General features: G+C 40.9%; 15 protein-coding genes, 2 long non-coding RNA genes and 1 other non-coding gene across 28 annotated transcripts; 13 read left to right on the forward strand and 5 right to left on the reverse strand.

The window, feature by feature from the left end:
• Positions 1–1,920: 1,920 nt before the first annotated feature.
• afap1l1b (actin filament associated protein 1-like 1b) lies at positions 1,921–19,185 on the forward strand. The gene is made up of 19 exons (XM_084940582.1): positions 1,921–2,100; positions 9,376–9,504; positions 11,069–11,149; positions 11,276–11,361; positions 11,446–11,557; positions 11,655–11,744; positions 11,864–12,075; positions 12,314–12,493; positions 12,590–12,682; positions 13,264–13,366; positions 14,918–15,073; positions 15,670–15,884; positions 16,096–16,241; positions 16,358–16,436; positions 16,835–16,943; positions 17,049–17,216; positions 17,310–17,476; positions 18,158–18,283; positions 18,360–19,185. The coding sequence occupies exons 1-19, from the start codon at positions 2,079–2,081 to the stop codon at positions 18,384–18,386; spliced, it is 2,301 nt and encodes a 766-aa protein (XP_084796708.1). The 5' UTR covers positions 1,921–2,078; the 3' UTR covers positions 18,387–19,185.
• Positions 19,186–21,988: 2,803 nt separating this feature from the next.
• fgf13b (fibroblast growth factor 13b) lies at positions 21,989–40,902 on the reverse strand. 2 transcript variants are annotated; one of them, XM_084940586.1, is made up of 5 exons: positions 40,634–40,902; positions 29,066–29,176; positions 27,180–27,283; positions 25,742–25,940; positions 21,989–23,310 (listed from the first exon to the last, which is right to left on the reverse strand). In XM_084940586.1, exons 1-5 carry the CDS (start codon positions 40,680–40,682, stop codon positions 23,171–23,173), a joined length of 603 nt encoding a protein of 200 aa, XP_084796712.1. In that variant the 5' UTR covers positions 40,683–40,902; the 3' UTR covers positions 21,989–23,170. The 2 variants fall into 2 exon arrangements, with proteins under 2 accessions (XP_084796712.1, XP_084796711.1); XM_084940585.1 differs by lacking the exon at positions 40,634–40,902 and adding an exon at positions 29,712–30,615.
• Positions 30,745–52,668, forward strand: f9b (coagulation factor IXb). Of its 2 annotated transcripts, none has more exons than XM_084940584.1 (8): positions 30,745–31,912; positions 48,400–48,566; positions 48,773–48,797; positions 48,889–49,002; positions 49,102–49,233; positions 50,768–51,129; positions 51,576–51,720; positions 51,983–52,668. In XM_084940584.1, exons 1-8 carry the CDS (start codon positions 31,897–31,899, stop codon positions 52,540–52,542), a joined length of 1,521 nt encoding a protein of 506 aa, XP_084796710.1. In that variant the 5' UTR covers positions 30,745–31,896; the 3' UTR covers positions 52,543–52,668. The 2 variants fall into 2 exon arrangements, with proteins under 2 accessions (XP_084796710.1, XP_084796709.1); XM_084940583.1 differs by lacking the exon at positions 30,745–31,912 and adding an exon at positions 46,654–47,475.
• A 229-nt stretch (positions 52,669–52,897) lies between these two features.
• mcf2b (MCF.2 cell line derived transforming sequence b) lies at positions 52,898–72,018 on the reverse strand. Of its 2 annotated transcripts, none has more exons than XM_084940580.1 (26): positions 71,775–72,018; positions 69,947–70,081; positions 69,701–69,817; positions 68,815–68,964; positions 68,571–68,695; positions 68,326–68,440; positions 68,117–68,236; positions 66,727–66,918; positions 66,139–66,330; positions 65,879–66,059; positions 65,480–65,568; positions 65,023–65,123; positions 64,784–64,850; positions 64,212–64,327; positions 64,034–64,103; positions 63,857–63,949; positions 63,459–63,551; positions 61,891–62,016; positions 61,442–61,657; positions 61,264–61,356; positions 61,096–61,171; positions 60,823–60,865; positions 57,245–57,342; positions 56,529–56,647; positions 55,727–55,839; positions 52,898–55,626 (listed from the first exon to the last, which is right to left on the reverse strand). In XM_084940580.1, the coding sequence occupies exons 1-26, from the start codon at positions 71,823–71,825 to the stop codon at positions 55,545–55,547; spliced, it is 2,973 nt and encodes a 990-aa protein (XP_084796706.1). In that variant the 5' UTR covers positions 71,826–72,018; the 3' UTR covers positions 52,898–55,544. The 2 variants fall into 2 exon arrangements, with proteins under 2 accessions (XP_084796706.1, XP_084796705.1); XM_084940579.1 differs by having other exon boundaries at positions 57,245–57,417.
• A 2,753-nt stretch (positions 72,019–74,771) lies between these two features.
• On the forward strand, positions 74,772–76,983 carry LOC146379366 (uncharacterized). The gene is made up of 2 exons (XR_014801426.1): positions 74,772–75,001; positions 75,916–76,983. It is a non-coding gene; the product is annotated as an uncharacterized LOC146379366 (long non-coding RNA).
• Positions 76,984–78,254: 1,271 nt separating this feature from the next.
• Positions 78,255–81,469, forward strand: LOC146379367 (uncharacterized). Its single transcript, XR_014801425.1, has 2 exons — positions 78,255–78,545; positions 80,950–81,469. It is a non-coding gene; the product is annotated as an uncharacterized LOC146379367 (long non-coding RNA).
• A 2,535-nt stretch (positions 81,470–84,004) lies between these two features.
• Positions 84,005–92,165, forward strand: LOC146379368 (arrestin-C-like). The gene is made up of 18 exons (XM_084940587.1): positions 84,005–84,079; positions 85,500–85,531; positions 86,306–86,336; positions 86,442–86,502; positions 86,608–86,652; positions 86,755–86,945; positions 87,223–87,282; positions 87,372–87,448; positions 87,558–87,693; positions 87,795–87,879; positions 87,970–88,042; positions 88,145–88,282; positions 88,451–88,534; positions 88,629–88,652; positions 88,743–88,792; positions 88,922–88,941; positions 89,912–89,942; positions 91,644–92,165. Exons 2-16 carry the CDS (start codon positions 85,524–85,526, stop codon positions 88,924–88,926), a joined length of 1,068 nt encoding a protein of 355 aa, XP_084796713.1. The 5' UTR covers positions 84,005–84,079; positions 85,500–85,523; the 3' UTR covers positions 88,927–88,941; positions 89,912–89,942; positions 91,644–92,165.
• A 1,128-nt stretch (positions 92,166–93,293) lies between these two features.
• On the forward strand, positions 93,294–98,560 carry znrd2 (zinc ribbon domain containing 2). The gene is made up of 4 exons (XM_084940588.1): positions 93,294–93,366; positions 93,805–93,956; positions 96,481–96,565; positions 97,101–98,560. The coding sequence occupies exons 1-4, from the start codon at positions 93,351–93,353 to the stop codon at positions 97,535–97,537; spliced, it is 690 nt and encodes a 229-aa protein (XP_084796714.1). The 5' UTR covers positions 93,294–93,350; the 3' UTR covers positions 97,538–98,560.
• A 3,828-nt stretch (positions 98,561–102,388) lies between these two features.
• ehbp1l1b (EH domain binding protein 1-like 1b) lies at positions 102,389–131,268 on the forward strand. 2 transcript variants are annotated; one of them, XM_084940589.1, is made up of 31 exons: positions 102,389–103,258; positions 107,077–107,134; positions 107,214–107,309; positions 109,137–109,190; positions 109,372–109,550; positions 109,757–109,875; positions 109,995–110,084; positions 111,759–112,499; positions 113,441–113,506; positions 113,601–113,738; positions 113,860–114,105; positions 114,246–114,450; positions 115,523–115,864; positions 116,010–117,557; positions 118,681–118,953; positions 119,111–119,629; positions 119,924–120,028; positions 121,337–122,512; positions 123,721–124,575; positions 125,383–125,590; positions 125,700–125,848; positions 125,972–126,020; positions 126,392–126,716; positions 127,661–127,731; positions 127,897–127,945; positions 128,051–128,103; positions 128,461–128,581; positions 129,615–129,714; positions 129,805–129,878; positions 130,017–130,131; positions 130,299–131,268. In XM_084940589.1, exons 1-31 carry the CDS (start codon positions 103,155–103,157, stop codon positions 130,384–130,386), a joined length of 8,316 nt encoding a protein of 2,771 aa, XP_084796715.1. In that variant the 5' UTR covers positions 102,389–103,154; the 3' UTR covers positions 130,387–131,268. The 2 variants fall into 2 exon arrangements, with proteins under 2 accessions (XP_084796715.1, XP_084796716.1); XM_084940590.1 differs by lacking the exons at positions 109,995–110,084; positions 111,759–112,499; positions 113,441–113,506; ... (6 more) ...; positions 121,337–122,512; positions 123,721–124,575 and having other exon boundaries at positions 102,421–103,258.
• Positions 131,269–132,648: 1,380 nt separating this feature from the next.
• On the forward strand, positions 132,649–132,720 carry trnae-cuc (transfer RNA glutamic acid (anticodon CUC)). The gene has a single exon. It is a non-coding gene; the product is annotated as a tRNA-Glu (tRNA).
• A 302-nt stretch (positions 132,721–133,022) lies between these two features.
• On the forward strand, positions 133,023–141,349 carry LOC146379372 (CAAX prenyl protease 2-like). Its single transcript, XM_084940591.1, has 8 exons — positions 133,023–133,200; positions 133,273–133,375; positions 134,600–134,683; positions 135,249–135,327; positions 135,417–135,584; positions 136,009–136,080; positions 136,203–136,265; positions 136,362–141,349. The coding sequence occupies exons 1-8, from the start codon at positions 133,091–133,093 to the stop codon at positions 136,580–136,582; spliced, it is 900 nt and encodes a 299-aa protein (XP_084796717.1). The 5' UTR covers positions 133,023–133,090; the 3' UTR covers positions 136,583–141,349.
• Positions 141,350–143,818: 2,469 nt separating this feature from the next.
• On the forward strand, positions 143,819–148,219 carry cd248b (CD248 molecule, endosialin b). The gene is made up of 2 exons (XM_084940595.1): positions 143,819–145,108; positions 146,281–148,219. The coding sequence occupies exons 1-2, from the start codon at positions 144,676–144,678 to the stop codon at positions 148,005–148,007; spliced, it is 2,160 nt and encodes a 719-aa protein (XP_084796721.1). The 5' UTR covers positions 143,819–144,675; the 3' UTR covers positions 148,008–148,219.
• A 266-nt stretch (positions 148,220–148,485) lies between these two features.
• On the forward strand, positions 148,486–162,283 carry dpp3 (dipeptidyl-peptidase 3). 2 transcript variants are annotated; one of them, XM_084940593.1, is made up of 19 exons: positions 148,486–148,658; positions 152,767–152,925; positions 153,083–153,227; positions 153,346–153,435; positions 153,688–153,825; positions 154,108–154,182; positions 154,313–154,403; positions 154,504–154,634; positions 155,403–155,533; positions 155,766–155,824; positions 156,453–156,647; positions 156,730–156,842; positions 156,943–157,035; positions 157,242–157,304; positions 157,419–157,543; positions 158,172–158,292; positions 158,535–158,714; positions 159,154–159,316; positions 160,311–162,283. In XM_084940593.1, exons 1-19 carry the CDS (start codon positions 148,498–148,500, stop codon positions 160,451–160,453), a joined length of 2,376 nt encoding a protein of 791 aa, XP_084796719.1. In that variant the 5' UTR covers positions 148,486–148,497; the 3' UTR covers positions 160,454–162,283. The 2 variants fall into 2 exon arrangements, with proteins under 2 accessions (XP_084796719.1, XP_084796720.1); XM_084940594.1 differs by lacking the exon at positions 148,486–148,658 and adding an exon at positions 148,704–148,948.
• An 87-nt stretch (positions 162,284–162,370) lies between these two features.
• LOC146379375 (uncharacterized) lies at positions 162,371–166,992 on the reverse strand. The gene is made up of 6 exons (XM_084940603.1): positions 166,744–166,992; positions 165,993–166,184; positions 165,781–165,895; positions 164,443–164,515; positions 164,165–164,256; positions 162,371–163,798 (listed from the first exon to the last, which is right to left on the reverse strand). Exons 2-6 carry the CDS (start codon positions 166,182–166,184, stop codon positions 162,558–162,560), a joined length of 1,713 nt encoding a protein of 570 aa, XP_084796729.1. The 5' UTR covers positions 166,744–166,992; the 3' UTR covers positions 162,371–162,557.
• A 207-nt stretch (positions 166,993–167,199) lies between these two features.
• rbm14a (RNA binding motif protein 14a) lies at positions 167,200–176,661 on the forward strand. 3 transcript variants are annotated; one of them, XM_084940607.1, is made up of 9 exons: positions 167,200–167,317; positions 167,986–168,165; positions 170,098–170,282; positions 170,532–170,714; positions 170,798–170,910; positions 171,105–171,386; positions 171,493–171,719; positions 171,872–172,282; positions 175,556–176,661. In XM_084940607.1, exons 2-9 carry the CDS (start codon positions 168,005–168,007, stop codon positions 175,557–175,559), a joined length of 1,566 nt encoding a protein of 521 aa, XP_084796733.1. In that variant the 5' UTR covers positions 167,200–167,317; positions 167,986–168,004; the 3' UTR covers positions 175,560–176,661. The 3 variants fall into 3 exon arrangements, with proteins under 3 accessions (XP_084796733.1, XP_084796730.1, XP_084796731.1); XM_084940604.1 differs by lacking the exon at positions 175,556–176,661 and having other exon boundaries at positions 171,872–173,345; XM_084940605.1 differs by lacking the exon at positions 175,556–176,661 and having other exon boundaries at positions 167,201–167,317; positions 170,801–170,910; positions 171,872–173,345.
• A 1,706-nt stretch (positions 176,662–178,367) lies between these two features.
• Positions 178,368–205,942, reverse strand: LOC146379377 (phosphatidylinositol-binding clathrin assembly protein-like). Of its 4 annotated transcripts, none has more exons than XM_084940600.1 (19): positions 204,878–205,942; positions 198,554–198,696; positions 195,124–195,199; positions 194,627–194,729; positions 193,205–193,298; positions 192,996–193,107; positions 192,443–192,549; positions 190,995–191,036; positions 189,141–189,226; positions 188,552–188,615; positions 187,044–187,177; positions 186,708–186,805; positions 186,337–186,450; positions 186,195–186,225; positions 185,913–186,054; positions 184,907–184,930; positions 184,488–184,544; positions 184,189–184,308; positions 178,368–181,789 (listed from the first exon to the last, which is right to left on the reverse strand). In XM_084940600.1, exons 1-19 carry the CDS (start codon positions 205,005–205,007, stop codon positions 181,775–181,777), a joined length of 1,692 nt encoding a protein of 563 aa, XP_084796726.1. In that variant the 5' UTR covers positions 205,008–205,942; the 3' UTR covers positions 178,368–181,774. The 4 variants fall into 4 exon arrangements, with proteins under 4 accessions (XP_084796726.1, XP_084796725.1, XP_084796728.1 ...); XM_084940599.1 differs by having other exon boundaries at positions 188,552–188,654; positions 204,878–205,941; XM_084940602.1 differs by lacking the exon at positions 190,995–191,036 and having other exon boundaries at positions 204,878–205,940.
• Positions 205,943–208,068: 2,126 nt separating this feature from the next.
• On the reverse strand, positions 208,069–215,145 carry rab38c (RAB38c, member of RAS oncogene family). Its single transcript, XM_084940609.1, has 4 exons — positions 214,717–215,145; positions 213,961–214,091; positions 212,276–212,413; positions 208,069–210,253 (listed from the first exon to the last, which is right to left on the reverse strand). The coding sequence occupies exons 1-4, from the start codon at positions 214,907–214,909 to the stop codon at positions 210,092–210,094; spliced, it is 624 nt and encodes a 207-aa protein (XP_084796735.1). The 5' UTR covers positions 214,910–215,145; the 3' UTR covers positions 208,069–210,091.
• A 1,179-nt stretch (positions 215,146–216,324) lies between these two features.
• On the forward strand, positions 216,325–221,093 carry LOC146379379 (ras-related protein Rab-39B-like). Its single transcript, XM_084940608.1, has 4 exons — positions 216,325–216,705; positions 217,507–217,739; positions 219,332–219,602; positions 220,010–221,093. Exons 2-4 carry the CDS (start codon positions 217,525–217,527, stop codon positions 220,163–220,165), a joined length of 642 nt encoding a protein of 213 aa, XP_084796734.1. The 5' UTR covers positions 216,325–216,705; positions 217,507–217,524; the 3' UTR covers positions 220,166–221,093.
• The last annotated feature ends 3,693 nt before the right edge of the window (positions 221,094–224,786 follow it).

A 224,786-nucleotide genomic window follows, 5' to 3' on the forward strand; every position in this document is an offset into this window, starting at 1 on the left:
TCTCTTGGCAGGTTTGTATTTTTGTGCACATAATAATAATAATTTATATGAGTTTATTATATGAAAATTGTTTTAATTAAAGTAATGTGCATTTTAGAAATATAATACGTAATCTGAGAGGTTTAAATACAATTATTTATTTAACTGAGTGACATTTATTGCAGCTACACCACCTGAATTAGCACCCAACAGCACCCAACCTTTGCAATCTTTTTTATTCATAAACTTGTATTAGCTGTTATTTGGTATCATGAACATAGACGTTTATTTTTTTTCTGGTTGTACGTTGGTTTTACCACCTGACATGGATGGTTTACCAGCTGAATTTACCCATTAGTATCCATATTTAAGAGAACACAGCCAGCCATGAAGACCTCACTGGGTTACTCTGTATGATGAAACATTATTTTCACTGTTATTATTATTTTATTTCATATTAATAGTCTCGTATTCATGGTGGAGCCATTGTGACATATGACAAATTGCTGAACAAAATTCTAGTAATTATCTCAACAGCTTCAAAACTATCTGGATTTGATTTTTTTTTCTTCAAAAAGACAGTTTTCACCATTCTAAAGAACATCAACATTAATATTTGACTTTTTGTGTGAGAGAGACTGAACTCCTTCAGCCAAACTCTTCTTTAATAAGTCATCTTCAAGAAATAGTTTCCAGGCTTCTTGAAAGACCTCCACTGTGTTTTTAGGCGGCTTTAGAAACTCACTGTTTTACCTCTCTCCTGATCGCCTTTGTTCATATATGATTTAAACCAAAAATGGAATTTTCAGTCCAGTTATTGTATAATCTAGCATACCTCAGTATTTTCTCCCACTTACTTTTCCTTTCTGATGATGCTTCAGTGAACAGTAGATAATCAGCTGAAGAGCCAGATGCATCTCTCAGGTCCCGTGTCAGGTCTTTACTAGATATTTTGCTGTTTTGCAATGATGTGACTTTCAGATATTGTTCATCTGCTGTAGGTAGATTTTATTTATTTATTTTTAGCCCTTCTACTTCTTTTGTCCCCCACTTTTCCAATTTCCTTTAGATTTTTTAGGGACACACTGCACACCATAGTGGGACAGCCCAAGTTTAAGGATGAAAAAAAAAATACAATTTTATACCTGTCAAACCTTGATATCAGTGCCATTTTGTATTATAGATTTGACTAAATAAATAGGAACAAATTATGTGTTTTTGCAGTGAATTGACCAAAGATACAATTTAAAATTGATTCTTTGCTAACTTATATATAGAAGCAAAACTGTTTCATTCCTTTAGTTAGGTTATTTTTTATGCTTGAGTGGTTCAGACTTCGGGTCCTAACAAACAACCAAACAAATAAAATTCCTCTGAAAATGGTGAAGTCCAAGGAGCCTAAAGCAGTCAATGAATGACTTTCAAAGAAAATGGGGAAAAAAAAGAGAAAGACCTTCAGAAAGCCTGGAGAACTATTGCTCAAGACCACTTCAAAAAAAAAAAATTTCCAAGAAAGTCTGGCTCCTGGAAATCAGGCATTGCTTAAAACTTTTCCAGAGCACTGTAGACTCAAACATGTGCATGACCCTTGAGTAAGGACCTTCTTAACGTTAAAAATAATTCTACCTTTAATAATTATGGTTTATGAGCTCTTAAAGTAAGAAAGTGCATATTTCTGGCCCCAATAGTATGCATCCCGGCCTCCAACCAGATATATTTGCTAATAAAAACCTGTTGTCTGGTTAATACTGTAGGAATTACATGATCATGTGAGTATTATGCCTTCCGTACCAAACTACTACCCCGGTATTGCCATGTTACTACCAAGCTGTAATGCTATGATGAATATTGTCACTGTGGATCTGTAACAGAACTCCACCAGCACTAGGACCCAGCGGGACTCTTGATGATGAACAAGCAGCCCCTACTCAAAAAGTGTAGCGGCCACTCTGACTCACTTGGCCGCACAGAGGCCGACAGACCTCCGCTGTGTATGCGGGTACAACTCTTCTCATATGAGCAGAACTTGTAACCGAAGCAACTGAGGGATTATTACTGGAAACAAATCGGGCGGCACAGACTCCAGAACATCTGAAGACATGGACTCCAAACGCCAGAGTGGTAAGTAAATATCCATGTATCGCACGGTAACTGTAAATACTTTATGATAAAGCCTCCATAGGTTGGGTGGGCACCAGTGTAAATGCAAGAGCTCCTCCACAGCGAGGCCACATTCATAAACCCAAACAGAAACAACTGGCTACATTAAAAAACATTATCCACCGTATCAGATACGATATACAGTTCTTTTCCAAACAAAAGCGATGTTATGGGTGGTTTTAATACATCTGGGTTCTCGTTAAACACACGTGAATGGAGAAGCAGCATCTGTCTCAAGTTTCTCTGAGTGAGCGAGCAGAGCGCCTCGCGCCTCGCGGCCGGTTGACTCCAGGGGAGTGATGTCATACAGCCACGCGCCGGGTGGTGGGCTGTGTGAGTGGATGGAGGAGGTATCCTCAGGTAGAGTGATGCAATCTGATACCAACAGAAAAGTGCCCTGTTGGAAGCAGCGCTGCTGGTGGGAAGCAGCAGCAGCTGAATGGCTGCTCTGTTTTAAAACCCTTCAGGCCACTGTGTTGCAAACAGGAAGCTTCTTTACGGGAGACCAGGTGATGAAGAAGGGGCTTAATTTGAAAGATAATAAGAAAGGGGGTTCGTTTGTCACAGAGGTAACTGGTTAAATAGGAAGTTTGCATTAAACGGAAATGTAAATGGATGTCAATGGCATAGCTCAGTGCAGCTGCAGAATTAAATTCTAAGCATCTTATCTTGGACTTTGGGACTCTTATCTTATCTCATCTCATCTTAACATCCTATAACACATAACTTCCCCAGTTCACTGTATTTTTATTCAGTGTGCAGTTCATCTCTTTTTATTATAAGATTTGTGTGAATTTATTGATAATTCATCTTTTGAAGCAGCTAAATGTAAATAAGCCAATCTTTTTTGTCTTATGGACAGGTGACAAATAAAAGGAAAGAAATAACATTGTTGGGCCACTACATGCCACAGTATGGCACTAAACTTAAATATCTCTGGATCTCTAATGGAGGTCTCTTTTCCAACTGATTCTCACTCATTTGGTGTTTTAGTGATGGTGGTGCTCACACTGTCTAACAAGCTGATCTAAAATCACAGATAGGTGTTCTTCCATCTTGAGACCAGGAGATTGTGAAGGCTACAGCACATTATACACATCACTTTTTTATAAATTATTAATTAAGAGATTCATTGGCCACCTGTGTCTTACGGATACGAGTGTTGCTAACTAGCAAAGGCCATTCAAATCAGAAGTGATTCTTTATAGGATAAAAGTTATGTTACTCTTCCTTGTAAAAGCAGGGAACACCAACAAAGTCAGGGTTTGGATTTCTCCTTTAGATTGTCCCCTTTCTGTCTGTAAATTTGTCTGTTTGTCAGGAGGATGAAACAAAAACTATCAACCTGACTTTCATGAAAAGTTGCGCATGGACAAATTGAAGAACTGATTCAGTTTTGTTGTGCATCTGGATCACTTTCTTTTTCTTTCCTTAAAAACTGGAAAATGCTGCATTGGCCTTGGCAGACGTTGGGCTCGCTGCCCTTTTAGTTATTTTATTTACACTTCTGCTTTTCCAATGTGAAAATGTGTTGGAGGGGAAAAACATGGAGCACTCACACACAAGCAGCAAATCCACAGCCAAATGGTTGGAGCAGCTGTACACTGCAGGAGAAAATATTCTCACAGTAAATGTGTGAATACTTGATACTGGAGATTTGGCAAAATATTGCAAGAGCTTCAGTGGCTGGGAAAAATTGGTAGATTCTGAGCTGTGGATAAAGGAGAGATTAAAGAGCTGCAAAGTTTTCTCACAACCCTATTTTAATTTAAAAAGGTAAACCTACCCCTCACTGAATTTTACACTGTTTCTACGTGCATTCTGCCTATAAGTGGTTTATTGCACATATGATTTTCCTCAGTTTAATATGTGTCACAAGCCTTGACCTCTGCCACGTTTGCCTTACAATCCCTTTTCCTCTACGATTCATTCCAGCGCGCTACACACCCCCTTGCTCCATTTTCAGAAAGTGCACAACTCCCTCTTGATTGGATTTCAAGTTGTGTTTCACACAGAAATATAACCTTCATGAATGGAAGTGAGACTGCAGCTCAAAGCCAGAATTAGCTGTGCTTCAAATCAGCTGTGATTACATTTTCTGTAACAGAAACGCAACAGAGCAGCAGGTCTGTACATGTGTCCCATGTGTGTCTGGTGTAGGTGGAAGCTAAGCTGATTTGGTGATGATAGCAGCTTCCCCCCGCCACCAAAGTGGAAAAACAGAGAATCATGATATTTTGTCCTCATCATCACCCTGTCACTCCCCGTAAAAGCAATAAAAAATAAAACCTTTGAGTGGGTGCGTGTGTCTGTGTGTGTACGTATGTCTCAGTGTTTGCATTTGTGAAAGACAGTGATGACAGGTAGTAACAGTAAAGTGTGGTCTGGTCCAGTCATTTTAAATCGTGTGCACTTGATAGGATTATTGCAGACTTAGTTCAAGAATAGAAACAAAACTAGCTAATTTCCAGATTTCATGCCTTCACAACTCATACTAACTGTGTTCTGGCTGCTGTGTTATCTTTACAAACCATTTTCATTCCACTCTGGGCAAATAAGGAATTTCAGTATTTATAAAAGTTGTTTGTGCCCCTCTGTTTCCTGTGTTTCCACACCATTTGCTATCTGCAGAAAATGATAAGATACTAAAAGAATGCGAAAAGAATTCGTCTACTGTTTCCCCCCAGCTGTTTCTTTTTAAGTATCTTGCTATCTTTGTTGTGGACTTTTTAAAGTGTCTGACTGAACGCTAACCCCAGGCAAGCACTGACACCATCTTTTGTTGTCACGAAAATATGAATTACTGGATGCTGTGTCTCTGAAGTAGACTTTTGTCTTAGTGGGAGATGCTGGGCCTGCCAAGCCTTGAACTTTGGCCTCTGTCTGAAGAGGATGGGTGTCTGGGGAAGGGACAGAGGGAGACAGGCGAGGGAGAGGAGTTGAAGGAAAAGGATCTCAGAGGAAGGGAAAGAAAGGAGTGGCAGAGAGAATATGCGATCTGGAGGGACCTCAGTGCTGAGGAGTGTGGGGGAGGCAGGAAGAGGACAGTTTCATACGGTTTTTGCATAGAGTATATGTCTTAAATTACCCTTGTTACACATATTAATGTCAATCAGGTAACAGAATCTATGGAAGCAAGAAGCAGTACAGTTCAGTGCATTCATATAGAGTACTTCTGAGTCATGAAGTGTTGGTAAAATTATAACATGGAGGGATATTTTGAATGGGAGAGGCAAGTGAGGATGGGTAGCCTTGGATTTATGTTAATTGGTGTGTTCGAATTGTAATGGATGGGAACGAAAGCCTCAGTTTAGGAGAGCCAAAGTGTCTTTCCTGTTTTGACCTGCTGCCCATAGGTATTATGCGGCGAGAAAAGCGGCAGCAGCAGCAGCAGTAAGTAGCAGTTGTTTTGTTCTGAGCTGCAACCAAACACACTAAATCAGTCCAAATGAGAGTCGCATGGCCTGAGTCTCATGACTGATCTTCATCAGGAAGTCTGTCTGTGGAAACACACAGAAAAAGGAACGTGAAGACACACAAACAAACACATTCCTCTTTGTACTCTTGTGACTGTATGTTTACTCAGACGAGGAAGCGAGAGACGAATTAACAGCGAGCGTTTGTGCTTCCTCTTAGTTAAGTGAATGATTGTGTCTATCAGTGGGGGAAAAAAGGATTTGAAGAGGAAATTTGTGCCGTGTATGTGTGTGTGTGTGTGTGTGTGTGTGTGTGTGTGTGTGTGTGTGTGTGTGTGTGTGTGTGTGTATGTGCTTGCATGTGTGTGGTTCTGGGTGGAGTGGGGGGGTGTGGGGCAGTGGGGGATTACAAAGATCCCTCTGTGGGTGAGACAGACCACAATCCTGCAGAACAGCTGATTCTCAGCTTCTGAACCCTCAGGTCCCTTGAGAGAGAGAGAGAGAAATAGAAGGAGAGAGAAATAAAGATATAGACTCAGAGATGAGGGGGAGAGAGAGAGCAGACTGATGTCCTTGACTGTGCGTGTCTTTGAGACCGGCAGAAAATAGATCAGAGCACTGGTCTGATTACTCGAGATCTTTGTTGATTGTTTTTTAATTGACGTTTCCTCAAGTAGAGCAAAATGCATCTGCAAATTGAGCACCCATCAGATAGGAATCTTTCTATTCAGTTGGTTTGGGAAAAATGTAGAGTATGGGCAAGAGATGGAAGGAGAGCATGCAGCGAGAGAAGATGTTGGGGCAGAAACAGAAACAGCAGGACACAAAATGGGAAAGTGGGAAGAAGTGAAGGAGGAGGAGGTGAGGTTCATAATGCAATGGAGAGTCAAGATCAGGAAGGAGGGGAGAGAAGCTCCTGTCGACAGCAAAGACAGGAAACCACAGCTGCACTCGCACGTACACTCACTCATACACACACACACGCACGCACACACACAGCTGCTGGAGATACAACCCTGCATGCCCGTGGATTGAGACCGTGCAGCTGCGTTGCACCACGCCCCTCTTACACTGTGTGTTAGTTCCTGTTTTGTTTTCTCCGGGAGTCTCTGACTCCGACAATACGATTGTTTGCTCTGGTCTTGCCGAGCATTGTGGCCATCTAATTTTGGCCCTTGCGGAGACAATAGAGTATTGTCCGAGTGAGAGGGGGAGGCGGAAGAGGCTTGTGGGAGAGTCAGGGCTTTTTCGCTCACTCTCTCTGTCTTCACGTTGTGTGAGAGGAAAACAGACTGTTTTGATCTTATTTTTATTTAACCCTTGTTCCATTTCTTTTCTGGGAATGGACAATTCATTTATTATTTTTTTTTTTTAGGTGTACTTATGTCATAATAAATTGTAAATATACTAAAGCTTATTGATCTGACTAATCATTGTGAAGCATGTTCTTCTTAACAAAGCCATTAAATTAAGTGGATCAGATTGTAAACAGGGACACGAGGTGAAAGAGTCTGCTTTTTCAAATCATTCCTGAAAAATCCTGTTGCTTTTCCAGCTTTTCCAGCTATCAACTTTCTGCTTTGTATTATGAATGAAACTGAACTGCAAATTTGACAATTTTAATGCCAAAAAATACAAAATTTAAATGTTTCCACAAACTATAATCTTTCCAGTGTGGATAAAGCCACATAAAGAGCACAGGCTATTAAAACCTCCCACTGGAAACCAAAGTGACATGAAACTATTTTAGACTTGGTTGCACTTGACCTGTTCAAGTGTATGAATAATACTTCATCAAATAACAGTGGATAATATCAGAGAAGCAGTTCTAATGTCTTCAGTGTTTAATTAAAAGTCAATATCAGAAGAAAAGCTGCTTGCTCCGGGTTCAGACTAATCCTAAGATACGCCTTTCAATCTTCTTATATTTAGAAGTAAACAAGTAAATGAACTAACTTGGGGCTTCAAGCAGTTTGGTAACCATCTCCTGTCCTCTGTGGTGAAGCTATACATTTTCCTCTTCACTTTGGCTCCATTTCCTTTAGGGAAGGAAGCTTCCTCCTCCTCACCTTCTTTTTTCTCCGGCTCACCCTCTGCTCCTCCTCCTCCTCTTTGTTGGCTGTGAGCAGGCAGGATGTGTGAGAGTGTGTCAGGGCATTTGGAACAATGTCAAGGTCAACAAAACACACACACGGACACACATGCTTGACCCACACAGGATGTAGGAGTGAAAAGAGTAAGTTTTTCAAAGAAAGCACAAAATATCAACGTGGAAAGTTGGATTTAACGCTTAGTAGTGACACACAGAAAACTCGCTGTGTTCCCAAAAAGGCTGGCTCCGAGCGGGACAAAATCACCAGGGTGACATTAAAGGATGTTAAAAATCTTTTCCCTGTCAGCTGTTGCAGCAGCTGACAGCTGAGTTCCAAACTGACTTCATGCCACTTGTGAACTGACAGTTTTAGTCATATTTGCCTGTATGGCCTTGTGATGATCTGATGGCCATGCTGAGCACTCAGGATTTTACTTTATTGCTTTTGCCTTAAACATTCTTCCCTTAGACAATATTATAGCCTTAAAAACTGCATAAAGCATTATTACTATGCAGATTGTACGCAGTTGTATTTATCTATAAAATCTGACTACAGCAGCTAAAGACATAAAGGCCTAAATGACCTCCAGTTTTCTGCTTCTGAATTCAGACAAATCTGGTTAGTGTACTGCTATCCTTAAAATCTTAGAAACATGCTGTCTAACCAGATACTTTCTATGTATTGCATTACTGTGGCCTTCAGTAACACTGTGAGGCATCCTTGAGTCATTTTTGTCCAGGACATATCCTTTAGCGCACACATTAGACAAATATGTAAGAATGCTTTCTGTCATGTGCTAAATTCAATGGGAAACACCCTTTCTTAGAGTGATGCTAAAAAAAAACCAGTTCATACTTTTTTACTTTGTGGCTGGACTCTTGTAATTCATTATTATCAGGCTGTTTTAAAAACTCCCTAAAAAGCTTTCAGTGTTTCAAAACACTGCAGTGAAAGTACTAACAGTGAGATCATATTTCTCCCAGATTAGCTTCTCTTCATTGGCTCCCTGTTGAATTTAAACTTCGCCTCACACACAAGGTCTTGAATAATCAGGGCCGTCATATCTTAAAGACCTCACAGTACCATATGATTATAAACAGAACACTTCGCTCTGAGACTGCAGGCTTATTTGTGGTTATTAAAGTTTCTAAAAGTAGAATGGGAGGCAGAGCTTTCAGCTGTTAGGTTGCTCTTCTGTGGACCCAGCTCCCAGTTTGTATTCAGTAGACAGACACCCTCTCTACTTTTAGGATTAGACTTAAAACTTTCCGTTTTGATAAAGCATACAGTTAGAATGATCCCTCCCTGACTTCCCATGATGCACTGAGCAGTTCTTCTCCACTTATCTCTTCTCACTCCCCATTCATTATATGGCTTTGTAAGTCATTACACTTTGTGTTATCCCTCCCATGGTGTGTGTTTTGTTCTTGTTTCTCTGTGCCCTCCTTTTTTCTTTTTCCCCTCACCCCATTTGTGGCTGCCTATCCCTGAGCCTGGTTCTGCTGCAGGTTTCTTCCTATCAAAAGAAAGTTTTTCCTTCCCACTGTCACCAAGTGCTTGCTCATAGGGGATCATCATATTGTTGGGGTTTTCTCTCTAAAATTTGGGATCTTTACATTACAATATTTTGATGAATTGATATAAATAAAATTTAGTTGAAGTGAATAACCTGGTGGTTCTTGAAATCAGAAGAGTATTACATGATGTCTGTTTTTTGTGGTTTCTAGTTGTGATGGAACGACTTGTAAATGAGTTAGGCTCTCTGCTGAAGATGCTGGACCACGAGACGGTCAGTCCTGCTACCGCTGAAAAAATGGCATCCATACGCAACATCCTGGACTCACTGCAGCTGTCAGGTACAGAATCTCCAATGTTAGGATGGCAATGTAAATAACCCAGGTCAATATTTCTTAACATGTACAGTTTCTTGTACAGCACAGGTTAATACATTTCACACAGCACAGAAATAATTTACAGTTCTTTTCTTAGTCAACTGCACTGAATGACCTTTCCCAATTGTATAAATTTAGGACTTTGAAGAAGGTCCACTCAGTCCTGGCTGGTCCAGCCAGCCGTAGTCTGAGCAGTTTAAGGTCTGGCTGCAGATAGACTACATCAATAAAGTGAAAAACTCATTTGTCCAAACTTCCAATTGTTTTTAAGTCACTCACTATGATTTTGATGTTGCTGTTTGATTGATGGTTTTGTGATTTCCGCTGACTGTTTAATATATTCTCCCTTGAAGATAATAAAGATCTGATCTTTCAGATGGAGCCCAGTAATAATAAAATTGCCCTTTTGTGTTACTTTTATTATTTATTTTATTTCCTGCTCTTCTGTCAGGTGCTACTGGCTTCTCATAGCATGCATAGTTCTACTGTAAGATTGGACATCTAGAGACTGAAGTTTCTGTCCTTTGGACATCTGCATTTTGGTTAGGTTTTGGTAAAAAGATTTTAGGTTGAAATATGACTTGCAGAAAGATCACTGCAGTATTTAAAATGGTGCTTCATTAGAAAAACGTCATGCATTATAAACAGTTTGATTGCCAGACTTGTCTCACTAGTGCCAAGAAACACCTTCTGCACACCAGCAGGTCAGATAGAACAGCAGCATTTGATGCCCTGGCATTACAAAAATAGTAAAAGCAGCACTTTATTTGAATACAATGTAGAAATAAGAATATTCAATGTAGAAGTGTTTTTTATTTATTTAGGATGAATTCAGCTGAGTGTGATGGCAGCAGTTTAGCCAAAAAAAAGAAATAAGTCAGAAGTGTCACATCAACAGTACTACAGCATGTCTTTCTTTTTTGTCTGTTTGCAATGGTGTGACCCTACTGTGTTTAGCCAACCACACTGAAACTGCTCAACTTGAGAGAGTGCAGCAGTTGTTGTGCTACAAAATGCAGCCTCTGTGACATGAAATCTTGCTGAGGTCTTTACAGACAAATCCCTTTTTATCTGGAAGAATACAGGATGTCGGGGAGGATAAAAGGATCCGTGTAAGAGGATAATGAAATGCAAAGAGGATAATGAGAACAGCAAAACATCCCGATGGTTTCAGAACACAAATATTAGACTGGACCTAGTCTGTCGTGTCCATACTCATCTTTTTTAAATAGTTGCTGTGTATTTCGCATCATTGTATCTGTTTTTTTCTGTCAAACCTTTCTGTGACCTTTCACACACATTTTCTTTGTTCTTGCTGTACAAAGATTTTCAATCTCAGTTCTGTACTCCCTGTACATAGGTCACCATAGATCTAATTTTTATGGCAGATGAAATACTATTTATACTTCGTGACACTGTCTTTTTTATTCAGTCTCTATAGCCCTTCTTAATCCTGACCTAAAAGCTATAGGCTATGTTAACCCTAACTCTGATCCTGTTTTTAATCCATAATTTGTCTTTTCCACAGTGAACGGCTCTGATGTCTACATGAACAGCTGTCTCTATGGCAATGGCACGAGCTTTGTAGAGTCTCTGTTTGAGGATTTTGGTTAGTAGACCTTCAAAATACCTTCGGTTCAGTTCAGTTACAAAAAAATCCTTTGTGTATGTATTTACAATCATTATACCTCTGTTTATATAAAATTATAAAGTTAATCATGATTAATCCCATCAGGCTGTGATTTGCACATGCTCAGTGCATCTCCAGTGGAGCAGAAAGAGCACAAGGATGAAGAGGAGAAGACTCATCCCAATAAATCTGTAAGTCATTCACAGAAACTACTTACCTACATCAGCCTTCCTTTTACCCCCAGTTCTGGTTCAACAGCTACCTTTGGTTTTCAGACCCCAACTGACACACCTCCTCCTCCTCTGCCAACTACACCCCTTCCTGATGACTACTATGAAGAAGCTGTTCCTCTAGATCCCGGATCTACTCCTCAGTACTTTACCACCAGTATGAACACATGCATATACAAACGCACATGTATAATGGTAATCAGATCAGTACCTTTGGTTCTGCTTTCTCACATACTCTATCTATTCACCTGTAGCATCCAGGAACTCTGTGGAGGACGCCTATTATGAAGATGCTGACAATAACTACCCTACCACCAGAATGAATGGGCCTCCCAAAAGCTCCTGTGAGTCTTAATCTGACCCTTATTCATGCTAGTTTATGTCTAGTAGTAGAGCTAGGATTTTGTGAATCACAATTTGTTTTGTTGATCTTCTGTAAAACAATAATTGCTTTGGTACTCAGACAATGACTCAGATGCTCTGAGTAGTTCCTACGAGTCTTACGAAGAAGAGGAAGAGGAAGCAAAGGGCCGAGACCAGCCTCAGAGATGGACAGCCGAGGAAAGAACAGATGGACCGGTTCGAGACTGCCGCATCTGTGCCTTCCTACTGCGAAAGAAACGCTTTGGCCAGTGGGCTAAGCAGCTTGTTGTTGTCCGAGACAATAAACTGCAGGTAAATAGATGCTGCTGTTTATTAATGTTTATTTTATCATTCAAATCAAAGAATTGTCTTTTTCTGGTGTTATTCAAGGTAAATCCTTATTTATTTATGGTGAATCAGACAGTTGAACACACTGATTTGTAAGCCACAGTTTACACAGTTATTTTCCAGCTTATAACAGTAAGAGGCTAGGCTTACATAGATTGTCTTTTACTCAAATTATGCATGTTCTTGACTTCTTCCTTCACAGTGTTTTAAAAGCATCAAAGAGAGCTCTCCCAACACAGAGCTCCCACTGAATCTTTGCAACGTCATCTATGTCCCTAAGGAAGGCCGGAAAAAGCGTCACGAGTTGCGCTTCTCATTACCTGGGGGCGAAGCGCTAGTCTTGGCAGTCCAGAGTAAAGAACAGGCCCAGCGATGGCTCAGGGTACCTTTTTTCACCTCATTAGAGGCATGGTGCTGAGACAGACGAGCAGACACAAGGCTGTGCTTGTAAATGAATGTTTTCTTTTTCTCTGTTCAGGTGGTCCACGATGTTGGCAGCCAGTGTAGCAACACTGAGGGGCTGGATGGATCAACTTCTCCAATTATACAGAGGAAGCTGGAGCTCGACAAGGTGAGTGTGCTTATCTGCGTATGTCCTTGAATGTCAGACTGTTTGTCCGCAGTGTTCTCTTTGTGGTCTTGCCACAAAGACCAAAATTTCCCATAAAACAGACTTAATGAGGAGCCCCAATGCCGGTCTAACGCTGTGCTCTTACTGTGTCTTACTATGACAAATGTAATTTGTGGCATACTGAATATATACCCCAGTTTTAACATTTCAGTGTCGCTGACATCACCCTCTTTCAGCCCACGCATGACACAACTATTCCTTTGGCTTCTAGTTTACAAGCAGTGAGTGAGGTGATTATTGCGGTTGCTGAGTTGCCTTGGTTTCAAAGAGCTTCAAGTCCTGAACAAACTGAATGCATGCTGACATGGCAGTTACACCCCACGTTGGCAGAAAGAAATAGTCATACTCCCAGAGGATACATTAATTTTTATTTATTTTTATTTTTAACATGATTTTGCACAATTTAAATGTTTTGTTGTAAAACGGAAAGACAAATGTGCCAATTTTTGCTATTCCTTGTCTCCTCTCTTCAAATGTTATAAAAGAGAGAAGTAAAAGCGTTTTGTTCCTTTTGTTGCCAGGTGCTACAGTCTGAGAGACAGGCTTCAGACTCAGACAGCGGGCCAACAGCAGACAGTCAGGCCACTGCACACGGGTCAGGACGAGACACTACTGACTCACTCAGTACGTGAACCTTCACCAGCAGTTTTTGAGATGTTTTTGTTGCAACCGACTCTTTTTTTTATTGTGGTTGCTTCATTGAAATAAGCTTCTTGTGTGTACACTCTCAGTAATTATAGCACAAGACATGTTATTGCAGGTTAAATCGGTGGTTATAGTGAGATTTAACGTTAGATTAGTGTCTGTGGGTAATTTCTCAGTGTTACCACAGATATATTGGGACAGTTCAACATGATTTACACTTTACATGCTCTTTAAAATCACAACAAAGCATCTTTCTGGTCTCGTTGGCATATTTCACAGTGAAAACAAACATTTAGATAGATGGTTGTTAAAGGGTATTTAGGCACAGTTTCGCAGATGCAGCACACTGTTGATCTGTGGGGAGAGGCATAACACCTTCCTCTCACGTGTTGTAAGATTAGGAGGTAAAGGATTCATTTCAGTATATTTGTAACACACATCATATACTGCATTGCTCTTCTAGCTTCCCATAAGCTTAATTTGTGTTACCATTTTTATGAAAAGAGAGGAACACTGTATGAGTAATACTATTCTGACTCATTCATTGATACTTTGTAGCAAATTTAAAAAAAAAAAAAAGGTAAACTAATAACTGGCAGGGAGACAATTTTTTTCCTCCATTATTCTACATCTTTAACATAGAGAAACAAACATAGTTACAGTTTAAGAGAAATGTAAATGACTGTGATGCAACTTCTCTGTAGTAAATGATAACTGTATGTCTGTTACAAAGTTCAGTGGTTGTTGATGGGTTTTGTGTGAATAGTGTTTTACGTAGTCTAGCATCTTTTTAAACCATAAATATTTAAATAAGGGTTCTTCAAATGGTTCCTCAGTTTCTAAGAGTCCCCACTTTCAGGGTCTGGAACTCAGGTCCCCACAAGGCCACAAAAGCAAACACACACACACACAGAATATTTTTGTTTTTCTGTCTACAAAATCAGGAAGGATAAACCAGGGAGATCCTTGGTGTTGGGTTAGAAAATAGGTCAAACACAGTGAAATTGGGAAACAGTTGTTTCAAATCTGTTTACGGACGAAGGAACTCTGATCCTAAAGAGACATGAGAGAGAGGGAGAGACAGGAAGTGAGGCTCGAGCAGATATGACATCCTTCCTGTCCTCTTCCTGCAATTGTCTCCCACTGACATCATCAGGAAGTAGTGTGAACAGTGCACTGCAGCACCTGGTACATTCAGAGAGAACTTGCAAACCGGCTGCAGGGGTCTGGTTGAATAAATACAAGCCATCTCTGAAATAACAAGATATTATTTCTTCAAAAGCTTCATGAGTCCTGTTTGGGTGCAGGGTCTTTTTCAAAAATGTATTTTTTCCAGAATTCAGACCTTTTACTTTATTCCAGTTTTCATCATGTTTTTGTTACATTGTAACTGATAAAATGTAAAACTTTAGAAAAAATAAGTAATTTTTTAATTTCAAAAACAGCATGATACTTTAATGATGAGGCAACATTGTCTGTTTTACTGGCTGGATGTTATAAAGTTCAACTTCAGGATGTGTTTGACTTCAGACAGGGGGAAGCGTGGAGCATTTTCAGAGCTGACCGGGTCGATGAGCCGAGCAGCTGGGAGGAAAATCAATCGGATCATCACCTTTTCCAAGCGGAAACCTCCTTTACCAGGAGAGCCTGCTTTGTCTTCTGGCCAGCACGACAACCCCCGCTCTGGTGAGAAGACCTGATGAATACTTTGTTGAATGGCTGGTTAGATAGAGAATCATCTAAGTGGCTGATTGATGTTTAGATTGTTTTCCATTAGCATTTGTAATTTGACATCAGTGTCAAAGAGTGTTAAAGGACAAATTAATGCTGATGATGCACAATTCAGAACAACAATAAAAATGCCTTTTAGGAAAAAACATATAACTGTAGAGATGTAAAAGTTATTGTACATATTCTTCCTATAATACACCAAATATTTGTCCACAAATTCCTCCTCCATGATCAGGAGCTAAACAATTATAATGTGCTGTAATGGGCACAAGTAGATATTAAGTCCCTGAAGTTTTTATTCCATATCTGTTGTTATGACATCATCATTTTGCCTAGCCAACACCTAAGAACAAGCTAAAATGACTCATTTTTAGCATTCATGCAAATATAACACCTTATAAAAACATCATATCATTTTAATTTCATGATAATAACATCTAATTTAGATCCAGAAACCGAACGTCACATCAACCAGTGTTGGGTACATTATATGACAATGAATGAAATGTAAATATGCCTGCAGTTCACGTTCTTTTTAACACACTCATCAGGATATCTGAGCGTGTGTCTGAGCGGCTCTTGGAGGGAGCGGTGGTGCGTGCTCCGGGGTGGAAGTTTGTACCTGCAGAAGGACCCCGGGGACCAGCGACCCCCAATCATTGTGGTGCCACTCAAGGGGGCAGAGGTGATGCCAGGCGGGCTTGGACCTAAACATCCGTTCTCTTTCCGCATCCTACAGGGAGGCAACGAGCTGGCAGCTCTGGAGGTGAAGCAAGAGATCTTGAGCCATTTTATCCAGCACAGGAGATTTAATGTATATACAGACTGATTTTATTTGTGCCACTTGGTTACATCACTGTTGATATAGCTGAGAGGTATCATCAGTGTGCGCACAGGCATGCCACACCTTACATTTTTCTGCTTATGGACTAAAAAACAAATGTGCGTGTGTCTGTTTGTGTTTGTGTGTCATTCAGGCCAGCTGCTCTGAGGATCTTGGCCGCTGGCTTGGAGTTTTGTTTGCAGAGACCGGCAGCAGCACTCTCCCTGAAGAGTTGCACTATGATTACATCGATGTGGACACACTTACTGACATACGGCATGCTGCCAGACACTCCTTCTTGTGAGTCAACAGTATGCGTTTTTGTGCATATGTTTACCCAACAGTCTTTTATTACAGCTTTTATTTTGAAATACTCATTTTTATATTCATATATCTTCCTCTTCTTTTTCTCCCAGGTGGGCTACAACAGCTAACTCCTCCAGTAGTGCTTCAATAGACTCCAGAACTTACGATGAGGTCTATGAAAGTGTTGCGGTGAGAAAACTTTATTTTTCTTTATTTCTAAGCAAGTGATGAGATACAAAAACCTTTATATTGAACACAGCAGACACAGAGATGTTTAAATCCTCTCCTCTCTCTTATATTCATTATTGAAATTTATTGCAGATTTACAGAATACAAACAAGATTTTTTTGTAACTTGGGATTTTAATACCATTCTGTGTTGAGCTTCACTGGAGCCCCAGTGAAACTATTAATAAGATTTTGGATAATAGATTAACAAAATATGTTTTCTTTTTTTTTAAATCCGATCTTTAAAAAGCTTATATTTATCAGTCATACAAACATATAGTATTTATAGTATTTTCCTTTTCCTTAAAGTTCCCCTATTACATTTTGTTAATTAGAATTAATTAAATCATTCTGTTGCAGGAAGTGGATGTGGAGAGCAGAGGAGGCCAGGTGAGACGTCACGCTTCGTTCTCCAGCAGGGACTCTGAGAAAACTGAACAACAGGCTGCCATTAAGAGACATGCCTCCAGTGAGTCTCGGTTAATTTCATAATTCATTAGACTGTCTCCATGAAAGTGATTTGGGTTCAAATGTGGCCAAATCTTTCTTCATTTCCTTCTTTTTCACATCGTAGATGTGAATCAGTATGGGCGGTATGGGAAGACGCGGGCAGAGGAGGATGCCAGGCGGTACCTGAGAGAGAAAGAGGAGTTGGAGAAGCAGAAGGAGGACCTCAGAAATGCACTGATTTCCCTGCGCAAGGAGAAAAGGCAGTTGAAGGAGGAGGGGAAGAGCGGCACAGGTCAGAGACGAATCACACACACAGCGCTTGTTCAGTCGTAGGCTTCATAGCGGTCCTAATTATGAGCGTGTGTGTGGGTGTGCGTGTGTTCAGGTAATAGTGTGGAAAAGCAGTTAGCTGAGCTGGAAACACTGTGCAAACAGAAGGAGGAGGAACGGGTGGAGCTGGAGCTGAGACTGACAGAGGTCAAAGAAAACCTGAAGAAGTCACTGGCTAGAGGGGCACTGGGTCCACCTACTGATACCAAGATCAATGTCAAGGTAGGCAGCAAACACACACATTTGTTTACAGCTGGAACTGAAGCTCTCCTTAGAAAACTCTTAATGAATGTACTTTAAAATATATACAAACACTCTTATAAGAGTTCTTCATGCCTTACTGACTACAGAGAGATCACCAAGAGGCCAGGAATACATTTAAATGCAGTCGTGAGTTTTTTTGTTTAGGATGGAGGTAAAAAGATGATACTAAAAATACATCAATATCAATGACTGCTAAAAGTTCATATGAGCTTCAGTGAAGATTTACGGTTGATTTCTGTCCAGAACATGAGCTGAGGGATTTCTCACATTGACAGCTGGGACTGTATTAAGACAAATCCTTTAAATCAGTGTGCAGTGTCTGTTACCAGACAAGTCATTTATTTGACCATATGGCCCTTATTTATTTGACTTTTATTTTATCAGGCTTTATATGTTTGTTTGCTAACATATGTTTCTCATTTTAGACATTTATAATGAGTTTCTGTGTTTGCTTGTTTTGGTGTTTCTCTCTTCATTCTTTCTGTGTTCTTGTATGCTTGTTTTAGTAATCCATCTGCTTTTGACTGGAAGAACTTTTGGTCTTCTTGTGTTGTTTTTAAAGTAACATCACTGGGCTCAAATAAGTGAAATCAAACTTTTACTGTTTTTTGGGGGGGTTGCCTGTGTGTTCGTGCGTAGGCGCAGGGCAGTAAGGTTGAAAAGGTTTACATGGAGACTGTGCCTGTCAACGCGGCATCTGAGCTTCGAAAGCGGCCTCCGTCTCTTTACGCCTCCTCCAAGGGGAATGTGATGCAGAAGGCAAAGGTAGAGTGTGCGTGTGTTTGTGTGTGCGAGGACCAAAAACTGTTTGACTCACATGCTCCCGTTTTATGGTTTCCAGGAGTGGGAGTCAAAGAAGGGGACATAGAGTGATCATAAACAGATCGACAGATGGAGACGAGGACGTTTGAAAGGAAAACGCAAGAAGAGCAAGAAAACTGGCACTGAAGAGAGAAAGGATGGACTCGGAGGCATTGCGCTCTCATTTCATCTAAAGGAAAAGTGCAGGCAGCGTGATGCTGCACCAGCTACTGTAAATACGACATGCTCAGCTGATACATCAGTACCGTGTTAATGTGGATCACTATGAACGTGATGTGTACGTGTCGGTGTGAGTTTGCATGCGTGTTTACATTTGCACAGGGCTGCAGAAAGTAAAAAAAAAAAAAAGGAAAGCGTAGCAAAGGGAGAGTGTAGTTCTTCAACACTGTGAGTTCAGCGTTACAGGCAAGACGTTTTAGCTACACCCACTGGTTTGTATTATTTTTATACTTGATACTTGGAAATGAAAAATGAAAAACCCGGTTAAAGAAATTTTTTTAGTTATAATCTTAAATTATCATTATTAGTAAGAGAAGTACAGAATCTCATATCTTAATTGTGTATTTATACGTTTAATAAAAAAATATCGAGTAGACACTGTTCCTAAAAGCAATGAATAAATGTTTGTTGTTGCAATGTGAAACAATTGGTTTTAACCTTTATATGACTCTTATTTTTCACATTTGACTTTTGCACTTTATCTTGTTGTATTTTGTGATTGCATAAATGTGTCCTCGGCCCCTCTCAGCTGAATCATTTGAAGATAAATGCCTGTGTCTGCTTTACCTGCCCTTCACTGAGAAACGAACACACGCAAATGTTGGAGTAAATAATTTTATAAAGAATATTTGTGTTTGGGACTGTTTATTTTATGTCCCCTGTGTCTATTTTCCCTCATTTCTTTAGACTTTTAAGATTCTTTACCAGAGTTTCTTTTATTTCGGGATCATGCTGCCTCCCATCCACCCCCAAGATGAGTTACCAATAATAGCAACAGAGCTCTGAAATAGAAGCACCATCTAGTGGTCAAATAAAATACCACTTTTGTTTTAATGTTCTTGTTTTGCTTCCAAAGGCAAGTTGAAGTTAATTATGCTAACTTCAACATTAAAATAAGTCAATACTTAGGGTTTTTTCCTCTCTTATAAGAGCACAAGGAGCTCCTTAATGTGAAGATAACTACAGTCAAAGCTACTATGTGAGAGGGCAGTGGTTCAATGCCCAGCTCCTCCAGCTTGCATGTTGTTGAGGTCTCCATGGACAGTTTACAGAACCCAATACTGTAGCTGACCTCACTGATTGTGAGACATTGAGAAAGTGTTTAAAGGCTTATGGGTTGGAGTAGAACGTTAGGTGAGTGTGACTAAAACAGCGTTATAATTTTTTCTCTTCGTCTGCTAGATAAGGCAATAAATGTCATTTCTGCTCATGGTACAACTCATAAAAAACGTTTTCATGCATGAAAAACACAAATTCACTTTATCCAGAATTCTGTTTGGATCCTACAGTGATTAACTTAAGTGTTTTATGCATATGTTCAGTGCAGCACCATGCGGTTTTCGATCATCATCATTCACGTGCTCTGTTAAACTCCAAATGTCTGAATAACAAGCACGGCTTCTTTGTGAGCCTTCAGATAAAGTGGTTTGCGTGTTTTTAATATCTGTATCAAACATACAGTCACGGTAAAAAGAGAGTGCACCCTCTGCAGATTCTTTGTTTTACATCATTTGATCAGGGCATAATTAAATATATTGATCTGGTCTTCACCAGTTCTTAAGATTAAGTTAATACAACCTCAGATGAAGAGAAGCAATGCATAATACACTATCATTATTTATTTAAGCACGCCCATGATTCTTAAGCTTGTAGAACCACTTTTATCAGCTATAATTTGAAGTACCTTGAAATAATCATTCGTATGACTTCATCAGTCTCTCACATCTTTGTGGGAGAATTTTTGCCCGCTTTTCTTTACAGCATTGTTTCAGTTGTTTGAGGGTAGCAGTCGGGTTGAGGTCACTGTGCTTGGCAGTCAGTACGAGGAGTTTGTGCTGATATTCCGTGGTTGGTTTTTGTCCATATGCCCAAAGAACATTGTTCCAGACGTCTTGTGGTTTGTTCAGAAACAGCTTTCCAAACCTAAGACGTGCTACTATGTTGGTTTTAAAGAGAATAGGCTTTCTCCTAAAAACCCTTCCAGAAAAAGAATAAACTTATTCAGCCTTTTTCTAATTGTATTTATGTGCTGGGTAGTCCACTGGCCACTGTCTCAATTGTTTTCACTTTGGAAGGGCAAATTGGAAAATCTGCCAAACTCATTGGCGGCAACAATTGCTTTTCTACAATCAGTGCTGATGTCGTTCCTCATTGGCGTCGTGTGAATGCTGCAGACCAGCAAACTGCCAAAACGTCTGCTTTTATAGATGTCCTCACACTTGGTTGGTTATCAGTATCAATCAAGTGTTTTTGATTAGCAGCATCTGGCTACTTCTTACCTTCTTAATCCCTGTGGAACCAGTAAAGGTGTTAGCTTTCACACATTGCTTTTGTTTTGGCTTAATCTTTGTTAAATAAATAATGACACACTCTTTTGTATATTTATAAGACCTGCCAAGGACCAGATGATTTTTATTATTTGATATGCAAAACATTAGAATTTAAAAGAGGCTGCACTTTTTTTTTTTACCATGACTGTATTATCCATTCTAAATTACTACAAAGTTAAGACAATTTAAAATAAATATTTTACTTTATTAAGAGTCATTTCCCTGCATTCATATGTCAAAATTAAATATGTTGTGCTTCTTCTGTAAGCATTTAGCATTGCCACTCCTTTCTATAAATGAGTACACTCGATTTTACAACATTATTAATCATTTAGCATTTAACAGTGTTAATGAAGGAGCAGGTCACCACTTTATAATACCAAGCAAAAACATGAAGAGCCATGCTTAACTCATCATGACTGCAACATCTGGAATTAAACATAATAAACATGTGCAAATTTTGTTTTAGAGCCCACCCTGTAAACTGCAGACGACTATGAACATGATTAATATATCCTAATTCACGATGAATGACATACATGTGGCATTAATTAACGCACCGCTTCATGCAAGAGCTGTTTTATTTATGTACTCCTGATAATTCATGAGGGTTTGCATAATTATTTAATGAGCTTTTACCATGATTAGTTGGTGAGGTTTTACATTAATTATTATTTTTCATGCCTGAAGTCTTACATTAATCCGCGAGGTTGTATTCACAGACCCCCGTTATGGAGTGCTAGCAAATCAGCACTGTTACACTCGGTAATCCACACAAGCCACTATCAACACGTTTTCATAGGGACTAATTCATCTTCCGCCTTTGGTGGTGGTAAAACCGTCGGCGCTGGGCATGAAACCAAAACTATCAGCAGCCCACTGGAGCAATAGAATAAAAATATGTCTTATGTAATAAGAAAAAGAAATGTGAGCGCTGCCTTGACTGTTGATAAAATTCAAATATTATAAGCCAGACTTCAAACATTTGAAACAGACATGACATCAGCCAGGTGCAAAATGCTTGAATAAATACACAAGGGAGACAGTTCACTTCCTTAGAAAGAGTTTATTTAGTGCATTTCTAGTTTGTCCACAGCAGGAACCAAAATATTAAGTTAATCTGTGCTGTTCACCAAAGTTCTGGTCCAACACCATTGGTCCGCCCGTGTTCTGGTGCAATACTATTGGTCCAGTAGTGTTCTAACACCCTCACATTAGTTCACTAGTGTTCTGGTATCACACTATTGGCTCACTAGTGTTCTCTTATGGTCAGGAACACGTAAGACCAGGAGAGAGGGGGAAAAGAAAAAGGACCTTCAGCATGCTGCTACTGAGCAGAGGTCCACAAGCTTCCATGCAACAACAAACAAACAAACGGCAAGGGACAACAACGACGAACGGAAAGAGAAACGACAGCATTGCTTGTAAGAAGTAAGCATGGAAGCATATACAGTAAACCTTACAGTAACCTGCTCAAGCCCTCGGGGGGTTTGTCCAATATACAACAGATCTTAAAAAGGTAAAATCCCAACCCCCACCCTCAAGACACATGCGTGCACACACACACACACACTTTCTCTCCCACACAAACACACACAGCACGCCTATCGCAAGCACAGCATGTACTCAATCTCTCTCTCGCTCTCTCTCACACATGCACAGGCACACCTGCATGCAAACAAATGGTAAGTCCTTATAAGTGTACAAGGAATATGTTTGTCAGTTTTAAAAATATGACTTAAACCCATGAGCTCTGTGTAAACATAGCGTACGGTAGATTAGATAAAGACTTCCTTCCATTGTAACTCCCTGTAACTTTCCAGCCGCGTGCCATTTCGTAGTAATAACCTAGTGGGTTAATACTTGTACTCTTTGGTTCTCTGTAACAGTCTGTTTATCTGACTGCGTGACTGACTGTCTGACTTCCTCTGTCCCCTCTTCTCTATCGCTCCCTCGCTTGTTCCAACTGTTCACGATACAGCAGGAGGACCGGTCGAGGGAAGAGAGTCGCAGGTCCCGTCCCTCTGCACACCAGGGGCAGCAGAGCCAGACGGATTGATTGTCCTTGATTTATTTACATCACAGTCAGTCACAGTGGGCTCCGTTTAGTGGAAGAACACGTCCCCGTCCTCCTTCTTTTTCTCCCACCCCTCACCAGTCTGATGTGTGGGCATGTCGGCCTGAGATCTGTGCGTGTATGTGTGTGTCTGCATGGGAGTGTGTCTGAGTGTGCATGTGTATGTGCATGTGTATGTGTGGTACGGTGTGAGGGGTCGGGGGGCTAGGATAAGTCATTGTTGCTGGGTGTCTTCCCGCCGCCATTAAGTAGGGCCGAAGCGCTGCGGCTCTTGGTCGGTGTGCCGCTGCCTGAACGGGAGAGTTCTGTCAAGTCATGGAGGGAGGGCTCCCTGTACATGGCCACTACACCCCCCCCCCCACACACACACATGCAGACAGACACACAAGACAAGACAAGACAAGAATCATTAATTCAGTTATTGCCACTGGTCTTTGTCACATGGGTTTAGTCTGCACAGCTTTGTTCAGTCAGTTCCTCTGCACCTGGGAGATTCAGTTTTTACAGACTAATTAATTCTGATTTTAAGACGCTATTTTATCATCAGAGAGAAATTTAAAGACTGTAACACTTCATAAATGGGTAAATTATAATCTTAATTTCAATAACTGGCAAAAAAATAAACAGTTAACTAAGAGTTCAGTTTTTTTTTTTTCCTTTTTCCTCGCTTTCATATAATGCCTGATGGCTTCTGGTCACTGACATATTAGCCTTCAGGCTGGAAGCCTGTTACCAAACAGTTGCCACACACTGAACACATCCATTAGCTGCATTAGCAGCGTTATATGGAGTCGTGTTCATGTCCGTTTGATGAATGTAACTCCAATATTCATTCCCTTTTCAGCTTTGTTTTTCCCTCTGCTAAGTCTCTGGGGAAATATGTGTCTCTTCAGCTAACTTTTTGTATCTGCTGTTCGCTGCCAGTCAGATGGTGCACAGTGCATTTTACTGCTCTTTCAGTGGAAACAGCTATCTAATGCATCCAGAAGTGGTGATACTAAATGGTCAGAAATGCTGCAGTAGAGTCAGATAACCAATCTCTGTGGATCCATTATCGCCTTGCTATGCAGAAATATTGATTATTCCCTCTTTTCCTATTTTCCTGGTATTTTCTTGTTTTCTGGATGACCGGCACTGGTAAATCAAACCTGAGAATTGGGTCGCCTAACACTATCATATCTGGTGGCCAGGAATGTAATTATTGATGTTTTCCCCCTCCTCGAGAGTATTTGGGCATAAACTTTCATTTTATGCCATTTAAGACTCAATTATTGTTTTTATTCATGAGTACCCAATCTGCATTTACATTTCAATGTTTATCTTCTGGCGCTGGCATTCTTTTCAGTGTGCTTTCACTCTAGCCTGTAAATCTGTAAAGCTTCTATATATTACCATCTACAATGACCTTCCTTGTATAGAATCCAGTTAAATCTTTTATAAACTAACAAGACACAAAATCAGTTTTAAAGACGATAAGACCTTCAAGCAAAGAGTGCAAATAGCAGATGGGTTCTAAGTTAGTCCAGGAAGGCAGATATTTTCCATAGGTCAGGGGTCCTCTGGATTTTTGGAATCCTAAATCCTCTATAGGGGCGAAAACTTTCCAAGAGCAGCCCCAAGCTCCTAATCAATGAGGCCTTAATACAGTTTGCTCCCTTAGATGCTATCACAACTTCATTTGTTTAAAAACATTGAAACCTAACATATCCTATATACTTGTGACGTAATACATCACAGCCATAGTTTCTAGAGCCCCGAAATTGTGAGGGTCAGGGGTAACGGACACACCGTGTTTGCTTTGCTGGTGTAAATGGTACCTGCGCAGTTTTATACTTCATCATTTCTGAGCATGACTCACTTTGATAGCGAGTGCTATAGTTTCGCTGAGATTCTGCTTTTGTTTTCACTAAGCTGCCAAACTCACCCCAAGGTGCTCAAAACCATTTTCACAATTAGCTGTCTATTTTGTTCTACATGAACACACGGGGGTTATAAGCTCATCTATAGCTTTTTCCCAGTGTTAACACTGATCGCTGAATATTTAGTCATTAATATTTAAACAGCCCCTCTGGACATGTTTTAAACTTTAAAAAAAATTGCTACTCTATTTTTTTTCTTAAAACGATTTTCTTTTTCAACACATATCTTAATTTAACTTCTTTCTTCCCTCACCGACAAACTCAGAATATATGAATATGTAAATACTGCAAGTTTCATTGGAAAGCAGGCCTACTCTGCTCATTTCCAGACACATGTTTTTCATTCTTGGACTCTACTTGAGTACCTCTGCATGATTTATAGTTCAAAGACATTCTTGTTTATCTTATGATAGGCCTTTGTGCATCCACCGTCTGAAACAAACCACCCCTCACCCAGGAAGACCACCCTCCCTTTAAGCCAGCTTTCTTCTGATTGGCTGCTCCTCTTAAACACAGCTTTTCTCTTCTCAGTTTGAAACCTACAGTAAGCCTTGAACTCATACTTGTGCACATGCTGAGCTTCTTATTTAAAGTTTTGACTATAAAAAGATGTGTAGGGTCTGACTTTCGAGCTGAGAGAAATGCGAAGGTGAATGCAAAGACATCCTTTTAATGATGCAAAATGATGACGAAAATCCAAGTGAAGCAACAACAAGCAAACAGTCTTTGATGTTTTCTTGGGTTTTTTTAAACATGCGACAGGAATTTCAGAATAAACGCTTCATTTTACATTTAAACTTTTATGTGTTCTGAGTTATTATGTCGGTATTTAAGTCAGTAAGGCTATCAGTCCTACCTTTGAGTGGCTTCGGTATGAAGTGTGCAGCAGGCTTGTTCTTCTTGACATGATTCCCCTTCATGATTCCACCCTCCTTGTTAAGCCCCAGGTACCAAGCCCGGCCCGATGCCTGCTGCCGGTAGAGCATGGAGGAGTAGGTGACATAGTAGTTCTCGAACACCGACTCCTTGAATTTACACTCCGGGGTAAAATGCTCCTGTGAGAAAAATGTGATAGAAATGAGAACAAATCCTACACGAAAGAAGACGAGAAGGTGATAAAGCAAACGTGGCAAGAGTGGAGTGTTAGCTGCTGGCGGCGACTCCATTAAAAAGCGTTCAGTCATTCCACCATATAGTCATCAGTGTATTCATCCATCAGCTGGTCTGCTCTTTGAATCATTATCTCGGCCAGGCTGTATCCTCCGAGAACAAACTGCACCAACTTAGGACAGCTGACATTTGCATTTCCTTATTCCTGCGTCTCCATAGCAACCGGCTACTCCCTTGAATACCAACCAGCCCACTGAGAGAGCGGTGGTGCCCAGAGAGAAAGCTGTTTCTCTTCGATATCCATTAATCTTAAGTAAATTTTGATGAAGTTTCAGCATGCATGATCTTGAAATAGATTAAGCAGGAAAACATAAAGAAATATGACCCGGGCACAGAAATATTGCACGGCTGTATTCTGCATTTAATATTAGGTGAGAAGATGGAACGAGCGATATCAGTGCTGTGACTGAAGCCCTCACAATAACAACATGATGGACCAGATATTGTGGCGGTATACGTGTCTGCACAGGCGTAGCAGCGTGGCTCTTATTACATCGGGGTCTGTGCCATTCTTCTATTTCCTCTTTGTTAGTTTTCTATCTGCTGGTCTCACAGTTTTGTTCAGATTGCTGTTATTTTTGTTGATTCTGTTGTTGTTATTGCTTCCACACCACCCACCATCAGAGCTGTGCAGCTAAAGTGAGGCACTTAATGCACTGCACTGCAGCCAGCACTACCTTCTGACCTGTCTGAGAAAATGTAGGCACAGTAGCGTTGGAGAGAGGGGGGGGTACGTGTGTTTTGAGTGGGAAAAGACATGAAAACAAATTTTGGGAGCTGTGCGTGTAAACAGACACAAAGTAATCTTCCTATCACAGAATCACTGAAGGGAGATAAACAAAAGGAGGCTGGGGGATGATCTGAAATCAATCCTGAGAATCCACAATATCAGGAGACAGATAAGGGAGGCTCAGACACTGGATTATAACACCCCGTGGCAGCTGACTCACAAAGCAACACTGTAGTTAAAGTATTGATGTGATGATGTGATGACAATGAGTCTGCTCACGGTGAAAGCTTCTGCTTCATTACTCAACCTGACCCAAAGAGCAGGTTTGAGTCTGTAGCATTAATGACACTGGTTGTGATGGTGTGTGTGTGTGTGTGTGTCTGTGGTGACCTACAGAGGTGTAGAGAAAGCCTTCGTTGTTCATTGCCAGGTAGAGTTTGGTCTGGACACCCTGGATGGCCACCACACGAAGCCCCACTGGGATCAGGTTGAACACAGCTGCAAATGCACACGCAAAGCCACGCGCACAACACAAAGCAATCAAACAAGCATTCTCACAGCGAACACAGAGGGAAACAGAGGAAAGTACTCATCAATATCAATGGCATGATGACACCTCCATTTTGCCACAGAAAAGCTATTTTAGAAGGTCGGGCGCTGAGGAGGCTGAACTACGCTTACAATTTAGCTCCTGGTATTAAGCGTGGGATATAAATTATCAAAAGGTGAGCAGCAGAGCAAGTTTTGGTAAACATTTGATAGTGCAAGGATATGCTTCAACAGAAAAGCCAGAGAGCCAGTAATCAGCGCTATTTCATCTGTCATACAAATGAAAAATGTTCCTGCTAGAGCTGCACTTAATGATCACTTTCAGCTATTTTTTCTACTCAATCACTCATTTAGTCTATAAAATGTCAGACGGTAGTTAAAAGTACCCATTACAGTTTTCCCCACCCAGAAGGCGATGCCTTCAAATTTCTGTTTGATTAACACTCCAAAAGCCCTCGAAATATATTCACTTTACACCGATGTGAATCGGAAGAAAAGCGGCAAATCTTGCGGTTAAGAAGCTGCAATCAGGAAATGTTTGACGATTTGCTGGAGAAGTGGTCCTCCGTCGCCGAATGTTTTGAGCATGCAGAGTAAACAGTGCATTCCCGAGCTTCTTTAATGCCGCAAATTCATTGAGCTCTGTCTGTGAATTTTTACAGCATGATTTATAAGCATAAGCTACCCGAGCAAAATTAAGCCGTCTGGGCTCTTCGACACATTACAGCGAATGTGACATTAAATCGCAGACTGTCAGATTTCATTTGAATGCATTTCCAGCCAAACTGGATGAGCACTTAAAGGCTCCACGATGGTAACAACATATCAACGTAAAGATTAGACCGAGCCATAGCTCCGTGAGTCAGGACCCTTGTTTAAGCATCATCATTTTTAGTCAATACTGTTCTTTACAATAACTGTGCATAATATATGAAGACGTGGTTTACGGGGATTATGTATTCAAACGCATTTACGGGTGACTGATTTAATGTGGGTAGGCGTTTACATGATGTATACACCATGTAATCATCTCATTAAAGAGTGTGCTTCCTCTGTAGTCGTTCTGCATGCAGACAACAGTTGGTGGCCTGAGAAGTAACAGAGATTAATGTGAGATGCTGGCAACACCAACTGTGCATAAGGAGAGTGATTGCAGACTGAACCACAACAACAGAATTGAATTAGCTGTATCAATCAAACACGTGTGTGTGTGTATGAGTGTGTGTGTGTGTGTGTGTGTGTGTGTGTGTGTGTGTGTGTGTGTGTGTGTGTGTGTGTGTGTGTGCGCGTGTGTGATGGAGAGAATGAAATGGAGACATTTGATCAATGATTTTAACCAGGAAGCATTTCATATAGAAAGACTGCAGTGTCACCACTTGACATTTGCTAATTATGAGTACTTGACTTGTTGTTGAGTGACTGACTGAATTAAAGTCACTGCAGTAAACAGATTTCCACAAGATGAAACTCAACAATAGGGATGTGGGAATTAAATTAAATCGACCCTTAAAGCAGTAACATGTTGTAACATTCTGTTGTAGCGAGAAGTAATATAGATCTGCACTGAAGAAAGTCAGTTTCAGCCTGTGCTTTGCTTTTATTTATAAATCATGTTAAAGTATAAATAATCTAAATAACCTAGTTCTAGGTTACCTAGTTAACCTAGGTCAAAATGATTGAGTCGGGTAAAATACACACACACACAACAAATCTAGTTAAAGCCAGCCTCACCATAGGTGCTGTCTTCATCCTTGGTTCCGTCAATGGTGCCATCAGGCTGCATCTGCAGCTGGAAGCCCTGGCGACTGGAAAGCCTGGTCACAATGCCCTTTAACTGGGGCTCTAAGAGGAAAACAGAAACATTAAGTGCATTCTTTTCTTACTGCTGTCATGTGATCACATGCATCAAATCCAGCAGCCTCTAGGAAGCCAGAAGTGTCAGAGGAAGAGACGCTGTTTGTATTTCCAGTCACTGATGCTTGAGGGCCCTGACCACCAGTATCGATCCGTGGCAGTTCCACTAAACATTGTGGAAAAAAGATGCCTTTTTAAAATAAATAAATAAATAAATCAGCTAATAATTGACACATGTATCATGAGTAGGATCACTTAGGGTTGTGCTTTTCAACACTTTGCTGTGGGACAATATAAAGTTACTCATGTGAGACGTTTGTGGGTTCATGCAACAGGATTGTGACACTGTCCTCAGAGTGAGGAGTGATGAAGAACCTGCCTTAGTGATGAGAAAAAAAAATAATGCTGAATGGTGGCAGAGATGAGGATGGCGATGATGCTGAAGGTGATGGTGAAGATGGACGAGGTGGTGATGCTACCCGCCGGCTATCCGGCAGTCCCCACCCCCCCCCTCCTCACAGACCTGGTGGTCGCCTTCTCTTCCGTTTCTTCCTCGAGCCAAACAACTTGACACGCGAAAACACGTTCAGTTTGCTCGGTTTCTCGTTTGCGCCTTTGCTGTTGCTCGGGCTGCCGCTTCCGCGGCATGCGTTTGCCTTCTCCCGCTCCCTCGCCTGTCGCTTCTGGCGGATCAGGGAGCTGGCGATAGCCGCTGCCCGGGACATGTTCCCCCGGTGGAGTGAAACAAGGCTGCGCGTCCTGGGTTGAAGAGGGCGATCGCGGACGAGGCGGTCGGAGTGTGTGGAGCGCGGGGAGAGGGGTTGAGGGGTGGGGGTCTACACCACCCACGGCTCAGTTCGCATCACACACCGACCGATGCAATCTCGCGGATATCCGTGATTTTAAAAAGCGTCCAGAATCCTCCATCGGTGCGTCCCGGCGCTTCATGGAAGTCGTTAGATCCAGCACCGTGCCAGTGACTGAGCGCTAACGACGCCGCCTCACATCCCCGCAAGGGGTCTGAGTGGCAAAGAGCACTCTGATTCCCCCCTCTGGTGATTCCTCCGAGTGTCCCGAGAGAGAGAGAGAGCGTGGACGGAGAACGACGGCGCGTGAGATTCTCCAGGTCCGAGTGGCAAATCAACAGAGTGTAAGCTGGCGTGAACGACACCGGGGGTTGTTGACGATCGCTGCAGCTGCTGCTGCCTCCTCTTCTCCTTCTTCTTCTTCTGCTGCTGCTGCCGCTCTGCACCGTTCCCCCGGCGATGCTCCTCTTCTTGACGCTGTCCGTGACAGAAATGCAGCAACTGGGATGTTTGTCAATGAAACAGCTCGGGGCTGGCTCAGTGGGAAAGGGATCATGGTGCAGCCGTGCCGTTCATAAAACTGCTGCAGCCCTGCCCGCCGCGAGGAAGAAGAGTGAAGAAGGGGAGGTGGAGCGGGTGTGTGTGTATGCGTGTCCGTGCAGTGTGTGTGTGTGTGTGTGAGGGAGACTGGTGGGGGCTGGATGGTGTGTGTGTGGGGGGGGGATTTGGGCAGTGCTTTCTCATAGGGCACCTGTAGCCCCTGTACCCCCACGTGGCATGATATTTACATGATACACTAAATATGCTGATGTGTGATAGGCGGACTGAGAGAGACAGAAGGAGAGGATAAAATGGGAGGTGGGAGAATAAACAACGAAATAAGAGAGGAGACAGACAGGTGAATGAATGAGAGGAGGAATAATGAAAGAGGGGGTGGGTGGAAGAGAGAAAATGAGATACTGAGTGTGTTGGAGAGAGAAAGAGAGAGAGATGGAGAGAGAGAGGGAGACGCTTGTAGAAAATAACCTGCAAATGGATTGGAAAAGAGAATGATGAATGAAAAAGGAGGGAAAAATAAATCCAGTAGAAGACAGGAGAAGAAAGTGCAAGACTATTCCACACATCAGGAAAAATGATGTATATGAGGGGGAACTACGTGATAATGAAATAAGAGAAATGAAGTGAAGGGACAATGAAGGAAGAGGGTGGGAGAGAGAGTGAGAGAAAGACCTAGCAAGTGTGCATGAGGGGAAGAAATCAGAAGGGGGATAGAGAAAGGAGGGGCTCTAATATTTTGGTGCAGAGGTTCACCACTGCTGAAAAGGCTGCAGCATGCAAGAAGGAGGTGAAAAAGACGGCGGCACTTGTGTCTCTGCGAGCTGTGTCGTTCTCTAGATGTTCCCTTTTTGCATTTGCACCAGAGCAGAGGTGCGCACACACACACACACACACACACACTAGGCAGCAGCAATCAGCCACTCGGTGCATGTCGGCTGGCCACAGGCAGCCCCCACAGGAAAACAGATGCACAGTTGTCAGAGACAAAAACAGCTGCAGTGGCGGATGGTGACTGCTAATTCCAACTGGTACTGAGGAAGAGGAGGCGGTGGACACACAGCCGGCAGACGAAGGTCGACCTGCATGTGGCAACTGCCGCTGAACAGCGGGCAGAGTCAATGCATGCTGTTCTCCAGCGGGAGAGATCGATGGCTGGGGGAGTAAGAGGATGTGGTGAGCAGTAAACTACACGAATGAAGAGGATCCAAACCCAGTGAGCTGTAACCCACTGTGAGGATAAGACAGCTGGAGAACGTGATGGACCGTGGACAGACACTGAGGTCTCCACACTGCTAAAGTGGAGCATTTACCCTGCCGCTGACCGAGGAAGTTGAAGTACCACCGATGGCCCTCTGGTTAGGTAAGGACTCTTGTAAACATGCACAGATAAATATAGTTTTGACTTTGCAGTTCAACCCACGCTCTTTGAGACAACACTTAAAAATATTTCATAACTAACCGGTAACATCAACTAAAACATCAATCACATGAAGGAAAACAGCTGGAGCAAAGAAGTGACTGAAAGCTAAATCTAGTTCTTCATGTTTCTTTTATGAGCTCACTGCTTTAAACCCAACCACAGGCCTCTAAAAGCTTCAGCCACACAAAAATAATCAGATATAAAAAACATCGGATATAAAGTGAACCTGAGGAACATTAACACAGCCTTCAGCCATCACAATAACTCATTTCATCTTTACAGAGAGCAAGCAAATCAATAAAATCAACCAACAGAAAAGCAATGAAAAAAGAGACAAGGTACAAAGATTTAAAAATAAATAAATGGCTATCCATAATTAACATCTATTTGAGGTGTAGCTAGAAATGACACAGTGATGTCTGAAATGGAGACAAACAGTCTGAAGAATGTGAGTAGTATGTACTCTATGATAAGGAAGTGAAGGTCTTTAAGCTTTGGTTGGAGTTCATTAGCGCCACCAATTGGCAGTTTAAGAACTGAATACATTTAAAAAAAAAAAAGAAAAATACTTAAAACAAACTTTAAAAAGATTTTTAAAAAACTGTGAGAAACTCAGTCTAACCACACAAGAGTCGGAAATAGTGAAATCAGCCACGCACAACAACATTCACAGCTTGCGGTACAAAATTCAACACTTTAAATTCTTTGCGACTGGCCGCCACGACATTACGAGGCCAAAAGCTTCAGTGAAATGCTCAGACCCGGAATTTGTTTGCGCATTTAATCCATCAATGCGTTGTTTGAATCGCGCTTGGAATATTTTATTTAACGTAAAACTTTGGATGCAAAGTGGTTTTAGCGGAGGAGACCGTGTAAGAAACTGCACTGCAGGCCGACTCTACACTAAAGGGATTATCCGAGTCTTCGCTGTGCCTAAACGGACTGGTGTTAAACTTATAATAGAATTCATTAACGCTCCCAAAACTCACTCAGAATGTTTCTCTGTTGAGTTTCATGTTGTGTTTTTTCTTTTCTTTAAGTTAATCTCGTGAAATAAACTCAGAGCCGAGGCGATTCATTGTGAATGTGTTTGTGTTTTAAGGAGCCAGCGCGTTGCTAAGGTGTGCTGAAGTCCAGCTGTCCTCCCAACAGAAGGGCGCGTCCTGCCCTGTTTTCAGCACCACGGACAGCGCTTCATCTTTAAACCCATTTTATTTAAAAACAAACAAACAAAAAAAAAACACGTTAAACTTTTTTAAATAGAAAATTATCAACATTAAGTTAAACATTTTAAATATTCTAAGGTCCACAATTCACATTCTTAATTCAGAAGCCACTTCAAACACGTCCGGCGCCTGAGTTGCGCTGTTTGAACTTAGTTTAGCGCGTCTCGTTTGCACATCTTATTACCAGAACATATTGGTGATATTTAGGCACAGATGTGGCTCCTTTTTCTAGCTAACTTTGTCCTTTCTCATCTTACCTGAAGTGGATCGGCGGAGAGGGAAAGTCATGCTGCGCCCGCGGAGCTCTGGAGCCTTTTGCTCGTGGCTTTTTGCACTTCCTGTTGTGCGCCGCTCGTCGAAAACAGGGCGAATTATGGAAGTTCAAACCAGACAATTCTCCACGGCATTGGATCCATTAAGGCCGCGTACATGGCGTTGACGGGAGATCATTACAGAACATTAGAGGCCATTAAGCCGTTGGAACCGGTCATTAATGATTCATCTCGAGGCCCCGCTGATCTGGCACAATAAGAGAGGGAGAGAGCCAGCAGGCCCTTCCCAAATCCAAGGACCTATCGAGGAAACGCTGTCTGTGTTTGTTTTTCCTTGTAATGTGGCTGAGACACATTCATCCAAATCTATGTTACTGCAGCCGACATATAAATACTCTCTGATGACCTCTTTCAACACTTAAACACAGTTATTCTCTGTCCAAAAACATGACAGCTATATTTACAGGGGCCTCCTGTGACTATTCTGGTCAGTATCCAAGCTTGTTTTTTGTTACTTAAACAATTCATTTACCAGCAAAACATATGGTTATTTAAAAAATTGCTAAAAAAAAATGTAAACAAACAAAAAGAAATAATCAGGTTTTAATCCCCAAAATCATGCAATCAGATTCATGTTTTCCATTCCCTCAAAAAGCAGTAAACATTACAACAGAGACTCTGGTTCTTACTGCCCAAACTGGGGCGTGAGTCATTAAACACAAACCTTTTTAAAATGCCATGTCAAATCCAGCTAAACAGTTTTAACAAAGAGAAGCAGGAAATTTCTCACTTGGTGAAATAAATCAGATTAATAGGAAACAAGGTCTACATCAGATATCGCTCTTTTCAGTATTTGTCACAGCTTAAACTGCACCAATCCATAATTGTAGTCATCGACCTTAAACAAGCTCCAGGCGAAATTCTTATTTATATTTGCTTCTAATTAAACCCTGATTACAAGTTCAACCAGTGGAGCCAATGCTTGGTGATTCAAATTTTAGGTCTCATATAGAAAACTGATTACACTGTCTCGCTGTTGGAGCCTTTCAGGCAGACACACACACACACACACACACACACACACACACACACACACACACACAATTCTGTTAAGATAAACAACTAGAAGTGAAACTACTAAAAACTTTAATTCAGAGGCAAACTCACATAGTGTGCACACAAATACACAAGCAAACACACCATTAGTGGCTCTCTCACAGTGGGCTTTCCACATCATAGCGCATTAAATAGCAGCCTCACTCAGAGACATGCCCATGAACCATATAGAGACTCTACACAATTATCCACAACTGTGTATTATAAGCCCATTACACTGCTGTCCTCTAAGAGCTCTTCCTGTGAAGCTGCCTGGTAAAAGACAGCAGCATCCATATTACTGACATGATACGCAAAGAATAACAGACAGCAGCAACTGCTGCTGCATGCACTGCAGTACAGAACATCCCTAGTAGGACAAGTAATTTAAAACAAAACCTCTTTGAAATAATTCTGTAGATTCTGATTTTACATAGTCAACATTTCCAGAGAACCGATATTATTGTTGTTTTGTCTTTCTTTCTTTCTTTCTTTCTTTCTTTCTTTCTTTCTTTCTTTCTTTCTTTCTTTCTTTCTTTCTTTCTTTCTTTCTTTCTTTCTTTCTTTGTGTACCAAAATTCTTTGTTTTTCCCAAAATAACTTTGTAACCTGGGCTTTGAATAGCAAATTACAAAGATGGCAGCTGGCATGTTTTGGCTCAGACTTCAAAGACAGTTTCCTGGGCAGGTAGCCAGTATTTAATAACCTCAGTCTATTAAAAAAAAAAGAGAACGAGAAAAAGAAAGAAAGAAAAAAGAAAAACATCTGCAAATGTATTTCCCTTTGGATTTTTCAAACTATGTAATGTCACCAGTTTTGTAAGCGATCAGCCACTGGATGGCACCATCAGATAACATAATGCTGGAAAACAGGAAGCTGAAGGGAAAAGCTATGGGAAAGGCTGAGCAGTACTGTGAGCTCGGAGACAACGAAATGTGAATGTGCAGGGAAGGCGGATGCACCTGCACGGCATCCGCAATCATGCCCCGCCGACTTAAGTATTGCACCGGGTCCTGTGATAGTCATTGTTGGTATGTTGAGCTGGCAGAGAGCTGCAGCTCTGTGTTTTGCAACAGCAACCGTGTTTGGAATAAAGTATGCTGCAAAGCATGTTCATGCCATCGGGTCTGCCGTGGTCATTCACAGTGTGGGTGTACTCACTCGTTTACTCTTCGTGGGGACCAGAAATTGAAATATTACTATACTTGTGGGGACCAAAAGTCGTTATGTGGACAAATTCCTGTCCGCATGACTTTGAAGGCATTTTTGAGACTCAAAATGTCGTTTTGGTGTCAGGGTTGTCCTTTGGACATGATTCGGTTTAGACTAAAGGTTAGGGTTAAGCATTCATTTTTGATGGTTAGGGTAAGCGGCTAGGGAAAACATCTCAATTGATGTCCCCACTAAAATATGAAAACACGACTGTGCATGTGTGTGTGTCTAATTTATGTTGTGTTCATGAACAAGCCACAATAAGTTGATGCATTTACTAACTGTGACCTCAGTCTGTGCTATGGAGGCATGTCTCTTTATTTTATATACAGTGGGTAAAATAAGCATCGAACGCATCATCAATTGTCTAATTAAATATATTTCTAAAGGTGCTATTGAAATAAAATTCTCAGCAGATGTCAGTAACGACCCATCCAATCCACACATGCAGAGAAATCAAACCACAGAATTAAGTTATGTGTGATAATGAGAGCTGAAACGGAAAAAATGTTGAACAACCTTAGTGATTGTTTTCTTATTTATTGAAGACGCCTCCTGTACGGAAAAGCAAGTTGCATGGATTGCTCAGGTGTGATTTTGGTATATTCTTCCATGGTGTTTATTATGGCATCCAAAGAGTTTGATTTTGGTCTCCTTTGACCGGACGATATTCTCCCATTATTTCACAGGCTTGTCCAAATGTTGCGCATTAAGAGCAACATTTAGACAAGATATTTTAAACATATTTCATCATGCTTTCCTTCATCAGTGATGAAAAGCAAACATCATCTTGTGTGATGATGCATACAACTGTGGTGGCTGAGTACATTACTTGTTTTCTCAGAAACAACTGTACCTGCCAATTCCAGGTCTTTCTGTAGCTCTCCACAAGCGCTGCTTGGCTCTTAGACAACTCTTCTGATAATTCTTCTCACTCATTTGCCTAAAATCTTGTGGGGAGCATCTGGTTATGTTAAATTATGTTCTTTCCACTTTCCAGTTTTGACATTTTTCTGTAACCAACATGTTTTGCAACAATAAGGTTGTGACAATATTGCACCAGCTCTTTGGTTTTACCCATCATGAGATGGTTCTTGTGTAGCACCTTGGTAATGAGGCACATTTTTATAGGCCATCAGTTGGGACTGAACCAGCTGACAGTAATTTGCCCTACGTGGCACGATTGCTTTCTAATTGCTGATAGATTTCAGCTGGTGTCATGTCTTTTTGCACCACCCTTTCTTCATGTGTTCAGTACTTTTTTCCTGTGTCATTTCTCATTATTACACGAAACTTAATTTATGGACGTCTATGGTTGGATGTCTCTGTATGTTGCACTTTTTCTATTGCACTGTTGTGTCTGCACTGGCTTGTGTCTGTATCATTCTGTTCTGTCTTTGTTTTGGTTTTTTGCCATTTTTGCACACTTGCACTTTATTCAGTCCTGTGTTGATTGTCTGTTATATGTTATATGTAGCACCATGGTCTTGGAGGAATGTTGTCTCGCTTCCCTGTGTACTGTACCACTGCACATGGTTGAAATGACAATAAAGCCACTTGACTTGAAGTGTGGATTGGGTGAGTCGTTACCGATATCTGCTGAGAAGTTCACGTTACAGCACTTTTAGAGATATAAATTGTTGATGTGTTCAATACTTATTTTGCCCAATGTATTTATATATTTGTTATATCATTCAAACTAAATTCAAAGCCTGGTGTTTTAGGTAATACTGCATGACTTCAAATACTCTGTTTATAAAAAACACAAAAAATAAGCGTTCCTTCAAAAGCAATATTTCAAGGTGCTTTTATTGTATCCATTGCAATGTATAAGGGTTTCGCCCTACTCTGGTAAAACACTTGGTTTTATTGGGTTTCTGTGTACTGATGTGTTCGCTTTGTTCCCCATAGGTGAGTAAAGGTTAACATTAACCTGGTTTATTACAGCACTGTCACCAGCTGTTGGGCAATATAGTACAAAGAAGCTGAAGTTTAATTGGATCTACTATGCACATTTCTAGCTCAATATTGTTATTCTTGTACTCTTCAAAGGTAGACAAAGGTAAAGGCATAGTCTACATTAAACAAAATACATCTGTTTTTTAACTTTTGCTGAGCCTTGGCAAATAGAGAGAGAGAGAGAGAGAGAGAGATAGCCTTTATTTGTCAGGCTAGGTAGCGAGGGAAAAAAAAACATTGAAATGTGTAACACTGAAGGATAATACAGGAATGCACAGATATCAACACACCATAGCACAATAAACACAGACAGCAACATGGGAAAGAGTTCCAGTGTGTACATCTGATCTGGGACCGCTGCAATCTTTCGACTGCTCCTCCAACTGACCCGATGTCCACATCAGAGGGGAGGTAAGCGTTGGAGGTGGCGTTGGATCCGGGTTAGGGAGGGTGATGCGTCAGTGAGTGCTTATCAGTATCAGTATATGCATGTGTGTGCGTGTCCATAGTTCAGCTGAGACAGTGTCCTTCGCCCTGCCAGGCTAAGTAAACAGTCTTCCAGCCAACCCAGGTGGCCTTGCATGGAATGGGAAGGAACGGACTAAACACAGTCGTTATCAGGGTGTTTTGTTCAGCTCCGGCCTTGCAGCTGGCGCCAAAGGGGTATCCGCATAAGTGATGGCATTTTTACTTTAGTGCGAACAGCTCATATGAATTTCAAAGCAGTTCTACAGTCCAACACTGGTCTCTCAATCTCCCGTTGGAGAGCCGCGAGCTTCGCCATACTTGCGTTCTGTGATGTTGTCATTTCTTGTGCTCAAGGAGCCAATTTCTGAGAACTCACGGTAGTGTGCCTCCCCGAGATGTCATCCGATTTGCGCGCAGAGATGTTATTCTGGGCTAGCCCTTCCGAGATGTATCCAGTCTGCAGTCAGAGATCTTATTCTGAGTATTCACAGCAGCCGTAGCCTCTCCAAGATCTTATCCGTGCTGACTCAATGAGCCCATTTTGAGAAACTCACGCCTCTCCCATCGTTCCAATCCCAGCGGGCAGCCTTGTGGGGGTTTGAACAGCCCCCTGGACCTTACCTGGACCTTACAAAGTTTGCACAAAGGTCCAGCTCTTACAGCAGTACATGCTATTTTAAAAGGATTTGCTGCATCTGGGAGGCGCAGCAAATCCCAGACTCAAGAGCATGGAGGAGATTCCAGGAGACCGGCAGTTACTGTAGGAAAGCTGGACAAGGCTGTAGAAGGTCTTTGACCCATCAGCAGGACCAGAATAACAGAACTGATGCTCTGTGCTTTTCACGGATGGGTGCAGGTTCACCGTAAGCACATGTGACAGTCCTGAAAGGGTCTGGAGCAGCTGCCTGTAACTGGTCATGCTGCCTGTAACATCGTTCAGCATGACCAGTTTGGTGGTTTGTGATTGATGGTCTAGGACACACAGACTTACAGGTCAGGCAACAGCACCTTGACTGCTTTTAAGTATTGCTATGAAATCCTTGGACCCATTGTCAGAGAGTTTCCAGAGACTACGAGTCTCTCTGGCCACAGCTTATTTGAATTAAGTAGCCTAGATTTCAACTTTATTCAATTAAGAAGCAGCAAATATTAAACTCTGAGCTTTTGAGTGCAAAGCGATGTTTATGCAAAAAGGAAATAAATCAGCTGAACTAATGAGAAGAAATACTTGAAACTTAAAACGATTTCTCATTAAAGATTAGTTAGAAATGCTCAAAATATCTATATTTAATATATCAGCTGCCTGTCAACTAAACAACCAATCATAGCCACAAATGCTAAGTTACAACAGTGTCGTTCACTAATAATGATAATAATACATACAAAACGAAATAAAATTGCCAATGTGCTCTGGCTAACTGTCCCATCCACCTCCCCTTAAGCAGGGCTACAGCGTTTGAGTAAATGTGTTGTTAATTCATAATTCCAACAACAGCTTTCTGGCTCAATGCTTGTTTTTTATTTTTGCTCTCCATATATTTTTAGAACCGATAGCGTTAGCCTCTTTCCCCAGCATTAAGCACAAATGTGACTTATTTGTGTTTTATTATTTGTGACTTATTTACCTTTTAGACCTCCAGTCTCTTTGAATATTTTGTTTAAAACTGCAATCTTTGGATTTTTGTTATATTAAACTCTTCCTGTATCTGCTAAATTTGTCTTTCTTAAGTTATAAAAACAAGTATTTTTATGTTGGCCAAATTCTTAGTGCTAAATAAAGCAAATAAAATGCATGCAAGATACAGTCATGAATGACACGGGTTTCACGTACAGCTTATTATTCATGATAGAGCACAGCTTGCAGGCAACTCCCTTTTTTGTCTCCATGGCAATCATAGTTTCCCAGTTTCCATTGCGGCGTACCCCACGTCGATTTTACTGCTGTCCAGGGGTGAGGAATGAATGAATTTGTGCATGCTCGCAAACCGTTTCACGGGGGGCACACACCACATTTTAACGATTTTTTAGCTCGTAACGCAAGAAATTCAATCTTAAACAAAAGCAATAAATTCATAGGTTTGTGTTTCTCCTTATATATTTAAAATACCTCAAAGCTGTTAAATACAAAACCAATAGAGAGAAAACATCCACGAAATAATAATAAAAAAAAACCCCACGTGTTTCATTTGTATTATACCTAAACACACGTTTCCAAATGGTTTAAGTGTGTATGTTGAAGCTTCCACACAATGCCCTGTATGCCCTGTATTGTGGGAACAATGGGATTAAGTGGCCACGGAGCGTGCTGGACTCAGCATCATCGCAGACCTTTTGGCTACCACATCTTTCTTCTTTTTTTCCTTCCCTCTATAAACAATAAATAAATACATAAAATGTCTCCCTCCTGACTCGGGTTCACCGTTACTCACCTTTGGAAGCATGATCTTTATCCTCTTTGCTTTTCGTGATCACGTTCATGGAGCTCCTTCGCTTCTACCGGTCGCAGAATCAAACTTCAGGTGAAACGTTCACTTTTTTCATCCTCCTCTAATGTGTCCGGTCCCTTTGCGCACGGTCCAGCTCTTTCCCCTCTTTCCTTGTCCCCCTGTCTCTCGCTCCTCTGATGCTGCTCTCTCCACAGCTCCACTCTGTCTGTGCTCCTACATGTCACCATGTACCAGCAGGAGCGCTTCCCCTCCGATCCTGCACGCGCGAAAACTGCACTCGCACGCGCACAGTGACAAACTGATGATGGCGCGCGGGGGGGGCACGAGCCAAAGACAGCTCATTGTATTCTGACTGAATGAGGAATTAAAAGTAGCCTATCATTTTCCATCAGCTCTGCAGAGATGCAGTCACTGGATTCATCTGTAACTGTGTTGCAGGGATTTGAAAACATTACACGGGCTTAACTGGCGTTTGTTCATGTTCTACTATAGTTTTAAGTAAGTGGCTTATTTTTGCTGCTGGCTGTTGGACCACTGATCTCATGGCCTTTTGTGGAGTCCGAAAGAAATAACAAAACACACAGCCATGTATTCATGGGTGACCAACACCCATGATTAGAAATGAGTACATCAGAGGGACGGTGTTGAGACAAAGTTAGAGAGACAAGGTTGAGATGGTTTGAACATGGGCAGGGAAGGTTCAGTGGATATTATGTGAAAAAAAGGGGAAAAAAGACTGGGGAAAACTAAAACTGAACACTAAGCACACAAGACAAAGACTACAGAAATAAGATAGGAAGAGACTAAACAGAGGAACATCACAGATGGAGACAATACATGGGTAACACTGGGAAGGCAGGTTCAACTAAAAAAAAGGGAGATCTGATGACCTGCTGATAAGCACCTATTTTAGAAACACACAGCTCTTCCTTTTTATCTTTTTTTTCTCCAAAACCCAAAAAGTCTGGGTCAACAACCCAGGTACCACGGCAAAAAGATGAAGAAGATAATGAAGAATTGGTGATTTATAGGAAACCTGCAGTCCTTCATGTTTAAATAAATACGTCATTAATAAAGTGTTTTGCAGGCTCACTATTTCTAAACGTTAAACTGATATATTTTTAAAAACTGCAGATATCCTGCAGCTCTTTCTCCGAGTAGTCAGGGGATCTTTGAAACAAATTTAACAGCTATAAATACAACAAAGACAAAACAAGTGAGAAGGACTTTCCACCAGCTGACAAAGCAAACAGTTCTCCTTATAACGCCTCTACTGCATCAAACATTAAAAGACTGAGCAATAATGAAGACATTAGTTACAGCAGACATACAGAAACTGAAAGATGCACATTTTTGCTCTTACTGAAGAAAAGAAGGTCAGTGTAATCACAAGGTCATCTTGTCTCCAAGAAATGCAAATCCACTACTGCACTCAGCACTCTAGCACTATGCAAATGAATCCATTTATTGATCACTTAATCAATTTTTGCTGAAAAGTAGTTTTTTCTTTTTTTGTGTGTGTGTTTTTTACTGTGGTCAACACTTGTTTTGGATCCCATTTAGACTTCATACTTAGTATTGGTTTTGGGTAATGTATTTTTCTTTTCCATATTATAATATTCCAGCACTTTTCTGCCCTAAAGGCCTGTTTTTGATTAATTTCTTGTTGACTGAATGAAAAGTGGCTTCACGTGCTAAAGGCTTCAGTTTGTTAGTGTGATGGTTGTTCGTAGTAAAGAAGTCGGGTCAGAGATAAATTTAGTTTCTTCTGTTAACCTACATCAAGCTTTTATATGGCACAACAGGAGTGTGATGCTGGAAGTAGCTTCGATTTTGCTTGTTTCTGTGGCAGATTGTCAAGAATTCATTATAAAGGACTTTTTAAACTGTGAAATGACCCAGGCAGAGGGTAATAGCAAGTGAGAATAAAGAGCTGAGCTCAAGGCAACCTATGTGTCTCCTGATTTTCACTAACAGGTGTGACTTCATTGGCTAAAATGAATCACAGGTTGCTCTTAAAATTTTTGAATAAATTTTTGTCACAGTGGCAGTTCCTCTGGTTCACATTGAAAACAGCAGTAAGAACAATCACAACAACACTCTACAAATGTATGCAAGATACATTCATTTGAGAACAAGAAGCACTCAGAGAGCGCAACAAGCATTAAGACACATATTTTTAAATAGCTCTATATAGCATTATTATCACTTGGACCTTCAAATCAATCTAAAGACCTTTAAGATAGTTCAAAGGTCAAATGGGACATGATATGGTGCATTCGATATGCTGACAAAACAGACCACACTTGTAAGAATCATAGTTTCTTATAAGTGTTGTTATAAGAGTTTTTGTCAATTTTCAACCAAGTTGACATTGAAGACCTTGGTAGATGTATGTAAAATTTTAATGGATGGTTAAGACGATCCCAGGCCACACCCCTAGTTTTATCAGAATTCTTTCGAGCTACCCTGTTTACAGACAGAATGACACATATGCATGCAAGCATTAACCTTCTTGGGCAGTTAATAAAGGAAAACAATACCTAAACCTTAAAGAAGGGGTACAATGGAATAAAAACGTGAAAATTAGTGAACAGTGATTAGCACTTTCAGTTGATAGGAGAAAAGTCCTTGGTTTGAATCCAGTCTTGGAATTTCTGTGTGGAGTTTGTGTTGGTCTCACACAAGTGTCTGCATGGGTTCTCTCAGTGCACTCTGGCTTCCTCAGGTCTTTGGATTGTGACTCTAAATTGGCTATAGGTGTGAATATGAGCACGGTTGTCTGTGTTAGTCTTGCGACTGATTGGCGACTCATCCAGGAAGGACTGTGTCTCTTGCCCTGGGATAGGCTGAAGCTCTCCTGTGCCCTTAAATCGGATAAGCAAAAGAAAATGAATGGATTAAAAAAAAAAAAGCCTGTGAAAAAAGAAAATCTGCATCCTCAGGCCACAGTGATTCAAGCCTGTATATTCAAGGAGTGTCTATTTGGAGCGGCTTCTTCCCAAACCTTCACCTCACCGCATTCACTGAATATCATGAATAGAATTATTTGCTTCAGTGAAATTTCCTGCACCATGAGAAATGATGTCACTGTGTTTTGTTAAAGATTTTTGTCCTTGCATGACCCTTCAAAATGCTGCTACTACATCTCTTGTATGACGACTTTGTATAATGGAGCTGTGACATCGTCATAGTGGCTTTTTGACTCTAAGCCAACAGACCAAAACACAGCTGTCCCTCTGTAAGATCCCCCTTCTGGAGGATTACTGATCTGGGACCAGCTGCTCTATTAGAACAAAAAGTGGTACATAAGTCTGCTGCTTTTCCCAGGAGTCAAACCGACTCTCATTTCTGGGGGGGAGTCAAACCCACTCTGCCCAGAAATATAGATCTCACACACAGAGAAAGGTAACACGTGCATGTCTGTTTGAATGCAGCACAAATTAAACACAGAAACCATTACAGGGGAGTTTGCTTGTCTTGTTTGTGAGTGTTGCCACATTAGGGCAAAGACATGGAAATGAGAAATGAATTATACTCTGTACTCTACAGGGGGATTAGATTAACCATCTCTGATCATGTTCATGTCATTAGTTTCAGCATGTTTTCAAGTGGGACAAACACCTGGCCACAGTGGAAGCACTGTACCCAGGGGCAGGTGTATTAGTCAAAATATTCTCATTCAGCCAGTCATAATTCCTCCGCACTGTGTGAGTGTCTGAGATCAGCTGCACACCACTCAGTGTTGTTGAGGGAACAGCAATGACCTCATGACTCACTAATGGCAACCGAGCTGAATGATTTTAATGGGAATGAGAGGGGGCACTTCTGTACTGACTGGAGAAAATGGGGACATGAATAGAGGAGGTAATTGACTCGATGTCATGCCTAGATCTGGAGCATCGAGTCCTACAAATCAAACCAAGATTTCAGCAGCTCTGTTAACAGCAAACATTGATATCAAATAGATAAAAGTCCATCAAAAACACTGGTGGTAATAGGATTTTCCTGCTTTTAACCCACTTTTTTACTTTTTCTTTTTTTACTTCTCTCTGTCATCTGTAAAGCTTGAAACCAGTACCACCCTTCTCATCTTCAGAGCTATCAAATCTGTTCCCAGGACACCAATCAGCAGGCAGCGATCTAATCATAATTGCTACAAACCTGCTAATTGTGAAATCCCCCTTCCTATTTTACGCTCTAATATCTAATTTGCGAGTGAGATGAATTTAAACGCTTACATAAGTTGCCATAAAAAGAGGGATGCAACCCCCTGCTTGCTCCATCTAAGCCATCGTCAGCCAATAAATCACCACACGGGCGCTGTTGCTAAGGAGCTGCTGGCTCAAGGTCAGCTGACCTAGCTGTCAGTCACAGTGATTTATCACCAGTCAAACCCTGCGTAGCTCACGTTCTAATCAAACAGCCTTCAACACTTAGTACAGATCTGACATTATTTACTTCAGTGTGCGAGTTTCAGCATCAACTGATGAGTTTCTGTTGATGTTTCTTCCTTTTCTTGCTGTATCTGAATGGCTTTCAGGTGACTTCCCTGCTTACATTTGTAATATTACATACAGGTAACTGCATTTAAGTAATTCAATTATGTTGCTATTGTTATCCCTGTCAGTTAGTTGTTGATAAAAGCATGCAGTTAAATTATAATCGCCTCGCCTCTGTCAGTGCACCCCAGGGTGGCTGTGGCTACAATGTAGCTTGCCATCACCAGTGTGTGAATGTGTGTGTGAGAATGGGTGGATGACAGGTTGTGTAAAGCGCTTTGGGGTCCTTAGGGACTAGAAAAGCGCTATACAAATACAGGCCATTTATAATTGCTAATCAAATGTTGGTGTTAGTGGGTGACCTGCTCCTCCACCAGAGCTACGGTCTTGAGTAAACAAGACAAAAATATTACATAAATATATACACACATATTGGTTTCCATACAAAAGGACTATTAACAAACATTAGAGTGGAAGGTTCAACTGCCAGCTGTGAAAATGCTCCAGGTGTGTGTGCATGTGAGTGTACACACACAGAAAAAAAGATTTCAGTGAGCATTTTTATAAATCGAGGACATTTACTCTTCAGATTTAAAGTGAACTCTGAACAGGAGCCCCAGTCACCGCAAATTTATGGACTAATGGATTAAAACAGCGGTCCCCAACCCCCGGGCCTCGGACCAGTACCGGTCCGTGAGTCGTTTGGTACCGAGCCCCGAGAGTTGAGGCTCAGGTGTGAAATGTACGGTTTTGAGGGTTTTTATCGGTTTTCAGCGTTATTTTGTTATCGTTTTTATCGTTAACTCGGTTTTCCTGGGTCTTTTCACGTGTGTTATGAATAAATCTTCTTTTTTTTCGGTACCGGTACTAGTTTTATTTTGTTGTATTTATCCGCGACACCTTAAAGGCCGGTCCGTGAAAATATTGTCGAGCATAAACCGGTCCGTGGCGCAAAAAAGGTTGGGGACCGCTGGATTAAAACATTAGAGAGCAGAAATAGAAATAAATCCAATATTCAGAAAACCTGATTTGGTGGCGTCAGTTGTACAAAAATATCTTATACAACAAAGTTGGTGACTTTATCCACCCTCAACTACTGGATCCTCCAGACAGACAAGCACGAGTTTTGTTTTTTGTTTTTTATTTCCTAATATATTCAACTTTTTTGGTAATTTTGTAATTTTGGTGGTTTAATGAATACTTTTTTTCCCCTAAGGTGGAAATCTTTAATGACTTTAAGAAACAAGAATTGGATCCACAAGTTTGAATTCATTTTGGATTTTCTGTAATCCAAACATAAAATCATTTTTCAATAGTTTAATAACTGGTGCTGAAGGTTCTACAGTGTCTTTTAACCTGAGACGGCCTTTTAACTTCGCCAAGGTCTAAAAGAACTTTCATCTTTGGATGAGATGAAATTCTGGTGAAAAGTTTTACGGTCAGACAAGACAAAGATTGATCTGCTCACAATGACAAGAGGTATGTTTGGAGGCATAAATGTGAGGCTTTCAAACCTAAGAACACTGTACTAACTGTCAAGCATGGTGGCATCAGTTCTAAAAATGCTTTACAGTAAGTCTCAAATTCCTGTTTATGTGCCAGAGGTGGCAGAGCTGAAATGCAAGGTTCTTACTTGCCTTTGGGATCAACTTTGGGTTCGGTCACTTGATCAAGGACACTAGCTCAATGACCTGAGCCGTCATTACAAACTTACTCAGAAATGGAGAAGTACAAACTTGTGGGTGTGTGTTTTCGTAAATGTGCCTGTGTGAGTGCACTCAACTCATCTGAAACCTCACGTAAGCCTTGCAAAAGCTGCTTATCAGAAAAGACTCATCATGATAAACAACAGCTGGTAATGTTCACACAGACGCGTGCACACGCACACACACACGTACACATGCTAATGTCCAAACTGTTCCGTCCCATCAGCAGTCAATATTTGATGTTGCTCAATTTCAGCCTGACGTGTAAAAAAAAAGCACCTTCTTTTATTCTTTTATGGGACACCTCTCTTTTCTTCCATGCACACATGAAGTTTTTCTCCACATCCTTCCCTCAAACATACTTCACACGCACACACACACACAAATCTGAAAAAACAAACACCCACAGTCACACACACATGCACTGCAGACATACCGGTGAGCAAACACTGTGTTGCTGTACTTTGGAGCGCTGGATAAGGCTTTGAGTTTAGTGTCAAAGTCAGACAGACAACTGACAACGACAAGATGGCCAGAGTGTGTGCACTGGTTTGCTTTGCTGGTTTTTTGCTGGACATGTATGGAGTGGGTGCTGAGATCACAGAAGAAAACACAGGTAAAAAGCAGCAGAGCAGGTATTGACCCAGGTGGCAGGAAAATGAGTTCAGCAAAGTTTAGAGCTGCACAAAATATAGGAAAAGGCTGGTGGCTAAGCAGGTGACCACTGAATAACCTCGATTCTTAAAGTTCTTATTCACTTGGATCTGTAAAGATTCCTAAGTGCTTAGGCTGTCGGTGTAAATATTTTTAACTATTTATGAGGATTACTCAGGTCAGCCCTTATCATAACCCAGTTTGCTTTTGTCCATCCACAGGGTTAGGATGTAAATCTGAAATGTTAAGTTGATATAATTTAGACAATTTGGTGCTTGTTTGGTGGCTGTTTGCAAGACGTCTTGTGCTGGAAAGGCAGGGATGATAGCTGGACCACTGAGTTAGGTACATGTAGCAGCCAGTCTAGATTATCCTAAGCGGATGTAAAACTGTAGCAAGTATCAGCTCTTTGTTTGGCTCAATTAAATGATTAAGGTAAAGCATCATGTGTCAAAGGGATCACCAGATATATGCAGATGAGACCATAGCAGACTCTCTACACAAGTGAGAACACCAATAATATGATTACTGCAGAGGAATATCATAGACTGTACATAGAAGATGGTCACTGGACAGCAAAGTTGTACATTTTTAGCCTCAAGCTGAGCTTTTTGGTCACCATAAAGGTGTTTTGATGAGTGCATTGTCGATCTGAATGAAAAAGTATAGAATCTCAGCCTGCTTCCAACAAACCCTGCTGCCAGATTTAAGACACTTCCACGCTGGTTTCACTTTCAGTCCTGGTACCTGTCCATCTTTGATGTACTTTTATATTATGCATATAGGTTTTATATACATATATATCCCTGAAAGCAGCCTTTATCAATAGTTCTGAATAATTATGTTAAACTTAGTGAGGACTCTTTGTCTTTTGTTACCCTTTCAGGAGCTGTGTTCGTGTCTCAGCAGACGGCACACACCGTGCTGCATCGTAAGCGCAGATATAACACTCCTTTTGAAGAACTTAAACAAGGTAACCTGGAGCGGGAATGTATGGAAGAAATTTGCAGCATGGAGGAGGCCAGAGAGGTGTTTGAGGATGATGAGAAAACTGTAGGTCTCTCTCTCTCTCTCTCTCTCTCTCACACACACACACACACACACACACACATGCACGCACACACACAATCCTATGCCTTTACCAGTATTAAGATCTTGACTGTTTATATCTCCAAAAGTGGGCAGTTACAGTGGTCTAGTGATCAGAGCTTGATGGATGGTTGGTGAACTTCCCATTTAATTTGATCTTCCTTTTGCAGATGGAGTTCTGGGCAGGCTATATCGGTAAGACGAACAAAGTACAAGTTCTCATGTTTGCTGAGAATTTACAGCACACAGTCTTCTCTAAACCTGTGGTGTGGTCTGTCGTGTGTAGATGGCGACCAGTGTAAGCCACCCCCCTGTCAGAATGGAGGTGTGTGTAAAGATGGGATCAACAGTTATCTTTGCTTGTGCCAACCAAACTTCAGTGGCAAGAACTGTGAGATCGGTGAGTGTGGATCTGAATAACTCGGCTGAAACAACGTTTGAGCTAAGACCATAAAGTTTTGTCAAAGAAAGCTAATTCTGTTTTCCTGACTTTTTCCAGAAGTGAACAAGCAGTGTTTGGTGAACAATGGCGAATGTTCTCATTTCTGTGTAATGAAGGCTAATCAAGCTGTGTGCAGGTGCGCAACTGGTTACATACTTGGGCCAAACAAGAAGAGCTGTGAGCCAATAGGTAAAACCACACACAGCATTTAGTGCAGTGCTCAGAGCGTTTTGTTTTGTTTTTTTCTGCACGAGTGCTTTCTAAAAAGGTAAGCACAGTCTATGTGAAACATCTGCACCTGTAGAAGAAATTCAATTCACATTAAATTTAAAGTTTAACTTACGAAGTACATTTTCCATTAACATCTGATTATTTTTCATTCTGACTTCAACTACAATACAGTTTCTAAGGTTTTACATATGAAGACATAATAAAAAAAAAACCTTATCTTTATCAGGTTTTAATATTTGCTAAATACAGTTAGAAAAAAAAAAGACTGAACAACTATGGCTTGTTTAGAAGCCTCTAAAGAGCATGGCAGTAAAGCATGGCATTGGCTATGATTTGGGCTTGTTTTGAAGCAGATCATCTGAGTCCCTTGTAGTCACTGGGTCAACCATGAACTCCTCTGTATACCAAAGTGTTTAAAGCCAAGTGTGAGGCCATGTGTCCTGAAGAATGATCCTGAGCAGAGCGGCAAATCTACAACAGAATGGCTGAAAAAGAAAAGAATCAAGGCATCGCTATGGCCCAGTCAAAGTCCAGAACTCAACCTGATTAAAATGCTGCGGTGTGACAGTAAGAGAGCTGTGCATAAACAAATGCCTGCAAACCTCAATGAAATGAAGCAACGTTGTAAAGAAGAGTGGGCCAAAATTGCTCCACAGCCACATGAGATACTGATAAAGCCACAAAGAAAAACCATTAATTTAAGATACTGCTGCTAATGGTGGTCTGGAAGCTACTGAATTACGGAAGTATATAGTTTATTTTATATTGCATCTGCATTTCGGCTTAGTTTTTGTTACATAAGTAATGACTTGGAATAATATTTCATTTGTTGTTGTTTATCCATGGTTGTATTTACCTCATTTAAAAACCAAGTACAGATTAGTTAGCTTTTTACGATGTCCTGATGTGTGAAACCTTAGAAAGGACGAACCGTGTAGTTTCCTTTTTACCATGAATACATGCAAATTTTGTATTCCACAGAGAGGCAACAATCATAAAGGAAATAAACTTTCATGTAAATATTCATGATGATTGTTCATAATGCAATTGTTCCTCCTCATACTTCTCCTGAAGTTGTCTTCCTAACACGTCTCCAGTGGAAGTAGTGGGGTGCAAAATTTATAGTTCTCATTTTTACGCTCGTTCATGCTTCAGCAGCCGGACTAAGTAAATCATATGAACGGGAAAAAATTCTTCTTTTCTTTTATCACAAAAAACATTCAGGGAACTTAACAGTAATCACCTTCATCTATGATACACTGCTTAAACATAATATAACCAGACTTTGCTAAAGATGAAGTGTTCAAAGGGAACAGAAAGGAAAGAGGTATTTTTCTTTTCTTTCTATTTTTGGGTCAGCAATCTGCACATGTGAGAAAAAATCTGAAGAACTATAGTTCCAACCCCATAAAAAATGACAATGTAAAATTTAAACAAATCTAGGAGGCAAAAATGTAATATTTCCCCTATTAATTCACTTTTATTTCTCCAGAGCCATTCAGCTGTGGTCGTGTGAATCTGTCCTCCAGCTCTCTCACCAGGTCCATTCTCGAACCAAGATCGTCAAACTTCTCCTACAACGATACCCGAAACGATTACTTCTATGATGAAGATATATCACAGTATGATTATCTGAACCATCCCATGACCGACTCAAACCCGAGCAATGACTCTCTGGACTCTGAGGCTGTGATTGGCAGTCGACATGTGAGAAGTGTCACCGATACACCAAAAACAAAGACAGAGATGTCGTCCTGGGGGTATGCCACACTCCCCAACGTCACAGCTCAAGAGAAAACTGACCAAAGAATTGTGGGAGGAGATGTGGCCATTCCTGGAGAGATACCTTGGCAGGTACTGTGATATAGGCTGGAGAGGGAAGAGCTGGGGATGCAGTGAAGGCCAATATGTGAAGAACTGGAACAAAAATCCCAGCAGGGCAAGAACATTTGCATGAGTTTTAGATGTAGCTGTAAAGTAAGACGTAAGCTGTAATCCTCAAATAGTCAGCAACTTTTAAATCTGTGCAATAGTTTAAATAGAAAGACTTTTGAATAGACTTTGACATTTAAACTTGCACTTGAGCGCCAGGTTTAATGAAGATGCATTAGAAGTGTAAGTCTAGACCCGTGTTTGAAGCCTGTGCCATGCAGAGAGAACGTGCTGCTTTTGAGTGTTTTTTGTTTTCAGTTGCTCAAAAAATGTGCAAGAAACGGTAGGTTCTTTAAAACGGAATACTGCATCACTGCTCTTCTGTTGCAAGTTTTCTTTGCCTTTCTTTCTGCTTTCTGTGTTTGAAGGTGGCCCTGATGTCCCGCCCAGACAGCGTGCAGAGAGCACGGCCCTTCTGTGGAGGATCCCTGCTCGCTGACTTATGGGTCATCACTGCTGCCCATTGTCTGTGGAACAACGATGGCACAGAACGTAAATTCTTCATCAGAGTTGGTAGGAAGAACAAAGGCTACTTGCATTCTTTAACATTAAATCTTTCACTTGAACTAAAGTACAAATAATACTGTTTTGTCCTAAAGTATTAGGGATCAGGCTATTCCTTTTTCGTTTCAGCTTCATGGCTTTTTAACAAATTATGTTTCAATTATGTTTCTTTAATGTTTTTTTTACAAGTTGTCTAGTACTTTAGACTTTGCTTCCTTGTGCAGAAATTTCCATTGTCTTAGAAAATCTTTATCTTAATCTATGGTTCCAGGTGAACATGATGTGAACCAAGATGAGGGTCCAGAGCGAGACCATGAGGTGACCGAAAGGCATCCCCACCACAAGTATGATTTCAAGAACTCACCATATAACCATGACATTGCGCTCCTAAAGCTTGGCAGTCCAGTGGACTTGTCCAACAAGCGGCGTCCCATTTGCCTGGGCCCCAAAGACTTCATACAGAACATTGTGAGAGAATCCACGGTCTCCCTTGTGAGTGGATGGGGCCGGATAAGGTTTCAAGGCCCCGAGGCCACCAAGCTCCAGAAGCTGGAAGTCCCCTATGTGGACCGCACCAAATGTAAACAGAGCAGCCGAGACCATATCACCCGATTTATGTTCTGTGCAGGCTTTGAAAGTGAACAGAAGGACTCGTGCCAGGGGGACAGCGGTGGGCCGCATGCCACCAATTACAAAGGAACTTGGTTCCTGACAGGCATCATCAGCTGGGGAGAGGAGTGTGCCAAAGACGGGAAGTATGGCATCTATACCCGGGTCTCACACTACTACAAATGGATCAGTAACGTAACACAGATCAATATAAACGATTAACAGGATTCATGACTCAGCTGTAAAAATAAACAAGTAGCATGTGTTGAGTTTAGCCCCCAAGGAAGTGAATGAAGTGAGAAATCCCCCGTGTTCTTTTTTAGTACCTCAATAAAACATATCAACTTATCTGAGTGTTTGAGTATCATATGATGTTCTCATTTTTGATGACAAATATGATTTAAGCAAATTTGCATCAACAGGAAGCTCTATATGAATACCCCGTTTTATCAATGAAATGAAGTGGTAGTGAATTTTGCTTGGCCGTTATCCTGCCAAGACGCACCATAAAACTAACAAGAGGATTATAGACGTATCGTTCAAGCAAAGGCTATACAAAAGGGACAAATCACATCAGTCAAGCTGAAACAAGTCCAGTGTTTATATTTTCAGAAAATAATTCTATACATAATTAGTATTATTTTAAAAAATACAGTGCAAATAAGCAAAAGCAGCAAACACCAAGTTAAAGCACTGCCACGAAAAACGCTAAAGCCTAACTGAACTAATCCATTAATAACTTCTGATGTTACAGTGCAGCCAGCGGTGGGTGGATTTCAAATCAATTTAAAGTGATGAAATGTTATTTAGTATTGCGTATCAGTGAACATGCTTCATTTGGATGGTCGAGCGCTCACTGTCAAACGATTCAATGCTCCCACTGTGGGTGCTGAATACCGTGAAAATTAATCTTTACTTAGTGTACAAGCTAATGTTGGATTTACTGCTACTACAAGGATTTGATTCAAATATTCTTGCAATAAATTCATTTCTTCACTTGATAGCAGAGTATGAGCGTCTGTCTGTCCAAAGCAGTACCACCATTCAGACTAAAACACTGACTAAAATGGTGTTTAACGTCTACAGTTTCTATTTCTATTTTTAATGTTTATATGGTCACAGTCTGCTGCAGATGTCTAAATTAAGCTGCCAGCAACTCAGATAATTACACTACATCAGTCAGAGATGAGCTCTCAGCTCATTTCCAGTTGAGTGGCAGTGTTTTTGTGAGCACTCTGCACACTTCACACACTTTTCTGGGCAGTTTTAAAACAAGGCAGTTCAAAATGCATTTCCATAATCTCAATGAACTCCCTCAAATTTCATATTCACAAATATGCTCAGGTGACAACTCCACATTATTCTTTTTACAGGCAGTACCAAACACTGAGCATCGTTTCTCATTGCAGGTGGAAATAAAGCTACAGTCATATGTAGGGTGTAAGATACCCGTGCACAGCAGCAAGCAATCAATCAATATGGTAAAGCTTGACAGTGATCAGGGTTTTAGCTCTAAAAGACTAGATGATGGAAAAGCTACTGAATCAAATGAATAAAAAAAGCATAGCAGAGAATATAACTTTCATTAAAAACTATATTATCACCATAAATAACAGCAACCTAGTCCTAGTGTAGTTTTCAGGAGACTCTTCATAAAAGAGTGAATCACGCTGCAACTGAAACTTTCACCAATGCTTTTTTTCAATAAAATACAGGAAATATTTAAACTTGTCATACCAGGAGAGGATCTGTTCGTATCAGTGTTCCTGGACTCCAAAGCACACAGTAGCAAGGATGTACGATTTAGACCTAATTTAATCTGGTTGTTCAAAGTGCACTGACAGAGGTTTCTTGTTCTTTTAATTACCAAAATTGTGATCAGAGATTACAGGAGAAGGACTTTGAGGTCGAGGCCTTTGGTGTCCTGTTATGACCCGGGGCGAAATTTTGTGTATTGCATTTGGTCTTCCACAGTTTGGGGTGGCACCACAAGATGATGAATTGATTCACTTTGTCATATACTGTGTCAATAATAACGACTACAAATGTTCTAGTTTTCTAAATTTTTGGCAGATTGTTTATAAAAACTTCAAACTCCCAAACTAACTTTCAACAATGTTTTTATGCCTCTGCCTTTCCTGCTATGACACGTCACTAAAGGGACCGATTATTCTCATTTCCAGCTCCATATGTTTTATTCTTGGAATCTACTTAAGCAGCTTGGTATGATTCAAAGTTCAGAATAATCATTTATCTCATACTAATTACACTAATAGTACAGTTTCCTGTCCCATCCCTTTAAGCTAGCTCGTTTCTCATTTGCACATCATAAACATCATATCCATTCTCACTGATGTCATTAAGAGCCGAGAGTAGAAGGAGCTGTATGAAACCAAGCATATGGAGCTATTTGAAGCCTTATCTTTTAGCTTACAGGGATTACTCGGGCCATGCTTAATATGAGTAGCACTGCTGTAACAGGTAATTATTTAAGGAGAGAGAAAAGTAAAGCATAATCGGTCCCTTTTAATTAAGCTAACTGTAAACAAGGGTATGCAGTCATTTTTTCCCACACTATGAGCACTGAGTGTCAAATTGTCTAGAGCTAGTATGAAAGCTGAAACCTGGAAAACTAAAATGCCATATTTTCATTTTTTTTCTTTTTTTATCACATAAACAAAACTGACAGACATTCAGTGTTCACTTTGGCTGCTAAGAGGCGGCGACGACGTAACCAGGGCATTTCTGCATGACAGTTAGCTTAGCTGTTTGGCACAAGAACAGTAATGATATGTTGGTAGACATGATGTTTCATAAGAAAATAGAAATTATGCAGCTTGACGTCTAGAACAAAAGTCCACTCTGAACATATAAATAAAAGCCCCTGTTTAAAGTCTTCAGTCCAAAATAATCTGATGTACTGCTGCCGGAGAAGGCAGAGCAAAGGATGGCTTGTATGTGCTTTCCACTGTTAAAGTCTTCTGAGGTTCTTTCTGGAGTTCACAGTCTTCAGAGGTGAAACTCTCACAGCAGTTTGAGGAGTAAAGTCTGTGGCTGATGTTGTGCTTCATTCTGATTGACAAGCAGATTTAGATGCCCATTTTTTCAGGAAGTTGATGGAATATATAAGTCTGTGTGTGTCTGTACACATGGAAGGATATTCAGGCAAAGTGTGAGGAACAAACAGGCACACTTCTTCATTCATCCTCTGTCCTGATTGGCTCTCAGCACGTCTCTCCCAGAATCCTATGCAAGTCCTCGGGTAGGACGCGGCCTTCTTCGCCACGACTTATATTCTTCACTATCCTGCAGTTATACACAACACCAATGCACAAAATCTTTTTAAACATTTCAACATTTAAAAATGGTTGAATTCAAGATTTCTGAAGAATGTGGCCTGTCTTACCACATTCCTGATGAATCCTCATGCAGCAGCTGGATGACATCACCACAGTTAAAGATGATGTCATCAGAGCTGGCCATGGTGCTCTCTACCATCACTCTGTACCTGCCTGCCACCTGGAACAGAGTAAAAACAATTAAAACTGAGGGAACAGTGTATTCAACCCTTTGCCACATGAATGAATAGACAAGACACATACATATTTACTCATTTAGGAACTCATACACCACCACAGGCCGCAAAGAGCATCATTGCACAAAGTATCAGTGTACAATAGATGATACGTCAGTCACAGTGTCCTTCATAGTCATATTGGATGGGGGAAAAATATCAAGAAGGCAGGTCTTATCTAATATCAGTCTCCAGTAGGAGGTAATGAAAAGAGGAAGAAGAGGAAGGAACTGCCAGAAAAGAAAGTTGGAGGATCTTTTTTAAAAACAAAGACATAAGACTTATAGCTCTTATCCTAATGATATTTTGAATTCTGGTGTAAGAAAATGTCAGGCTGGATGCCACCGCTCATTTGAGGGAGGTCTACTAGGTTCAGGTAGGACCTTCCACCTGCTGTAGCTGCACAGCTTAATGTTCATAGTTTTCCCTTAAAGAGGCAGTAGGCTTCATGCAAACACAAAGAAACAAACAAAAAATAAGAGCTAGAATTTTAAAAGCTTTAGTAAGTCCCTCCCATCGGGCAAGCATATTTAAACTGCTTTTAGTAGTCAATGTTCTCTGCATAACCACATCTCGGTTTCTGTGTGAATTCTGTGCATATCTCAGGACTCATGTGACAGTAACAAAATCTCACCAGTGGGGCAGGCTGATCCTCATCCTCCTCCTCTGAGTCTGATAAAGTGGAGAGGTCTGTAGCACCCCAGTCCTCCAGGCCCTCACAGATTGCCACTGAGTGAGCATTCACAGGCCAACCTACAGATGAAAGACAGCTAAAAGAAGTGAAGTGAAACTGCAGAATTTTTCTTTTTCTTTGTTTTGTAAATGAGAAAATTGAACAGTTCATTGTTAGTAATGAAATACTCATGGTAAAAAAGAAAGGTCAGTAAGGTCATTTCCAAACAATCTGAAGTCCATCATTCTACACTAACAAAGGTTATCCACAAGTGGAAAACATGCAATACAGATGCTAATCTTCCCAGAGGTGGACATCCTAGAAAATGTTCATTAAAGTGAGACCATGCAATGCTGAGAGAAGCTGCAGAATACCCATGTTAAATGTTAAAGTTCATGACAATGCAATTAGAAAAAGGGGAAAACCTCTTATCTCTAAAAAGATGGTAGGGCACGATAAAAAATCAAATACAACATATCAGCACAAACACCTCAAATTGCGGTTTCAGGATTAAGGTTACAATTAGGTTATGATTAGGTTTAGGGTTAAATATTAATTTCTTATGGTTCAGGTAAGTGGCTAGGGAAAGCTCCTGTCGATTTGATGTCCTCGCTAAGGTGTAAAAACAAGTGTGTGTGTGTATGTGTGTGTGTTTGTATTCCATTTGTCCAACTCACTGCGTCGAGGTGAATGAACCACAGGATCCGAATGGGCGGGGCTAGTGTGTAGCGACTCCTCCCCTCTGGGAATGTGAGAGTGGCTTGTTGTAGAGGAGCTGTGAGGAACAGGGAGACACGCTGAGCAGCCTCCCACCGGCACGCTGCCCCACGACACACACATCTCTGATGCACTAAACCACATCACAATGGGAACAAGACCAACGAGCACAACAAACAAAACAAACAACAACAACGACATCCACGGTGTCACAAAACGAGCTGTTACCTCAAACACAGTCTGTAAATTAACACAACATTCCACTCAGGTTACAGTCACATATATTTCAGCGCCTGATTTCAAAGGATGTTCGAGGTTATCACATGAAAATCATTTATATCATAGATCGCTGCAATATATGGAAATATTATTTCTACAATATTCTACACAAACACGCATAACAGGCCCTGATTAAAGGGCATTTGCAAATAATTTCCACGTGTGCTTCAACCTGCTTTATGTAGTAGACGGGTGAAGCTTGTCCCATTTAATACAATAACTAGAAAGAACATTAACGCAGTACAATAATAATTGTCCGAATGTTTTAAGCCTTCCCATCTGCTAAATAAAGCAAAAACTGCAATTACTTACAAATACTGTGAGGCCTACACAATTGTTAGATCCACATATCATTCAAAGAGTGGCAATCCTTACAGTATTTCATCATCCATACTGTATATTAGTAAGAATCCAAAAGTGCTTCAAGACGATGTCTGATCGGGGCTTTACCATGCTCAAATTCTTAAAAGAAATCGCTGGTATCATTTAATGTATGTCAACAACTCCCATGATAAGACCAACACTAACAATGGGTCGTGGTCCTCTTTGAGTTTTGTGTTAAAACATTTTAGTCTGAGTTTCTGTTTGTTTGTTTTTTTGTTTTTTTATCATTCTAGTGCTTAAAGTTTGTTGTACTTTTTAAAACTCTTTAATCCTCATTCCTGTGGTACGATAACTTTTAGTTTTTTGAATTTACAGAATATTCTGCGTACAACTTTTCACCCTCAGTCTGGATCTAGGTAAGGAAATCCTGGATGCAATCACAGAACTGTAGCTAGGGTCCCTTCCTCAGTTCAGAGATGATTTTTCCCTTTTCAGGTAAATGTCCTGCTTGACTGCCGGATAAAACCAGCGTTCCTCCCTGTCCAGGATGTGTACATTCTTATCACTAAAACAAGGGCCACCGGTCTGTAGGTGTAAATAGAGTTTTTTCCAGAGGATGCAGCTCTTCTGCTTAATCAGTTTTCCCCGATGTATAACTGAGAGCAATCCTCCTGGCACTTAACAGTGTACACTATATTACTCTGTTTTTACCGGGGGATAGGATCCTTGGTGTGAACCAATTTTGGGTGTAAAGTCTTCTGAGCTTGAAAACCACAGAGACGTGTTTTGGAAAAAAATGCATCAACTGAGACCAAAGAAATCACTCTGATGTGTTATGAAGTGCTTCTCTGACTGAAAACGTAGCAGTGCTCACTTTTCTCATTCATGTTGTTCAGTCAAACGCTTCCTCTCTCTGTGTTTAGCATTTGTCTTTTGGGTACTTCCCGATGCTGATGCTGAGCTTGCTTCATAAGGACCCGGTTTGCTTTATGGTTCTTCCTGTTTTTCTCTGGTACCTTTTGTTTCTCTTTTCAACTTGTGAATTTTGAAATCAGTTTGTGTGTAAATTAGTTTTGCATCCTACATTTTGGCCCTCAAATCTACCACCTCATCTGTCTCTGTCAATACCTTCTAACACCATTTAAAATCTCCTGGTTCCCTATTAAAGATTTCTATAAATGCTCACAAATATGGATTTTAATTTTACATCAAATGTTTAATAATTCTTTATAGTTGTGCACGTTATTTATTTATTTATTTTTTGAATTATAAATAATGCAACTGTTGTAACCTAGTGCCAGTGATTACAGCACTGCAACAGTATATGTCATTGATATGTTTAAAAAGGTTTCATGAACAGTGGAGGTCCAAGCAAAACCCGGCTGAGACTACAAATAACAACATTAGTTTTGATCTCTTTGTGGAAGCTGCTGACAAAGAGAAAATATACCAGTGTTGATAAATTTCCCATAAACTGAATCTCCATGATCTTGCATATTGTGACACACACAAGGCTCAGCCATTACTTGACCTTACAACATGCTAGCATGCCACCTGTAAACATAAAACTGTCATCTCCAGAACAACTCCACAAACACCCACCCGCAAACTCCAACACACTGCAAAGCTCCGTCACTGACAATACTTTGAATAGCTTGCGATCATCAAAGCAACAAGTGCAAGATATTCAAAAGAAAACCGCTCTAAAAGTAGTCTAACTTACAGTTACCTCTTCTAGCACATCCTATCGCTTTAATGGTCACCACAGGATCAAGAATGTATCTGACAGAGTCACTTAAAATAATGTGTTTAAAAGAACGTAATGCACAGCCTCCCTATTACAGTCAATAGGACTTTAAAGCATCGAATCAGAGACTGTTGCAGTGAGGTGAATATGCATGAATATGAAGAGGAATCAAAGCCCGGCAGCACAGAAAGAAACTGTAGCAGGCCTAAATTAAGTGAATGACACTGTCCATGGTGCTGAAAACCAGCAGCTTTAAATATCAGAGCTGAAGACAATGTTGTGCCATCTGCAGGATTTGGCAGTTCAAATCTCAAGGGTAATGACAAAGATGCTGATACATTCACATACGTAGCTACTGCGCACATGCACACTGACTCAGTAACATCAATAAACTGTAAAAAGATTATTATGAGAATTATGATTGTGGCGATGGCGGATATCCTGACTTGTAGGCGGGTGTTATGTGATCGGGAAGTCATTCCAGAAATTGGATTTAAGGGTCAAAACACAATCGTTTTCTTCCCAGAATTTATAAGGTTTTAAAAGAATAGAATCGAGTCATCAGACTTGGGCTGACCTGTTCTCACCACACATGAAACATCATAACAAGCTTCTCTGATGCTGTATGGGGATGAGGGAATTTTGAAATTCTATCCACTGAGTTACTCATACAACCCAGATTCAAAAAAAGTTGGGACACCGTGTAAAATGTACACGATGATTTTCAAATCTTTGTCCCCTGAGCACACAGAGCTTTCTCCACATTTTGAATCATTTGATGATATAATGTCCTGTAGATGATGAGATATTCAGTCTTCACAATTTTAAGTTGAGGAACATTATTCTGAAATTTGTTTCACAATTTGCAGACAGAGTTTTGTGCAGATTGGTGAACCTCTGCCCATCTTTACACGTGAGAAACTCTACCTCTCTAAAGTCCAGCTTTATAGAGACGAGTTGCCATCATGAATGTTAAAATGAGCAAATATTTTTCATGGACCAGTAAAATGCCTCAGCTTGTACCTTTGATATGTTTGCATTATACACAGCGTCCCAACTTTTGAAAAAAGCTATTGAAAAAAACAGAATCTTTTTGGTTTGTGTGACCTGAATAAAAACATTTCATGATTCTTATGTAAATGTTTTTGCACATCCCTACATCATGTGAGGTCATGCAGAGAGAATCACCTGTCAGAGAGAGGGTTGTCTGAAAGCAGAAGAGAAGCTTCATCTAAGAAGATGAGATGACATAGAGGAATGAGTTAGATGTAGAAGGAATAAAAATCCATAAACAACAGAGTAAAGGAAGTTACACTGCTAGGAAGGAGCTTAAGGTTTTAAAACCCCCCACAAAGCACTAAAAAAAAAAACATGACTGAACACAAGTCATATAAATGAAATCAGGCTTTTAAAAAAGGGAAAAAGAACAAGTCACAAAGCAACATCAACATTAATTGAAACCTTGTAGTTTTTGCTGGTTGTTGAGAATTTTTCGAATCTCCATCAGCCAGGCAACTTTGACCTCCACCGTGGGAGCCTAATAGAGACACAGAGTGAAAATAACACACTACTAAGACACTGAAAAGTCTTTTCAGTTACACTTAAAATAGAAAAAAGAGCATCACATACCTGAACTATGTACACCACTTCTCTGCTGCTATACCAGATTTCAAATTTTTTCACATCTCCTTTCACATTGTCCGTGATTCCCACTGCACTCATCTACAGACAGAGAGAAAAACTGTAAATTGGAAACATAAAGTGTTTGAGTCGCCTGATAATGTGAGAGAGTTTTTCGTGTTATTACTCTGAGGCACGATTTGAAGCTGTAGAAGGGCGTCCTGTCGTGGTTGTCCTCGTCTCTGCGCTTGCAGAAGAGCAGGGCGTGCTCGTAGAGGAAGAGGTGCCTCTGCATGGGTTTGAATCTGGCCAGCTCTTTCATTCGCACCGCTGCCCTTTTATGGCTGATCCACACGCTAAAGCTGCCTTGCATCACGACACGACCCAGATGGCTGAGATCACCCTGTGTCAAGGAGACAGACAGATGGATACGCTCAAGACTCAAATCTGCAGCTTGCCAGCAAAGTAATATACTGAAGGTTTTTCCACATGCACAATCTATTCTCATCACAACCAGTAAGAAAGATTTTGTGCTTTGCTCTAATAAGATTAAGTGTGATGAAAGGTCATAAATCTGCGAACCAGTAATGTGATTGTGTGTCTGCTGTTTTATTTGTTGATTTGACTGGCTGGTACCTGATATCCGGTGATGGCTATTTGATGCATGGAGTCATTGACAGACTTCAACAGCTCCAGCATGGAGTCCAGAGCCTCCTGGAGTTCACAGCGGTATCGCTCCTCTGTGCAGTGCTTTAAAAGCTCCTGAACAAGGACAGGCACACAGCATGACATGTCAGTGGATCTTACTTTATCTAATCTGGTCTGCCTTGATGTCTGTCCACTTAAATGGCTTTATGCACATGTAAATCATTGTCAGCCTGTCTGTGACTCTGCAAATTGAATAAATGGATCCAACCTGTTGCTGTCGATTAGTCTCTGTGCCTTTTAAAATTGTGCGTGTCCACAAAAGTCATTTTTATTTGTCTGCATCTCTGTTTCTGTTGAAATAACCTTGTCTCTATGTGCCAGCGTCACTTTGTCCATGCGCCAATTCAGACAAAAGCAATTACTGTATGGACGGCTCGTCCACATGAGATATTACTGCTATTAAAAAAGCACAGCAAAAAAAAATTATTACCGCTAATAGAAAGAAAAAAAAACAGAGGTTAGGACAAGAACCGCAGGCTCACAGAGCTCAGTCTTCTATCAATATTCCCTCTTGCAGCTCAAAGTTCAACGCACAGACATTTTCAATTATGAAACATGTTTGTTTTCCTGACCTACTTTGCTGTAGCCAATAACATTAGAAGCACTTTTTTTCTGGTGATGAGTTGATACACTTTGCGCTGTATGAGGGTGCAGTTAAATTTTATGGCCTGGATGATGAATGTCTGAGAAGATTTTGGTACATGACTTACCAAGTAATACACAATAACATAGTGGATGAAAGCAAATATTAACATTTTCACCACCGGAGTATTTATTTGAGCTTCTGAGTGACTCATGAATCAGTAATCATTCAAGATCTCCCTGAATATTTTTGTTCTATGAATACAGATGCACACTGTAAATCATGAGAAAGTTAGGTTTTTTTAACACAATTGCATGTTGTAAAAACATTGATTGCTGTAATATTTTGTGACTGGCAGGGGTCGTGCTAAGTTGATGGTAAAAAAAACCCAGAAAATAGTGAAAATAGTGAAAGTTCATGTATTGCATGTATTGTTCATTTGTAATACAATATCTGATTTTAAGCTTTAGTAGCTATGTTAGTAGCATACTGATCTTCATTAGGTATATGAAAGTTTTTTGTTGTTGTAATTGCAGTTGTAATTAGAGCTAACCTATACAGAGACCGATAGCCATATCGATATTTGATGAACATCAGTATTATAAAAATCTGCTATTATGATATTTCTCCAGACACACAACACACAAAGTGTGAACAGATTTCTCTGATATTTGTCATATGTATAGATTTACTCATAACACGGTATAAGTGTGTTCCGGTGTCTTGTTTTTATAAATGTCAATAGCAATAAATCAGCAAATAGCTAATATCTGATACGTCAGTCGGGCTATTAATGAAATTATAAGTCAAAATTTACATTTCTTTATTATACATTGAACACAGACTGAGAATTATTCATTTCAGTGAGTGACCTGCATTACTAATAAATTTTTATAGCTCAAATGTAGAAAACCTTGAGCAGCAGCTGGTACTTGGTGAGGCGTTGGACTGGTTTCAAGAGGTAAGAGTCCAGACCTAACTTGTGATCAAGCTTCTTCTGGCACTCCTGCAGAAAGAAAGAACAGGACACAGAGACAGAGAGATCAAAATTAGTGCTGTCAGCGTTAATCTCGTTAAAATGACGTTAACGCCATAACTGCATTAACGCGGATCACCCCGTGGGAGGGGCTGCACAGTGCTAACGCGTTAACGAGCTAACCGCGCTGACGCTATGCAGCCCTCGCACGGGGCTAGCCGCGTTAACGTCATTTTAATGAGATTAACGCTACAGCACAAAATCCATTCTGAACAAAAACTGTGCCATAACTACAAAGTGAAAGTGAGTGCATCGTGTTGAATGTGTGCAACTACCTGAAAGAACAGCGAATCAGCACACTGTCTCCAGAGCAACTCTGAGCGAGGCTTGTTTTGGCAGTAACGCTCGTACACCTGGAACTTGTCCTTCTGCTCACACACAAATGTACATTTAAACATATTATGTTATATCACATGTAAAGTCCTCGTGTTTTTCATCACATCTTCCCTCACCCTTTTCAGAAAGCAAGCCCCCACGCTCTCTGGTGTCTCCAGGCAACTCTGCAGATCTTGGAGGAAGATCCTGTAAGGAGAAACCAAGAGGAACATAAAAGGAAATTGGATCAGCATGAAAAGACAGAAAGGGACAGGAACAGCTTGTGAGCTCTGTGTGTTTGTGTGTGCGGCTTGCCTGCTGTGGAACTGGTAAATCTCTGGCATGTTGCCGAACAGAACGTCCTTCTGGCTGCGCAAAGCTACAGGAAGAAGATTAGCCACAGAGGGGTCCTCCATTTCTGCCCTGTAACCCTGATAATTGCATAGGCGAGAGGTAGTCAAGGGAGAGGAGAGATGGTAAGGCAAGCCAAAGAAAAGGAGAAAGTTTTAATTAAAAAAGTCAAGAAATACAAAATGACAAAACAAGTCTGGAAACCCTGTCATCTGATGACCACTCCGTGGATACTCTGGCCAAGACTTGTTCTTCTGTGCCCTGGTTAATGTTGACGTTGATGAAGACAAACTAGAAAAGCTAACAAACAACTAAATCATAACCAGGTAATAGCCAGTGGTTTCAAGATTGCCCAAGATTTCAAGATATTCCCTCCTCATGCTGTCAGTGTTACCCAGACTAAAAATTAAATCTAGAAAGCCCCTGTACCTAAAATACTGCCCATTACTATTCTGTATACAGATATGTATATCTATAAAAATTATGAAATATCCAACAAACCAAACAATACCATCAAATGATCTAAACTAACTCACCAGAAGGACGGAGAGCAGTTCATCCACATAGATCCTCTCTGTAGCTATCAGTTCCTTCATAATATGGCTAAAAAGAGTGAACGTAAACATAAACAGACAAAAAAAAACCAATGTAAAACTACTGTGTAAGCTCTGACACTCGCACAGGAAGAAGCTGAAAGGCTCCTAAACGGATCGCACACATACACCTAAAACAACTAGCAACATTAGAGTCACAATTAACATTTAAGACTGTGTACCGTGTGACCTGCTCTGGGTTGTCCTCTGCCTCTGAATCAGTTTCAGGGTTGGGTCCATATAGACAGCTGCGGTTGCCTTGGTAATCATGCATCACCTCGATCTGACGAAACACATACATATCACGTCAGCTTAAACTTTCCGTGGAAAAGTGAGTAAAAATACACGTTTTAAACACATGTAATAAACAAAGAGTCTGCAGATCTGTTACCAAAGTTGCCCTTTTTCAGACACACTCCTGCTACTGGAAATATTATTCTGGTGCATGCTGGGAGATTAAAAATTGTTTAATGTCGCATGCTCATTGGGTAATGTCTACTAAGTTCAAGTCTGCTGTGCATGTATAAAAATATATTTAAAAAGCAAATGAAAGCAAACACACCAAAGTTTTCTCCTGCAGTGAAAGAGAAAACACACACACACACACACGTATATATGTACATATATATAGACACACACCTTGGGTTGGCTGTTGTTCCTCCTTGCAGCCCTCTTGCCGGGAAGCAGATCAAAGGAGAACTTGGAGTTCAAAACATTAAAGTCTACACCTGTGGAGGATATCGCACATATAAGAAAGAACAAAAAGGAAATGCTGGCAAAAGAGCAACAGCTCAAGACCTTTAGAGCGCAGTCAAGAACAAAGCTTGGTTAAACTGTTGAATGCAAGAGGGACATGGAGGTAGAATAGGGAGATAACTGTGCCCAAGAACATCCTACTCAACAACAGACATGAACCTCTTCAATGCTCAAAATATCTCCTGTGCTTTATCATACTTTCTACTGCAAAACAGGAAGAAACCCCATTAGGATTGAATTGTTGAGTATGTGTTAAGAAGAATGCAATGAAAGATGTTCTACCATGTTTGGGGGAGAAAAGGGGTGACTTGCAACGCTGGAAAGTCTGGTCCGGTTCTGGCCGAGGGGCCACCAGCTGTATGGGTCGGACCTGCACGTCCGCCAGTTTCCTCAGACACTGCTCCCTGTTTCTGATCATGCACTGCATTGAGTTCAGCTTCTCTGTCACCATGGAAATCTGGGACTGGACAGACACAGAGCTACTGTAGTAAACAACAGTGGTGTAAAATATATGTGTGTTTGTGTCAGCAGTTTCAGGTTACCTGTAGCTGCGGGGTGAGTATGGCTTGAAATTCAAAGCTGAGAGTATCCTGGCTGTTTTTCATGGCTGATGGCGCCCTCTCCTGGTGGCAGCTGAGGTACTGCAATGCTTCCTGAGCTCCTTCTCTGGTTTGGAACTTGTCCACCATCTGGCTGGCCAGTAGATAGGCACCCTCGTCGCACCAGCGAAGGGCCTGCTCACAAAAGACTGCTAAATACAAGACCGATTCCATGGCAACACTTTGTGCTACAAGAAAGGTGAATGATTGCTAACAGAGCAAATATTTGCTTCAGTCAACAACTGACTTGCAGATGAGAGACTTTTCTTTGTCGAATTTTTCTCTAGGACAGAAGAGCCTAGAGATTTATAGATTTATAGACAACTATAAATAGAGGCATATTTGTGATTTGGGGCTGTATAAATAAAAATGACCTGATTTTCATTAATGGCAAGAGGAAGATTCACAAGTAGATCATTCAGTCAAAAATGCACAATCATCAGTGTATTAATTTTGCTGTTTTCATTTAAGTTTGTATGCACAGATCTTTGCATTTCTGCACGTGTGAGAGTGGCCTGTGAACATTTTTACCTCCTCAAGGCAGCCCAGCAGGTCTCGTGTTCGAGTGAGCGAGGCCCTCTTGGTGCGTATGGCGATGGTGATGACATCACAGTAATGTCGCAGCTCATTGCAGCGCTGGATGATGAGCGCCAGGGCGTAGTGGTGGTTTGCAGCCAACTGGTGACCGTGTAGAATCAACACCTGGGCACGAGCCATCTCCTCCTGATTCAAGCAGAGACAGAGGTTTGAGGTTTTAATGACGAAAAGGTCCGACAAGAACGAACCTGAACAACATGCAAACTCCATCAGTACAAATTATAAGAAAAGCCTGCCAAAAGCCATAAGGGTGTTATGTTGGCTTTGTTATGTTTTGGTGAGTTTTGTTGTGCATCTAGTTTCTCCTTCCTCCTGTGTTCTCCTGTCTTTGTCAGACTTGGTGTTAGTTTTCATGTCTTAATGTTAATTATTTAGTTTTTAGCTTATTCCTGTTTAACTCTAAAGGTTATTTCCATCATATAATAGTCTCCCCAACCCTCATAGTTTCTAATTGCTGTGGATTGTTTCCACCTGTGTCTCATCATTCTCACCTATATATAGTTATGATTTTCCCTCCTGTCCTTGTCGAACCATCTATTGCACTCCTGTCTTTCTAATCCTCATTTTTTCATGGTGGACTTTGTGTAGTTTTGAACAGAAATATAAAAGGATTGCATTTTGTTGATTTGTTTGTCTCTGGGTCCTGCATACGGGTCCTCTCTACACCACGCTATGTGTGGAAGAGTAATTAAAATCCCACTTTGACCCGCTCTGTGTGCGGAGGTCTCTTGCTACTAGTTTTCTGCTAGCAGAATGCCTTTGCAAGTGCTTGGAGAGATATGAAGTCATATTTGCTGGAGTTCATAGCTGTTTTCGGCCAGAACAAAAATTGCACATTACCAACACAATATTGAGAGTTCTCATGATGGTTTGAAGTGCATGTAGCTGAAGTTTAGAAGAATCTGTGGAATGCTAGGTTGTGCACCAAAGCGAATTGGTTTTGACAGCCAGTGGCCAGAATAGACTTCATGGGTATATAACCCAGTTACAGATATCACTGAAATGACTTGGCCTGCTGCTCTCCCTGCCTCAGGCTTCCTATGTGTCCACATGGAAGGGAAGGTAGATTTGTCTGGTATTGTGTGTTTGCTTGTGTGGGTGATTGCTGCTGCTCTCGCTGCCTGCAGGCATTTAATATATGAGCATTGAAGGGCAGGAGGAATGCTCTCTTTGCCTTTGGGCTTTCCACATATTCTCCTTCAGCAGTAATCTGCTGAAGGAGAATAAATCCTATTTTGGATAAACAGATATACATTTTGGCCCACTTGCTTAATTTCTTCAAGTCACATGTGAGATGTTAATTGTGTGTGTGCATGTGTGTCACCTGAGCACGTTTGTCCAGTGTATCCAGGTCTTTAAGTAACTGTTCTGTCTGAACCACTGTGTTCCCCAAAGAGGCAATCTCCTTCTCCTGGGCAGAGAGCCGCTCCAGGACCTCCTCCATCTACACACACGATACCAAATACAAAACAGTGTGACTCTGATCATGAACTACTACGACTCGTGAAAAGACATCGGCACCACTTATCACACCTGCTGGAAACTGCTTTCATAGTGTAGCAGCTGCAGGTACTGCTGCAGCTTCAGGTGGTGTTTCTCAAAGAAGCCATCAAATGCCTCCTCCATGTCTCCGAGCTGTGCCAGGAGCCTAAAACACACACGCCACATGACACAACTGTCTACTAAAAGAACGATTTAATAACATTAGAAAAGGGTATTAAACTGAGAGTGTGTCTTTCATACTCAAGCCGAGCTTCACTTATCCTCTGATGGTTTACCTCTTAACAGTGTCCATGTCTGCTTGTATTTCCCTCTCCTCCTCTGCATCTCTTTTAGAAGCTTTGACAGTTTCCAGGTTTGACAGCAGGAGGCGTCCTTCTTTCAGCACATTCCTGATATCATCCTAGATCAGTACAAAATTGATGCAAAAAAAAGAGAGAGAGAATGATTAAGTACAGAAAGTGACAGATACAGTGTGGGTGAGCAGAGAGAGGCAGGAAATGATTGGGAGTAAAACACCACCTTCATCTGTCGGTATCGGTGTGTGTGGGAGTGCAGCAAGAATTCGATGGCGTTAGCCTCATCAGGAAGTTCGGTGTCTGACAGCTCTGATCCGAAGCTCTGGAGCAGCTGGGCAATCTCTTTAACTGTCACTGCAAACGTCTCGATGGACTGCAGGATTACACATTTGCACCCAAACCAAAAAAAAAGAAGAAAAAAACACAGAAATAAATTATTTGTATTTCAGTTTTTTGATGGTTCTCAAAATTAGGCATATAAATATGTGGAAAAACTAAGTACACCTAATGATTCAGGAGCTTGTTGAACAACTTTTAGCAGCAATAACTTGAAGTTTTTTATATGACTTTATCAACTCCCACATTTTGGTCCACTCTTTGATTGAGGTTTGCAGGAATTTGTTTTTGCACAGCTCTCTTAAGGTCTCTCTGAGCATTGCAATGTCCGATCTTGGGGTGAATTTGCTAAGACTCATCTCCTGGGAAGAGTGTAGCATAGAGTTTACAACCACTTAAATGCTCCTTTTATAAGTGTTGGTTACACTTGCCAATTATCAATTAATCAAGTGCATTTGTTTAGTGGTACGCGGATTGTAGTTAACCTTTTAACTCCAAAGGAAGCACTAAACGTGTACTTAGTTTGTAACATGACTGTATATGAAAACTTTCTGTTTCACATGAGTATATAATACAGAAGAATTAAACATAAAGTAAAAGATCAAAAATGAAGGCTTAGAATATTTATAAAGACACATTTTTACATTCCCAGAACAAGCTATCATGGCCTGTTAAATTTAGCAGCATAGACAGTTGTCCTGGATACTAACAGAATTAGCATGACAGAAAACATGCCAAGATAAAGTGGATTATCTAGTATCTGAAGTGCGTACTGTTCGGAGGACGACCCAGTCGCTTTGGCAGAACTGCACTTTTGCAGTGAAGTCTGTTGTCAAGTGATTTTCATCAATGTAGCGCAGCAGGTCGCCAACAGAACGCAGCATCACCACCTAGAAAACACAAACACGAGGCAACCGGCTGTTACCTGACCAGTGTTGCACCGCAGCTGGCATTTTAAAAGGTGACAAAATTAAATATACATGCACAGGAGTGCTCTAGTTTTTAACCCCTTCTCTCACCGGCATCTTTAACAGAAAGTCATCCTGACTGAAGCGAAAGCCCAGGTCGGTGCTTGATGATGGACTCGGGGCAGAGCTTAACAAACTGCTGGGGTTGAGCACCAGGATCAAATGTAGATTGCCTGGAAATGAGGTCTGAAAGAAGAAACGATATCATTCCCTCAATTTATCAGTCATTTAAAGAAATGATTGGTATGTTAAATGTTTGTGAAATAAAGATAAGCATTATTTAGCACAAGCGATATTTTTCCCATGTTGTTCATGTTCCCCCTGCTGTGGTTATGTGTCCTGCTAAGGGGGCTCACCCCACAGATTGACAACCCCAGAATTAAAGAAAAAACTTGCTGCAACATGTCCAAATGCAATATCTAATATGCGAAAAGGTCCTCTTCATGTACAAGCACAGCAGTCAATTTCTGGTAGCTACTTGAGTTGGGCCAATGTAATTAACTACTACTAGGTGGACTAATTGGTTTCTAATGAAGTCTAAAGCAGTCTTATTCAGAAATGTGAACAAACTCTAATTCATGGGACAGAAAAAACAACAGCCTAACAATGTGGTAACCGGAGTTATAAGGATTTGTTCCTGCATTATCTGATGACTGCAGTGTGAGAGGGTTGAAAAAAGTCAGACGAGTCATTCAGAGTCACTGACAGCTGGATGTTGTTTGTCATGGAGTCTAGCAAAGCTCAACACAGCCTCAGCATCCCTCTGTGTCAATCTGGGGAGTCTTTCAGCCTCTGCAGCACTTCAGAAGGTCTGACGGTCAGCTTCTCTGGCTCACTCTGCTCTATGGTCACTCTTCTCTCTTTTTCACATCACCTGTCCACATCTCTCCTCCCACACCACAGACTGTAAACAGCATCCGCTTTACAAACTCAAAGAATGCCACACCTTCTGTTGCCACTGAAGTATTACTTTTTCCACATGTTACTAGGTTAGTCATCAAGCATGTTTACTCTTTCTTCATAAGCCTGCCAGTGTTTCCATTTATCCAGTTTCCCTCTCCTGTGTGCAGGCTCAGATAACATGAGGCTGAGGAGTTAATAAAAATGGAGAAGACTTCTATATATAATGTAAGTCTCTTTCAAATCTGAGAAACCTGGAGGGTAGCTTATCTGTGTCTCATGATGCATTATTTTCACTTGCTCATCTACTGACGTGTGCAGTGTAATCTAATACACAAGCAGAACCTCAAGGATGCCTCATTAGGTTTTTTTTTTTTTTTTTTAAAGCGCATTAAAAGCCATCAAGTCTGTGATCAACTATAGCTGTGGAGCTTTTTTTGGACACCAAATACACAGACTGATACTCTGCACACACTACAAATGTCCCAGGTAAATAATCACCCAACTGCACACAGTCCCTCTTGATATTTACTAATACAGCAGCCATGATGGAGGTAACTTGATAGCTGCAGACTTGTAGGCACATCTGCACCAAACAACTGCACAGAGATTTGTGTGAGTACTTTAAATACACAGGTTTCAAAATGTGTTACATAAAGCTGCACAACTTGATCCCTCTGTGTGTGCAGACTGCAGAGCCAGAGCTGATACAGCCTCTTGTTGTTCTGCACCTGCAGCTACAGCCCAAACATTTGTCATTGGCCTGTCCTGGTCCCCGACACAGGCTCTTTAACACTGAACTGCCGTCCAACTGCGACCCCTTTCTTAGGCGTATTAAATATGTAATGCGGTGCGAACACATCCCAGCCTCTGTGTCGCAGCACCTAACAGTCTTAAGAAAAGCTCGTCTATATCTCCGCTGCAGCATCCTCATTCTCGCCACCCCGTTTAAAGCCTCCCACCTCCCGGCGGATCTTACCGCGGCCCGGCGCAGACGGGGGAACCCCCGTAGCGGGTTGGACTCGGCCATGGCTTTTTAGCGCTTCCTTGTTCTGCCCTGTCCTCACTGGTACCCGGAAAGTCCGCAGCGGGACGTGGTGTCGGGGACGAGCAGCCGCAGAGATGGCACGGTAACCTCCACTGCAGTGTCCGGATAGGCAGAGCGGCGCGCACCTCAGCAGATGCACTTCTGCTCTGGACCAGGATGGTGGGGTGTGCTTCACCTGACGTCAAAGCAAAAGGAAGTTGGCTTACACAAGTCTACGTTATCACCATTATTCCTGTGACCAGACGAAATAAGAATTAAATCACTCGACTTACTGACAAGAGACTGACAAACTCTGCACAATAATATTATATTTGTATTATAATTTATTAACTTTAAATCTCACATCGCTGACACTGATCGTAAGTCATAAGATACCGGGAGATTATCTATGAAACAGGTGTACAAAAAATAAATAAAAAAAATAACATTGAAAGCTGTATGGAAATATGCCACTGGTCCCGCTAGATGGCGCTTGAAACTCAGGATACGATGAGTCACCTGCGGATCACCTTTTGGCATCAGAAGCACGTGAACATGAGGAAGCAGAGGCATTTGTGAAATCTAGGGGCAGCACAGCTGAAGATAGAGGTGTCACTTTAAGAGGCGTATAACACTGAATTAATGAATGCATGTATGATTTTTATTGACATGGTATGAGGGAGGAAAGATTAATTTAATGACAAGTAAAGATGGAAAAATATCCCACAGCTGAAGCGCTACCAGCAGATCCAAATATCGATAGTATTGGTACCATCACTGGCATCAGTATCTTTGTTTCTATCTTCAAAGTCCAGTATTTATCCTACTGTCCAGCCATCTATACATTCTCTTCCGCAATTCTGCAATGACAGGTCTGTCACAAGGCTAACACACAGAAACAGCCAATCATTTACACTCACATTCCCACCTACGGGCAATTTGGAATCACCAATTAACCAAAGCCCGGCACATTTACATTCCAGGTCTATAAAAACAAATACTGTATCAATATGTAAGAAAACTGTCTTAACTAAGGGCAGTGCTGACACTGGATTGACCAATCAAATCTCTTATCGCAACCGTCCCGCCCCCTTCACCCCTGTGCGCTCGTGTACATTTTAGGTGTAAGTGTAAGTGCATAACAGCGATTAAAGACAGACAAACAAAAGCGAAAAGCTGTAGCTGAAAAGAGAGAAAAAGAAACTGGAAATTGAATAAAATGTGTTAAATTAACAGACATGCTAGCTGTCAACAACTAACAAGCCCTCACAGTCACAAAGAGTTTCTATAGCTAGTACCAGCTGTGGAGAAGTGAAGAAGAGACTGAAGAAGGTGGTAAAGTGGTAAGAAAATAATTAAGAGGGACATAATTAAGATATGAGAGATTCAAGGATTCAACTAAAATGAATGCGTACTTTGACTTTGACCCCTGCTAATGGCTAAAGTGTAGCTTTTAATTGTCACAGGCAGCACTGCTGATTGTTTTTCCTTATGCAGACCTGGCTGTACGTGGTATTACTGCAGAGTGGAAGGGTTCAGAAAACATTCACAGCAGCTCAGCTAGCGAGTAGAGGAACACGTAAACTTACAGAGAGGGGGTCACTGAATACATAAAAAGTCGCCGAGGCTCTGACGAACTGCAAAGTTCCAACTTCAGCACTAACACTGTGTGCTGGGAGCTTCATGGCATGGGTTTCCATGGCTGAGCAGCTCCTGTAGGTGTAATCTGCATGTGCCCCAGTGCTTTTGTCCACGTAATGTGATGTTCACGCTGCAAAGTATAAATTAGCATCTGCTATAGATGCTATATATATATATATATATATATATATATACACATATATGTATATGTGTGTGTGTGTTTCTTTTAGAATGTTTAAGTATGTAATGAGAATAAAATTATAAAATGAATATTCCTTGCTTGATTGATATGCTATATGTATGTTTTAAACATCAAATAAAGATTTCTTTCAGCTGTTACATGTGAATGTGTTTTCTTAGAAATATATGAAGGGTTAAATTTATATATTTTTGAATGATTTTAAATAAGTTTAAATTGTATTTTGAAATATATTTTATAAATATATTTCAAAATATAAAAAAACAGCCAAAAAATATACGTGTTAAAACACATTTCAAAATATATTATAAATATATTTTTTAAATATATTTTAAAATACATTTTGAAATATATTTCAAAATATGCAAAAAATGGCCAAAAAATATATGTGCTAAAATACATTTCAAAATATATAAATATATTTTAAAATGTATTTTAGCACATATATTTAGCACTAGTCGGAGACTTGATTATTTTCTTCAGCGGTTCTCTGATAGATCGGGATCAGTAGTTTTCTTTTTTTGCTGTAGATATCCAACCTGATTGACATTTCTTTACTTTGACTCTGCCATTACCATCTCTGCTCTTGTGAAAATATTTTTTGTTTTCAGTTGCTTCTTAGTTAAGTCCTCAAAATATATATATATATATATATACATATATATATATATATATATATATATATATATATATATATATATATATATATATATATATATATATATATATATATAGCACATATATATAATATATGTGCTAAAATACATTTCAAAATATATAAATATATTTTAAAATGTATTTTAGCACATATATTTTTTGGCCATTTTTTGCATATTTTGAAATATATTTCAAAATGTATTTTAAAATATATTTTTTTACCGTATGGGTTGCCCTGTGACAGCTGGAATACAACCTGAATAAAATAAGTAGGAGAAAATGAATGATGTTTATGAACTGTAGTTAATGTAGTCAGACAATAAGTTACCGAGCAACAGGCCACAAGTCTTGGTGCAGAATCATACTAAGATTTTAAAAAACATAAAATGTTGGCACTGGTGTTTGAAACAGTATACTGTCAGTAAGACTGGAGCAACTGCACACATCTGGAAACTAATAACTAGAGTAGTTAAGTAACATTTTGTTACTGCATCCATTTAGCCAGGTATAATTAGCATGTCTACATACATGTCATTTCTAATGTGGTCCTATGTGGTATGTTGTAGGACAGTGAAGTGTCTGACACTGACCATGTACCAGTGCCTGAGAACACTGGTATGGAGGGGGAGAACGCACCTCTTTACTGTATTTGTCGGAAACCAGACATCAACTGCTTCATGATGTAAGTATATATCAGTTTTATATTTGCGGTACGCGCAGTAGGGGTGGGCGCTAGCTTCAGCAATGTCATCAGAGATTTTTTTTTAAAATGAAGATCTTCTATTTCGAGAAAACTACCAATAAGGATATATGCACAGATATAGAAAACAATACTGTAACATTTTATTGATGCTTGCAGTTTGGAGGTGTCAGGGTGTCAGCAGCAGCATTATAGTGCAAAAGTAGTGACCCAGCATAGATCAAATGTAAGCACAAAAGTAGCCAAGGTAGTGTTTTTCCTGGAAATTTTAAGTGAAAGGATAAAGTAACTGCTTACCACTTTAGTTTAACAATGATTAATGAAATGTAACCGTGTAACTCATCAGCAGTCTGCACAGTATGGTCACATATTAAAACTGAAGAATATGTTGTACTTGTTGTAGTGTTTCATCATGGGTCCAGTTTTTACCCAGGTGCTTAAAGCCCTTCTTTACCCTCATGTAACACCAACAGTAATTTCCAACCACTATTTCCTGTTCCTGTCAGTCAAACAAACAGACGACAAACATCTTCTATAAACAGGAATAATGTCATTTTATCGGATTAGAAAACATCTAATCTAGCGTTGATATTACACTGCTGTTTAGTGTCTGGCTAATCTCAGTGTCACCAAAATATCTGCCCTACATGTCAAACAATGAGAGAACTTGAAACAGTAACATCACCTAGCAGCTTATTTTAATTAGTGCTAACGTTTTGTTTGCTGGCTAACATTGCTATTATTGTAGTCACAGTTAATTGACTTTGAATAGCTTTATTTCAAAAGTAATTTTACAATTTCACAGCCATTTAGCTGTGTTAACTGTACATGCTGTTGGTCATAAGGCGTGCATGGATCATTTTTATAATCAGCCTCTTATCTTTTGTCCACCACAGGCTTTGCCATGATAAATTGGTCAGTTGACAACCAGGAGCCGTACACCTTAACCTCAGAGGCCAGGACATCCAGGGGCAGTGTGAACACGCACTTGTTTAAATGGGATGCAAGACGGACTATAGAGGGCCACCCCCTTGCCAGACAACCAAGTGCTGTCCCTGTCCACGGCCAGTGTGAGAAGGACTCTCACTAAAGTCAACCCACACAAAGCTGCTGGACCAGACAATATACCTGGACGCGTGCTCGGAGCCCGTGCTGACCAGCTGACTGATGTCCTAGCGGGCATCTTTAACATCTCCCTGAGTCAAGCTGTTGTGCCACAGTGCTTTAAAACCACCACCATCATACCTGTCCCCAGACCTTCCCAAAGCCTAATTACACAATGATTGCCTGAGCCTATTCTTGTTAAATGATGAAAAACTCAAAGGCACGTTTGGGCAGTGGATCTGTGTGAAATCAGCAGCTTGCAAAACTAAATCAAAATGTGTGCTATTGATTCTAAAAATAGAAATCACAATAAAGTTCAACATTTACTAAAACTGCCATTCAGTCATCTGAGAATCTTTACTCATGAAATTATAACGGTTAGATGAATTTATATGCAGTGATTTACTGATCAATGATAAAAGGGGAGATTTATGCAATAACGAAGACTGTCATGAAAAGTATTTGGCATCTGATCTCCTGTAACCTGTGGAGCTAAGCTGTTTTACCAGCTCTGCTCTCTGATTTTTCTTTTTTCTTTTATGAAAAAACACAAGTTGTCAAAGTTATTTGTTTGCAAATGTATTTCAGAAATATCGACATACTTTTTTTAATCAGCAGAAACTTTATGTCAGTAGTGCACAAACCTGCACTGATCTGACCTCATTTCTTCCTCATCCTGATTCCTGACCTGGGAAGGGAGAGAAATATTTGTTTTTGTTTGTCTTCTTGTTTTATTTAATTCCTTGTGGGATTTGGATCCAACACGTAAAGTATGCATATTATGCACACACACAAACACACATGCAGCTATTACCCATTTCTTGTATTCTTGAATAAAGACATTGATTTGACACATTTAATTAGCGGCCAACTGTTTTTATTGTTCAATTATTAAGAAAAAAGAAAAGGTGGGGGTGGGTGGGATGTAAAGAAGAGCGTAAAGTAAAGGGAGAGAGGAGAGAAAACCCCAACAATCCCCTCTGAGCAAGCACTAGGCGACAGTGGATAGGAAAAACTCCCTTTAAAGGAAGAAACCTATGACAGAACCAGGCTCTAGAGGGGGCAGTCAACTGTCGGGACTGGTTGGGGGGTGACTGTGAAAAGAGGGGAGGGAGATGGGAGAGGTGTTAGTAGTTAAAGGGGGGGGGGGGGGGGGGAATTAAGCTGGAACAGAGGTGGGGGAAGAAGAGGTGACATTGGCAGTAGTGAAAGAAGGAGTGTTCTTCCTCCAGAAGAAGCAGAAGCGTTTTTTCTTTTTCTGCTTTTTCTCGAGGATGAGGATCAGCTCCTCGATTTTTTCTGTGTTTTGCTTCTGCAGCTTGTTGCATTTTTTTTCCACTTCTTCTATTTCGGCTTGTTTTTCTTCCAACCTTTCTTTCAGCACTTTAGATGTTGCCTCCTGCTTTTGCAGTTTTTCATTTTCTCCTTCCAGCTCAGATGCTTTGAACTTCATTTTGTTGTAAAGTTCTTGCAGGTTTTGGTTTTTCTTCTCAAACTCCTGGAGAAGAAGTTTTTCTTCTCTCTGCTTAATGACCAGCTGTTCTCTCTCTTGAAGCAGGTCTTGATATTTGTGCAGTGTCTCATCGAACTTTACCTGCAGCATCCTGTCGTTTCCCTCCATGAGCTGGAGTTGGCACTCCATGTCTCCCTGCTTTCTGTCCAGCTGCTCTTTCTCTTGAAGGATTTCTTTATTTTGTCGCAGAGCTTCATCAAGCTTTCCTTGCAAGCTTTCATTTTGTTGCTTGATGCTCTGAAGATTGGAATCCATTTGTTTTTGTTTGATTTCTTGTTCCCTTTTCTCTTGGAGAAGCTTCTCATTTGCTTGCTCTGTGGGTTAGGGGTTAGGGTTAACCCTAACCCTAAGAATTAAAAAAAAGTCAGACAAGCTTCAGGGCAATAACTAGAAGAATAAAGTTTGCAATAAAAGTTTGAACAATATTTTGCTATGGTATCCTTATCATTAGAAATTGTCCCATTAATATTTAGTTGTAGGATGGAGTTGGTGTTAGATTGATGCTTTTCAAGTCTGAAAAAATAGGCTGAATTCTGCTCTCCTTCTTCGAGCCATACTGTCACCATTGTTGCTGGTATAGGGCTTTGGAGTTGACGTCACGTCGCAATGCATTGTGGGAGCGCGGCACCATTTCCGGGGTCTACGAATCAAAACAAACACACTGTGTTGGAACGACGATTACAAGATGCTTAAAAGCAGCTCAAAAGAGAATGGACTGTATAGAGACCGATTTGGTTCAGAGGCGAAGCAGCTGTACTTGCAGAAAATAGCGCGCATTGGAAATGTGGACCCGTATGAAATACGGCTGTGGAGTAGAAACCCTGAAGACCAACCGCTATTGACGTAGCCTGACATATTTCGTACCTTATCTGTGGAATCTGCGCCGTACAAGTCGTCATTCAAACAAAGGTAAGTCAGCTCGAGTACTGCGTGTGAAATGCGTTTGATTTCCCTGCAAACATTCACATTAGTGCAGCATAAATTCATTCATGAGGGGAAATTACAGTGAGAACATGTGGAGGCTGTTAGGTGGATAACATAGTGAGTTCAGTGCATTGATGTGACATTGTCCTGAAGGATTTAGTTATTCTCTATGGTTAAAGTATTTATTGACTTGAAGAAAGCATTTGATACGATTAATCATAGCAGATTATTTAAAAAATTAGACAGATATGGTATTAGGGGAGTGGCTTTGAAATGGATCCAAAGTTATTTGACTGAGAGACAGCAGTATGTGAAGATGGGCGAGTTTGAATCGGGGTATTTGGGCATTAGCTGTGGAGTGCCACAAGGATCAGTTCTGGGACCAACTCTATTTAACCTTTATATAAACGACATATTTAATGTATCAAAGTTATTAAAATTAGTCATATTTGCTGACGACACCAATATTTTTTATTCTAACGACGACCATAGTGACCTAGTACTTAACATTAACAATGAGTTAAGGAAATTAAAAATATGGATGGATGTTAACAAATTATCTATAAATTTGAGCAAAACCAAGGTAATGTTCTTTGGGAATTACAATGTAAATGTAGATACTGCAATTAAAATAGATGGTGTAGTCATAGATGTAGTATCAGAAATAAAATTCTTGGGAGTAATGATTGATAGCAAATTATGCTGGAAATCACACATCAGACATATACAAAATAAAGTGTCCAAAAGTATCTCAATCATAAATAGAGCCAAGTTCTTCTTAAACTGCCATGCAATGTTTTTGCTATACTGTGTACTAGTCCTACCATACTTGACTCATTGTGTAGAGGTGTGGGGCAATAATTACAAAAGTTCTCTGCATCACCTGGTTATACTACAAAAATGTGCTATAAGAATAATGTATAAGGTAGGATATTATAGTCACACTAATATTTTGTTTTTGCAGTCAAAACTATTAAAATTGATTGATTTAGTTGAATTCTCGACTGCTCAACTACTATATAAGGCAAATAAGGGTATAATGCCAGAAAATATCCAAAAGCTCTTTACACATAAAGAAGGAGGTTATAATTTGAGGGGATGTAGTAACTTTAAAAGGCAGATAGTTAGAACCACCAGGAAAAGTTTGTGTGTGTCTGTGTGTGGAGTGAAACTTTGGAACAGATTGGATGTAGAGCTCAAGCAATGTCCAAATATTCATCTGTTTAAATTGAGGTACAAAAAATGTATATTGTCAAGGTACAAAGAGGAATCGAGTGTGTGATTGTTTATCCAGGATAGTAAATAACAATATATTCCTTGTATGATTTTTTTTTTTCTTTCTCTCTTTCTCTTTCTTTCTTCCTTGTTTATGTATAGAATGTTAACAACAAATACTTATATAAACAATTATCTTGTAGAGTTGAAATGGACACTGTTGATATTGTCTTATGCTGTTGTTATTACTGCTATCTCCAGTATTAGGAAACAGTAGACCAGAATTAATTCTCAAAAGTAAAATTGATAAAGTTACTACTATACAATGGAAGCAAACTTCATTGATATTTTCATAGCTAAAATATAAATAATATATGGAGAGGATGTAATGACCATGATGGTGATGACTGTGATACTCAACGGTGGTAACAAAGACTGTATTACTGATGCTTAATATTTACACTACTGTATGTTGTAATTATGACAATGTGATAATTTTATAATTGTAATTGTATGTCACAAATATTTAAATGCACTGCGTAACTACAAAATTTAAAACTCAGATAAGATTGTAGGGGTGGGAGTTAAAAAGCTTGTCTTCATCCCACTCCTTTTCGAGCTAAACTTGTTTTTTTTTTTTGTTTTTTTTATTGTGTGTGTAATTGTATATCACAATTGTACATTACAATAACTTTATTATTATTTGGTTGCTCGAATAAAGATATTCATTCATTCATTCATTCATTCATTCAAAGAAATTGCAATGATTTATTAATGCTTATTATAAATAATTCTAATTATACATCTTGCTTCCATATTTGTATCTTGTGTCACTAAAAATACATTTTATTTTAGTTTTATACATTGATCAATGACCTGCAGAATCTCCTTATCATATTAAGTGATTCATAATTGTCACTTTATGCTTTCTCCATCTCTAAAGTGATGACATCTTTAGGTTCATTTTCTGCAGGCAGGTTTCTGACAGAGAACAGGCAGATTTAGAATATAACATGCAGCGTTCTATAGATGGATACATAAAGAAATGAAAAATTACATGTATGTGCTAACTTTCTAAACACTTTTTTACATTTATGATAAAGTAGATAAAACACATTTATGTCGGCCTTGGCTCAAAGTTCTTGTCTTTAAATGAACTTTGTGTGTGTTTCAGGTCCGGCACTCTCAAAGACTGAATGAACCAGCATTGCAGCCATGGGTCACTGTGAGCATCACAGGGAAGGTTGAAGCCGCCCACTGCAGCTGTATGGCCGGAGTCCCGGAGACCTGCAGCCACGTCACTGCTCTTCTGTTTAAAGTAGAAGCAACAGTGTTGATCTGTGGCACAAGGACTGTTACAGATGAACCTGCATACTGGGTTTTGCTGGGTAATGTGACCAAGATACAGCCAGAGGTTGGCCATAAGATAGACTTCTCCTCTTCAGCTGCCCAAAAAAAGGCTCTTGATCAAAACATAAACAGACCATCCGTAGTGACAGGTAAAAGGAGCCGTCCTCAAAACAGAAAAATCCCACCTGCTACTGTGGAGGAGTTGTCACTGCTATAATGCTTAATGTTTTATCTAGGGGTCTAGATTTATGCCTGTAGTGCACTGCCGTGTAAATAATTTGCATTTACTGAATATGTACTGACTGAGTCCCACTGTTCAAAAGTTGAATAAAGAAACAAACTAATTTTTGCCTCTTTTTTTTTTTTTTTAAATTAAAACCACTTTATAGAACATCACATCCGTTACAGTGTAGAATCCATCATTTATAGTTTACAAATGACAAAATGTTTACATAAAATCATGACAGTGTTTACATGATATCACCCACTACTAACATTACTTTATTTACTGTATCTTTTGAAAAAATGCCGCTATTTATACAGCAAAAGACTTAAGAATCTTTAACAGGAGCAGGTTTCATTTTTCCCTGGTTTTATTATCACACTGTTCACCAAACGCAGCAAACCTTCACCATCTTATCCAGAAGGGTCACCTCTTCACCCTCACATGGAAGAAGTAATCTGATTGGCATGGTGGTATGTTTGAAGCAGGTCCCTTGTGTAGCGCTGGAACCCAGTCACGATGTCTTAAAAAAAATGTTATCTGACTAGTCTTTCTCATGCCACAGCCAACAGGTTAGTCAATAATTTGGTATTTTTTTATTTACCTATTTATTTAGATATTTGTTTATATATTATTGTATTTGCAGCAAAGGTATCCGTAAATAAAATCAGCAGAAATCATTTGGCATACAATGAAACTGGCCTTGTGGGGTCCCGGAGGGTGCCGAGCCCCTGGGCAGTTGTTGCTTTGCTTCACAGGTAATTCAACTTTTTAAAAAAGCGTCTTCACCACATAACTCATAATTAATGGAAAAGCTCCTAAACAGATAAATATATATGTTTTAAATTAGTTTCATTTGCCTAATGTTTTATCTGAGCTCATGTAATGTTGTCTTGCTCATGTTTATATATACTTCACATCGTGTGCCTTACCTCGTGTCATTTCATTCTGTCCTAGCCCATAAATAATTGATTAAGCTGGATTTGGCCTTTGGCTGATTCCCCTCATCAGACACTCATAATTACTAGTCTGTTTAGTCTGGAGTGTGTGCCTTAAAAAGATTCAGCCGCCTCCGTCAGTGCCTTCAGTCAGCTGGTCCCAAAATAAAGCCTCTCAGGAGCACGAGAGGCACCGACTCGGTCTTTATCGATCAGGTGCTGAAACAAGTACACTCGTTTTAGCACCTGTTACACCACATATACTTCTATTTTCAGGCATGTTATTTATGCCTATTCACCTGTGGCACTGTTTCCCAAAATAGGATACATAAGCTTGTATTAGCAGAACAAATGTTCACATAAATAAAATGAATTTAGGCTTATGGTTTAAAGGGCGCAAGCCAGAGACACAGTTTCCAAGAAACATCAGCAAGCGACAGATAAAACCTGAACCTACTATTTCTGTTTTATTTCATCTCACCCAGATCAAGAATACGTGTGGTTAAAGTCCAACGTGGAAAAGGCATTAAGTAACGTCTCCCTCTTGGCGTCAGATCTTCCCATTGCGTCAAACGAATAAAGAAAACAAAACCTGGAAAATGCTAAAGCTCATAAAGGCTGTGCAGAACACCTCACCGGGATTATGATTGTCATTAAGGACTACGTTAAGCCATGTTTGGTACAACACAGTAACCCCTGACTTGTGGGGTGTCCAGGTGGCCTAAACTCTGTTAACCTCGGCTTAACTCAAGCAAAGGTCTTGTCATCCTTTGGATGCAATAAAAACACTACATTTACATTTACTACATTTTTAAAGCTTTCTGTCTCATAATCAAGGATCTTTTTTAACTAAAAAATATTCCCTAGTATCCCCATCAATCCTAAAATGTTTTACTTTACGTTCCTGTGTTCTTCATTCTTTTAACATAAGCTAGTTATAACGGACCTGTTGGAGGATTAGGAGGTTTTCAAGGGTCAAAGGGGATTCTGGTGATTCTCCTTAATCTTTGGCACGTTACTTAGACACTGTTGAATAAGAAAGCTTATTCTGACCTCACCGTTGATACTCCCGTCATCTGTACCATATTGGGAGAGGGAACTGTTAATCTGCTGAGAGCAGACAGACTGGAGTACTAGGAATCTATACACGGCTGCACACAGGCTTAAAATAAGAAAACATTTGAAACCTTTGTCATATAGGTTAGTTTATTATTGCATCTCCCTATCAAGCATATAGCAATACTCTTGAATCTGATATATTTTTTAAAATGTTTGTGTTTTTATGAGCATGATTGTAAAAGAAAATAAAAAAGAACAAATAATACATAGATACCCAGCTAACCTGTATTTACAGATAAAGCTGCTGCTCACAGATGAAGTTTTTAATGCAAGCTATAAAGATGTTCAACACAATTTTTTTGGTGGGAAAAAAAATCCATCAGAAAAAAACGTTGATTTTAAATGGCCTGTTTTGTTGTGCTTTCTGAATCAAAGGAGATTTGAGTGATTTGTGGAGGTGCAGAGGGGGATTATTGGCCTACTACAGCCGCATGGCGACTGTGAGGTTGTATTTATGTCCCTGTGATTTAGATGGCTGCACCTTTTGTTGTCCAAAAAAAGCTGCTCTCTGATTGCTTAACAGGATTATGAAGCAGGCAAAAACAGCAATAGTAAACTGGCTAAGCCTGAAGGATGCACAGAGGGAGGCAGGTATAAAAAGGGAGCTCAGCTGTAGACTGCACTCTCAACTTATCCTGACATCCTCCACCACGGTCACAGACTACTAAGAAGAGGTAAGAATTCTTCATATTCACAGATGAATGAATGAAAGGATGGATGTGTAGTGGTGAAACTAATTATGAAGTACAGTTTTATGCCTGATAGCCCCCTGCAACCTTGAATTGGATAAGTGGCTATGAAAATGGATAGATGTCAAAGGTCAAATGGTGCAATGGTGAAAATCATTGAGTTATGCTCCACTGTGGGGTTGAATAAGGATGATGGAAGTCATTACAGTATAAACGTATTGTATTGTTTTAATAGGCCATTAAAGTTAACCGACAGGTTCTCTCTGAGGCCATATCTACAATCAGTGAACATATGTAAGAATGCTTGTGTATGGAGGCCAGGTAAAAAGAGCCAAAATAGTGCAAAATAAGAAGAAAATAAGAATGCAAGTTCAATTCAATTTTAGCTATACAGCGGCAAATCACAGCAACAGTCACCTCAAGGCGCTTTATATTGTAAGATAGATGCTACAATAATACATACGTAACAAAAACATCTGCTTTCTGTGGCTTTCAGTATGTCTACTAAATTACCTGCAGACAAGAATGCTATTTAATCACTGTAAAATAGAGTAATCGACCAATAAATATTAAATATAGTGCTCTGTGGTTTGAGCAAGAATCTAACAAAGACATAGTTCAGTATTTTTGAAGAGGTCTGCAACAATCACATATGCTGAAATTGCACAGCAATTAGCCAATCAGAAGAGAGGCAGGAAGCTGCTGTACCTGCTCCTGGCACTGAAATAAGTAACTGTAGCCCAAAGCAACTTTAGACTGAAGGCATCTGGGTAATTAACCAAGACTTTATTCTCATTCTTTGCATTTATCCATAATCTTTGTATATGACATTGGAGATGGAGTTGACACAGAAGGTGCCAATAGAAAAAACCCCAACAAATTTCTAAAGAGAAATATGATGTGATGTTTAAAAATATATAAGACCAAACAACCTGAAGACTGGAGATTATGTTGGAAGATGATGAGCAGATGTGTTTGAAAATACGTATTTAATTAAATGCTTGTAGTGCTCTTAACCCTTCAGGACTAATCTTTATTTCGGAGCTGTAGAGAGCTAAAGTCCTGGAATGCTATCAAAGGTGATGAATGGGTTTTATCCATTTAGTGTTCCTTGAATAGTCCAAAGACTTTGGCACTTTTAGGAGAAACATACTGTGACATAACCACGTGTGCAATGTAAATCTTTGGTTGTTTGTTGTGAGGTCACGGGGTCAGTTAGCAGACAGAGAAACACCAGTTTGGTGGAAGAGTCCTAACACCAGTGGCGTAATCTTATTGCAGAGGATTAACCCTCTGTACCCTCAAATGAAAGCATCACTCCAGCTGTTAGAGAGCTCTCAGTTATAGATCTGTGACCTCCTGATCACTTTTTGATCATTTGTTTTTTTCACCTTTCTTCCAACAGAATACTTCCAAAAACCTTCTAGAGATGGCAAAGTAAGTACTGGACACATTTAGTTTTTATCTTTATGTCCCAGAGGAACTGCTGATTCTAATCAAACTATTTAAAGAACTCTCTCTCTCTCATACTCAAAAAATATAACAATCCAAAGCTATTGTTAGTGGAAAGATGTTTCCCTTTTACCTAAAGAAAATCTGACAGGGGCCGAAAAGTTGATAAGAATTGTGATCTCTTTGAAATTTGTGGAGTTGTAGACAGGATGGTCAGCCAACTCCTAAAAGGGACAATTATTAGAAAGTATTTATTTAAGGTCTGTAAAACGCTTAGTCTCTCAACATGCTTTTTCACATGTGGTAACACAGCTCTGAGCTTTATTTGATGACAGTGGTAATTGGTTATTTGGGGGACCCTCTTACAGCATTTGTAGCTCCCTCACCTGAGCCAGCCTCTCAATCCGGGCTTGATGGGGTAAAGCAGCTCCACGCTTAGCTATTACTAACTGGATAACGAGGAATAAAGGATTACCAGCCCTTCTGTCATTTGCCAAGAAACCAAATTTACCCACAGGATCCAAATTTAATCACTATTTTATCTTGTTAAGCCTGACAGTAACTCCATCAGTGGATGTAAATGGATGTACTCTTCTTTTAAAAACACGGGTTCTCCAGCTTTATTCAACATTTCACACACTTATTTCTTCCCTGGTTGCCAGGATAAGGAGGTTAATATTTTAACTGTAATCTATACAAAAAGGTTAATTTAAAGGTTGAGTTTTAAGGTGAGTGGTGTTTCTCCTTTTTGCTTCACAGGGTTTTCAAGAAGACCAGTGGAAACGGAGGGGTATGTTCTCTTTTATTCTCTTAAAACATTTTTTTAATAGACTGAAAAAGGGGTAAAACTTAAAAGGTTCTGAAACACTACGCTTTCCCTTCTTCAATGTGACAGCTGACCCTCTACCTGGGGAAGAGAGACTATGTGGATCATGTGGACAAAGTGGACAGAGTTGGTACGTTCCTATTACAGAGTGTTTTTTCTGTATTTGTGTGTGTGTCTGCAAATGCACGGTCATTATGAAGACAATAACTGTGCCTGTAATCCTGCTCCCTTGCAGACGGCGTCGTAAAGCTGGACCCAGCAGATTTCGGAGACAGAAAAGGTAGCGTCACATAAAGCGCCGTTTTAAATTGGGTTCAATTCTATAAATAGAAACTTTTGCCAATCATTGTGAAGTAACTGATGTAATTACACCTGTCTGCAGTGTTCGTGCAGCTGGCATGTGCCTTCCGTTATGGTAGTGATGACCTGGATGTGATGGGCCTGTGCTTCAGGAAGGACATCTGGATGCAGCAAACCCAACTCTATCCTAATGGCGAGAAGCCTGCCTTGAGTGCCATGCACGACACCCTGCTGAAGAAGGCAGGAGACAACGCACACCCTTTCTCTTTTGAGGTGTGTGACTCAGGAACACAAAATTAAGCACGACAAGCAGTTTATGACCTCAGCCATGTGAGAAAGAGTTGTTGTTTTTGTTTTTTTAGAAATTGTGCATGTAACATTCAATGACACATGATGTTACTCCACTTTAATACTGAGTATTTGATAGACATTTATATATTTTTTCTTAATGAGGAAATACTTCCTGAATATCTAAAATTATGCTTTATTTTGTAATTTCATGGAAGTAGCTCTTGTGTTTTCTTATAAATCTTAGTCTTTGTCTCCATAGATTCCAAACAACCTACCCTGCTCAGTCTCTCTGCAGCCTGGACCTGATGACAAGGGAAAGGTGAGGCATCCCTTTACCTTAGAGTGTATATAGGCAAGGATGTCACTTGTTTAAATATCAGCTGTTTACAACTGCACTGTACTTTGCAGGCTTGTGGCGTTGACTTTGAGGTCAAAACTTATCTTGCCAAGGAAAAGAACAACCCCGATGAAAATATTGAAAAGAAGTGAGTTTACTTCCACTAATGTCTTTGCCTTGCTATCTCGCCTCTCTTTGTTCCATTTCATTTTTCCTCACCTCATCTCTTCTTCCTTCCCTCTCCTTCGCCCTGACAGGGACACCGCCCGTCTCATCATTCGTAAAATCCAGTACGCCCCGTCTCAGGTGGGCTCCGGGCCCAAGGCTGATATCTGCAAAAGCTTCATGATGTCTGACAAGCCCGTTCATCTAGAAGCTTCAATGGAGAAAGATGTACGGCAGCAAAATTTTACTTCCCTAATTTTCAGCTTCACCCTGTTGAAATGGGAGCTGTGCAGTGAACCAATTAAAATCTCTCTCCTGTTTTGCCGCAGCTCTACTTTCATGGTGAAGCGATCCCAATCAAGATCAAAATCAAAAACGAGAGCAACAAAACAGTCAAGAAAATTAAAATCAGTGGTGGGTACCTCTATTCACTGAAATACTGAAATAAATCCTGAAAATGTTATAAAGAAATAACATTTTTCTATATCTTCCTCCCTGCAACAGTGGACCAAACCACAGACATCGTCCTCTACTCGGCAGACAAATACACCAAGTGTGTTCTTAACCAAGAGTTCGGGTATGTGGGCAGAAAACTGAAAGCACAGCAAATGTCACAGAAGCAAAATGAAAATATAAAATTGGGTCAATCTGCTTATGTGTTTCTTTTCACTCTCTGCAGAGAGACGGTGGACTCTAACGGCAGCTTCGACAACACTCTGACCATCACACCTGTGCTCGCTGATAACAAGGAGAAAAGAGGTTTGGCGCTGGACGGTCGACTGAAGGACGAGGACACCAACTTGGCCTCCACCACCATGTAAGTGCACACTGGTGTAAAGTTTCTCTTCTCTCTTCTCTGCCGGTTCTTTGTTGCTTCACATTTCCATCCGCTTTCTTGTTCAGTGTCCGCAATGTCTTACAGTAGTACACTCAGCTAATTTAAACCCCTCTAATCCTTCAAATCCCTGCGCTTCGTCCTCCACAGGCTGCGGCAGGGACTAGAAAAAGAGGTGCTGGGTATCCTGGTTTCCTACAAGATTAAAATTAACCTCATGGTGGCTGGAGGAGGGTAAGTATTTTTTGACACAAGTAAACCCCGTTCAAGATTAAACAGAACGAAACGGCAAAGGCCGGCTTACATTTTTCCTCTTTTCTCCATGTAGTCTGCTGGGTGGCCTCACTTCCAGGTGAGTAATATTTAGTAGCAATATTATCACAATCCATACAGAAATGATGATTGCATGCATTCACATTATTTGGCTCATTTTTCTCTGCAGTGATGTCACATTGGAGCTCCCACTGAATCTCATGCACCCCAAGCCTGAAGGTATTTTTTTTTACCTTGTAGAGCCTAAAAGACTCCTAAAAATTTATATAAATGCCTTTAAAATGATTTTAACTCTCATGCCTAATTACGTTCTCGCCTTTGTGCTAATCTTTTTTCTACACCGAGCAGAATAAGGAGTATACACTGATGTAAGTTGTGTTTAATACTTTATTATTTACATGTTGTTTTGGGTGCTATCACCTAGACATTTCATTATTAGGACTTGACTTAGAAGCTAACAAATGAAAGCTGAATTTTAAGAAAATGTTTTAAAAATTGCATACAGTGTAAAATATAATACTATGAAAAACGTACATAAGCATATAAAATGTTAAAACAATTTGTATTTGAAATCAGCAGCATGTTTAAAAAGCTAGAATAGGTTTTTTATACAACTTTGTGTTTCATGAATGAAGATGGGAAGAGGTTAACCCCCTCGATATGACATTGTTTGGTCAAATAGTTCAAAATGTTCAGCATGAACTTAAGAATACTTTAGGAACAATCCTGTTTTTTTAATCCTAAGAGTAAAGATGTGGGAAACCCAGAGAAAATCATGCACAGGGAACAATCACGCGCTTGGGAACAATATATCTGAACAAAATATAAAAGTTTAGAAGTACTTAGTTACTTTGAAGGTCTTTCCACATGTTACACGTATGAAAGGAGAATATCTGTGTAGTAAAAAAAAAAGTCTAAACTGGTCTGCCAACAGTCCTGAAAAGAAGTTTGGTGTATTTTTAAAATGAAATAAATCCCAAAGGAAACCCAGAGCTGTTTCATTCATTATGAACCAAGAAAGGGAGAATATCTGTCTGGTGGTTTAAAAAAAAAAGCAGTGATGCAGCTGTAAATCCAAAATGAGAAGAGTTTTTCTAAAAAAAAACATTTTGCAGTGTCAGTTTCAATATTGAGCATGTTGTCTTTGTCCTAATTATATAGTCTTTAAACTCATTAACAATGATTTCATTCTTCTTTTATTTAAATTACACAGAGTTCTACCTTTTTAAAAAATGGACCATATGTGTGATTTGTTTTTATGTTTCTTTTTCTTATTATTTCATTAATAAATTGAGCCATTGTTATTAATTTATCTGTATCCTTTTCCTGTTTTTACAGTGTCTTAAATGAAAACACCCCCATAGTCAAGGTGAGTTTCAGCTATTACTATGTAATAGAGATGGACCGATCCGATATTACGTATCGGTATCGGTCCGATACTGACCTAAATTACTGGATCGGATATCGGAGAAAAATAAAAAATGTAATCCGATCCATTAAATATCACGAAAGCACCTCACAAAACTTGCAACACGCCGTAACTCGCCTCAGAACGTTAGCACGTCGGAGCAGTATGCATCACGTGATAGAGCGGCTGTGGCATGCGGGACCTGTCGGTGGTCTGGATAGCATTTGGAGCTTCGCTAGCAACCCGGCATTTCATCTCCGACAAAGTTATCCCCGAGAGAAGTAAAGCAAGTGTGTAAGTCCATCTCTGAATGTTTGTAAAGCATTCCTGCGTTAAGCTTAACAAACGATATATGGAGCGACTGCCTCTTCTTGCTGCTACTTCAATCATGAAACTGATCAATGATCAGCTGATCGGCTTTTCTGTCGCGAGTCCGTCTCTCTTGTTTGTTTTTGGCCCACTTTTAAAGAGGAAAAAAAAAGAGGAAAGAGGAAACCAGAAAGAGGAAACCAGTGGATAAACAACAGCAGCACGTTTAAGCTTGATAAGCTGTTGTTAGAATTTATTTAATATTACTTTCTACACCAGGATCTTTTTCTACGTAGCTGACGCTGGTAACTGTGCAGGGGCGGATCTAGCAAAGTTTAGCCAGGGGGGCCGATAGGGCATTAACAGGGAAAAGGGGAGCACAAAGACATACTTTTCTTTCTTATTCTCATTTAAAATGTCTAGCTTTTAATAAATAATTATCTGACACCCAAAGTTTTAATTTGATGTAAAATGAATAGAAGTCCATTACTGTATATAGTAACTATTAAGTCTAATATATATACCCTAGTAAGCTATAGTACTTTTTCCTTTGGGAAGGTACCATCTGTGCAGTCTGCAATTTTGTTGAAGAAAGATGTTGAATCTATTTAATATTTCTTGAAAAATAATTGATTTCTTTGCATTTTTTTTCACACTGCATCAAATTAAGGTTGATTACGTCGATTAAGCATCATGAGGTGGAGCGTGAGGGGTGGTTCCCTATTTTTTATTTATTTATTTTTGTTGTTGCTGGGAGTTGGAACCCTATTAGTTAGGTTGCTTAATATTTACGCTAAGTACTCTTTAAAATACCAGAATAGGGAGGATGGTGTAGGTTTAAGTTTATTAGATTGATCAGTATTGCTGAACTATGAAATATTTTTTTTTGCATACAGGTATAACAGAATAGCTTTAGTGTAGTTGTTGTTTTAAACTTGAGTATGAACTTATACAAAATGCAGCAAGATATTTAAAAAAACAGTTTTGTTGATTAAAAAACACTATATCGGATTCATATCGGTATCGGACATAAAAAAGTGGTATCGTGCCATCTCTACTATGTAACCTGCCATCTGCTATATTTATGAATTTTTGTAAGATGAAAATTAAAGTCATTAAATGTGTTGACAGGATATGCACTGTTTTATATAGAACTTCCTCCAGGACATTGAGTTTATAACTGCTTTGCTTTTAATAATGTAAATTACAATTACAAATACATGAAAGCAATAGATTATGAGGAATGATTATGACACCTTATACTCTTAAAGAGGAAATTCTGATGCTAAAAAGTGAAGTATATTATATAATGACATCACAGATTCCAACATCTCTTTCTGTTTACTTCTCAAGAGAGGATGTTACCCTGGACACTGAAAAGAAACCCACAGGAACACAAGAAAAGGAAGTGACAAAAACAAAGAAGAAAGAACACGACTGGTGTCCTCACACCAAGTCGTTACAGAGCAACCGAGGACATCTACCTTTCAGACACACCAAGGATATGCGTACAGATGTAACATCAGTCCTCTTGCAGATTTTGTGGTCATGTTGAATAAATGTAATTTTAGCCGTAGAGAGAATGCTTGTATTGCATGTTAGTATCCAACATTTAGACACCCCAGACTTCTGTAGCAGCATGTTCTGATTATCCTTTGCCTGTTTGCAGGATGTGATTGGAAGGCAATGAACAAAAAATCAGAGAGAAACCCTCAAAAGCTGATGTGCTTTTGATTATTGTGGTGCGTTCATTCATTATTTTGAATGATGTACTTCTCCATGTGAAATGTGCTGGATTATGGTTTAGACTGGACACATGAAACATCCCAAAATACAATAAAATCGCCTGAAAGACAGTTTTAAATGTTTTCTTTCTTTCTTAATTTCGTTGTCTTGTTTTCATTCATTGTTCACATCATAAGAGTAGATACTGGAGGGCACTTTACTTATGGCCAGAGGACTACTTTAGAAAATACGATTGCCAAAGACAGACTTTCAAGAAAACACTATCAAAACACTACTATATTCTGTATTGGAACTGAAGGACTGGATTCTAAACAAATGCTCCCAAAGACAACTGTTCTATAAATTTATGGGATGTAGGTGCTGCCTATAGGTTATAGTTTAGTTGTGTAATTTCAATTAAAGTTGAATATATTTAGGCCATAGCAGATGTCTTCTCGACATAAAAACATCATGTCTGGGGTATACCTACATATTTACATAACCACAAACTTCCTGTGTTGACTTCCTCTATTCCTGCCTGCTAGCTCCATGGTCAACCTCCTTCGTCCAATATATTTACATCGCCTCTTCTACACATGTCCAAACCATCACAGCCTTGCTCTTCTAACCCTACTTGTCCCTTTGATCTAATTCTAATCTTCTCCTTTATCGTCACTCTCAATGGAAATCTTAAAATCTTTATCCATCTTAAACCCGACTCTTACCACCCACCTTGCCACTGTCTCACTGTCCTTATACATGTCCTGCTCCAACGATTACTCCTTTTGATCTTCTCTGTACTTCTGCATCAACACTCTCAAAGCAAACATCACACATGTAGTGCGCTTTCTCAGGTTGAAGCCATACTGCTGTTCACTAAAAGTCACCTCTCTTCGTAATTTAGCTTCCTCAAGTCTTTCCCACAGCTTCATGGTGTGGCCATCAGCTTTATTCCTCTCTAGTGCACTTCCATTTCTCAGGCACCCTTCCAATTTTCAAAATTGTGCTAAAAAGTACACTGCTCTCACTCTCTTAATAATTTATTACAATAATAATAATTATAATAATAATAAGAAGAAGAAGAAGAAATCATCCACTTAATCCTCATATTAGAAGTTTAGCTGAAACGATTTAATTGTTTAGGTTAATTAACTAATCAGCACACGGTGGCGCTATTGCTACCATTTTTGACTATAACAGCGAGGAGTGGGAACGCTGCTATTTACCACTATTTACCACTAGGGGCAGGCAGCTGTGCTCAAATATTTGCCGAACGAAGAGGAAGAAGAAGCGTTGCATTGCGTCATCACGTCCAACGTGTAGCACAGAAGAAACATGGCTTTGAATGGAGGTTTGTGAACTTGTGTTATAAAAACAAGCTGACTTTGACATTTCTGCTGTTTTTCTGCATTGTGATTTAAAAAAAGAAATTCTTTTTATTGAGGCTGTTCCTCTGGGTTACTTTATTTTTGCTTTTAAATTCGTCGCTGACAGCGTAAACATGTTGTTAGCCAAACGGTAGCCCGGCTGGTTTGCTAGCTAGCTTGTCATTTCCTAGCAGAGCAGTTCACCTGTGATAGCCACACTTCAAAACAGTGCCAAAAGGGTTTTGTTATAATCCCGCTGAAACGGTAAAGTAGAAGCAGACATATAATAGTATCCACAAGTTACAGCAGCGCTTAAGACTGCTTATAATCCTAAAGTATTAAGAATACGAAAGAAGGATAATTGTGGTCTGAAATCTGAAAATAAAATAAAATTAAACGTTTTGGCTGTTACTGACCTGCAGATGAAGAGGATTTTAAGTGGGAGCCTCCAACAGAAGCAGAAATGAAGGTGATCCAGGCTCGTAGGGAGCGGCAAGACAAAATCAGCAAGCTGATGGGAGACTACCTGCTGAAAGGGTACAAGATGCTTGGAGAAGCCTGCGAAGTGTGTGGGGTGAGTGAAGCAGGACGCTGTGCTGTGTTTGTCAGGTTGGGCGAGTTAGCCTCTGATATGTTATCACGGTATTTTATTAAATATGCAATAATTATATTTCTAAGTATATAGAAAAATATCAACGTCCTGATGATTGCAGCTCCCAGCCAGCAGCAAACAAAATGAAGACTGCCTAATTTGAAGTGTGGATCTATTGTCACAAGATGCCAGCAGGGTCTAGTGCAATAGTACTGACACTGCATGATAAACAGTGAGAGAGCAAAGGCCAAATGTAAGCACAGAAATGGCTTAAATAATGTAATCCCTGGAAATTTTAAGTAAGAGCTTAAAAAAAGGTTAAAATAATAGCAGTTTCACAACAACTATTCCAACTAAAGGAACTTAACCTGCACCTAATAAAACTGAATAATATTTTCTACCTGGGATGTCATATCTTAGTTGAGCTTTTTAACCACCTGTTTAACACAAGAAGGGGGTCGTTTTGACCCTCTTGGCATTTTAAAAGTTATGTGACTTTGTTAAATTAAAACCCCATCATCATCATCATCATCATCTCGTATTTCATCAAATACTGAATTTTCGAGTGTGGGATCAAAAGGGAAAGAATTATGAGTGCTTTTACCTAGAACCACGGAGGACATCATTTTGACCCCATAGAAACTGATGTGAAACCACTGCTGTAGCACACAGGGTTGCCTAGCAATACCATGTTTACACATGAGCCAGCCAGATATGATTGATTAAAAACAGTATGTAGGGGGACTGTAGTTAGATCCAAAGTAAATAATTATTGCAAAGCTGAGGATGGGATTTCAAGACGAAGTGGAGTGGTACAGAAGCACTGTGTGACTGAATGTGTGAGGAACCAGGAAGGTTGATGGCTGTGCAGAGCAGCAGAGGAGCCGTAACTGAAATGAATAGAGAGCCTAGAGGATGGAGAGCTAATCCGAGCAAATAAAGAGTGAAATCCAGAGCACTTAGTCTTGAGCAGGAGAGGTGAAGAGCTGCAGACTGAGGAGTGAGCACACAGATTTGGTGATCAAAATCGCCCCTCCTGAGGGTTCTAGTGTTTGTCGTCTATAAGCGTTACAGTTCTGTTAGGATGTCCCAAAAGGGGAAATCTGATAAGTATTACAAACACATAAATATAGAAAAAAAACTAAATAAATAGAGTAAAGTGTGAATTTTATAGGTTAGTTTTAATGTAAAGATGGCACAGATAGGTCTTTCAAACTATATAAGATTTGTACATTTATATTTTCGTCATTTTTTTTTCTCTTTTCTTCATCTGCCTCATTCACCACTTCTCCCTTATGCCCACCTTATCCTCTTCCTGCTCAACTGTAGTCTCATCTTGTGAACTGAATTACATGCTTTAACATAAGAAAATGTCCATAAAAATACTTATTTAGTCCAGATTTCACCTGGTTGTCAGCAGATTAGACACTCCTGTCTCCAGACAGCTGGCAATATACCAACTATAACAACACCACCTGGTTATACGCTAACATTGTGCCAGCTAAATAAAAATCCCTTCCATAAACAGTTTGATTACACTCTCACATTGTCTGAGATTTTAATCATAGAGGCTGACAACGTTAGATCCTCTTAAAAGAAAGCTTCTGACACAAGCTCACATCAGGGGGAAAAAAGAAAAAGCAGCAGTTCAGGATATCCTCAACAACTCACCTCAGTATCACTGTCATCAGGAAGGAGTGACTTTCTCTGACTCATTGACTCATCACCAACTTTTACAGCCCCCTTCAGAAGCTGTAAAACTCCCCCACTGTAAATGCACGTGGGGTATTCTCACCCAGCATGTTGACAGCTGAGGTAAACGGTGATCCAAGAGTCTTCACTTACTACACATGAATGCCAGACAAAGTGACTGGCATGAAAACATGAATTATTGCCTAATGTTTAATTGAAATGTGTCTTTTCCCCCCTGCTAATTTGTTGTTAGGTGTCATTGTTATTCAGATATTTTAAAATATAGTGTGTACACAAATAGTAGTAGAAACATGCATTTAAGGGGAAGTTTAGAGCAACTGTTATGGGGTGTAGAGGGTTAAAACCCTCCTTTACCACCATGTTAACTGCATCAGTAATTTCAATCCACTGTACGCTCTTCCTGTCATGTGGAGTGCCCCAGCGATGCTCAGTGGAGTCATGTTTACATTCGGTTTCACATCACCAGCTGCAGATATCTCTTTTTTTTGTTTGACTTCATAGCCTGGTTGTATTACACAGTGTATTTTTGCCTCAGGCAGTGAAACAACTTTTGTTAAGTAGCTCCTTTGGGTCCTAAATCATCATCTCTTGTTAAACATGCCTGGGCTTGTGTCATCGTCTGTGCTAGGAAATATAAAAACATGGTTTTGCTGTGTCATTGATGGTGCAAAGTGGCACTTTTAAAAAAATTATTATTATTATTATTATTATTATTATTGTGTAAAAACGTATGCAGGTGTTATCATGAACAGAAGGTGAGGAGTGGCATCATTTATGTATTTGTGTTTTTCAGACTATTCTTCTCCAGGACAAACAGCAGAAAAACTACTGCGTCTCATGCCAGGAGCTGGACTCTGATATTGACAAAGACAACCCTGGTATGCATTAAAAAAAAAAAAAAAGTATTTATACAGGTAAACCTCATTGAGACATGGGGTCATATTTTCAAGATTGACCCGTTTAAATATCTATACAAAATCACATTTTAAAACATTAGAATTCATATAAACAATTAACTGAAAAAAGAAAACAAATTTAAAAAACAAAAAAAAAGAGTAGCATTAACACATTAAGAGTAGGAACAGCCGTCCAATGATGCTTTCTCCAGTGTCCTTAGAATTTGTTTAAAACCCCTCAGCTCAACCAGACAAATTTACATTTAAAGTTACAAATTTCAAATTGTTTAGAAGAAGATTTGGAAACTGTCATTTACACTGCAAAACTAGATTGAACATAAATTGCTACTCGATCACCCTTTCGCAAACGGTCTGCACAATAGATATTTAAACCTTTAAAGCACATAGTCTTGTGTTTTCCATGTAAATAATTATAAATATCTTTTCAAAAAACATACATATGTTAGCCCACTTTGTGTTCTTGTTACATTGTCTGCCCTTTCTTTCTTCCTCCCAGCCCTGAATGCTCAGGCTGCATTGTCCCAGGTGAGGGAAAGGCAGCTCGCAGCCCAGTCCCCCGCACCGTCCCAGGCTCCTGAGCTCAATGACAGCCCCAGCAGCAGTCAGGGAAATATGTCCGTTCCCCAGCCTAGACCAGAGCACTGTGAGGGGGCTGCCGCAGGTGGAAGAACTCCTCTGCCTCCACCCGCTGTCCCTCCTCCTTCAACTCCAGCCTCCACTGCAGCCCTGGCACCAGCTCGTCCCTCAGTTACTCCACAGAGCTCTGCCCAGCGACTTGTGTTGCAGGAAGCCGAGGAAGCTGTCCTCACCAAACTTCGCTGGGCCACTAACCAGTTACAAAGCTCAGCCTCACTGGAAGCGAGCATCCAGCTCTGCAGCCTCATCAACAGCTGTGCCAACTCGCTGCGCAGCCTCAAGGAGCTCACCCAGTAGCTGCCACAGACTGGCTGAAACCCTGGAACACTGTTTCTGCTTGCCTCTGTCTTGGAGTAATGACTCTGGTTCAGCTTCTCTCTTGCTTAGAGATGATTTCAAAATTGGTCAGAAAGTATTATGAAAATAGGAATATAACATCAAAAGTGCACCGGTTACTCTTGGATTAATGTAGTTGTATAGCTGGCAGAAATGTTACAAATTTGACTGTTTTTTCAGTCTTTTGGAAGTTAGAGCTGATATTAATCTAAAAACATAATTCATTTAACCCATTCTGTGATTAAATTCTTCTAATATGATTTAATCTATAGAGCAAAGAGATAAATGCCAGTTAACACATGTTTCTATGCATTTCCATTGAGAAAAAGCCAGCTTTTTTGATACAGCACCACAAATGCTGGACCCTAAGTTGAAACCACTGATGTCAGTGTCTGATAGAGGGGCTATCACCAGATATTCACCAATGATTTGCTGAAGCAGCCAACAGAGTCTGTCCTGCGTTGTTATCTCCCCTTAGAAATGACCCTTTCTTCCTCTCTTTACCACTCGATTGTCAAACCTGTGGAAATTTGGGATGGTCCTCCTTGGGCAGAACTGGCTTCACACTAGTCACATGTCGGTGGAAAAGAGCTATAAGGGATCTTTTACTACATTCAGATTTATAGTCAGTATTTTTGCCAAAACGCGTCATTCCTCTAATGTGGCCCTGTATTGTCTCACAAAGCCTGCTGCTCATTCTGGCTCTGTTTCTGTTGTCTCTGACATTGTGGCAGTGCAAAGATGGTCATTGTAGAAAGTTTTTGTTGTATATGTATTTGATGCCTAATGGTGACGGTCAGGTGGCTCGCCAATGTCTCTATGAGAGCGCGCAGAGTTCGGGAGTCAGACATAATACTTTGAAAAAAGCTGAGAGCAAATATACTCTGAATTGTATGTTGATAGAGGAAAAGCCAGCTTCAGTGTTGATCGAGGTAGTAAAAGATTTCTAATAATGTATCACAATAAAGCACTTCTTGTTCAGGAGCTCTGCAGCTTGTTTCTTTTCATAAGAGGGCTTCATAAAGGCTGGATCCATACACAACACCATCCACACACAAGGTGGGGTTTAAAGTCATTTACAGTGGCACAGAAACACATCAAAATATAGTTTTAATGTGAGAATGATGTGTTGAAGCAAGTACAAAATAAATGTTTATGGCTTTTGCATCATCTCCATGCAAGTTTTGATTTATTGCGTGGCAGGCTGGTCTGGGATTTAACTGGAGTTAGAGAAGTGCTTCAGTTAAAGAAAACACCGTTGTGCACTTTATCCGAAAATCAGGACAATCATGGTGCTGTTGCAGCCGGGTGAAGCAGGGATGCTGTCTGAAAGCTTGACTTCACATTTGTTACTCCTACATTACATCTAGTCTGCTTTGCACTTGGAAAGTGGTTTCGATGGGGCAGCAATGTTCTGTGAGAATAAAACAGAAATACATAAGGACTGTTTCCACTTAAGGTTTGTTTTCCATGTTTTATCTGTGCCATTGCGTCTCCCGATGATGTGATGGAAGAGTTTGTGCCACGGAGCTGACTGTCCACTGGGTGGTGTCTTTTCATCACTGAAGCTGCTGCTGCTGCTGCCCAAGGACTTGCAACATCCTGACCTCCAGCAGGGGATGGTGCTGGGGCTCAGATAAATTGCACATCAGGTGAGGAAGCATCCAGTCCAAAAGTGATCATCTTCCAGATTTTTTTTAATATTGGTAAACATTATAGATAACAGGATTTACAGAGGGGTGTTTATATAAAATAAAATAAAAATGACCTGTTTTGCAAGCCACATTCATCTTTTAACACAAATATTTATACAGCACTTCGGAGCTTCTTTTACCTTGCATCCACACCTATACCCAATTTAAACTACTACGCCCTGTCAAAAACACTTAGAATAACACTCAGTCATTCTAATGACTCCATAACAGCGCCTGAAAATGAAACTTGAGCTGTAGTTGTTTATTTTATTTTTTTCAAGTGGCAAGAACAGATGTTTTACTTTGGCGCGTCTCTGTTCTGTTCAATCCCTCTTTGAATACTGATAATGGATTCTCTAAGGAAGTGGAGAAAGATAAGAAGCACACGAGTTCTCTCTTCCTCCTTGTCTCTTGCGATTTCTGAGGCTGGTGACTTGGATGAATTTATCCTCAGCAGCAGAGGTAACTCTTGGTCTTCATTTCCTGGGCCGGTCATCATGTGTGCTAGTTTCATCGTAGCACTTGATGGTTTTTGCGACTACACTTGGGGACACATTCCAGGTTTTTCCATTTTCTGGACTGACTGACCTTCAGTTTTTAAAGTAATGATGGGCTGTCATTTCTCTTTACTTAGCTGATTGGTTTTTGCCATAATATGAATTCTAACAGTTGTCAAAGAAAGCTGTCAGCTGTGTACCAGCTGTGACTTCTGCACAACACAACTGATGGTCCCAACCCCATCAAGAAGGCAAGAAATTTCACAAATAAACCCTGACCTGTGAAGCGAAAGCCATTTCAGGTGACTACATCATGAAGGGTCATTGATAGAACGCCAAGGCTGTCAACAAAGCAAAGGGTGGCTATTATTTGCCATTCTCCTGGTGTGATTGGTAATGTCAGAGGGGAAGTTTGTAACAGTTTATAACCACTTATGTGGCCGTTTCTTCCTCTTATAAACCTCAGGTTGAAATTTAACCTTAGATTAGTTGAATTTATCTGAAAACATGAAGTTGTAAAGTCCGTTTTCTCTCGTCGTTCTGCATGCTTGATATGAGAATTGTGTAAAGGTTCCCTAATCTATGTGGGATCCAGAACTTTGCAACTTGGTAAAAATTAACACTCATTCAAAAGTTGTATGCTACTCCAAGCAAAAATGCACTAACTTGCACTCGCTGTGCTGCAGGAGAACTTACAACCACTGCTGGAGAAGAAAATCAAGAGAGACGAGTAAGATCAGACATTAGCACTGTTCAGGCATATTTTGTGCCATCTACATGCTCCAACGTGCTTGTTGTTTGATTCTGAAAATGCATGCCTGCATTCACAGAGATGTGAATGTTGGCATGCAGTTTGTGGTTTCATGAGGATTTTGTCATTTTTCTCTGTCCATGTTTAATACAAAGAAACTTACTTGTTTTTTTATGTCGAACAGGATGCTTTCATGTTCCTAATCAGATGTTTGCCACTGTGTGTGATACAGTGGGAGGTTTTAGAGACTCTGAGTTGCAATCCTAGAGTTTTATCCTTCATACAGTAGTATCAGGGAGGTTTGTGATTTCTTCAAGATTTTCTTACTTCACTTCAATATGTTAAATGACCATAGGTTTTCAACAGCAGTGTATGGGGGAAAACAACCTGTTTTTTAAAATTATGCATACAAAACAAACCATTTTGCTTCCTCTTGAGACTCCAGCGATAACAAAATCGACCTTCAGATTATCAGAAATGATTCCTGAGTAAATCCTGATGGAATCCTGTTCAGAGGTCGTGAATGCAGATATATTAAGCTGTCATTAAATGTTTGGAAGTCAGTGTCTGTATTTAACAAGTGACTTTGCACATCATAGTTTTTCTTTCTACTTTGCATTTAAGTCTTGGAATATAACTTCAGCGTGTGCCACAGACATGAACAGTATTCCTGCATTCGGTTAAAGACAACCAGGGGGTGGTATTGCCAAATATGACCAACAGGGGACATGCTGTCTTCAGCCAAGAGAGAGCTCCTGCAGTCCTCCACCTTCTCCTCCTCCTTCTCTGAGGTCATCCTACATGGCTGCAGCATGGGGAAAACCATTTGCTTTGGAGAGATGTCTGAGAAGAACGTCTCACGCTGTTCTCTATTTATAATCAACACATGTTGTGGATATTGTTAGAATATGCCTCTCTGTCACTCTAAATGACAGTTGGACTGAATTTCTGTGTGTGTGCGTGTGTGTGTCTGTGTTCATGCTCTCTATCTCATCCATCACCAGAATGTTTTTGTGGTTTGGCCTTTTAGGCTCAATGCAAATGTAAATTTTCACATATTTCCCACTGCTCACTGCTCGTCTCATAGAAGCCTTTTTTATCGCTATTGGTATCATATGACTCAGTTACTGTAAATTCAACAGTCAGTGATTAGTAAAACAAATAAACATCAAAAGGGGTGGTGACAGCAGGCAAAGCTGGAAAGGGGAATAATACTACCAGAGCTACAATACACTGACTTGTAAGGTCAGTATCTACAGCTGGGAAATAACCCAGATAGGCAAAGAAAAACAAAAGTGATATGAAAATAAAAGAGACAACACAAAAATTACATGTTTGTGCTACAGTAGAAGAGGCCAGACAGCAGCAAGTGTTTACAGTAGACAGAAATTAGTTTTACTGACTGCAGAGAGCACCAATTAACAAATGAGGGGATGAGATGACACTGCAGGCTGTTATGTGTGTGTGTGTGTGTGTGTGTGTGTGTGTACATGTTTAGAGTAGGATTGGGCAGAGGTACTGAGAGGTATAATGCTGTGTTGAATACCAAACCAAAGAGTAACATTAGCCCAACTCTGAGTCATGAGAGAGTTACCCCCCTGCTGCTGCTACCCCACACTCCTCTACTCCAGCTGCCTCTGTCCATCCATCAATCCCTGTTCTCCATCCTATAAATACACTCCTGCTCTCACTGAGGAAAATCCCTGTGCCTTGACCTAGCTTACACACACGCATACACACACAAACACACACTGGACTGGAGTCTATTGGCTCTCCTCAGTGGAAACTATTCCTCTAACTACATGAAGCACACTTTCCTGAGTGAGCGTTGGATGACGCAGCCGAAACTCAGAAAGTGATTTCAGTTATATACCCAATTTGAAAAACGCAATTTCAAGACACAGTGTGCTTTCAGCATGCTGGAGATGAGATTATGAACGGCTGATTAAGTTAAATGTCAGATAAGGCTGTTCAAGATAGCTAGGATCAAAGTCTGCAGGTATAACTGAGGACTGTCACCTCAGTGCCTCCACACAAGCAGCAAGATAAAGGAGTTTGCATACCACTGCATCAGTCTTTGCATATCCTGTCTGACTCTGCCTGTCTCTCTGTTGCTGGCTGCTTTCACCCATGAAAAAAGGGAGGGTTAACTAACTCTAAAGGAAGCAGACCTATATTACAACAACCCCACGCTTGAGTCAGCTGCGCCGTCTCCACATGTGGATTACTGGCAGAAAGAGAGGGACAAGCTGTCAGTGAGAGCTCCTGCAGTGGTCTGACTGAAACTTCGGGCTCCTGTCGTATTAATTTGAAGCTTGTGTTAATGACAGAGCGGAATCGGTTCCTCTTTATTGACTCTTCAGCTGCCTGTTCACGGTGTTCGGCTCTTGCTTCTCGGTACATGGCGACATTTCTGTCCTTTTTGTTGTGTGTCAGTGTGTGATTCAACTCGGTGCCAATGAGCGCAAGTCACAGCTTGTGTGAAGTTCATTATAAGCAACAGGAGCAGCAGCAGCAGAGAAGGAAGAAGAAAGCCTTATAAGGAGCACAAGCAGCGGACAAAGTTGGATTATTGTCAGGCGGAGGGCTTCTTCAGTTTTCCTCTTTCTTAGGTTTTATTTTAACCGCTGGGAGTTATGACTTCGGTGTGGAAAAGACTGCAGCGAGTTGGTAAAAAGGCTTCAAAGTTTCAGTTCATCGCTTCTTACCAGGAACTCGTTTTGGAGTGTACTAAAAAATGGTGAGTAAATGCGCTTTTCTGCATCTATTTGCTCACGATTTTTATTGTTGGAGATGTGAGTAGCCTCCTGATACCGTGTGAAGCCTGTTATTAGCTATAATAAGCCTTCTCCCGGCGATGTTTATCTCATATCGTGGGTGTTTTCCGCTACATTGAGGACGATGAGGGCGTCCCCCATGTGCTGAGCTGACAGTGCGGGTTCGATTCCCCACCCCGCCTGCGTGGACGTGATATGTCCACTGCTGTGACCATGCGTATGTAGGACTCTCTATAGTGTCCAGTCATGCTCATCGTTGTTAGTTCATGTCTGGGATTAAAATAAACTATTTTATGAGGCTAAAGTTCGTTAGGTTACACAAAACCTTTGGAAGCTGAAACGTTATATGACTCAAACTGATATACTGAAAGCAAAATAAGTCAAAAGTGTCAGCTTCAGGGGTCAAGGGCAAGGTTTTTAGACTATAACTAACTAAGCCAGCTACTTAAAAAAAGAGAGATAATAAAAGAGTTGATGCAAATAAAACAAAAACTTAGAAAAGACACTACAATGCGATTAAAAAATACAAAAAGAAATGTTAATTTGTCAGCAAAAGTGTGAGGCACTGGCATTAAAAAAAGGAAACTAAAACTAATGCAATGCAGTCATGTGAAACAGAAAGTTTTCACAGGACTCTGTGCAGTCCTGCCAAGCACAGTGGTGGAGGTGTGATGATTTGGGCTTGTTTTGAAGCGACAGGACCTGGAGACCTTGAAGACATGGGATCAGCCATGAACTCCTGAATATGAGGCCATCTGTCCTTGTCACATCTGTCATGTCCTTGCATGACCCAAACTGGGTCATGCAAGAGAACAATGATCCCAAGCACAGCAGCAAATCTATCAAGAGTGGCTGAAAAAGAAAAGAATCGATGTGTTGCAACGGCCCAGTCAAAGTCAACTCAATTGAATTTACTGCAGGACCTTAAGAGAGCTGCGTATAAACAAATGCCAAAAAACCTGAATGAACTGAAGCAACACTGCAAAGAAAAGTGAGCTAAAAATCCTCCATAATGATGTGCGAGACCAATAAAAGATACAGAGAAAAGCTCAGTTTAAGTCATTGATGCTAAACGTTTTTAAAGCTACTGAATCATTGTGTGTACTTAGCGTTTCACATAACTGCACGAGGACTGTGAAAACTTTCTTTTTCACGTGACTGGAAGTGGTATTACACATTTTCATAATCTTAAAATCCCAAGTGCAATCTCCTCTGTTAACAGCTTCAGCAACATCTTTAAACTTTCACCCAGTTGTCAGTTCGGACCACACTGCACCTTCTTATCTGTTCAGATTACATTAAATGATGTATTAATTGGGTTTCCAGCACAGACCTCAATAAAGACCAGACTGGCTCAAAAAAGTTTAAAGAGTTTGATCAACAGCAGAAAGACACAGGTATACATCTGTGGTGTAAAACTTATAAAGGCGACTGAGTGATTTACTTCCTACGTTCAGAGTTATGAAATCAGAGTCTTTAACTTCCACTGTCATAATGAGATGGAAGAAAAAACAGAAACCACAGACAGAGAAGGAAAGGGAGGCGTAAAGAGGAAGTGAGGAAACACCAGAGATCCATCCAAAGTTTCAGTCATGTGTGCTCAATGTATGTGTTGGTGATCAACACATGTTTGAACGTGATTAAACTCTGAGGTTACTGACAGGAAGTGAACTCTTTGGCCACATGTAGGTCCCTCTACAAATATTCTGTGCGCATGTGTCTGTGTTTGAGGGGGTGTTCTAATTCAGTGTTAGCCTGTTATTTAAGATCATCGACTTTCTGTACTGAGACACATGTTCAATAGTAACAAAGGTGGCAATTTTAAGTAAAAGAAAGGTTAGGGTTAATCAGGTTGGATAAAAGAAGCAAAAATACAGGGGGGGGGGATTTAAAAAGGACCCGGAGACAACATTTAGAAAATGAACTAATGTTGACAGAAGCGGTGAAGTGACACAGGCATAATAAAAGACTTAGCAACAAGACTATTTTTATGTCTTAGAAACGCTTCATGTGACCAAACCATGAGAGATGTTGGTGAGTAAGTGAGCAGGTTTGCTGAGGAAACAGCTACACTTATATCTAACACTTAGCGCTGCATGCGAACATTTCAACACAGAGGCGAGTCATGTTTACCACTCATCTAAGCAGTCGTGGGATAAGAAAACTATTGTCTGTTGAGCTGTGGTGTGCAGTAATCACATGTTACTGAGCTGTATTGCACCACCATTGTTTGCTTCTTTAAAACCAGTGTCAACTCTCCACCGCTGCCCATTGTAACTGTGCCCAATAGATCTTTTCACATCTTCGTATTATAGATTATATTTCCTTTCAGCAAATGTTGATGTCTCTTATTTTTATTTAATGTATTCTTCCCGTCTCCTCTGCATCTCTGTGCCTACCAGGCTATTTCTGATGGACCTCCCTGACCCCCTGACACACATACCGCACAAACACATGTGCTCACAAAGCCTTCTCAGCCATACTTGAACACTGATGCACTGAAACGTGAGACCACATGGACCATCTAAAAACTATTGCTGTCGTTTTTGTATGTATTGGAATACATCATGTATAAATGTAATGTAGTAGGGCTTAGCAATGAGATTTAAAGAGTATTATGAGTTATTCCTCCATAGCGGTGAGAGCGGTGCTCTTTGCCTCATAGAGAGCACTTGGCTCTCAGACTGCGGGATTTTTAAAAGTAGAATGGGAGGCAGAGCCTTAAGCTTTCAGGCTCCTCTTCGGTGGAACCAGCTCCCAGTTTGGATTCTGGAGACAGACGCCCTGTCTAGTTTTAAGATTAGGCTTAAAACTTTCCTTTTTGATAAAGCTTATAGTTATGACTGGATCAAATAACTCTGCACCCTCCCTTACTTACACTTACAATAGACCTAAGTTGCTCAGGGCTTCCCATGATGCACTATAATTCTGGTTTTTCCAGAGATTTCTTCCTATTAAAAGGGAGCTTTTCCTTCCCACTGACACCAAGTGCTTGCTCATAGGGTGTCATCTAATTGTTAGGGTTTTCTCTGTATTATTACAATATTTTTGTTGTCCAGTTTTACTTTTTAAAAATGTTCAAAAATAGTGCGGTAAAGTGCTGCAAGACAACATACAGAATTATTCTTTCCCCTGGCCCAGACAAAGGAATAAATATGAATAATATATAACATTGTTATAGCACTATTATTGACATTTATTACTACTATTAGTAGTAGTATTAGTGGCGGCACAAAGGGGTATTATGTGGATCGGTGCCTGCATTTGTTAGTATCTTGTGTCCTGTTATGGGGGCTCCTCTCTTCCTGTCACAGGCACGCCTTATAGTCATACAAATTTAGGTCATATGACTGTGCAGCTTCCTGTCTCACTTCCTGTGCCAGAGAGGGCTGAGAAATACAATAGAAACACAGAAACAGATGTTATAAAACACACATTTACAAAAAGACAGGTATACACTTGTAACATGTTTCATGTGGTAACTTGTTGTACTCTAACACTTTAACACATAAATGCACAGCATCACATCTTCACAGACCTGCATAAATTTGCTGACAACCATCTTCACAAATAAAAACACATCATGTTCTTTCATTGGCACAGAGGAATTATTATTCAGCAGTCACAAGATCTCTTACTTGTGTTATCTAGTTTGGATCATGTCTACTTTGTTCTGAGAACTCGCTTGCTTATGAACAAAGAGTGTATTAGGTATGACTGACATACAATGGCCTGAGGGAAAATGGCACTTCTGTTTTGATGTGTGTTCGTGTTTCTTTAGGCAACCAGACAAGCTGAGGGTGGTGTGGACCAGGAGGAACAGACGAATGTGTTCCAAGGTGAAGTCACCAAAACACCGCACACATAAACACATACACAACTCCTCACAGCTCTGTTAATGCGTTATTTCTTGTGCAGCTCCACAGTTGGCAACCTGGAATCAAGAACCCCTACAGAGGCATGGTAGTGTGGCCTGTCCCGGAAAACATCGACATCTCTGTTACTCTCTTCAAGGTACCAACACCCAGTGTACAGAGTGTACTATTTACAATGTAATAACAAAGTAAATGAAAAACCTGAATAAATGAGGGAAACATATAACAAAGGTCAGGGCACAAGTTGTTTCTGGGTGGCTTGAACAAGTTAATCCTTGTGTGAATGGTTTACCGTGGCCCTAAATGTTACGAAAAGTCCCTTTTAGAAAGATCATTTTTAATCCTTCAGTAGTTTAGAATACTTTATTAAGCCAAAGTTTAAACTTAGGCTTTCCTTAGAGTCAAGTTAACACCATGGTTAGTTAGTGGTTAGTCGTATTATCTCATAGCAAGAAGGTTCTGGCTTCAAATGTTCTCACTGGTCTGCTGGGGTGTTTCTGTGTGACTCTGGACCTTGTTCCTGTGTGGGGTTTTTTTTGCAGGTACTCCTCCCACTGTCTAGTCATGCCTAGTCATTTTAGGGTGTTTGGTGATTCCGAATCGATTTAAGGTGTGGAAGTAATATAGATAAAGAGTTTAATTGCTCAGAATAAAAGAGGTGTAGAATATATATGCGGGAAAAGCGGTCGGTAAGTGTGGAAAAGTATATATAAGGATGAATATAGACACTATGACATTAAACATGGGTTAACAAAGTCCTGTTGTAAAACTTCGAACTAAGCATTTTGACAATTTGGCATTCTGAAGCCAAACATGATGGATATACCTTTCATTATCGTCCTTTGTATCTCCAAAAGGGACTATAATTTAAATGTGTTTTAGTAAATAAGACTCAAGACCAGCATCTAAGACCATAAACTCAGCAGGAAAGTGTTGACTGAGGTCACGGACAAGGGAACAGAGGCTTATTATTCCATAGACTTCCAAACAACCAGTCTTCTTTTTGCTAAAGGGGCTGCTCTCTGCTGGCCTTTAAAAAGAATGCATGTTTAAGTGCTGGCTGCACTGGAATTGCTTTTAAGTCCATCTTTTAAATAAATTCAATATACAGTCATGTGAAAAAGGTCATTTCCACAGGACTCAAATCAGTCCTAAGTACAGTCCATGAATCATCAGCTTATAATCCATCCTTAACAGAAATAACTTGAAGTAATTGTTTTCTGTGTAACGTTATCAGTGTTTCACATCGCTGTGGAGGAATTTGTGCTACCCTTTTTTTGCTAGAAGTTTCCATTTGTTTATTCACAGCGCTCTTAAGGTCCTGCCACTGCATTTAAATCAAGATGAGATCTGAATTCTGACTTTTTTTCAGTCATTCTGTTGGAGATTTGTTGCTGTGCTTGATAAACTGCATAATTCTAGCCAGACTGTAGCTGTCAGACAGAAGTTTCAGTCAAACTCGGTTCTGTGCAATATGGCTAAACATCTCCATTCTGGTATCATCTCATTGTTCCAGAAGTCTTGTAGTTTTTTAAGATACAGCATTGCAAAGCTAAGCCATGCTGCCACATTCAATATGCAGAGTTACCTACTTTGGTGACTCCCTGTGAATAAGGGAAAAAACTGAAAGTAGCTTTCTGAGCATTGCAAAGTCCAGTCTTTCAGACCAGGAAACTGCCCAAACTCCAGCTTCTATTGAGGTGCTCACATGTGTTAGTGATTATTTAATCAAGTGAATTTGATAAGTATCACTTGGCTGCTACTTACCGTCTCCTAGAATTAAAACCAGATGATTCCTTCCTTCCTGGACACAGTAACAGTGTACTCCATGTACTCCTGTTTTTCACAGGACTTTATAGAGTTTATGTAGTACACCTGAAGACTCTGGCATATGTGTGGATATGTGGATACAATTTTAGGAGGATGTCCCACTAAACAGTCTGTATTTTTATGATAATCCCCTCAGGATGCCAATGCTGATGAATTTGAAGACAAAGAATGGACCTTTGTCATTGAGGGTGTAAGTATCTCTCTATGCCTGACTAAAACTGTTTATAAGTAGAAAAATAAGCAAAAGGTTTGCCAATAAAATAGCCAAACCTAAATAGCTCAGACATCCAGTTATACAATTCAGACTCAGCTTAATCACCAAGTAGAAATCAAAGAATATGGTGTATAATACTTGTTTGTGTTATTTACAGGAAAATAAGGGTCACCGTAAGGTGCTGGCATCCGCTGACATCAACCTGAAGCGGTTTGCTAGCCCCACGCTAACCCAGACTGACCTGACGCTGAAGCTGAAGCCACTGTCTGTCAAAGTGGTGGAGGCCACGCTCAAGCTGTCCCTCTCATGTGTCTTTATTCGAGAGGGAAAAGCCACGTGAGTAGTTTAAGTCACTACTACTTACTTACTCTTACTGCTGTTCTACATCAGGGAGGTGTGACAATAATACTTTTAACCTGAGTTTAATAAATGAGTCATAGCTTAAAGAGTTAAGCATTTGAAAACACTTTTTTTCATAAAGAGTGCTTCCTATTGGTGGGGTTGGTAATGAGGTTGTGGTGCGTGTTTTTCTTGTTCTTCAGTGATGAAGACATGCAAAGTCTTGCCAGCTTGATGAGCGTCAAACCCACAGATATCGGCAACCTGGACGACTTCAATGAGAGCGATGAAGAAGAGGATAAGAAGTTTCTGACTGCCACAGGTAGGCAGGATTACACCAACACAGTTTTTTGACCTCTTGACATTTCCTTTTCCTCTGCTTTCCTTTTCTGTTCTCATTTCCGTATGTTTTTCCACTCTGCCCTTCTTCTGCTGCTCCAGTTGTCCCACACACTCTTACCCGTCCAAATCGCCCTGCTCCCCCTCCACCTGACAAGCGACACTCCACGACATCCACTTTGCCATCCTCAGGTAGCGCCTTCTCCCCCCTTGCTACTCTCACTTACTGTTTGCATCTCTGCCTGTCTCTCACTGGCTAGCTAAGTTTATATATATTGCAGTATTTCACACACTTGTGTCATTTATTCTGTGGTCCTTACTGCATGAATGGACAGTCCTTTGGACACCACATATTTCTCGTCCACATACTAAACACGATTAAGAATCATGTGATGGTAAAATACTGCCACCAATATACTGAAGTTTACGCGGAGACAGCATTGAACACACTGAGGTTTTTGTGTCCAAACAGACATTAGCGTTGCTTCATACGGTTTTCTTTTTTGGATTGTTTCAACTACGTTGTATTTGAATTTGGAGAGACATTCAGACGCAGAGGAGTTCTTCCAATTAAACATTTCAACAAGTGGTGCTGAAGGCTCTACAGTATCTTTTAGCTTGACAGTGCCTATTAGCTTTTCTTTAGTGATTATGATTTACTACAACTTGCAGTTTCTCTTTGCAGCATAGCTGTAGGTTGTAGAGTTACACAAGCTGTGAACAGCTTCTAAACAACAATTCCAAGATCATCAGTTCAAATAATTGTATAAAAGCACATTTTGCCAAGGTCTTAAAGAAAATCCAAACTGTCACCATCGGATAAGAGGAATGTGGTTGAGGTGTTCAGGAACAACCAGGAACCATCAAGGCTCAGGCCTGCTATGAACCAGGAAGTGCTGGAACACCAGCATCACTGTCCATAGTTAAGTGAGTTTTACATCACCATGAACTGAGAGGGTGCAGAGCAAGAAAGAAGCCTCTGCTCCAAAGTTGATTTGCAGCTCCTCACGTGGAGAAGCCAAATATCTTCTGAAAAAAAGGTTTTGATCAGACGAGACAAAGATTGAAGCTATTTCGCCAAAAGGACAAGAGGTATGTTTGGAGTACTAAAGGCGAGGCTTTCAAACCTACGAACAATGCACCAGCTGTCAAGCATGGTGGTGGTGGTAGCGTCATGCTCCGGGACTGTTTTGCTGCCAGTGTTACTGGTAGATTACACAACGTTTATGAAATAATGAAGAAGGAGGACGACCTCCAAATTCTTCAACTTTACCACAAGGTTTGGGAACTACACTTAAAAGTCAGGTCTGTGCCAGGAAACCAACCAATTTAAATGAACTCTGCCAATTCTGCTAAGAAGACTGCTGAAAACTTCCAGCCAGAATTATGCCAGAAGCTTGTTGATGGCTACCAAAATCATCAGGTCAAGAGGAGCATTTAACCAAATAATTGTGGGGGTGTATTTGAGCCTGAATGTATTCTTTTGACCCTGTGTTAATTAGAGAAAATCCTAAATAAAGTCGTTATAGATGTTTACTGCACAATTATTCCACCCTGGAAAAAGAACAATTCAAAGATATCACTAAATCCCCAAAATTATCATGACGTTCATGCCAATGATGGTCAGATATTAACTTGTGACTACAACTGTCCAAATGAAGATTTATAAATGGACTTTGGGTTATTTCTTCTTGTATCACACTTAAGAAAGAATACTCATAGGCTTATCTCAAGAGTAACCTAGTTTGCCATTCCATTGCATCATATTCATATGCACATTTCATTCTCTTTTCTTTCTTACTCTTTCTTTTCTAATCTACTTTCATTAATCTATCCTTCTATCCATCCTTCCATGTATTAATGCAGCCAGTGGAAGTGATGGTGGTCCTTCCAGTCTCGCTGTGCACTCCCGGCCTCCTTTACCAATTGCCCCCCGCCCTTCTCCACGCCGCTCGCGACATCCCTTGTCCACTACTCCTGTCCAGTCAGAGATCCAGCCATCCCCTGGCCCCTCTCCTCAGCCATCACCCAGGTCCAAGCATAAGAAATCTGCCAATCCTGTTCTTCCTGAAGCTTCTTCTCTGACTGACTCTAAAGCTCCAAGCTCCCAGATCACAGCAGATGCTCCTTCAATCCAGAGTATGCCTTCTGTCCTTCCTCTGCCTGACACTCCATCTCCTAAATCCTCTGAATCTGTGTCTCCTTTACCTCCTGCCTCACTGGTGTCAGTTCCTGTGAATTCTTCATCCAATTGCAGTGAAGGTGCTGCAGACTCAAGCACACCCTCTTCTCTGTCCTCAAAGCCTGCCTGTGCACCTCCCACGAGCATTTCTTCTGTACCTCCCAAACTTCCCTCCACTTCACCGTCATCACCTGAGCCCATTGTAACATCATCTTCCATCACTTTACAGAAGTCTTCACTAACCGTATCTACTTCTGTCCCGCATAAACCCAAATCCACTGGCTCCCAGCCCCTTTCTATCAAATCTTCCTTCCCAACAAAATCTACCCTGTCCTCTGAACCTCCATCATCTCACCCTCCACTCACCTGGACCATCTCTCAGCCTCCCTCTCTGCCAAAAATCTTCCAGTCAGGCTCTGCAAAAGGTAATGAGAGGCTGGCTGGTAGACAGGCATGCTGCATGCTTCAGACAAACTGATGAATGATGTGTGACCGTCTGATTTCGTTTCGACTTTTGTATGATTTAGCTTCATGCCCATGGAAACAGATAGAGTGAAACAGAGAATGGACTGTTGTGTTGTGTTGGGAGGAAGCTATATGCATGTTCAGGTTGTGATGATTTCAGAATTTTGAGTGAAACATCTGAATGTTGTGTGACTGTCTCAGAGCAAGATAAATTAGTTGTTTATGCTCATTCTTATATTCATTTTTTAAATAGTTTGCCTCTTTTCATTTAACATCTGTCAACATTCAAAGTCTGCTCTGTCTGTCTAATATTAGCTGTTTGCTTAATCCTTCATGTAACTGAATCCATGTGGCTTGTGTACAGGCGTTAGTTACATCTATATATTTAAATGAGCCACCCATCTGTCATTTATATACTATTACAAATATATACTTGACTGACTCTGACAGTAGCTCTTCATATAGACAACAATTTGAAGAGATAAGAATGAAGAAAAGATGTGTTTTGCGACAGGCAGCCAGCAACAAAGTGCCTAAAGATTTAAAGATACCATTTATTTTCTAGGTTTGTTCTGTTTAAACACAACACTGGTCCATCCCTTGAGTTAGGTGCCTTTTTTATCCTTCAGTGATTCGTAGGTCATTTTTAAGTGGCTTAATAAATGAAAAGAATTAAAAAAGCTTTTGGCCCTGTAAAACTACATACAAAAACACATACAGATACAGACCCGAGAAGGCATTTTTAAGGATTTCATAGTTATAAAGTGAATAAAATAAAATATTGTACATAACTCTTTTCTATATGTCTTTAAACTGGAATAATGTTGTTAGCTCACTCTTTCCTCATACCAACTTTAGTCTTTCTTTCTTCCTCTTATGTTCACACTTCTCTTCTCCTCAGCTCCTGTTTCATACCAGCGGCGCCCCCCAGAGGTTCAAACTGCAGATGATTCTGCTTCAGCCTCTGGTCTGTCTCTGTATTTACAGTCTTAACAAAAGCGATGCTTATCCTCTCTGTTCTCTGTTTAATAACTTAAACATTTTGTGTTACCCTCTGGCAGGACATTCTCACATTTTCAGACCTCAAATTGTCAAGTCAGTCGCCCGCCCAACTTCTCCCTCTCCTTTTTCTTCTGATGCCCCTCTTCTTTCATCCATACCCCCTCTTCCAAAATCTCCCACCTCTAGCTCAGAGTCAGGTAATTGAAGGCAGCTTTTCCTATTTCTGAGCTTTCATAGGTTCTGTAGTTATTTCTCAGTGTTTCTCCTCTGTCTTCATCCTGGAAATCATGCTTCCTGTCATTCCTTCTCATTTTCCAGGTGCTCACGGAGCAAAGTTGAAATCTGACTCTGTTAGAGCTGATGGGGACATCGCCCCTGTTCCTCTGTTAACTAGTCCTGATCTTGATGCCCTCTGTGACCCAGTGGCTCCAGTCTGTCCTGCTTCTATCCTCTGCACTTCACCCGCTCAATCCTCTTCTCTACCAAAGCCTGCCTTTTTCTCCTCACCTCTCACTGTAACTCGTCCTTCTGCTCCTCCAGCACATACCAGCTCCAGTCGGTCAGGTACACTGGCCTACAAATCATCCTCATTTCAAAGACATTTTCCTCATTCTTCTATCTGAAAATATCCAATTTAAAGTAAAAACAGTCTTTCCTCCTTTTGTGCAAAGTATGTTCTGATCTTTCCTTCTCATTCTGTATAGGCTTAACATTCCCCCTCGCTCAGGTGGATGAGGAAACGACCTCAGCAGTGAAAGAAGCAGCCGCAAGCCCTCTGCACCAATCCAAGGATTCCCCCAAAAACAAAGGGACAGCTTTACACAGCAAGATGTCCACTCAGCCAGTCAGAGCAGCCCAGGATTCAAAGGTGACCATCGCAGAAAACAAAGTCGGACCAGTGCGGATCAGGTGAGGTCATGGGACGATATCACATGAAGGGATAAATTTAGATTGCAAGGTTTGGTGCCTTGAAGATATGTTTGGCCTGAAACTGCTGTGTGAGTGGAAAATCTGTCAGACCGTAAAGGTTACGCTGTGTCTTGTGGACTGGGAGCAGATCTAACTGAGTGCAGGAGAAACAGCAAAGATGACAACACTTGTTCATATTGAAACAAAGACAAAAAGTTAGATGGCTCACTTCCTTTTTTTTCTTCTTCCTGTAATCTTTTTGATTTGTTTTTAAAGGCAGTCTTAGATGTGCTGTATGTTTGAATTCGCAATACTGTTTTAAGGAATAAGGAAATCCTTTTTTTGGCAGATTTAAACATAAAAATTAAATTGATGACCTCAAGTATTAACCAAATGACCTCAAGCTGTTATGCTCACATAAAAACTGGAAGCAGGGGAAACAGTTTACCTGGATTGGCAACAAAAACAAGATATGAGCTCCTAATAAGCGAGTTTTAGAAGAGCTCATCGACTCAGTCTGATGTGTCAGTCTGGACTTTGATGCTGTACAAAGGTAACCGTCTGCTGGTGGAGGCTTCATGTTTAGTGGAAATCTGTGAACGCTGCAAGACAACAAATAAGCATATTTCCCTAAACAGCCATCTAAGACACCCAGATTTAACTATTCAATACCACTGATAACATAGCTGCTGGACAGCAACGCTCCTACAATTGTTTGGTCCTATTTTCAAACAAAAATGGAACAAACTATAAAAACCTAATAAGGAGCATTGATCATTGGCTTATCAGCTCTAACGATCATCCAAATTATCCCCAAATTAGTGCTTCAGCCTGCTGTTCATGTTTCTAGATGAAGGACTACGATAATTGTCAGTGTGCACTTCCCCAGCGCATCACAGTTGCTTCTTGTTTGTGATTGTGCTTCCATGATGCTAACATATGCCAACAGTTGCAAAGCGCTTTGATTTCTGCCTCCTGTTGCCTTGATATCCTGGTCTGGTCTGCACTCTCAGCTTTCTGTTATCTCAGCTGCTTATCTGTTGAGCCTGACCTCCAATATTTCTGTCCCTAGTCCTCCCCAGACCCGCTCAGAGCTGATCATAGCGCCACCCCCTCCTTGGCCCTTTGCTTCCTGCGAGCGCGCCACTCCCCAGCAGCCCTCTACCACTGTCGTGGCAGCATTTATAACTCCTAAACAGCCCAATGTTCCAGAGCAAATTGATGTTAAAAAGCCTTCCAGTGAGAGTATTAGTAGCTCCATTAACACAGAAAAGCCGCCCTTGGCAAAGCCAGAGCCAGAGCCTGACTTTGATGATGTCATCTTTGAGTCGCCTAACCAGAGACAAGAATCAAGGGGTTTGTTTCTGGAAGAGGATGACTCTAAGCACGATACTATCAAAAGGTGTCCCCCAGGGTGAGTATTTATATTCAAGGATGCAATCAGGAATAATTATTTTCGAAAACAAATGCTAAGGTTGCAGAATGTGAAGTGATGATGAAGGTGATACACGCAGACAGAGAAATAAAGCCTTAAGGTATATTGTGTATCTGTTCTGCAGTCTTGAACAAAAAACCAATGAAAAGAAGTACGGAGAAAAGCAATTAGAGGGAGCAGCAATCGCAAAGGAGCAGGAGAAGCAGAGGGAGGCAGAAATTCAAAAGAAACAAGAGGAGGAAAGGAGGCGAAAAGAGGAAGAGCAAAAGGCCATGTTCTTAAAGCAAGAAGAGAGGAGAAAACATGAGGAAGAGAAGAAGAGACTGTTGGAAGAGGAGAAGAAGAGACTCTTACAGGAGGAGGAAGAGATCAAGAAGGAGAAAGAAAGGATGAAACGTGAGGAGGAGAGACTCCTGAAGGAGAAGAAAGAGAAACAGGAGAAACTGAGGGTAGAAGAGGAGATGAGGAAGCGAGATGAGGAGGAGAGGAGAAAAAGAGAGGAAGAGAGGAGACTCCTGGAGCTGGAGGAGGAAAAGGAAAAACTCCAGAGGGAGGAGGAGAGAAGACTTGAAAGAGAAAGATTCATCAAAAAGATGAAGGAAGAGGAGGAGAAAAAGATAGAGGAGAGGAGAGCAGTTGAGGAGCAAAGAAAAAGAAGGGAGGAAGAGAAAAAGAGGCTCGCAGAGGAAGAGGAAAAAAGAAAGGTGGAGGAGAAGCGCTTGAAAGAGGCCAAAGAGAAGGAGCAGCAGAAAATAATAGAGGAGGAAGAGAGAAGAAAAAGGGAGGAGGAGGAGAGACGACTCAAAGAGTCAGAGGAGAGAAAGAAGAGAGAAGTGGAAGAAAAGGAGAGACGACTCAAAGAGGAGAGAGAGAAGGAGATAGAAAGGATGGAGAGGAAGGAAGAGGAAGAGAAAAGACGTGAAGAGGAGGAGAGGAGAGAGAGGCTCTTAAAGGAGCAGAAAGAAAAGGAGAGGATACAAAGGGAGGAAATGGAGAGAATTAATAGGGAAGAAGAAGAAAAGAAGAGGCAACTACAAGAGGAGATGAGAAGGCAGGAGGAGAGGAGAGAGAGGCTTGTAAAGGAGCAGAAAGAAAAGGAGAGGATACAAAGGGAGGAAATGGAGAGAATCAAAAGGGAAAAAGAAGAAAAGAAGAGGCGACTTCAAGAGGAGCTGAGAATACAGGAGGCAGAGAAGAAGAAAAAGGAGGAGGAGGAGAGAAAAAAGAAGGAAGATGAGGTGAAGAGGCAGAGAGAGGAGAAAGAGAAAGCTGAAAGGAAAGGGAAAGAGGAAGAAGACAGGAAAAAGAATGAAGAAAAACAAAAGCAGAAGCTGCAGGAGGAGGAGATGGAGAGAAGAAAGAAGAAGGAGGAGGCTCGAGCAGCATCGGTCTGCAGTCTGGAGGCCAACAGGTCAGATGAAGACAAAGAAAAGATGAAAACGGTTTCCTCCTTGTCCATTTCTGAGTTAAACACACACACGCCCCCTGCTGGTACCAAACACGCCAACACGGCTCTGAAAAATGTGACACAAACAAAACTTCCTGCTCCTCACTTCCCTCCGCTGGTCAAAAGCAGCACTGCATCCAAGCAGCTTCCCTCACAAATTCCCAACCAATCACAAGACAGAGAGAATGCCCCTCCATCAGTTCGTAAACCAAACTCCAGCGAGCGGTGAGTTATAGTTCTGAAATAAGTGGTGATTTCACTCTGTGCGTGCTGATTGCGCTTTGTGTGGTCTGTAAACACAGATGGCTTCTTCTTTAATCAGCAAATGAAATCAGAGAGACTCAAAACTTGAAACTGAGTTCGTGATCTTAAAAATCACTTATTTCCAACTTAAAGCTGCGTGAAGCTGAATCCGTCTGATTACTTTGTGGTGATTTTTTTCAGGATTCTCTGCTCTCTCGCCTAATACTTCTGCCAAGGAGGTCATGTTTTTGTAGCTTTCCCATGTGTGTTATTCTGTACTTAAACACAAAGATGAATTATTGGTTGAAAGTCAACAAAAGGCTTACAATGTATAATTTATGATTCTTACAAGTGTGCTATGTGTTGTCAACATAGTACTGTATAAACATTTAAAATATCATCTCACTTTCAAGTTCAAAATATTGATCTGATGGCCAAATTTATAATAATGCTGTATAGATCTATTTAAAACGATGTTTCTTACTGCCACTGCTTGTACTGACAACATATATCCATATATGGAATGATCAATGGCGATTCTAAGTGTAAGGTTACTTTAGACCTCTGACCTCTTGTGAAAGGTCAAATAAGCTGCCTTTGTTTGTATTGGCAACATTCAGGAAATGATACTGGTATATGAGGATTATAAATAACACTTAAATTATAGTTTGCATCCAAATATCAGGTCACATTTGACCTCTGACCTCACTTTTACATTTCACATCTGCTTTTTATTTAAGTTAATCCCAAAATGTGTTACATCGTTGAAGACAAATATAATTTATGTAATATATATATAATATATATAGTATAATGCTATATAATAAGCTGAAGGTATTCAGCTTAATAAAGTGAATATGTACAAAACACAGAACTGTTCCCTTAGAAGTACATACTGCCCACAGAGTGAGCAGCTTTGGTGGAGGTTTGCATCCTGCTGTAATAACTGGTACTGATATCGGTGATCTTGCCCCTGGTATATCTCAGCTGTCCGTCATCGCTCACCCGTACTTCTGTTTGTTTTTTATAATTAATAATGGCTGTCCTCTGCTCCTTTTCTTCCTGTTTTTCCTTTCTATTATTCACTTTTCCTCTTTCTCTCCAGTCTCGGGCAACTGTCTCTCATAAGCGAAGGTTCACTGTCAAACATTGTTGTGCCAGAAAAGAAAGTCTCTGCCACATGTACTCTGCCTGGCCCTGCTGTTCAGCCAACAGCCCAGAATAAAGCAGTTATATTAGAGGTCTCGATGGTGGTGCCACCTCAACAGAGGCTGTCTGATGCAGAGATTCCTCTATGGAAAGTGCTAGAAGGGAGAAGTGGGAAGGGTACACCTGAAAAAATCTCTGCCGAGGAGGGTACAAAACCTTTGTGCAGAGGGTAAGAACAGACTAGGGGGCACATCTTTGTCTGCTTCTCTGCTTAATCCTCTTGTTTGTGCTTCGCATGCCTCGCTAATTGTTTGGTTTCTTAACCATGTTTGTACAAAATGCCAATTAGTGGATATATCCTTCATGTGGTTTTCCCTCTCTTCTAGCTCACACGGAGAGGATCCTGCTGAGGTGCACACGCCTGTTAGGCAAGAGAGCCAACCAGTTAAAGCAAAAGATGGAGATGAACATCATATTGCCGCACCCTCTGCTCAGCCCAGCGCACCGGCAGTTAAAAAGGAGCCTAAAGAGCCAGAGGGACCCAGGGTGGAATCAGCACCCTCAGTCGAGGTTCCCCCCCAAGAAGCTGGAGAGTGCGTGACTCTGGCGCTGGAGCCACTTCAGCCCTCAAAACCAGAACCAGAACTGCGGCCGGAACGAGATCTTCATCCATCAGGAAAACCACAACAGGAGGGAGCAGATGAGGAGAAACCAGCCGATGCCGTGCCTGGTGGTCACGAGCATTTCATCAACAATAAGGACCCAGTGTGCGAGGCAGAAAAACAGCTGTGGGCAGCTGTGGAGGAGACCACCACCGAGATAGGAGTGGAAAAAGGGATGGAAAGTAGTGAAAGCAAGGAAGCGAAGGAGGAGAAGCTGAAAGAGGAGGAAGGTGTAATAGGGGGGTGAGTCAGCGATGGTTGCTTGCAGTGTTTGCTGCATGGCGTGACACCACATTCGCATTTTAATGGCTAACGTTCCTCTGGGTGCTGCAGCCTATCAAGTGCTTACTCAGCAACTGCAACTAACCTCACCTGAAGCTGTTTTCTTTATATTGACCTCTGTCTGTGCTGCAGTGGTATTTCAAATGGAGCGGTTTGATGAGAGCTTTACACAAGTATATAATGGACCTGTGTGTGTGTGTGTGTGTGTGTGTGTGTGTGTGTGTGTGTGTGTGTGTGTGTGTGTGTGTCTGGTAGTGCTGAGAAATGTGCGCACACAGAGGCAGATGTGTGTGTTGCAGAGCAGCAGAGGGAGGCGCCTGCTGGTTTCATGTCAGCAGTAGTTGGGGTGTTATACAGAGGGTGAGTCTCTCTGTGTGTGTCCGTGTGTGTGTGTGCTACTGTGTGGACTTCTACTGTGTGTTTTTCTATCCAGATATGCTTTTATTGCAACGGGTTGCTATTAACAAAGCGCCTAAATATACCATTTAAAATTGGTTCTTTCTTAAGTTGTCTTTTATGTGTAATTCAATTCAATTTTATTTATACAGGGCCAAATCACAACAACTGTTGCCTCAAGGCGCTTTATATTGTAAGGTAGACTCTACAATAATACATACAGAGAAAAACCCAACTATCATATGACCCCCTATGAGCAAGCACTTTGGCAACAGAGGAAAGGAAAAACTCCCTTTTAACAGAAAGAAACCTCTGGCAGTACCAGGCTCAGGGAGGGACGACCATCTGCCATGACTGGTTGGGATGAGTGAGGGAAGACAGGACAAAAGTCATGCTGTGGAAGACAGCCAGAGATTAATAACAAGTATAATTCAGTGCAGAGAGGTAGACACTAACACTGGTTCAGCCCTTGAGTTAGGATCCTTATTTATGCTGCAGTGATTCATTGGTCAGTGTTGTGATATGTTAAAAAACTAACTATTAACTATTGCTCATCATGATTTAAAAATTACACACACAAAAAAAATAAAATTCTAGCTCCTTGGAAGCAAAATGTATAGAAGTGAAGGGTGGTAGTGTAACAGACCGAAGAAATATTAGACTAGGTAAAACATTTAATACATTAACCTCATTATGTAAGAGCCTACACGTTAATGCATTATTACCTCATCTCTACAAAAGTTGCTGCGTGGCAACCTTCAGTGAAGTACTGAAACATTTTGATGTTTATTAACTGCTTTTGTGGCATTTAAACTGGCTGCATATAAAAGCATCCATTGCTGGAGAATGCACCGTCCAGTGGATATTTGTGATTGTTTTGATTATGTGGTGGGCTGGCTTTGCCAATGTGGTTTTTAAGTATTGAGTGGCTCTTTGAGGATTCATCTTGCATATGTAGCTGCTGGCTTGTCTGTGAGCCGATCTGAGCTCTCAGCTCCGTGCCACCAGAAAGTATTTCACTTGTTCCTAATCCCGTCAAAGAGAAAAATCAGTATGCTGTGCAGAGTTGCTCTCACTGTAGCAAACAGTGTTTCTTTTGAGTGCTTTTGCACGGCATTTTGGAAAAGCACCAAAACAAAGTCTGAGAAGGAACTATTTTTAATCAAGCATGTTGTCTGACCCTCTGTCACAGTGTTCAGAGCTCATGAAGCAGGTCATTTTCGGGTGAGCTCTGTCTCACAGTTTTGTCTGTTGTTCGTATCTGCCCTTTAGCTACGAGACAGTGGCCTCCATCCTGAACACATCAGGATCGACTCTTGCAGGTCAACCGCAACCCTCTATCAAACAGCCATGCCACCTTATAAATAATGAACTCCAGCCATGTTTACATGAAGTAGATCCGGAGATCTTGTGTTCCTCTGAGGCGGATAATGATCCACCGATTCCCATTGATGTGGACATTTTGCCACCCACAGACTTCTCTGACACAGCAGAGAGTCAGGCGACTGCAGAAGAAAAAGTTTCTGAGACTCAGAAAAAAGAGTGCTCATCTTTAAATGAGGCACACAATCTGGTGGCAATTCTGAGAAGAGCTGCTAGTGAACAGGAGAAAGAAAGAGAAGGAAACAGGGAGAGAGAGGAGAGAGAAAAGGTGGAAAACATCAAGAGGGCAGAGAAGGAAGAGAGAGGCAGGAAGGAGCGGGAAGAGGAAGCAAAGAAAAAGAAACACAGGTTGGAGAGGGAAAAAGAAGAGGCAAGAAAGAGGTTGGAAAAAGGGAGAAAGGAGATGAGGATGAGTGAGAGAGAAGGGATAAAAGAGGGAAAGGAAGAAAAGAATGGAGTGGAAGAAACAAGGGAAGGGAACGAGCATAAAGAGAAAAGGGAGACAGAGCCCAAAACAAAGCAACAGAGAAAGGATGTCAATGAGGAAGTAAAGAAAAAAGAGAAGAAAGGAAAAGGAAAGGAGGACAACCATGGAGAAACCCCACAGTGGAGGACAGAGGCCCTTCCTGTTCTTGCTTTAGAAAAGGTCAACCAGAAAGTGGATAGCAGCCAACAAAACAACTGTCCGCCACTGAGGGAGGTAGAATTAGAGGATATTGCATATGATGAGAGGTCACAAGGTAATAATGAGGAATCAGGATTCAGTTCTGATCCTAAACTAGCAAACACTGTAATATCTAATGCTGAAGTATTGACCAGACCGGCTGATTCTGCCCCTGCAGCCAAAATTAAAACCAGCAAAGCTGAGGACTCTGTTTGTATTGTTAAGAAAACCATGGATGATCCTGGCTTCAAATCACTTAAAAAAGGCAAATCCTATCTTAAACATGGAGCCATCCCAGAGTGGCTGAGAGAGGATGATGTTGAGGAGATATCATATGAGAGGGGACAGGAAGATCTTGGATCCATCTGGCTGGCTGAGCTGTACATGGAAGGGGAAGCAGGGTGAGTAAGGGGTATGGGAGAGATAAATAGCCACAGGGAGAGAGGTGAGTAAATAGAGCTGAGATGAGAGAGTTGTGCTCGTTGCTTCTAATGGATCTCTGGACTGTGTTTTCTTTAACTCCGGGGGAAATCACGTTAGTTAAACCCCACTGAGCGTTTGGCCTGGCCGTGCATGTCCTTCTCATGAAAGAGTCATGTATTCGCATGTGAATCATACATGCAACCTTCCAAAGAACATCATTAGACCATTATTGTTGTTCTGGATTAATGTTAGAGTTATTAGTATTATTTGAGCAGACAAAGAACAGCCTTGGCTTTGGACTTATGTGGGATATCAAAGTGCTCTAAACACTTCATATATGTCCCATCTTCTCCTCAGCTTCCTAATTCACTGTGACCTAAACTCCATGCTTATTGGAGTCGACTGGTACTTACATAGCACGCTTCTACTCAGTTGAACAGTTCTTTATTTCCATTTACTGTAAACTGAGGAGGGTAATAATCAAAGTTAAAATTATGTTATCTTTCAGTGTTTCAGTGCCAGTGTAGCCCATTGATAGTCTCCTGTAAATCTATGGAAAAATTGCAAATATGAACTTTTAGTAGTTAACCATAGGCTTTCAGTTGTTGTTTAGACAAATGTGTAGCAGTAAATCTTGCAAGCATGAAAATAAAAAGGCATGCAATGGATGTATGTGCATCTACTGCATGAGTTATTTTTGCTGTCTACATGAATATGACAAGTTTACTTACATAGTTCTGCAATCAGTGCAGCTTCACAGAATGTCAAGTGGCGTGGATGCATTGATTGTTTTGATGTTCAGATGCTGTGATGCATTCGAGGCTAGAGAAAGTCAAAACTAGTATAATCTCATTGCTAGGCCTCGGTTCTACTAATGCGCTGGGACTTTCTGTGAAAATCTTTTCCTAACAAGATGTTCAAGGAATGACATAAAAATAGCTGAGTGTGGGAAAAGCACAGTGAGCTTTAACATCCACCATGCTCTACCCTTAGTTCATCAAAATGTTTGTCCTTGAATCTTTAGACGTTTGTGATCTTGAAAGGGTAAATATGTGGTTGCTTGAGATGAATGAAGGTGTGTTTGCAAAGAAAGGGAATGGGGCATGAAAAGGATGCTGGCTAGGTTTGTGGTTCTTGAGTTTTGTGAAAAACACGTGAGATCTGAAATTTGATTTTCTGTCTTCAGACCAGGCCACCCTTCCCCAGCTGTAAACCAGAAGTCCTCTTCAATTGTTTTCAGCCAACAAACACTTTACCAGAGCCCTGCTCCCAGTCAGCCAAATAAACCAGAAGTTCTTGAGTCATTACCCAGTCTAACAGACAGTCCACATCCTAACCCTCCGTCTGTGTCTCAGCAGGGGATATCAGTCAATCAGACAGTGAGGAATAAACCCGTTCCCCAACTTAATGAATCACAGAAACAGCTGCTAAAAGGACAGAGAAAAGCTGTTGCTACAAATACAAGCCATAGCCTTGAGGTAGCAGCTGATGAGGAGGGAGAACTTGTTCAGTCGTCAGTGGTTCCTTGGCCTCTCCCTCCAAGCACTTCCAACATACAGTCTGATACAAAACATACTAAGACTTACACAGACATGAGCGTCACTAAAGTAGATAGTGAAATAAATACAGTCACACAATCACACACAAGTCTTGAAATGAAGGTTAAGGAAGGTGTGAACAACTCCAAGACTTTCAGTTTAAACAAGAGTGACAGTGACAGCCAAAAGAGTGACAGTGCACAAACGAACAACCTTTGCATGAGTCACTCCAAAGACCAACAACTCCAAGAAGAGGAAAAGTTCCTATTGGCTAAAATTCGCCTGATGTCAGGTGACTCATCCCCGGTGTCCAGCATTCACAATATGAAACGACTCATGCCGGCCCTGGGGGATATTGACTGTGACACTGAGCAGCCAAAAAAACAACTGGACATCGGGACAGATCTCACTGTTGTCAATCAACACTTAGTTTTTCCCAGCTTTGATGCCCTGCAGGAAATATCACTAACCGAAACAGAAGAGCCACAGGCAGAGGAAAATGCGTAAGTCAGGATAGGCTGTTATCTTGTCCTGTTTTATTAGACCAACTCGTTTGAGACTTGGCTTATAAAGCACAATGTTTTAGTACAGCTTTGTGTGCTGAGATCTACCGTTGTCTTTTCTTGGCTGAACTTGGCTGAACCCCAAAAAACAAGCTCTGCTGTAGTCTGTGTATCTGTACACATGAGTGCATGTGGCTGTTCTAGAGGTCACTTTTTTCAACTTTATGTTCAAAGAGTATTTTACACCGAAATGCTGAAAAGAGGCCCTAGGTGCAGATCCCGGATGAGACCCCATTTTGTTACAAATCGCTAAAACTTGCAACAAAAAGAGGGAGTGTGTTCAAGGCCATCATAATCAGCAAGATTATTTAAACTAAAAAAATGTGTCACGTGTGTGATGTATGCTTGGCTGAGTGACAGTGAGGAAAGAGGCTTGCAAGATCTGTCAAAATCAGGCCCTGATGACAACCAGCTGGCTTAAGGCTTTTGCTTAGGTCACACATGGGTGATGTGACCCAAAAAGGCAAACTGAGATGCTTAAAAATGAGTGTATGCCCATAAAATGCCAAAAGCATAGGCCTGCATTGAGGCAACCATGCTGCAAATCCTGATGCAAATCACATGACTGCTGTATGTTTTCCATCACGCTTAACATCATGAGTTTGTTCAGTTCATCATCATCATCATGGCAAGCTTGCATGTCAAATCTGAATAATTGCACATGGCAATGATGAAACGGCATCGATAACCTCCTTCACTTCTTCTAAGTTAAGCTTTTTTCACATCATATATCTTTTTTTTTTCTAGGCCAAAACACCAGCTGGCTGACCTCCCTGATGACGTAGTTAAGAAACCACCATTCCTGCTAGAAGACTCGCCCAGCACAGTCCATCACTGTGAGATCACATCATCTCGTCTTCCTACTTTACCAGAAGAAGAGACCCCTGACCCCAGGACCCCGGATCCTGTTACAGTGGTCCGGGAGGAGGCTGATGGGAAGGACGACACAGCTGAGGTAAATTTAATGAATACTCATCTTTATACTTTACTTTACTCATCATAAGTATTTGGCTTTTCATTTGCATAGATGCACAGAAACAACATTTCTTTCCCTCTTTCTCCAGGATCTGGTGAACTCCAGCCAATCGCTGCTCGAGTGGTGTCAGAGCATCACTAGTGGGTACCAGGGGGTAAAGGTCACAAACTTCAGCACTTCCTGGAGAAATGGGCTGGCCTTCTGTGCCATCCTACACCACTTCCATCCAGACAAAATGTACGACATTTTACACAAAAGTTACTAGTTTTGAGTAGATTCTCTTTAGAAATTATAAATATTACCAAACTGTTAATCTTAATGTTGTAAGCTACTTTTCTGTTCCTGCTTTTGTGCCATTAGAGATTTTGACCAGTTGGACCCTCATGATATCAAACTCAACAATAAAAAGGTGAGCATGATTTAATGTTTTTAGCTCTTTTCTGTTTAGTGCACTGTGCCATCAGTTTGTTTTTCCAGCCACATGAAAGGATGATGACATAGTTCTGGTAACTTTTAGATCAATATTTTTCATGCAATATAGTCAGAGATGTTTGACGATTAACACCGAGAGCAATAATAATATAATTCTTAGCCCACCCCTTATTTCTTTATATTTTGCTTACAAGCAGCCAGACGTTCTTGTATTTTTTAAAGTGGTCCTGAATGATAGTTTTCCAGGCTTTGCTCCAGAGCACATATTCTGCTGTTCCATTAAAAGAGTGTTGCTAGGGCAATTGTTGCCATCTCCTTTTGTAATCCTGTGTTTCCTAACAACATCAGGCGTTTGATGGCTTCGAGGCGCTGGGAATCTCTCGCCTGCTGGAGCCGTCAGACATGGTCCTTCTGTCCGTGCCTGACAGGCTCATAGTCATGACCTACCTCAGCCAGATCCGCTCACACTTCACCAACCAGGAGCTGAGCGTGCTGCAGATAGAGCACAACAGCAGTAAGTCCAGTTACGGCGTCGCTCTCACCGGCCCGACTCCCACGAATGTGGACGCTGCTGCTTTCTGCATGGCCAGACTAAATGAAGGAGTGAGTCTAGAAGAGGGAGGAAGCAGCACGCTGGTGGTCCCGCCGCCAAGAGCTAAACGACAGCTTAAAGGTACTAGTATTATTCCCTCTGTATGATTATTTTATTATATATTCACCAAATAAGGTTAATTTTGCCCACTTTGGCTTTTTGGAACTTTTACAGTTTCTGTTGTCTTACCATAACAAACTGTGCAGGCATAGTTAAAAACTTTTTATTATGCAAGCCCTTTCACACCATAAACCTGGGTTAAAAAAGCAAAAACAGCGAGGAGAGCAGAAAGGAGCAAAGGTGGAAACACTAGTGTTTCCCAGGGTAACTTAGGAATGTGAAGTAGCAAAGTTAGAGCTAAGGCGACAAGAGGCACAGAAAACAGATCAATAAATCAAGTTCACAATGCCTCGCTTAAGATTTTTGTTGGTTCCCAGAGAGACCAGATGTGCCTTTTTAGTGCAAACGTGTTTAATATTAATTTTGGCTATAAATATTAGTCCCAGTAGAACAGCTGTGAAATTTATTATTCTTATTTAAAACTCCTGAATGTCCCTGGAGACATGTTATCTCAAATAGATTCATGAGCGATGAGGTCTGGCATGAACTCTGCGTGTTCTGTTAAAGTTGGAAAAGTTCTGATGATTTCACATGTGAGAAAACCGTCTCAGCCTTTTTCCCTCCTGTGCTGTTATCAATGGTTTGGACTGGTCGACATCCAGTTAGGACATCCAGTAAGGGATGTCATGTACATCTGTGCTTCAATCACGATGTAGTAATATTTAATATGTCACGACCATTTGGGCATTATTTTCTGCAGTGGCTCCTGGTAATCACAGACATCCACAAAGTGTCAATGGAGCAGATTCAGATACATGTTTTACTTTCACTTTGATAGTTCTTTCTTTGGCTTTTCATTTTACTGGATTAAGTACATATGGATAAATACTCTGTACCAAGTTTTCTGAGGCCTTAAAACAATTAAAGAAATGTAACATGTAATCATTTGTCTGTTCTGCTTTTAGTGGAGGAGTCCATAACTCCAGTCCCGCCCCCACGGTCTCTTACAAAGGTAGTCAAGCCTGGGCCAGCTCAGGTAACACTTTGTCTTTCTTCCTTTATAATTTACATCAGCAAACAAACTTTTCAGGCAAAAAAATACGTGAAACACTCTCAATTTTTACTTTGCATTTTCACCTCTGTTTAACTTTATACATCTGCTTTACTGTAGCTATATGAAAGTTTTATATTTCTTCTCCAGGATGAAAATACAATGTCTAACTCTGCAACAGAAAACACGAGTAATACAGGTATGAGCCTGCAGAGTAAGCCTTTTCTAACATTTGAAGCATTTGTTTTAGCACTCTTTCCCTCACTTTTTCCCTACTCTGATTTGTGTATTTCAATTTTTGCAGATTTTCAGCGTGCAGATGAGCCCCAGCCTCCAAAACAAGACGAGGAAACAATGGTCAGTCATGTGTTCTTCCCCTTTTCTGTTCTTTATTTCATTTCTATATCATTTTGATTCTCACATCATCATTAATTGATGGCTCCAAAAAGTACTGAATAACAGCTGTCCAGTTCATCATTCACATCTTATATTCTCCATCCTTTGACCTCTCTAATCTTTTTGACCCTCTTCTTCTGCTTCTCTTTGTATGTCCCCCTCCCCTTTCTGCTGTCCGACCCCCTCTTTCTGTTGATCTCTTTTCTTCCTCTATTTGTGGCTTTCTGTCGTCATTCTGTATGTTCGTGTGTGGTTGTGTGTGTTTGCCTCTATTCGTCTGCGTGTCTTTGTACGTGTGTGATGGTGGCTTGTGGTCAGTCTCTGCAGGACACCAGCCAGTATGTGTTGAGTGAGCTGGCAGCATTGGAGACAGAACAGAAGCACATCGACAGCAGAGCTGCAGTGGTGGAGAGACGACTGCGAAGTCTCATGGAAACAGGTGAGTCACTTAATTAAACCTCTGATAAGCAAGAAGTGAATGGTGCAGAATTCACTAAGCAGATTTAATCCAATGGACTTTTGCATTGATTAAGTGGTTGCAGTTATGTGTCATCACTGGATTACTCCTGTTTTCTCTTCCCTATCCCCTGGTCATAGCAGGTGGCTGCCCCTCCCTGAACATTGTTCTGTTAATAATAATAATAAAATAATAATAATAATATATTGTATTAATAGGCACCTTTCAGGGCACTCAAGGACATCTTACAAGCAATGAAATAACAAGATCGAGTATATGGCGATTAAAAACACATCAGAGAATGAAAAAAATCAACAATATTAAAAATGTGTTTGAAGGTTGGCTTTAAAGATTGGGAGAAAATCAATTTTGCAAATGTGGTGTGGGAGAGAGTTTCAAAGACGAGCTGACTATCGTCTGAAAGCTCTAACTGGGGTCTAACAGAGGATGGTGGAGGTGGAGGATCCCAGAGTGGAGTAGAGCAAGTTGTGACAATGTGCAGAAGATCGGTGAGATACAGAGGTGCAGGGTTATGGAGAGACTTGAAAGTAAGAAGATGAATCTTAGAATTAATGCAGTATTTTGCAGGAAGTAGTAGAAGGACAGGATTTTCTATATTTTACTGAAGGAGGTCAGGAGCAGGCCTGTGTTAAAGGTCTCTTCCCGTCAAAAGGGAGTTCTTCCTCTCCAGCATCACCAAGTGCTTGTAAGAGGGGAAGGTGGCACTATAAGACACCAAAAAATATACATGTAAATGCATAAAAAGATGAACTAAATTGAACCGAACCTTAAATCTCCTGACCTGCATGCAGATGAATACCCTCCTCAGCCATGATGCTAACCTGCCTTCTACTTGTGATTATAATGAAGTAAATTCCAGATCCAGCTCAGTCTAGTTTACACTTTTTTTGTTGTTAAATAGTATCTTGCAAGTGGATCTTTATGTTTAATGATCTTTATCTTTATCTGTATTCAAATATTTACAGGCTTTCATGTCTTTTCTCTGCTGTTGCAGGAAGTGACCGTGATGAAGAGGAGAGACTGATCCAGGAGTGGTTCACTCTGGTAAACAAGAAGAACGCTCTGATCCGCAGACAAGACAACCTGGAACTGCTGTAAGACCTCCCACATATCAGTATACACATACTCATATACGTATATTTTACATTTGTTTTAAACCGACTCGTTCTTAACTGCATCTACAGACAAGAGGAGCAGGATCTGGAGAGGAGATTTGACCTTCTGACCAGAGAACTGCGCGTAATCATGGCTATTGAAGGTCATTAAAGTAGTGGAAACAAGTAATCTGTACAATATCAGTCAAAATGATTTACAGATAATAATACAAATGTAAATGGTAAAAAAAATTAAAACACAATGAATTTGATCTTTTTGAGTTCTGCTGTTTGTTGTGCAGACTGGCAGAAGTCACCCGCTCAGCAGCAGAGGGAGCAGCTGCTCCTCCAGGAGCTGGTGTCTTTGGTCAACCAAAGGGACGAGATCATCAGGGATATCGACACCAAGGAGAGACGGTCAGTATACGTAGGGTTATGTGAAAGAGACAAAGTGGGTTACAGGAAGATTATACATCCAAAAAACAAAAGAGATTAGTTTGTTATTTGGATCTTTATGCCTATCTATGATAGAGGGGTGCAGATATCCATGAGCTCAGCACCGTACCGTGTTTTTGTGTTTGCAGGGCCTTGGAGGAGGATGAGCGTCTGGAGCGTGGTCTCGAAATGAGGAGGAGAAAATACAGCAACAAAGAAAAATGTGTGGTACAGTGAGACGAGTGAGGACAAGCACAAACGGCTTTTACTCCAAAGTCCCAAAAGAGTACTTTTTTTAAAAATAGAAAGTTGTTTTTTTAAGGATGCTGGGGCTCTGTATTTTCTTGTATTTAAAGTGCCTTGAGGACTGCTCTGAGTTTGACACTGCAAAAAATATGTCATTTTCTCTGATAAAAAAAAGAAATTCAAATGTTCATTATTTTAAGTGTGTCTTAATATATAAGTATTGATTGATTCTTTTCACCTATTTTTATTTATTTAAATTATGTATCTGACAATTTTACATCTATTGCACATTTGCTTTTTGTGTGTTTCTGTTTCTAATCTGTGACTTTCAGTATTCAAACACTGGCTTATCCTCCACTGTGAAAAACGAGGCCAAAATATTTGCAGCTTTGAGGGGAAGTTTAGTTTACAGTTGTTTGTAATCTGCAGGTTTCTAGTAATGTCACCCTACTTGTCGCTTCCCCGAGGAAAAAGTCCATAAACACGCCCGAGCATTTTGGATATCAAAATAGTACGTGGTAAGTCATGAGCTGGACTCGAATGCCCAATGTTGTTAGCGGAGGATACGTGTTTTCAGATTCAGGATGACCCCCAGCAGCCTCATGGAGCTCAAAGATGTTTCCAGCCTAAAGTTACACCTTGGTAACTTGCAGTCTTTGTGGATGTGATTGCTCACGTCTGCAATATTCACAGAAATCAAAGTGCTTTCCATTTCTGTGTCGACTACTGCATGCATGCTTATGGAGGTGTGCTAATAAAGTGGCACTGTGCTCCACAGCGCCACTGTGTATTCATACTGTAGCTGCGTATAATGAATCGAGGATGTTTGTGATGATGAAAATAAAAACATATCGGCTGGTTGCCCATCTGTCATGACTGTTTTCATCACTTAGTCTTCATCACACTTCATAGATTATGTAACCCAGGGCAGTAACTGTAATATGATCCTAATGTATAATCATAACATGCTAAAATCACCCTGTGCACATTATAGCATAAAGGCATTGGACGCTACAAAAATATCCCCTAATGTGATGCTGCAGTGATCACAAAACAGACATTGCTGGATAGTGATCAATACAGCTGAAATCTAAATTTAACAACACTTCAGGGTAAATATCTGTTTTTACCTTGCTTGGTGTGTCTCAAATGAGGTTTGGTAATGCATCTCCAACTGGCAATCCAGCTGTGAGGAAATTACTTAAATTGTTAAGCCAAAGACGTCAAACTCATTTTACATCATGGGCCACATACAGCCCACTAGGATCTTAAGTTGGTCGGACCAGTGTAGAGAAGCTTAACTACACATGTGATCTCTGAGATATCTTAACATAAGGGGGAAAAAAGTGTAATTTTAACAGTTTTAACAGTGTACAGTTATTTCCCAGACTGCCCTGTAATTATAAAACAGAAAGCTATTGTTTATGCATAAAAAACAACCTTTTTCTTTTAGTTAAAGGGCCAAAATTTATGCTCTTCTTTAAAGTTTCCAAAGTTGTCCAGTGGGCCAGCTTTGACCGTCTGCCAATAAGTGATTTCCAGTATTTATGATTGTCGGTATTTAAACGGTTGTAAATGACTTGTTGGCCTTTAATATGTAAAACGTATGTCAAATATATCTCTTGTGAATAGGATCGAGCCACTTTAAGCCAGAAAGATCATTTCTGTCACAGAGTAGAAGCTGCAATCAGTTTCTGGCAATTATTTATGCTTTATTTATGAATATAATACTCTCATTAACATAAAAAAATGTCTTTCTCAGAAGAGATCTGGCAAAGAGGGAAGCAACAACCATAACATAACAGTTGTATAAATATATTTTAAGTGCCATAAACGATTGGATTGATTATAATGTAGAACACAGAAGTACATACAATAACGCAGATTCTTACAAAACATGTAATTTCTTTATTTTATTTATAAGACCTTCGTAAATCCTGCTGACTGCAGACTATCAATATAACCAAAGATATTGATGAATTAAAATGTGAATATATACACTTAACTATATATTTTTGGCATTGTATAATCTATTTGACGTGTAGACTGATACTGATAAATCAGCTAACAAAAATCAAATGGATCAGTTTAATAAAAGAAATTATAAGTCAGAGCCACTGTTTAGTACTACTGCACGAACACAGCAAAGAGCAAATGTGAACTGATGCAGCCCCAAAAGATCTTAATGGAGGCATGAAAATCGTTTTCTGTATGCGATTGGATGTAACCTGCAGAATAACGATCTTCAGCATGTCCCTGGTGGTCTAGTGGTTAGGATTCGGCGCTCTCACCGCCGCGGCCCGGGTTCGATTCCCGGTCAGGGAACTAGCTTTTTCATGTTCTATAATGGCTACATGTTTGTTTTCCAATTACACAACTACTTCTACTGGCACGGAGAGGCTAAACTTCACCAGTTTTTTTTCTCTCTGACCCTAGTATAAAAATATTGAGTCATAACCAAAACTGAATATTTACTGTTATGTATTATGTTTGTTTGCACGTAGTCTTGTTTACACTCGTTTACACTGGACTTCATAGAGCATTAGAGCTAATCAGCTAATCACCAGGACTCACTAATCTGAAATGACTGACAGGATCGAGCCAATCCAAAGCGGGGTGAACCTGCACTCCTTTGTTAGCCGCCGCTTAGCTGGAGAACCAGCTGAAGTTGTGATTGCAAACCCTCACGTTTGTCATGCAGGTAGAGAACACCCACCCGAGGTGTTTTCTGGGTTTGCTGAGCTGCCTATTCTTGGCTGGTCTCTACGTTGGCAGTTTGTACGTCTGGAGAAGCAGCTCACCAAGGTATACAGCTCACCAACAGGCATGAGAGAAGTGCTGTTAGGCCAGACAACTAAACTTAAACTGTGCGTGCAGGGATCATCCCAGTGTGATAAAGCGTCGCTGTGCTAGTGTGCTGCTGGTCTCTGTAGTGTCACCTGCAGTTGTGAAGACATGGATACACTGGGCTGATGTCAAGGTGAGTATACTGTAGATAGTAACATTTCCCCTGGAGGATTTACCTTGTGACCCGACAAGTTTCAGCAATATGAGTTTAACTCAACTCTGCGACAATTTAAACTCCACCTATCATTAAATTCTGTATCTGTTTGTTTATTTGTCCCGATTGCTACCTTTGTAAAGGATCTTTTCCATCAGCAATCTATACCAATCAAATCAAATCTGTGATTACTGCTCATCTAAAATTAAATATTATGAACAATATTCCCAAAAGTATTTGCTTGTTTTTCTTCAAACTCAACTTGAACTTGAAATATCCGTAAGGTTTAATGTGATGTTGCTATGATGTAGCTATAACAGCTTCAACTTTTCTGGGAAGGCTTTCCACAGAAGAAGTGTTTATGGGAATTTTTGACCATTCTTCCATCCCAAAGGTGTTCCATCAGTTTGAGGTCAGGACTCTGCGTAAGCCAGTTAAGTTTTTCCCCACCAAGCTTGCTCATCCATGTCATTATGGACCTTGCTTTGTGCACTGGTGCGCAGTCCTGTTGGAGCAGGAAGGAGTCGCCCTCGTCCCCAAACTCTTCCTATAAAGTTGGGAGCATGAAAATGTCTTGATATGCTGAAGCATTAAGAGTTCCTTTCACTGGAACTAAGGGGCTCAGCCCAACTGAAAAACAACCCCAGACTATAATCCCCCCTTCACCAAACTTTACACTTGGCGCAATGCAGTCAGACAACCGCCAAACCCAGACTCTTCCATCGGATTGTCCATCACTCCACAGAGCACGTCTCTATTGCTCTAGAGTCCAGAGTGCTTAACACCACTGTATATGACACTTTGCATTATTCTTGGTGATGTGAGGCTTGGATGCAGCTGCTCAGCCATGGAAACCCATTCAATGAAACTCTCTGCACACTGTTCTTGAGCTAATCTGAAGGCCACATGAAGTTCGGAGGTCTGTAGTAGTTGACTCTGCACAAAGTTGGTGACCTCTGTACACTGTGCGCCTCAGCATCCACTGATCCCACTCTATGATTTTAAATGACCTACCACTTGGTGGCTGAGTTGCTGACATTCCCAGTCAATATAGTGTATTTTCAGAATCAGAATACTTTATTAATCCCGAAGGAAATTATGGATCTCACAGCAGGCTTTAGTAGCTAATGTCCTAAACACAGGACTTCAGTGACTCGTTTAAACGTCATTCTCACGGTTTCTAAAACACATTTTGCCCTTCAGGCGGACGTGTCTGTGTGGGAGTTGATGGGACTTCGCATGGACGGTTTGGTTGCTGCATCCATATTACCTTTATTACTTACTATGGTAAGTCAGGGGATCCCATATCTGATTAAGTTGATTCTGCATTCAAAATATTAATATAAATTTTGTTTAGCATACATTTGTAACATTTTGCTTCATTAGAGATGGAAAAGAATAGTACTGATTTCAAATTGCTTAACTGAGGGCACAAATATCTCTGAAGTTTTATATGTAGCGCACATTAAATACTTACAGATGAAAACCCAGGATTTATTTACATTTACATCATTAACATAAGATTTGTCAGAAATGAAGAAAACCATAGTCAATGAGTTTTTCAGTAGCTTCAAACAGTAATCTGTAGATCCCATTTCTCTCATACAACAATATATTTATGCTTAGCTGAGGCATGCTTGACATTTCAGAGATTTATTTCCATTCCTGCTAAGCGTGGCCTCAGCTTAGCTTTGCAACTTCCATTAAATGTCTGCGTTCTGCAGTAATATCCCCATGGGCGAGTTTAAACCACTCACTGACAAATGTACCCTGTAGTTTCCAGTTTAATCTTTTTTTTTTAATTTACATCCTCTAGATTTTATAAACAACTGGTTTTACTCTCCCACGTCAGGTTTTTTATCTCGGCCCACTGGTTCACTCCGCTATAGACAACCCCAAAGGCTTCACTGGGGAAATGCAGTGTGCACTGGGTACGTTTGTCTCTATAATAACTGAATGTTGTGTTGGGTTAACTGGAATCAGAGAGCTGCACATGTGTGCTTTCATGCACTTCTCTTAGATGTTCAGTCATGGAGGCGGTGTGCGGGGGACGCAGTGTGGCTCAGAAACCAGGTGGTGGCACCAGTGACAGAGGAGCTGGTGTTCAGAGGGGCCATGCTTCCTATGTTGGTGCCCTGCACGGGACCCACAGGCGCCATCGTCACCGCTCCACTGTTCTTTGGAGTTGGTATGTGAAAAAGTTTTCAAACAGAAAAAAAAAACATATTTGCATATATTTGAACTATTTCAGATTAAACTTTAACACCAAGTTCGAGAGACTTCTTCTTCTTCCAGCAGTTCCCTTCTTACAGCAGGTCGTCTGCCTCCATCTCACCCTGTCTCCAGCATCCTCCTCCGTCACACCAACCCTATGCATGTCCTTCTTTCCTACATCCATGAACGCTCTCTGTGATCTTCCTCTTTTCCTCCTTGCCTGGCAGCTCCATATTCACCCTCTTTTGTCCAATCCAGTCGCCACCCTTCCTCTGCACCAAGGAGGAGAGAATAATAAATGTTGCATTTTGTGCCTCATTTTTTCTTCCAAATCTATGTTTGCAAGTGTTACATTACATTTGGTTTGACTGCCTTTAATGTCAGCTTCCTCATTTTAGCTCATTTCCACCATGTCATAGAGGAGCGACGCCTTGGGAAAGAGAGCATGAGTGTCATCCTTCTGGTGGCAGGTCAGTTAGCTGAAAAGGCAAACCAAACTCATTTCTTTTAGCTTGATTTTGATCATCTTTATGTGACATGGACTGATAAAACTAAAACTGAGCACTTTGATCGCATCTTTTTTCTCTCACAGGGATGCAGTTCTTGTACACAACTGTTTTTGGTGCTTTTACTGCCTTTATATTCATGAGAACTGGTAAGATATGTGATCTATACAATACTTTGGTCACTCATTAGCCTACGATAATCAACCCATTTCATCTGAAATCTTTGTTTTGTTTTGTTTTTTAAGGGCATGTTGTCGGTCCAGTTTTGTGCCATTCATTTTGCAACAGTCAGGGCCTGCCTGACATCAGCTCTGCCCTGCAACACCCTCACAGTTCAGCTCTGCTCTTCTCATATCTGATGGGAGGCCTGCTGTTTCTGGTGCTGCTCTTCCCGCTGACAGACCAGTACTTTTATGGTCCCATTCCCATCTGCAGCCTGGCTCCCCCTCCAGGGTCGGTTTGCTGAATGAAATCGAATTAAGTTAAATGCGCTCCAGCTCTCCTTCTTTTACTCTGGATTTCATTTTGTGATGTAAAAAGTTGCTGGTTTTTTTTTTCTTTTTAACAAAACTAAAAATCTATGCATGTATATATGTCTATGCGTGGGTGGGTCAGCATGAGAGCAGAATGATTAGAGCAGTTTAGACATTTCCTGCATGGTCAAAAATATTTCCTACTGTATTGAAACTCAATGCCAGTACAACTTTCCCTGGTTAAAAGAGGTGTGTGTGTGTGTGTGTGTGTGTGTGTGTGTGTGTGTGTGTGTGTGTGTGTGTGTGTGTGTGTGCGCGTGCGCATGGCTGAGAAAAACAGATGAACTGTGAAAGGGAAGGCAGTAGAAAAAAACACATGCAGACAGAGAGATGGAGACAGACACAAACACAGACGATGTTGCCAGAAAATACACAAAGGGAACCAAAGTGAGAGGCACAACTAAAACGTGTGCTATTAGGACAAATAAGGCTATGACAGTCAGACTGTAGCAGTAAATACAGAAAGAAGTGAGGAAAAATGGTTGGAGTGGGCAGAGAAAAGGAAAGCGGAGAAAATAAAGGAGAAATGTAAAGGAAAAGTGGAGCGGGAAGAAGCTTAAAGTATTTCCCCAGGGAAACTGAAAATGTGAAGTAGCAGAGATGAGGGAGAGGAGGTCATTCAGGGTCTGTGGAAATGGTTAAAGGTTGCATTGGACAATTAAGATTTATGAGTCAGACAGATGTTTACAAATTAAAACAGGGGGGGTAAAGTCACGCATGTTTCTGCACATGTACTACATGCATATCTTAGCTGTTCTTCAGTCAGTAAACTCTGGTCTTGACTAAAGTTTTTTTTGAATCCTATTTCAACTGGTAAGGTTTTCTTTAAGCCTTTATTAGATGGAAAAGGAGAAAAGTGGGGGAAATGACACGCAGGAGATGGTCTGTGGCAGATATGAACACAAACAGCCTTTGGCATACGGCTGCCTGTTTAACCACATGTACAGACGCTCCTGCAGCAAAAAAAGATCAGATTTTTGTAGTGTTCCTCTGCACACCACCACAGTGGATTTTAAATCAAACAATCAACATATGATTGAAGCGCAGACTTTCAGCTTTAACTCAAAGGCTTTAACAAAAATATTATACTGGCTGTTTAGGAATTACAGTCATTTTTTATATACAGTTCGCCATTTTCAGAGGCTCAAAAATGAATTGGACAGTTGACTCATAAGCAGGTTCGTGCCACACTGAGGCCTGTTCTCTTGTTATTTCATGATAAATGTAGCACACATAACACTGGAAGTTGTTTCAAACTGTTTAATTTGTAACTTTTGAAGTGGCCAAATCAAAAGTCTGTTACATTTCTAAAAAGAATGAATGCACTGGTTCTCTCAGCAACACCAACAGACCTGAAAGACCACAGAAGATGAAAGTGGATGATGACAGAATTATTTCCATGGTTAAGGAAAACAACTTTACAATATCTAATAATGTAAGAAGATTCTCTGGGAGGTAGAGGTAAAGTCTCTAAAAGAGCCTGCACAGTTCAGGAAAAAAAATATTGGACAGATGAAACAAAGTATAACTTCTACCAGAACGATGGCAAGAGAAATGTTAGTAGAAGGAGAGAAACAGTGTGTCAGGCATGGTGGAGGTAATGTTATGATATGATAATATATGGCATTCAGTGAAACCAGGTAACTAGTGGAGGTTTTTTTGATGAAGTGACTCCTGGTAGAAATAGCAGGATTAATACTGAAGCGTTCAAGGCTGTACACTCTGCTCAGATTCATCCAAATGCTGCAAAAACTGATTCGACAGCGCTTCATGATGAAATAGATACTGGCTCAAAGCAACCCAAGAGTTTTTTAAAGAAAAGAAATGGGATATTTTTCAATGGTAAGGGCCAGCCATTGACTGGCCCTTACCCAGTTACTTTTCAACCCTCTGAAATGGGGGGACGGTAAATGCAATACATTTGTTAAACCCCTTGAATTAAAGCTTTAAAAAATAAAATAAATAAAAATCTGACTTCAATCACATCTATATTGTTTGATTTAAAATCACCTGTGGTGGTGTAAAGAGGCAAAACTCCAAAAAAATGCATCTCTATCCAAAAACATACTGACTTAAGTGGATTCATTAAGGCCACGTTTAACTACACTGAGCATTCAAAATGCTTTTGCATCCAAATTCATTCTCAAATTGGCATTAAATCGTGTACATAAGGCAACAGTATACTGCACCTACAATATTAACAGATTTGAACCCTGACTAACGTTTCAGCTGGGCAAGTAACACTGGTTTCAAAGTGCTGCTGGCTAAGATGGGGACTAGGGATCATCTTCAAAATGAAACACAGAAAAGAGATAGAACAAAAATACGCCCTACCTTCACCTTTACACATTTTTCCAAACCAAAATCACTTCATAAGTCAATCTCATCCTGTCGCCGATACCACAGCATTGCAGCTTCACCTTTAGTGTTTGGTGCTGGGCAGTTTTGTAGCTTTATCCGACTGCAGCTGTCTGCACCTGAAAATGACACACGGCTCATGATGTATGATATACAAGCATCTCCTTTTCACGTTGTAGCGTCAGCCACGGGTGTCACACTTGGTTTGGATTGAATATTTCCGATTTAAAAGGATTAAAAAAGCTTTTTTTTTCCAGGTCTTTATTTATTCAGGGATAGACTGCTCATTTGTCAGCATGCTCCTTCCCTACTTCGCTTTCCTACATTTCAACTCAGCGATTCTTGGCATCTTTCCAGCTCAACAAGGTCGACTAAATTTGTGGGACATTGCTGCACTGACTCAAACTTGGCAGCAGGTTTTTGTAAGAAGCTTCTGAAAGAAAAAGGTGGAACCTGCTTCATTGCTGGTAGTATTAAACAAAGACAGTAGAGGAAAAATGCATATTTTTGCATTGTTTTAGGGAGTGATTTACTTTGGTTAGACTTCTTTTTTTCTTATTTACTTTAGAAAAGCAGTTTTTTTGAGAGAAAAAGAGTAGGAAAATGAGCCCGGATCAAATGAGGGACGTGGATGTGTGCAAAATGTGAAGTTTCCAGGATATTAAACGGTGCAGAAATGAGTCAGACACATGACTGTTCTACACATCAGACGCCCGTCTGTCTCTTTGTTTCTCCTTTTGTGTCCTCTCCTTTCTTTTCGCAGTTGATGCTTTTGCCATTACAAACCCACACGCGCACACACGAATGCTCCCTCCCTGGAGAAATATTACTGTATCGTGAAATGCAGAGCAGAGAAGTGTCGTCCATGTGTGCATGCGTGTGTCTATGGAAAAGCTGAGCCTGTCATCTGGTAAAGAAATAATCTTTCAGGAATTATCCTCTCCCAGTTTTCTGTCCTCCCATTCTGCCTCTCAGCAGTTTTTAAACCTTGACTCGCTGTTTGTCTGAGGTTTGTTTATACATGTGTGATTCTGTACATGCAGCTGACTCCTATTGCAGTTAATAATACATAAATCATTGCCTCCTTATCCTTTGCTACTCATGTTCCTTTTTATTTCGCTATGCTAAGCTTCTTTTTTTTACCTGCAGAGTTTGGTGGAGAATGTTTTATCTTGTTTTTCATGTAAGCAAGTAATGAAGGAACTTTTTGGCATTTTCAGCCTGTAGTTGAGGCGATGTTTGCACTGTGTGATGATTTAACTATTAATACGTAAAGGTTAAAAATCAAATGAGACACCTTCACTGCTTTGACATAGCTTCAATGCTTATTTACCGACTTGCAGCTGTCAAAACCGTCCATACATTTTTAGCCGATGCATCCAGTAATTGTAGACTATAACCAACGGGAATTGATCTCCTCTCGATTTAACAACTGGAGAGCGACCCTGGTCGGTTCAGATGTTTGTGGTATAGATTTGTTGACAGTGTGGGTGTGGATGGAGGGCATCTGTGTCTGCTGTGAAAGATGAAGCATGTGGACGTTGTAGAAGAAGTGGATAAAAGTATCCTCTTTTTCCTCCACTGAAATTACCAGGAATGCCTACAGTCTATTATTTAACCACAAGGCCACTGCTAATTGTTTCAGTGTGTGTGTGTGTGTGTGTGTGTCTTAAAACACCAGCGGTTGGGAAAAATGAACAACGTGACGTGTCCTGCTCTACTTGATATGGCACAGATGCTGCAATAGGCCTGAATGGTGCGATTCTGTACTCCCGTGACCCAAGACCATGAGGAAATAACTAAACAGTTTCACTGGCATCAGACGAGCTCAGGAACAGAGGCATAACTAATTTGTTTAGTCCCAAAAAGCCTCTATTAGCATTTAAAGCCTTGCATTAAGTTTATATTTTACTGACTGTCTGAAATAACACTGAGGGAGGTGGCAAGGTGTTTTTATATATTTCAATTATGTCACAACATAAGAATTAAAAGTTTCTATATACAGCACTCTATGTTCCATTTACTGACAGATTCTTGTGCAAAATCAACCAGTCCTTAAATGTAAAAATCCATGTGGGTGAAGGCATTTCCAGCAGAGCTCTCTTCTGCCAGGAATGCCTTGCTCTCACACTCACACCTGAAAGTTCTTCAGTATAACTGCAGGGTGATCTGTTTGACACTGAGCAGCTCCGCTAAAGCATCTGGGGCTCTTTCAATGTATCTGCCCAGATTTATCCTACTGACTCACTGATCCATCCAACAGCCTTCTGGGAGAACAGACACAGTTTAGTCCAGCGAGTTCAAAATAACACTTTTTGGGCTCTTCCTTTCATCTGAGAGAATATTTCACATTAAAAAAAAAGGGATCCTAGTGAAGGTGAAGTAACTGTTTAATTGTTTTTAAGTGTTTCAAGCCAAACAACTACTGGATTCCATTCCGTGATTTAGTGTCCATATATTTATGGTCCCCAGAAGTCTTGGCTTATCCCTGGAAGGTCAAAGTTCACAGTTTTAACCGCATGAACTGTGCTGACTTTGGCAATCCCTTTGTTTTTCCCTGTAAAGCCATCGTGAGCTTCACATCTGTGATTTTTAAGTGAAACGAACTCAGACTGGAATGGAATTTGGTGCAGACACTCATGTTCACAAAAGTAAGATTTCTGTCTTTCTTTCATTGTGCCCGTGTGCAAGCATCAACACTGGCACTGCATTTAGCTTCAGCTGGCATTTGCATTTGTTTATTAGGAATTTGGTGAAAAATTTACCTGCTGAGGGGAGATGTGAGCTTCTTGCAGTCTATTAAAATTCATGTCACATGTTCTTTTCCGTATGGAAAAAAGAGCCCAAAGTGTGTAATACATATAAGACATATAAGGTTTAGTGGCCACAGAAGAACATCAGATCAAGAACAGCTACCGGGCTGTTAAAAAATTAATTAGTGGTTAAAATGAAATGGAGAGGTTTTGGAGCTGGAAGGTACAGTTCAGCTGCTTGGAATCCAGAATCTGAGAATGTATCAGAGCCAGTAATGATATGTGGCAAGCGGCTCGGAGTCAAGGAGGTAGAAAGTAAGCTGTGACCTAGGGGGCGGCACATATTAAATCAAGAGCTCTGTATGTTCCATTAGAGGTCTTGGACACACTGTGTTTAGATTAATGTGAAGAGGGGGGATTGGGAGCGCAGGGCTATGGAAAGGAGAGGTTTTGTCTGTTCTGTCAATTACAATTCTGGAATCTGTCTCTGGGGCGGGGCTATAAGGCCAGGGGGCGTGGCTAATCAGGCTCCATGATTGAATAAACAGAAGTTTGGGGTGAAAACTGGGGTTCTGGAGAAAAGATTGCTGATCTGGTTGCTCAAATAGCTAAACCTGAGGAGAAGAAGGAGAGGGGGGAAAGCAAAAGAATTCAAAGAAAAATAAAGGAGAGACACAGGGAATGAAAGAATAATAAGGAAAGGGAGAAACAGCTGAGTGTTGGGGTAGTCCAAGAAAAGCAGGAGAAGTGGGGAGACAGGAGCAGGATGAGGGATGTTGAAAAGGACGAAAGGGAGGTGGGGAACAAGATCGAAAGGCTCTTTAGGTTCGCCAGGATCCTGAGGTTTTATGTTTGTTCTCCCCCAAGTTCCAGTGGTTGTTACATAACTGGAAAAGACTGCTGAATAGTAAGATTGTGTATGGTCTGCCTGCCAACACAATCACAGCACAGCCAGCCGACTCATCTGCTGTACACTGGGAAAACACGGGCTTGGATGTGTGGCTTGGATTAGCCACACAGTCAATGTGTAGCTAATAAGTTCAACTTTGCATGCAGTGTGACTTTTCCATCCCATCATCCTTTGTTAAGAGGCTACAGAGGTGAAATCATGCTTTCATGTTTAAATTTGTATCAAAAAGACTTTTTACGCCAGACCAAGAGGAAAGTTGGAGAGTGAAGCAATGACATAAAGCTGCTTGTAATTGACATGTGGCAGGTCAAGCTTGCCACAAAGAAACACAATGAGCATCCATACAGTGTTTTAGCTTTCAGCAGTTCAGCAGTCTTGTGCATGGTGGACCTTCAGCTGATAGCTGTTTGTGCCCATCAGCAGCATTCCCTTCAGTACCTGAATCTTCAAATTGCAGCTGTCGGCTTCATTTAATGTTCTTTGGCTTCACTCTTTACATAAACTCAAGGAAAAATAGAAAGATCATATTTTTCTTTGGAAAAATTCCATCTCAATGTTTGACTTTGCTTCCAGACATGCCACTCATCACGTCCAGATCATGTGACGGGAGGTACCCCCTCAAGTCACTCCTGCTCCCCAGTTACTGAGAGGTCAAGCTGATGCACATCTGGCATTTCCTGTTTCCTCTCCTCCATATGCCCCCGAGTGGCAACCACACACACATACACCCATACATACACACAAAATCACACACACAAGGACACCTACTCATTCTCTTAAACATCTGTGCACATTCAAAGTTATTTTATAACAGCAATGAACCCAACAAACAGTCCAACAGGTAGACCTCTGTTCCACACTCAAATATTTCCATTGGACTGTAAAGTCTTCCAGCTGGTATGGACTTGGTAGAAAGACGGGGGAAAGAGAGGAGGGAGGGAAATGGAAGAAAATGAGAAAAGAGTAAAAAAAAAAAAATAGAAGCGAAGAGAGAAATGAAAAAGATGATGACAGACTGAGAGGAAGAAAATCTGAAAGGCAGGTGGGGGAAAGAGTCAGAAGAGGGGCAAATTCTGCATCTCACAATGCTGGAGACACTTTCCATCCTGTGGATGCTGTGCAGGGCTTAAAGGCTGTGTGAGACTGCATACGTGTGTCCAAAGCCATTGGCAAGATGGGGGACAGAATGGTGCCGTATGGTTTTCATAACACACTCTGAGGGTTTTCAATACCAACCCTGCTCCCCACCTCCCAAGCCCCACTAACCCATCATCCCCTCAACTATTCCCTCATAGTCTCACATACTTTACCAGCCCCCTCTGCTTTTTCCTCTACGTAGCCTCTCCGCCTTTACACCCCAACCCCCCACCCCCATCTTTCTCTTCTCCTAAGGTTCCCTCAGAACTTTGCAGAGGCTTGAAAGCCTGAGCAGGATCAGATGCAGTGCAAGATTTCTGTCCCAGAAATTCACCTAAATTCATACAAGGATCAACTTTATCTATTTTGGACTTAGCTCAAGGATAGATAGACCCATTCAATCATTTTTTTTTTAAATTCTGGACTCTACTGGTAACTCACTGGACTGTTTTTTGGACTCTACTGGACTAAATTGGACATTCTGGGGTTAATTCTATCGGACTTTCAGTTCAATCTATTTTGTAGTAAGCTCTTATAAAATCTGAGGCAGCAGTATTGGCAGTTTGAATGGATTTATTTTACACTGCAGTTCCTTAATTTTTGAAGAATCTGGCCATCCCAGATAAAATAAGGCAAAGAAAAATAGCTTCAAATAGCTCCTTTAGACCAAATTATGTATTTATTTCTTTTAAAAAAAAGTTAAGTCTGGAGTGGAAAGCGGTAATTTGTAAAACTAACAATAGAAGCTCAGTTCGGCTCAGGTGAGTTTCAATAACAGGGCAGAAAAGAAACCAGCTGCATTACTGGAGTATTTATTTTGACAGTAAGGTTGGCATTCTCATTTAGATGTTGGTGTAGTTTAAACTTCATGTCTTGGAGGATGCAAACAATCATCAGAAGCAGCAGCAGTTGCAGCAGGATGAGTCTTCTATGCGTGCTGTGGCTGCTGACGGTCTGTCTGGCTCCTGGAAGCCAAGCTCAGAGGCTGAAGGAAGCAGAGAGGGAGAAGCCAGCAGAGAAAGTTCCGCTTATGGAGAGCGATGGAGTCTGTTACCAAGAAGGATGTTACGCTGTCTTCCTCCAGAAGAAGACCTTCAGGGAGGCTGGGCGCAGCTGCCGGGAGCGCGGAGGGACCTTGGCGACGATTTATAACCAAGAAGCTGCGGCTGTCGTCCACGAGCTGCTGTCAGCCATCGAGACACAGGGATCTGAGTCAAAGCTTTACCTCTGGATTGGGTTGCACAGACCTCCACGTCAGTGTTCATCCACCCGACCGCTCAGAGGATTCGTCTGGGTCACAGGCAAAGTCTCATCTTTTTTGAAATTTGAGCTTTCACTCTTTATAACATTGACATCCATTCACCATTTTAATAGTTTTTGAATAGACTTTTATGTTGATATGTTTCGTTTTTTTAAATTATAACCTACAGGTGTCACGCTATATGTTCCTCTATAATCTCTCTGTCAGACTTTGATACCTCGGCCAGTCTGGCTGGACGGTATTTAGATGAACTACTTTTGTTTCACAGACACAGCTGGTGCAGTAGACAATGTGGAATCCATTTTTTTGACCTCACTGCTACCCCTCAGTCTGATTTAGTCATTATGGAAACCTCACCCACTTAAAAAACAGACACTTTTTATCATCACTCAAAGTGTCTGCCTTATTCTTCTGTTGGAAATCAAATCCAAAGAGAAATGCAACCTTTTTTATTATTCTTCAGTCATAATTTACAGGACTGGCGTCACCAAATTACAAAACCATGTTTGCTCTCTTTTCCATATAGTGGTAACTAGATACTAAGACTTCACACCCGTTAAGGTAACTGCAGATGCAGACTTTTCTGCCTAGTTTGTTGCAAACAGTTTATTTACTGTGGAGGAACTGGAATGTTGTAAATGTACATATGTGTGCACTCAGATGTTTCCATATGATACAGTTAACCTTGGATTCAGTGTTTACGGTTGTGCTAGGTTGTACCACTGCAGCACATTCCTGAGAGCGTAAACAAACTCCTTAAATATATATTGCAGGCATTTCTGCAGCCTGCTTGTTAACAGAACAGCTTAGAGGCAAACCTCCCCATCATTTTGTTGGGCCCACCCCCCACCTCCACTCTTGTGGGGGGTAGAATACAACATTATTTTGCTGTGGCGTTTTTTTTTTTTTTTTGTTTGTTTTTTTAAGTGCCTGTGAGTCAGACTTTGTTTTGACTTTGGCGACTCCTAGAGGCAAATTTAAAACACACAAACACACACACGTATACACATTTGAATGCGATTAATGACTGCACAGAACATTTTCCAAATATGACAATATCAGCACATGTAGACTGTAAATATGGGATCTTTATTTATGATAAAGGTCATCCTTTAAATGTGTCAAGTAGCTCTTAAAACTCAAATACACAGTAAACTTGCATATTTTATTTTATTTTATTTTTTTAATCTTTGTCTTTGTGTTTTACAACAGGAGACCAGAATGTCCAGTTCACCGACTGGCTCAAAGAATACTCCCCATCAACTTGTGGAGTCTATCGCTGCGTTTCCATGATTGTTCATACATCTGAGAGCGGGCGTGAGAGCGAAGAAAACTTCCAGTGGCTTGACGGCTCCTGCTCGGTTCCACTGAATGGCTATGTTTGCCAGTACAACTACAAAGGCATGTGCCCACCTCTTGAAGATGAGGGTAGAGGTCCACCTGTTTACACCACCCCATTTTACCTTGTCAGCAGTCTGCTGACTCATGTGCCATTTGGGTCTGTGGCCACCGTGCAATGCCCTGCAGACGGCGGAAATCCAGATCCTACTGAGAAGACCGCTCTGTGCATCCAGAGAGACGACGAAACAGTGGGCTGGTCCACCGATTCTCCACTTTGTCCACCCATTGAGGAACCACAGAGCCAAGACTGGTGTAGCAAGAACCACGGATGTGAGCAGCACTGCCAGAACACAGACACAGATTACTACTGTTACTGCTCTGAGGGCTTCACAGTAGATAAGGATGGATACCGCTGCAAGCCTGACACGCTGAGCCAAACCAACCCACCTGAGCTATCTGACTCTGCAGGTCCCACCGACTTGCCTCACATCAACCCGGCCTGTGTGGAGATGGGGTGTGAGTATAACTGTGTGGAGACCCAACGGGGTCTTCGGTGCACATGCCCCCCAGGCTATCAAATGGCTCCAGATGGCCGCAGGTGTTCCGATGTAGATGAATGTCAGCAAGGACCGTGTCCCCAGCTCTGTGTCAACATCCCAGGTACCTTCCACTGCACCTGCCTTTCAGGGTATCAGCCAGACGACGAGGGCGAGTGTGTGGATGTGGATGAATGCCTCGATGATGGCAGCTGTGAGGGTGTGTGTGAAAACACAGTGGGGTCCTTCAGGTGCGTGTGTGGCGCTGGCTATGAGGTGGGCAGCGAAGGAGAGTGTGTAGATATAGATGAGTGTGCAAGGGGGTCGCCCTGCCAACAGCACTGTCTCAACCTCATCGGAGATTACGAGTGTTTCTGCGACAATGGCTACGACCTGCAGTTAGACAGACACACCTGCCAGTCTTCGCTTGAAGACGAAGAGTATTCTACTCTGACCCCCGACCCTGGTAACTCTGTTCATGTAGCCATCTTTGACCATGATATTCCCTGGTCCTCTTCATTCACTCCTGACCCAAACTTTGAAGTTGACACCAACTTTGATGCTGACTGGGTGACAGAGGCCCCTGAAGGACTTCCCCCTGATGGGTCTCACAGGTCAGGAAATCACCTAAACCAGTGGGACACCCTGCCACCCAGGGGATATCAGACATCCCCGTCCCCGACGCAAAAAGGCAACATAGACAATGAAATTAATAATGGCGTGGATGCTGATGCAGGAAGTAGAGACTCTGGTCCAGGTGTGGCAGAGGACACTGCAAATGGTTCAAATTCAGAGGAACCTAACATGGATGGTGCAGAAGAAGCTAGCGTCAAAGCTACGGCAGAAGCAGAGTCTGCTGAAGGTCAACCGAAGCACGACAAGAGCTGGCTGCTCGTGGCCCTCCTGGTGCCCCTGTGTGTGTTCCTGGTAGTAATGCTAGCTCTGGGGATTGTTTACTGCACCAGCTGTGCTGTGGACAAGAGCCTTCGCTTTTCAGACTGCTATCGCTGGATACTCCCCACAACGCCTCCTGAGAGGAGGGAAGTGAAAACCCAAGCATGAAACCAAAAATAATCAAACAGACACGGATGTCCTTAAAATGCAAATGTCTGTTAAGATTTGTCTAAAACTGCTATCCACTCATCAAGAAAACTTTTCATTGTTTTCCTCTTGCACAGCTTTTGTAAATAATGTAGTCTGCCATCATTTTTTTGTTTTGTTTTTGTCTGTTTGTTTTTTTTAGAATTCAATAAAAACCTTTAAAACTGAAAAAACTTTGTGTGCTTTGTGTTGGTTTAAATGAAGATGAAAGGAAAGAATGTGTGGTTGTGGTTTTATAGCTCTGTGTGCTAAGCAGCTGAAAGACTGCTGATTTTTCCGAAGCCAAATTTTCAATATCAGGGCCAGAAATGAAGAGGAGGAGATGGTGTAGGGCTGTCAGGAAGGGCAGGAGGCGCTGTTGAGTCATAGCCCAACGAGTTTGTAGGATTTTGACCCTTCGATGTTCCGGTTGTGCGACTGAATAACTCATGTTTAGCAGCATTAAGCGAGAATGTATCAGGGACGAACAATGTTCAAAATTTTTCGTGCTTGTAAAATGAGACCGACGAGGATGGGATTCGAACCCACGCGTGCAGAGCACAATGGATTAGCAGTCCATCGCCTTAACCACTCGGCCACCTCGTCATGTGCTCTACCCTTTCGAAGACTTTGGTACATATACACACTTATCTGACTGCTATAGTCTGTTTCTTGTTAGCATTTCCTGAACCTACCTGCTGTGGTTAACGGCGGTGTTCTTCAAACTTAATCTTGTTCAAATTCACAATGTGAAACGCGTTAAAAAGCTCGGCATAGCTGCTCAGTGATTGGCTAAAGTTTCCATCGGCCACGATATATAACCTCTGATTGGCTGAGGGCTGATTCTCTCGTTGAATGAATATAGGAAGTGTGCAGCGTGAGACTGCAATTTGACATTCGCTCAGCGCTATAACGGAATCAAGGTAACGAGTTTTTGAGTTGACTTTTACCTTTATTTATATTTATATTTATCTCACTTGTGTATCAGTTAGCAGACAGTCATACCGATTAATGACTTGCACATTTTGTGATTAATTGTTTTGTTTACAGAAGTCGCCGAGTCTTTAAATGCAGCCGTCTTAGCATGCACTCAGGAAGCTAACGTTATTCAGTTAGCTGTAGCCTCTGTATTCATACTTAATTCAGACACGTACTATCGTTGTGTTGGTGATAGTAGGCTGCTGATTTTAAAAGAGACACAATCAGGATTTATTTTCGTGTGTAGACGCTTCTCTTCATATCAGTTACTGTAGTTTTTTTGGGGGGAAAGTGAAACGGAAAATAAAACAGGCTCGAGTAATATTAACTGATTTTGAATCTGTGCCACGGTCCTGCAAGTCAAGGTTCACTGGACGATCAGCGCCTGTTGTCACAAAAGCTTCTCTCTTTACTGCTTCTCCGAAATATATTTATATGAAATATAACCACACTTCAATTCATGTAATTCCAGTTTCTTTGTACGCTTGTGCTTACAATGTCAATAAAGCTTAGCTTATCTTAAATTCATTTACTTGCCACTGTACTATGCTCTATTTTAACCACTACAGCTCCCAATTGAAGTATATTAAAAAATATGTAAACAGGGCAATCTATTAAAGAATTAGTGTTAATTTCTAAGAATCATTAAAAACTTATTTGGGAACTATAATCATTAGGTGAAGTCCTTTTGTGTTTTATTGCAAACTGAAAATCTGAGTATATTAGGGTACCAAGAGAGCAACTATAGTACTGGATAGGAATTCAGGAGTGGCAGACAAGAATGTGAGGGTGGTGAAGGACGTGAGGTAAGTGAGGTGTGGTAGGGGTGACAGATGATTTTAAGGTGGGGGTGGAATTACATCAGAGATCTGAGCCCTTTCTTGTTTGCAGCATTGATGGGCAGGCTGACAGATGAGGTCAGATGAGAGTCTCCAGCTTTGGGGGCTGCAGTGAGAATATAGAGCAGGTGGAAGAGAGACTGGAGAGGTGGAAGTATGTTCTGGAGACAAGAGTAATGAAAGTTTTTGAAGCAAGACAAGAATACGTGTGTGTGTGTGTGAATGACAAGGAAGCACTTTTAACAGTGAAGATGCATGAAGTAGAGGCAGTAAAGATGTTAAAGGGACGAACTGTGCACAAGAGGGGTCAAGAAGCAAGTGCAGGCAGGGTTGAGCTTGGAGTGGTGGAGATGAGTGCCTGGAATAATTTGTGACAAAAGGATAGCAGCAAAACTGAAAGGGAAGATGTGCAAGAGTGAGACCTGGTATGTCTTTTATTTATTTATTTTTTTTAAACCTGTCCGGCCTGGCAGCATTTGCAATCAAATTTATGATCTAAATATATTCTTGTGACAAACATGTTTGCTTGAGGAGCTCTGTAGACTCTCTATAGCAGGGTTGGGGAACTCCAGGCCTCAAGGGCCAGTGTCGTGCTGTGTTAGATAGGACCCTGGGTCAACACACCTGAGTCAAATGATTAGTTCATTACCAGGCTTCTGGAGAACTTCAAGACATGTTGAGGAGGTAATTTAGCCATTTAAATCAGCTATGTTGGATCAAGGCCTGAAGTTCCCCCACCCCTGCTCCATAGGCTGCTTGTTCATTTTTCTTCTTCCTTTATCTATTTATTAATTTCTATTATTATTATTAATACTATTATTTTTCACAGCAGTTCCAAAATATATCAATGTCAGAGCTAACAGGCAGGGGAAAAGACAGAAAGAAAAAAGAGAGGGGGAGAAAATAAGAGAACTATAAAGAGGTGACAGAGCACATGTAGAAAAGCAGTGGGTTGCCCAAATGTGCACGTGTGTCATGATAATGTACTTGATAATGATGGCAAGAAACTGCAATAACGCAACCAACAAGCCAAAGAGAAGTTTTTGGGGGCCTGAAGACCCAAGGCTACAGATCTCAATGGCAACCATGTGCCCTCTGCGTTGACAGAGAAATGTTCGGTGTATGTGTTGGTGTGTGAGCGTATGATGTGTAAAAAGATGAGTATGACTGAAAATCGGATGGATATTAAAATGGAAGGGGACACACAGATAGTGATGGTCAATTTGATTCTTTTTACTGAATAGAGTTTTAATGAGTCACTCACCAAAGTGAATCGAGTTTTTTGAGTCATTTGGTTCACTGAGTCAGTCGACCAGAGAGTGCAAAAAATGTACATTTTCACTCAAACTTAATTTGTTTCTCTTTTCATGTAAATCCTACTGCTAAGATGAATGATTCTAAAAGAAAACAACTATTTTATAGAGCAAAAACATTTCTAAAATTAAGCAATTTCCTATCAAATTGCTTAATAAACATTTATTTTATTTTATTTTAATATATTTTTATTTTTTATTTTATTAGCATTTTCCTTAAATGTGTTAAATATATATTTTCTCATGTAAATGTCCACTGAGCTGTGAGCCAGGGGGCGGTAATGCGCCTTAACATTGGTTGCCAACCAAGAAGAAGAAGCTGTGAGCCAGGAGGGAGGGGGTGAGCAAGTCCTGAGTGATTCGCTTACGATTCAGCACAGGAGGGAGGGGGTTAGTGAGTGAGTGATTCGTTCCTCTATGATTCAGCACAGGAGGGAGGGGGTGAGCGAGTCCTTAGTGATTCGCTCACGCTTACGATTCAGCACAGGAGGTAGGGGGTTAGTGAGTCCTGAGTGATTCGCTTAGGCTTACGATTCAGCACAGGAAGGAGGGGGTGAGTGAGTGATTCGTTCGCTCTATGATTCAGCACAGGAAGGGAGGGGGTGAGTAGCTCAAATGTGCTGTTAGCATGTTAGCAGAGCGATGCTACTGTGAACCGAGGAGCTATTTTCTTGATGTGAGCTTCTACTCAGGGTTTTTTCTTCCAGTTCAGAGCAGAAATTTTTTTTTGTTACGATACTGGATGTTGTGTTTTTCTCCACAATTTTAATTATAAGCTAGATACATTGTTGCTAACAGGAACAGGGATGAGTCAGTTGGGCTTGTGAATCATGAGTCAGTAAAGTGATTCTCGAGTATTGAACGATTCGTTCATGATTCGCGCATCACTACACACAGACATCAGTTTTACATAAAGACACACACCCATCCCCTTCGTCTCCCCCCTTTCCACACCTATCCACCACCCCACCCTCACCTCTTAGGATGGATAAGTTCATTTCTGAACTTATCCATCCTAACTGTCACCAGTTAGGAGACAAAGTTAGAGAGACAAGGCTGAGATGTTTTGGACATGCGCAGAGGAGGGATAGTGGATATAATGGACAAAGGATGTTGAATATGGAGCTGCAAAGGGAGGAGAAAAAGAAGACAACCACAGAAGAAGTTCAAGGATTGGTGTGGTAGAGGAGGATGCTAGATATTAGGTGAGATGACCTGGTGGTGACCCCTAAAGGGACCAACCAAAAGAGGAAGAACAAGAAGCTGGCAAACCCAAACAGTTTAAGATCAAAGCTATACTTGATGATTATTCAAGATTTTATCTTCTATATACAGAATTATAAACAAACTCTTAAAAAGACTCTTAAAATAATTATACATAGAAGTCATTCTAGTATCTGTAGGACTGTTGCAAGTAAATATCAGTGTGTTTGTATCGTACACAAGCTGTTCTACACTGCGTATCCTGCCTGACAGAGACAGGTGTGCAAATACCCACGGTTTAAAAAAAAAAGAAAGTTGTAGGTTCTAACTTGAAGCACCACTTATCTTGTTGTCCCACATTTCCTCCTAACATGTTCCCCACTTTCCTTCCCTGCTATTTTAATACAGTACCTTATCGCCAGTGTTAACGTTCAGACTCAAGATGGTGGACTCCCAGTACTACCTCCCAAATGACATTGGAATTTCCGCACTCGACTGCAGCGAGGCCTTTCGTTTGCTTTCACCTCAGGAGAAGATGTACGCCCACTACCTGTCACGCGCATCTTGGTATGTTACTAATGCAAAGATGTGAGAATGTCAACACTCTGAAATTACATGTTTCACCTTCTTGAAACAACAAAAGACTTCAGGTTATTTAAAATTTGCGTCCTGCTGGTTTTAAAAATAACAAATGTAAATACATCTGTTTGAACATTTGTCTTAGGTATGGCGGTCTGGTAGTACTGCTGCAGACATCCCCCGAGTCTGCAAACATCTTTGTCTTGCTGCAGAGAATCTTCAGGAAGCAAACGCCTGCACAGCTGGAACAGGTCACCACAGCAGCTGGGCTCAGCTCTGAGGAGTATCAGGTACACGGCCTCGCCGTCTCTCTGCCGTTTCATTTCTTTCTAAAACAAGCTTTCATCCACAAACGGCTGCAGCCATATAAAAATGTTTCTTCGATGTTTTCTCGTTTATGATATTCAGGCCTTTCTGGTGTATGCAGCAGGTCTGTATGCAAACATGGGCAACTACAAGTCTTTTGGAGACACAAAGTTCATCCCAAATCTGCCTAAGGTAAAAAAGGCCTGCAGTAAGAGTTGTCAATCCAGTTTAGATACTTTTTAACCAGATTATAGGTTGAGGACAACTGTAAAAGCAGCTTCGTAGAGTGTAAACACGAAGCTAACGAAATGTAACTTTAGAAACCTGAAAAATATCAGTGGTGTTCAGAACAAGTGTGCCTGATATAGTGTAATCTGATGTGTTTATCATTGAAAACAATGCTGCTGCCTTTTAAGCTGTCTGCATCTGTGGCATGAACACTAGGACAAGCTGAAAGCGCTGGTTTGGGCCAGCCAGGCCTTTCAGGAGCAGCCGGCTGAGATGGAGGCTCTGTGGGACAGCTGCTCCTGTCTCCTCTACTCGCTGGAAAACAGACAGAAACAGCTGGGGCTGGGCGACAAGGTGAGATCTTTTAATCATTTAAAGCAAAGTGCAGGCTGGCTGGTTAACAATTTTGATTAAATAGCCAGTGGTTTTCGTAGATGGGAGAAATGTGACAAATGGTTTTGGCCTCAGCTGCAAAAGTTTTGTTCTCTTTGGTTTTATTTTGACTTCTTCTTCTTCTTCTTTTCCCCCCCCCCTTAATTCTGAGATTTTATCTGCCTTTTAGGAAAGCAGTAAATATGCTTGTTCCCTGTGAGAGGATGCATGGCTCATTGACTCGATTTGTTTTGTTTGCTTCAGGGAATTACCACCTATTTCTCAGGAAACTGCTGCCTGGAGGATGCTGAGCTGGCTCAGAAGTTCCTCGACTCAAAAGTAAGCAAATTCACATCTAAAATAAATATTTTATTGTTTCTTTTATCTCTTTTAATCTCCTTCTTATAATAAATGTGTTTTTCATCTGCCTTTGAGTCTTACTCAGTTTATTCTTGTCGCTTGTTTCTAGAAATTGTCTGCCTACAACACGCGTCTGTTTAAGAAGGAAGATGGAGGGAAAACCTGCTATGAGGTCCGCTTGGCTTCAGCTGTGCAAAAAGGTCAAACTGCAGTTAAAAAAGCCAAAACAAAGGGGGAAAATGGCATGCAAAAAGTATTTCAATATATATTAATGAAAATAAATAAATAATTGGTTCACAGACTGCGCAGTGGATGGGGAGTGCGAGTCCTGCTGTGGCAGCTTCAGCTTTGAAGACAAAGAGTTCACTGTGAAGAGGGGAGACTATAGCAGTGTCATGGAAAAAGTCTGCTATTATCTTGAAAAAGCACAGGTGAGACGGCTAAGAATGCAGTGGAGCTTACATGAATACCAGTTTTATCATTTAAATCTAAAACATAAAGTTGGGTTAGTAAAATATCAGTAATTGTCTTTACGAGAAGATTGAGTGAACCAAAAAATGTTTCTGTCAGAGTTCTAGTTATAAAATAAGTTTTGTTTTGTTCATCATCATCATTTATTTATATAGCACTTTAAAAACACACCTGGTAAACCAAAGTGTTGTACAATACAAATATAAATATAGTAATAAAATAGCAGAAACCAGACGTAGCAATAAAATTAATAAAAATGTCAGTTACCCACAGAGTTAAAAGCCAGGGAATAAAAATAGGATTTTAATAAGGACTTAAAAACTGGCACTGATGTAGCCTGTCTAATATGGAGAGGAAGGTTATTCCAAAGCATCGGCGCTGCAACAGAGAACACTCGGTCTCCTCTAAGTTTCAGCCGTGACTTTGGGACCGAAAGCAACAACTGCTCAGCTGACCGAAGGGAACGAATGGGGACGTGGGGCTTCATTAGTCAGACAAATAAACAGGTGCCAGACCATTTAGAGATTTAAAAACCAATAAAAGGACTTTAAAACGGATCCTAAATTCAATTAGAATCCAATGTAGAGAGGCCAAAATCGGAGTGATGTGGTCAAATTTCCTTCTGCCAGTTAAAAATCGTGCCGCAGCATTTTGCACTAGTTGCAAGTGTGACAAAGTGCCCTGCCCAACCCCTGTTAAAAGAGAATTTGTTTGTGAATGTCTTGCAGGCCTATGCTGCCAATGAGAACCAGAGGAAGATGCTTGAGGAGTACACACGCAGCTTCACCTTAGGCTCCATTGACGCACATAAAGAGGGTTCGCGCTACTGGATTAAAGACAAGGGGCCGATTGTGGAGAGGTGAGTCCACTAATCAGCAGCACAGTACGTTTATGAGATCCCCGATGAATTTTAGAGAGGGACTGTTTTAGCACCGTTTAAATTCTGCTGCACAGTGAAATTGATTTATTATATTTCCTGCCTATTTACTTCCCCATAAAACTCATTCTGATCTTTGCACTGTGAATGAATACCGCTCTTCACTCTACTCCTTATTATCCCTTCATTTCCTCCCCGTCTTGCTTCCTCTCAGTTATATAGGTTTCATCGAGAGCTACAGAGACCCATTTGGCTCCAGAGGAGAGTTTGAAGGTAAGTGCCAAGCTGATGAAGAAGAGCGATACTGTCATGACTATTGTTGTGCAAGCTGTGATCTTATGGGTCTCTTTGGGTTTTATTTCCTGCTGGTTGGCCGAGCTTACTTAAGTAGATGGACTTAGCATCTCCACTGGATACATTTCTGTGTTTTGCCCCAATAGTAATTGCAGCCTGTGGTCTTTAAATGAACACGCACTGTAAAGGATGTTGTTTAGTACTACTGTTGAAATGCTGGATCTAATTTGGGCAGCATATGTCCAAGTGTCCATGAATCCTTATCAGTTTGAGACTGATAAGGATTTTTTTTTTTTTTTCTTTTCTCTCCCAACCTACTCTTGGCTCTGTGTGATGTCAGTGAGAGTGGCGATCCCTTATATGGTTATTTCAGGCACATGCCGATCAGCAAAAATTTGTGTTAAAGGGAGGGGGAAGGGAGCTAAAAAAAGCTTGTTTGAAACGGTGGAAAATCTGAGTGTGTGCACCAAGGGACGGATGAATAACAATTTAAGCTGTGAGTCATGCAAAACTACTCCAGTAGAGTCGAAAAATAAAAATACAGACCTGGAAATGAGCATTAAAAAATTACGTGGTTTCCTGAGTTTATTGCGTCATGCTGTTTTAGGTTTTGTGGCCGTTGTGAACAAGGCGATGAGTGAGCGTTTCGCCAAACTGGTGAGTTCAGCAGAAGTCTTGCTTCCTGAGTTGCCTTGGCCACAGGAGTTTGAGAAGGATACGTTCCTTAAACCGGACTTCACCTCACTGGACGTTCTCACCTTCGCTGGGAGTGGAATACCAGCTGGCATCAACATCCCCAACTGTACGTGCGCAGAAATCTCTGACACTGTCAAACAGCTGAGTCCAGCTTAATTACAGCATTGAGCATGTTTGTTTTTATATAGACGATGACATCAGACAGACAGAGGGCTTTAAAAACGTGTCGCTTGGTAACGTGCTGGCTGTAGCCTATGCAACGCAAAAAGAAAAACTGACCTTCCTGGAGGAGGGGGACAAGGTATTTTACACATTTTTCTGATTCTCTTAAACACCATCTCTGTTTTCCATTCACACACCTGTGTAATAATACATTCTCCTGATTCTTCTGTTTTCTCCAGGATTTGTTTATCAAATGGAAGGGCCCATCGTTCGAAGTGCAGGTTGGACTTCACGAGCTTCTGGGTCATGGGAGTGGAAAGCTGTTTGTCCAGGTCTGTTTACTTCCTGTGGTGTGTTAAGAGCAGCAGATATAGTCCGTTCCTCTTTGTAAAATGTTTCATTTAATGATTTTTTTTTTTTTTTTTTCTGGACAATTTAAAAAATAAATAAATAAATAAATAAATTAAAAAAAATAAAATAAAATAAAATAAAAAATCAGTGAATAAATCTAGTTTGTGTCCTCAATCTCCATCCATAGGATGACAAGGGCAAGTTTAACTTTGACCAAAGTAAGGTGATCAACCCAGAGACCGGTGAACCGGTGAGTTTGTTTTTGTGTGCACCTTTCGGTTTGGTTTTAAAATCTAATGGCCATTTTCATGCTTTAGTTTTCAGTTGCTGAATAAAAGACTTAATGTGTGAACATGCGTTTCAGGTGTCCAGCTGGTATCGGGGCAGCGAGACCTGGGACAGTAAGTTCTCCACGATTGCTTCTTCTTATGAAGAATGCCGCGCTGAGTGTGTCGGACTCTATTTGTGCCTCAACAAACAAGTGCTCAGGTATGTCCTGCACACTGTATCTTATAATAAATATGTGTTATATATGTTAAACTAACTTACACATCCCACCTTAACCAAAAAGTTTTCTTATTGGTGTCTACAGGTAACAATCACTCCCAGCAGTGAAATTCTTAGGCTCAGCACCTCCTCAATATTTCATGTAGAGAAGCAAATATTGCACATAAAGTAAAAATAAAAAGGAGATCAAACTGTATAAATAAGAAAATAAAAGTCACATTTGGATTGAAAAGTCTCCCTCAAATTTCCATAAACTGACAGATTTTTGCAGCTGGGAAAATATTTGTGGGATCCAAGAACAAAAACAAAGGCTTTCAATCTATTTAAATATGTAATGAATATTAAAAAAAACAAACTCCAGAGCCAAGTGAAATAGTGCTCACTTTATTTGGATGTTTGGAAACTTTAAGCAGCTCTTCAGTCCACTTTTTTACAGATATTTTTCAGTCTTACTCCAGTTTGTGGACATGGATGGGTTTTTTTTTTTTTTGTTTTTTTTTTTGTTAAATATATGTAAGTGGGTTGGAGGGAGTGGTCATTATGTATGTTCAAGAGTGTGGCTGATGCTCTGTGGGGTCGGTGTGTTTACATCCATGTGTTTCTGTGCCAGTATTTTTGGCCATGAGGGTCAGGATGCAGATGATGTGGTGTACATAAACTGGCTCAGCATGGTCAGAGCGGGACTGCTGGGCCTGGAGTTCTACACACCTGAGAGCAAGAGCTGGAGACAGGTAATGTGTCTGCTCACTGAGCAGTTTTCCTCTTACTAGTGGCCTCTTTTCACTTCTTCTTCAAAGTTGCAAAGTATTAGCTGAACAGTTTCTACAATCAAGCATACAGAACGTTGACTATGTGTTTCTTACAGCCTCAGCTCGATACGTCTGTGTCATTTTTATAAATAAGCTGATGGTAAATTTCAGTTTGTTTGTTAGACAGTATGTCAAATGTATGTGGCGTTATGTGTTTGCGTCAGGCTCACATGCAGGCTCGATTCGTCATCCTACGCGTGCTGCTGGAGGCTGGAGAGGGCCTGGTGGGCCTGGAGGAAGTAACGGGAGAAGATGGCAAGCCCGATGCACGAATTACACTGGACCGAAGCAAGATCCCCACCGTGGGCAAGAACGCCATCCATAGGTTCCTTTGTAAACTGCAGGTAATCAATACTTCTCCAATCAATGGATACAAAATAGAATAATTCACTAGAATCGATTTGACAACTACATGCACCACTACACTACCCTTGTTTTTGTATTAAAATCAAAGAAGCAGAAAATTAAGCAGCAACAATTTTGAATAGCAGTTGAGTGTTTTGTTTAAAAAAAATATATATTAAACTTAATTGTGTGCACCATGGCAAATGTGAATTTGTGTATTATTTACTTTTGCAGTAACTTATAGTTAGGATTTTAGTTTGAGGGTTGAACAAAACAATGAAATGAGTCAAGCTTTTGTAACTTGTTTTGCAACTAGATTGATCCAAACTTTCCACCTAAGTTTACTCTAAGCCATCATCTAAGCTTTATTGTGTCTTTCTGTTGATTTCACTCAGTATGCTGTTAAGCTGAATCCACAGTTTGTAAACTGATTTGTAGGTCTTTAAGTCGACGGCAGACGTGGAAGGAGGCAGGGCTTTCTATGACAACTACTCCACCGTAAGCGACACTGGCGCTCACAACTTTTTGCGCCTGCGCGAGACGGTGCTGCTGAGGAAGGAGGCTCGCAAGATGTTTGTTCAAGCCAACACAAGAATCAGCGGTATGTAAATGACTCTGTTTTAACAGGGTGCTGTCTGATTTATTTATTTGTTTGATAACCGGTCTAGCTGTTTTCACTTCCATAAGCATGTGATGATTAGGGTTGGGATTGGGGGAAACGAAACAGCATAGTATCGCCATAATTTGCATGGTAATAAGGTATCAATTTTAAAACACTATTGGAATACTGCAAACAAGAGGGCTCAGAATGTGATTTTTATTTATTTATTTTTGGACATTCTGTTACCAATTGCAACTGATCGCAAGGCAATTGCACAGGTTGGCTGATAGACGGCAAGCGTTCTGGAAACATTCACAGTCTGACTTGGACTGATTTATCAGAAACGGGTTGAATGCATTTGCCAGCTTATCTCCCCTTTCAATTACAGACTGATAGATGGTCTTATGGCAGCTTTTAGTGACAGAGTTGATCTCATTTTGCAGCAAAAAACTTGTGATATAAACTTATCTGGTTGGATAAAACATATTGACTTGATTGAGTTCAATGTCTGCATTATTTTCAGTTGAAAAAAGGAGAAATCATGATTTTACAGATCCCAAAATGTTAAGTCTGATGAATATAGTATTGTGAGGTAATGAATGGAAAGGATGATTACGCTTCTCTATATCCAAGTTTTATTTGGAAGCTTCCAAAAATACCTTTCTGGAGTTTGCTTAAAGACCACGTGTCAAACCTGTAATGGCACTGCTTCATCCTCGCATAGAAATATTAACAATTGTACAAATATACCTCTCTGACCTGTCTTATGGTCGGAGGGTAAGATGGCGCCGCCATTGCGTGCAATAGGTCGGCAGCTTTATGAAATTTCCCCTTGTGGGACTAATAAAGGTATATCAAATCAAATGGCATTAAAAATATATTAACTGTTCAACTTGTTGTTGTGACAGACAACAGTTATACAAGCATACAAACAAGTGAATTAGCTCTGTTCTGCCAGAGTTAATCATTCAGTCTGTGTGTGTTTGATTTCCAGGGGATAGTGTTGAGCTGGTGGAATACGAAGGCGGCGCAGCAGGTTTGATTCGTTCCTTTACCGAGCGCTTCCAAGACGATGCAGAGCAGCTGGAGTCCGGCCTGCTGGAGCTGAGCAAACAAGACGCTCCCTGCTGGTGTTGATGTGTGGAGGGAGGGAGAATCTGCTTTGCAATTTCCAAAAAGTACCAACAGAAATCAGATTTTTTTTTTTTTTTTTTTTTTTTTTTTTTTTCTTTGCAACTGTATGCAATAGCAAAATGATTCTTTCTCACATCCAATAAAGCCATAGAACCAGAGCAGCCACAACTTTTCAAGCACCAACGGATTCTTAAGCACTCTGGTTCAGTGTCAGGTCTGTTTCTGATGACAATTGTCAGACACAGTGTGAGTGAGATGATTATTAATAGCTCATCACTCTTGCAGATGTCTTTGGCAAACACTTTTCTAACGAGAAGTAAGAACTAAACCAATGTAACCCTGACACTTAAACAGTTAAAGCATTGAAAGAAATGCTTTTACAAATCTTTATGGTAACTCAAAGTGATTGAAGTGAATACTTTTTTACAGTCAACTCATGGCTACAGATTTTACAGTCTTCACAGCTGGTCCTTTTTAGTTTTATGGCCATTTCTGTGTTAATGACTTGAGAGGTTTAGACTGTTAACTAGCTCCAGTGACAACTTAATGTTGACTGTAAGGCAAAGTAATACTTCGGGGTTTTTTTTGCCCAGTTTGGTATTAAGGCATATTGGATTAGTGTTATTCCTCTTTCTGGTGAGTTGGACTAGTAAGTATTTTTGATGTTGACTCTGAACAAATTAAAAAAAAAAAAAAAAAAATCAATTTGATAAGATCTGGGTGGTATTTTTTTTCTTTCCTTCCAGAATCATAGCAGGTTTCATTTTCATAAACTCACTTTTACTACACGTTAATAAAGAGTCACCCTGAAGAAACTACTGGCATTCTGAAGTAATCCCAGGGATTAGTAATATGATTGAAAGGCAGTTTAAGCTGTTTGCTCGTTAGATGCTTTTGTACCATCGCCCTGTTTGTCGGATGTATCAGGAGTAGGGGTGGGTTTTAATAATCGATTCATCGATTAAAATCGATTCTGGCTTGGATAACGTGATATCGATTCATTAAAATCCTGAATCGATTTTTTTTTTTTTTTATATATAAATGTATTTTGCCCAAAATTCCAGAATCTCAGGTGAAACCTCACAAAATTTCAACAACCACCAAACATCTAAAACAGTAAATGAGAGCAGGTACACTGCTTCTGCACAAAGACGTAAACACAAAGCGCGGACCCGCTGACGGATCAGAATCAGTGAGATGTCGCCTTTCTCACCGACGGCACGGACACTGTCGAGGCTGAAAGCCGACAGCTCGCTGATTCTGATGTTTCGGCAGGTCCGCGCTTTGTGTTTACGCCCTTTTTACGCTGATTCTAAAGCTGTTAGTTTGATCTCTCTCCAAACAATATTGACCGAACCAGCAGCAAAAGAAGATCCAAACTACGCTTCATATAAACATTGTCATGAATTCTCTGACTTTTGCTGTTTTGCTTCCACCACGATAAAAATCACACTTCATGCACAGCTCTCTCTCTCTTTCTCAGTGTACTTCAAGAACAATTTCCCCATCTATCCCCGAAATCTGTTTTCTGCATTATTCGCTTGCTTGTTACGTACAAGTCTACGGTTATTTACAGCGCTGTCAGACGTTTTTTTTTTTTTTTTTTTTTTTTTTTTCCTTTTACTTCCGAAAAGAAAACCTAATTTCTGCCGTTCAATAGGCTTCTGAACAAATTTAAATTTTTTAAAATTATACAAAATGCAAAACGCTTGGCCGTGTCTCTAATAAAACTGCTGTAACTTTAGAGGTAATGTTCATATGTTGATTAATGGTTTTCTTTCGTTTTTGATGTACTGTGGAATATTTTTATAAAATCCCAGGCCAGGAAAATCACCTTCATGTTTTTCTGTGTTTTATCTTCAGCTACTTTGACACAAAGGCCTCTGCTGTGACGCTCACACCTTTGATAAAGTCTGGAAAGTGTCAGCCTTCCTTTTATAGATACAAAAATATGTCAATGTACTGATCTGAATTACAATATTTCTGACTGTCTGAGGCAAAATTTCCCAGATTCAAATCGAATAGAATCAAATCGCGGATCGAATCGATTCAGGACCCTGTGAATCTGGATCGAATCAATTCTAGAAATCAGTGACGATACCCAGCCCTAATCAGGAGTTTCTGCTGTTTCTTCAGTACTGCAGCTCTCCCTATCGTTTACAGAAGCAGCATTCATTTGTAACACCAAGTCAACCTTTTCCATCTTTTTGTGCTGATCTCCTTTGTATTCTCCATCCTTGTTTTCGATCACTTGTGCTTCCTCCTTCTCTTCAGCTTCACTGTCTGATCTCAACTGATCCGGTGTTGAAGGAGTGGAGTATGTATCGCTGGCCAGCTCTATCAACGGAGAGAAGGGTTGGGAGATGAAGGGAGAGAGAGAGTAGGGGACCTTAGGAGAAAGAGATGGGGACTGATAAGGCGAATGGGAGGGAGAAAGGCTCGGTGAGTCATTAGGGGAGAGAGAAATGTGCATCTTGGGAGATACAGATGGGGACTGATAAGGGGAAAGAGAGGGAGAAGCACTGGGAGAGTCACGAGAGGGGGATTGGAACATTTTGGGGAAAAGAGGTGGCTTAGACAGTGAGGCACAATTGGGGAAACTGATTGTTGGACAGGGTTTCATGTAGTCTGAGTCATCTGGGAGATGCTCCTTTATTGCTGGTGGCTGGGCAGTAGCCTCCTCTTCTTTCACTCCCTCTTTACTTTGGCGTGCTTCCATCTGCTGCTCCTGCATCCCTGGCTGGATCTGAGGAATTGCTGATGAAGGCTGCGGTTGACCACCGCTGGGATTGTTTTGCGTCACCGGCTGGGTATGGCCGTCTTGAGCAGTTTGGCCTTTTCTCAGCTCGACTGTGTCCTGTCCGCTCTTCTGGGCTTTACGCCTCCCCTTGGTTTTTGGCATTAAAGGTGGCGGAGGTGGTGGAGCAAGCGGGGGCGACAGCATGGTCGATGTCTCTGTTGAAACCCGGACTTTGAGGCTGTGCTTGAACATGCGCCGTCTGGATAAAGTGCTCTGAGACTGCAGGAAAAGAGGGTTGATGAAACAGAGAGCGCCCAGCCCAGAGCCACAGTCCAGCTCTAAGGGACTACGCGTCGTGATCGGGCAAAACTCGTGGAACAAGGTGGAATTTAGAGACGATTTCTGGGCGGCAGCATCTGAGTCAGGTGCAGATTTATGCTGGTTGTCTGAGTCTGGCTGTGGAGCTGAGTCAGACGGAGCTGCAGAGCTTGACTGCAGTGCAGACTTAGGCAGGGCGGAGGTTGCAACATCTCGCTTCTTCTCCTTAGCTTTGCGGGGCTTAGGTGTCTCCCGTGGCCCACGGACATTTAGGTGGGAATTCCAAAACTCTACACACCAAAAAAAGTTTTGGTTATTTTAACAAGTTCATCATAACCAAAATTTACTGTGATTCTGATGCGAACAGTGATTTATTTTGAGTAAACATTTTATAAGCTGCATAAATTCAACATCATTGTGACAGTAATTTACTATTGATTTATTATTTTTTTTATTAAATTCACATTTTATACATAAAAGAATTAAGTAAACAGAGGACAGAAAACCTACACACAAACTTCCCCCAGTGCCTGCTTGCTAACCTGCGGCTGAGACATAATTAATGATGTGCTTAAATAAATCCTGGAAGATCAAAGTATTTGAAGTTGAGCATGCTTACAAAATCTTCTATCAGGGGAAAAAATGAAATGACCAACCTATTCCCATGTGTGAGATAGACTCGAGCTCTTTGTGCGATGATGCCCTCGCTATTGCGTCAGGAAGCTCCAGAGGGAATGGTAGCACATCTCTGAAAAGAAACATGCGCCGCAGAGATTAAAAAGATCTGCATTAGTTCTTGCACATAAACAGATATTGGAATGGATTCATGTGGAAGAAGTGATGACAACGTAATAGGACTTGAGCAAGGTTAAAGAATCAAAATTATACTAAAGAACCACTAAGGAAACAGAGAATGAGGAAGGCAACATTTTACCTGCTAACACAGTAAAAGGAAATTAGTCTTGGAAGGTCTGGAAAGCTGATGGCTGAAGTGTCCAGAGACAGAGCTGCGGATGAAGAAAATTCAAATGTCAGGGATGTTTAGTGCGAGGGAACGCTGGCTGGTATTAATAATACAGTTTATCTGAGGAATTATTGAGTAGAATATTGGGTCTTTGGCCTGGAGTATTACTTTAAAAGAAGACAATGAAAGGCATCTTTGCTTTGATCTGAATTCTAGTATTTGTGTAAGTACCGTGTAATACTACAGAAATGATAGTGTGCAGTGTAGTTGTAGTGTAGATTTAAAGCTGTCTGATATTTAATTACGGCATCTTCAGAATGAAAAGATTTTAAAGCTAGGTTAAATAAGACTCATAGAATTGCTGACAACACTGCACTCATCATGGTCTGTGTGTGTGTATTTTTTAAATTTTTATTTGTTGCAATAAATAATAAAGTAAAAACCAAGCAAATGGTGTATATAATACCTAGCCAAAATAATATAATTAAAGAAAATGCTGATTTACATTTATATCCAGCACACGAGTACGGTGTTGGTGCTTCTCCTTGTTAAATGAGAAATTAACTGTGATTAACCACTTTTTTTTTTTTTTTTTTTTGCTCAATTTTACAAGCCACTCCCAGGCATGATTACTGCCCGACCTGCTGGATCAGGAAATAAATTAAATCGAACCTGTCTGACAAAGTGATGTGGGCTGAAAGATCTCAAAAAGCAACAGATCATGCCATGATATAAAGACACTCAAGAAAAGCTGAGAAACAAAGTCACTGACTTCTATCAGTGACTTTGTTTGGTGCTTTGAGACTCCACCAAACCACAGTGAGAGCTATTATCCACATATGGAGTAAACAGTGGTGAACCTTCCCAGGAGTGGCCAGCTGACTAACATTACTCCAAGAGCACATCGACGACTCATCCAAGAGGTCACAAAAGAACATCAAAAGACCTGCAGGCCTCACTTGCCTCAGTGTTCATGATTCATCAATAAGAAAGTGACTGGGCAAAAATGTCATACCATGGCAGACCATTCAAACTTGAAAATTCTCTATATAATAACATTTCTTCCCATCTTTGATCCCTTAATTAATGAAATTATCTAATCAAAAACTGCATTTTGTATTTACTTTGTCTAATATTAACATTTGCTCGATGATCTAACATAAGTATGGCACATATGCAAAAAGAATAAAAGAAATAAGGAAGAAGCTAAATAACTTTTTCACAGCACTCTATTAAACGTTAAGATGCTTTCCTAAAGTGTGAGTAGACTCTTCCAAAGACTACCAAGTGTTGAGGTAATGCGCTTACTGCCTTGCTCCTCTCTGATACCAAACTGCTGAACAAACGATGGCACGCTGTCATCCGTCAAACGCACACAGAGCACGTTTCTTTGGGACGTGCGAGACTTTCGCACCAGGAACGTCTGCAAGACAACACAACTGATTACTGAACGCAACTGGGAGTGCATAAGAAAAGGTAGGAGAGGAAATGTGGATGTGTGTTATGTCTGTGTCTCAGACCCCGGGAGGCTCCCTCTGCAGTATGTGCAGTGCTGTGGCTGGGTTGATTGATAGCTGGAGCCAGACGGGCACTGTAAGCAGGAGACGATCCAGTACACTGATGTTTTTCAGGGAACCCTGACCCCTCAGCTTGCGCTCCGATACTTGGGTGGGCTCTGGGAAATCGTACAGGGGTTCTTCTTGCTGTGCCATCTAAACACATATGCATACAACAACATAGTTAATGTGCTCCAAATCACCATGCAGTCTCATAATGCTACACGTGGTTATGGCATCCTTCTGGACCCCAGTCATGACAGAAAGACGGGTGAGACTGCTGCACACAAACAGAGACACACACCTGTACCATAAATCTGACTGGATTGGACCGGCAAGTCCAGACTTGGTAAAGCACAGCAGCTCAGACAGAGCTTAAATAAAATAGCAACCTATGGTGAACATCTTTAAATTACAGACACACCGACAGCAAACACAAACGCCACAACAGTCATTAGATGTTAAGTAAAAAAGGAGCAAATGTCAAACTGACACACTTATCCTTCTTAATATGAACACATCAATGGGCTGAATCTGACCGCAGCCTATACATGTCAACTTCTGTCTGGACCCGCACGAAGTACATTCCTCTAAAACTTGCACATTTCCTCCGCAAACTGCGCTGTACGCAGGCTTCTAGCGCTACAGTCATGTAATTGTGTGTCACAGCACGCTCATCTTATTTTTAAACAACCAACTCAAACTGTTTTACTACCTCTTTGCTCCGATTCTTCTCCTTCCTTTTCCACCTCCGGATCCACTTTATGATGGCATGCTTCGTGTTCTTCCACCAGCTTTTTTTTTTTTTTTTTTACTACGATGGGAAGTTTACTTCTCTTTCACTCTGGCCTGTCATGACGCGTGCTCTCCGATCTGAAGATGCCTTCTTTTGCTCCTCCTCCTAACCCACCTGATCTCACCTGGAGTCAAGTCAAGTCATCATGACGTCAGACTCACGTGTTCTAGATCCACATAAGACTTGAGTTATGTCTTATTATTGTATTACTTTTTAGTACAGATAATAGTAACAAGTCGTTTTAGAAGAGCAGTTAAACAGGGGTTAATTGATTTAAAGTCCTGTAGTTACAGAACCCATAGCCTCCGTTCATCCATTTTGTTAGTGCTACAGTCTACTTTAGCACATTAGCGCGAAGATATGCAAGTAAAATAGTGGCTTGCCAGTAAAGTGACCGTCTTGGTGAAACTGCGCCCTCCATGTGTGCAACCCTACCTCAAGAAACCGGATACGGATGTGAGGTTTAAATTCGACAGCTCCAGGACCGCGTTGGGTAAGGCTTCTGTGTACTTTGCTGGCATAATTCAAAATTTTTGTAATTTTGGTACAAATATGAAAACTAGACGGGCTTAGTTATTTTTTTTACGATAACTGGTAACAGAGACCTGGCTTTAGCTTTGGTAGACGTTTGCTACCACTCAGATAAAACCCTCTACGTTAGCGTTAGCTGGCGTAGCTAACATTAGCTAATGCTCAACAAGATGGCCAGGAGTGTCTGGAGTTTTAGCGTGCTGCTGGTCGTGTAACGGTGCTTATAGTAAGCTATATAAACAGTTACATGTAGCTATTTTTCGTCTTTTGCCATTCTGCGGCTAACCTAGGCATTTTACAGACTTTAATTTGGAGGCATTTTCGCCGTCCAACTTAACGGTTTTATTAGCTTAGCTAATAATACCTCCTGGCGTCGCTGCCGCGACTGCCAAGTGGCAATCCGGCGAATACGCAAATAGCTATAAAAAAAAAAAAAAAAACCCCGCCTGGTAATAACGCCAAATAGTGTGTGTGTGTGTGTGTGTGGGGGGGGGATCAATCAGCTTTGATAGGCCTTTCGAGATTTTTTCAAGACAGCAAATTTCCTGTTGAGATCTACTAATCGTCTAGCTAGCCTGTTGCCGTTGCAAATGACCGTATGTTCCCGGCATCATGTTTGTTCTCTTGCAGATGCCTGGTTTTTACAGAGATGAGCGGTGAGAACGTGAAGTTGTTTGTAGGGAACCTTCCTATAGATGCTACGCACGAAGAACTGAACAAGCTCTTTGGTCCATATGGAGAGATCAACACCTGCTCGTTGCTGAGACAGTATGCTTTCGTTACCCTGAAGGGAGAGGGGGCAGCAGACAGGTATAATTGTTACACTGGCCATCACTGTTATTAGATATAATTAGTGTTTTGCTTTCCTAAATGTTGTTGTACATCTCGGAAATCATGTCAAAAGGAGTCATCTAGTTTACATGAAAACATACATTCTTTTCTCAAAGTATAAGAGCAGACTGAGTTCATTGTATTTAGTCATTTAAAGTAGTCCAGCTTTGTCGTTTTTAAACATGCGTCAGAAATGCAACATTTGCATTAGTGATGTTCAGTATGTGTAGTAAAGTAAAGCTAACCCCCAAAATAATTATGGCTTATCAGCAGACTCTTAAATAGAGTATTGCACAGACATCTGCCGTACATTGCTCTGTGTCTCTTTACTTAACTTTGTTCTGACCAGTTGCACTAATGTGCATAGTGGCCTTCAAAATCCTATTGTGAGTTAGGAACATCATATGATAGATAGAATCTATCTATTCCAAAACCAGAAACGTTCATTTATTTTATCATCAAGGTTATTATACTTAAGTAAAACTAAACGTTTTTAAAAAAACATGTCATAAACTAGACTTTAGTTAAATAAATTGAAACAAGTTGAAATGTCTTTAGTTTTAATGTTTGAGAGTTTAGTCAGATTTAGTCTACATGTCATTCTCTCTCACAGTTTGATTTTTTTGGTATTGTAGTACATATTCTGAACCTCTTAAATGATACAGTTGGTAAGCACTATCTGCATTGTAATAAATGATGTTTTTGTTATAGTGTTAAAACAACTACACAGAAATGAGTCCTCTCTGGGAGCTACATATTTGTTACAGTACAACATTCATATCAATGAGTTATACAATATAAATTAAAGGTTAAAAGTAACAAGTATATACATATATTTGACCTTTCCAGTGTTTTGACTGTTTAAAAGTAATGACTAATTATAAATCCCAAGATCTATGCATAGCAGCTTAATTTGACCATTTGCTTAGCTTCACTTTCCTGCTTAATACTAGTCTAATACAGTAGAAGCCTAAAACACATGCAATAGTTTACAGTTTGCAGACACCTTAAAAAAATGTCTGCGTGGAGACAAACAGTTCAGATACAAGAATTGTCTCTTTCATTATTATTAGAAATTGGAAGACCTAGGTCAAACAATAAAATTAACAAAGTTTATAAAGGTATGAAAGAAGAAACAGGCTGCAGTATCTGAAAAACTTTAAGCTACTGGGGGTAAAAAAAAGAAAACAGGAACAGGACCGTTCTCTCACCAAACACTGTTGTGGTCTGACTAATTACAGTAGCTGTTTACTTCCTATTAAAGTGCAGTTAGTAAAACAAGGAAAGGCTGCAGCAGTATTTGTTCTGCTGGTATTTGATCTCTTCCATAAAGAACTCATTAATTCTTCATGGCATAGATTCAACAGGGTCTCATCAAAGATTTTGGTTCATATTGATGTGAAATCATCTGGTCACTGCAGATTTGTCCTGCCTGCACACCTATAATGTGAGTCTGCTCTTCCAGCACATCCCAAAGGTGCTATTTTGGGTCAAGATCTCACATTCAGAATAAATATTTACCATATGAATGTTGACTCAATCATGAGACCAGGCAGTTTTTGTCCAGTCTTCTATTGTCCAATTTTGGCGAGCCTGTGCAAATTGTAGCACCAGTTTCCTGGTCTTGGATAGCAGGAAACTGGTGTTCCATATTCAAAGTGAAATTGCCGTTCTTACTCATTCTGATGCTCAGTTTGAACCTCAGCAGGTAGTTTTCACCAAGACTACATATGTAAATGCATTGAGTTGTTGCCATGTGACTAGCTGATTGGATATTTGCATTAATGAGCCTTTGAATAGGTGTGCTTAGGGAAGTAGGCAGTGACCGTATATTGCAGTTAAATATTATTACTGATAGTCTCATCTGTGGTTTTGAATGTGTTTATGATTTAGCTGTTCTTACGTTAACAGGGCGATACGACATCTTGATGGCAAAGAGTACCGAGGCAGACCCCTGGTAGTCGAAGAGTCACGAGCACGCCCACCCAACTCCACTAAAGTGTTTGTGGGGAACCTCAGTGCTACATGTTCAGCAGATGACTTGCATGGGCTGTTCTCAACCTTCGGAAGAGTTTTAGACTGTGATAAAGTCAAAGGTAACGTATAAAGCCTTGTAATCTGTAAAGATTGTGTGTGAGAGAAATTTGCATCAGGATTTAATTAACTTGAGCTGGTTTGAATAAGAACGGATTTGGGGACTTTAAACTCTAAGCAAGTGACTTTTCTGGTTTGCATCGTGGTCCAATCTTTCAAGTTGATGTGACATAAAATATGGGATGCACACATTTTATTGTAAAAATCAGCCTCAGACTAATGTTGACCTTTCTCTTTCCTGTAAACTACAGCAAGGTTATGCTCAAATGTCGGCTATGCATTCGTGCATATGGAGAGGAAGGAGGAAGCCTTGGCGGCTATTGAGGCACTCAATGGGACCATGTTCAAGGGGCGTCAGTTGGCTGTAGAGCTGTCCAAAGCCCAACCTCTGATAAACCAGATTATGACAGCCGGAAATTCAGCTAACCCCACAGGTGCTGTAACAGCAGGTGATGATGAAAGGGCAATTTGTTTTCCAAGAAATGAAATGCAGCTTATGTTGTAATCATGTTTTCAGCAGGTGGCAGAGAGGGTCTTCTTCCACGACCGCCTCCGTCACTAGAGCATCATCAGAGTCAAGCAGCTGTGCTTGCTGCAGCTGCAGCTGCTGCAGCTGGATTACCCATACAAGTAAGCATATTCCCCACCAGGATGTCCCCTGCCATTTGAAAGCCTTCTGCTCTTTGTTTTTCAAAGTAATGAATATCACAACTTTTTAGGAAACTTTATTTTTAGTCAAGCCTTTTATGAACTTTAATTTGAACTCCCTATATTGCACCATAGAGTTTAGACGGACTAGATTTAAGAATTTTCTTTTGTTGCAGGTTCAACAAAGTGTCCATAACTCTTTCTACAACACCACATCCTTTGACCCCACCTATGCTGCTCTGAAAGGGATCACCAGTTCTAAAGGTGCAGATGGAGTCATATATGGAGCTCTTGCCAGCCAAGTGTATGGATCTGTAGCTGACCAGGTGTTTCATGAGCTGGCAAATCACAATTCTGCAGCGGCCGCAGTTGAGGAAGAGGTGGAGCCCCAGACTGTACCAGATCCAACAACACTTTTCGAAGCAGCGAGAGCCAAGTTCTTTCAGGAGGGACAGAAGGTCTGTTAACTTTGGAGTAAAAATGTCTTGTGTGCTTGTGTGTCTATTATTGTGTTTCAGAAACGGTCATCTTATCTGTTTTTTTTTTTTTTTTTAATGATTCAAGGTTCTGGCAGAGCAGCAAGCAGGGAGAAAGGCAGCACCTTCAGATAATGAGCGGGACCGCAGCCCAATACGAGGAAATCGAGCTCCTCTCCTCCCTGACCCTGTTCCGGGTTCATTTGCTCAGATACGCCCCAAACGACGTGCCCTGCTTCCAACACCACCTGGAGCACCTGAAGACCCTGTCGCTGCCACCACCACAACTCCTGAAGGAGCGGATCCTGTTGCGAGGTACAGATAACATTTAAACAGCAGATAGTAATAGAAGAAAATTAAGCTTAAACCAGTTTATGATAATATAACATGGTCATATTATTGAGATTTGTGTGCCTTTTTTTCCTGCTTATTTCTTACCTTTTCTTCAACTCTAATTTTGACTCAAGGTCATATACAGAATACTACCAACAAATGCATCAGTACCAACAGTATCAACAGTACCAGCAACAGTACCAGTACCTCCAGTATGCCTACACCAATCCTCCACCACCACCTCCGCCTCCACCGGCAACCACACAGGCACCTGCTTCCACCACAACCCCTGCACCACCAGGGACATATACAGCACTCCCGACATATGCCGCATCGGATTCCTATGCAGCACCAGGAACGTACGACACTTCGGGAAGTTATGACGCCTCATCGGGGAGCTACGACGCTTCATCCGGGAGCTACGATGCCTCGTCTGGAAGCTACGACGCCTCAGCGGGCTATGACACATCTGGAGGCTACGGGACACCGGGAGCATATGATTCATCGGGAGCTTACGGAGCGGGAAGCTACTCCACCTCCACACCGTATGAGCAGACACCCGCACACGGGCAACCCATGCCCCCGCGCCACGATTACCCTTACCACACGCCAGAACCCCCTTATCGATAGTCCCACCCCCCTCCCACACGCTCCTTACACATGGCAGATGTGTGATTGTGTGTGTGTGTGCGCGTGTATGTGTTTGTGTGTGTACGTGGGCGAGCATACATAATGGACAGTTTAAAGGCGAAAAACAAGAGAGTGGGCAAGGTTGTGATTCTCCCCTGTTTCTCCATCTTGACCAACTAGTCTCTCAATGGATGATTACTCAGTTAAGTGGATGATTATGAGCTAGCAAGGTCTCTGGAGTAGTGGAGATGAGGGAGGCAGCTGATACTGGAGTGCTGTTAAGCATTTATAGTTCCTGTTAGATGTGATATAGAGGCACAGCTGGTTCCTTGTTGAATGTTGAAGCTTAAATTTTGCCTCAAATAAGGTCGGACTCAGAAGGTGGGTTTTTGTCACTTCAGAAGAGCTTTCTGTTCGGTGTCAGGCGAAGCCCTTTTATGTACTCTACATAAAAGATTGTTGCTGCATGAAATGTGCAGTCTGGCAACTCTTTACATCATCGTATATTGCAGACAAAAATACAAAGTACAGATAAGTAAATTATAAACCGGTTTTATCCATGGAAACATATCCTGTCCAACTGGGACTGTATGGCTTTGTTATTGTTTTTATAAAACACTAATTTCTCGACAGGCCCATGATGTTCATTCATGACGGCCAACTTTGGGTTGGCTGCAATTTAATGTGCTGTTGAGCTGTATTGCTTTATACTAATTGTTTCTATAATTTTGTCCCCTTTATATATCTGTCAGGGTGTTGAAGAAACATCTCTTTGTATAATGTTGTTCAGTTAGACAGCACCTCAAACTGCAGTCTGCTATGAAGAACACAAAGTTGACTCAGCACATCTCCAACAATAACAAAGTACAAACAGTTGTGCTTGCATATTTGTTGTGGCTTTTGTAGAGTATGTAACGAGGCTTAGTCTGAAGTCATTTGTAGCGATGCTTTTGTAACAATAAACCTGTTTTGATCAGACGCGCAACCTCTACATGTAATATGGTGTTTGAAGATGGAAAGCAGAGCTGAGGTAAAAGGAAGTTTGAGTGGTTAATCAAATTGATTGTTTCATTTACTGAGGAAACTTGATCCCGTACAGATTGAAAATGTGTTGTTAAATTGACCAGATGGCATCTCAAATAATGTATCAGGCCGGTTTCACTTAAGCCCCTTTCAGACATGGGATAGAAAACATCAGTCTTGTAGATTGACAGCACTTGGATTTTACATGAATTCTTCTCACGGCTTCGTTCAGGCACACAAACAGCTTTCAATATATCCAAAAGACCTATCTCACTGGTGTCATTGGGCATTGTAAGCATCACTCTGTAGATGTAGTTTCACTTGAGAACATTTGTTCTCTCCTTCATTGTCAGTACCAGCAGGGTTTCTCTGATTTTGAGTGTGTGGGCTGCCGACTGAGCTGCTTCTCCCACACAAGCTCAGAGACGACATCCTGTCTTCTGGACTGAATAAAGCAAACACATACACTTGATTATTGTTTTTGACGCGCATGTGACAGCATGCATCCAGACATGCACCATATTGAAAGAAATATGCAAGTCTTACTAGGTAGACCTAGTGAGATTGCTGTGTCTGAAAGGGGTTTTAGCTGACGGTGTAGTCTTAAAAAAATAAAAGAATGGGGGCTGTTCACATGAAAACATTTCCTGAGCTAACTCGTTTGCAGGGTGAGAGGAGTGACTTTGAGGTAAATTTCTAGACCATCCTCCTAACATACAAGAGTTGGACTGGTTTTTGATGGATATAAGCAGTGTGTGAATAACCTGCTTGATGTTTCATAGTTTTGCTATTTTGGGCAGTATCGATTAAAGCAGAGTAGACCCACAAGAGTGCATGATTTCAGTTGAGGTAGATGATTATAATTTACCTTACTTTTCTTCCCCTCTTGGCTTTCTGTAAATCTTGAGGTCTGTGCAAACAAAAAATATGTTCCAACCTCAGGAACTGAATATGTCCTGTCAGTTTTTGCTTTAAAGGTCGGTTTTGCCTTTAAACGTCAGAACAGAGTCTTCACGTAATTTAGTAGTTATTCACACTTAGTTCTTTCTCTCTGTTTTGTGTTCAGTGCATCCACATCTTTCTCTGATTATAAGCAACATTCAGTTGTTCAATAGTTTTGGGGTTTTTTTGTTGGTTTTGTATATATGTGAATTTATAAGAGCCAGGAGGAATGTCAGCAAGCGATGCATGGCCAATGGAGCTAATAGAATTTGAGCAATTAAAATTCAACTTTTAATTTTTCTTTCCTCCTTTTTATTTTTTTGTTTTTTTTAACATCTTCCATTAGTTTCCATTTTGTTGGGAGTCTCATCAGCTGCTGTCATACCTTTGGTCTCACGGATAGATGTGGTGATTTAGACAGAGAAAATCTACAATTTGGTACAAATGTAAATATTTAAAAAGATGCCAACCAACATTTGGTAGGAATATTGACTGTTAATAAAAACATAGTGATTGTATTTCTTTCTAAACAGTTGGAGACCCGGTGTAGTTCGACAGTTCAGTTGTACCAGACTCGTAAAAAGAGGGAGCCGGTTTGTATGGCAGGGAGGGATTACAGTTGTGCATTTAGCATGTAGTGAGTGATGGTGAGTTGTAGTGGCATTGGCGAGTGAAGTAAAAAGAGAAAGCAACTGTGCGTGTATCGAAGGGTTTTAAGCCGAGCAGACTTCAGGTGATGTTCTCAGTGCTGCTGGTGATGCGAAAGTCGTTTTGGATTTTGTAGAGGCCGCTGATTTTTTTCCCGGGCAGAAGTGAGAAGGCACGAAGACCTTTCCTTTTCTCTTCTGATCTCACCAGAAGCACACACGGGCTTTCTCAGCATCCAAATCACACCAAGACAACTTTCACCTTATAACTGGGTTAGTTCATATAATTTATAACAGACAACACGTGCGATGCAGTGCAAATAATACTAATGCACACCTGATTCTTCTTGCATTTCATGACTCTCAATAGTTGCTCCGATGTGATTGTACCACACATTAGCTACTCGCATTACTTCTCATTCAGCACGTGAACTGATAGTGCTGCGATTAATTTTCAGTGACACATAGCCTCTCTACATTTCCACATTATTCCACCTTCTCCATGTGAACTGTTAGTTGCTTGCCTTGTTGTTGCTGCTGCTCCAGCCACCTTCTTCCTCTTGCTGATTATTGCAGCTAGAGTGGGAGGGAGCCAAACTGAGCCCTTGCCCTGGACGTACGGCACACGCAGCTGTAGCGTGGAATGGGGGAAAAAAGCAGCGTTAGGCCTGAAACTGCTGTGGACGATGGGGGGTCTCCCCACTAAGGTAAACACTCAGACCACACACTCAGACCCCTCCCCGAAACATGCCTACACACTCACCAGCACACACACGCCGTACAGATGCTCCTGTGTCCATACTTCTTACTCCTCACTTGCCTTCAGGGATTCAGATTTGTCTGGATTTTGGAATTTTTTTATTTTTATTTTTTGAAACGACTCACCCATCTTTTTTCTCATTAATGTTTGTTTGGTGTTTTGGGGTTTTTTTTGTTTTTCCTTTTTAATGGGAGATTTTTTTTCTTTTCTTTTCTGTTTTTTTTTTTTTTTTTTAAATTTTTTTTATTTTCCTATTCAAATCCTTACATTTCCCCTCCCTCCTCCCCTCAACAAGTTTTCTCTGCTCATACATTCCTGCTCCTAATGTGACCACTCTCACACAAGTTTTTAAGGACATCTGTGCCACCTTTAGTCTAAATCTGAACACACTCTGCAGCAGGCATGTTGTTGTAAGTACGTCCTGTTTCAGCCTATCACCGAAGAGCACCACAGCCAGAGTCGGGGACATTTAGATCGATGGGTTGTCTTAGTTTTTCTAAAAGCGCCCCTGCGGCCTCTTCGGGGGTTAAGTGCCTTGCGTAAGAGCACAGTGGTAGGGCCTCCACTTCAGAGTTGAATAACCTGGCTCAGGATCAGTTGCTGGTTCAACGCTCGACTCCCCCCCCGTCTGAAAACGATTTTTGATGCCGCATTCAACTTGTATGAATGACGATGAACACGGATGCGACCATGTTGTTTTAAATTACATTTTGTCCTATGTTCTTTCAAATGTTTAATTATCAATAAAATGAATTTCAACCGAATGAAACAATCTCTGTGTGAATATTTGAAGATGCAGAAAGCTTGTCGAGTCTTGCCATTTAAACTTTCAGGGCTCAGCATCAGATGACATTTTATTCAGTTTTTTTCCAAAAACATCAATCTATGCTTTTTCAAATAAAAACCAATACTCTGATAACAATCCAAACCTGATAATTGAGTCGTTTTTAATATACAAAAGAAGTAGTTGAAGGTATCGGACTTCCACCTGCAAACAAGACCTTTTCATGGATACTCACTGAGTTTCATGCCCTCAACAGCAATTAAGTTTACAAATGGACACTACAGTACTGCATGGGTGTAGTGAAAGCAGTATACACAAATATACTGAGGTAACATGAGGAGTAGGCCTGTGTACGTAAGTGGGCAAAGGTGGAACAGTGAAGGTGAAACTGCAGAGACATCATGCACCATTCATTGGAATAATGGTATGGATATGCAGCAGTTTCTACTCTGGTAACAAATGCCTCCATCAGCCAGATTAGTTTATGAAGTAGCTTCACTAATGAATACAAACACTTGTTTCCTGTTGAGTGTGCAGTCAGTAAATAATTTAATTGGGGAATTTTCCATTCTGGGCAATGGCCATTGTTAAACATACTCTTTAAAGGTGACCTATGGTGTTTATTTTTCATTTCTGTATATTCATTCGTAGCTTAGCACAATTCGCAGTTCAGTTCAAGCCTCTCAGTCCATCCTGTGTCTAAAACAAACCTTTTTAGCTCATTTCCTTTTAAAGCTGTCCTTTCCAAACAGATGGTTTGAACAGCAATTTGGTACGCTATTCCTGCGATGACCAGATTAACCCTATAATGCCTATTCGATACATGGGTTTTTGTGACTTTTGATTCAGTGTGTTTTGTTTTGTTTTTTTTCCTGAAAAATCTGAATGAAATGGCGCAATAAATTGGACAGAAATTATGGACATAGTAGAAATTATACCAACTCAAATGCAAATTGATTTTTAAAAAATTGTCAGAAGGTTCAATAAACATTCCAGTTTCAGAAAAAAATGAATTTTCTTGCAATTTGCATGGATATTGTCTGTGTGACTATTCCAATCTAAGAGAGGTGGGGGGACTTGGCCACTCACTTCATTTTTATGAAACCCATGTTTAATATAAGCATCCACTTTTGAAACATTGTTAACCTTCCACATCCATTGTGCACCATTAGAGTGTAGGTAAATGTGTACACTGAAAGTGGAGGTTCTTCTTTTTATTGTATTGTATGGAAAGGTAAGATGTGACAGCAAATAATTTTCTCCTAAAGCTTTGCCTTTCAAACCTTATTTCATTGGGCTTTAGAAAGTCCCACCACAGATAAAATACTACAATTAGTTTGCCTCAAAGGCTTCATGCTGTGTCCCTTAATCTACCATAGCGAGGTAGAGGGAATGTGAGGAAGAATATAATATTAATAAACTATTCTTAGAAGGGGGAAAAAAAGAGACATGACCAAGAAATGTGGGTAATGCTACAGATTCTTAATTTACCCATCTGCACTAACACAGTTGGGCTGGAAATGATGCCATTGATCTCAAATCCCAACCCCCACATCTGTACATTTCTGGTCCTAGTTTTCCAAAATTGTTCAAAACACACTTGAAAGCATCTCATGGACTTAAGACTGGCTTAAGAGGAAACCGGTCTGTGCTTTAGGGTGTGACTAAGAACTGATAAGTCTAGTTTATGACAACAGACAGGACAAGACTGGGCAAACACATAAAGAACACCACACGATGTGGACCAGACCAAACACGTATTACAGTACTTAGACTTTCAATCACGACCTCTCATGATGCTGCTGGCATAGTATGAAAAAGGAGCAAGCATTCAAACACACGTATTGAAAATAGCAACGCTTTAATAAAGAGCGATTTTACAAGACTGCAATGTCTAGCTAGCTAGGTGATAATCGACATTGACATCCATGATGTTTTACAGAGATGCAGATATGGTAACTGTGTTTGAAGTTTGATGGGTTACTTGCAAGTTGCATTTCTGCATGCGAGGCAGCCTTCAAACAGTTACGGACCCCTACATTGTAAAACAGTTGATTTATGAATGTCAATGAGTGTTCATGTCAAGAGGTAAGTAAAAAATCTCATGGAGAAATTTCCTTAACGTTTTCCAAACACACTGGTAAGTGAGAGTTCACACAATGGTCATGCTTTTACCGGGCACACAAGCCAATAAAAAGACGACACTTAATCATGCAAAAAAAAGACAGTTTCTTTGTCTCTAAAAATAAAAGAACAAAAAATTCCTTTGAGTTCTGATATCATCCATCCGTAGTGACTTTGAATAAGAAGAAGCTGCGCTTTGATGATGACTTTGGTGCAAAAAATGTTCCTGTTTTGAAGAGGACAGACCCTGTCCTGTCCACTTCCTTGATGAAGACACTCTTGGTATAGACCAGTTGTGATAGTTTACCCCCATTAACCCCATCCCTCCCGACCCCACCCTTACTCCTCGAGATGGACACAAACATCACAAACATCAACCCTAACCCACCCCGCCCATCCCTGGATGATGACACCTTCAAAGTACAACCATTCAAACACAGATACAGCAATAAATTGTCCCACGTACAGTACGTCATCCAATGGGGCTTCGATCACTTTACAGAGAGAGAGAGCACGTCTAAAAACACATGAACAGCATTACCTATATACAGAGGACACAGTAACAGTCAGAGGTTGGCCCAGGATGGATCGAGCTCTGTTGGTGGGAGTGAAGTGCACAATGAAAAGCTCATTCATCTGACGGAGAACGACAAATAACTGCAACAAGGAGTAATGGCGTGACATTTTCCCGAAGGAAATACCCAAATCTCAGCTGACCTCTTACATTTATGTTCATTCAAAAGTGAAACCTCGAAGAGAACATCTGCCTGCCCGGTGATTCCTAGCACAAATCTCTCTCTGCTGGTAGTAGAGTTGTAGCTGCGGTGGGACTGGTTTTTACATAGCCAGCAGTTACAGTTGCGATTCTTTTTTTGTTGTTGTTAGAAATCACCAGCCTGTGCACTTCCAGCTCTTTGGAGAAGTTTGCTTCAGACTCACTTTGACAGATTCCACATCTGATGACTCGAGGGTTTCTTTTTCCCCCCCGTTTTTTGCGTTTTGCAGCAGATGAGTGAACCTAGAGCCACCTTAAAATGATGTGATGTTTTACAGACACGGTCACAATAACACTCATTGCTAAGTTAGTACAAGCTACCAGCTCGATAGAGATGTGTAACCTCTAACCGAGGAACATGACCCTGTTTATCTCTATGGGAAGGCATGTGCACACAAACACACATACAGTACATGTACATAGAACGGACACAACCAATAAAAAAAACGACTTCATACCCAATTGATTATTGCCCCTTTCGACTGTACATCCCAGCAATGATTTTAGGTTTTTGTGCAGCAGAGCATTGTCCCCTCTTTGAAGGTTTGTGCTATATATATTTTTATATATATCATCTGACTGTGAGTCTAACTCGACCTTGGATCTCCTAGAAAATCCACATTAACATTTAATGTCTCATTAGAGCCTCCCTGTCTCTGGCTGTCCGAATTAATCTGCGCGCCGTCGCTGCGGGCTTTGCTCGGGCCGTGATCGACAGACATTACCCTCAGCTGCTTTCCACTGCTGTCGTTCACTTGACGCTCCAGACTGACCTTTAGCTGTCCTGTCCATAAACGTTCCACTCTACATTAATAACTCGCTTCTCAGTGGCTCTCTTTAAATCCTCCCAGTGGAGGTGAGACTTCTACCCTCATCCATTTTTTTTTTTTAAATTTTATTATTTTTTGGGGTGGGTAGGGTGGGGGTGATAAGGACTTGACAGGAGACTAATTTTGGACAGGACAAATGCTCAGGACAGGGAGGATATCATACAGCTGGGAGTTCGACCATTACTGATTGCTAGATTGAAATTCACCTAATGTCAACTCACCTCCTGTGTGGCTCTCAGTGCATTTTTCACAACTTTTAGAGCAGTTCAGTTGTTAACAGAACAGCTTAGAAAACGAGAAAAAAAATCCACAGTATTCTGTACAGAAATCTCATGTGGACATACAGGAACTCTGACACTACAGCAGAAAAAGGCTTCTAACCGGGCTACAAATGGGTGTATAATGAGATTGCATGATATTGCACGCCTGTAGAAGAGGGCAAAAACCCCCAAAAAACAAAACGAAACACAGTGTGTACATCACGTCCCCAAGTAGCGGAGGTTTGTTTACATCCAAATGTGATGCCTGGGTCTGGCTCAGTGCTTTCATCAGTTAATTCCAGTGCAGTAACATGTTGGTACCTGGCAACACATTAATGACATCAGGTACCAAAAGAGAAACACAAGCTGTAGCACACCCTACACAGCTCCACGTCCATCCACAATCACACAAGCGTGCCAATTGTTTTACGCCCGATTCTCTCTGTGAAATTGGCAATTAAGAACAAATGGAGCTCATAAAAAGACTCAAATGGATGCGTGGATGCAGCACGCTGAAATGTAGAAAAAGGAACACACGCACGCACGCGCAGACACACGAACACACACGCACGCATTCAAATCAATAACTTCTGACATCAGGTGATGGATGGATGACACGTTACCGGGAACCAATCGGAACAAGATGCTAAAAATCACCTACACAGAAATACACCCTTGGCAAAGGTCACATAGAGTAAAGTGCCAGCAAACGATCCAATCAGAGAAAGAGACGCGTGTCCTCCAAGTTTGATTCAGCTGAGGGATGGAGAGAGATGCGGGTAAGCCTTTATACAGGAAATTATCAGTATGATGGGGTGAGGGGCGGGGGGGAAATGGCAAAAGAGCTTCTGCACTTCCAACGAGCTGTCAGTCCTCATAGTGTCATCACAGGTCGTAATTGCCATTTGAACTGGCAAATCAAGCAGAGGATGAATGGGACTAATGCAGAGCCTCTGGTGCCCCAGCACTATAGATTCAAAGACAGAGAGATCAGTAGCCACACGGAGAGAGGAGAGGAGATTAGAGGGTCAGGTGACATGGAAACTGACATCAGCGTTTCATCTTCTATCCATCCTCTGGTCCTCCTCTCTCCTTCGTCCTCTCCCCTCCCCTCCCCTTTTTCTTCCTCTCTGCCCTCTTCTTTCTTTCCCCTGCGCTGGATTTTGGTTCTGGATTTGCGTTCGCTGCCGACTCTTTCTCTCTGTCTCTTTCCTCTCGCCTTCTCTCTCCCAGCTTTGCTGCCATGGTTACAACATCATCCCCTACATGAAGTGCATCTGCAGAGGACGGGGGGGTGGGGGGGTGAGAGACATGCAAGAGTAATTTAGTTCAACAAAACAGCTCATCAAGTGTTCAGGCATCTATTGACAAGCGTATTAGCTGCCGCAGTGCCAAGAAAACAGCACCTCGGAGCGGTGATTGTTCAGTAAACAATTATATTACTCTGTTATGTTTTGAATAATTGGTCAAAATATACTTGATCGTTTGTGCTCCTGTGAGTCTTGTAACCTTTGCAGCTGATGATTGCTCGCAGTGAACTTTTTTTTTTTTTTTTCACACTTCCTGGTCAATTTTTAAATTACCTGACAACATGACTCATCATTGAGATTCTTGATGGAGCCACTACTTGAACATTGCTAATCACCCCTAGAGAAACAGCTATGAACGAGTGGCCTCTGTTATTCCCGAGGACTTGAAGAGGCACAGATTCAGTGTTTGTACCAAAGTAATATTCTGCCCGTGTTGTTTCTGTGCTGGTACACATTGGTTTAAGATGTGCAGTGCAGCCCGTTAATGTGCTGAAATCATTTAAATAGCTCCTATTACTTCCCAGTTTTCTCCTTTATCTGTTTCTGCTTCAATAATCTGCTTCTCAGAAGCTACGCACTGAAAACCATAAATGTTAGAGCTGTCCAATATTTGCAGATGATTTAGTTTGGGCAGTTTCTCCATCCACACACCCTCCTTATTACCTACTAAACATTTAGTTTTTTTATTGGTCATGTTTGTAATAGCATTGCTGCTGCTGCTTCAACAAGGCAGTTTTTTCCCCTACTGTATTGTGACTGCTTTCAAAATTGCTCTGCGTGGTGTCAGATTATCTGTAATTGGTCAAGTGTAAGGAGAAAGAAAAATACAAAAAAAAGCACCCAGACAAGCTGCATGTTTGATTTATGGTTTACAAAGGAATGCACAGCTTGACAACTGCACTTATTTTCTGACATGTGATTTGCATGTGAACAGAAGTTGGATAGCTTACCTTAGCATTAAGAGCAGAAACAAAAGTAAAAAAAAAATACAAACAAAGAAAAAAAAAAACAGCACACCAATAACCCTAAAGAAAATCACTTTTCTCTCTTATTTGATGCCAAGTTGTGGGATTGTGGGGGCATTACTTGCTGGATAATTTGGAGTCTGATTTGCTGTTCCCCTACATTTCTAGACTTTATGCCAAGCTAACCAGCGGCCCCAGCCTGCTCGTTTAACTACATCGATGTAGCCACAAAACAGCTGGGATGCTGTGTATATATAGGATATACTTCATTGGTGACTGACTTCACTGTTGAGGAATTTTCCATTTCTTTGCATTGAGAAACTCTTGGGTGGCTCTTGCAGTATGCTATGGATCATTTGCACTGGGAAGTCAGATCTGCAATCTGAGAGAGTATAGAGAAAGTATAGCTATGTGCACTTTAGAATTCATGCTACTACTTCTATCTGCAGTTACATCATCACTAAACACTAGTGACCTGATTCCATTGGTAGCCAGTTCATCTCGGTTTCACCTGTCGAAATATTTCTTTCATAACTGTGCAGGCTCTTTTTCTGACAGTCTAATGTGGCCTTCCTGTTTTTGAGTGTAACCAGTGGTTTGCACCTTTTTGCAAAAACTCTATATTTCCATTCATGAAGCCATCGCTTGATTATAGACCTTGACAGTGATGCACCTATGTCCAACACCTAAGTGTTGTTAACACATTTAGATTCTGAAGTTGTTTTTCTTAACCATGGATATGATTATAATCATTATAATTATGTCTATAATTCTATTTACTAATCTTCAATGTTCTTTCAGGTGTTTTGTTGTTGCTAAGCTGGTGAATTCATGGTTTTTAATAATGTACCAGGTTTTTGCAGTCTCTCTGATTGCTTTATTTTTATTTTTTGGGTGTGGGTGTGTGTGTGTGTGGGGGGGGGGGTTTACGCCTAATGATGATGTCCCTCACTTGCACTGACATGTCCTTGGGCCTCATATTTAAAGTGCAGTGAAAAATCAACACTTCAGATATTGTGTCTTCAAAGCTTGTCCAAGAACAATGAAGTAGGCATAACCAGTCATGAAACAGTAAACTGTCCAATTAATGCGAAGCCTCTGAAAATGTGAGAATATCTATAAAAATTGCTGTAATTCCTAAAAAAGTTTGTCAAATTTTTCTGTTAAACCCCTTGAATTAAAGCTGCACTTCAATCACATCATGATTGGTTGATTTAAAATCCACTGTGGTGATGTACAGAAGCAAAACTACTAAACTTGTGTCTTTGTGCAGCACAACTGCGTACTACCATTGCATTACTTGAGATGATCCCATTAGTGCCCATATGCTATGCTCTTGTCCCCACGCTCTCTGGCATGTTCATTAACATTTCTGCTTGTTTTTGTGAGGCCTGATGTTACCTGTGTTCCTGGGATGGGTCCAAAAGGATTGGTGGGTCTCAGGACAGGCTGGTTATACATGACATGCTGTGGGGGCATCATGGGAACGCCCCCCATCTGATGATTCATCTGAGGAGGGAGCTTCTCAGAGCACAGGTGAGAGCAGGCAGGGAAGGAGAAGAGTATGAGGGAGCGAAAGAGGTGGGGAGTAAACAGAGCAACGTGAACCGAGACAAAACAATAAAAAGAAACAGTATTTATTGGATAAATTAAAAATCTCTGACTGTAAGACCACAATAAGACTGGAAGTTGTTCTTTACCATTCCATACACAGGCACTTGGGGTGTCGTCATAGGAAAAGCCACTGGTGCTGGAGCCTGTACAGAAAAACAGGGAGGGGCGTAATGCACAATACTTTTTAATAGTGACCAAAAGAAATAAATTAAAATGAACCCTGATTCTGTTAGGGCAATTAATTTCTAATCTGTCAAAGATGTACCTCAAAGAAAGTCATTTTTTGTTTTTTTATGCCAAATAAATATTCCCATTTATTCAGCTTTTACAAGATCTTGGGAAACAAAATCAGCTTTAACGTTTAACAAAATGGAATCACAAGGGATAAAAGGACAGTTCTAAGACAATACAATAAGGAAAATGATTAAGAAAGCAAAGCAGTGCAGTTCTGGAGGATGTCGTGGACAAAACGAGGAGCGAAGGAAAGGGGGCTGAAGAAACTTACATAGCCAGTATAGATCATCCCATTCTGTCGAGTTAAAGGAAAGAGAGAAAAGAAAAACAGTTAAAGACCTCTAAAATAGTTCCGCATACCACAATCACAGCCCGCTCTCTTTCTCCAAACAGGCAGAGAAGATAAAGCGGAATTTTTTGCACTTTCCTCATGTTAAAATCATCTACTTTCCATTCAAGGCGTGCCACCATCTTTCCAAACCATTTGCCGAGAAAATGAGCAGTTTGAGTTGAGAGGTCAATCAGTCCAAAATTAAAAGGATGAAACCAGACTGAATTGAAGAGACGTGTAGATAATTAGCATGGAGCACAAAAGGCACAGACACATTTGGGAGCTCCTTCAAAAGTACTGATGCATTGAAAGAGCTGGATACAGCCTCACTGCCAATCTTCTCAGTGGTCACTTGGTCTCTTTCACATGACCACAATTATTAGACATCTATAAAGACTTTTGGGAGAAAAATCCAACTGCACGCAATGTCAGTTTTTATCATTATCTTAAAAAAGCTGAGGCTTTGGGGTTCCAATTTTAAAAACTCAGAGGCGCCTAGAAAGATCTGTTTTGTTTTCATTACCTTATCACATTGTAAAGTCTACCGGCCAGTAGGGAAACACTAATGAGTGATAAAGCAACTGACTAAACAGCATGGAAGCCAGAAACCTTTTCAGTTTCTTGGCCATCGCGCTGGAGCAAACCCATCCATTTAGAAATTCACCTAGGATCCCTCATCCACTTATAGCTAGCTTTGGTTTACAGAAATTTATATGTGAAATTATATTTTAATCCCAAATTAACCAACCATACTAAGTGGAGACTGGAGAAACTGTTAATAAAGCAGAAACCTTCACACCCATACTGTCTTGAGAAGATGTCTAATCAAGCAGCAGAAGTGGGAAAAAAAAGTGTCAGAGGGACTGTAAGTGCAACCACAGGACCTTGATGACACAAGCACAAACTCTTGCAGGCAATTAAAAAGTAATTGTAGCATTTATTTTACCATTTGAGGAACGGGCATGGGTGCAGGTGCCATGGGATGGGTGGTGTGAGTCCAGTTGGTGCTGGTGCACATGGTCTTCGATTGCCAGCCACTACCACCCGTCGGCTTCTTCTCTACCAGCTGACTCCACTGGAGCTCTGGCCTGATGCACAAAAACACACACGATCTAACACGTGCATTTACAGGTGCACAGAGGATGCAAAAATCATTGAACAGCGTGAGAGATCCGACAGCAGTCGTCTGCCTGCGGTTCGGCTTTTGATGTAAGGCAAACCCACTCACTTTTTAGCTGGCGTCCCCCCAAACTGCAGGTCTGGGAGAAGAAATAAAACAAAAATAAACATAGCATCAGTTGAAAGGGAGACACAGCAAGACTGGTTAACAGGGAAAATGTGAAGAGAAAATTTGCACATTTTGTACTCACTGCCAACAAGGTTGGCTAAGGATGAGTCCAAATCATTGGGCAGCATCTTCCCAGAGTGCAACGGGGCTCCAGGACTGTGAATTTGAGTGGGTGGGGATGGCTTTAGCAAGTCACCTGACGTCCACAGGTAACCATGGTAACGTGAAAAGAGAAGAAATGAGTCAAAAAGCATGAAGAAGCTAGCCGTCATTGTCAAAGCATAACATGCTTTAAGCGTGTGCTTGTTTGTGTGTGTGTGTGTGTGGGTGTGTGTGTGTGTGTGTGTGAGGTAGTGAGTGGGAATTTACTCTCATGCTTCATTGTACGTTAACATGATTATGTGTACATGTGCGTGCGTGCGTGCGTGTGTGCGCGTGCGTGCGTGGTCCTACCTCCCCAGGCGTTGTTGTTGTTGGGCACAGTGTGTGTGGTCTGGATGGGGGTGAAGTTAGGCTGCAGGGTGAACAGCTCACTAGTCAGGTTTGGCACACTGCAGGAAGGAAAATGGAGTGGAAAGCACAGTTTTTTTCTTCACTTTATTCTAAAAATGTAAAGGCTAAAGGCTTTCATCTAAAGACGTAGGGTAACTGGACAAAATATCAGGATAAGATCAAGGTAATAGACTTGTGACATTTAACTAATACAAAAAACACTCTTTTTAGCAGTATAGGTAGGAGGCACTTTTTTTCTTTGTAGAAACTATATATAAGCGCAGACAATACACTCACTGGTTGTTGACGGGTACAATAGGTGAGTTAGAGAAGAGATCTGTGGCCCCTCCACTGCTGTTGGCACTGCCCACTGATTGGGTGCTGGGTGACACGTTAGGTGTCTGAATGTCGATCACTTTGTGACCGTCCTCCTAGACAGAATACATCAACACAATGTAGATGATTATGGTTAGTATAATACACACAAGGTTCACTTTGCTAGTACTATGTCAGACTCTTTTTTTGTTTTTGCCTTCAGAGCTTCCTTATTAGCATCGATTCAACAAGGTGCTGGCGATTTTCCTCAAAGGATTTTGTCTATGTTGACATGGTAGCAGATTTGTCAGCTGCACATCTAGTGATATTACTTGTTCCACCACATACCAAAGGTGCTCTATTGGATTGAGATCTGGTTACTACGGAGGCCATTTGAGTGCAGTGAACTCATTGTCATGTTCAAGAAGCCAGTTAGAGTTGCTGGTGGGAACAGCCATCAAAAGATGGGTACACTGCAGTCATAAATACTCAGGCAGGCTGTGGTGTTTAAACAATACCCAGTGGTATCAAAGGGTATGCCAAGAAAACATCCCCCATATCCTTACACCACCACCAACCTGAACCATCCATATAGGCAGGATGGATCCATGGTTTTATGAGACCAGATCAGATCAAATCTTCTTTTGTCCAAAAGCGATTAAGGTTGTCCTCAAAGCTGGATGTGTTATGCTCTTCTGCATACCATGGTTGTAACGAGTGTTTTTTTTTTAAATTACTGTTGTCTTCCTATCAGCTTGAAGCAGTCTGGTCATTCTCTTCTGACATCAACGAGGCATTTTCTCCCAGAGAACTGCATCTTGCTGGATATTTTCTCTGTAACCCTAGAGATGGTTGTGTGGGAAAGTGCCCGTCTGGCACTAACAACCATGCTACATGCAAAGTCTCCTCACCTTTCTTCCCCATTCTGATGCTTGGTTTGAACTTCAGCAGGTTATCTTGACCATGTCTACATTCTTTAACTCATGTAAATGAGTTGCTGCCATATTATTGCCCAGTTTAATAGTTTCATTAATGAGAATTTTATTAGATATAAATAACAAAGCATCCAGTGAGTGTGTATTTCAAGGGTTAATCTTCCTTTAAATTGTTACTATCGAATGAAAGGCCAGGATGGTTTGTTTGAGAATAAACTCCACTGCAGGAGTGCAGTATGTAGACTGAGAGTTCATTTCTATTCTGTGCGCATCTCTGTACACCACAGAGAAACAGCGTATTTCACTGTACTGCAGAATGAATGCACTTGTCTATTCAACTTTAACAACAGTGTGGAGGGCAGAAAGTCTTAAGACACCGAGGTCTACATGGTTCACACACGTGAACGGATTTCAGAGTGTTTCACTAGCATAGAAGACAAAAGAACCTAAAAGCACAGGCAATCATATTGTGGTTGAATCCCTGCAATAGTTCTGGCATGTGGTATGTATGAACTGTGCAAACCTGTCCACAGTATGTGGACAGGTTTGACTCACCTTGTGTTGCTGCAGTCGGTTGTCCTCCGTCTTGTCTTCCATACGGCTGAGAGAGATCCCCGTGCTGGAGAGAGATGACACTGCACTGGACAAGGTGCTGGATCTTAAGGTAAGACACACACCCGCAAACACACACAGGGTTTACAGGTCTCTTTAAATTTCTTTTTCTTTTTTGGGGGGATATTTTTTACTTTACTCTTTGATACTTTTTAACAACACCATGTAAAGCTAAAAAATAAAAAACCCATTTAGTTATCTGGGCACCATCAGCATGACCCACGGTTGAAATGTTTCAAAGTAGTGATCAGAAACGAACTTTGAGTAAAATTTGATTGTAAGTATCATTTAAGCAACAGCATATGATGCATGTAGGTAAAATGCAAGTTTTATGTTTGCTATAAGAGAAACTGTAAAAATCTGGCAGTAGTAAAATTCATGGTGGCAGATCAGCAGTACACCATGGTTGCTGTAGTGCTAATACTGGTAGCAGTAAGGGAAAGAACAGCTGTAGCAGAAATAATAGTTTTAAAAGTAGCATTAAGTGAGTGATGCAGCAGGCCTGAGGTGCCTGTCTGTGATCTGATCATACCTGCTGGCGGTGGAGAGGTCCTTGAGCTTCCTGCCTTCCAGAGAAGCTAGATGCTGCTCCAGAGCCTCCAGGAGAGAGCTGGGAGCCTGAGGGGGGTGGGGTTCAGCAGATTACAACCATGGGCAAGTAGGCAAATTGGGGCATTTAGCTCGCTTTTCCCTCCTCTCCTCACTTCTCATTTCATCTCTCTCTCACACACACAAAGCAGCAGCAAAATTTAGACATCACCCTCAAATTCACTATCTACTCTATGACAGCTCTTTGTTCTGTTTTTTTTGTTTTTTTTTCATTTGGTTTCATCAGGTTTGGTTGGCCAGCATGCACATGTTAGCTTTGGATCATGCAAGCGAGTCCACAGCAGGACTGACAGGTCGGGACAGAGCAGAGCATCATCGCTGCGGGGCTCCAGAGTCGAAACACAACAAACACGTCTGTGAACCATCTAACGAGCCCATGCAGAGGCCAGCAGTGCACAAATGCTCTCGTAAACACACACACTTACACACGCATACACAGAAAGAAAATCACTATCCAAAATTTAAGAGTTAACTTGTGGATTCCACAGTAAGATTCATGTGTTAGTGGTTTGATTGGCTGAGGAAGTAATCACTGGAGCTAAGCACCAAAACTGTGTCCCGCTGGAAGCCAAGGAAGTTAACTCAGTCAAATGTAAACATCTGGTGAAAAAACCAGGTATACACATCGAACAGCTGGCCTGCACTCATTACTGGAAAACAAAAAGGATGGATGGGTTCATTTGGACCACATGTGATACCACAGTTTTCACCCAGAGCTTTACATTTCAGCACCAGAGAACACAAGGCAAACACAACAGGCAAAGAAAAGATTTCTCATATACTTATTTTAAGGGGGAAAGAGAGTAAAATGCGAATTCTGGGCATCCTTCTTCAGAGAAATCTAGAATATGCTAAAAGTTTAAAATTAAAACAGACACATATCTAGAGCTTAGTAAAGGCATGGTTCACTATGTTGTTGAATAAGGGCATATAAGGTCTTCATAAGCACTACAAACACGACATAAATGTAGAAAAGAAAAAGAAAAAACAACTTTTTTCCATTTAAGTTTTTTTTGTCACATTGTTAAAATCCAATGAAAAGGATAAGCTGTATTCAAGGACCATAGCATAGTATGCAGTACTTATGATGGCATTATGTACACCTATCCAAGTCATATTTGCAGAAACCTATTTAACAAAAACCATTCGCTGCTCTCCCCACAGCTAATACAAAGGGACATAATCTGTTCAGAAAGTGATGTGAACACTGCTTAGATGGACAAAAGCCTATTTCATAAAGTTGTGCTGACTTTTTTTTGTATGATAAGCGTTTGAGTCAACAGACAAGCTTCGATATTTACTCTGGGAAAATGCCTGAAAGACTGCCAGAAAAAATTCTGACATATTATATGCCCCAGTCACGGACATCTAAAATTAATCTGAAAAAAGAGAGAGAGAGAGACTGAAAACTTTTGTGGCTGTGCTGCATAAAAACTGATTTAAAAAAAAATCTTACCTTAGAGTAAAATTTGTTCTGCAAGGATTCAGATAGGAAAACATGACTAAAAATTGTCAGGGGGGGAAAAATGCTGCTTTCAGGCTAGTTGCATGTGTCCTCTCTATTCTCGATTCAGACAGAAAAGGAGACAAAGTGAAGGAGTTAAGGAGAGTGAAGAAGAGAGGAGGAGGACGGGGCAGCTGCAGTGTGGGCAGGTCTGTAGGGTGAGTAGGGAACGGGAGCGTTTAGAATGAAGCATTATGGGACTGACTTTGACGGATTTAATACACTGGTTGACTGACTGGTTGATTGACTGATTGAGATGAGATGTAGACTGACCTGTGTGAGATCGGGGCTGTCGCCCTGATCTATCCCAACTCGCTGTGTCACAAAAAAAGGAAGGAGGGATAGGGGGAGGGAGGAGGGAGGCAAAATAAAAATAAAACCAAATGTAACAATAAATCAGGGAATAACCAAAAAAAGAAAGAAAAAAAACCCAACAGACCACATAGTAATAAAAAATAAAGGGAAGAGGCGTGTTGAAGGAAGAAGAGGAAGAGGAGGAGGGAGAAAGAAGAATCAAACCCAAGCATTCATTACTTCATGCAGTGGCTGTAAAGGAAAACAAAGAAAAGACAACAGAGGAGGAGGGCGCATGCACACGCATACAAACACCTATATATATGTATATATATATACACACACACGCACACAGTACATGTACACACACACTTATAAATACACACACGATGAGATCTGGTTGGAAATGAAAGCTGAGCACAACGACTGATTGGACAGGCAGGGCACAGAGGGCAGACAACAGGTCATGTGACTGCAAGATAAGAAACATCCAAAAGGAAGACACTCAACTAATGTTGACTTTGAACAGAAAGAAGAAGGGGAGGGGGAGCACAGATGACACACAAACAGACAAACACATTTTGTTAGACAGGTAAAATGAATGGGTCCTTAAAGTCAACGTTAGTCTTTCTTTCTTTTTCCTTTTTTTTCTCTCTTTCTTTGGGATCAAGTGGCTGCATCCCAAACCTTCTTCCAAATGGGAACGAAACCAAGCAGCGAGGCAGCTTTTGAAGATGTACACGATTATACTGCGCAGTCTACAGATCATAAAACTGTTTATATTTATTGTGAAGCCCAGCAAGAGCTGTTAACTGAGTAACAGCCATTTAAAAATAAAAGAAACTTCTATTTATTAACAAAACAAAAAAAAGAAATAGGGTGGAAATTAAGCTATTAGAACAAGAGAAAGAGATAGTGATAGAAAAAGAGCTTGCTTGGGCATGCAGTGCAGGCATGTGAACAGGCAGCACACGAGGGGTCTCTCAACTGGAAGCTCTACATGAGTGTCTCTCTGATAGCCTATAAGACTCTGGCGTTAATGACTGCCTTGAAGTAAACCCTTCCCTAGGCCAGGGCAAGAGAGGGACAGAAACAGGAGAAGATCTAGTGCAAAAAAGAGACTTGGAAGATTAAAGAGAAGAAGCTCCCGGAGGCTGATCTGCGGTCAGTTTAGGTCTGAGAAGACTGACCGTAAATCAGTTCCCGGGGTAACAGAAGTCTGGAGCAAATCTCAACAGGTTCAAGTGCGCTTTTCTGCAGATTAAATTTCTCCTGAGTGACAGGACGAAATGAGAAAGGAGCATTTAATATATTTATATGAAATCAGAGAGGAAGGAAGGCCGTTGAGATTCGCTCCAAATAGATATTCCCATCGTCTTTACAGGTGTTTAACTCCATCGAAGAGCGGCAGGACAAACGGACGTTACCTCCGCCACTTTGAGAAACTCGGACAGTTTGGTCATCCTGTTGAGGAAGGTCTTGTAGATCTCCAAAGCTTCTTTGCACTGGTTCTTCTTCATGTCAAAGTATTTCTCTGCGTGCCAGAAGACGAGAAACAGCTCAAGAAACAGAATTTACTTTGACTTGCAGCAGTGTATACTGTAAAAAACAACTTTTAAAAATCTATCTGGTACTGATTTTCCCTGTTAGGCCTGTCCAATTCTTGTCCATGCAGGATGAAATTAATTTTCATTAAGACTCCCACTTACAATAAAATCATAGAGTCTGATGGTCTCTTATCAGACCCTCACACCTCACTGCCTTAATAATTAATGGAAGAAAAGAAGTTGATCATTACACAGTGGTCCTTAATTGAACTCTGGAAGACAGTGGGAGGAAAAATTGATTTTCTCTAAAGAAGGATTAAGTGGAGTTGGATGGAGTCACAGTCTTGTGATCTTGACATCAGAGGAAAATTACCACATAAATATAGAACGAACTAAAGATAGATGAACTCTGGATCTGCCGTGTCGTGCGTACCCAACATGTTGATGACGCCTTCGTTATAAGCAGCAAACAACCGTATGGAGTCTTTAAACAGCAACATGAAGGCTGTGTTGATCACTCCATTCGTCAGCTCGTTGGAGTTTGGCTGGACGATAGGAGGAACGAACGAGAGATGAGATATTGAAGTGACAGCTACAATTGCTTACATTAAAGGGTTTGGAGCGATTAAGGCAGATGTTTACCTGGAAATCCAGCAGTGCGTCCAGCTGGTTCTGAATGATGGGCAAAGTCTTAATCAGCTTCTCTGTGTTCATGGTGCGCATCACACCATCAGCCCTAAGAATCACACAGGAGAACACACGCAGAACTCATCAAGCCTGTAGAGGAAGTGATGTACGTGCACTGAAAATCAAGAGTATGTAACTTCCTCCTCTGTGGTCTTCCTCTTTTTGTCTTACCTGGCCAGCTTCATTTCAGCATCAAACATATCCACTAGCCCTCCCTTGCACGTGTCAAACAGTCTCTGCCTCGCTTCTCTAACTTTATCTCCGAACTGGTCGTCCTGAGCTGTCTCGCTGATGTATTCATTTCTGATCTGGTCCATTTTGGTCACTCTCAGTGAAAATCTGAGCATCTTCATCTCTGCCTCTGGTCTTTTTGTTAGTGGTATCTCTAAACCATACACCATAGCAGGTCTCACTACAGTCTTGTACAGCTTCCTTTTCACCCTGCTATCCTTCTGTCACAAATCACCCTGACACTCATCTCTACCCACTCCACCCTGCCTACACTCTCTCCTCTTTGCCTCTTTTGTGCACAAGCCATTGCTTTGGATGGTTGGCCCCAGATGTTTAAACTCATTTGCCTTAACTATCTGTACTCCTTACAGCTTCAGCTTTACAACTGTTCCCTCCTCTTCTTCCTCTTCTCTCTGGAGCATACCTCCACCTCTCCAGGCTCTCTTCCAACTCCTCCCTACTCTCACTACAGGTCACACTATCATCTGCAAACACTATAATCCACTGAAAGTCCTGCCTGACCTCATCTAACTCTGATGTAATCCCACTCTGACCTCCCCACTGAAAAATGTAAAAATGTCCTCACGCATGTCCTAAACCAACCTCACACTCATCCTTTGTTGGTTCAATACTTGTAATTGTTTTCCTTTGTTTGGTCTGTTATGACCACTAGCTTATAATTACAATGTTTTAAGATTGCAGTTATGATACAATAATACAGCATTTTAGCATCAAAGGCTGTTCAATTTCTTGCTCAACATTTTTGTTCTAGAATATCACTAATAGCAACTCTAAGCTTTTATTACTCAAAGGCTCAGTTCATCTACTCTCTGTGCCCTTTTAGCTCTGTCTCTTTAAGGTCCTACTCTCTTCTGATTGGCTGCCCATATGCAAACAAAACTGTTGCTAGGTATCCCCGCCCTCTCATCTCAAACATAGGCACAAGACCACTTGACACAAAAATAGAGACCATTTTGAACACACTGTTTTTACAAGACATGCATTTGCCACTTGGGGCTGCAATGACTACTTGTTAACATAAATGTACATTTAAGGAAAAATAGAAAATATATTTACTGTTTCTACTATACAGGTAAAGCAGAGGATAAAAAAACAGGCAAAGTGTTACAAGCAAGAGTATCCCACCCTCTCTTCATTTTTGTGAAGTCCACCGCTGCTAGTCTGTAAGACATGGCTTTTTCATTCAGGTAGCGGCTGTAGCGTCTTATGAAGGTTGACATGTTATACCCTGTAGGGCAGAGAGAGGGTGCTGCAGTTAGAGATTGATCAGCTTGACCAATTTTCACATTAGATTAAGAAGCTACACTTATTTTAATTAAAAATATAGTCGCTTCTTTGCGACCAACCTGCATTTCCAGTGCTCATGCATTACCTTACTTTATTTATTTATCTTGTTTTCCTTTTGTATATATAATTAAAAAGTCACCAAGCATGTTTTTTTAATTTTCCGCAGCCTTTGTAACAAACAAAGGGTACAGTCATCGGTAGGTTTTTCAGATTTGGTCCGTCTGAGCAGCAGCTTATTGATAGCGCTACAGAGGCAGCGAGAGTCCGACATAAAGTCATTTTGTTAGATGTACAGCACTGCTGAGTCTACAAAGAGCCAAATGGCATTAAATCACCTTGTAGTGCAGCCTTATCTAGAAAGTTGTTGAGGTTGAAGAGTGTATTCCTGGAGGCAAGGTACTGCATCAATCTCTGAAGGAAAAAGAACAGAAGAATGAGTTAGTGATTTCTCTCTTTCTGTGGCCTGACAGTTTCAAGTCAAGGCCAAACTGCCACGTGGGCAGCCTGTAAGTACACAAACGTTGCAGCTTTATCTGCATTTTTCAGAGGGTAATTGTGCTGGCTTGGGTGACGCAGGTAACGTTTGACAAAAGAAGTTCTTCTTTTTCCAAAGTTAAATTTAAAAGTAATAAAATGTACCTTCCAGTTGAACTCTGTTTATTGTTTCGGTGCCTTTTTAATGCAGTAGTGTGACAAATAATATTACTGTGCACTGTGCACAGTAATATTATCTGTGCTTTCTGTGTGTTTTCAGTGAATTAAAATCTAGTGTTATTGTATTTATATGTGATCAATAATTAGAATATCTGTGGCATCTTACTGTAAAGATCATAGCATATGTATATATTTGTGTATCTACCCTACCTATGATTATATATGAATGAAACCTTGCACAAACATCGTCACACGTACAGCGATTTTTAGCATCTATATGTTTTTTTAAAAGATTTATTATAAATCACGATTCTTTTGATTTTCATATTCACCACCTCCCTGCAAATGTGACGTTATATTCTCCATTTGTGTTTGTTTCACATGTCTCAATCCACATACGTTGCTCGTACGTAATTTAAAGGTCACCAAAGTTTGTATCTGTGACAGACTTTTGTTCATGTCACCACGGAAACACGGAAGAAGAATTTGAAAAAGCACCACAGGCCTGGCATTTTGTGTATGCACTTTGCTAAGGCCTCAGTCATGCAGGTCTAGGAAAACTGTATTCCCTGAGCAGTTGGCAAGTGGTTTGCAAAGAGGGTAAATGCTAAAAGGACTGGTCCTTATAGAGGGCTTTTCTACTGTACTGGAGCACTCAAAGCACTTTATACAACATGCTTTATTCATCCATTAATAAAAGGACTTTTTTTCTGCACCTAAGTGCTTTCTAGCTAACACTGGAGCTGCCAGAGATTGAACCACCAACCTTTCAATTATCTTGTTCTACCTTCTGAGCTACAGCCACCTTGTGGTGCTGCACCAAAAACCTTCTTGTGATTGCTTTGTTTGCTAGCAGGCTTCAACATTTGCCCATATATTTTGCCCATATTTTACTGCTGTGCTTTACAGCTTCTCCACCACTCAGTGAGTAATTGTCGAGTGTTTATAGATATAGTGTAAATTGTTGTCAACGCCCAACGCTTGTTGCCCAAAGCGTTCATAACCCCTGTATACCTCTTTGCTCCCAATTTCATCTAACAATCTCCAGCAACTGCTCACCAAATGGTCAGGGATAACACATTTCTCATTAGTAACCAGTGGTTGCTATCAGCAGTGCACTCTCTAACCTGCACATGGCCAAATTCTAAGCTAGTCAGCATTAGCTGCTAACTTAGCAACTGGCGCTTGTTCAAAGTTGCATCTGATCTAAAAAACACAACATCTGCAACACAAAAGCAGATTTAAGGCTGCAAAAATTACACCACCATTTAATCATCAGTTATTATTCATCTCTGGCTCTCTTCCACAGTGTGTCTTTGTCCTGTCTTCCTCCCCTCACCCCTAACCAGTCGCAGTAGATGGCCACCTCTCCCTGAGCCTGGTTCTGTCGAGGTTTCTTCCTGTTAAAAGGGAGTTTTTGCTTCCCGCTGTCGCATCATATTATTGTTGGGTTTTTTTCCTGTTGTCTTTGCATTGTAGGGTCTTGACCTTACAATAAAAAATCACCTTGAAGCCACTGTTGTTGTGATTTGGTGCTAGAAATTGAAAACAGCAAACATTAAAGCCAGTGGGTGACATCACTGTGTCTACAACAAAGTCTAATATACAGTCTACAGGTTTGACTAGCATCTTGACTAGCCAGTGTTACCAAACTTGGGTATATTAGCTATCGCTGTGTAACTCACTTTCTTACTTGTTTCACTGAACGTTTGCCCCGTCTTTATTTGAAAGCTCTTGCCCTACTTTTTTTTTGCCTTTTACTAATTTCACAGCCAAGAAGGAAACAGTGAAATAATCTTCCTGAAACTGTATGAAACAGACACACTGACATCCTTGAAAACTGTATCAGCATTCATAAACATGTCCAGGCTTGATGTAGTTTGTCTAGGTTGAGTTACCCAGGGGGAAAAAAAGCAGATTAACTTTCCTGTAACAACTGAAAGCAGGCAGACAATTAAGAGCTCAATGGAGAAAAAAGGCAGCCTCTGGAAAAAGCTACATGTATTTGTTTAGTTTGAGTCGTGGTTGCCAGGGTGGACCAGGTCAGTCAGCTCGCTGTGGTGTTTTAACATTAAGAGCTGACTCATACAACTTTTCCTTGATCTAGCGTTCACAATCTGCCCTCACTACCAATACAAAACAACCCCTTCTTTCCTTAAGTGATATCCCATTTGCAGCAAAACCCATTCCAGCATCCACTTTTTAAAAGGATCAGATCACGTTAAGCAAGCTTTGATGCCAATTCAGAGGCCTGTAAACACGCAGTCTTTCTGGCCAGGGTGAAAACCAGTGAGGAAAAAGCCAGGCTAAAAACGCCCAATTTAAACAACCCTGACAAATTTTTAAAACATCATGTCACTCCTCATGTCACTGAAAGCTTTGCTGCTCACATGCTCTGAAAGGGTCATCGTCCCCGGAGTAATCGTTGCCACGGCACTTCTATCTAGTCTCAGAAGCTCATCATTTAACATGTTTGATGTTTTTTGGTCGCTGCTCTCGCAGGGCGCGCAGTGGAGCGCGGCGATTTGTCATACTGGCCATTGAAATGTCAGCCGAGTATTTCATCTGTCCTTGCTGGACACATGGAAGACACGGTTTCAAAGAATCTCACTGAGGGTGCGTTGGAGAGAAATCTCTACAAAGTATTAAGGATTGATCAAAACACCAACAAGCTCTCTCTCGTGCTCATTCACAGAGTATTAGACTTTACAGGAAATGGTTTGATCGTCATCTTTTGCTGCCTAGTGACAAATTGTGTAATTAATTGATAACACACACAGGAGTCACTGATAATGAGAGGTTATTTGGTGCCTTTTTCTATTGAAAGAGCAATACTGATAAATAGATGAATAAGCTTTTCTACATTTTTATTTAGAGCTTCGGCAGAGTCGTTTTGGCCTTTCAAGTCACGTCCCACCACTCAGGAAATGTTGACCTCAAAAAAACAGTGAGACGGATCATTTTAGAAGCATCATAGTGCGTTTAAGATCTCTTTAAAACAAGCGTTTTTTGTCAGGATGACGAATAATTTTCCTGTTGTCACAAGATCAGAGGGGACAAACATCCTCCGAATTTCCCCGGGCATCCATACGTCGATGCGGGTTGACTCACCTCATTGCCGTACATCATGAGGTGGTGTGTGGTGATGAGCGCTTTAAAAACCACAATCCAGCTGTTGCTAGTTGTGCGCTCCAGCAGTGTGTCTGCCAGGTGGGGGATGCTGACGTTCAGCTCATTGGTGCAGTGGATCAGGTCTGGAGGAGACAAAAAAAATAGATGACCCATGAAACAATCTGGAGAAAAGTGTGAAAGCAAGGTGAAGGAACACACAAATAAACTCCAACCCCGCCTGTTCACTTACTGTAAGTCATTGTGAATAAAAGCAACAGCTGCTGATGGAGTGAACAATCACACTGACTGAAGTCATATTGACCGGTGCATTTATCTCGACTCAATGAACAAATGATTGATTAATGATATCGATGAATGATATAGTCTCTATAGGTGGATGTATCTCCAAATGCACATCTGAGACTGTAATTCAGCAATGCTGCCAGCCTCCTCTACAAAAATATCAATAAAATATCAACTCAGAAGATGGAAAGGTACATTGCAAGGTCGATTCCATTCCCGCGTAATGAACTTAAGCGACACATATTTTATTTAGGAAAAAAAAACTAAAAAAAACTGTCAGATGAATGGAGTGATGATGAATATTGACTGTGAGTTTTCTTCCCGAGCATCTTTGTTAGCGATGATGGACTAAAACAGATGACCCCCACCCTCCCAACAGTTAACATCCGAGAGTCGCATCTAGAATGTAAATTGGCCGTTCAAAGCAAATGTGGAACACGTTTTAAAAAAGGGGAAAAACAGCTCGGTGCTGTATGTCAGACTCAAAGGTCTGGCAAACGACAGGCCGAGTGTGTGCTCGCATGTGTGTGTTCACATCTGAGAACTGGCAGGGAAACAGAGGAGTAGGGTTTTTGTTTGTGCTCAGTCTTGTAGATACAACAAAAATAATTAAATAGAGATAAGAAGTGTTGCTGGGATGGGTTGCAGGAATGTTGCCCTACATTCTTTAAGGAACTGGGCTCAGAAGCAAAATGCAAAGTATGTTTGGCATCTGTTGAAGCACAAAGACTTGCAGGCTTCTAGTAAAATGGTGCAAACATGCCCCGTGTTTTACACAGTGCATTACAGACTGCATAGCCTACAGATCCACTTATGTGATTCTGAAATGTTCAATTACTGTAAACGAAAGGTTGTTAAAATCTTCAGGGACAGATTTTCTTATATTGACTTGGGGCATTTCTACAGTAAAAAACCTTTTTTTATAAACAGACTATACACAGTGCATTCATAATATATAGCTCATGCTATTTGCTCAGTGACATTTATCAGCAAGCTGGAGATTTTTTTCCTGGATAAACAATCTGCATCAAATTCTCAGTGATGCTGTTAAAAGTGAGATTGTGCAGGCTGCTTAAAGGCCAGCTGGTAACAGGGTCTCAGCTAATCCTGGTAAAACACACACTGGGACCAAAAGTGATAAACAGACAGAAGAAATGAATCTAAAATGTTACCAGATGAGATGAGAAATGTGAAATCAAGACGATCCGCGGTTTCACTTGAATTTGGTAACAAGACACCAGCAACAAAAGTGTGTCGCACAATTATAATGAAAGGAACTAAATTAAAGAGTCCCTTGTGCAATCAGAGAAAACCGCTGTAGTCACAGGCAGACGGGGAGAGCATCTGTGTGCTGAGATACTGAGAAAGCTGTTTGGTTTCTGAGATCTGCTTCTTTTTTTCTTTTCTTTTTTTTGCAGGATCAGAGGTTATCAGTGTTTTGTTTTGAAAGCTTGATGAGGTTTTCTGCAGCCACTGAAACGCTGGATACTAAAGAGTCCCGGTTCGCACCCTGATTAACCATTGAATGCATGTCGAAACACACCCTAAGCAACAGCGACCAGCGGCAGCTGATGCTTCGATCCAACTCAGCTTGGTCTTATTTTATTTTAGTTTCGACTGCGAAAGCCTCAGCAGGAACAGCACAGCCAATAATAAGTGTAAAAGTATTGATTATAGGTCGTCACCTCATCCAGCTTGGCCTACAATGAATTACGAACGCAGCCAAGACTGTCAGACTCTCAACTCTGCTGCATTAATGTCATGACATTTGGTCTCCTGCTTTAGGGCCAAATATAAGCCAAAGGTCTGTCCACTCCCTACATCTGAAAGCAGAAAATGTAACATGCACAGGAAGCAATAAAATTGGCACAAGAAACAATTCCCAAACTAACGCATATTGAATAGATATATGTATATATACGCAACAATAAAATCCTCAATTCCTCCTTTAAAATCCTTAATGTGTGCCTCTTGCATTCCATGTCTAAATTAGGACCATTTCTCTGAAACCCTGTATGTTTGCTTTTATGTTCATGGGCTTTTAAACTGCAAGGACTAGAGCTTCTAGTAGTTTTATGTGACACTTGAATAAAAACGATGTAAGATGAGGCAACAGAGTGGAAAAATAACCACATATTTGCCTCATATTTAGAGGTAGCTGAGCTCAAAAGCAGAGCTTGAAGGATGATCCTAGGAAATTCATAAATAACTAAATATAAAAAAACCCCAAACATCTATATCAAGCTGTAACTAAACAGCAGACAAGGTCAAAAGGTGTTCAGTTTTACACTGCCTGTGAGTAACCAGTAACTAATTCACTGGAGGTTTAGAGATATTTAACTTTTAGTAGGGTAATTACTACATTTCCATGTCCCAATCTGTTTGTTCCTTTGGGTGACAATTCATCAGCTGGGATTTAACCATCGATGTGTGGCTGTGCAAATAGCCAGAGGGATGTGATGATGATGACAATGATGATGATGAAGTATTGATTGCACGATTGCCAGCTGGGATTATCGATAAGCCGAAATCCACACAGGAAAAAAATCCAGATAAAGAACACAAAAAGAAGTGAGATTTATGCTGCAAGCGTGCAAAGGTTTGCACGATTACACGACAACACGGCGCTAAATTTAAGACACCTGTAATACTGGTTAGGATCAAATGTAAGAGCAGAGTTTTAAAGTATGCATGACTGAAGGGATTTGAGCTCATAAAGAGATTTACTTTAAAATGCAATAAAAACTTTTTTTCCCCTCCCATGTGTTTTAAGGCCTTGGCGTTAAAAAAGAAAAAAAAAAAGTGAATATCATTCAGAGCGTGTAATTGAACTACAAGATGTCAGAGTAAGCATGTGTGTGCGTGGCGGGGAGGGGGGATTCATGTATATTACTCTTCTGTTTGACCGCCTGTGCGGCTGAGCCCCGTCATCCGTTGTATTTTTGCTCATCTGTCGTCACTTCTTCCTCTTTCTCGCTGCTGCCTTTCACTAAATCCAGCCGAGAGGCCAAAAGCGAAGAACATCGGAGCAAAAAAGGCAGATAATTATTCTCGACACAATTATTCTTTTTGAATAAATCTACAACGTGACGCTACGGCATTTCAGCAGTGACGCACAAGCAAAGAAATCATACGGTGAATACCACTGCTGACTGTGCTCTGGGGGCAGAAGGTAATTTTTAGCCTGATTACTCTTCTACTATGTCATTACCCTGTGTTTGTGTGTGTGTCATGCTCATTATTTGCTGTGGGTCATCAAAGATGAACATTTGCCACTGAAGTCACCTACCACAGCGGCAAGGTCATGACCCCGTAAGAGGGGGGGAAAAAAGGAGGCCTGGGTTTGGTCACTCTGAATAGATTTATTGTGTGTAGCATTTACTCTATGCTGTGCCTGCTGTGGTGGATCAATAACAACTAGTGTATTTTAACTCTGCTTATCAAACTAACCTCAGATTATTTTAACAGATTCTTTCTTTCCAATCTGAACAGTTTCTTCCCGGGAGCTCTGTATTCTTTTAGCCACACCGAGTTTGCTCCACTCGCTCGTGTCCTCCATGCAGAGAGCTTTTATAATAAGCTTTGCATTATCTGAAAATACAAACCAAATGTCCGCCGTTTTCTCATAACCTGAGTTTACCACGCAGGTTCGGTTAGAAAAGAGTCTCAGATGCATTGATGGTTGAACAAAGAGACCTGTGATTGCACGCAGTCCTGTACAGCTGACTCATCAGAAGCTCCTTGAGAGCAGTTGTGTTCACTGCCTTTTTTTTGCATTCTTTATTCACTTCCCCACCAAGGTCCTCTCAGTCAAATTAAGGCTCAGGCCCACTGACCGCCTGATGACAAACACACTTCCTTCCTGGATCGCCTCCTTAACCTTAAAAGTGTGCCCTAATGCGAATGAGAGAGAGAGAGTGCTGGATGTTGGCTTAGAAGAGAGGCTCTCTAGCTGGAAATATAAAGTATTTTATTGTGGCATCGATTAGAACAGCTGCATTTGAATGGCTTCAGTACAAAATTGCTTATTTAACTAAAAAATGTGATTCACACTTCCATGGGAGTGAATCATATCTTCAAAGGAGTCGTATCAATGTGGAAAAAGAGAATAAACCACCTTCACCAGAATAAACTGACCGACTCTGAGAGAAACTTCTCTGCCCTTGTGAGTCGTGACAAAAACTGTTTTATAATCCACTTGACAGATGGACATTTGTCATGTAAATGCTCCGGTTCTATTTTAAGATTTTCTGCTCTCACCCTTGAGTTAAGTGACATTTACTAGTTTCTGAGATACACCCACTCATGGCGGGCGCTGAAGGTGGATGACCTTCTGCCGTTTAATATCTGCAGGGGTGCAATGTTCTCATAAAACTGGGGCGTCTGTGGCGAGCACAATAACAAACCAGCACCGGTGCCAGTCTGTTGATGCACTTGCGGCGATACTGAACGTGGAGCCATCAGTAGGTTTGATTCTCTTCTACTTATTTTTCCAAGGATGTGTGAAACTGTGTATAGCGTAAAACATCAGCCTCACAACAGGGATACAGCAACACTACCACCAAAAAACCTTAATAATTAACACTGAGTGCCTGCCACCATCGAGGTAAGATTAATATGAAATCAAAGCAGCAGGAATTACTCTAGAGCAGGGGTGGGCAACTCCAGGCCTCGAGGGCCGGTGTCCCTGCAGGTTTTAGAAGTGTCCTTGAACCAACACAGCTGATTTAAATGGCTAAATTAGCTCCTCAACATGTCCTGAAGTTCTCCAGAGGCCTGGTAACGAACTAATCATGTGATTCAGGTGTGCTGACCCAAGGTGAGATCTAAAACCTGCAGGACACCGGCCCTCGAGGCCTGGAGTTGCCCACCCCTGCTCTAGAGTCACAAAAGGGCTCCTTCATCGTAAATGCTCAGGGAAACCTGCTTCTGAGCCCCCACTGGGTGTTTCCTGCTTCTTCTTCTTTTTCTTTTTTTTCAGTGGGGCAGCCCTCTTTAGATATATTACACTGAAACGCCTGGTGGCATATCTTGTAAGGGAGCCCAAAATCCACAGTGGTACCCTCTGCTGTGGACATGACTGACCAATCCACTGCCAAACTTGCCGGGCGACCGACTGACTGGGTGGGTGGGTGTGTAGCTGGATGACTGGCTGTTTGGCCACTTGCCTCATGGTCTCTCTCTGACTGATTTATCCACATTTCCTCCAGATTCGCTGTCTTGCTGTCTGTCTGTCTGCATGTGAGTGTGACTGGCAGTGCCATTGATCACCCATGCTCTCTATTGATCATGTCAAGTAATTACAGTGAGGCAGAAAAGCCACCTAACCTAACAGCCACCTAATAATCACTGATGCAATCCACATGTGAGAAATCCTCTTCATCACTGTGTGCATCATTGCTACTGATTGCATAGATAATTAGCTGGGGAGTGGAAAAAGTGCACTGCTCTTCCTAAAATCTTTACAGGGTCCTCAGCACCTTTAGGACTGACCAGCAGCGCGTTTATCAGCGAGAATGCATGGCAGAAAAATGTTGCACAATAACGCACATTCTGTACTGAAGAGTCTCCAAGGGACATAGTGCTGCTGCTCCTGATAGTGGCATTAATAATGGATAGGCCTACACTGGTTGCAATATGATTAGCTTATACCAGAGTGGCCTATTTCCCCTGAATGACATGCACAGATAATGCCTGGCTTGCCCCCCTCTCGCCTTATATTAAAAAAAGAGAGACGAAGAAGATCTCCGCTTGCTCTGATGGTCAGTGGTGGAGCCTGTGTGCGCTCGGCTGCTGCGTAAATCACGCTTTAATCTAATGGAATGTAACGGTGCCTAATTAAAGAAGCTGTGAACATAAGCGGGCCGGATGAGAGAGAGAGGTGGTGGGAGGGGGGGGAGCGTAATGCTGTTTATACAAGCTACCCTTTGTGAGGAAAAAGATGCTGGTCGCTTGATGCATGCATGCATGCAGGCAGGCTGCCTATCTATACAGTAAGCAGTGATGGTATGCTTAACCTACAGTCAAGGTGTTTCTTCTTGGGTCCGCTGACTTCGTGCGTCGTGGCCTTGCAGACGGCTTTGCTGATGGCAGACCCGGTCATGCTGTGCTGTGCGGCGGCGATCCGGTCGGTCAAAGACTGTCCCGACATGTTACGGAGGAGGAGGAGGCGGTGGTGGTGGTGGAGGAGGAGGATGAGGAGGCAGGCGGAGTGATGGTCGAGTCCGGGTGGGGGGAACCGGGGAGGACGATCAAAATGTCTTTAGCGGCAGGGAAGAGGAGGAGGAGGAGGAGGGTAGTGCCCTCTGTGAGAATCGGCCAGAGGAGGGAGAAGAGGAAGAGGAGGAGGAGGTGGTGGTGGAGGACAGCAGCGTACACGGACGAGGATCCGGTGGGAGAATTCATGCGGCGGCCAAATAAAGCGTTAAACGGTCACACATCCAGAGAAGCATCCAAAAATCCAGCGCAGGGCAACAGGGTGGCCCAGCCGCAGAAATAATCAACCTGCTTGTAAAAAAGAAGAAAATCGGTGTAGCCTGTCAGAGCGGCCTGCATCCAAAGCTGGTCAGTGTATTAATATAATCTACAGTATCCCTGAAATAGACGCTGCTGAGGGTGAAATGCCGGCGCAGAGAGTCCGTGCCAGAGCGCTGAATCACAAAAAAGCAATGTCAGTGATAGAAAGACGGCCGGCGATGATTATGAAATCTATGCGGCATCACCATGACTGAAGACTAATTTTTCAAAGACAGAGGCTGTAGCATTGTCCTTTCCCTCCCCTTTTCCTTCTTCTTCACCCGGTATCTCCTCTGAACGTGTGCACAGATCCGACTGCAAGCGCCTCTCTGATCCGCACACAGCACCCCGCGCTGGCTGCATCAAACCTCAGCCGCTGTGATTTTTATCCCCAGTCTTTTTAATCTTCTTTACAAAAGGGTGTATTTCTCTGCTGAGGTTTCCGATAGGCCAATTCTGATTTTTTTTTTTCTTTCTTTTTTTTTTTTTTGTCAGTCAAACTTGTGTGTAAAATGGCAGCACATGAATCAGGTGACTGAGAAACGAGGGCGATTGGACCACTTCTCGGGTCCGGGGAGGGCATCTTAAAGCAGAAGGCTTTTCAAGGAGAGAAAAGCATCAGCTGGTTTATCACCTTAGTGCATACGGACAGCACAAGAGTGTGATGTGCAAACTCTCCCTGATTATCTGCTGTCCAATGAAATGTAGACACATAGTGAGGAAAAACCACTAATAATAACAACACACAAAAAGATGTTTTATTCCTGTAACGCTTCCTATGAAAAGGTGCCTCTGACCCCATGTGTTTTAGTTTGTGCTTTTAAATCCCAGGAAAACCAGATGGTGACGTTTATTGTAAATAATTCCCCACCAATATTCCACCTCCAGTTTTTAACTTAATACTATGAGGGAGCTTTAAGTAATCGTTTTTGCTTTAATATCTTTTCACCGTTACAGTGAAATGTAGTTCCTGGAATGAAAGTGTTCTCATAATGGTAAAATAACTCACAGGAGGGTATTGCTTAAATAGCTTAAAAGATATTTCCTTGTGTTATCCAGAAAGCTTTAGAAGATATTCTCTGGACCACAAAATATTCACATTGCTAAAATTTAAACCCCGCAGGAACCTCTGTCCCTGTTTTGTCAATTTATTTTAATTTCTGCACTCTTTATTTTGGTGTAAACTGTATGTGCAACATCCTTTAGAGGAAAGTTGCTACTAAGATATGCATTGCGGTAGTTAATGTCATGCTCATTTTGGGCTGTTAATGGTTTCGTTCAGTTTTCCTTTTTCCAGGCTGGAATGATTGTACAGTACACATCTTTGATGACTTCAAATTTCAGATTTAGAAAATTTGGGAAGGTCTCTTGTGATTATTTCTAAACAACAGTGGAATCAAAAATCATTGGTTCAAACTACTGTACATAAGTAAAAGTTGTTTTTATGTGTCACCATCTCCACTTTGCCAAGATCTGGAAGAAGACACAAACTGTCACCCTTAACCAGGAACTAGCAAGCTTACTGTGAGCTGGAAACTTGTGGAACAGCAGTGCTGCAGTCCACAGTGAAGTGTGTTTTACATCACTGGACTGAGAAGGCCCCGAGCAAGGCGAGTGCCTGCTCCAAAATTACACCTTCAAGCTCTATTTGAATTTTCAGCTGCTCACATGGACAAATCAAACGTCCTCTGGAAAAAAGTTTGATGGTCAGAGGAAACCAAGGTTGAGCTATTTGGTCACAATGACAAAGAGGTATGTTTGGAGGAGTAAAGGAGGTGAGGATTTCAAACCTAAGAACAATGCACCAGCTGTCAAGCATGGTGGTGGTAGCATCATTCTCTGGGGCTGTTTAGCTGCCAGTGGTACTGGTACACTGCGCAAAGTGGATGGTTTAATGGAGAAGGGGAGCTACCTCCGAATTTTCCAACATGATCACAATGATCAGCTTCAAATTGAGGACAATGATTCCTTCTTGAATGACTTTCCCAAAGCCCCGACCTCACACCAATAAAAAATCTATGGACTAGTCCTGTGCCAGGAAAACAAGCAATTTAAATGAGGTCTACAAATTCTGTCAAGAAGAGTGGTCAAATATCTCGCCAGGATTATGCCAGAAGCTCGTTGACGGCTACCAAAAGTGTCTGGTAGAGGATGCTTGCATAATCATTGTACCATGGACAGAACAGGTCAAAGAAATCATTAAAAGTCCCAAATTACCATGACCTTCATGCCCATGATTGCTGAATGTAAACGTTTGACTACAGCCGTACAACAAATAGACAATCTTAAAGTTAATCTGCTGCTCAGTTATTTACCTTGGTATAAAAAATGCCTAAAATACTGAAACATATTGATCAACATTTCCTTAAAATGCAAAGTAACAACCTCAAATTTTCCCTGCCAACAAACTAGAACCTAAAGATATTCATTTCAGAATGACATCAAGAGAACAACTGTAAGTCCTCAGAAGCATGCAGCTGTAGGAAGAGAAACTTTGCTTTAAAGTAAAGCTAAATGCATTATATGAATAGCTACAGATTAATTGGATAATTCTTTCAGTATTATTGTTCATTTGAAGGAGTGTTGATTTAAGTGACATGTAGTTGAGGCAAAAATCCTGAATGACCATCATTTAAAACATATGCAGAAGTATGTCAAGTACATGTCTATATACACGTAGTCTGGTCCACAGAGAGTGCAGACAAATGCCTTTATTCTTAAGGGCGTGCTATTGCACATCAAAGGCAGTGAAGAAAAATATAAAACAGATGCCTAATTTGAAAACATGGACCTTCAAATAACACACAAGACAAGCTCAACAAAAGCGGCTGTGCAGAAGAAGAGTAGCACATACCACATTTTTTTATTGAACTGGCAAGAAGTTGATTTTAGAGCTGAAGAAAATGTCCCATTTGAACAACAGAGCCAAGAGTTTGTGGTGAAAGTTAAGAGTGAAATACTTCAAAAATGAGATTCTTCACTGAAACCACATTTAAAATACAGACAACACATGTAAATTAGCAGCCGACTGAATATCCGTCAGTATATCAGGAAGAGGCAGAGCACTGGAGGACCCACAGATGTCTTAATTGTTTTATTCTTACAGCTGTTTCTAATTAATGAATTCAGAAACAGTCTTTAGTATCTTATCAGCTAATTGAATGGTCTTCTTAGTGGCCATATCTGCTAAACTGTCTCCCCTCCAGGGTCCCCGATACTTCTCTGTTTGTTCCTGACTGCAAAGGATTCTTGTTTAGTTTCCTCAGCACTGTGCCAGAACAGATTTTCCACTTCATCAGCTCACGATGCAGTGTAGAAGGAAAATATATTCAATGAGATTGGTGCAAAGCAAAAAAATCACACTTAGTGTTATTGTTGGCTAAATTCTTTGTTATGATTGTTATTATTATTATTATTCCTCTAGGCCACCAGTGGGCAATTAATTTTCCCACAGGGGCCACATGATAAACTGCACCCACACCAATAAGATGAGCTGAATTCTGCTCAGTATTAATTTCATATCTCAACAAGCTGATTGGTGTGGCCCTCCACAGCAGTTCCAGCTTCTCATGTGATTCCTGTGGGAAAATTAATTGCCCACCTCTGCTCTGGGCTTATCTCCTCAAATATCTGGGCCTTATCATAGAGGCACTGTTGATGCACCACATCCATTGGCTTGGCAGTGGATATTAGACCAAGCGCGCCCATAGGTAATATAAAACATTGAGCTAATTTTGGGGTTGGAAAAATTAAGCCAGTAGGAAAGTATCTTAAACCTGCCTTCTATCTGAAGCCACGAGGTGGCGATAGCTGTTGCAAAGAGATTTCATTCCCATACAGCAGTTATTTCTGAAGCCAAGAGTGTGGCGCTCACATGTGGCCCACCCAATATTAAATGTTCACTCAAATCCATATACAAAAGAGAGTGATGTAGGTCCTTGAAAATCCTATTAAAAAACATAGCCAACACAGTGTGTTTGCTATAAACTGCTAATGCTATCGAGTCACACGCAAAGAGACTGTATATGACTTCTCGTCCCAGCTGAGTTGAGGTCAGTATTAGTGCTTCAAGCAGCAGGGTTGAACAGTATGAAGCCCCTCCCTGAGTCAGGCTGTTTTCCCAATTCCCAGTCTATATGTTATCCAAAGCTGAGCAGCTGCTTTTATGTATCTCAAGCTCACAATGCAGTATTCATGACGTTGAAATTTTTAGTGAGCGGTTAAACACAGATAGAAACGTAGGCCGAGGAAAAGTGCAAATAACGCAAGGAAGATTCATGTTTTCGTGTCTGTGTTCACACTGCAGGCAAAAAAAATCAAAGTTTGGAATTATTTTTCATGTTACATCAGTGTCAGAACGAAAGTGCCACAGAGAGCCGTCAGTTCAAATATCAGTGTCACACTGTCGATTCAAAGCAAGTTAAAGAAGGAAGAAAGTGCTAATAATAAAAACTGCATGTACCAACTTGTTTTTCTTTTTTTTAGTGTTTTGATTTCTAAGATTGTTAAAGTTTGTGTGGAGGGACAAAAAAAATGGATAAAGAAATAAAGTAATAAAAATCACATTTTGATACCCACAGAACTTCAAAGACTTTAAACACTTTTAAGATGTTTTTAAAATCAAATCTATCACTCTGAGCCAGAATTTTTCTTAAAGCGGTCCCTGAGTCAAACATTTCTCGTGGCCTTCCCGTCTTGGTCGCCTGTTGATGTCAGACATTACCATTTTGAACACGAGGAGCAGCCAAGATGCTGCTTTGATGTCGTAGCGCATCCAGACAGGATGAGCGAACCAGGTTCTCGCTCTGTCACTAGACTCTCCTCGTTTCTCAGAATGTGCTCTACCAAGCAGCGGGCTGCCTCCTCAATGTTTGTGTTTTCCTGAGTGAGAAAAAAAAAGAAAAAGTAAGACTGCTGTGATGAAATCTTTACAGCCACACCAGTGCAGCGGACACACACAGATTTTAATATCTCAAGAGAAGCTGGACACACATTCATATTAAACTCAGACTGAGTCCTATAGAAGCTGTAATTTTCCTTACTTTTCATATAGTGACAACACGTTCAATTCAGTTTTAGTTATATAGCACTAAATCACAACAACAGTTGCTTCCAGGTGTTTTGTATTGTAAGGTCAAGACCCTACAATAATATAGAGAAAACCCCAACAACCAGATGCAAGCACTTTGGCGACAGTGGGAAGGAAAAACTCCCTTTAACAGGAAGAAACCTCCAGCAGAACCAGGCTCAGGGAGGGGCGGCCGTCTGACACATCTAGGTCAACCTTAGAGTAGGCAGCTGGATTGATGACAGCTGGATTGATGACAGCTGGATTGATACTTCTCTTAGCAATCTGATTTTGTTGTTCTCCAAAGATTTTTTTGAGAGGTTTACGGTGAACAAAGTTCAACATATCCAGGCTTTTCCCAGTCAGAGATAACGAGTATTATGGCAGTGGTTACCCGCCTTCTCTGTTAACCCAGTTTTTCTGCTTCAGCCTCTGTGCACACTCACATACTGTAAGAGAGCCTATTCCAGTGGAGCAATTCAGCACTGCCTCCTCCAATCAGAGACATTATCAGAGGAACAGGTGATCTCTAAAAATTATAGAGAATATAGCAATAAAATGCAACATTGCTGCAAATAAGGCTATCTTTATGTTGTGAATTTACCAGCATCAAAAGCGAAAAAGGGGTAAAATATCTCACTCTATTATATTTATTTTACCGCTCTGTGCTGCCGTTCACTTCTAATGTGACGGCAGCACATTAAAGCTCTGAAACACCAGCGGTTATTCAGAGTGATGCAGTCAATTAATTGTATTGGTTTAACAGGTATTCTCAGAAATAAATAGCCAACAAATATAAATGTTTACTATTTTGGGTTCTACTAGCTGCCATCGCAGCAGTTTAAATCAGACATAGCGGCACATCTACGCCCGAGCGTAAACATTCATTTTCTGCATCACCGACTGAATGCCAGCAAAATCCTGTGAGAATGCGACTCGACTTTACAGCTGGGCCTCATTTAGTGGTGTAAGGTACAATTTATAAACCTTTTTCCTTCAGCCCAGAATCTGTACAACGCCTAAAGCGCACTGGAATCGGTGAAAATGTGATGCTTTCAGCTGATTTTAAACTGAAACGCTGCACATAAATTGCTCCTGGCCAGGTTAAGCATTCACCATAGGTTACCATAGTGATTTAGCCAAGTTAAAAATAAAAGTGAAATTTTTTTTACTATTACCGCATTAATTTAGAGTGGAGCTAGACTCTTTGGGAATAGGATGAAGGCAGTCACTCAGGACAGCGTTGTGTTGATTTGTGGACCCAAACGCCCCCCACAGCATAACTTTGTATCAGAGCCCCTCACTGAGGGCTTTAACGGTCCAGGCTTTTCCTTTCATTTGTCACACATCTACAGCTCTCTTTCAAACTGCCCACATGTCAGTCGCTCTTTATGTACATGAACCTTTGTGTACAGTAACTACATCGCAGCCTTTACCTCACACTCTTGTGTGTAACTCATTGGAAAGGCATTAAATGAGAAGAAAAAGAAGAGTCTAGTTCACACCAGAGTGCTGGAATTCCTCTGTTTGCCTCCCAAGAGGACGGCAAATAAACTTGTCTGACTTTGAGTGAAACCTTTTTTGAATCGTTTGTTTTTACAGGAAGCTTCTGTTGAAATAACACTGCTCCAGTTTCCCCCCCAAATATGCAAATATAACCCGATTTTGGGCCTTGCTTGTATGGCACAGAGTTATCATTTGGCTAGTCAAAGAAAGACCTCTAAGCTTTAACAATTTGCACAGAAATCTTTGGTATACTCAACGATCTGTCTAAGAAAATCTACAGCTTGTTGCAGAGATTGCATCAAAAGCCACATGGGTCTCCTCTCTCACACCTTTGCAGAAGTCTCAAACCATCCGACGAAGCCGTTCTCCCTACAAAAGACGTCGAGTTTGGGCTGCTGGGAAACCAGCTGGTCTGACTTGTTGGCCAGGAGTACAGCTGGAACTGGCCTCCCATGGTTCAGTGTCACCTTTGGACAGAAGAAAGTTGAGCTGGATCACATTATTTTTTAAATAAATTGTTAAATGGCCCTGTCTTACCTTAAAGCACACAAACAGAAAAATATCAGTGTGCCCTGTAGTCTTTCTGTAAAGACATTTTATCACAAAAGCAAACCAATAACAAAGTATTACTGACAACTATACGAGCTGAAGAGACTAGAGTGCTAATTTTCGCTTGTTCTCATCATGGAGTGGTTTTTGTCTGCTTTAAAGTGTCAGGAAGCTTTTTCAGAGGTGCGTGTTCACCCTCTGAAATCCTCTCACATCTTTTATGATGTCTCTGTCCAAAAATGCTCCCCCTTTCATGCAACAGTCTGCAAAAAATAAGTTGTACATTTTATTTCCCTTTCAAGTTCTGCTTCTTCATTTTCTGCCATTTCATGCACATCAAAGTGCAAGGTTTTTCAAAAGCCTGTGGCATTAATCTACATTTGAACAATGACTGATAATTTTCCACATATACAAAAGGAGATCATAAACGTGTGTGACTACTCCCATAAAAAAAAAGCAAAAACCTGATTTAAATTTGCCCAAAATCCTCTTTCAGATCATCTGCTGAGTCGCCTCTGCTCTGCTTTGTTCGCTCCTCTGTTGTATAAAAATGAGGACCCTTCAACATGAATATCAACCAAGAGCACGATTGTGATCTGTTGGGCTTTTTTTCCAACTTTCACTGCACTAATGCAACTATAGCTCCCAATGCAAGATCCCAAAAACAACACTAGAAGTGATGCAAAGGGGCAAAAGGAGAAAACATGTGGGTAAATGTAGCAACCTGAGGTTTTTGCCTTTTATGTGAAACGCTGCTGGATCTGCTGAGAAGGAGAAAAAACACTGAAATACTGCAAAGAAAATAACAGAGGTTTTGATGTGGTTTTGCTGTGATAGATTGGCAAGCTGTGCAGGGTGCACTCTGCCCTTCATCCAGTGACAGCTGGGATTAGCTCCAGCCCCTCCTTGACCCCGAACTGCATAAACATTTAAGAAAACAGATGAATGGAGGGGCTAAAAACTCTAAAAACTGTCTCTCTCTTTAGTTGCGATCAGTCACCAACCATCCATCCATCCAATCGCTTCCGCTTATCCTTTTCAGGGTCACGGGGGTGCTAGAGCCTATCCCAGCTGTCACAGGGCGAGAGGCGAGGTACACCCTGGACAGGTCGCCAGTCTGTCGCAGGGCTAACACACAGAGAAAAACAACCATTCGCACTCACATTCACTCCCGCATTCACACCTATGGGCAATTTAGATTTTTCAATTAACCTATACACACAAAGTGCATGTCTTTGGACTGTGGGCGGAAGCCGGAGTACCCAGAGAGAACCCACGCAAATACAGGGAGAACATGCAAACTCCACACAAAAAGACCCCGACCCGATGGTGGAATTGAACTCAGGCAACAGCGCTAACCACCATGCGATCAGTCACGTGTGGGTAAAAAAAAAAAAAGACAGAGAGAATGACGGTGAAGACAGAAAAGCCCAGCTTTATGCTTCTGCGGGTTCAGCCATCTGACCTTGGAGTCCAGGTCATCCTTCCACTTCAGCACGGCATCGAACGTGGAGGCCCTCGTCACGTCAAACACCACCAGTGCTCCCACCGCCTCCCGGTAATAGACACGAGTCATGTTCCCATACCGCTCCTGTCCTGGGATGAGACGCCATCAATCAGACAAACGCACATACAAAGACTGCTTTCAAGTCCATAAAATTAAATGAAGTCACGTCATGGTTTATGAGTGCCAGTTATGGAGCTCTGTGTGTGTGTTTAGTCTACAGCAGCTGCCATCATGTGCCTGATATTATGAGCATGGGATCTACATTCCTCAACCAGGCATCAAACGGCAGGGAGTGACCCAGGCATCCAACACACACACACACACACACACACACACACACACACACACACACACACACACACACACACACACAGAAACACACACTCTGGGTGGAAAATCTGCTTTTCTTTTCTTTGTTTTTCTTCTGCCTTTCACTTCTTAAATAAAAAAGTGTTATCCTCTTATTTATGACACTACAAAAAGACCTGAGTTAGATTAAGATGAAGATATTTATGTTCTAACTCTCCTCTAAATATCCTCTCAAGTGAATTTGCAAAGCGCCTTTCCTTCCAGAAGCAGCTTTCACGGCTGCTGATGGTGAAACAAATGGTTCTTGTTCCCAAAAACCCCAAAACACACACACGCGCACAAACACCGTTGTATCACCTGATATATATAAGCCTTAAACCAGTGAGTCGTTAAAGTTTGACAGACCTGCAATATCCCACAGCTGTAGCCGGATCACAGTGTTACTGTCCCACTGCAACACCTTCAGGGCGAAGTCCACCCCAATGGTGGCTCGGTAGTGCTGGGAGAAGATCTGATGCACATACCGCTTGATTATGGACGTCTTCCCCACTCCTAAGTCTCCGATGACCAGGACTTTGAAAAGAAGCTCCTGCTGCATGGCTGCAGGCTCGGTGATATTATGAAAACTTTCCGAAGGATGCTGAGACACATCAAAACCACAGAGCAGCTACAGTAAAGGCATTTTCTTCCGTCCTGCTGCGAACCGAAATATTATCACGTGATCTTCTATCGTCGAGAAGCGGTCGCACTCGTCTGCAATCACCGGAGTCCAGCAGTCTAAATAAAATAAGGACAGCGTGAGTGCGCTTACTTCAGAGCAAACTGCAAACTTCAGCAGAAAACTCATGGTGCGTTCACACACTACTCGTAAACATAAGCTTCATTTTAAATTCCATCTGATGTCTTTAAAATATTCGAATAAAGTAACTCTGCAAATAACAAATTAATATCTGTCATTTAAATGTCAGAAAGTTGTGTAAAACGGATCGATGACGTCTTTGGATGTTTTCAATTAGAAAAAAATGGTCGATTTAAGCTGAAGTTAGCAAATATTAGATTGTTTTACTATTTAAAAAGCAGCAATAAATGTTTTCATGACTAAATCATTTCTGTAGCCCTACATCGTGATTGCACGGATATGTGTTATCAGTGTCCATCATGGCTAAAGTCAGACAGCACCGTTATTGTAATGGACTCGAAAACCAAATGCAAATCAAAGAATCCAAACTTGATTTCAGGCTAATGTGTTGGACTTTACTTCTGAACTGAATGGAGTTTTCAATATCAATGAATAAGATCAAATAAAACGTGCAAATGCGCTTTAGTCTTTACCTAAGAACGATCAGTGCTCCATGCTGAGAAAGAGCACTGCAGGTGCCAGTTTTGTTTTGTGAGTGTTGATATGAGAAGTACAGAAAGAGTTGGAATGTGGTACTTCATGATGAAGTCAGGGATAACAGAGGTATGTGAGGGTGGTGCAGGTCATGTATGAGGAGAGTGGTGGTGGACTGGTGGGAAGGTCAGATGGGTTCAGGGTGGACTATGATGTCTTGCAGACAACATTGTAATCTGTAGTGAGAGTAGGAAGAGGGTGGAAGCGAGGCTGGAGAGGTGGAGGTGTGCTCTGGAGAGAAGAGGAGGCAAAGTTAAAGAGGCGATTTTTGGACATGTGCAGAAGAGTAATAGTGGTTATACTGCATATACTTATTTTTAGTGTACTGAAATGCAGTTTAACAAAAGAAAATACATTTTCTTTATAGAAGTACATAGTAGGTTAGAATGAAAATACTCCAGCAAATATTGTACTTATAGTACTAGAGCAAATAGAATATGTTTAGTTGTTTTCCACTGGCCGATCATTCGCTGTCACCCTGGAGGTCTAGGGAACAAAAATATTTATAAATGTATTTTTGTGCTAAGTACTGATATGAAATAATCTCATGTGTGTTCTTTTCTTATTTACCGTTTTTTTCTTCCGTATAGCACGTGAATGCATCGCCCCGGGAATCTGCTGCTGCGCTGCTGTGCGCGCCATTACGGTAATGGTACTGATGAGGGCGAGGAAGAGACGTGAGTGCGATGCTGCTGCTGTGTTCTGCTGCCATTTCATCAGCGGATCATCGCGGAAATATCAACAGCCCCGCTGTAATGAGCCAGCAGATCGGATCACCTGTCGGGCCACACACCGCTCACCCCGTTTTCACCCTTTAAACCGGCTCACAAAGCGATGCTGCACCGGAGGCCCTGCTAATGCTCTGTATGTTACCGCCTGGGGTTTTCTGTAGGCAACAACAGAACCAGTGCTAGACTAGGGGTCATTTTTTTCTTCTTTTTTGGAAACATAATCATCAATATGGGGTTTCTTTTTTTCAAGTACTGAGCTCTGAACTTGAGGTAGGTCACACTTTATTAGTTGTTTAATTTAATTGTTGTCCAGAAAAAATAATTAACTAAGTAGAGAATGCTCATTGAGCTAAGAGGGTTGGGCCTTGTGATAAAAAAATAATAATAATAAATAAAGAACCATATAGTTTGTCGCATCATTAGTAGCACAGGACGCCTTCTTCCTATCTATGGTGATTTTTAAGCAACTATATTAAACCTGAATTCTGGCTTTATTCAAGGCCTCATTGTGTGTTATTGCTCTATAACAACCACTCTGCTATCCACATGGGGGCTGACTACGCCACTGTTTATTGAGTTGGAGAGGAGTGGCCTCCCCCTCCCTCTTTCAAATTAGATCACCCATCTGTAAATCACATGGCCACTGCTGAGATGCTATGAGCCTATTATTCCCATGTTTAGAGGAAAGCCATAATCCCAAAAAATATCCTTCTAGTCAGCACAATCTCTGGATTAAATGTAATGTTTGATCTGTTTAAACTCATTTAAGCAGATCTTCTTTTTCTGAAAAAGAAGGAGGGGTTTGTGGAAGCTTTAAAGTCTGATGTTTAATCTACAGCTGTTTCCATCCCCTTTGAAGGATCCAAATTTGAAGACATGAACAGCAGGGTTTTAATTGATGTTTTAGATTTTATATTTACAAAAATCCTTCCATTAGATGATGTAAAATATTTGGTTTTGTGAAGGAGAGGATGCTCATTTCATTTATTTAAGAGTCCCGTTTTAGTCTCAGTATTGGGCTTACTGTGGGTGACCCTGACTAAGTGAGTGGGGTTTTTTTTTGTCTTGCAGAACTTATTTCAATGAGAAATGGAGACTATATGGCTTTACCAGTTTCGTCTGATAGTCATCGGAGACTCCACGGTCGGCAAGTCATGCCTGATCCGGAGGTTCACTGAGGGCCGCTTCGCACAGGTGTCAGACCCGACCGTCGGGGTGGACTTCTTCTCCCGTCTTGTGGAGATCGAGCCGGGGAAAAGAATCAAACTTCAGATCTGGGACACGGCAGGACAGGAGAGGTTCAGGTAAAGACAGACTCCTGATTTCTTTCTCATGTGTCCACAAAAACTAGATTTTGGACTATAAACAAGACTCTCCTCATACTTCAAAAGCACACACTACACATGCGTCCCTCAGATGGGCATTAAAGCTCAGTTAGGCCACGTTAAGATGACATGTTTTGACATTTTCCTTCATTAACATTAATGCATGAGTTCTCTGTCCATCTGCTGTTAACACTAACTAAAAGCCTAAAGGTTTGTTAGGTGAAAACTATCTCAACCAGCTGGGTAATTAAGCTGTTTAACCTTATTTGAAAATTAAAGTTTATATTTGTGATCATTTTGATGTCTTAATAAGAGAGAGAGGATAGGGAAGCCACAAAGTTTGCTCTTTTGGTTGGATTGGATCACAGTGGAGGGGGGGGGGGGACTTTCAGCTGCTCCTTTATTTCCCAAAGGGGTCACCATAGCAGATGGATCCGCATGTTTTATTTGGCACAAATCTTATGCCGGTTGCCCCTCCTAATGCAACACTCCCATTAATCCAGCTAAGGACTGGCACAGGCAGTACACCAGCTTGTGTTTCCCTGAGGCTGGTTTGGGTCTTTTGCTGGTCTCGAAATAAAAAGAATCTAGTTTTGGCAGCTCCCTTATTCAAAAAGTGGTCGCCACAGCGGGTAGCTCTGCATGTTTGGAAAGAAAAATAATAATTAAATAAAAAAAAACAAAAAAACCCCCAGAATATCTCCAGTCTAATCCTTTACTGGGTTCAGAATTCACATTTTTAATGATTTGGCAATTATGAAAGAAAAAACAATTCATGAAGTCACGACTATGTTTTTTTTTTTTTTTTTAAAAATAATTAGTTGATCTCCTGCTGAATTTGTGAGTTTTTTCACTTACAAAGAAATGAACAGTCTCTAATTTTTATAGTAGTTTTTAATGTCAAGACACAGAATATCAATACAAAATCCAGAAAAAACACATTAGATGAATGTTATATAATTGGTTTGCATGTCGCTGAACTGCGTCATGATGGACTGACATTTTGCAGCCTCACAAAAATTTGCTTTAGAAGTCACGTTTACAGGCCCGTGCTAAGTTTGCCGGTGAACAAATGATTGAGGGAAAGCTTGGGAGAAAGTGACGTGGTCAGGCGGTCTTTGGCATCACCTTTACCCGTCGTGTTTGGAGGAAGAGAGATGTTGAGTATGATTCAAAGAATACCATCCCCACTATCAAGCACAGAGGTGGAAACATTTTTCTGCTAAGGGTACAGGACAACGTCACTGATTTAAAGACCAGAATCTTGGATGAAAACCTCCTTCTCTCAGCCAAAACACCAAAGATGGGTCATGGATGGGTCTGCCGCCATGACAGTGACCAAATGTGTCAGAAATAAGGACGGACAGAGGTTCACCTGTATTCATCTGCAAAAGAAAGAAAAGAACAAAAAACCGGTACAAATTGTATAACGGTAGTTTTTTTTTTTTTTAGCAAAAACTACTCAAACAGATGCAACTTGTTCATTTGTAGGGGACCGTTTTTTTCCACTGTGGGTGTGGTCTTCTGCCAGTTATTCACGTCTGCATTCCTGCACACTTCTTTCTGTGCAGGTCAATCACCAGAGCCTACTACCGCAACTCAGTGGGTGGCCTCTTGCTCTTTGACATCACAAACCGCCGCTCCTTTCAAAACGTCCACAACTGGCTGGAGGAGGCGCAGAGCCACGTCCAGCCGCACAGCATCATCTTCCTGCTGGTCGGCCACAAGTGTGACCTGGAAGCCCAGCGTCAGGTGACTCAGCAGGAGGCGGAGAAGCTGGCGGGGGCCTACGGGATGCGCTATGTGGAGACCTCTGCACGGGACGCCATCAATGTGGAGAAGGTGTAGTTTTTGTTTGTTTTTATTCCATATGTAGTTCATCTTTTTTTTAATTAAAAAAGTGGGATATTATAGGAAAGGTTCTGCTTTGCAACAATAATATGGGTGGTATAAATAACTACAGGAGCACGAAGAAGACTGTCTCTCTCTGCCGTCTGCATGCAGGGTGTCTAAAACAAAAAAGAGGTACTTTTATTAAAAGCAAACAGTGATGGTGAAATAAGTGACAACAATTTGAAATATTCAATGCAAAACTCCTCATGAAAATGTTGATTCTCTTAGACTTAAAGATGCATAATCCTAATACGCTATAAGCAGCATATATTGACATTTTCGCAGTTATTTTAAAAATTAATGATCAGAATGAAAATGATCTCCGTTGCTGAGCCTGCTCGTGATTCCTCCTCCAGGCGTTTGTGGATCTGACGAAGGACATCTTTGAGCTGGTGCGGAACGGGGACATCAAGATCCAGGACGGCTGGGAGGGCGTCAAGAGCGGATTTGTTCCCAACACCGTCCACTCCTCTGAGGAGGTCACCAAGAGCAGCCGGCAGTGCTACTGCTGATTCGGCTGCAGCACGTTAGGGTGAGAGGTGATAATACTTCAGTGGACTCCATATGTACAAGATCTCTTTTGCCATGGCTGCTCTCAGGCCAGTTTTGGGGGACTTTAATGTTTCCCCCTCAGTTACATACTTATTCATATAGACGTTATTTTAACATTCAATTGCCTGTTTAAGGCTCAAACTTGGGGCACTTTGTTGATGTTCCCAACAGGTGTAGAAGCACAAGAAGCATCCTGCCACTTCATCTTTCTGTGTGCATGCGTGTAACTCTAGTCATCCTGCTGTCTTTGCAGCTGCTACCGACACTTAAGCTTTACTCCACCTTTGGCCTTTCCTGATGTGTACAGTTATACTCCAGTGGCCAGTTCCGTTTCTCTAGCCGCACATGTATAAAAGACTATCAGTGTAGTGTATTTATACTCTTGTGTGACTTTAATTTGATGAATCAGCGATGCCACGACTGAGCCACGCCTCTTCCTTTTTTCTGGAAATGCCTCTGAATATACCGCAGCCCGTTGTGGACTATATTCGGCTGGAGAGAGGAGGCAGAAAGAGGCAGCAGCCTCGCCGACTGATTGTACGTCTGCACTACAAATCTGAGTGGCTTAACGCATAAAGAAGGTGGAGGTCGGTGAACTCCAAGCGAACCAAAGTTTCAGATGTCTTGTTTGTTCACCTGAACGCGGAGGAACGAGTTTGCACTGTGAAAATGATTAATGGTACATTTGTTCTTTGCTGGAAGAAAAACGTTACTGTAGCTGCTTATTTTAGCCTTGACGACTTGATCGATATGGCAAGTTCTCAGTTCATGTTTACTGCTCCGTGTTGGGTTACTGGTGAGAACAGGTGAGAAACTGTCCAAAAGCCTTTTGTATAGATCCCCATAGTGTTCAATTTGAAATAAATATAAAGTCACAGTAAAAAGAAAGTGAAGCTTCCTTTCATTTCTAAGGTTTTGTGTGTCAGGATGTTACTAAAAAATCATCTGGTCCCTTAAAGCCCCTAAAATGAGGCTAAAACTAACAAAAAAATCAACCTCAGGTAATCCAAAAACATTTATTTATTAGCAAACATTAAACAAAAATGCAGACGCAGTGTGTGGAAAAGCAAAGTACACATTTACTGCTTCCACAGGAATTAACAAGGTAAGTAGCAGCAAGGAGTTCTCATTAAAATGCCCTGATTAATTGGTCATCAGCTGGTATAAGCACTACTATTAAAGCACATATTTTGATAGTTTGCAGATCTGGAGCATTCAGGTACAAGGTAATACAATGCCGAGGAATAAAAAGCATCAGCAATGAACTTATAAAATCACTTGTTGCTGCCCTGGAAAGAGTTATAAGATCACTCCAATTCAATTTCATTGATATAGCACCAAATCACAACAACAGCTGCCTCAAGGTGCTTTATTTTATAAGGTAAGGACAATAATACAGAGAAAACAGAGAAAACTCCAACAATCAGATGGCCTCCTTGTGAGCATTACAAACAATTTGAAGTCTGTCATCCCCCCTGAATGTTTTCACAAGTGCAAAACATTTAGGTGAATGGAGACCATAGCAAATCTACCCCAGGGTCTGACTGTACAATGCTCAGAGAAAAAAATCAATGTTAAAATTCATGAAAGTAAGCTTAGAAAAAGATTGAACAAGTATAGTTTGTTTGGAAGGGTTTCCAGCAGAAAGCTTCGTCTCACTATAAACAACATGGCAGCACAGCTTCAGTTTGCAAAGCTGCACCCGAACAAACCACAAGACTTCTGGGACAATGTCCTTTAGACAGGCGAGACCAAAGTGGTGATGTTTGGCCATAATACACAGCTCCACATATTGAGCAAACCAACCACAGCATGTGAGCACAAACACCTCTTACCAGCTGTGAAGCACGGTGGTGGAGGGGTGATGATCTGTGCTTCTTTTTTCTTTTTTTGAAGCTGCAGGACCAGGCGCCTTGCAGTCTTTGAGACGACTATGCACTCCTCTGTTACCCAAATGTTCTAGAGACAAACGTGAGGCCATCTGTCAGACAGCTAAAGCTTAACAGAAATTGGTTCCTGTGACAGAAAAATGACACCAAACACTTTGAGTGATGGGACCTTAAAATCCAATTTATCTAAGTTTATCCCACATTAGATTTTATTTCACGGCGTCTCTGTAGCTTTCACAGCATCCCTCTTAAACGAACGCCCAGAGGTTTGTGCTGTGAATAAACACAGGAAACAGACTAGCCCACAGCCTGTGCAGCTCACCTCACTGTGTGACTCTCGTGTATTAGAATACAGTGGAAAAAAACAAGCAACCATCTGGATGGAAAAAAACCAGACGATTGAGCCGTGTCTGTTTCATCATGCATGCAGCGTGTACATCCGTGAGTAATGAAAAGGGATATTATTGGGAAAAAATCACTGTAATGAGATAATGAACATACATTTGAAATGGATAAAGTAACGTTTATAGTTATTTTATTTTTAGATTCCTTCAATATTATTGTTTGACACATACATTTAACAATATTTCTTCCTATGAACTGCTTCTTAATTCATTCAGTACTTACTCAGTACGAGTCTTTGGAGTCTGTTTAAAATTCATTTATACACTCAGTCCATTTAATTGAAAATTTCCAAAGACAGAAAGGGCTTTTTCCTTTTAATCTTTGATATATTGTAGGTAACTCAATAGTTGAAGTTTCACTGTAGGAGCAGAATGGATGAGAGATGTGAAAAATAAAACAAAACTGCATAAAACGAAAAAAAAAACTGACTAAAACTCACAACAGCTGTACAGATTTAACTTTTTTTGGTGGCATTAACCATCGAACAGGCTTTCATATGCAGTCAGCTATGTGTTATTCCTGTGAGCTCTGACGTCTGAAGTGTAAGGTGGCGGGAAACACATTTATATCACATTACACTAAACGTGTGAATAATTTATTTGTAACCAAATCCTGACAAGGTTGGTCGTTTGATGTTGTTGTGGCATTATATACACCTCGATCGTCACTGGAAATAAATGCCTGGAAGTGAAAAGGTTTTTCTTTGGAGATTCGCTGTTGTGCAGGTTTTCAAGCTTACACACAGCTTTGCCACAGTGGTTCATAGCTGTACTGTTTCCAGATTGGCACATTGCAGTGTGCGACCACTAGAGCGCAGCCTTAGTGTGTCGAGAAGAGAGGAGGAGGGAGCAGCTCTTATGCATTTTATGGTGTAGAGATTTTAAAAAAGACTCTTCCTTCTCCAAAATGTGTTCCTTTTTCTTTCTTTTTCAGCCTGTTACCGAAGTTGAGACAAACAAAGAAGTTAAAATCCACATTTTTGTTGTGATTTTCCAATTCAGTCGCATGGAAAATGTAAGTGCAACCCTACATCTATCACAGCTTCAAACCAATAAAACTAAACATTCCTCCCGGGGAGTAAAAAATGGAAAATGTCGCATTTAAATCTCTTAAAGTAAGGACGACTCACTGGAAACTTTATTAAGTACACCTGTTCTTGTTGCTTGTTAACAATCGCCCAATCATGTGGCAGCAACTTGCACGTAAACATGCTCAAGGCAACCTGCTGAAGTTGAAACTGAACACCAGAATGGGGAAGAAAGACAGGCTGGTGTTTCAGAATCTCCTAGTGTGCTGGGATTTTCCATTTCTAGGGTTTACAGAGAATGATCCAGAGAAAAGGAAATGTCCAGTGAGTGGTAGCTCTCTAGGAGAGCATGCCTTTTTAAGTAGCAAAGGTCAGAGGAGAACGGCCAGAGAGCTATTAAAGCTGGTAGGATGGCAACAGTATCACAAATAACTGCTCATGTCAACCATGGACGCTTTTCTGGAGAAATGTGATCAATAGATCTACCAGCATCAATCCAACATCCGTTCTTTAGCTCAGGATACAATGGAGTCTCCCAGAAACACAGTTCACTTAGAGCCCTTCAGCACAGTATAAATGAAGCCCTTTTCATGTGGCTTCAATAACCTGCGAGTTAGAGTCCATAAGTTAGTTCATGAATCCATCAGCCTACGTGTCCTATCTGTAATTAATTCTTCACTTCTGACTGTTGCTGTCTGATTTAAACCAATCTACAGTTGTACAATCTTTTATTGGGGAAGAAAAACCCCTCTGGACTTTTCACTTCTCTTGATTTCTTTCTCTCCAAGGCTTTAGAAATGATCGGTGCTGAACAGTTGATTGCTTTTTTAGAACAGAAAGGAATCAGAGAGCTGAATGATCTTCTGATTAGTCGTCTTTTTAGTGTTATTAGATTTGAGTGCTGCGTTTGACACTGTGGATCGCTGTATTTCTCTGAAGCATCTCAAATTTCTGGTTCAATATTAAGGTGGATTTGTTCTTACTCACAGGAAAGGTCTTTTACTGTAGTCACTTGGACGTGACGTCACCATCAATGACCTACAGCCAACCCAATCTCACTATTGAGGCGATGAGCTCACTGTCATACATCATTCTTACAAATCCTTCTTAAAGACATATTTTTATGAGCCTTTTCTGTCTCATTTCACTGTTGTCCTTTATAAGCATCTTTTCCTGGTGTTCATTTTTAGATGTACTTAAATAGTTTGAATTTATTCTACATTTTATTTATTCCTCGCTTTTAATCTTGTCAGAATTATC

The sequence above is a fragment of the Perissodus microlepis genome, chromosome 10 (genome assembly GCF_051167445.1).
Source record: "Perissodus microlepis isolate ML-2025 ecotype Zambia chromosome 10, ASM5116744v1, whole genome shotgun sequence".
Lineage (NCBI taxonomy): Eukaryota > Metazoa > Chordata > Actinopteri > Cichliformes > Cichlidae > Perissodus > Perissodus microlepis.

Bases quoted from the DNA above. Each gene is read 5' to 3' on its own strand.
- afap1l1b (XM_084940582.1), top strand. From the start codon at position 2,079: ATGGACTCCAAACGCCAGAGTG. The intron at 13,367-14,917 runs GTACGTGAACCT...GTTTGACTTCAG, and splicing joins AGACACTACTGACTCACTCA to ACAGGGGGAAGCGTGGAGCA. The intron at 17,477-18,157 runs GTAGGCAGCAAA...GTTCGTGCGTAG, and splicing joins ATACCAAGATCAATGTCAAG to GCGCAGGGCAGTAAGGTTGA.
- fgf13b (XM_084940585.1), bottom strand. From the start codon at position 29,913: ATGTCCCGGGCAGCGGCTATCGCCAGCTCCCTGATCCGCCAGAAGCGA. The intron at 25,941-27,179 runs GTAGGTCACCAC...TTTTTCTCACAG, and splicing joins AAGGCTTTCTCTACACCTCT to GAGCATTTTACCCCGGAGTG. The intron at 23,311-25,741 runs GTAGGACTGATA...GGGGGGGTGTAG, and splicing joins CATACCGAAGCCACTCAAAG to TGGCCATGTACAGGGAGCCC.
- f9b (XM_084940583.1), top strand. From the start codon at position 47,388: ATGGCCAGAGTGTGTGCACTGGTTTGCTTTGCTGGTTTTTTGCTGGAC. The intron at 49,234-50,767 runs GTAAAACCACAC...TTATTTCTCCAG, and splicing joins GAAGAGCTGTGAGCCAATAG to AGCCATTCAGCTGTGGTCGT. The intron at 51,721-51,982 runs GTAGGAAGAACA...CTATGGTTCCAG, and splicing joins TAAATTCTTCATCAGAGTTG to GTGAACATGATGTGAACCAA.
- mcf2b (XM_084940579.1), bottom strand. From the start codon at position 71,825: ATGGCCGAGTCCAACCCGCTACGGGGGTTCCCCCGTCTGCGCCGGGCC. The intron at 70,082-71,774 runs GTAAGATCCGCC...TTCTTCTTTCAG, and splicing joins CCCGTCTGCGCCGGGCCGCG to ACCTCATTTCCAGGCAATCT. The intron at 68,237-68,325 runs GTGTGATAAGTG...TCGTGTGTGTAG, and splicing joins ATGAAAGCAGTTTCCAGCAG to ATGGAGGAGGTCCTGGAGCG.
- LOC146379368 (XM_084940587.1), top strand. The intron at 86,337-86,441 runs GTATGTTCTCTT...TCAATGTGACAG, and splicing joins AGACCAGTGGAAACGGAGGG to CTGACCCTCTACCTGGGGAA. The intron at 88,535-88,628 runs GTAAGTATTTTT...TTCTCCATGTAG, and splicing joins CTCATGGTGGCTGGAGGAGG to TCTGCTGGGTGGCCTCACTT.
- znrd2 (XM_084940588.1), top strand. The intron at 93,957-96,480 runs GTGAGTGAAGCA...TGTGTTTTTCAG, and splicing joins AAGCCTGCGAAGTGTGTGGG to ACTATTCTTCTCCAGGACAA. The intron at 96,566-97,100 runs GTATGCATTAAA...TCTTCCTCCCAG, and splicing joins TATTGACAAAGACAACCCTG to CCCTGAATGCTCAGGCTGCA.
- ehbp1l1b (XM_084940589.1), top strand. From the start codon at position 103,155: ATGACTTCGGTGTGGAAAAGACTGCAGCGAGTTGGTAAAAAGGCTTCA. The intron at 109,551-109,756 runs GTGAGTAGTTTA...CTTGTTCTTCAG, and splicing joins ATTCGAGAGGGAAAAGCCAC to TGATGAAGACATGCAAAGTC. The intron at 122,513-123,720 runs GTGAGTAAGGGG...TTCTGTCTTCAG, and splicing joins TACATGGAAGGGGAAGCAGG to ACCAGGCCACCCTTCCCCAG.
- LOC146379372 (XM_084940591.1), top strand. From the start codon at position 133,091: ATGCAGGTAGAGAACACCCACCCGAGGTGTTTTCTGGGTTTGCTGAGC. The intron at 134,684-135,248 runs GTAAGTCAGGGG...CTCCCACGTCAG, and splicing joins TACCTTTATTACTTACTATG to GTTTTTTATCTCGGCCCACT. The intron at 136,266-136,361 runs GTAAGATATGTG...TTGTTTTTTAAG, and splicing joins CTTTATATTCATGAGAACTG to GGCATGTTGTCGGTCCAGTT.
- cd248b (XM_084940595.1), top strand. From the start codon at position 144,676: ATGTCTTGGAGGATGCAAACAATCATCAGAAGCAGCAGCAGTTGCAGC. The intron at 145,109-146,280 runs GCAAAGTCTCAT...GTTTTACAACAG, and splicing joins AGGATTCGTCTGGGTCACAG to GAGACCAGAATGTCCAGTTC.
- dpp3 (XM_084940593.1), top strand. From the start codon at position 148,498: ATGTATCAGGGACGAACAATGTTCAAAATTTTTCGTGCTTGTAAAATG. The intron at 154,404-154,503 runs GTCAAACTGCAG...ATTGGTTCACAG, and splicing joins GGCTTCAGCTGTGCAAAAAG to ACTGCGCAGTGGATGGGGAG. The intron at 157,305-157,418 runs GTGAGTTTGTTT...CATGCGTTTCAG, and splicing joins ACCCAGAGACCGGTGAACCG to GTGTCCAGCTGGTATCGGGG.
- LOC146379375 (XM_084940603.1), bottom strand. From the start codon at position 166,184: ATGGCACAGCAAGAAGAACCCCTGTACGATTTCCCAGAGCCCACCCAA. The intron at 165,896-165,992 runs GTCTGAGACACA...GTTGTCTTGCAG, and splicing joins TGCAGAGGGAGCCTCCCGGG to ACGTTCCTGGTGCGAAAGTC. The intron at 163,799-164,164 runs GTTGGTCATTTC...TTTGGTGTGTAG, and splicing joins TATCTCACACATGGGAATAG to AGTTTTGGAATTCCCACCTA.
- rbm14a (XM_084940604.1), top strand. From the start codon at position 168,005: ATGAGCGGTGAGAACGTGAAGTTGTTTGTAGGGAACCTTCCTATAGAT. The intron at 170,283-170,531 runs GTAACGTATAAA...TGTAAACTACAG, and splicing joins AGACTGTGATAAAGTCAAAG to CAAGGTTATGCTCAAATGTC. The intron at 170,715-170,797 runs GTGCTGTAACAG...TCATGTTTTCAG, and splicing joins AAATTCAGCTAACCCCACAG to CAGGTGGCAGAGAGGGTCTT.
- LOC146379377 (XM_084940599.1), bottom strand. From the start codon at position 205,007: ATGTCGGGACAGTCTTTGACCGACCGGATCGCCGCCGCACAGCACAGC. The intron at 195,200-198,553 runs GTGAGTCAACCC...TTTTTCCTTCAG, and splicing joins TCATGATGTACGGCAATGAG to AGATTGATGCAGTACCTTGC. The intron at 192,550-192,995 runs GTACGCACGACA...TCTGGCACGCAG, and splicing joins AGGCGTCATCAACATGTTGG to AGAAATACTTTGACATGAAG.
- rab38c (XM_084940609.1), bottom strand. From the start codon at position 214,909: ATGCAGCAGGAGCTTCTTTTCAAAGTCCTGGTCATCGGAGACTTAGGA. The intron at 212,414-213,960 runs GTCAGATGGCTG...TTCTGTCCAAAG, and splicing joins AGGATGACCTGGACTCCAAG to GTGACACTGAACCATGGGAG. The intron at 210,254-212,275 runs GTGTGAGAGAGG...TTTCTCACTCAG, and splicing joins GGTTTGAGACTTCTGCAAAG to GAAAACACAAACATTGAGGA.
- LOC146379379 (XM_084940608.1), top strand. From the start codon at position 217,525: ATGGAGACTATATGGCTTTACCAGTTTCGTCTGATAGTCATCGGAGAC. The intron at 217,740-219,331 runs GTAAAGACAGAC...CTTTCTGTGCAG, and splicing joins GCAGGACAGGAGAGGTTCAG to GTCAATCACCAGAGCCTACT. The intron at 219,603-220,009 runs GTGTAGTTTTTG...TTCCTCCTCCAG, and splicing joins ACGCCATCAATGTGGAGAAG to GCGTTTGTGGATCTGACGAA.